Source organism: Hesperophylax consimilis, chromosome 9, assembly GCF_061612785.1.
Source record: "Hesperophylax consimilis isolate HC1 chromosome 9, BYU_Hcon_1.0, whole genome shotgun sequence".
NCBI classification, from domain to species: Eukaryota; Metazoa; Arthropoda; class Insecta; order Trichoptera; family Limnephilidae; genus Hesperophylax; species Hesperophylax consimilis.
Genome location: NC_142844.1, coordinates 4,331,863 through 4,620,220, shown reverse-complemented (window position 1 = coordinate 4,620,220; position 288,358 = coordinate 4,331,863). Strand labels below are relative to the sequence as shown.

The 288,358-nt window shown below is 34.6% G+C and overlaps 6 protein-coding genes and 1 non-coding gene across 10 annotated transcripts; 4 read left to right on the top strand and 3 right to left on the bottom strand.

Annotated features, from left to right (window-relative positions):
• The first annotated feature begins 7,547 nt into the window (after positions 1 to 7,547).
• LOC149420821 (acyl-CoA Delta-9 desaturase) lies at positions 7,548 to 16,785 on the top strand. Its single transcript, XM_089635125.1, has 5 exons — positions 7,548 to 7,659; positions 7,973 to 8,103; positions 11,461 to 11,666; positions 14,588 to 14,773; positions 16,470 to 16,785. Exons 1-5 carry the CDS (start codon positions 7,611 to 7,613, stop codon positions 16,783 to 16,785), a joined length of 888 nt encoding a protein of 295 aa, XP_089491251.1. The 5' UTR covers positions 7,548 to 7,610.
• A 23,888-nt stretch (positions 16,786 to 40,673) lies between these two features.
• On the bottom strand, positions 40,674 to 40,746 carry TRNAS-AGA (transfer RNA serine (anticodon AGA)). The gene has a single exon. It is a non-coding gene; the product is annotated as a tRNA-Ser (tRNA).
• Positions 40,747 to 61,494: 20,748 nt separating this feature from the next.
• On the top strand, positions 61,495 to 152,290 carry LOC149420818 (acyl-CoA Delta-9 desaturase-like). Of its 3 annotated transcripts, none has more exons than XM_089635567.1 (5): positions 61,495 to 61,708; positions 141,273 to 141,529; positions 144,209 to 144,339; positions 150,501 to 150,706; positions 150,804 to 152,290. In XM_089635567.1, the coding sequence occupies exons 1-5, from the start codon at positions 61,665 to 61,667 to the stop codon at positions 151,306 to 151,308; spliced, it is 1,143 nt and encodes a 380-aa protein (XP_089491693.1). In that variant the 5' UTR covers positions 61,495 to 61,664; the 3' UTR covers positions 151,309 to 152,290. The 3 variants fall into 3 exon arrangements, with proteins under 3 accessions (XP_089491693.1, XP_089491694.1, XP_089491692.1); XM_089635568.1 differs by lacking the exon at positions 61,495 to 61,708 and adding an exon at positions 114,909 to 115,122; XM_089635566.1 differs by lacking the exon at positions 61,495 to 61,708 and adding an exon at positions 138,516 to 139,002.
• Positions 92,812 to 100,102, bottom strand: LOC149420819 (uncharacterized). 2 transcript variants are annotated; one of them, XM_089635232.1, is made up of 4 exons: positions 99,590 to 100,102; positions 98,929 to 99,090; positions 98,275 to 98,370; positions 92,812 to 93,154 (listed from the first exon to the last, which is right to left on the bottom strand). In XM_089635232.1, the coding sequence occupies exons 1-4, from the start codon at positions 99,750 to 99,752 to the stop codon at positions 93,048 to 93,050; spliced, it is 528 nt and encodes a 175-aa protein (XP_089491358.1). In that variant the 5' UTR covers positions 99,753 to 100,102; the 3' UTR covers positions 92,812 to 93,047. The 2 variants fall into 2 exon arrangements, with proteins under 2 accessions (XP_089491358.1, XP_089491359.1); XM_089635233.1 differs by lacking the exon at positions 99,590 to 100,102 and having other exon boundaries at positions 98,929 to 99,217.
• A 380-nt stretch (positions 152,291 to 152,670) lies between the features above and the next one.
• Positions 152,671 to 167,063, bottom strand: LOC149420817 (DDB1- and CUL4-associated factor 13). The gene is made up of 5 exons (XM_089635231.1): positions 166,908 to 167,063; positions 166,198 to 166,745; positions 164,343 to 164,509; positions 162,489 to 162,789; positions 152,671 to 154,230 (listed from the first exon to the last, which is right to left on the bottom strand). Exons 1-5 carry the CDS (start codon positions 166,975 to 166,977, stop codon positions 153,979 to 153,981), a joined length of 1,338 nt encoding a protein of 445 aa, XP_089491357.1. The 5' UTR covers positions 166,978 to 167,063; the 3' UTR covers positions 152,671 to 153,978.
• A 1,045-nt stretch (positions 167,064 to 168,108) lies between these two features.
• On the top strand, positions 168,109 to 243,486 carry LOC149420816 (prolyl 4-hydroxylase subunit alpha-1-like). The gene is made up of 12 exons (XM_089635230.1): positions 168,109 to 168,351; positions 224,359 to 224,544; positions 224,830 to 224,981; positions 225,154 to 225,310; positions 226,543 to 226,721; positions 228,331 to 228,455; positions 228,624 to 228,730; positions 229,241 to 229,394; positions 230,366 to 230,590; positions 231,210 to 231,278; positions 233,038 to 233,203; positions 242,503 to 243,486. The coding sequence occupies exons 2-12, from the start codon at positions 224,366 to 224,368 to the stop codon at positions 242,637 to 242,639; spliced, it is 1,650 nt and encodes a 549-aa protein (XP_089491356.1). The 5' UTR covers positions 168,109 to 168,351; positions 224,359 to 224,365; the 3' UTR covers positions 242,640 to 243,486.
• A 6,798-nt stretch (positions 243,487 to 250,284) lies between these two features.
• LOC149420815 (prolyl 4-hydroxylase subunit alpha-1-like) lies at positions 250,285 to 263,976 on the top strand. Its single transcript, XM_089635124.1, has 8 exons — positions 250,285 to 250,463; positions 251,718 to 251,779; positions 252,431 to 252,587; positions 254,122 to 254,303; positions 258,366 to 258,580; positions 260,338 to 260,511; positions 263,203 to 263,368; positions 263,852 to 263,976. Exons 1-8 carry the CDS (start codon positions 250,285 to 250,287, stop codon positions 263,974 to 263,976), a joined length of 1,260 nt encoding a protein of 419 aa, XP_089491250.1.
• Positions 263,977 to 288,358: the final 24,382 nt, after the last annotated feature.

The window sequence follows — 288,358 nt, the reverse complement described above, 5'->3', positions numbered from 1 at the left end:
CAATGCCTTTCTCATATAAAATAAAGTTGGTTGTTTTCAGGTGAAAAAATGTAATAAGCAGTAATTGTTGAATGATACACTAGTATATATTGAATTATTTAGCGGATAAGAGATAAGCCGCCATAGCTCAGTGGTCAGAGCTGTCGACCGGAAATCGAAAGGACAAGGGTTCAAGTGCCGTTGGCGTCATATATCTTTCATCAGGAGATTTTTCAATGTGGATGAGTGTTTCAGGCTAATAATTATTGCTTATAAAAATAATTGATGTTTTTTGTTTTGTTTTACGTCCTTAAACATATTATTTTAGTGACGTTACCACTCACTTCTAACTAAAGAATTTCACGTTTTTCTTTTATTTATTTATGCACTTATATAGATAGATTTTCTATTAACATTTCTGTGGGTAGGTACGTATCTTATGCACATATATTTAATTATATTATAAATACTTTACAACTCTTGTTTTTAAATAAAAATACTATAATATTGTCGACTAGTTTCTTCAACGATATGACATCTTCAAACATATTGAAATATAATTATGTAGGCATAAATAATTTTTATAAAAAATAATTTGAAACTACACTGGAACCTTTTACTCTACAGAATATAAATGAAAGATATTTTATTGATATTTAAATATACACATAGATCACTACCTATTTGAATTAACAATTTGGTCCCTATTTACTAAATTATTGATAAACTAGTGAACCTCGCAATGCTTTGCTATGGCTTATGTATTTCTCGGGCGTCTTCCACCATTCACTACTGTATACCACAATGTTACTGTTAATAAACTACATTAGGTCTACTTTAATTCGGCTCCGTATCTCATTCCAGTGCAGAGATATTAAATTAAGGCCCCGCAATTTCGATCGATTTATAACACATTTCTTTTTAACTCTTTAAGTTTTAAGTTCCAACAAAAATATGTGTTATTTTTTAAGATAATATCTTGACATTTATTATGCCGAAAAGGTAATTAAATGAAATTCTATCGATAGAAAAAATACGCAAAGTAAGCTCCGAAAATTATTGAAAACACGTTTCGTTCTTTTATTTTAATATGTTATAAATGTGAAAAAATCACAGTATATCTTTAAATGAAACTTAAGCATCTGTCGAAAGATTTTTGATCTATTTTTATTTTTAATTATTTTCGTTTTTTTTTTAATATTAGCGCACTGCCTCTAACATTCGTTTTTATACAGGGTGTATCGGCACTAACCCGACAAACTTTAACCAGCTATTCCTTAGCACATTTGGAGTAAAAAATGTTATGGGCACTTTGCTGTCCGGTAGCATTTTTTTTTTCAATTAAAAACAAAAAAAAATAAAATTTCCACACTACATCACTGTCATTGGCATTGCGTTTCGTGTTCAACAGCTGTTATAAGCAAGTATGTCAAAAAGCGTCTTCGCTCTTTCGCACACACTAAATAATAATAGTTAAAAATGAGACGAATGGTGCCGTGCTATTTCGTTGTGATTGTAAAAGCGCCCCAAAATAGGTACACGTACATTATTCAACGGAATTCGAATAAAATATTGCCAGATGGGTTTTCAAACTTTGACAAAGGATAAAACAGTGGTGACATGTGGTGAAAATATGAATAGTAAATTTTTTATTAAAAAAAACGTTACCGGACAGCAAAGTGCACATAAGATTTTTTACTCCAAATATGCCAAGGAATAACTGGTTAAAGTTTGTCGGGTACGTGCCGATACACCCTGTATATCTACATTTCAAACCATATTTGAACGATTACTAAGGGGCCTTAAGTATTCATCAGGCGTTCCCGACTTCTTCCACCATCAAAATCACGCTTTAAACAAACTTTGAAATTTTCAGTACAATCGATCTACTACTTTTTTAGTGTTACGAGCGCAGACTGAATTTTTATATATTAAGATAAGACAATCATTTGGTACTAACTTTTAAAAATTATTATTCTCATCTTCATTTGAGTATTTAAGAACAAATTAATAAATAAGAACTCTAACTAATTAATTTTTAAAAAGTCGTATTCATCACTCTCGTTGTAATATTAATACTTTGATCTGATGATATAAATATTTCGGATCACTGACCTAGACATCAAATAAATTTATAAATAATACATATTATTAATAATTTAATTAAGAATAACTTTTCTTTTAATAACTTTTGAAGGTTATACGTGTTATAACCCCGCCATGTAATTTATCATTGGAGATGAAGATAATAATAATAAATCTTAACTCAATGATATGGTAGATTAAATTGACAGGTTATTCCAATAAAATTGAATATTTATTTCAACTTTTTTTAAAAGTCAATACATAAATGAGTATTTACATATTATTTGATACATGCATAACCATAACTAAAATATGAATTCTTTTGAACTTTTTAATCTTCAAAAGATAGCATCCAAAAATATGGGAAAATGAATTGAAGATAAAATTATTAATTTTGAATTTGAAACCTGAGATCGATGAAAATTACGTTAAATAATTTCTCGAGTGGTTAGAGGCGTTGTCCCTGTAAAAGAGCGAACCTGGGTTCGAATCGCAGTTAAGAGAGTTACCTTTTTTATTTTTCTGTGTCTTGTTCTGTTTCATGTTTTGTTTAGATATATTAGTATTAACTTCTTCTTCAATGATATACTAGACAGTTATTTAATTAATTGGTTTTGCAGTGTCCTCTATGACTGTTATGATATCAATGTCACTATATTTATCAATCCATTGCCTGAACGCTTTTATTAATACTAACTGACTTTAGAATTTTATTAATTTTCAATATCCTCTAAAAAAGCTTTGATTCCACTTTCACTAGTGTCTTTCATGTTTTGTTCAGATTTATTAGTATTATGTTCTTTTTCAATAATACATATTTGTTTAATAAATTTATCCTTTGTATATAACGCATTGCAAACGGTTGCAAATTGACTAAATGCAACAAATTAAAACTCATTTGTCATTGTGTTACTGAAGAATTATAATAATATTGAACGAGAACGGCCATGAAATCTTCAAAGCTTACACTATCTAATAGACAATACACTGATTACTTCATAACTTGTTCGTAACGCGTTTGCGGTTGACAAGTTGTCTGTTGTCGATGAAAACAAAGGGACCTAAAATTCACGGTCACGAATTTAATGGAAAATAAATTACAATAATGATTATAATATAAAATATTATCCAGCATTGTTATGAAAACATTTTTTAATAAATCTAGTTTCTTGTCGGTTTTCGCATTTTTCTTATATAAAAGTTAAAGCAAAACGTGCTATTGTTTCTCTATCTGCACAGAAGACTGAGCCATAGAAACGCGCGGTGGGGTACAGCTAGTAATTTGTATAAAAATAACGACAAACAATTGTAAACATTGACAAAAAATAACAAAGACAGAACCTACTTTCTTCAATAAGAAAACATTGACAAAAACACAAAATAGAAGGTAGGCAATTTAACCAACACAAAGATTTTGAACTTCTTCGTTTATTCGGTTCTGCTTTGATCGTGATCATTTTATTTCACCTGCCCGTATAAATTAAAGTCATTTTATCGGCAGTTAGAAATGCCTCGCCTGCATGTGCATATGAAGACTACACTTAACAATTCATTCAGGTAGGTATATCATACGTACTTCCATTAATGGGTGATTATTTAAAGACCGGCTCGTTACCTGACCCCTGCAGCTCCAAACCCCGCGCCACTGCTCTTGGAAGTGTCGTCTAGTTAGTTATCTTAATGGACAAATCACTGCAATTATTAAAACGCACGTACACCCAAATAGGGCGTTAAAAAAAACCTCTAGGCTTATGTCATCTTGGGGATGTGTGGGGGTCTTTTTAGGGAAAGGAAGGTGAGCAAGTTCAGGGAAGGAAAAAGGTATGATGGTTGGGTAGGACTCTGAGGATCAATGTGTCCAGGAGTGATGGACTTATGAATCCATCCCTTCCACTACAGTGCAAGGCGATGGGTTGAGAGAGAGCCCAGTTGGAGAAGTCAAAATGTATCCATCAACCAGTCTCTCCTGATCCGATCCGCCACTCTGTAGGTGTGCAAAAGGCATCCGCCGCCAAGACCTAGACAAACCTCACTCCATGAACTCTAAGTCACAAAACGTAGTGAGCCACTTGTGGTGACCTATGTGCAGGGGTGTTGGTTATCCAATAAATGGTTCCCGGGGCGGCGGAACCCATACCCATCTCCTAAATTACTAGTTCAATCCCGTCCGATATACAATATTCAAGGGTCGGTAGGTGTAACATAAAAATAATATTTTATAAGATGTATGAATGTGAATGAAGCAACTATTGAATTGAGTGGAATTCTTTCTTCTAACTAACTCTGCAGGTGAATGACCAAATTTTTTTTTATATTAATTTAAATGCCCTGGTGGGCTTTAACATGAGGTTTTTATTTTTAAAACAACAACAAAATAAATAACCAAAAACTTAAAAAATGAATATTATACATTATACACATAATTTTCCATTTTAATGTTCATAATATAGGAAAACAGAAAAAAAACAGTTTTATAAGTGCAGATGGCATAAAAATAATAGTACAGGTTTATAATACGTTGATAATATACATTAGCAATGTTTCGTTTCCCTGATATCACTTTACAACCCTCATTATTTTCTTTCGTATCTGTTATATACGTATTTTTCATTTCTTTATCAATTCTCAAAAGCACTCACTTTTAATTATTTATTAATTTAATACTATCCATTTACATCCAAATTTACAAATGTCTAATTTATTATAACATAAATTCATTCATTATTACTTTTTTTATAACTTAATGAGTAGAACAGCAAATTGAAATATTTAAGCATTGAAAACGATATTAGCGACTGTCAAAAGATAAATTAAAACAGAAAAAGATATATAGAAATTGAACCAAGAATTGGTTAGAATAGAGCCCCGGCAAGGCTAAGGTACTGGATTGAATTCCTAGATGGGACCGTATCTTTTTATGTTTCAAATTATCGTTTGAGAGTCGATTATCTATATATTCTTCAATGCATTATTATATTTATTTATTACTTTACTGTATTGGCTGTGTTCTTTCTTGTAGCCTAATTTCATTGCAATTTTATTTGAAAAATATTTTGGTAATAGGTTGTTTATTATGTCATGTATAAATATCATAGCATTCAAGCTCAGCATCTATTTAATTGTAAGCTTATTTAGTTACTTTAAAATGAAATTTTGGGGAGTTTGCTATTATTTTTTTCTCAGTCGTTTGATAAGAAAATAATAGAATTTATGTAACACCAATACCTATTATTTTATGTTTGTTGCTTTTTGGGATGTTATACCGTGTCGTACAACGTCCTACTTCTTAGGCCAGCGTTTCAAGAGTCTTGCAGTACCCTTTGTCAAGGTATCATCAAAGACAATATCTGCCATGATGAAAAGCTCTAAAGAGCTGTTGTACGAAAATTTGTCTCAATAAAGAGGATGTAGCATAAACTGGGTTATCACTTCAAAAATCATTTGTATATATACAGACATACTTCTAGTCATGTACCATCTCTTAAGCTGTTATCAAGTGATCTTAAACCACTTCAAAGGGTCTGCAGTACCTCTACTGTGTTCACCGAAGGAAGGGTGCACTCATTCCCCGTCCGTAATATTTACCATATTATTCTATTAATACCACTCCTATACCTATATATGAAACTGCTTACTGTGATTTAAAGCCATCTAGAAATCACCGCTTATTTGTAGGTTCTGTTAATTTGGCAACTTGTGACAAGCTAATGTCAGGTAAGTGTATTTCTCTGTAATTGGATGACATTACATCAGTTGTATACGAAATAATACCCAACTGTGATGTGACTCAGTTGTTAGCGCAGTTGACTCCAGCCCCTGGGTTGGAAGGTTCAATCACACTAGTGTTCACACTGTCCACAGTTAAAATCTTACATAAATTAAATTGAATACAAAGAATGATACATTCATATTACAAGGTATTTAATGATACTAAATATCATTATTTTAATCACTTTTAATGAAGTTAGTTTTACCCCGAGGCTGTCAATTTGTACGTGGTATCGGAGGACTGATTCTTAAAATAGTTTAATTTTGTATGTAGGTAAATGACTGCAGTCGTGTAATACCATTCAATTGTGATGGTTGTATATCATCGAAATTGTCAACTATGCGGCTTAGTGAATTTATAAAAATGAAAAGATAAACCAACAAAAGTGTTCATAAATTTATCGTATATTAATTTAACCCATTTACCTATTTTTGAAACGTGCGACCTTTACATGAATTATATTGCACCATTGGCAAATTCAGCATTCCTCGAATTCAAGTCAAATTTGCAAGGGCATCAAAATTATGCAGTCAATTATGATTATTCAATGGACTGATTAACAACTTGTTAATTCTGCAACTAATGAGTATTTCGACAACGTCGTGAGTTGGATGAATCTGGAAAATTCTCGTCGCTACGAAAACAGTTCTTTGGCAGAAGTCAGTTGTTGGTTGCAGGTGCTTAAGTTCTATAGTGGATTTAATCGTCAAGAGGTATAGCTTTCACTTTTATGTTTTTGTAGGTATTATATTTGGTTGCTTGTTCTCGGTGATTAATCGTTCGTGCAATACTGTCATTCAGCAAAAACAGTTTTATTTAAAATCTAAAATTTCTGGAAACCTGTTTTAAAACGTCTACAAATAGTGGTAATGGAATTTTTCAAAGATATTTGCCCGTTAAATAAATGCCCGTTCTTGAGTCAATTATGGATATTAAATATTTAATTGCTCGTTTATTACCCATGAAACAACTAATTAATTAACTAATTAATTTCTATAAAGTCGAGTGATCACATTAAAATATTTTACACTACACCTTGATATATTTATTCCGTCAAAAACAACTTTGAATCACATAAGTAGATAATCTTAAAAAATAGTGTGCAATTTTCAAATCTGTTCCAATAATTAATTTCATGTCTTCAAACAATTTTGTGGTAATTTGTTCGAAATTCTTTGTTACGGAAATGGGATGACACTTTAGTGTGCCAACCGAAATAAATTTGAGGTACACGTATTTGTATTTGAATAATAAGTTAGCTTCCCTGTATCGCTTATTGTTTCATTTGTGTATTCGTACCTACGAATCAATACAAACTGAAATTGCCTTTTGAAGCTTTGTATCTACCTCTTGCGTGTCCCAAGGTATTTATTTAGCACATAGGGCTCAGTAAACCCGCTTGCCATTTACAGCAGACATACGAGCATCTGGCGTCTTTTTATTGCAATAATGTATCTCATTGTTAATTTCTTTACTTTGCAGATATTTAATCATGCCTCCTTACGTCCCGGGCAGTCAGACGAGTACCCTGGTGCAATGCGAGGGTGGTTTCACATCAGAAGACACCACAAAGCAGACTTTCACCTCTGAAGATGAACCAACTACGTCCACCGCAGCTGCCTCTGTTCCTAACAAACCAATTCTTCACCCAATGATAAAGCCAATTCCCAAAGGTTTCTCGATATCTGATTGGATCAAAGATACATTTGAATTCGAGACTCCGCTGATCTGGGTGAACATCATAGCCATTAGCCTCTATCACATTGTGGCGGTTATAATGTTCGTTTTCTTTTGGTTGGATGGGAAAGTTCTCACAATCCTGTTTGGTAAGACGTTTTTTTAAAATTTTCTTCTTCATATGATTGGATATGTTGATTGTGGCTAAATAGGTATTATGATAGAATTGAGCCATTAATTAACATTTGGTGTCCTAAAATGTAGATGTGCCCTTGGTAACAGATATAGAATGAACACTCTTCAATATTGTTTATTTGAGAATTTGAGATGCAACAGCGGGCCTACTTTTGAAAATAGATTGTGATCAATATGACGTTAAGATTTTTTTGTTTTATTTTTTACTTACAGGTAGCTAGAATATTTTGATATTCGTAGAAGTTTTACAATGGTCGTATTTTGCAGGATTCATGGTGGGAACTATGGGCGGTTTCGGAGTGACGGCGGGAGTTCACAGGCATTGGTGTCACAAGGCGTATAAGGCCAAGTTACCTCTGAAGATCATCCTCATGATTTGTTACTCTGTGGCTGGTCAGGTAAGGATTGTTTACAATTATTTCAATTTCTGTTATGCACTTATAGTTAAGGTATCATTAGTAAATCAAGTATTGTCAGGTAATTCGTAACGTGGGAATAATTATCTATTATTTTTAAATAGGTGTATCATGAACATTTCACTTTACATAAATAATATCGTTCCACTCTTACACCCTACGGCAGCAATTCTTGTACCTTGCAAATTGAATAACTTGAATGGTTAGGACGATACTCCTTTTATATATATATATATATATATATATAAAATCAAGAAACCAATAACCTCTGGAAGGCCAAGGCAAGTTGCTTGTCGAGATAGTCTATGTACAAACTTGAAAGCCGTAGTGCGACCTTTCCCAAGGTTTTCCACTGCGATACATTACCCGATACCCTACAGCTTTAGAAAAGTACTGGTGCTTTTCATGGGTGTGAGATATTTATATACCTGGGCGATCCAATTAAAATCCTTGCATGGATATTCAATTATAGTAATAATTCTGATAATGGCGGTGCGTGTGCACTAAATAACAATTATTAAAATACCCGTGTATAATTTTTCAATTAGTTTTTATAATTGCTTGACTTTCACTATTCTTCTTAACCATCGATTCTAAGATAAAATGAAACTATTGAATGTATTGGTGACATGATATGTCCTGACATAGATAAAATTTATAGTAGATAGGTACAGAATTACATTTCAGTAACAAATGTACATTGCATTATTAGTAGATTATCGATACTTAATTATTAGCATTTTGAGTTTAAGGATATTTATATGTAAATGTCGATATCAGGCGTAAGTTCATTTAAGAGCACAATCATTTTTCCGATGGGCATTTATTTACTAATGGTACTTTAGTTCTGCATCCCGGAACAATTGTCTGGGATATAAAGGGATTTTTTCTAAAATTTCTGGTTTGCATTTGTGACTGTTCAAGGAGTTATAGCCCATTATCAGCAAAGCAGCTTTCCGTCTGTTGGCAAGGCTATTGATTCCCGGCATTCCAGATAGGAGGCCAATGAATACATCAAGGGAAAACACTTTCTAAAATATTGCACACCAAGCTGTACAATAGGAAGCGAACCATAGCAGAGTTAGAAAATTGCATAGATATTGTTTAGAACAAATCTCAACATTTTCAATGATATGAAGGAAGATACCGGCTATGAAGAATGTCCTGATATACTCATAGATGTCCTTGATTTTATCTTAGTTTCATTATTAGTATGTGATACCGTAAAAGATTCTAGTGACTACGGTATTCCCGATTTGGTCGGAAGCTGCGATTCAAGTTGAGAATTAAATGAAATGTGAAGGGAAAGGGTTCAGATTACAAAACATAGTTTCCAAGTAAGAAGTTGGCTCTGAATTGCAGTGCGTAAAATAAGAGAAAATTCAAGTGTGTACTTGTTTAAGCTTCTGCAATGGCTTGCTATTTATTTTTAATTTTATTTATTCATTTAAATGTATTTATCTTTATTCATGTTTTTGTACGGAAGTTTTTACATGATTTTAGACTACCATACTAGGCAGGTACATGCCCGTGTTATTCCTTTCAACTTCTTTTTGTAGTATCCTTGACTGGGTCTCGCTGGGTAATAAATTTTCTCTTTCTCTCGATGCAATAACGCACATGAAAATTGCTTATGGTATGGTATTAAATTGTTATTTTATTTTAAAAATAAATTTCTTATATTGCACGAGCGATGTAAATTTGTATCAGTTTTTGTTTTAATACACAGCTTCGTGGTTCATTGGAAACATTTTTTTGAGTTGAAAATTGAATTTTTACCAAAAATCGCAGTCAGAAAAGCTTTGCAGAAGAGACTTAGAAAATAGATTTCTACGTCACCTTTATGATTTTTCGTGTTTCGGACAGGACGTAACCCTCTCCGTACGCCTACTCAGAAGGCGCTGAAGAAGTTAATATTATACAGCCTTGATTGCCGTTGACCTCTAAACGTTGTTTGACATTGTTTTAGCTGTGTTAAGTGTCCAGATCTGCTAGAAAACTCAGGTGCCTCCCAACCTTCATTTTTAAATCTCCTACCTATTACTTCTCTTTTAACCTCCCAGCATTTCACTATTTCAATAATTGAGCAAGCACTGGTGATTCCACTGGCTAAGGCATACGGTTCATCACAGAGAAAAATGAATATTGCCAATTTCTTATGAATCTCTTCAGATTATTGGAATTAACAAGTTTCCTCATAAACTTTTACTAAATTTCTGATATGTCATCATGATGTCGGAACACGTGTTCATGAAAATCCAATTTTTTTTCGTGATATATTATCAAGGCAAACGCAAGGAGATTTGCTTTGCATCCAATTCAGAACAGAGGCATGAGATCTATATTGTGCTATAGCATATACACTAAGATAAAAACAATGCAACGCCAACTCAATATTATAAGTGTTTGGCAAAGTTTAGTCTATAAAACCCTAGTATTTGTTACGAGATTATTTGCTAAAAAGTGTTAGTATTAATAGTACAGTTCATTGCTATCCTACAAGAAGCTGAAAAGATTTTAGACTTCCTTGGACAAATTAAACACAAAACAATATTTATTATAAAGGATGTAAAATGGTCAATGAACTCAAGATGAAAATTACAAAAATGGTTTGCAAGGGAGATATGTAAATTAAGCGAAAATGGTGAAAAATTTTAATAAAACACGACTCATTTAAAATAGAGCAAAAATCTCTTGCCGAATGGTTTAGTTGCATTTAAAGATACATTATGCCTATGAATTAAATAACAGAACGAAATGTGTTTTTAATAATTTTCGGAGTTTACTATGCCATTTTTTCTATAGGGGGAATTACAAATAATTAACGTTTCGGCATAACAAATGTATAGATAGTATCTTCAAACCGAACATTTTTTAAAACTTTAAACTTAAATAGTTAAAGAGAAACTTGTTATAAATCGGTAGAAATTAAGAATTCGGGGACTAAAAGTCTCGCAGTTGTTCGTCGTTTGTCTCAATGTTTCAAGTCCAAATATTAGTACGTAGGTAGATAATAGAATATTATTATAGTAGTTTTAGAATTGAAATACATTGACGATTTTAGAATAGATATACACTGAAGATTTTAGAGTAGATATACATTGAGGATTTTAGAATAGATATACATTAAAGATTTTGGAAAAGGTAGATATGCAATGAAGATTTTAGAATAGATATACATTGAAGATTTTAGAATAGATAAACATTGAGGATTTTATAAAAGAACATTGAAGATTTTAGAAAAGATATACATTGAAGATTTTAGAATAGATATACATTGAAGATTTTAGAATAGATATAGGTACATTGAAGATTTTGTTTTAACTTTTTTTATTACAGAACACTATATTCGACTGGGTGCGGGACCACCGTGTGCACCACAAGTTCAGTGAGACGGACGCAGACCCGCACAACTCTAACCGCGGGTTCTTCTTCTCTCACGTCGGCTGGCTGATGATGCGCAAACACCCCGAAGTGCTGAAGAAGGGGCGCACCGTCGACATGAGCGACATCCTGGAGGACCCCGTCGTGCAGTTCCACCAGAAGTAAGTGCAACTAACTATCGAGCCGACCAAGAACAACTAACTGGTCAAGGAACTTCATTCAACTGACTTGAAGAATCATGTGGATAAATCTTTCGACAAGGAGAAAAATGATCCTGTTAAAAAAGTGACAGCATGCCAACATTCTGATAAAATATTAGTCATTCAGAATATATCGAGAACACGTGTTCTTTTCCTAATGGATATCAGGACGGAATGCGACAATATCAGTAAGTCATTCATAATTCTCATAAAACATTCGCTTTTGACTATGATTATAGGCCTGCAGTCCCATTATTAACAGGAAAACGAATAATTTGACCAATTTTTTTTTTTTTAAGATTTTAAAATTTTTTTAAGATTTCGAATTTTGGTAAATGAAAAGGAATACCAACAAAAAAAAACAACAAAATCCATTCCAGCTGTCATCCCATACAACGAAAGTGAATTTTCGATTTACGTAATTAAAAATTAAAATGCTAAAATTAAAATATCCCAAATGCAGTCAGATTCCTTTTATAATAAGGTAAATCAGAAGGTTTTATTTAAAAATATTTCATATAATCCTTGTCCAGCGATTCCGAATAATTACCATTTTTAATGACGTCACTAAATAAAAATGTCCGGTCCACGATTTTCCATATTTTTTTTATAAAACTCCACACTGATTGTTTTTTAATACAGTAACACTGACAGTTCCGTTGACTTTGACGTTTTGCATTTCTGAACGCTTTATTTATCGATACAGCGAAAAAAAATTATTATGCCATACGCAAGTATTTTTGCACAAAGAAACCATACAATATATTTAGTTATTTTTCACGGTCTCTTTATTTTTACGGTAGTTAATGAATGCATATTTAAACAATAAAACGAATAAAACACAAAACATAGTCCGCTCCTTGTCAGAATTTCGACAGATATTATGACGTGAAGTTATGACGTTAATTTGGCTTATGACACAACGGCCAATGATGCCGTACCGCAAAAATTAAAATTGGTAGATTTGGGTGAAAATTATCGGTATATTAGACACGAAAATCGGTAGAATTTCAGGATGGATTTATGTGGGGTATTGCTCACTCAGTACTGGATTACCCACAGTATTTTTTTCGAATCCACGAGGAGGGAGGTTGCTATAGAATTTCTGCGAAGAATTATTCACCACAAAATATCTAAATACAATTCCGAAATGTGATTCCCCACAATACTTGATACAAATACCGTGGGAGGGGGGTGGCTAGAGAATATCGTGAAATACTTACTCTCCAAATTAAAATATAGTCAATGGGGGGGGGAGGGTTTGGATAGGAAATTTCCGAAGAAATAATTCAGAAAAAAAACCATAATTTAGAATCTTTTCGCTGACTACGTAGATTTTCATAAATTTCGGTGGATTTTCAAATTTTCGATTGATTTTCACATATTTCGGTAGATTTTCTGTGAATATCGTTAGATTTTTGTCGAAATCGCTAGATATACCGAAATTTCGGTATGTATGATAGCGGCTTAATTTTTTTTCTTTTTCAACTGTATTTTGATTTTTTTTTCGCATTTACAAAAAACTTTTTTTTTCCTGTATTGTCCTTTTTTTGCGGCTTATAAAACGAAATGTCTTATTTCGCGAATTGAAATCGTCAAAAAAATTTCATGGTTTCAAAATTACGATTAAAATAATGAGTCGGAATGTTTAAGAATATTAACTTAAATCGATTTTTTTTAAACGTGGTCTAAGTGGCATATGTTCAATCTCAAACCGTAAATTAAACTAAGATGATCTAGATAATATTACTGATAATACGGTCTGGATAGCTCTCACCACAGCTCTCACAAATACTTAGGCCATTGGCCTGTTGTACTCTCTTCTCTCCCGTGTTTCACTTCCAAGGTTCCAAGTTGTTCAGTATTTGTTGTTTCCACAAAGTCCCTAATCTTACTCTTCTTATTCCATCGAGAATAAGCATTGGTATTCATTCTGTATTCCTGAGGCGGCGGTGTCTTGACAATAGTCCTACTAGCTAACTCCTAATTCCTTCAACGAAAGCAATCTTCCCGATATGCCTTCCACTTATATCCTCTGTGTAACTCTAAGGACGGTTTGTTTCTGAGAATTTTTTAAATTTCAAAGTTAATTTTCAAGTTCTGTTATTATTTCAGTTCTGTCAAGCAACTAGCCTATGATGATATAATAACAGAAATTGAATAGGACTTTCACAGAACCCGAAAACGAACGTTGAAATTTCGCACTTTGCACATTGAACGCTTTGAAACAACCCGTCCTGAGTTATCTGTTTATGGGGGCTTCATCGAAGCCCCGAATCAAGTTAGCCTCTCAAAGCAGGGTCCAGTGTCCAGAGCCTGCATGTACTTTAATAATATACAGCTACCTTGTACAAATCGCAATTGCGCCCCGCTATTGAATTTGGCAGCCACTTTTGGTCTGCAGCCCTAAACCACTAAAAAAACCCTTGACTGCGGAAACGGTCCGTTTGATAGATTCTCGTAATTTAACAAACGGATTGCAATCTTTGGAGCACAGGCGTCAGGTGGAAATGCTGTCCTTGTTCCATGGAAGATTATCAGAGGTAATAGTGTTATTAATCCCTTCGGCAACAGTATATAGTCGGGAAATACGCCAAACGCGCGCCCAACATTTGTACACGGTTGACACTTGTCACACGAGAAGGGGGCGTTTCTACTACTCGTTCTTGAGTTGCGATTTACCGGCCTCTGTATTTCTTCTATTTCTCTTCAACACCCGCGTTCACTCTATCCTCTCCTCAAAAGACCTTCCACACAGCATCCCTAAAGATGACAATGCGAAATTATTTGAACTGACTCAGCGTGTCTGGATCAAGTGATGTAGTGTAGTGAATTATAAAATAATGCGATGCATACAACTCATACTATTTTGTCTCCTGCAGATACTTCCTCCTAATGAAGTTAAGTTGCTGCTTCATCCTGCCCACGCTGATCCCCGTGTACTGCTGGAACGAGACCTGGATAAGTGCCATCGCCTCGCAGCCGGTGGTGCGGTACATCATCAACCTCAACTGCACGTGGCTGGTCAACAGCCTGGCACACATTTCTGGCTCTAAACCTTACGACAAGTACGTACTTTTATTTTCTGAACTACAATTCCAAAGCAGAACCGTGCTTGTTCATAATAATCAGGTTAAGTCCTAATGGTCCAAGCGATGACCGCATAATAACCCAACCAATTAGTTACATCAACCAAATGAGTACTGGACATTAACAGCAAATAAGATTAGTAGAAAACACGCCTTCTGACAGAATTCAACTCACACGGAGAAATATTAATAATCAGTAATGCTGATTATTAAAATCCTGTTAAAACGGGACATCAGGCCGTTTCCTAATAAAATGGTAGCACTTTCCTGAAATATCATACAAATAAAAATTATTAGGATTTTTATGAACATCAGCATCATGATAATACTTTCGTATTTTAAATCTAGTTTGTTAGTAAAAGTGCACACCCTTAAAAATCACGAAATCTGACCTTGTTTGTAAAGAAACACACATTATCATTTTCTCGTAAAAAATATTTTTTTGTAGATAGGTACTTTATCGCTTGTCTGAATTCTTTACACAATCAGTTCCAATTCTGAAAATGGCACTTAAATTCAAAACAAATCCGAATTCATTGAACCAGAGTCATAGACATACCCACAACCGAAATTAGTATGTTTGAATGATGGCTTTTACCAATTTCAAAAACTCTGTCGTAATATAATTTTATCAATTACGTTATTAAGTACTAGATTGGGTGTCTACGGTACTCTTTGACTTCAGTAAAGGCGGAATTTCACCTGCCGAGTGCTCGGCCGAGTCACGCACTTTGTTATTCGGCCGAGCAACGTATTGGAGAGTAGAGGTGATCACAATGTAGAAGCGACAGTGGGCGAGTCAGTTCATTGATATTAGTTTAAAATGCTGTTAACATGGTTTCGCGGTTGAGGAAAATAAGAAAAATTAAGTGAGTTTTACAATAACAAACGTTTACGCACTCCTACAAACTTGAGAAACCAAATGAGCAAGTGGAGAGCGAGTGAACTATGCAGGTGGTTCATACTCGACCGAGTCATTGGACCTTGCTTCTATCTACTGCCTCGCCTAAAGCACTCGCCCGTTACTAGACCAAGTACTGACTGTACAGATCACATCAGCCGAGCATTCGACCAAAGGAACTGTCTCGGCCGAGCACTAGGTAGGTGTAATTCAGGCATAAGGGTGTGAAGTCCTTATAGACAGAAATTTACAAAAAATTATCTTCATGAAACTTAACAGCCTCCATTGACTTCTCAGCAATAGGAACGTATGTACAAGAGGTGCTGAGGTATTTACTAGTACCGCCACCTGTCACTCATGGGTTTAACAGCATTATATTTTATAGTGAACCTTCGACCATTCGACCTTCAGTTGAAACATTGAAGGTTCGAATTTTCAGCGCATTTTTTAAATGAATTATATTCGGCCTGCTCAAAGTTCGGCTGCATAACTAAACCATACAACTTGCAATACAAATCCTTCTTTAATAGAGGTTTAATCCAGATTTGATTTCAATTAGAGACTCTTTATCAACTTACCAGACTAATGCCATACCTAATATAGAATTCCGCTAACCTTGTGATTGAATTTTAATCCTTAGTTTAATTTAAATATACCTGTTCGATCTGGATCATCCGAATTACATGCCTTTATGAACGAATTACTTAAGTTTACGATAGCACCATGTGAATTTCGCACAAAATATGGTTTAAAATTTACCTTTTTGACTTCCAGGAAGATCAGTCCAGTGGAGAATAAGACAGTGGCTTTCTTGGCTATGGGAGAAGGATGGCATAACTACCACCACGCCTTCCCCTGGGACTACAAAGCAGCAGAACTTGGAGACTATTCCCTTAACCTGACCACCTTCTGGATCGACCAATTCGCCAAGATCGGATGGGCCTACGACCTCAAGGAGCCGTCAAAGGACCTGGTCAGGAAGGTGGTAGAAGCTAGCGGAGATGGATCACATCCTGAATTTGGACATGAAGAAATCCCAGAATTTCAAGATGATGTGAATAACATAGAAGACAAAGAGAAGCAGTTATAAATGCAATAATTGTCTTCAAAAACTTAATAAGTATTTTTTTATAAGTAATGCTAACTCAATTTCATAATAATTATTATTTTTAAGGTGTTTTAGTCGCGGAATAAATTATGTCTTAAGGTATTTTATCATGTTTAGGAATTCTAATTGATTGAATTGAAAAGTGGTTGTAATCTTATTAAATGTGGTATTGATTCAGAACCGAGTTGATCAATCAAATTGTCACCAATACGAAAATTTGTTCAGAGGCTCAACGCTGATATAGTGGCTTATTACTCATCTTCATTCTGGTTCTGTTTGATAAATGTGGCCGTCAGTGAGCGTTACAAGCAAAACCAGCAATACAAAATTAAATCACTTGAATTTACTGAAAATTACTAATCATTTCGAGTCAGTGTGAAGTGTTTTTGTGTCCACATTCACAATTATTTAAAAGAGACATTGTATACATTCATCATTTCAAGTATGAACTAAGTTTAAATATTTTATGTGGGAGGAGTTGTGGCGAGTTCAGACCTTATTAAAGTTCACCGTGGTGAAAGCTCTACAGAAAGGAAATTGCATCTTCCTGTATTGAATGGCTTTGGATTGTTATTTGGAGAAGATATAAAGAAGTCTGACTTATTATGGAAATAAAATATAAGTGTGTTTATTTTACTAACATTTTTTACTTGTAAATGATGAAATGGGTGAGACGAAAAATAAATAAACCATAAAAGTAATATTTTTGGCAACTTTAAATTATTTATTTCATATTTGGTATTACAGATGAGGTACCTATATAGATATAGTCATCTTTGGCGTTCGAAGTTTGGCCACGCATATCAGAGTATCATCCGATGTGAGATTCTCGGGCATCAGTCGGTTACCAGCAGTTACAAGCGCTCGCCAGGCATAGGTCTTCGGCAATAACTTCAAAATGCGGACATACATACACGCTGAGATATTGTACAAGTAGTACTGGAAAATATAGGGAAAGCAATGGTATAACCTTTCATCGGTAAGTAGGGTTTACCATAATCAGTAGTCGAGTAAATTGACTTATTAATGTTAAAAACTCATGGAGCATTTGCGTGGCGGCGCGCGGCCGCCGGTCACCTTCGACTCGTTCGTTGAGTTACTTCAAGGTCGGAAAGATTCGGGCGACATCGACAGTCGCCACACCCAGCAACCTACTTCCCGCACGGGAACAATATTTCACAATGATATTGCAAAGAAGGTAGACTCTATTTATATATATTTCAATGGATATTACATCATATTTGTTGTAAGAAAATTTTTGTAATAGGATTATATTTATTTGAAGATTTGAAAGTGTTATGTGACAAAATGTACAAGTGTTATTTTTTTGCATAGTAAAGATTACAGTGTCTTTCAAAGAGTACCATCAAAATCTCATATATTGCAAAGGTCTTTAAAATAAGCACTCTGTGAAGTACTGCAGGATTTACACACCAATTACTTAAAAACCCATTGACATCAAAAACGCATCGATTTAGTAATCACAAAGTAACATGACATTTATTTCTATTTCAACTGTACTTGACTTGCACTCTTTGCCTCGCTCTTAGCCATTTGATCACTAAGTTCAGAAGGTTTTTTTTTCGGGAGGAGTGTTGAGTGTTGTGTCTAGAATGAAAAAGAGTTCAAGGATTAAGACGATAAAAGGGTCGCGGATGTCCAAAAAGACATGACACTATCAAAAAGCAAATTATTTTTCGTAACAATTCCCGTTGACCTCTCCAGGTGGACTTTCTCGACCCATCGCAGTGGGAAGGATGGATCCATTACTCGGATCATTAAAGACTCAAAAGGCAGTCAGCAAGCATAGCCAAGGGGCCTTTGGGAGGAAGGGGTTTTTTTCATACAATAATTAATTTTGTATTTGAGGCCAAAATACCCTCGAGCACATTTGGGGGCATATTTTGAAATTCGTGAATGAACCTACAGAAAAACAGTAAACCTCATAAAACGTTTCTTTAATTTTATTGAAGTACTTTAAAAGTTAGACATTTTCATTCACAAAGACACAGAAAAATCGCAGCAGGCGTTTTTTTTTCTAAGTCGGATGGCAAACCGATAAATGTTTTCTAAATTTTTGTTTTTCGGAAAAGTCAAGTATCTCGGGCCTAGGGGCAGCTAGGGGGAAGTCCGGCCTGACAGAAACGTTGCGTTACGTCCAAGTTAAAGTACTGTAATGATGTCTGATAAAATTTTAGTAAATTTCCAATACATTCTCACAATGTCGGAAGACGTGTTCCATCGTAATAATATAAAACATTTTCAATAAATTAGCAATACTCATTTTCCCTGTGTAGTTAGTATTGCGATTGCTCGGGCCCCGGGCCCGGGCCCTAAGATTTATACCTCCCTGAACCCCCCTCTAGGCGGCCCTCCATCTGAATAAATCAGATGTAAATAGAAGTAAATTAATTTATAAAAGTATATATAAATTTTATAATAATATATAATCTCATTAAAATTACTGCTCTTGTGTCATTTTCTCGTGCAATCAAACACAGATAAATAAATTGCAAATGGTAAGTAGTAGGTATTCTAAGATAATTATTAATCAGGAAAAACTAGGAATGTTAAGTGTGAGACAGCGAATAATTTACAATACGTTAATATTTATATTTAAGCTAAAACATAAGCTGCTCCTGAAAAACATGTTTGAGAATGTAAATTTTAATTTCGAAATACATGGCTACCCCAATAGAAACTGTGGAGATTTTAGACTTCCAGAGGGGCATTTCCCAGTGAGCATTTGCTGAAATGCCAACCTATAGGTCAACCCCTGGACTATATATGAGTTATTTTCCTCAGGGCCATATGTCGGAGTTCGAAAATCAATGAAAAATGTGTATGCAAGCTAACAATATCACAGCCAGTAGGTACAGGAGCATTAATTAATCATATTACTAGACAAATTAAAATGGATTAATGAATATATTGTTCTAGATTATTAAAGATTTACAAAACACTATCCCCAGTAGTGATAGAGAGCCATCTATGTTTTAGTGTCTAAAGGTTTAGATCGGAATTCAGTGTGCTCGCTCCTTTTACTTATAAAAGCTTGTCGGTTATGCGGCAGATGGCGCTAGTGTTCCTTTTCACAAATACCTACAGAAACGAACCTAGAAAGAACAAATGATCTAAACTAGGAATAAAATTTATACGGTATATAATTAAACCAAAATTTCTAAGGTTTATAAGATCGGAACACTTAGTTCGGCATACCAAAGGCTTGAGGCATATTAAATTCAGTCGGCGACACCTCTGGTAGTGTAGATTAGCGATGGGTCATTGACATTGATGACTCATTTTATTAATTATTAGCTATAATTAACGGAAGGATGGCGCTGTTTTTTTTAAATCATGTTTTTACCTGTCGCATGTGACATCTATATAATATAGGTCCATAAAAACAGAGCGTATTCGAATGCAACGTCGCGTCGTGTCAACATTTCAAAGCAATCTGTGAAGAGCTTTCGGAGATTTAAGATTTTGAACAAACGATCATTTACAAGTTTGTTTATATGGACTATAGAAAGACCAGCTCAATAGTTACGTACTCCTCTAAGAGTGGACTCAATTGAACGGGAGCCGTTAGCTCAGAGCGTATGAGCAATGAGAATACTGTGCTCGCCCGATACGGCTCTTCCGGTACGGCTCACTCGCTACGGCTCTCAGCTCCCAGCTCTCAGAGTAAGAGTATGAATGGTAGCGGTACGCCGCCTCGTACTACGAGAAAAAATAAAAATGTAGGTAGTTAGTAGGTGTAGTTACATATCAGTCCAAGCCCAGATGTCGGACTGTCAGACACTGTTCACGCCTCTGAGTATGTAATAACAATTAATACTACTTGGATAATTTTGATAGCACTATTTTTCGAAAATATCTCCTGCTAAAAGAGTAACCGTTCAATTGAGCCGTGGTACGGTTTACCAAGAGCAGATATGTGCTTTATTTCAAATAAATCCATTTCAAATGGAAATGCAAAATGCAAAATGGGTATTTTCCATTTTGCATTTTAAATGCTTTTCTAGAAACAATTTTGCATTTTGCATTTTAAATGCTTTACTCAATGCATTTTCCATTTTAAATGCTTTTTTGCAACATTCTTCCTATTATCTCCACTCATCTTTTTTCATAAGCCCCAAATATCAGTCGGTCCTCAACCACGCTATGAGAAATAATTTACATTTGTCAAGTTGCTCCCTGGTAGGAGAGCCCTGGCAATTGAGTGATACCATTACAAAAAATACTGATTCAAATACTGAAGATGGGGCCATGACGCTGTAATATTAAATGTTAGATAGCAGTTTCTATGTTTTTACGTTGGCAACATTAGTCCCGCGCAAATTTTTTGTGGTTTCATAATCTGTAGTCGTGGTTTTTTTGGATATACCATTTCAGTGCTCCGCAACCTTTTCTCACCTAAGACACACTAGAATTCTTCCTAGAGTTCCGCGGCACACCAAAAACTAAAATATATAGGTATTAAATTGATGCATTTTTTTTTGTAGTTTGAAAAGTATACATACATATAACTATAACCTATTTATTAATTATTATAAAATAATAAATTAATGTCATACCTGCGCTTGTTTCAATGAACACAAAAGATTTATATTTGGCTCGATTTTTGACAGCACTACTTTTAATATAAAAATACAGATCAAATTTCTGCTGAAGCATACTTAAATGTTGTTGGGCCAGTTCCACAATTAATTGTTTGTTTTCAATTGTACTTTGGTACATTTCCAAACATCCTTTTTGCGACCCTTTCTGCCAAACTCGATTTTTTTTTTCAACCCTTGTTTTTTGTATTTTGCATTTTTTTATTAAGTTCATTCAAATGCCCTAATATATCAGCCATGTATACAAGTTTAATCAATCAGTAGTCATCATCGAGGCGCTGATATAGTTCGTGCATATTTTGATTTAAAATAAACTCACGCACTTCTTGACGAAGTTCGAACAATCTAGCCAAAACTTTGTCTCGGGATAGCCAACGAATTTCAGTATAAAACAATAGGGATTCATATTCGGCTCCCATTTCAGCACAGAATATTACAAAAATTCTATACTACATTTTGAAATATAGACAATATTATGAAAAATAATTTGTCATTGTGTATTAAATACATAATGAAATATTGTAAAATGTCAAATACATTGAATTTGACCGCGGCACACCTGTAACCAGCTTACGGCACACCAGTGTGCCACGGCACACCGGTTGCGGAGCACTGCATTAAATGACAAAATTGTTTAAAAATTCTATAATTATTCTAATTGTTTGACCTGAGAAACAATTTTGCATTTAAATGCATTTTAAAAATAGGTATTTTGCATTTGAAATGCTTTTCTAAAAACCATTTTGCATTTTCAAATGGAAAAGTTTTGACCCATTTCCATTTTGCATTTCAAATGGTTTTGGGTACCCATTTTACACATATCTGAATAGGACGTATATTAGGTTCACATGGTTGAAGGTAAACACAGAATCACGAAATGGCAAAAAAGTTTTAATTTTTGACGAAGGAGTGTATGATTTAGCACACATAACTTTTTTTTATAATTGTATCAAAGTTATGTCCAATACACAAGCCAAAAATGTGTGTATTATTTGTGTGCTTTATATCACCACAAATATATGTAAGGGGCATATAAATCGCTTTGCAAATGAAGTCTAGAAACGGTAGATTTTAACGCAAAATTGGTTTTAATTTCTTTTTGATTAATTTTATAAGAAAGGATTAGGAAATAAAAATGACCTGGTAGTCATCAAGTAGTCCGCCATTAAAATGGCCCCTCGGTAGAATAAAGGAAGTGAAATCAGGTTCTGACGGGGTAGCGAAAGTAGCCTCCGTTCAAACTAGCGATGGTGTCTATATACGGCCTGTAACTAAGCTTTGCCTGTTACCTGTAGAATAGAAAGTAACGTTTTCTTTTCATTTGCCTTTTTTTCCAAATTATGTTCTTATGTTTTTTTGTATTTCATGCATTCCATGCTTCGGTAGCTTATATGTGATTCAGCTATATTTTGATTTATTTAGTTTATCCAGATTATTTTTTCGAGTTTTGGACGTGAAAATTTTCACGTATACCTAGTTAGTAAGGATTAGATTAAGTGTTAAGGATAGATTTATTTTCATATTTTTTTTTTACTTTCGGAATCCACCAGTTTCGGTGGATGCTGGAAAATTATTTAATTTTGGCGGGCGGTATATGTTCGGGCATATATACCGATAGATATTTTCAACTTTTATATCCTACCTACCCCTCCTTGTAACCCTGTCACCAGGAGTTCGCCAGTACAATTTCTACACCGCCTCTGTAAGGTTGCATTCAAAGTTTAGTGCAATTTCGCCGTGGAGTTTCTTTACGTGCTGACCAAGAGGAACATTGGAGACACCATAACCAAGGTAGGACTTGTATTACTCTGGTGGCATCCTCTTATAGATCCCGTTCATTCCCCTTTCGCTATACAACATTGAAGGAAGAAATTCGCGACCGGAAATATATCCGGTTATTTCCAAGAGCTATCGAATCAAGTAGTATATTATATAATTTATGGTTAAAATAGTATATTACCTATAAAATTTATGGTTACAATTGTATAGCATATAATTTATGGTTACAATGGTATATTATATATGTTACGGTTACAATTGTATACTATATAATTGATGGTTAAACTTGTATATTAAACAATTTATGGTTACAATAGTATATAATAGTATTGATTGTTAAAATGATACATAATATAATGTATGGTTACAATAGTATATTATATAATTTATTACAAACATGACTACAATGACACCATAATACCGCATCGTTATAAGTATGTAAAATCTTTTACGAGATCACTATGCAAATATCAATGTTATTATTTATGAGCTCTTAGGTACCTTTGTATGTTCTCAAGACTTTTCTAATGCAACCGATACGATGACACGAGACACGAGGTCAATTTAAGGAAGTTAGCGGTTTTATTTCCCAGACCTAGGTCACGGTTAACTTCGGATGTACATAAGAGGTAATAAAAGAACAATCATTACAATAATAGACGCGAAGATTGCACATTTATAATAAAATACAACCGCATTGGTTTAGTAACACAAACTGCAATATAATCTTTACTATTGTACATCTAAAAGTATGCAAGATAACATGGTATCAATTTCATGGAACAATTATTGGATAATGAACGCCCCTGCCATAGGTCACCACCACCTGCGTGGCGGGCCAGATCGGGAAAGGCCGATTGAAGGAGACCCATTCACCTCTACAGTCGGTCTCTCTCGACCCGCACCGCAGTGGGAGGGATGGATTCATACGGCACTTCTGGACAAACTGACCCTCAGACTCCAACCCACTCCTTATATATTTTTTCCTTCCCAGAACTTCCTGTGCTTATAAAGAACCATCTACACAGTGTCCCCCAAGAAAATATCGGCCCTAAGGGAAATTATTTTCCCTTACCTTCCATGCGGAGTAAAATGTAAAAAAAACTTATTATTTCCGTTGACTACGTCATTTTACTTGAGATGTTTTTCTATATTGCCTCTTTAACTAGTAATACTTCTCTCAGCGCCTCTCCAGAACTGGAAATACCTTATTCATGAAGTACAGACATCCTTATGACATCAGGGTGGATTTGGCCTCCTCCGCAAATGTTTTCTACTGGTTGTAGTCTCTCGCCATTAACATCCAGTCCTTAGTCCTTGCCGTCCCAGTCCAATCCTCTTCCACGTAGTTTATTCACCTCTTCCTCGGCTAGCTGGGTTACTTTCACTGGGGGGTCCACTTGGTAGGTTCGACATCCTATCATCTGGCATTCTTTCTGATTGTGATATGTCCTGTACACCCTATCGCAGTCTTTATATTGCGTCTTACAGAATCATATAACGCAATGCTTTTATTTTTGTGTAGCGCCGTTTTTATGAAAAATAATCTTAAGGGTGACGTGTTTGGACTATTACGTGTTAGGTATTAAGAGCGTCTTGACTATTCGACGTCCGGAGCGGACTTCTCCAATTGCGCCTGCATTGGGCAGGTCCTGGGTCCAAACATGTTTCCTTGAATTTTACGCTCAACGACTGCGAATTTGATTTATTCATTTTGTGGTACACCGTCGTAGTTTTAGTCAAAGTCTGATACCAGATACCATTTACAAAGTACCTCGTTTGTTCTCCTCTTCTTCGGCATTGCTTGTCAAACTAGGCAGCTGTTGCTACAGGATACGATTAGGGTTGCCAGATGTCCGGTTTTGGACCGGACAGTACGGTTTTTTGAACGGCTGTCCGGTCAAGAAAATTTTGGAAAACCGGACAATACAATGACCGATTTTTTTTAAATTACGCGACATATATACCTCACGAGATAATTTACAGAGCAAAAGCCGTGAGCGATTCTGGCGGGTAGTAGCAAGACTTGCTCAAATTTGTTGAAAATGGTACAATATGTTTGCAGTGTTCCCGTCTCCAACGCCTTCGTAGAAAGAGTTTTTAATGTAAAGGGTAACACTGACGAAAGAAATCGACTAGGTATGAATACCGTAAAAAGCGAATTATGTGTTTTCTTCAATTTAAATGTCAGTTGCACTGAATTTAAAGTTACAATTTAAGGCAATAAACGATTATTTAAAGCAGTAGCATCTAATAGTGCCAAATATGTTAAAAATTGATTTTTTGCTTACCAATAGTAATAAAAAATATATGTTTTAATGTTTACTATGGACGGGTTGTTTCGGAGAACTTGAACAATTCTTCAAATTTCAAAGTTAATTTTCAAGTTCTGTTTTTATTTCAGTTCTGTCAAGCACCTAGCCTATAATGATATAATAACAGAATTTGAATAGGACTTTAACAGAACCCGTAAATCAACGTTGAAATTTGATGAATTGTTCAAATTCTCCGAAACAACCCGTCCTAAGTGTTTCATTGTGATCACCCTCAGAAATTTTCGGTAAGTATTAATAAATTACGTATATTATAAATTACGGTATCAAAGGGGGGACCCTTTGATAAAAAATGTACGTTTTTTTTATCTAGACAATCTGGCAACCCTAGATACGACTGATTAGGATCGCCTATTGTCAGGCAATCGTGCAAACTTTGACAATATGAGTATGGCGTCTGTAAGGAGCGATATGTCGAAAAATGCCCGTGGTAAATTATCTCCTCAATCACTACCCGGCACGAAAATCTAAAATTTGAAATAACTCAAGATTAATAAAATGTAAGAAATTAAATAATTTCAGAGCAAAATATAGGCTCCGAGTGTTATGTTTCAATTGTACTTGTTCATCTGTACCTACCATATGTGATTCACCGGTTTTCTGCCACCATATATAATATAATCAGATCAAATTACACCATCGACTATCGTTTTACTGAATTTGAACAATTCATTAAATTTCAAAGCTAAAATTCAAGTTCTGTGAATGTTCTATTCATGAATCTTCAAGTATTGTGAATTGATTATTCAATCCAATATTGTATTTGTATGCCTTTCTTGAGAGAATTTAGTTTTTATACGGGCAAAAATTCATATTCCTATTGCGCATGTATGGGCGCAAACAAATAATATTCGTCGTAATATTATAAAGCATAACTTGCAAAAAGCGTATTTTAATAAAATAATTAATTTAGAACATGGTAAGACGAAGTTAGAACCCTGTCCAACTAAAGTGACAAACTACATTGCGCATCGTAAAATCGATCAACAACTTTCAGATACCTACAAACAAAATGGCAATTTCAAAAGGTTCAAAATGATGTTAGAACATTGTAAAATAAATGGAATCATACATCACAGATGGCTTTGAAAATTATTTTGGTTATGAGCAAAAAAAATGGATTTACATTAAAAGGTCATGTTTGAAAAAAAAAATTATTTAGAACCTTGTCCAACTAAGGTAACGAAATTAAAAAAAGCCGTAAAAAACTATTCATTATTCAATAATTACTTGCGGGTATGGACAATAAGTGGCTTGGAAAAACTAGTAACAGTGCGTCGTTATGTTTTAATGTGAATCATTATTCATAGTTTCTAATAATTTACTTCTGATCGGGTACAAACTTCAAAGTCCACCCTTTTCTATGACGTTTGAAGTATATAATGAATCTAATCCGCTTACTCATTTGAATTAATGCTATATCTGGTAATCAATAGAAATACATTACTCAATACTTAGTTAGTTGGTGTGTCTTTTCAATAGACGGTAGCTTAGAAAAATTAATATCTAATAACAAATATAATTGCATCACTTGAATAACTTTTTCATGCATAAAATATAATGAAACCTAAAAAATACTTAATCACACAAATGTTTTTTAATTCTTTTCAAAAACCTTTTATGAGGTCGTTGTCGACCGAACTACTTTCTGTAATCATAATATATGTCGTACTAGATATACGTTAATTATACGTTAAAACACTACAAAAATTCATTTTTATCCAAAAAAACAAATTTCAACATACACAAAAAATCACTAACAGACCAGTTAGACAAGCGTACAAAGAAAACATAAAAACTCCGACTGTAAATACAAGCTTTGGACAAATACACTATCAATCCCATGCTATAAAAGCTTTCAACAGAGCTTTCAACACTTGAAAATAAAATTGAGGAAAGCAAAAATAAATTCTGTCACAAAATTATAAAATAGATTTAAGAACAAAAAAGACAATATTACCAAAATTTCAAAACATAAAATAATAAAACATACACGTAACACACAAAACTATTATACAACACACATCACTCACAAACACTCAACATTTAATATAAATATACCGATTTCTTACTTTATTCCTTTTTATTTAAATTTATTTTACTTTAATTTTAAATCTATATTTTTATTTTAAATTAATCTTAATCTTATGTTTTTTTTTCTTCATCGACGTTATATAGCTATATTTTCTATATATGTATTATGTTATAAAATGGAGGCCTCAGCACGGGTAAGCCACCCAGTGAGGCCAACATTACTAAATTGTAATAAGAATTGTAAAATATTGTACTAAAATAAAAAAATAAAAATATGCATGCATATATATATAAAACCTTCCGGGAGAAATTCTCAAAATGATTTTCAAACAGACAGACGCGGATAGCGACTTTATGTTTACCCAACAAATGGCGCTGTTTTCCAAAAACGTTTATTTTCCTGTCACAGGTGACATCTAAATAATATAGGTATATAAAAACGACGGTTCCATGCAAAGATATTAGAAGAACGAGATATGCTATGTTGGCCGCCGGACCGTAGCCGGAGTACTACCTAATTAGGGTACTTTGAACGGTATCGGGACGTGTACGCACAGAAATCTGTTCTATGTATTAGTGCGGATACCTTAGCGCAAGCGAAGGTGTGCAGTAGTATTGGTGAACAAAACCGGCGACACTCGGCAAAACAATTCCACTCAGTACGAACTGCGCATAGCACATCTCGTTCTTCTAATATCTTTGGTTCCATGCTAACTCAACACAGTGACTATTCAACACACCTTGATAAGGAGAATATTCAACACAAAGTGATATAAAGTCATTAAAAACGATGAAATTTTTTTTAACCTAACTTAACCTACTTAACCCAGTTAATAAAATTTTTGTTTCATCACTTTCCATGACTTTATATGTATAACTTTTTAAAGATGTGATGAATTATAATTTTGATGATTTATCCGGTCACCAAAAACGACGCGTATTCGAATGAAAAGTTGTGTCAAAATTACAAATTAAAAGAGAAGACAGTTATGAGCTATTTTATTTTAAAATAGGGGTAATTAAATAATCAGAATTTTCATGATTTTGGGGACAACGTTGAATTTTTTTGTGAGATGGTAACAATGACTAAATATAATACCCTTAGAATTTGGTAATTGTTTAAAAAAATATATAATCTTACTCATCCTACTGGGTTAATAAAATGAAATATGAAATAATAAGTAAAAAAATATAAGTTTTTTCGAGTCACAATTTTAATTTACATCTGACAAATTCTGTTCTCACGTTAAATCAGTCGTTTGTAATTATTTAAGCCCGACAAAATGATTTTTTCAAACCATTTTTTAAAAATATTTTATATGTAGGGCAAAAGCAATTATTTAAAAAATAATTGCCATTAACTTACAAATAATCGTCAAAGTTGCCTCTAAAATCAAGCAGTTACAAAAATATGTAAATTGTACCGAGCATTTCCTACGTTGATATGTTAAGTGAAATTTCCCTACCTCAAGGGAAAAGGGATAAAGCACAAAATTTAGGGAAATTTTCATATTTAAGTTTCATTGTCAAAATTCTCAAGCCAATCTGGGGAAATTCCCCCCTCCCCCCTTTTCCGGATGCTGTGAATTTTCGATACCAACTTAAGTTATACAAGCTTTTTCACACAGCATCCCCAAAAATGACATCAAGGCCCATGAGTGGGATTAATGAAAACAAAATGGATTCGGGACGAAAAAAGCCGAGTTCTATTTTGGTACCGGTTTTAAGATAGCGGACATTGTTTGATATATGTAGCCTGCTGTTTTACATTACTATTTTTTATGTGGAATAGCTGCATGTTTTTTTTTCTATATATAAAAAAAATTACATAAAAAACTTCATCATGCGTTTATAAATTTATAACTCATTATGAACATCTATAAATTTTCGGTTTGTTTTATGATTTGATTACGGCAACGCACGAAAAAAGATGACTATTCCTAATTTATTAAGAATCTCTTGAAATTATTGTTAATTTCGGTTAAAAAAGTTTCCTGATAAACTTTTATTAAATTATGAATATATTTCCATGATGTCATGATGTTCACGAAAATCGGATATTTTTGCATTTCGTCATGATATTATCAAGATAAATGCAAAACCAATCATTTGAAGAGATTTACAAATAAGCAATAGTCATTTTTCTCTGTGCCCCAAAAGCAAATAGCAAATGCTTTGATGTGACAGATGGTCATAATCAAGGTTTTGCCAGTTTTCGACGATGTAGTAACTATAGTCCCAAATACATGTTTTCTTATCTAATGGCAACATCTGCATGAAATAGTAAATATCAAAATAATAATCGTGTAAAAATAATTTTTTCCATACAGGCATATAGTTACGATATGGGAAAAGGTATGAAAAAAACGTCGTATAAAACGCCTAATACTTTTTGGTTGGAAGACAGACCAAGGGTTGAATTAATTATAATAAATTTATTGATGACTGACGAGGTTGCATATTCGTGATTTATTTCATGTATAGCCGTCTTTGTAACTTAACCTCACCTAACAGTCAACACTACAACGAGAACCGCATAAGCAAAGCATATTGAAAGAACATATTTTTACTTCCTCTCGCGCGGGACACCAACCCGCTACCTACCTATCCAAAGTTTAGTACGTAGTCTACGAAGCAGGGAAGGTCGTCCTTTTTAAATATTTATTTAAACAATTGTATGAAGGTAAAACATGCATTCTAGTCAGCTAAATGTGTAAACATTCAAATTTACACATCTGTGCTAAACGGCATTTTTCACACAGCTGTGAAGTGCCAATTAAATAGAACCTCTAAATTAATGATTTGTATTTTTCGTTGTATCCTCGAATGGATGTGGGTAAAAATATCCATTTTACTATATTATTACGCTTATTTGTTATCGTATTTGAGTTACTCATACCAACGGGAAATTAAACCAAACCTAATGGTGCCTTTTGTTATTGTATTTGAGTTACTCATACGAACAGGAAATTATACCAAACGTAATGGTTATTGTATTTGAGTTACTCATACGAACAGTAAATTACACCGAACGTAATGGTGTCTTTTCTGTATGCTAGAATACGTTTAACTTTCACGCTGCGATGGAACCTGAGTGCTACTGTCTTCATTACTTTATCGCGCAGTTGTTGCTTGGATAATAATTGGTTCAAGGAAGGCCCTGTCCAGGCGCAATTGGAGCAGTCCGCTCCGGGCTCTGACTTGCCAAGGAGCCAAGGCTCTGATAATACTGCGCCCTTGCGGTTTTTATATTAACGGCCCAGGCGTCGTTTGGTCAGAGAGTCTGCCACAGTGAAATCGATAGCTTTACGATGTCGGATCCATAGGCGTAACTAACCCAGATTAAATATAGTTTTTCCGAGTACTGTCCACCGTTGATATCCAGATCAATATTGATAACGCACTAAATCAGAAATCGATATACGCTGGCAACACTGGCGCATCTCTCTATGAATTGGATATTATACCTCAAATATTGTAAAAATTAAAAATACAAATAAATTGACAATGTCGAATTGGAAAATTAACTCTGTGCATGTACTTTTTTACACTAAAAAGGGAGTTAATTAGTTCACGAGGTCAATAGACATAACTAACAACATTATTTGTTTCTTCGAGTTGGGATGGAATCAATGGATCGCGTCTTAATTATGTCTAAGGATCATGTATAGGATTTTTTCAGTCCTAAGAGCTTAGTTAGTTCACCCCAATTCATTAATAAGCCAGTCCTAGTCATTTTGCATAACGAACGACTTTATCCAAAAAGTTGCGCATATTGACAGCTTATCCAACACCTTTAAAGCCGTGCTACGAGTATCGGCTTTTGTTTACCGATTGTCGGAATTATTTTCTGACCGTGCTCGCAAATATCGTTAACTGACCATAGATGACGTATTGCGTGAATATCGTATTGACATAGGGCTTTATCGATCGTCAGTGCTAGACCTCCAGGGCCGACCTTGTATTGGTGGCTGGGTTCGCCATTGCTTCAACCCCCTCCAAGTGATGGTTCCCATTCTTTCATTGGTCTAGAAGTCTAGACTCTAGACTCTAGGGCATGGGACAGAGCACCAACGAGGCGATGCGAGCATGTCTACCACAATCTCGTAGTATTCCACGGACCAACAATGTAGAGTAGGCATAATAATATCGGCAACAAAATGTTTAAAAAAAAACGCCTTGATTTCTAACGTAATACGGAAATTCACATCAGAAGTAGACCAACGAATTTGGTAAACATTTTTATGCGTGTTTTTTTACCAAATATACATAATGGTTTCAAAAACAAAAAGCTATTTGCATAACGAAACTCAGGTAATATTACACGTAGACATTCACAGCGAAAGAAAAGGTCTGACACTATTCGGCTTTATAATGTTTGGGGGTCATTGACTTCAGTGGCAGACAAGTCAAGTGACCATCACACGACTTTCTCCCTGCCATAACAATAGCTACATGTATTCAGTTCATCGCAACGTTCAAACGATTACATTCTATGTGAACACATGCGGATATTATCATTACTCATAAGGTTCTAGGTAACAATGTTCCTGGTAACAATGTTCCCTGACAAAATGTTCCCAGCAAAAATGCTCCCAGTAAAATAGTCCCCAGTTAAGGCGATGCACTACGTCGTGTAATATTTTTAATTGAACCGCTATCAATAACAACCCTTGCGTAGATGGCGATAAGGTTTAAATTCCCGCTTAACACCATCCGCCTGTTTTGATTTATGCAAGAAAAAAACATGGCCAAAAAGTGCCTTTTATTTTATTTTGTGGATGTTCAGGAATAAATATTTGATTTTTTTTCGATCATTTTATAAATAACTTAATTTGCCACATTATACAATAAAATCATAACCGAAAATGGGTTCGTAAGTAGGAGATTTTGAACTTTAAAGCAGTTTTCACAGGCCTTTACATTTTTTTCTGGGCTTATAAAAAGACTTATCTAAAAAATACTCGATAATTTCAAAGGTCAAGATGTATTCTACTCGCAGTATTTCATTAAAGCATCTGAAACATTTCTAGGTGACCAAATTTTCAAACCAAAAACACATGATTTTGCATTACTACGTATAGCATCGCCTTAAAATGTTCCCCGTTAAAATGTCGCCAGTTTAAACGTTGCCAGTAGTTAAAATGTTAACAGTCCTCAGTTAAAATGTTCCTATAAATAATGTTCCTTGCAATAATGCTCCCAATTAGAAACAGTTAAAAATTCATTATATTGGCATAGTCAGCCAGCAGACTCAGCATTTCCTAACCTAACCTAAACGACTGTGCAACTATTAACTAAGAACATTGTAGCAGATGACGTTTTGACCAAGGATATTTTAGAAGGGAACATTATTTTTACTGGGAATATTTTGAAAGGGAACATTGTTACCAGTAACGCACTCATCATTGCAATGGCACCTCCATTGGAGCAAAACTCTAAAGCGAAAACAAACCGGCAGGGGAAGTACATAAGAATAGGTAAAAGTAGGTAAGGAGACAAAGAATTACCTGGCGGTTCAGATCTATTTGATAAACCTTATATAGTTATAAACAGTATCAATCCTTATGTTTTTTTTTATTCTCCAGCGAAGTACAAATACATTACAATAACATTTACTTGAATTATTACATATTAAAAATAGTGGGATCACTTACGTATTTATGTAAGCACATTTAACCCTTCGGGCCAACGCAAAATAATATAATAGAATCAATAAATATTCCATTTAAACAAACACATGTGCAATTAAAAATATTAATAATTTGAACGCAAAATAGGCTAAAGTTTTTAAAATCGGTACCGATGTTTTTTTGTAAACTGTATTTACTGTGGCAATTAGAAATATAGGTAACTATCGTCATATGTGATTATCTCGGGGGAACGTTGACAAAATTAAAGAACTTGCGTCATATTAAAAACGAGGAAAAAAATGTTTTCACTTCATTTTTTTTACAGATAATATTTAATTCAAATGCTTCGTTACCATTTTCAAAAAAATTATGTGGTTGCGATGGACTTCCTCAATATACCGTTGAGTCAACATACGCCCACTTTTGTTATGAGTAAGATTATTAAACATCCACTTAAATCAAACGCCTTACTTTTCCAAATTATGCATTTCTAAAAATATGATTTCGCGGCAGTTAACTCTTAGAGCAGCGATATGACATGTAACAATGTTGTTTGAAACAACCAAAGATGTCCAGATTCTGTCAGGCCCTAAAGCTTGGAATTAACTCTCGCATAAACTAAAACAAATATAGACTGAACACAAATAATTCGGGATGAAACTTAAATGTAATAAAATGTAATGAATCATAACCACAAGTGACTAATAAAGTTAAAAACTATAGCATAGCTAGAAAATTTGTGAATACTAAGGACGGGTTGTTTCACAGAATTTGAACAATTCATCAAATTTCAAAGGTGATTTTCAAGTTCTGTGATAGTTCTGTTATTATATCATTATAGGCCAGTTGCTTCACAGAATTTAAAAATTTACTTCTAAATTTGATGAATTGTTCAAATTCTTTGAAAAAACCCGTCCTAAGCATTTAATTGTATTTTGTTATCTTCAAAAGGCCCCCGAAATGCTCCATTATTAACATTCAAATGTGTTTGTTGCCCAGAAACATTATTTTCAGTTAAACCTATTTACCACTAAATTTACCTACTAAATTCCAAAAGCGCTTCTTAATCTGTAATAAAGAAGCATCTCTAAGGACGAGTTGGCTCACAGAATTTGAACAATTCATCAAATTTCAATGTTGATTTTAAGTTTTGTGAAGGTTCTTTTATTTATTTATGTCTATTCTTGAATTCATATTTTACAAATGATTACAGTGGTTTATATTGTAGTACAGAAAAAAAAGTACAGTACGAAGGTACAAAAAATAAAGAAAATAGGTTGATGAGGTAAAACTGTTTGTGGGTAATATTGTGTGTTACGTGAACACCTCACTAGTGCTGAGATGTTATCTATTCAAGTTCTTTCATCATTTCAGTGCAACAACTGGCCAGTAATGATATAGTAACAGAATTTGAAAAAAACCTCCATAGAACTTGAAAATCAACTTTGAATTGATGAATTGTTCAAATTCTTCGAAACAACCCGTCCTAAGAATCCTGAAAACTGTTTTATACCAAGGATACATTGGATGACACCACCGCGACACCGTCTGTTTACATAAATAAAATATAAAAAGTATGCCGTAAACATAAATATCTTCACCAAACTTGTACATCAATTAATAATAATAATAATATTTGGATGATTTGTATAGTGCCGTTTTTGAGCAAAATCACCTCAAGGGCGTTGTAAGGATGCCATTAACATTGAAGTATATACATAGAGTGTGTATTCCTTGCAAAATCAGTGTAAAATGTTGTTCCCGTTCGGGAAGTAGGAAGGCGGTGTGGCAGCTGTCGATGGCACCCAAATCCTTCTGACCCCAAACGAACTCATCGAACGGAGTCGCAGAGTCGAGACATTTGGCTTATCGGTGCGATGACTTAAGTGCTCCTTGAGTTTTTTAACATTAAAAAGCAATTCACACGACTACTCATTATGGTAAAACCCTAATTACCAATGAACGCTTAAATCATTGCTTTCCATATCTTTTTCCAGTACATCTTGTACCTACAATATCTCAGCAAGCATATCAGCATTTTTCTTTATTGCTGGAGACCTGTACAAAAAACCTCTTAGATAACAGGTGATCTATGTGGTTTTGTCTGTTCCCGGCGAACACTCATAATCGACTTAACCCCGTGGTATCTCACAGCGGACAATGACCCGATGTTTGTGGACCATACTTCGAACGCAAATGTTAGCTCTATCTATATAGCACAATGACAATTAATTATTATTAAAGTGATTGGGTAAGCAATCCACCTTGCAACAATGGGTGGGTAATCTCGTATTTTTTCAGATCTCAGTGTGTTAAAGTTATATACAGTATATCTGGAACACTTTCACGCTTTTGTGCATTCAACAAATAACTTCTAAATAAGGTATCATCTACCTCTTCTGATCTGGGTATTTCGAGGACACAAAATGATATCAATCTTCGCATAATATACTTATCTATATTAAATTAGTTACCAATGATAAATGTTAGACTATCGAAAACAATATTTAATTAGACACGTTGAAATATGTGTATATATTTGAAGAATGTACTTTCCCTATGCGGGGGAAGAAAGCAAACAATTTGTGAATTTGGCGTGACTGGAAGTATTATAGTTTCGTGCAGACTGGCGGCTGGCAGTCATACGTCATTAAAAGGCTATATGGCCGCCCTGAATTCCTAAATATACCCACTCCAGCACGCCTCTGCGCTGGGGCGAGTTCCGAATATATTCCGAGAAAAAACGAACAGAAGGAATGTTTAGAAAGGAACCGATAGTTAAGTAATTTTTAAACAGACATTTTTTCCAAGAAAGAAGGAACGAATTTTACATTTGACTTTAGATATTCATTATGTTTTTATCAGGGGCGGCGGTACTTAAAAAAATATGCAGTGGTTACATCAATCCTCGATTAACGAAATCCTCCATAATGCACCAATAACTTTGCAAGGATATAGCCCACCCCAGGCAATTTTTTTTAAAGTATTGATGGATGTAAAATCAATAGATGATTGTATAAATCTTTACAAAATTGCACACCTCTGTCATTACTCGGTTATACATGCCAAAATACTAATAAAGAGATTTTGGATGTTGTTGGGAGAAAAATATAATGAATTGATTCTTCATTTATTCAAAATCAATGTTTACGGAAAAAGATTCAATATTAGATTTAAGAAAAACCTTTTAATGGGTGATCTCTCGGCTACGGGAAATATCGTGCATCTCATCACATAAATTTAATTTAATTTTCCCTTTCTTTTTTACTCTGCACGGGTAAGTTTTTTTTTAATTAAACTTTTTTTTCTAATTATACTTAAATTCATTTCATAGTTAGCCATTCAATAAATTATTTAAAATCACTGATATATGTCTTTATTTTATTTGCGTCCATTCTTTTATTTTACTTATTTAATTTATTTTGTTTATTTTATTTATTGAATTTATTTTACTTTTTTTTATTGAACGCCCGTAGGGCTTTTGCAGACATAATACAGACTACAGAGAAAATAATGCAGAAATGTAATACCTAAGTACACATAGTAAATATCATTAAATACAATAAATACTTTTTTTCATGGTTTGTAGAAAGGAGTACAAAATGTTTAAAGTTATATTTGCATATTTTATAGAATATATTTACATAAACGAGCAAAATATAAAGAAATATTTTTAATTTATCAGACATTTATCCTACACTGTATTGTTTTTATTGTCATAAAATATGCAAGTTTAATTTTAGGTAGCACACTACTTGCTATAACACGGCGCAAGCTGGTACAAGCGTAGCAAGGAAATATAATAAAATTTAACAAACGGAATAACATGTAAATACCTCAGATACTTATGTTACTTTGTATGTAACTTTTAACAATGTATATAAACAAAAAATTTAAATGTTCGTTTGTTCATAATATTAAATCTCTGATAGTTCTTCATCGATTGCTTTGAAATGTTGACGCAACGTTACATTCGAATACGCGTGGGTTTTTATATAAGTATATCATATAGATGTCACTTGGTGACGCGTAGGTCAATAGGTGTCCCAATGTGTCCCATATAAATAAAAATCGGATTATCCGAGACACTATCTAGGTTACAAACCAACTCTTAAGAATTTTGTAATCATTCAAAAAGATAGCTTCCAAAAAGTGACCGAGTATCTCATCAAAATGACAATTCAACACACCTAGAAAAAGTGATATAAAGTCATGAAAAGTGATGAAACAAAAACTAGGTTACATAGGTAACTATTAAGCCTGGTTTTTGTTTCATCACTTTTAATGACGCTATATCACTTTTTAAAGGTGTGTTGGATTTTCATTTTGATGAAATATCGTAATACCCTACCAAAAATATAGAAAAAATTAGTTGCAAGATAATATTGTTAATTCTGAATTTGAAATATGAGATCGACAAATGTGACGTATAATAAAAATGAGGTCCCGATGGTCGAGTAGATAGAGACGTTGTCATTGTAAGACAGCGATCATAGGTTCGATTCCCAGTTGAGACCATTATCTTTTTTTTCTGTGTCTTGTTCTGTTTCATGTTTTTGATGATTGGTTTTGTTAGTATGATCTTCTTCTTCAATTAAAACTGCACTGCACAAATGTCATATTATCTTTATACCAATATATTAACGATGTTTGTACATATATTGACAAGGTTTGTGGCGTTTTCCAAAAATTGGGAACAATGCTCTCTAGGGGTTGTGTTGCCGATGATGTAATGTGATGTTATTGTGACAGTTCGGTATTCTACACGAGACGCCTTGACAAACAATGACACGCAAAACTTTCTCCAATTCTAATAAAAATAAATAAAACGTTGATAAAAATGACCAAATATATAATTTAACATTAAAAGCATCACATTATTGTAACATAGCAACAAAATTCAGGTTCACCTCGAAAGATCACGCCCATGAAAATGTCAATTCCTTCGATAATTAAAAATGGATTTTAATTCTTTTGAATAATATAAGATGATGACGATGCTAATTATTATTATAGGTGGATCGATACAATTCGTTTAGATCAAATAAACATAATAGAATGATATATTCAATTGGGCGACCTTATGGCGTGACTAATGAATGCTAAATTAGTCATTTAATGGGTGCGACGTGTGACCATTATTTGAAGGACTCGATCATTCGATGTGTCTATGTCTATATTGTCTATAGTCTTGTTTATGTATCCTCATGACAAGGAACTCTTTAATTTAAAATATGTTTTGTCCGTACTCCCGGTAGGCGACTTTTACTAGCCGCTGACATACTCAAAGAAGCTTTTTCACTTTTGTCTTGAAGAGACCCATGTTGTAGGAGGAAGCACACAGGCAGGCAAATCGTTACACAGCCGAGCTGTTGAACTCAAGAACGGATCGCAGAAGCCACCCGTTCTCATATAAAAAAATGTACATATGTTCATTCATTTTACGAAATAACACGGCAAAATGTTTACTTGTGATATGAAAACTTGTAAAAATAGATGTGAAAAAGAGAATAAACCCAATTGTCGTATTACATTCCATAAGTAAGCATTATTTTACTTTATTTTAAGCTTATTCACACCGTATTATATGGATCAGTTTTAGAAACATATACTATCACATCACAATGTAGCGATTCTCAAGTGTGCTCATCGTTGTTTACTGGGGTAAGTAAATTATGAAACATTTGTAAAAGTGTCTTAACTAAATACTCTGAAACTAACTACGACTCTGCAAACAGAAGAAATTTACTTTGCCGAATTTGGACTTCGCAAATTAGTTCATAACGTGGCGAGTAATTTGCGCTCCCATGTAAAAATGTCTATTCATTCAAAAGCAGATTTTACTTTTAAGAACTAAATGGTGATATTATAATGCGAGATGCCTATTTACTGTCAGATTGATTTATTGACGAATCACAGTCAGCTTAACCCCCTTCGTTCTTCAACAGTTGATTTTACCCCTCGCCATTATCTTCTCGTCTATTAATTCCTATGTCTGTGATCGGGTCGTATTTACAATGAATATCTAATTGGACTCACGTTCGTTCTATAAGATCCTCTGAGTTATTCTGAAGCGAGTAGAAGTGAGTCGTTCGCGAACGAGTCGGCTCAGTGAACCGGATCTTTACATGGATCCGTAAGATCCGGTTCCCAAATCAGCCGCTCACTCGTTCGCGGATCAGTAGTGACTCACCCGTTCGGGAACGGTGAGCCGGTGACCCGCTTCACTCGTTCGCGAACGGTGAGCCGGTGAGCCGGTGACCCGGTGACCCGCTTCACTCGTTCGCGAACGGTGAGCCGGTGAGCCGGTAACCCGGTGACCCGCTTCACTCGTTCGCGAACGGTGAGCCGGTGAGCAGGTGACCCGCCAGACCCGAAGAGCCGACTCACCCGTTCGCGAACGAAGATCCGCATACATCGTTCAACGGATCTCACGGCTCGCGGGTCACTACTGACATACTGACCGGATTGATCATATATACGACATAATAATACTGGTATTGACGCTTGCATAACATTTAAGTTGTTGTGTCGGCACTTATTTAGTTTATTATAACAGGAACAAGGAAGAGTTATAAATAATCGTAAAAATAGTGAACGACGTTTAACTATTATTCTCACACCGAAGTATTTTGTTTCACAACACAATTTTTGTATTATTATTACACTTATTTGGTACACATTTAAATTAAAATAGATTTAAGTTTATTTTTATTGTTCTATATTTTAATTCCATTCACCAATTGATTTTTTTAAACTTAATTTAAAGAAACTTTTTCAATAGTATTGATATAGATTATTGTAATTTAAAAATAACACATCTGACAATTTTTGTGGCCGCAGAAAAATGATTCCAAATTTCACTCTTTTTTCTTGTGGAAATCATGGTAAATTTAAATTAAAGCTATTATAAAGTTCGTAATTATGTTTTCCGAGTAAAAAAAACTAAAAAGCGATAAGAAACGTGATTCAACGATTACCGTACGATTGAAGTTTGACGTTTTGTACCAAAAACCTAACAAAACAAAAGATTTCTCGATTTCATTTTTTCATTCTAATAAAAGGGTATTCCAATAATATTGGGAATCCCCTTTGAATGTATTCATAAATATACGATATATAGATCGATTTTTCTGGGCAAAAATTTTGTCTTGGAAATATATAATATTCCCAAAGAAGCAAAAATGTCGGAATGTTTCCTCACGATAGCAAGGTCCCATCTGACGAAGCGCAGTCCTGAGAAATGACCTTTAAAGCATTTATCTTTTCAGCTCATTCTTCCGGAGGGAGCTTTGTCAGACGCAACCTGTTATGAAAAATCATAAAACCCTAAAAATATTTTAAATGCAACTTTTATGAAAGAAAAATGAAATCTCATGGTTTCATGTTTAAATACTTTTATTTTATAAGCAATAATTATTAGCCTAAAACACTCATCCACTTTGAAAAATCTCCTGATAAAAGATACATGACGCCAACGGGACTTGAACCCGTGTCCTTTCGATTTCTGGTCGACAGCTCTGACCACTGAGCTATGGCGGCTTATCTCTTATCCGCGAAATAATTCAATATATACTAGTGTTTCAGGCTAATAATTATTGCTTATAAAATAATTGTTACCCTTTGTGCTATGCATAAAAAATCTTGTCTTAAACATTAGTTTACCAAAAAAAAAATATATATATACTTTTAATTTCACCAAAACATAAAAATAACACATTGTATAATAAACGATCCAATTTGATTTCGGTCGCAATGTACAATTAAAATAAATTTCACTAGCGAATCTTAAACATCTTAGGACACTGTAGAGTGTAGAACACAGGTCGATTTCAATATCTGTACCATTGTATAATATCGACGACTACACGTATGTATTATTTTATCGCGAAGAACTTTATTTTTATTTTATTTATGGAGGGGGGGGGGGGGTTCAATCGAGCCGGTTCACTGAAGCGGATCTTTCAGGTGAACGGGACCCAGTAAACCGGCTCCCTCAACTGAGCCGCTTCGCCCATCTCTAGAAGCGAGGGAAGCGCACAATGGAGATGCTCGCCTGTAGATCGGCTAACATCGGCTATCTTCGTAACCATTCGGGTATCAGAACCAACCGTCCAACAGTTGTCTACATCATGTGGTAATCCTACACCTATGGAGACATCTTAAAACTACAGAAAACTATATTTCCTAATGAAATCTATAGAGATACATCGAATCCATACATGTATTTTCAAACACCGCATACCTGCAGTAATTAATTAGTGGTAACAGGTACCTACTGGTAATGACCCCACAAGCCGTTAAACAGTATTCTACATGTTTGTATACGTTTGGACTTTGACTGACGAGAACATCATAAACATCATAGTTTTAATTAATTGTGCAATAACTGAACATTGTACATGGATAGCAGACTTGTGAACAGGTACAAAGTTTGCAAAAACGGTTCATCATACACCATTTAGTATTTTCCCGATTACAATAATTAATTGAAGCTAATAACATTGTAAATAATAGCATGATATTATTTATAGTAAATGATGCGCAATCCACATAATTGCTAATATAATCACATCTGTTAGCTAAAGGCACTGGCACCAGGAGCGTGCCAAACGCCAAACACGTGAATGTGTCACTGTCAGTTACTGACACCGCGTGTCCGTGTGGTCGGAAAAACGCCATCAGTAACATGCAGATTTGTAGCCACAACTATTTACTAAGTGCTGTCAATCAAATGGTTTCCAAGGATTTCTGGAAACCCGTTATTGGAGAGTGTTTTTTAGTGTAAAAAAAATAGTACGAAATTATAAACATTACGAAACCTGCAAACGACTTAGGCTGGAAACACACGGAGTGCTTTAGGCAGTCGCTCTATACGTGATCTTCAGTTCCCAAAGAAAGAACCCTTTCGACGTACACCGACTGCTGTATATTTTGCAGTCACTGCTTAAAGCTGTCGATATCTATTGCTTGTAGCAGTCTTATTATACCCTAGGAGTCAAGTAAATCTATTTATGTAAAGAAGAATGTGTTTGTGAACGCGCGGCTTGGATTTGATTTTTATACAAATCTACAGTTTTATTCCAAGATTCATGAAATTTTGCACACTCGACCTTCAAAATAAGAGGAAGGTTACTGTATACACGAGATTTTGAAAAACTACCCACATCTCCTTTTTCCTACCCTTTATAGCAGAATTTTGATACTAACATTTTGGTGAAAATTTGCACACTGTCAAAATAAGACGAAAATTACCGTCCACATCTGATTTCGAAAAACGCCCAGGATTCAGCTAGTACTTTATAAATACCTGTTTGTGTGTAAGGCCAGAAACTCACGAGCGGTGAGTTCTGGCGACATGAAACGTGCACAGATTTTTCTTTGTAGAATATATAGCGCAATGTAACATTTCAGTTCGCCAAGTCCTTTCCTTTTCCTTTGTGTTAGAAAAATAACACAAGACCCCACATTTTTATGCAAGAAAATTAGTAATGGTGAACATTATGCGATTCTGAAAAAAAAATACCCTATGCTTCGAGTAAATGAATATTGCTAATTTATTAAGAATCTCCGAATGAATTGATCGGTTTCCTGATAAAATTTTAGTTAAATACGAATGTATTATCACGATGTCAAACACGTGTTCATAAAAATCCTAATATTTTCGCATTTCGTCATTATATATTATCAATGCAGATGCATAAACACATGTTCCGATATATTAGGAATTTCCCTAAAGTTAATCTCGTTTTTAACCGGATTACCAATAATTTGAAGAGATTCCTAATTAATTAGCAATACTCATTTTCTCCGTGGGTCCTGTAACTATTAAAGAAAGGGTACCTATTGCTATCTTTTTTATATTTATCTTTGACAAAAGATAAATTTAAGATGACTGTTAAGTATAAAGCGTTCTTTTGTTCACAATATTATTGCATAATGTAGTGTATATTGTTTTGTTTATTACCTGGAACCAACTTGTGCGATAGCCAAGAATATACTCGTTGGTACAGCTTCGATAAAAATAATGAATTGCATCAGGTTACCAAGGAAATACTTCTATAATATTATGTTTTATCTTAATAATATACTAGCTGATGTGTACCGTACGTGTACGGCGTTGCTAGGAGTTATGAAGTCTAGTATACCTGAAAACTGGGTCTATTTTTAATGTGGAGATAATATTATTATAAAGCATTGAAAAGTTTACTTTTTATAAATTTTTTTTCACTTGATCTTGCCACGTCTCCCTCGGGCTTGTCCTACTTCCACCATTAAACCATATTGGTACTGCTAAGAAAACTACATTCACTATTGTATACCATATTGGTACTGCTAAGAAAACTACATTCACTACTGTATACCATATTGGTAAGGCTAAGAAAACTACATTCACTACTGTATACCATAATGGTAAGGCTAAGAAGACTAAATTCACTACTGTATACCATATTGGTACTGCTGAGAAAACTACATTCACTACTGTATACCATATTGGTACTGCTAAGAAAACTACATTCACTACTGTACACCGTATTGGTAAGGCTAAGAAAACTACATTCACTACTGTATAACGTATTGTTAAGGCTAAGAAAACTACATTCACTACTGTATAACATATTGGTACTGCTAAGAAGACTACATTCACTACTGTATACCATATTGGTAAGGCTAAGAAGACTACATTCACTACTGTATACCATATTTGTAAGGCTAAGAAGACTACATTCACTACTGTATACCATATTGGTAAGGCTAAGAAAACTACATTCACTAGTGTATACCATATTGGTACTGCTAAGAAAACTACATTCACTACTGTATACCATATTGGTACTGCTAAGAAAACAACATTCACTACTGTATACCATATTGGTACAGCTAAGAAAACTACATTCACTACTGTATACCATATTGGTACTGCTAAGAAGACTACATTCACTACTGTATACCATATTGGTAAGGCTAAGAAGACTACATTCACTACTGTATACCATATTGTTAAGGCTAAGAAAACTACATTCACTACTGTATACCATATTGGTAAGGCTAAGAAAACTACATTCACTACTGTATACCATATTGGTAAGGCTAAGAAGACTAAATTCACTACTGTATACCATATTGGTACTGCTAAGAAAACTACATTCACTACTGTATAACATATTGGTACTGCTAAGAAAACTACATTTCATTGACTCTTATTTAACTCCGTATCTCATTCCAGTGCAAAGATGATGCGTTAAGTCTTCTTCGGGGGTCCCTGACTTTTTTTACCACTCACTACTGTAAGCCACATTGTTACTATTAAAAAACGACACTATACCGAGTTTTATTCAACTCCATACCTCATTCAAGTGCAGAAATAATGCGAAGTCTTCCCCACCTCTGCTATCATTCAAACCACTCTCTAAAGTACAAATCACTCTCTATTCATATATCTATTGTACAATCAATGTGTATATATATATGGGACGTGTAGGATTGCACTAAACTCCCCACATCTTGGAATAAAAATAATAATTATCATTATTTTTATAAATACTCCTGGCAATAATAAGAAAAACTTTGAATTTTTAAGCAAAATCGTTCCAGTAGTTAGAGTCTGTAGGGGACAAACCAACAAACAGATTTTTTTTCAATTTATGAACCTAACTCAACCTAACAACATCTCTATATGCGTGCAAACGGTTTTTGTAGCATTATTGGAAATTTGTTTGTGTTGGAAATCCGTTATTACGGAAATTGGATGGTACAATAGATACCTATATCTATAGACGTGACATTTAACCATTATGATGACAATACAGATATTACAATACGTGGGTGATATTACAAGACATAGTGATATAGTATGAACGGTGACAATACAGATGATTATCATTACATCATTACCGCTGCGGTATTCGATAACCTGACCGCACTTATCATCCATCATCCGTTAAATCCAACATTATGTGAGGAGATGTCATGATTTTCATATTATTTTAAAATAATTTATTTAATTTTTTATGTGAATGGGATGTGTTATGAGGCTTAAGGTACCGGAGAGGGGAAGGAGATTGGAAAGAGCAAGGTTGGAAAGCACCTGGCTATTCAGATCTGGTCTGAAGAATGATTTGACAAATTTCGTAACAAACTATCAGTAAAGCACGAATATGTTATGAGGAAGTCTGAACTCATATTCTTTAAAAAAATTCATAGTTTTTCATCTCGTTCATTATATTTATTTGCACAAGCGCATCTGAGTTAACACGTGTTCAAATATATTTTGAATTACTAATATTTGATTGGAAAATGATCATGCAATCACATTTTTAACAGTATCTTGATAAAAAACACGCACTCATTTTTCTCCGTGCAACCAAAGCCATTTCAAGCAATGTTTCAATTTTGAATTGTGGTCTTACACCAGGGCGATACTGAGAGTATCTTCCGCTCTGGAAAGTACCGCAAAAATACTATATATTATTTTAAACGAGTAAATTGTGAAAGAACACAAATTAGTCAAATAAAAGTTACTTCTACCTCCGGCTCTCGACTAGCAAGTGATACAATCATGCACACGAGTGCCTACTTCGAAAAAAATATGGTGAAAGCTTTTATATTTCGTTTACATTCGCTCAATTCTGAATACTTTTTGCATCACAATTGAAGAAAAAATTCAAATAAACCTTTTATTGAGAATAAACATGCTAAGGAGGTCTAGCACGGACGATCGATAAAGCCCTGTGCACTACTGTATTCACGAAATCCCTCATCTATGTATGATCAGTTAGCGATGATCACGAGCACGGTCAAAATATGATTCCGACAGTCGGTAGACAAAAGCCGCTACTTTTAGCATAGCCTCCAACTTGTCGGATAAGCTGTCATTATGCACAACTTTTTGGATAAATTCGTTCGTTATGCAAAATTACTGCCTTTTAATGAATTGGGTTGAACTAACTAAGCTCTTAGAACTGAAAGAAATCGAATACACCATTCAAGACTTAATTAATTCACCTAAGACGCGATCAATTGATTCCGTTACAGCTTCGAGAAACAAAAGTTCTTAGTTATAGTTAATGACCTGAACTAATTGAAACTCCCGTTTTAGTGTCAAAAAGTGAATGTGGAATGCCAATGCATAATAATGATTGAGGGTGAGTTATAGAAGCTAGGCACAACATGGTACAGATTTTCAACAGAGTACCCGACTGCTGACCCTGTAGGTACAAATCGCAAGTTAAAACGGTAGCCACCACTGGTCTGGAGTACATACACTAAATAACCCTCGACTTCAGTGAGCATACCGTCTGCATCTGATTGTATCCCCTATATACGCTATAGAAACCTCGACTTCAGTGAGTATACCATCTGCATCTGATGGATTCCCCTATATACGCTATAGAAACCTCGACTTCAGTGAGTATACCATCTGCATCTGATGGATTCCCCTATTTACACTAAATAAACCCACGACTTCAGTGAGCGTACCGTCTGCATCTGATGGATTCCCCTATTTACACTAAATAAACCCACGACTTCAGTGAGCGTACCGTCTGCGTCTGATGGATTCCCCTATTTACACTAAATAAACCCACGACTTCAGTGAGCGTACCGTCTGCGTCTGATGGATTCCCCTATTTACACTAAATAAACCCACGACTTCAGTGAGCGTACCGTCTGCGTCTGATGGATTCCCTATTTACACTAAAGAAACCCACGACAACGTTGAACTAGCGCCATTCTTCTGTACCGATACACAGTCGGGAGACACGCCAAATGTGTGAACTATATTCTTATAAAAGCGTTGACATACGTCATTGTCATTACTATGCTCTGATGTGGAATTACGTTCACTCCCCCCCCCTCCCCCTTCAACGCGGATCTCTTCAAGACCCATGTTTATTCCTTCCTCTTTTTGAAAGGTTCCACAATAAGTACTTACATTCTTAACTGAACAATAAGTACATGCGTTCTTAACATGTGAACAATAAGTAAGTACCTAAATTCATAATATGTGAGTAAATACAATAATGTTTAAAAAACGACTTTACCTAAAGTACTAAATAGTTCACGAAAAAAAAATTGTATACGCACAAGTGTCCTAACTCCGTGAGCCATTTGAACTATGTAGGGTGAGAAAATGGCAAAGAAGAAGATTGGAAAACTAGCTATTCAGATCTGATAACCAAACATGTCAAGCAAATATTGGATTCTGAATATTAATAGTATTGGCCATTTGTTTCTCAAAACCGATATAATAACAGAACTTGAATAGAACCTTCACAGAACTTGAAAATCAGTTTTGAAATTTGATGAATTATTCAAATTCGGTGAAACAACCCGTTCTAAGCTTGAGAACGTGATAAGACGTGCTCGCTTTATTATAATGTAATATTTTTTAATCTCAAATAAACATAGGTACCAACAAAAACTATGGGTTTTAAACCTATGACCATTAGTTCCAAGTCCAAGGAGCTTACAGCTCTGACATTTAAAAAATGCAAAGTATTTCAAGGTCCCCACTAGTTAACTACCTAAAATTATACCGATATAAACGTAAGTGCGAATTGACATTGACATAAGGTACGAATCGATATTTACGTAAGTGAATTTAACCTTGACCGACAGACTGAAGCGTTAACGTATCTACTTAGGTACGTAGGTACCTACTAAACCTGTATTTTTACTTGGATGTAGATTATACTCAAGTACCTAGGTACCTACTGCGCCAGACATTGTCTCCTTATTGTTTGGTTAAGAGGAAGCTACAAGCCAAAAATGTGTATATACTTGGCTTACCTTATTTTGTAGGTAATATGCATTAAAAGTGCTTGACAAACGGAGTCTAGAATCATTCGATTTCAAGCACAAAACTGGTTTTTATTTATTTTGTAAATAATTTTATAATAAAGCAAAAAAGTTAATCAAGTGAAATTGCCACAGATAAGCTATAATACTATATTTTTTATGTTGTTTCCGTTATGCGTTCATACATTTCTATTGAAAAAATATTTCTTTTAGTAAGTAACTAATAAGGCTTTAAAGATACTTGGCTTCCTTTGCAGAACTTTAACTGATTTAAGTCCTTAGATTGTATAGGAACCCTCTATATTTCATTAGAGGTCATGAGGAATATAATTAATCTATTTGGTCCACGTTGTATAAAGTTCACTCTAACAAAATAGAAAAAAAATACCAAAAAATTCTTAGGTATGTATATTTTAAGCTCAAAATACCTATTGAATACGTTAATTATGTCAGTTTGATCAATCAATAAGACTGTCTGACAGGAGAATTATATCAGATCTGGTTGTGTTACACAGGGTCATTAACAACTTAATTCATAGTCCTGCCATCGTTGCCACTATTAAATTCCATGTGCCAACTAAGAACACAAGACCCAATGTAACATTATTTTGCAAAACATATACAACCAACTATCAGACACACTCACTAACCAATAAGATGCATGATCTGGGCTGTTTGGTGGTACTATTGATATATTTATTGACTCTATTTGTATAATTTAGTGTAATCTATACCAGCACTTTTTTGAATCGTACAAATTAAAGTAGCGTTGGTTTTATTACTTTTTCCGACTTTATCTCCGGGTTAAATCTTCCCCATAGGAAGATTAGAATTTTACTTTTCCACAAATGATCATCTAGTCAATCCACATTATGCAAGTGCATTATATAAGCAAAATAAATACAAAACAATACAAGAACAACACGTCAACTCACCAGCGATCAAATGGGAAAACAATTCACCGATATTTTCGTATCAGAGGGTTCGGCTCGGTAGAACTCCTAACAGGGCCTATAAATCCTACTGATCCCTCAACATAAATATTTAAAAAATCTTTCGTTATCCTACATGTATTTAAAATGACTGATTTTTATATAAACCTTTTTTGATAGATCTGATACGTCTACATTTTGAATGAGAGAGCTAGGTATAATGCCATTAGCCGAAATAATAAATGGTAATATTTTTATAGTCTGAGAATGCCAAATTCTTTTTATCTCATTTATATTTTTTTATGTAGTTTTTGTGATTTGTCTTATTTTAGTATTAGTATTCTTCTAGTTTCTGTATTATTTTATGTTACTGTTTGGTGTTTTAATAATAGGTACTGTTTCATATTTATTTTATCAGTTTACTGTTGTCTCATGCTTTAAAAATGTTGTGAATGATTTGTGATACTCACTATGTAGGTATATTCTGTTCTTAAAATCCGAGTAAAAGCCCGGCTGGGCGTAACACCAAATTACAAAAATTTTAATTTAAAAAATAAGGTAATGTCATGAATTGAAAACGGCTATTAATCACACAAACGCTTGGCAAATTTTTTAACAATATTAGTATTGCAAAAAGAACGCAGCGTATTCGTACTACAAGAATTGGCTCTGGTCTGAACTGTTTATTTATTCCTTTAAAAATATTACAAAATTACATTTTATTCGTTTTTAAGTACATTTGTAAAATGGTATTACGTAATAAATAAGCGGTGTATCAACTATACCAACATAAAGAGAGCCTGCCTTTTAACAGCAGCTTCGCCGATGCAACCCATTCATGACGAACTATTTTTTTTTTCGAATTTCGCGCAGAAAATTCACAGAGTGGTTGGTTTTGAAAGTAGAATAAGAACGTTTTTTTCGGAATTTGAAAAAATCGTCTCCTCATCCCCCAGGAGCCTCGAGAAGGATGAGGTCCATATGGATCTTTCGGCAAATAACTAGTCAGAAATTTCATTTTTTCATCTTTATTGTTCAAAAAGTGTAATTTTCAACAACATTATTTAGTGTGATAGCCATCGAAGCATTTCACGCATAGTCCGACCTTACATGTGATGCAACGGATGCGCTGCTTGCTTTTACAAGATGCACAAGACAGTTTTCCTCCCTTATTAGTCTCAGTTATCGGTATTGGCCCAGGATAATGGGGGACGGAGGTATCATACTGCATCGCCGTTTGACCTATTTTGGTGAGTTTGTCGGGTGCCTTGAAGTATTTCTTGATAGAATACTTCTCGCAGTAATGCTTTGATATGTCTTCACGGAATTCTAACTGCCCCAATTTAAAATTGCCCGTGGCTTTGCGCTTTAGAAGCCAGCAATTCTGAATGGTTACATCAATGGCCCAGGTAAAAATGGACCACCACCATTTCTGTTGGCGAACAGTAATGCGATAACATGCAACGTTTTGGTCCATTCTGTCAGTTCCGCCCATATTCGTGTTATATTGATGAATTGCATATGGCCTCTGTATACTGATCTTTTTTTGCTCCTTCCGTGAGTAACGGCTTGCTAGATCCAATGGATTCTTTCCGTATTTTGTTGAAGCTACAGAACAAACAGCGTTATCAACCCATTGAGTAACGTAGATGGGGGTCTTGCCAAATGATGTCTGCGCACTTTCAGTATGTCCTCGAGAAAGCACACCTTTGTTGTATTTTGACATTGTTGCCTTCTTCTTGGGGATAGGAGATGAATTGGGAATCCGATTGTCTCGAATTGTACCTGTGCCATTGTATCCATAAAAATGCAAATAGTACAGCAATGGCATACCCGTAAAAAGATTATCAAATTAGAAGTGATATGGCAATTCGCGCTTTTCCACTGGCAATTGATCGACCAACATAAGTAGTGGTGAAGCATTCAAGCCTACAACACCATACTCCTTTGGAATCCGGGGATTGCTGCCTTGGTAGATCTCAAAATTGATCAAGTAACCGGAGGGTGTATTTAGGCTCCACACTTTATATCCGAATCGAATGGGTTTGCCTTTTATGTATTGCTTACATCCATGGCGGCCATAGTATGGAATCATCGATTCATCATAACTTAAATTTTCTTCTGGGTGGAAGTTTCGCATAAACCGTTCAATAAGCCTATCTGTAAATGGACGTAACTTCCACATCCGGTCTGCACTATTGAACTGATTTGGTGAAGCAAAGTGTATCATTTTGTGTATCTGTTCAAATCTATCACGAGACATGGTGGACGCAATCTGCTTATTGTAGAAAGGGCGAGAGCTGCTCCAGTACAATCGAGTTGATGGAATCGGGCATAATCCCGATGTTATAAGTATACCCATGTACGCTTTGATATCCCCGACAGTTAAAGGTGATACTTTATGACTATTTTCAGGGTCTTGCTTGGTCTGATATTTGTTGGATTCTGTAACGATGAATTCGTACATTTCGTTGTCAAAATTTAGTTCAAATAATTCCACCGGTGATAAAGCAGCTACGTCGGTATAATTTCCTTCGGGAAATATGCTAGAAACAATTGGCGTCACATCGTTAGACTTCCATTGAAACATAGTTTTCGGACCAGGCATACGTTTTGGAATGCGATAAGGTGGTTCAGCGGGATCATTCACTCTGTCTCCAGTACTAACACGGCATCGTTTCAAAGGAGGCTCGAAAGAAGTGCTTGCAGACGATTGACCGTGTGATGCTGAAGCGTCGAATAAATTTATGTCGAAGTCACAGAAAGTTGAATCCAAACGCTCGTCTCCGAAATGCTCTAGATTAGGGTTCTCTTGATCTGAATCATAATCGGGCGTATCTTGTCCCTTTTTGTGTCGACGGCGATTTACGATTTGGCAATTAGAAAACAATTGCGCTCGAGAAATATTGGCAATTATTCCACTGTCATCTTCATCAGCTGAATCTGCTCCGGACAAATCACTCTCATTTGGCGGCTCCACATACACATCCACATCCACTACCTCATCATCCTCCAAATTCGTATCCGATTGTTCTTCAAGCAGTAACATCACTTCTTCAACAGTCAGAGCCCTAAAAAACACGAAAAAACAATGAAATCTGCGAAAAATTACAATTTATGTATAGTGAGATCTGCCGAAAGGTCCATATGGAGCCAAAAATCAAAACCTTCAATTCAAAGTACTCTCTTTGATACAATAAGGATTATTTTTGTAACAATATGTCTATAAATAGTTAGTAAATTTCATTCTTTACGGATCATAAACGGTTTTGGAAAAAAAAAATCAAATCTACACATAAGTTTATTGGATTACTTACTTCACTCGCTTTGATATTTTGAAAAATTTGCACTTTTTTTCAAACTCCGTTTATACACGTCTGTCCACGCCGGCACATGCAAACGAACTGAGCGCCTCTAAGACAAACGTGTTCGTACATGCTTGTAGACTACATAAAACTGAATTTCGCATCGCCATTTTAATATATCGGCATGATGTGACTAATTGAGGTCCAACACTTTTTCGAGGTCCATATGGCACCTTCGTCATGAATGGGTTTTAATATGCCGATATCCGAATTGATTCTGTTCAACAGCATGACTGCTCTCCCCACCGGCATGACAATTGGCAAGTTAGTCCTGCAGGCCGGGAGATAAAACAGCCTATGCTGTCGGTGACGGAGATAACCATCAGGAACATAGAGACTAATACTCTCCATGATAGTCGGATTTTCAAACAATCCACGAATTAGTTTGTAGAAGTGTAATACAATATGCACATCTCTTCTGACCCGTAGATGGTTCATACCGAGCATGCCCAAGAGAAAGTCAGTAGGATGGAGCCACGGGTAGTAGCCACACTCCCTCAGGTAGAGGAATCTCACAAATTTCTTCTGCACTCTCTCCAACTTTGTGGCAATATCAAGATATGGTCACCCTACATGTTTACTACATTATATTATAATAAGTTGGCTGGAATTAGCTTAATAGGTACCATGTAATTACCCAATTTGTAGAAACATTAATGTAATTATATTGTTCTATCAATATATAATCATTGTGTTATTTTGTAAAATTATTAACCTCAACACAGGCTTGTCCTAATGAAGTTAAAAAAAATAACGTTAACAACGATACAATGTAAAGAAACAATAAACATTACAGACAATTTATTACCAATTAAAAAATAGCTTCGCAACCTTACTTTGCCAACCGCTCACTTTGAGAATATTTTTTTAGAGCCCCCCCCCAATTTTTTTACTTATCATCTGTCGCGAATCTGAAACAGCTATTGCCACGATTATATTTAAAAGTGTAATTATGCTGTAATATTATGTCGTCGTAAGATAGGATATAACTCCTTTCCTATTTTTGAGTTTAAATAAGAATGTTTCAATGAGAACAATTAAAACTCATACTTAATTACATTGAGAAGTATTTTTTATTAATATTCAAAAGACATTGAATTTATAATTTATCTAATGGGAATGTTGAATTTGATGCATTTTAAGGAGGTTGTTAATATCAGCCTCGATTTTAATGACTCACGAACGCCCCGAAGACACTGATCAAGTTAGAACATAAGCACAGATAATACTGTCAATTCTTGCAGGATTGAAAAAAAATCGCGTTATTTAACAAAAACTTGTTTCAACTTAATTGCTTCAAACAGTCTTTTATTAACTTCACCTGTATTTAAATATGAGTCTTTTCGCGTGAAATCAGAAGTTTTAAATTTTTTTAATTCAAATCAAAAAATTTAAATTTTCATTTAATTTAATTTAATGTAGATCTGAATGTAATAGAATCTTTCAGTTCAATTTTCATCCACTCTTGAATTACAGAAATATTTGAATATTCGCACAGGTGATAAAAACGATTACAATGCATACAATAACAAAAATTAACCAATATTAAAGTTTACTTTGATTTATTAGTACGTGATAAGCTTTTTTTTTTAGATTATATTTTTTCCTGCCCACGCCCTGACTGTATCATCTCAACGCCGCTAATTTTATCTAAGTATTCTACCGCCCCCCTGAAAGTCTCAAACCCCCGCAAGGAGGCGTTATCGCCTACGTTGAGAACCTATGGGTTAAACCCATTGATGTATTTTAGTCTATGGTTAAACCAATTTACTTAGAAAGTATTTTTTTGTTTTTTATTTATTTATTTATAAGTTACAAATTAGGCCTAATAATTAATACATGTATATTGGATATATACATGTAGATATACATATATTATATACATGTGTTTATCCAATAAATACAAAACAATACAAGAACAACACGTCAACTCACCAGAGATCAAATGGGAAAATAATTCACCGACTCCAGATATTTTCATATCAGAGGGTTCGGCTCGGTAGAACTCCTAACAGGGCCTATAAATCCTACTTATCCCTCAATATTAATATTTTAAAAATCTTTCGTAATACTACTTGTATTTAAAATGACTGATTTTTGCATTTTTTTAATATAAATTCTTTGACAGATCTAATGCGCCTACATTTTAAATGAGAGAGCTAGGTCAGTAGCCGAAATAACAAATGGTAATATTTTTATAGTCTGAGAATGCCAAATTCTTTTAATCTCATTTCCTAAATCTGTGTATTTTCTTATCTTTTCAGAAACAGATTTTTGAATATCACCAGAATTTGGAATAGCGACATTAATGATATAAGTATTTTTTTTTAAATTCTGTCATCTAAAACTATATTGGGTCTATTATGACTAATCGTTCGGTCTGTTAGTATAGTTTTATCATAATATATTTTATAAAATTCATTTTCTAAAAATGAATTTGGTTCGTATTCATAATATGGTACTATATTGCGGCAGTCAATCAAGTTATGTTTAATTACCAAACTTTGGTGAATTATTTTTAAAACTTGCCTAAATGTATACTCGGACGGCGCTAATATACAGTGGGTTGCCATATTAATAGGGACACCTATGGGAAATGTGTTTTTTACACTTTGTGTTCATAAAACAAAGATGTTTATGATTTTAGGTGCGGTTATTATTATTTATTTACAAGGACATTAAATTTTGAAAAATTAAACACCGTATTTATCCTTAATCTACGATTATTTTTTTAAAATTATTTTTAAACATTATCGAACAAAAAGTCAATATTTCGTAATTTAGCCTTTAGCCGCAATAACAGCTTGTACACGCCGTGGTATACTCTCAATGCACAATTTTGCAGTAATCTTTAGGTCAGGAGAATGATGCCACACCCGGATGAGGGTTTCGATGAGCTGCTGCTTCGTTGTGATCACCTCCTTGGCAATCTCCCTTTTGGTGAGCTCCTACAGGTTTTTAATAGGGTTCATGTTAGGGGAAGTCCCCGGCCAAGGTAAAACCTGCACATTTTTTTCAGCCAAGAATGCAGTGACAGTCCTGCCTTTATGATAGGATGCGGAGTTGTGCATAAAGACGTATTTCTGGCCACCAGGGAACCATTCTCCGACTTGAGGCAGTAATTGATTTTCCAGTATTTGTCTGTACTGATCCTGCCTCATAGTCCCTTGCACGATGTGGAGGCGCCCCACCCCTTTGGGAGAGATGACTGACCACATCATGATACTGGTTGAGTGTTTGATAGTCTCTACAAGGCAGTCCGGATGAAATTTCTCTCCTGGGCGTCGTCGGACGAACGATGATTAATTCAAGGAAATTTGGAATATGAACTCGTCAGAGAAGCACACCTTAAAAAAGGGCAATAAACAAACTAATGGAATTTTTTGAAAGCTTGAAAACCACAAAAATGTTAATTACCATATTCCAGTTCTCTATAGTCATGTTTTGGTGCGCGTTGGCTCATTCCAGTAGTTTTTTTCCTCATATCTACTGTGAGGCGAGGTTTTTTTAGCTGGCCGATGACCAATGAGGTTCTTCTCAGCCAATATCCTCTGGACTCTCCTTTGGGAGATTTCGATATCTTCTTCGTTGATCATCAAGGTCAGACGAGCCACACTCTTTTTGCGGTTTTGGAGACAGACGTCTTTGATTTTGCGTCCAGTAAGAGGTGTAGTGATTGTGAGTGAGCCACATTTCCCAATGTGATCCAATTCAAGGAGCAGGTTTTGATTGATTTTCTAATTTATCCTGTTAACCACAGACTTTAAAATACCTGTAATGGCTGCTATATCCATTTGGGAATGTTGAGCGTTTAACAATAGTGTCTTCACTTCCGGAAATTTTCTTGGGGACGAGTCTGAAGACCTAGCCGTACTGAAAAAACAGAACATTGGACTCAATATGGAAAAACTATTCACTGAAATAAGATATGAAAAAACACAAAAATGCTGGCCACGTGCAAAAAACCTTAAATTTTCGAGAGATGTGGCACTTTGCGAGTGTTGCCACTTCTTAAAAGTGTCAGTGGTGATACCAGCAACAAAAATAACGAAGGAATGGCCATCATATCCAAGTTATTTAGAAGTAAAGATAACGTAAACATAAAAATCAGGAAATATTGGAACTGTCCCTATTAATATGGCAACCCACTGTATAACATCCCGATATAATATCTTATATAGTTTCAGGAAAAGCCAAAAATTTTCTACACAACTAATCAAATAACGTTATTATTTATTTAACAATATTATTATGACGATTCGTACTGAAGAAGTGCACAATAACAACACGTAGGCTCTTGGGATAGGATAGGACAATGCATTAGACTAGATAGTTGATTTATGCATTAGACGCCAACACGTGGAGGTGGGGTGACTTAGCATGACGCAATCCCTCGTATTGCATGATGTGCGATAGCGGACATTTGAATAATACCACGTATGTGGTCAAAGATGATAGATATTAACTGGTCACCATTCTAAATAGTAATATTATATCAATATCAATTGGAAATAAACAAAATAAATTGAGTTATTTTCGGGGAAACGAGAAATAAAACTTTAGGGTATCTAATATTGTGGGTTACTGCCAAAAGTTGTAACTTACAAAAACATTTTTTTGTTCAAATTCAATTTTAAAGTTTTATCTTCATTACAAAGTCAGGGTTTTGGGAAATAATGTTAATGTTAATTTAAAAAAAATAATTTGTGTTATTTTTTAGAAAACATGATTATTTATGTAAGTGTACTATTGGTTTGATTTTCTATTAATTATGAAAAATTAGGTTACAGAGTTTTATAAAATAAACACTAGCTAAAATATGACATAATGACATGAAAGGGGACCCAAAATTATTCCAGACATAGATTATCATCTATATAAATAAAAATGTTATTGTTTTTATTTTTATTCTTTTACTTCCAACAGCGCCATCTGTTGGACGTAAAAGTTATAAGCGCTATTGTTTCTCTTTCTGCACAGACAGATTGAGCCAAAGCAACGCGAGGTGGAGTACAGCTAGTAATACATAAAAATGAAAATCTTCCCTAACTCATAAAACCAAAATATGTAGTTACCAACTTTTGGCAGTAACCCCACGATATTTTTTTTATAGGTACGTAACTATCGCCCTCAAACAACATCGAACTTTAAAAAAAATTAACGATGTCTGTGATAGGTGGGTACTTATTTACTACTTAATATTTATCTATCTCCGTTTTAGGACTTTCTTTGTTTTTTTTTCGGTACGCACGGAACTACCTACCTATATTATAGTTACCTATGATTGTTTGTAAATGCCTATTCAATATTCTTTGAAAATATCTGATAGTTAAACAAATTCCAGTAGGTACCTGTGAGAGCCGTGATAACGATAACATAACGGAAGCATATGAAAATAAATTTACGTGGCTTCGTAATGTTTCACTATAAAGAATATGCTACGAAATCGCAATAATTCTAAATCGAAACGTGTATCCACGTGACAGATCAATTTATTTCTGCATTTGTCATTTCAAATACCTATAACAGTTGTTAATGTCTTCTTCATTGATTAAAAATAACAATTAATGTTTATACGAGCTTCAATAAGTTCTGTTGTTCCTGGATGGTATGAATAATATTACGTATTTCCACGCGGTTCGGCTGGCAGTCAGTTAGTAGGTACTGTTGGTAGCATTGGGACGGAGCTAACGGCCCTGCCGCGCCGCCAGGGGGAATTAGCGACGAGGAGGGGATTCGCTGTCCAAAATCGCGCGATACAACACGTGAGAATGGTAGCGTGACTCAACTTCGCGGGGACGTCATTCCGTCGTAATGGTAGCTGCCTACTAAAGAAATATTTATATATATATAAATTATACTGTAAAGAAAACGGAGATGGCAATTCTGATTAGATTCTTGTTGGATTCAAGATGGGATTGGAGCTATATTGCTACGATTTTTATTTTGTTTATTGTTTTATTTACGAATGGCGCATTCTTCACTTGGAAGTAAATTTGACGCCGCAGAAATCTTGCAATAGACATTACTAAAATACTATTAAACACGAAAAATTGTAGATTCTTAAAAAGGGTATAGATTGAAGCAAAAGCAGCAATTTAAACCAACCTTGGCATTTTTTTTAAACATAGAAAACGTTGTATTTATTATGAAATATTTCAGAACCGTTGTTCTGAAATTGTTTTTGCGCCTGAAGTTATGTTTCTTTTTAAATAATCATTTAGAAGTTGACATTACCAGAAACGGTTTTTGGAGATAGATAAATTAGATTTCATTCAACATGTCGTAATAAATCGGTTATTCCCATTGCTAGGGATTTTAAAACTCAACTATAGTACTAATTTAGATATGTAATTATTGTGAGTAACACACTAGGGAAAAGCAGTAGTAAATATTACAACTAACGTGATCAAAGAAATACTAAAATATGCACATCCTCAGAAATTTACTTTTAAAATATGTAATTAAGATCATTTCCATAATAAATTGTATCGCTTGGGGTCGAGGTTATCACTTGTTATTAATTTATAAGTTGGAATCGAATTGTTTGTTTAATAAAATTCATCATTATCTCGGTCATTAATTCAAACAGTGTAGATAAGGCACGCTTGTGACGCGTGCCTTTAATTTTCCCGCAGCATGTGCAATACTGCTGATATTAATATTAAATAATAATATTATTAATTGGTGAATTAAAGAAAACTGCATGGCAAAAGAGTGACAATATAATTATTTAATATCTGGTTTATCTTATCAACAATCATGTTGCTTTGGGTTTTCTCGACAATTGATCAGCACTTTTTTCAGAGATTATTTGGTATATTTAAAGGATTTGCATTTGCGTAATTTTTTTAATAGATTGAAATCTACTTTTGAAGTGGAAGGTACCAATTAAGATCTAATAAAATTGTCATCTTATCACACATAATATCCCGTGAGAAAATGATAAAATATCGATTAAAAAAGATTTAATAAATTTGAATTGAATCATAAAATAGATTAATTTAAAATACACTCTTAACAAGCGTGCGGTCCCTGCATTAAAAAATAACATGATAATTCTAATCGGTCTTTATGGTATTATCCATTTGTGATTGAGTAATTGTCTTATCTATTAAGTAACGCAGATCAAAGTGATTTATGCAATCATCTGCAAGTGTTTCGCCTTTAAAATTATTGTCAAAACAATTACTAATTAATGAAAAGATGATCTGATAAGCCGGCTAAACGTTTAATAATATGATAATATTCCAGCGATCGCCTTCGTGATGTATATATCTTCAATAATACAAAGTGGGTGTGTTCCGTCAAGAAACCGCAAAGATAATGGAGACCTGACATGGAAAATGGCATTCCGACAAATAATAATACTTGGATGACTTGTATAGCGCCGTTTTTGTGCAAAAACACTTCAAGAGCGCTGTACAAACTTATAATACATTTCTACAGTGATCTATGTTATTACTTAACTATTTATGGAGAAAATATACAGTACAATACTTACCTGGTAGGTCACTTGAGATTAACATTTAATTAACATTATCTAATGGTTTATTGGCGAAATTTAGATACAGGATTTAGGACTTAATTGAAAAATTGAATATAACTTGACTTTTTCTTAAGATTGGTATATTTAATTTAAGGGTACGACAGCAAAGAAAGCCATAAAATGACGGTTGCTCGAGATGAAAATAAAATATTACCAAAATCGCACCATGAAATAGCATACTTATTTTTACAGCTAAAGCCACCTTGTTGTGTGGTAGAGGGACAAACTTAAGGTACTTATTTTATATATTACCTATTCACAGAAATAAAAATAACTTTATATTTACATAATTTTGAGTACTTTATTAAGTAGGTACGAGTATGATTGTTTGTACATGTTGTTCTCTTGAAATACCGGGGTCACTAAATATATTATTCCCTTAGTTTTGTTTAAAGTGATAGCTAACACAAAAAATACAAAATTCATAATGCACACAGGACCGGCCCTGAGTCGAACAGCGCCTGACACTACTGGGCGCTGTGTTGCGTATTATCAGCGCCTCGGTTCCTTCGCTCCATGGCGTTGTCTAGTCGGTTCCCGGAGCAAACTGCTCCAATTGCGCCTGCACATGGACGGCCCTAAATGCACAGTAAAAACAAAATAATAAGGTTTATTATATTTAAGCCGTCTTATGTAACGCATGTCAATGTAGATTGCACTAGACTAGGTACATAAACCTTTTCACACCATCATACCATGATTAATTATAAGCTTTGAGTGTAAATTATTCATTTTTATTGCAATAAATACATGATAATAAAATATTTGGTAATTTTTGGATAGGGCCTGACACGCTTATTACGAATATTTTTTAGAAAAAAACTTTATATTCGCCTTAATTACTATAAAAGAAAACTTTTTGCATTTCGGGCGGCGGAAAATTATGAATTTAAATTTTCAATTGCGTTAACCAAAATTCACTTCGCGAATCGATGCGGCGGCAATCAGCTGCCATTAGGTACGTCACTGTTATGTTGGTATCCCTGATACATTGATTTGTATCACAAACCATGTTACACAAACCTAGCGTAGCCGGTAAACTAGTTGAAAACTGGGATGTTTTTCTTGCCTTGACGCGAGCAGGCGTTATTAAGGGGCACTTTCCTTTGTATCACAAACCATATTACACAAACCTCGGCATCCCACGAAGATAGCAACGGTCGTATTTAGCTCTTGTTAATGCATCAGTGATACCAACATAACAGTGCGTTCCTAATGGCGTCGCGTTGTCGCCACATCGATTCGCGAAGTGAATTTTGGTTTTATGCAATTGAAAATCAAAATGCATAATTTTCCGCCGCCCGAAATGCAAAAAGTTTTCTTTTATAGTAATTAAGGCGAATATAAAGTTTTTTTCTAAAAATTATTCGTAATAAGCGTGTCAGGCCCTATCCAAAATTTACCAAATATTTTTTTAGTACAAAAAAAAAAACTAAAATCCAACCAACCAACCAACCAAATAAATAATACCCAACCCCTTTTAGAATAGTACTAGAATGGTTTTGGGCTTACATATTACTTTTCAATTCATAAAACGAGTGCATTTAGATTTTGTATTTCTACCGAAATAATAAATTAGGTGACCGTGCTACAAAATGCAACGTACAAGGTTGGTTGGCAAAAATCCGTGGCCATGCCGAACTATTCTGCCGCAAACCAACAACCGACTACCAACGCAACACGCAACGCAACATTCAATTCGCTAGGTTGCTAAGCGCGCATAGTGACTGCCAGGTGAATCATGTCGGCTGTTCAGTGATATCCAGTGATATATCCCAGTGTTTATGATGAAAAATTGTGCATTATAATATATATATGAATCTCGTTCCCTGTGACCCCAATTTATCTCGACGCGAACTGTGAGTACATTATGCAATTTATCCAAACGTTCATCGGCTTGCGGCGACCTATTTGCATTTTGTTTTGTGTTTGGAAGTATCTATGTTTTTATTACTATTTTTTCTTATTTGCTGATTGACAGCTGCAGTCGGTTTTTACGTTTTATAACTTACATATTATCCAGAGATAGCAAACTTATTTACATTTAGCCATATTTTCCATTGTTTATTATACCAAATAAATGTTAGAGAAGGTCTCTCTACCTTTGCATAACTTGAATAATCATTACACGAAGATTAAAACTATAACTTATTTACAACTTGCATAGTTTATTTATTAACTATAATTGCTTCCTTGCTAAATGACAGCAGATGGTTTTTGGATTTGTAATACATATTATGTACTTTCAAATATATTATACAAGGTCTGTATGTCTAATGTCTAGCATCGTACATACCTATCTGGAATTTCAAATTCACTATGAAGCAATGCATCCGTAATCCGTTTGCCGCCACGAGACTTTATTTGCCATTTGCATCGTTTATTGCTTCCTTTCCGAATGACAGCTGAGCAGACAATAAATACTGCAAAAATTATGTACATTCATAGATATCTGAAATATCGCCATAAATATATAGCAACAATTTGAAATTAATTTACCGATTCGAAACAGTGACTTTCTTCATCTTTCGTCGTTTATTTTACTAGTTCCTTTTCGCAACATTTTTTACTTCCAAATATACAAAATAAGATGTCTACATTCATAATTATCTAAAATGTCATTACAATTAGATACACTTTATCATTTGCCGATACGAAACAGTTACTTTCTTTGAACCTTGTACCTTTTATTTCACTATTATTGCCAAAGTAATATTTCACTGATAGTCGGTATTTATTAAGAAATATATACATATAACATAGGTAGTCACTTTACTTTCCAATATACAAATAAAGGTTCATACATTCATGTATATGTTGTATATCTGACTTTTCACTATCCAAAGATTTGTCGAAACCAAACAGGTGTCCAAACAATATAATGGCAGATTTTAATGCATCCAGTCATTGTACTAGCTACCAAAGCATTATTTACCGGCGTGTCTTTCTACCTGTATAACATTGCATAATACTAATAACGTTAATTCCACGACAGGCCATAGATAAACACGCAAGCATTAATTCGTTATAGTATACATAAGTTCTGAAAGAAATAACGTTATCAGTTCCTACACAGCCATTAATTTTATGTTATCATCAGACTTATTCTAACCGCAAAATGATAGGTGTGGAAAGTAATTATTTTCATTTATAGTTCGTTGTTTTTTCATTGCACCCGAGTAGGAAAACTTTTTGGCATCATAATAATGGGGTACTTGACTGATAAACAGGTAGAATTCTTTTTTTAAACTTTTTTTTATGTGATAAGTATTTTTTTTGTTTAATTTTATATACCGGAAAAGGATGTCTATTGACATTTGAAAAGCCATTTTTAAATCTGCGTGGTCTGCAGTCTACAGAATGATGTCATTGAACTATCATAAGCAGTAACTTATTATTATTTACTTGCTAACGTGTTCCCGCGTTTCTCGGGGTTGTGAATGATTTGGAGTAAAGTTATGAGGTTGATAAACATCGACTTTTCTCTACGTTATTGAAATATAAGGTAAATATTCGGAATCGCTGGACAAGGATTATATGAAATATTTTTAAATAAAACCTTCTGATTTACCTTAATTACCATAAAAGGAATCTGACTGCATTTGGGATATTTTTATTTTTAGCATTTTAATTTTTAATTACGTAAATCGAAAATTCACTTTCGTTGTATGGGATGACAGCTGGAATGATTTCTGTTGATGACATTTTCTCTGGTTGGTATTCTTGATACGAGTAGCTAGAATTTGAATCATTTCGGAATGCAAATTCTAGTTAGGTACTGTTTTGGCCAAACTCTAAAAATTAAATATTTTTATGTTACTTAGAAAACTTTAATTATTTTTATTTAGGTAATATTATAATTATTGTTTTATTTAACCTAAACTATAGTAACCTAACCTATAATAATCAAACCTAAACTAACCTAACCTAACCTATAATAATCCAACCTAACCTAACCTAACCTATATCCTAATAATAATCCTACCTAACCTATAATATCCAATCTTTCCTAACCTAACCTAAATCTTAATAATAAACCAACCTAACCTATAATAATCCAACCTTACCTATAATAACCCCACCTTTTTTAATTTTTCTATTTTATAAAACATACCCAAATATCTTTATTTTATTTTTCGAGTTTGGCTAAAATAGTACCTAACTAGTATTTGCACATGGTAAAAAATATAGCTACTCGTATCAGGAATACAAACAAAAGAAAATTTTATCAACAGAAAGCATTCCAGCCAGCTGTCATCCCATACAACGAAAGTGAATTTTCGATTTACGTAATTAAAAATTAAAATGCTAAAATTAAAAATATCCCAAATGCAGTCAGATTCCTTTTGTAGTAATTAAGGTAAATCAGAAGGTTTTATTTAAAAATATTTCATATAATCCTTGTCCAGCGATTCCGAATAATTACCAAATATAATATGCATGTATTATATATGTAAACCTTTCGGAAGAAATTCTCTAAATGATCGTAAAAACCCTGTCAAAATCCGTTGCGTATTTTTTAAAGAACTAAGCGCACAAACAGACAGACGCGGATAGTGACTTTATTTTATACTATTTAGAGGTATGGATTTAAGATTTAACCACAAAATTGATGATTAGTTTATAATTTTGTCTTAATTTATGTTAAGGGACAACTTAGTCGAATTCACAGATAGTTTTATTTTTTATTATGTGAAACCGCACAAGAGTACCAAGTCCCAACTGCTCCCAACCGTCTAGAGCCAGTGAGACTATGGCATCTCCAATTGGGGTATATTGTAAGGCTGTAGGTAGTGGGGATGTGAAGGAGATGGGGAAGAGGACGGTAGGGAAGTACTTGGCCATTCAGATCTGGTCACCAAACACTAATTGCGGTACGTTCCAGATTGGAAGATAATCTCAGTATCACCCCGTTGTAAATATTGAAACGTTGACTGAAATGGCTTTGGTGATCAGATCTGACTAGCCAGAGACTTCCTTACCTTTTTCTCTCCCATCTCCTTCCCGTCCCCACTACCTTCAGCCTCACGACATACCACACTTGGGGATGCCATAGTCTCACTGGCTCCAGACGTTTGGAAGCAGTTGGGACTCTTGTGCTGTTTAGCATTAAAAAAGGGCGTTGCTACATATCGATAAAATGAATACCTACACAAAATAAGTGGATTATTTTTTTCCCTTTATTGTTAGTTCCTTGTTAGGGCCGTAACGAGTGTAAACACTCGTTTGTAAATCTATATATGCAGAATACATTTCAATGTTTGTGATTATTTGAATGTGTGAAAAGTTTTCGTAGTCGTATTGTTGTAAAAACTAAAAATATATTTATTTTTTATCTACCTCACTTTTGTTCGTTATTTCTGCTTCTTAAAAATTATCCCCTTTAATTATAAACGCGTTTTAAATTTTAACTGGAAAACTATCATTTACCATACATTAATGGCTGTTTAACAGCTGTGAAAAAATTCGTTTATTAGTAGAAATAACATGTGTTTTCTTTCTGATATTAGTTATTAAAATATATTTCATTTCATGACATAACTATTCCAATCAATTTTAATATCGATGGGATGTTATGAAATGGACAAAAACTTCCCACGACTCTCCCAAAACTTTTACTTTACCTCCATATTTTATTTCACCCACTGTCCTAATGATGTAATAATTAATAACCAAAATTTGTCATCGTCATTTTAAATTTATTTGTGTTGCCAGGGGCGTCGGTTCTGTGGAATTTTCACGTCTGGGTGAGAACCTGACACCTTGAATCAATCGGCTACTAACCGATTATCCCCCCTACCTCTTTCCCAGCCCCTAAGATCTATATAATATACAGGGTGTCAGGGGGTTAAGCGCACAAATCTTGGGAGGTGATTTTACATTATGGTAGAAGTAAAAAAACATACGATAATATTTTTCCATAGAAGAAAGAATATTATTTTTTCCATTAAACAATTTTAATTTTTTTTTACTTGAAAAACGTTGTAATTTGGAAAAAGTAATGTATCTTTTTCAGTTTTACTATCATAATGTAGAATCACCTCTCAAAGTGTGTTCACTTTACCCCCGGACACCCTGTATACAAACCATTTTTAGTTTATTTTAAATTTGTGTCAAAGGGTATTTGTTGGGTAATTTTACCGGTAACCAGACAAAACAGAACAGTGACAAAAAGAAAATAATTAGCCCATGAAAATCATGGGAGAATCTGGATTCTTCAAAAATCAGTTCCGATTTGGAAAATAACAATTAAATTATTTTCTGTTCTGGGTAGGTACCTATTTTGAAAACGACACATAAATTAAAAGCTAATTTGAGTTCATTACACCAGAGTTACGCAGACAGACGAAATACGTATTTTTGATGATAAAACAATAAGTTTTTTTTTATCATTTTTTCTTCACTTTTCAAAAGTGTTCTTTTTTGTCGCTGTTTTGATTATTTTCTATGTTTATTCATTTGTCATGTTATTGTATAGCTTCAATAAAGGTTTTTTGAATTATTTTGTCTAGAACATACGTTTTATTAAAATATTATATTGTCATTAGATACACAGAGAAGAATAGTATCTGCACCACAATTAGCAAATTTGTATTCAGCCAATTTACTAGCAATAAATAAGAGAAAATCACAAGGCTACCGTTTCTATAATGCAAATTTTAATAGTCAGTTAAATTGCCAACATTCCTCGCAAATGAACATAACATTAGAACACTGAAAAGATAAACCAAAATTGGTGTGGTGTGGGCGCTTCCCAAGTAAGCTATATTTTGCCTTACTTACGATGAAAACATTTAAAACTATTGAAATTCTTTTTTACGAAATTTAATAATTTATTAATTATACTAGCTGTACTCCGCCACGCGTTGCTATGGCTCAGTCTGTCTATGCAGATAGAGAAACAATAGCGCGTGTGGCTTTTACGTCCAGATGGCGCGGTTTTTTTTTAAATCCTGTTGGTCCAATGGGGGGCTTTATTTTAAAAAGGTATGTATTTACCTGTCACAGGTGACATTTATATAATATAAGTATATAAAAACACACGCGTATTCAATTGCAACGTTGTGTCAAAATTTCAAAGCAATAGGTGAAGAACTTTCGGAAATTTAAGATATTGAGCAAACATTTTGATTTTTATTTATATAGATATTTCTAACTTGTTATTCGACTCGAGAAGAGAAAATTACAGTAATACTGTTTCTCCCTGACAATGTCGAGGCATTACTGTTAGAAGTGTGAGTATATAATATATGGAATAATACACACACTCCTAAGTTATGTTGTTTGGGTCAACTCTAATTGCACGTTCTGTACAAACGTAAAGTGGCCAAATATTTATTTTTTTAAATAATTTGGTATAGTTCTCATTTCTAGGGATTATATATTTTGTGTTCAGTGCTTCTGAATGAGTGCTTTCTATTTTCCTTCGCTAAACCCATTCAATATTATTGCACAGACAATCGATAAAGCCATATGTCAATACAATGTTGACGAAACCCGTCATCTATGGTCAGTTTGCGATATTTGCGCGCACGGTCAGAGTCGGTAGCCAAAAGCCGCTACTTTTAGCGTAGTCTCCAATGTGACGGATAAGCTGTCAATATGCACTACTTTTTGATAATATCGCTCGTCATACAAAATTACTGGCTTATTAATGAATGGATGTGAACTAGCTAAGCTCTTAGAAGTGAAAGAAATCGTACACACGATCCATAGACTTAATTAGTTCATCTAAGACGCGATCAATTGTTCCGTTCCTATTTCGAGAAACAAAAGTTGTTAGTTATGAGTTATGGCTAATGATCCCGTGAACTGATAACTTTTTAGTATCAAAAAGTATACCATTGACGGACTGTCAATGTATATTAAAGTTAATATTTAAATTAGGCATTGTCTATGCTATGATACGCCAGTGTTGCCAGCAAAGATATTAGAAGAACCTAATATCTTTGGTTGCCAGCGTATATGGAATACTGATTTATGTATGGTACGGTTTGGGTATCAACAGGGGGAACGTGCTAGGGAAATCGGTATAAAATCATCGGTAGTTACTCCTGTCAATCCGACATTGTAAAGTTAGATTTGACGATACTGAACCCCCTGGTAAACGAGAAACTTTTTTCAAAATTGTGGCCCGCAAGGTTTTCCGTATTGTCGGTCAAGGTAGCACAAGATTGCCGTGTGTCGCCTATTGTTATTAGTCTAGTATTGCCCTGTCGGTTCGATTTTACAACAATATTGCCAGGATCTTCGCTCTGTTACATAATATTATTTGGGTCTCTGTTCGCCTCTTACCCGTTAGCAAAACTGTTACATCGAATGCGATTAATATTAATAATAAAAAAAATTATGCAAGGTGGGGAAAAATTAATGTCATTATGTGAATGTGCCATAATTTTTGCAAATGGCGTTAAATGTCATTGTGCTTTGACATTTATGCTGTAGACAGATAGAGGTTTAGTTGACAACAAGCAGTGTAACGATACACACCTGAAGAACGCGGAATTATCGTTACAGTATGTTAAAATCACAGACTGGAAATTGGTCAAATAAGCCGTAACAATAATTCCGCGTTCTTCAAGAGTGTATCGTTACATTGCTTGTAGTCAACTAAATCTCTATTTGTCTACAACATAATTGTCAAAGCACAATTACATTTGAAGCCATTTACAAAAATTATGGCACATTCACATTATGAAACTACTTTTGCCCCACCTTGTACAAGTTTCATTGGAGTGGAGATTGCAGGAGATGTTTTTTTGTGTTGTGAATTTTTTTATACATTACGGCAATCTTGACGGGACACGACAATATTGACGGGACACGACAATATTGACAGTCAACACATTACCCTGCGAAACTATTGAATAAGCAATTTGTCTCGCTCGTTTACCAGCACCTTAATAAATATTTACCGAATGCGACAAAATTAGCACTTCATAAATTGTGCTGTGCCCAAAATATTTTCGGCAATATAATTAGTTACATAATTTAGATTTGAGGAAATAATATACATGTTACAATGAAACTGCCACACAACAAATGCATTGCCGACAGGTAACGTCACGTGGTCAAAACTTTCAAATATTACTTTTATATCTTTGTTTTTTTTTTGTTTCCGCAACGGTTTGCGGTCATAAACAGGTCAGGAAATGAATAAGTAACCATCTGTTCAAATTTGAAATTATTGTACAGCTCTTCACACTTTTTTATTTGCCCTGAAGAAAATAATTTATCATAAAAAAACCCATGTTGTGGGAGGGATGAAATAAAGATACCTGCAGATAATTCCACAGCCTAGCTGTAATAAGAGTGTGCTAAAGTAGACATTTTCGTCGATAATTTATATGAATTCAGAAAAAATGTTCTGCTCTTTCTAAAAAATATGTTGCACTGATTATATAATGTATTACTTGCGTCTCAATTTGTATCTTTTACTTTTATGTTCTTTCACATAATTTTATATTTATTTGTTTTATATCGTAATCTTTATTTTAAATTAATGTATCCTATGTCTGAGTAGATTTTTGTAATTGTTGTAGCTACTTGTATATTAACATAGTTTTTATAACTTGATTGTTCTCATGTAAGTGAGATGGTCTCTAAAAATCCAGTTTAAATAAATGAACACAATTTTGCCAGTTTTCGTTGAATATTGTTTTTGAGAATTATTTATTAAAGCGTGAGAAACAGAAATTTAAGAACTTTTCCTCTTAATGTGATTTTCCGATTATCAATCATGTTTTAAACTAAAAGTTTGTGACATTCAACATTTAAAGTATAGTAAAAAAGTAATGTTTACTGAATAATCTTAAGATTTAAAAAATAAATTTTAAAGTTCGAGACAATGATGGAAAATAATTATTAAAAATTGACCAATTTTTTAACGTATTATTTTTCTGTAGTTAATTTGACGGAATCATTTTCTTTAATTTTTTTTATTGCTGCCCGGAGACAGTGAATTTGGGTAGAGTAAGGATGATACGCTTCCGATCTTGTGATGTAACATAGTTAAAGATATTTTAAGCAACGTTTCATTTTTGAATCATGGTTTCTTTGGAGAGAACTGAATATAGTTTACATTTTGGAATGCTGTACCTTTCGTTTAGTGTACGAAAGATCGAATTATCAACTATTAAATAAAGGTTTATGAGAACCAACTAAAATAATATGCCTGTTTTGTAAAATATGGGTTAATAAATAAGCTTAGATAGAGGAGATTCTAAAAAAAATGTTAAATAATGCCACTTAAAATACGTACGCTTAAAATTATACATACATATTCAAAACTTATCTACTTACAAGTAAATGTGATTTAAATTTTACACAACTTATAAATAAGCTTTTATGTTTGATGAGCGGTTGTTTATCAGTTAAAAAATGTAAAATTTAAAACACCTTTATTTGTAAGGACCTTGGTGAAAGGAAAACCATAATTTCAAAGGTTCCTGTTATGAAAACATAACAGGACCATTTGATTTCTTAAAACTGACAAATCAAACAATTTGCCGCTGGGAACTAATATCGTCATGGCAGGACATATTACATAATAATATTATAATATGATAGTACACATTTTCAGTTGTTTTGAATTTTCTCAAATGTTATTAGTTATTAAACAAAAGTATGTACTTTACTCTGATTGTTATTTGCTAAAAAAGTGTATTTACGCTAAAGTAATACATACAAAAATCAAATAAAAAAACATATTGTAATAAATTTACATAATAGCATATAAGCATGTTGTTCATGGTCGCAATAATCACCCTTTACCCTAGACCTAGACCTAGACCCTTTAGCACACTCTTATTACCTAGCTGTTGACCCGTTCTCATGTGAAAAATGTTAAACGCGTACAAGTAATGTTGGGCGCGCGTAAGGGTTTCATGACTGCACCAGTGCTGAAGGGATCAATGACACTAGTTCCTTGGTGCATCTTCAACTGAAATACCGGTAGAACAAGGATAGCATTCCCACCTGACGCTTGTGCTCTGTGAATATTGCAATCCGTTCGTTAAGATACTGGAATATATCAATCGGACCGCCAGGTTTCTTAATAGAGTTTCTTCTTCAAGGGTTGTGGGGCTCCAGACCAAAGGTGGCTGCCAAATTCAACAGTGGGGCGCACTTGCGATTTGTACAGGGTCTTACAAAATTGTGTTCAACTCTCTCAATTTTTAATTGATGTGTCTGTCTTCTGAAATAAATAGTGATTTAGTCATGGACCAACTGATAACCCTTTACAAATCTTAAGTAAGCCCAACAATTGAATTTAGGAGCCACCTCTGGGTTGGAGCCCCACTATACTCGATAAATCTATTTGATTCTGTGCAAAAGAGGGAAGGTTCGTCTGATTTACAATCCATCGTTAACGCACAGACATGATGTAGGCATGTTGAGTCTGTTTTATAGGTATTTTAATGGGGCCTGCTGCACCGATACACGCGCGCAAAGCTCGGTTCATGATTCATCTTTATGCTGTAGTTTGACGTACACGAGCGGAACACCCGTTCACAGTTGATGTTGGCTTCATGAGAACGAACCAATTCTGTTTTTCCTCCTTAATATAATCTGGGCCTCTTCAAGACCAGCATTAACAAATCCCTTCCTGCAGCCCCTACCTTAACCCGCCTTGCAACTTTGCCCAACCGGATATCTCTAAAATTAAAACACAACTTTTTACATGCGAAAACTCTCCATAATAGATATTAATTATAAATTAATAGACTTCAATTTCAGTAAATAACAGTGTTTTTTCATAGAAATATGCAAAAGATTTGCACATTTCATCAATTAAAACTATCTCCGATAATTGAAAGAAAAACGCCACGGCAAACCCTTGTTTCTTTATAAATACGTAAAACAAAATAGTAAGCGTTACTTACGTAAATAAATAAAATTAAAAAAAACACTTTTATTGCTTGCAGGTTGTTGATCTTTTCATCTTCCTGCAGAACGACGCCTGTTCTGCCGTCACGTGAAATACATTTACTTAATTAACATTTATTAATACTTAATAAATGTTAATTAAATTCATATGTACCACTAAAAATATGAATATTAAATAACGTGATAGTTCTTGCGACTTTTTGAATATCAACTTTGCCGCAAACGGCACGTGGCGAATGTTTTTTTTTTGTAATCATTTAATTAGTATAATGACTTCGCAAAATATTTCGGAAATAATTCCGCGTATTTTATAATAATGATTTAAATTCGAAAGTGGAGCAATGATTACATTCTTTTATAAATATATAAACGTGGTAATTTAGCGATATTTACACGGCGTCCTTGGTTGGGAGAGAGAAACGGAGGTCGTCCTCAACTGAGATGAGCTGACGACTTGTAAAAAAGTGACAAGCTTCGGATAGGTGAGAATCTGGAAAATTTGATGGAAGCCTACTTTCGGAGCTGGTCGCCAGAAGGCTCATCATTCTTATAATTCTATGCTGATAAAGTTAAAAAATATATATTTCTCCCGTTGTTATATTGTATTTAAATAATATAATATTATCATTGTTAATCAAACAACCCAATTAAAATATATAATCAGTATTAAACAAATTAAAACAAAATTACGTCAATCCAATCTTGATTTAAAGAATTATCGAAAATATCGATAGTACTATTTTAAAAACATCGTCATAGAAGTAACTCAAAAAACCTCTACCCAAACCATAGAATTGGCTGAAAACCCTCTATCCAAAACCGAGTTCCCCTCAGGACGGGATCTTATAGTTTGGAGGACTACGAAAATTTTGAGGTGTAACATCATTATACCTGTTGAACTCCCTGACGTTGTTCGGGCTTCACACAGAGTTTTTCGTAATCAGACTTAAAAGTGACATTCCTCTTCTTTTAAAGTTTAAGTGTGCAAATTTTCATCAACTTCGGAATAAAACTGCAGATTTGTATATAAATCAAATTCATGTCGTTCACCCGCCCGCCCTTGACAATCAACTTTATATAACAGATGAAAAAACACGCTTTGTAATACACCACTTTTATTGAATTATTAAAATACAGCCAGCCGAATTTCGCTTATCTTGGCTTACATATATGAACTGTTAATATATAAGCAGGATTTATATAATATAAGCCCCGTCGAAGCTTGAGATAAGAGACACCAGGTTCGCTGTCATTTATTAATTCAATAAAAATGTATTATAAAGTGTGTTTCATATGTTTTTTATATTTATTTTTCTATATATCTTCTTAAAATGTTATCATTATAATATAGAAAATAAATTAGGACTTCTGACGTCCAGCTTTTGACGTAGGCCTCACTCTCCTGTTTTGCCGATTCGTTGTATCTTTCACTCATCCGAAACTGTTGGTTCAACTATAATTCTGAGGCCATCTCATCTGATGATGACTCCTTTTTCTCTCTCCCAACCAAGCACGCCATCTGATGACGTTGGATTTCCAACGGTCATCTGTTAGCGTCCTACATCAGTATAAAGTCTTGACAGAAATTGATCAGAGTTGTTCCGGGTTGCAGACTGTAGGGTGATTTGTCATGATGATGGACAACCTCCGATGGGAACGGTAGCTGGAAGAATGAAATAGGCGACAGTAATGTTGGCTATCCGCTTTTGCCCGTCTTATGCCCATTATTATTTAATAATAATATTTGGATGATTTGTATAGCGCCGTTTTTGTGTAAAATCACCCCAAGGGTGCTGTACAAATATATAATACATTTCTACAATGATCTATGTTATTACTAACCATATATGGAGATAATATACAGTACCATACTTACCTGGTAGGTCTCGAGATTAACATTAACTTATTGTTTATTAGTGAAATTTAGATACATGATTTTGTACATAATTGGAAAATCGGATATAATTGTACTTTCTCTCGGGAATGGTATATTTAATTTAAGGGCATGACAGCTTAAAAAGGTAAGTTTTTAGTTTAGACCTGAATTCTGTTGGACTTGTTATGGACCTTAGTTCCGGAGGGAGTTTATTTCAAGCCTTCGACCTAGATGCTTCGAAAGCGCGATTACCAAACTTGGTATTTGGCTTGCGCTTAGGTTCTATCAGTCTGCCTACAGCTGCTGATGTTGCTGATCTAAAAGCCCAGCTACACTACTCGCGAAGTTGATCGAAGTTGACCGAATACGATAGTGTGGGCACGAACTTCGCTTCGCTTCGGGCAATTTCGCTTCGCTTCGCCCGACTTCCGATTGTTGTCGGTAAATGCGCCCGAGTCAAAGGACTCGAAGCGTTACTCGCGAAGTTGCACGAGTGTGTGGGCACGCACTTCGAACTTCGGCTAACTTCGTCGAGTACTTCGCCGAAGCGTCGAAGCGAGTAGTGTAGCTGACACTTTAGAGTTGACTGCCAGAGATGTTCAGAGGTGTATTTGTACATGGTAAGGAGTAAGGAGACTCTTTCCAAGGTTTATTTATGTGAAGGTTCATTGTCACAAATTTCTTGCAAAATTATCTTTATTCTCCGAACGTGAGTAGGAACAGCTTTTACCGATGCATTTATTCAAGGTGTTGAGTTATTACTTATATTTTTGGGGATACGACCAAGTTAGTTTCGTGGTATGCCATCCAAATCGTACAATTTTGCTGGTCTGTTTTTCTTTTTATGTAGGTATATTTCTATGTTGGTGTATAATATTATTATGTAAGACTATGACTTGTTTTGCTTCTTTGTCTTCAAATTTTGGCATCAAATGGAGCAAGCAATGTAACCTTTTCTAATGCACTTGCTCCTAACACTAGTAATATAAACGCAAATACAATGTCTTTATTTAATTTATTAATAGGTTACATTTGAATATTCTGAATAGCTCTTTTCTAAAGCACCAGCTTTTGTCGAGTTTGGCAACAGTGACAAGATTGTTTCACGGAACATAATTGTCTGTCAATGCACTTACAAAGTGTTTACTTATTGTGGATGATGTGGTGCCAATTAAATTTCAATATAATTAATAAGTAGCGAGAGGTCTAGATACATCAATGGCTGTGGTGTATATAGGCCTTACAGGGTGTGATAAGAAGGTACCCGGCAGAATGTAATTCCTAGGGGCCGAACCCCTACATTTGCAGGGTTGAAGAATCGTGCCTACAGTGTCTAACTTTTACGTTAATTTGGCCTTCGAATATTACATTTACTAGGCTAGTTAAAGACAAAAAAGCCACCAAATAAAATATGGTATTAGTATATTTATTTATTCATTTTATACTAGCTAGGTATTTGTACTCCCAAGTATAAAACAAATTGTACGTAAAAGTTTACGGACCACCTATTGCTAAGCCTATTCGGAGAAAACAATTATAATCCCATTTAAGGCGATGCTCCGCAAAGTAATGCAAAATAGAGTTTTTGGTTTTTAAATTTGATCGTTTTGAAATATTGCAGACGAGTTGAACAGATCTTGGCCTTTGATATAATAGATTTTATTGCTTTGGTCTTATAAGCCTAGAAAAACCCAAAGTACGATTACCATAAAAATATGCTTTGAAGTGCAAAATCTTGTACCCACTTAAACCCCCGCATGCCCAATTTCTACCGATTTATAACAAGTCTCTTTAACTCTTTAAGTTTTAAGTTCCAAAAAATATATGTTATTTTTTAAGGCGAAGTTTAATGCCAAATCACTATTTTGATTAATCTTTATAACGAATTGGTGTACATTATGAAAACCAAAAAATATGCTTTAGTTAAATTGGAGGTTTTCCTATCGCTTCGCTTGAGTATAATACAAATAAAAAAATAAATTACTCGATAAAAAATATAAATGCAAACTACAACAAAAAATATTTTTTCAATAGAAATGTATGAACGCATAAAGTAAACAACTATTAAAAAATACAGTTTTATAGCTAAGATTATCTGTGACAGTTTCACTTGATTAACTTTTTTGCTTTCCTATAAAATTATTTACAAAATAAGTAAAAACCAGTTTTTTGCTTGAAATCGAACGTTTCTGGACTCCGTTTGTCGAGCGATTTTAATGTCTCTTACCTACGATATAAAAAAAATACCAAGAATGTTCACATTTTTGGCTTGTATCTTCCTCATAAGATGACATCTATACATTTGTTATTCCAAAACGTTAATTATATTAAAACACCTCGATAGAAAAAAATCGCAAAGTAAGCTTTGAAAATTATTAAAAATATGTTTTGTTCTGATATTTAATATGTTATAGGCATGAAAAAAATCAGTGTATCTTTAAATGCAACTAAAGCATTTTCGAGAGATTTTTGCTTTATTTTAAACGGCTTCCAAATCATCTGAACGCTTACTACGGGGCCCTAAGTGGGAATTGCAATCTAATCCACCTAAGGAAAGCGTGATTTCGCCCGATTCCAAATGTTACCACCTTAACAAACAAAAAAAGTTTCTTTCACATGTCTCCACTGGATATACTCTAGTCCTAGTCATTAGAGTCTACGTAGGTTGATTATAGTCATAATATGGCCGTCTAGTGACTAGTCTGAGTGTTCTAGTATTAGAGTCTAGTCGATTGTAGGATGTGTGTGATGTATAGGTACACGCAGCCTACGTGCTTTGCAGTCAGTAGGTACTGTAATAATTGCAGGTAATTTATGCATTCTATTAGTAAGCTGCTCCATAAATTTCATTGATTTTACCAAACAATTGTCTATTTTTCCCTAAATTATGTCATTTGAACTGTAAGACCTCCGCTCCCATATTATGTCACAATACATCAAAGTTTTAATACAATTATATTTCCCGTTTCTCCAACTGTGAATATTATTCTGTAATCTAGTTTTAATTTAAATCTTTTAGTTAAAATCCATCATCCTTAATTGAAGTTCCTTAAAATAGCTTTAGTCGTATTTATTGAGCCGATCTGAATAACCAGGTGCTACCCAACCTTCATATTTCCCCGTCCCCTTCCCTTCTCATTACTTTCAGCTTCACAACATACGACAATTATTGAAGATGACAAGTGAACAGAGATGTGCTTTATTTCAAATAAATCCAGGAAATGCAAAATGGGTATTTTCCATTTTAAATGCTTTTCTAAAAACCATTTTGCATTTTGCATTTTAAATGCTTTTCTCAATGCATTTTCCATTTTAAATGCTTTTTTGCAACATTCTTCCTACTATCTCCACTCATCTTTTTTTCACAAGCCCCAAATATCTGTCGGTCCTCAACCTCGCTATGAGAGATAATTTACATTTGTCAAGTTGCTCCCTGGTAGAAGCCCTGGCAATTGAGTGATACCATTACAAAAAATACTGATTCAAATACTGAACATGGGGCCATGACGCTGTAATATCAAATGTTAGATAGCAGTTTCTATGTTTTTACCTTGGCAACATTAGTCCCGCGCAAATTTTTTGTGGTTTCATAATCTGTAGTCTTGGTGTTTTTGGATTTACCATCATGTAATATGTTTGTTCTACATTGATGTCCATTATTAAATGACAAAATTGTTTAAAAATTCTATAATTATTTTGATTCTTTGACCTGAGAAACCATTTTGCATTTTGAATGCATTTTTAAAATAGGTATTTTGCATTTGAAATGCTTTTCTAAAATCCATTTTGCATTTTGCATTTGAAATTCTTTTCTAAAATCCATTTTACATTTTAAAATGGAATAGTTTTGACCCATTTCCATTTTGCATTTCAAATGGTTTTGGGTACCCATTTTGAGCATCTCTACAAGTGAATAGGTATCACAAATAAATAAAAATGTTTATCCGAGACACTTTCTAGGTTAAAAATATTTTTTCACGACTTGAAGCCAAAAATAATGGTAACATTTGTTGAAGATTATAATTTTAATTCTGAATATGAAATATGAGATCGACAATAATAATAATATTTGGCTATTTTATATAGCGCCGATTTCGTGAAAAATTACCTCAAGTTCGCAATAATTACGTAAAATAATGAGGTCCCAATGGCCTAGTGGTTACAGGCATTGTTCCTGTAAAACAGATTTCCTGGGTTCGATCCCATTTGAGAGCTGTACCTTTTTTATTTTTCTATGTCTTGTTCTGTTTCAGGTTTCATTCAGATTTATTAGTATTATCTTCTCATAAAAACAAGAAGTTATTTCAATAAAATTGAGTGGTACTAGTTTTTAACTAAGTTGACTAATATTTCACTTATTTTTTTTTTTAATAAGTATTTTAAAATCATTTAAATTAATTAATACTAGGATATTAGTATTGCGATTTGAAATTCATTGTAAATTATTCATCTTACAAAACTTAATTCTTCCGGTTTTTAGGGGGTCAGAGTGCGAGTTCCGGACCGAGCGGCGAGATTTATTTCAATTAAGTGCCGACGCAAAGATAATGCGTTTATTATGCATACATAATCAAATTACACAACACCAACTGACTAGTTTGTTACAACCAAACCTGTAGTGCAGCATTTTATTTTGAATGCAGCTGACCCTGCACTAGTAATATGCATAATTGTATGTGTTTATTTCCGTTGAGTTTGATAACCACATCTAGTCTGGACACTAGATATACGATACATAAAAAAAACTTGATTCTGTGAAAAAACTAGTATAAAAATAAAATCTGAAAGCTTATCCTTGCATTTAAGTTTGGAATATTTCAGACTGCTTTTCTCGTTCTAGTGGTATTTAAATGGATGGTGCCCCTTAGAATTGCATCAATGATCCAGTGCAAAGAATGGAAATGCCAAAAGAGCCCCCAACACGGTTAACGTTCGTAGCGTGAACGAGTCTTTTTTTTACTTGATCTAGTGCCGAAAAACTCTGCTACTGAATAACTTGCCGGCTTTTGTGTTTCTTGCCTTCTACGACCAGTGGATTTCACTATTTCCATTCTCCATAAATATATCCTTCACACAGTATCTCCAATGATGGAACAGGAGATGAAATTAATATTTACTATATTACCGGTTAGTTGCCGAGAAGTCTAAGGCATTGGGTTCACGTAATTTTTCTGCTATGTAGTCATCCAATTCAAATAATAATGTCAGGTTATTCGTAGCCTGGGATTGATAGCCTTTTTTTAAATTATAATAATCAAACGTACTAATTTCGGCAGCCTGTGCGTTAAGTGAAATATTCCCGCTTAAAATTAATCACCTTCAATAATCAATCACCTATTGAAAAAAACAAACACACTAAGATTAATACCCTAAAATAAAGCCAGAATCTTGACCGCGTAAGAGAAGCAGAGCCGCGAACAAAAATATGTGACGCGCAGCCCTGGAGTATTGAAAAGACCTGCGGTTGAATTTGTGATGAAGTTGTGTAAAACAATATTCGGCTCGCGGCCTGGCGTAATGGATGTACCTACGGTCGACTTTGCCCTGGCAGGCATAGAAAATTGATCTTTACGTGGGATTTATTTTAATTATTTTTGATGAACGTATTTCTAAAATCTGAAATATTTCTAGATGGATCTCTCGGGGACTTACTAATTTATCGTATAGAAAAATAAAATCTGGTGCTTACCGCTAATTGTATAGTTGAAAAACGTTTTATAAAATTTTCATGGTAAGGTCCTATTTTTATTAATCTTAAATATAAATAACTTACATCCGTAGGAATCCGTCTAGAAACATTTGAGATTTTGTTAATACGTTCATCAGAAATAAATAGAATGTGACTGTCGCGCTAACTCCGGTTATTAGAGTCTTATATCACCTTAATTTAACATTTTTGTTGTTGTTATAAATATGATGATTTGTGTCCATGTAGAAATTCAGCATGGATAGAAAACAGGCACTTAATTTAATCGATAATTTATTAAAAATAATTCTTCAAGTATTATAAAACTTTCTAAAACACCAGTAGGTAATAAATAATAAATTAATGTTTTAGCTCCAGATATCGAACTTAGAATAGAATCCTTCATTCGAGGCACACAACACGAGCTGCCAAGACTCTCGAAAGGTGATTTTATCGGCAGTTTTTTGGTGAAAGTCTGCGAAACTATTATGGCTCAGTGATCTGTGATGATTGAGGAGCGTTAAATACATACGTTCCCAAAATACATACGTATCAAAAATACCCAATACACAAAATACACACGTACACAAAATACAAAGGTATCGAAAATACCCAATACCCAAAATACATACATACTCAAAATACATACGTACCCAAAATACATACGTATCCAAAATACCTAAAACCCAAAATACATACGTATCCAAAATACCCAAAAACCCAAAATACATACGTACCTACCCAAAATACGTACGTATCCAAAATACCTAAAACCCAAAATACACACGTACCCAAAATACATACGTATCCAAAATACCCAAAATGCATACGTATGCAAAATACCGAATTCCCAAAATACATACTGAAAAAAAAGTACCAAAATACATAGTACCCAAAACGGTTATTTGTAAGATTCTTACTCTCTATGTAGGAAGTGTTTACGACCTTCATATATATAAGAGTGAAATACCTGAGTAGGTATGTAACGTAAAAGATAAATTAATATCTTATTTATGTATATGTATTTGAGAAGGCCCTGCATTTATAGAAAAAATAAACTTTATTTCTGATTCCCTGCCAAAATTTTGGTTTGGGTATTAATTATGCATTCACGTAAGATACTTCCTTTTGTAGCCAACATTTCACACAGCATTACAGTGTCCATCAGACAGATGAAAATGTTATGTAATTACAAATCTGCTCTGACGGCATAATACCTCAAAAATAAATCACTATAATGCTGTAATTTCATCCAATTTCAGAGAAATTCGTATATGCGCGTGTGTGTACGTAATTGAATGCGATAGTTGATAGAATGTAAACGTAAATCATATCTGACATTACAGCAGTTACACAGTTCAAAATAAATATTGGTCTTACGCAATCGATATTTGGCGAGGTTTTTATCGCGGTTGACTCCAGTCCATGGGTAGGAAGGTAAAATCGATTGCGTAAGACCAATTAAAAAAAGTGGGTGTGTCAAGCCTACGCAAGACAGAAGTGAAACTTCTAGTTTCAGCTGATGCTTGGCGTGGCGCAGTTCGCTGGTGTCTGAGAGAGAGGAAAGAAGAGAAGAGAGAGAACGTTCGTGAGCGGCTCCCCCACCTCAACAAGGTTTCACTTCAAAAATGCCACAGCCGAGAATCGAACCTCGCTTAACTGATTGAAAGCCAACCACGCTGAGCACCAACTGTAAGCAAAGCCGCATAAATTGATTATATTATGTAGGTTCTGAAAATATGAGAGCTTGTTATGTTTTATAATGTTACCTACATCACACCCAAAATATAATATATTTTTAAAAATAATGTACAATGTACAGAAATAGAATCCCACACAAGATCGCGTAGTGCGCTCTAGCGAACGGATATTTTATCAGAGGGAGATAGTTTTAATTTTTTTTCTGTAAATTATTACATATTATCAAAATAAATAAATTAATTAAATAAATGTAATACAATTATCATAATATACGGATTAGATAATAATTTTAATCCAACACAATAACGCAAAGCGCGCTCTAGCGGAGTAATGTTTTATCACAGTGAGATAAGTGTTTTTATTATTTTGCAATATTATTTTCTTTTAAAAAATGTTCTGACCTACTAAAAAATAAGATATTGAATGAAAAAGGCGTTAAAAACAAAAAAATAATGTGCGATGGCCGAGAATCGAACTCGGATCAACTGCTTGGAAGGCAACTATGCTGACCATTACACCACCAACGCCAGTTGTCGGGATGAGCTAAGAAGCATTTATATGTTACTTCAAAACTTTGACTAGATCAAATGAACTTTAATCGGTGGTGGGGGTACCCGCATTTTCGTTTCGGTCATGAGTCGGTTTTACTCCGGTCCTCGAAATTGCATGACGCGCGTAAAGAAGTTTCACTTCAAAAATAAAGTTTAAGACATTTAAAAATAGATGTATTATGGTAAAAAATGTTTTTTTTAAATATCTTTTTCTAAAACCCCTTTGTCACTAAAATGTGAGGGATATTTCTTTTTTTTTCTTTAACCGTTCGAGTGCCAAAAAAATTCATACAGTTGCTTGTAAAATGCCACCAAAAAAACATTATTTTTTAATAAACTATATATTTTTTTAAAACCCCATAAATTCTTTGAATTTTCAAGGATTTAGATGATTTTTTCGGTGTTTTATTAAAGAATATTGGTTTAGAATCACGCGGAGGAGGATCCCGAAGTCCAGGCGTTTCGAAAAAATGAGAATTTTACGTACAGACGTACGCGCGAATCAGAACACGACTGACGCAATCGACGATCGGCAATCTACGTTAAAACACGAATCGACGAAAATTCTCATTTTTCAACGCCTTTTTAATTAAAGATTGCTTTTCACAAATGATTTTCTTATTTTTAATCATGTCTAATAGTTAATTGTGCATTTAAAGATAATCATAAAATGTTCCGATTGATTTATTCACTTCAAACTGTTCCACGAAAAAAAAAGTTTTTGGAGATATTTCTCATAGTGAAAACACTCCTCAATTTCTCCCCGTCTGCTGGTTGAACGCCTGTCATACTTAACCTTGATGGAGATGTAATGTCATTGCCAAGACACCGACCGGCTCGATGCAATGGTCGCCGGCCGCCTCCGCCCGCTTCCTCCCTCCCCCTCCACCTCTTCCCACGTCTTGCTATGTCCTTCCCGCTCCACCACTCGATCAGCGGCCGATGCGATAACAGTACGAAACACAAATGTTGATTTTACCCGCCACTTAAACAGGCATATATTATACAGTAGGTCCACGGTTGGAACAGACTGTTATACATTATGCATTCCGTTTTATGTATTTCCGCTTTTCAATACAATCCTAATAAATGGGTTATTTCTAAAATTATCCGATAACGAAAAACTGTTTTTGAAAGGAGATAAAATACGCATTCAAATTTTATTATTAGAAATAAACATATAATTTCTTTCCTGAACAGACTATGCAATAATTACAATAGCGTATTATCCAAGGTTGATATTTTCAGTTCCGAAATTACCAAATACAAGAGGTCCATAAAAGAATATTTCTCTGATGGTTTGTGAATAATGTTTATGTCTCTATTGTTCATATCTCTATTACGATTTGATTTATATCTACAACCTCTCTCCATGGCTATAAATGTATTGTTTTGTAAATTTTTCGTTTTATATAATCTTTGTTTTGTATAATTTATTTAAATAACTTATTTCATATTATGCTGTCTCAGTTAGTGTCACAAGGGGGAAATCCATAATTGGTTTTATTTTACTGGATAATACTTATGTACAAACTGATTAAATGTAAATTGTCGATTTTCCGAAAATGAATAAATATATAATTTTTGAAATATTTTATGTTTGATATCAAACATAATAACTTAAAAAATGGCTAACTTAACGTTTTTTTCGTCTAAACACTGAACGAACATTACTGATTACCGAAAAAAACACAAATAAAGATTCTAAAACAAAACAAATAAAGATTCAAGATTATGTAAAAGCTCACTCAAATGACAAATATTACAAACACAAAGAGAGGCAAGAGATTAAAGAGACACATAAGTAATACATAATATAATTAACGCAACATATTTTTTAGCAACAGCAGAACATTTTTTCTAATCCTTATAAATTATCGACGAAAATGTCTACTTCAGCACACTCTATATTATTATATATTCTACACATCAGAGGGCTAAATAGGCGATATTATTTTTTTAATGTATTCAGGTGACATGCTATTTCAATATTGCCAAGACATAATGTAGTAGATGGCCGTGAATTATTATTTTTTCTTTCTTCATTAAAAAGAAAGACAAACATTCCCGAGTTACGAATAACCTGACATTTAGTCACAACTATTCAGTAATAAAGAACTATTGATTAAACGAAATCGATGTTTTTTTTTCATAGTAAAATTTAAGAATATTTATTTTATTTCTTTCTGCTCAGCTGAAAGACATCCTGAAGTTAATCATATAAAATTTGTTCATCTAAGAATAATATTGAGCAATAGAAGCAAAGTCTCGTATTTTATATGCTCCACTGAGTATACTATTATTGTCAAATTAATACAGTTACACTCTACGTACGCTTTTTACTAATTTTCCGGCATGAACTTATGAACTATAATATTATCAGTCATTATTAAACCTATCTCATATTATTTTATGATATATAATTATTCCATGACATAATACGATATTATGCTTGCATATTATAACCTGTGTAGGTACACACCTATTGACGTTTGTTAATAAAACTAATTAAGTTCTACTATATCTTATTTTAAACAATAATAATTTTATAATTAACTTAAGAAAAAGATGAGGCACACAGTAAATGTAACTAACTTAAGATAAGGATGAGGTACACAGTATATGTAATAAACTTAAGATAAAGATGTGGCACACAGTAAATGTAACGACCGGTCGGTGGCCGAGTTGACATCGCGCTCGGGTCCCACTCAGGCGTAGTGTGTTCAATTCCTCGGCTGGCTAAGTTCTCCATCACAACACAAGCAACATTTTCAGCTGACTGTGGTGGTAGTAGGAGATTTTCAAATATTGTCAGGTTATTCGTAACCCGGGAATGTTTGTCTTTCTTTAAAAAAAAAAACTAACCTAAGATAAGGATGAGGTACACAGTATATGTAACTAACTTAAGATAAAGATGAAGTACACAGTGTATGTAACTAACTTATGATAAAGACGAGGCACACAGGAAATGTAACTAACTTAAGAAAAAGATGAGGTGCATATTAAATGTAACTAACTTAAGATAAAGGTGAGGTACACAGTAAATATAACTAACCTAAGATAAATATGAGGTACACAGTAAATACTTATGTGTAGGTATATTATAAGTATTTTCCAATTGCAATTAATAAACAGCCCTTATGAGCGTGTAAAACCGCAAATAATAGAATTATATCATTGAAGGAGAGAATAATACTGATGTATCTAAACGAAACATGAAACAGAACAAGACACAGAAAAATAAAAAAGATAATGGTCTCAACTCGGAATTGAATCAGGATCTCTGTCTTACCGGGACAACGTCTTTGACCACCCGACCATTGGGGCCTAATTATTATACGTCATTTTTGACGATCTCATATCTGATATCAATATATCTCATATCGTGGGTTCGATTCCCAGTTGAGACAGTTATTTTTTTATTTTTCTGTGTCTTGTTCTGTTTCATATTTCGATTAGATTTATTAGTATTATCTTCTTCTTCAATGATATATTACATTGATGTGTATAACTTTCAAAGGTTATTTAATAATAGTTTTTCCAATAAACAAAGAAATGGGATTATAAAATATTTTATGGTGTATTTTCTTCTAATGTATGACCAATGGATGTTCCTATAAACTTAATGAAAAATAGATTGTTGCGTCTATGGTTATTGTTCAAATTAATATAGCCTGTCAAGCCATCAAATCAGTTGAAACCAATTTTAAAATGTTGGTCAGAGAAAGCTTTGATTCGTATAGTTCCGATTCGGCTGTACCTGCTTGCGCCGTTTCTCCCGCAAGTTACCTCTTCTGTTTTGTGGTTAGATGACGAGGTGCTGTTGAACGAGCGAAAAAAATTGCTTATTATTGCCGAACAATTGTCTTGGCAATAGTTTTGCAGAGCAATGTGTTGGCCGACAATATTGTCGTGTCCTTCCAAGACTACCATGATGTATAGGTAAGACAAATTCTGCTACAACTCCAACGACCTTGTACATCATAGATATTTACTTTGGGGTATTATGCCGTGTTGCGCTTCCTCTTTAGCCAACGTTTCAGACAGCATTACAGTTTCCATCATCAGGGCAATATATACATTCAACACGGCATAATACCCACAAAATAAATCAATATAATACTTTTGGTTGTGAAAATCTCAAATCATATCGAACTTGTACATACTAATATTAATCGCATTCTAAATTATGACAGTTTCGGTTGCGGGTAACTTGGCGATCGGAGACACACGTAAAGCTGCGTATGGACATGAGAAAAAACACGCGAGCCGAGAAACGAATTACGAAAAAATAATGGTTGTCATAATTAATTATTAGGCACCTAAATGTAAGGATGGGTTTTTTTCGCAGAATTTGAACAATTCATCAAATATAGAAGTCAATTTTCAAGTTCTGTGAAAGTGCTGTTATTATACCATCATGGACTAGTTTCTTCACAGAACTGAAATAATAACAGAATTTGAATAGAACTTGAAAATTAACTTTGAAACTTGATGAATTGTTCAAATTCTGTCCCTTCCTAAGGACGGGATGTTTCTGAGAATTTGAACGATTCATCAAATTTCAACGTTCTTTGTTGGGTTCTGTGAAAGTCCTATTCAAGTTCTGTTATTATAATATGATAGGCTAGTTGTTTGACAGAACTGAAATAATAACAGAACTTGAATAGCACTTGAAAATTAACCATGAAATTTGGTGAATTGTTCTAATTCTGTCCTGTCCAAGGTATTTTATGAACGCAATCATTTGCATTATAATGAACCTCTCGAGAGATTGGTTTCGTGTGTACATTTACCATATTATTTAATTAATACCATTCCTCAAAATATTAATATGGAAACATGTGAAACTGTTTACTGGGGTTTAAAGCCAATGAATCCACCTAGATTTCACCATACATATTTTTAGGTTCTATAAATTTGGCACTTTGTGGGAATCGATCGCTCAAAATGTTTTTGCAAATTTGGCATAGTACCAAAAATCGCTCGAGTGATTAATATATTGGGCTAAGTTAGGTTATGGTTAGTCATTCTGGGTTTATGTTAGTTTGCGTTACTATTATACCTTGGCCGCTTATTATTATTTATTACTCAGTATTTATTTTGCTTTATTTATTATTCATTAATTATTAGTCATTATTTATAATTCATTTATTATTAGTCATTATTCATTATTTTTTTTCATTGTTTATTATTCATTATTTATCATTCCGTTAGTAAAATTACTAAACAGAATACTACCACTAACATTTATATTGGTGCCAAAGACGTTCCTCATATTTTTCCGAGTTATCGTCATTAATTTTTGGGTAATTTGCGCCTCCTCCTTCTTTAGCTAACGTTTCGGACAGTTTTACAGTGTCCATCATCAACTGTGTGTTTTATGTTTAAAAAAAAAGAAGACATAAATCTCAAGACTTCGAATAACCTGACAATAATTTAACTCCTAACTCCTAATACTATCGCCATATGCAAAAAGTGATACACGATTTTTGCCCAGACGATAAATTAAGAGGAAGCTACAAGCCAAAAATGTGTACATTCTTGGTACACCTTATATCGTATGTAATAGGCATTAAAATCGCTTGACAAACGGAGTCTAGAAACGTTCGATTTCAAGCACAAAACTGTTTTTTATTTATTTTGTTAATAATTTTATAAGAAATCAAAAAATTTAATCAAGTGAAACTGTCACAGATAATCTTAGCTAAAATACTTTATTTAAAAAAAATTGTTTCCTTTATGCGTTCATACATTTCTATTGAAAAAAATATTTTTTTAGTAGTTTGCATTTATATTTTTTATTGAGTAATTTTTTATTTTATTTGTATTCTACTCAAGCGAAGCGATTGGAAAATCTTCAATTTATCTAAAGCATATTTTTTGGTATTCATAATGTACACCAATTCGTCATAAAGATTAATAAAAATAGTGATTTGGCATTAAGCTTCGCCTTAACAGGCCTTATTAATAAAACATCATTCTTGAGGAGGCCCACCACTTCCCCGCCGTGTTTTAGGTACTGATGGTACCCCTTCAGAGGATTTAGGAATTATTAAATTATTGAATTCATCAATTTAGGAATGTTTTATGGGTTTTCCTTGATTTTAGGCGCACTAACACGTACACTTCGGAGTTGCGGTACCGCGCGCCGTTCCAGGCCGTCGCACACAAGACATTATCCATTCACGGCGGCAAAAATATTTTTATTTGATATTCTGATCAGAAATGAGTACCTGAGAAAATCTTTCAGAAAAATACCTAATTAGGGTCAAGTGCTTGTAGAATAACATTTTTTTTTCTTAATTCATATTATATTTGTAAACCACATGTAATTATGATAAAACTATAAAATGACGATAAATTTTAAAACTGTTCATTTATTACATTATAAATGTGTGGTTCTTTTCTCTTCATCTTAAGGCGAAGCTTAATGCTAAATCACTATTTTTGATTTACCTTAATAACAAATTGCTTTTCATTATGAATACCAAAAAATATGCTTTAGATAGATTGAAGATTTTCCTATCGAATGATTTCATGTCTCAAACATGAAATCATTATGAATTTTATGATCGGTTAAATTCAAGTCAATAATAATATCAAAGCTATTAAATTGGTTTTAAATTACTGATAAATGATAAAAGAATGTTCGGGCGTTCTGACGACGTTAATTTTCATTAACACACTCAAATGGCGTCATTCGCACAATAAGTTTTTCTACGCATAGGAAAGTTTACAAAGCGTTGTTTATAAATAATCCATGTTTACAATAAAACAGTGCCTCTCACGTGTTTGTCTGCGGTGCATATCCATATCATGTTATCAACGTGCACCCTGTAACCTTATCTTGTATATATATATATATATATATATACAAGATAAGGCTATAATAAATATTCGCGCCAAACGTTCCAATGCATTACGTATTTTCGAATATTCAACCAACAAATAAATCTGTTCAAGTCCGTCCAAACAGAAGCTCGACAGAAGGACAAAAGATTTGGCAACATTGCATATCAAGTAAGTGCTTTCATAAAAAAGATCAACATGCGTTCATGATTTAATGATGAAAATTTTGTGAGCATATGCATAAAATAGCTGTATATATAATAGCTGACCACATTTTAAATTTATTTCACAAAAAAACATGTTGCCACGTAATTTACAGCGTTATATATCACATGTGAAAGGATGATCAAGAAAGGTGGTTTACTCAAAGATGTTCCAATAAGTGTTGTCCGATATAAATATATATATATATATATATATTTATATCGGACAACACATATATATATTTATATTTATATCGGACAACACTTATTGGAACATCTTTGAGTAAACCACCTTTCTTGATCATCCTTTCACATGTGATATATAACGCTGTAAATTACGTGGCAACATGTTTTTTTGTGAAATAAATTTAAAATGTGGTCAGCTATTATATATACAGCTATTTTATGCATATGCTCACAAAATTTTCATCATTAAATCATGAACGCATGTTGATCTTTTTTATGAAAGCACTTACTTGATATGCAATGTTGCCAAATCTTTTGTCCTTCTGTCGAGCTTCTGTTTGGACGGACTTGAACAGATTTATTTGTTGGTTGAATATTCGAAAATACGTAATGCATTGGAACGTTTGGCGCGAATATTTAAAATTGCGGGTTTATTTAAAAGTAAAGTTATACAATCAAAACTTATTTATATTACGTTTACAGTTGAATTAATTATTTTAAAATTAGTTTTGTAGAACAGGCTTTTATAAGATATTCTATCTTTTTAATAGCATTAATTTATTATTTGAAAATGTAGATTGATTTACAATTAAAATACCAAAGTTCAATAATATTAGTATTGTGTTTACAGTATTATTGGAAGTATATTTTATAAAATCTGATTTATTTGAGTTGTTTTCTTTCCTTTTATTATAAAATACCTATTATATGATTTTCAGAAAACGATTTTTGTACACAATATTTGTGCTGGTGTATAATAATAACTATTAATACATATTTTGTATTAATAGTTCTTCATTTTTGTTAATTTTATAACCTTAAATATAAAAGTTACAAATCAATGTACACCATAATATGTATGTATAGTTGTAATGTGTAAACTTTCCTAAATAAAGATATTATTATTATTTTTTAGTGGAATAAATCTTTGATTTTTTTTTACATTTACTCCACACAAGAGGCCCTGAGGATAATAATTTCCCTCAGGGCCTATGTCATCTTTGAAGATGCTGTGTGGAGGGTCTTTTTGAGGAGAGGAAGGAGTGAACATGTGTCTCGAAGAGACCCATGTCATATGAGGGAGGAAACACAGAGGCCGGAAATTTGATCCAGAGCCGAGCCGTTGAACACCGAAACGAGTCGTAGAAACGACCCGTTCTCATGCGACTAATGTTAACCGTGTACATATGTTGGGCATGCATTTGGCGTGTTTCCCGACTATGCTCCGGTGCTGAAGGGATTAATGATGCTAGTTCCTCGGAGCATCTTCCATAGAAATACCGGTAGAACAAGCATATGCTCTAAAAATTGCAATCCGTTTGTTAAGATGGGAGAATCTATCAAACAGACCGCCCGTTTCTGCACAGAGTCGAGGGTTTTTTCAGGTATTTTCGGGCTTCACACCAGAGGTGGCTGCCAAATCCAACCGTGGGGCGCCCTTGTGATTTGTACAGGGTTAGCAGTTGTGTACTATTCAAGTATTTGCGGGCCCTGTACAGTACGCCCTCATTAACCTCAATTAATTGAAATATTCAGAACTGTTTTATAGTGAATTGTTTTATAGTGAATACCTCACAAGAGTCCCAACTGCTCCCGTCTGGAGCCAGTGAGAATATGGCATCCCCAATTGGGGGATGTTGTGAGGCTGAGGGTAAGTGGGGAAGGGAAAGAGGAAGGTGGGGAAGTACCTGGCTATTCAGATCTAGTCACTAAACACGGCTAAACCCATTTGGAGCAATGTTTCAATTCTGAATGGTGGTCTTACACCAGGGCGATACTGGTAGTATCTTCCACTCTGGAACGTGCCGCAAATATACTATATATTATTTTAATTAATTAATTGTGAAATAACACAAATTAATCAAATAAAATTTATTTGCGCACGCCGGGTTCGAACCCGCGACCTTCGAACTAGTTATGTTACTGAGCCATTTTTTTGTTTGTTTAACAATAGCTCCACACAGGAAGCCCTGAGGAAAATATTTTCCCTCAGGCCTATGTCATCTTTGAAGATGCTGTGTGGAGGGTATTTTAAAGGAAGGGAAGGAGAGGAAGGATAAGGGGTGGGTGGGTGGGGTCTGTGGGTCCAGGAGTGACGGACGTATGAATCCATCCCTCCCACTGCGGTGCAAGACGATGTTCCCAAAGAGTTCTGCCTGAAAGGTTTCCCTCAACCTGTCTCTCCGGCCTTCCACGTAGCTGGAGGACACATCCACCGCCAAGACCCGAGCAAACCTCACCCCATGAACCCGGGCACAGTCACCAAACCACTTGGGGTGACCTATGGCAGAGGTGTAGTTATCCAATAAATGGTTCCCGGGGTGGCAGTACCAAATTGTAAATAGATTAGAAGATACTTTCCTGAATGGTCGCCATTCCCCATGGGGTTACCAGTCACGTCTTCCACTCTGGAATGTACCCGGCAGTAGCTGTAGTATAATCTACCATAGCCACATATTGAACAAGTCTTGTGTTTTAATAAAATTTTGCACAAATTCATTGTTTGGTAAAATAAAAACAAATTTGAAAAAATTCACATTTTAATTTATTTATTTTCAGACATTTTTAAAAACTTTCATTAGGAAATTCAACAGAACTAAAACAAACTTTAAAACTAATTAAGTAATGATTTTTACATAATTGCAGTTTAAAAAATATACAATACGTTATACAAAACTGCCATTATCAGAGTTTAACAAAATATATAATAGCAAAATCGAGAGAAACAAAACATACTTAAAAAATAATGAAGTAATGATTTTTACATAATTTCAGTTTAAAATAATATGGAAAACGTCATACCAAACTGACATTATCAGATATTAACAAAATATATAATAGCAAAATCGATTGAAATAAAACATACTTAAAAAATAATTAATTAATGATTTTTACATAATTTCAGTTTAAAATAATATGGAAAACGTCATACCAAACTGACATTATCAGAGTTTAACAAAATAGAGAAATAAATCACACTTAAAAAAAAAATTGCATTCATTTTCAACTAATTAATTTTCCTTATTTAGTAAAATCCTTATTTAACAACATCCCCATTAAAGAATGCCTTAAAATAATTGAAAATATCCTAGAAAAATCTAATGTCAACCCAATAATAAGAAAAGAGTTATTCCAGCTCATAAAAATTTGCATACAAACAAATTATTTTCTTTTTAATGATACATATTTTGAGCAATTGGACGGACTTCCCATGGGATCCCCTTTAAGCCCACTTCTAGCGGAGATATTTATGGATCATATTGAAAATATTATTCTTAAGTCTCCCTTAGCTAAATATATAATATACTATGTCAGATATGTAGACGATATCTGAATATGTTGGAAAGGCACCAACCGTCAATTAGATATCTTTATTAATTGGACCAACACTGTTAATAATAAAATCTGCTTCACAGTCGAACATGAGATCAAAGCTAAAATATTTTTTTTAGATCTAACAATTGGAAAGAATAATAATAAACATACTTTTGAAATATTTAGAAAACCAACTTTTACAGACACTACAATAAATGCAAATTCAACTCATCCTTCAGAACAGCCAGAAAATGCAAATTCAACTCATCCTTTAGAAACAGAGGTAATTATCTTTAAAATGTACAAAAAGTACGTTACCTGAGAAAAATCCACATAATCGTGTTAGAGTACTAAAATCATCTTCTATATTATTATGCCCAGACAATTCTGAAATTTCAGAATCTCTAAGAAACTCAAATATTTCATGTATTTAAAAATGATAATATTGCAAAAATAGCAATGTCTGACCCATTAATATGTTCATATGGGTCTTTATTATTAAGTAATCACACGGAACACCATTTGAATACACATATAACATCGAAGATGAGGGATTTAGCCAAGGTGTATATAGTTATTAAAGAACAGAAACCTTCAATTTCAACCTTTGATTTAGCGTTTGACCCTGTGCATTTTGATGTTTTTATTAAAGCCGTACAAATAAATAGTGGTTACGATGAAATTACAGGTTCTGTAAAAATTCCTAGCATGTCTCAACGACTTTGTACGGCTATAAAAGATTGTACAAAGTCGTTGAGGCATGCTAGGAATTTTTACAGAACCTGTAATTTCATCGTAACCACTATTTATTTGTACGGCTTTAATAAAAACATCAAAATGCACAGGGTCAAACGCTAAATCAAAGGTTGAAATTGAAGGTATGTTCGTTACCAGTTTAGTACAATATGGACATGAGTTTTTACGGTCATGCACTCGTGCTCATTTACTAGTAGAAATAGTGCTTCGAGTTGTAGTCGATGACACTTCGATTGCCTCCAGCTTCTCTAAATGATGTTGCTCATCATCGGCGTTGGAAATTTTCATATCTAAAAAGTAACAATACATTATTTAGCTTTCTTTAAACTTAATTAGTAAAACCTCAAATTATAAGAAAGCAGTCATTGTTGAATGAAACACTAGTATATATTGAATTATTTCGCGGATAAGCGATAAGCCGCCATAGCTCAGTGGTCAGAGCTGTCGACCGGAAATCGAGGGGACACGGGTTCGAGTCCCGTTGGCGTTATGTAAATCTCAATTATTTGTACCTATATTTTGTTAACTCGGATATTTTCTTATATTATTTTGTATAACATATATTTATCATATAAGATATAAGATCTGTATAATTAAAAAAATATATAAATAAATAAAGATGTACATTATTATCTGTAAAAGCCCTATGGGCGTTTAAATAAATAAATAAATAAATAAAGTATCTTTTATCAGGAGATTTTTCAATGTGGATGAGTGTTTCAGGCGAATAATTATTGCTTTTAAAATAATTATAATTAAATTAAATTATTTAATTAAATGAAGACAATATTAGCATCACTCAATCTAAAATCTGAAACAGAAAAGATACGGTCACATCTGGGACTCGCACCGGACCTTCGGCTTTCTGGGCCGCACCTCTGACCATATAATAATCAAATTATACAGGGTGTATCGGCACTAACCCGACAAACTTTAACCAGCTATTCCTTAGCACATTTGGAGTAAAAAATGTTATGTACACTTTGCTGTCCGGTAACATTTTTTTTCTTTTAAAAACAAAAAATAAATAAAATTTCCACACTCCGCTACTGCCCACAGTATAGGGGTAAAATAATTGGCAACGCCGCGCTACTGTCATCTCTTTCACACATATTCTGTCTCAAGTCCCGTGTGGTTCCCGCCACCCCGTCTCGTATCAGTGGTCAGTGCTGTTTTGGGAGTTCGCATGTCATCAAGTTTCTAGTTTCGTTTTTGTTTTGTTATCTAAGTTTTTACTGTTGAAATATGCCCCTCAATTATCCACCTGCCGAGCAAGCAGATATTGTTTTTGTTTATGGATTTTGCAATGGAAATTCACGAGCAGCCGTAAGGGAGTATCGCATGAGGTTTCCTGGAAGACGCGTCCCACACCATGCTACCTTTGTCCAGGTTTGTACCCTATCAATTGTTTATTGAAACTATTTACATTCATTGATAATGCCAAAAAGCGCTTTTGAAATTTAAACTGGGAACATTAAAAACATAACAAGGGGCCACCAACTTTAAAAATGTAAATTGTACTTTAGGTGATTTGTGTTCAGTGGTCACTAAACGGCGTTTTAAAAAGTTAATTAATTTTAATCTCTAATAAATGCATCATTCACTGCAATTGAATTCACTCCCTTTCTCACCATGGGATTATTTAAATTACTTGAATTCAATTTCACCCCTGTGAATCCAAGATATCAACCGTACCTAGTTAAGAAAATTATAATTTAAAACACTTTGTTATACATTTTACTATAAAAAAATGAAATAAATGAAGAGAAAACGTAAGTTTTCTGATATGTGCCTAAAATAAGTGTTCTTTAAAAATAAAATGAGTGAAAAAGCCCGCGATTGTTTATTTGACATTATTACTGAGCTGAATAATAAAAGCAGTTGTTATTTGTTGTTTTGTTTCAGATGTATCAACAATTGCGTGACTGTGGCATCGGACGGATTGAAGGCGCCGGCGGAGGACACAACATCGTTCCTGTGGCAGTTGAGGAGAGAATCCTGAACTTAATTACCGAAGACCCCACGCTGTCCGTGCGTCGGGTCGCTCTGATGATAGGACACAGGGAACACATGGCGGTATGGAGAGTTCTGAAGAAGCACGGGCTCAAACCTTTTCACTATAGGCGCTGCCAAGGCCTCATGGAGAATGACCACTTTTCCAGAGTCGTGTACTGCAGAAGAATGCTGCATAATGTCATAAGAGATGCAGACTTCATGAAAAACATATTGTTTACCGACGAAGCACAGTTCACTAAAACAGGAGTGCTAAATGTGCACAACTTGCACCATTGGGCTGAACAAAACCCCAAGCTTGTTCGGGAGTCGTCGAGCCAGGACAGATTTTCCATCAACATGTGGGCAGGAATCCTGGGAAATCAAATACTCGGTCCAATCGAGTTGCCTCCCAGACTAAATGGACCGATGTATTTGGAGTTCTTACAAGTGCAACTGGGCGAGATTCTGGAAGATGTGAACCTCGAATTACTACGGAGAATGTGGTTCCAGCACGATGGAGCCCCACCACACTATTCGATTGCCGTGCGGAACTACTTGGATGTCGAGTTTCCTGGTCGTTGGATAGGCCGTGGAAGTCCGGCCATTGCTTGGCCACCAAGATCACCCGACCTGACCCCCCTGGATTACTACCTGTGGGGGGCTCTCAAGGAAAAAGTGTATGCTAAGCCAATAGCCTCAAGAGAGCAACTGCTCGAACGAGTGATGTAAGCCGCTGCAGAAATTAAAGCAAATCCTGCAAACTTAAATAATCAAAATATAACAAGACTACACGCTTGCATCGAAAATAATGGTAGTCACTTCGAACAAATGCTCCAATAAAAAAATTAACATAAACTACATGTCCGCATTTTCATTTATTATTTATTGGTAAAATTCTCACAATGTCATTCATTTACACATCAATATTACCTACATATCAATATTTAATAAAATCTGTAGAAGAGTATGCCCGTCGGCATTCAACAAGTTTTTCGACAAGTGTGTCGAAAAGCGTCTTCTCTCTTTCCTACACACTAAATATTAATGGTTAAAAATGAGACGACTGATGCTTGTAAGCGCGCCAATACGTAAAAACAACGAAACTCGAATAAGAATTGCCAGGTGGGTTTTTTAATCGCTTTAATCTGACTTTAAACAATAATTAAACACGTAAAAATTATTTAATATAATATTACAGTACAGTACTTTGAACCTTCGCAATAAATTTATTTGATTTTAAGTTTAGTTTGTAGAACTCCATTTCAATTTAGAGATTTTTTTTATTTTAACAGTCTTATTAAAAAATTTATAAAAACAGTGTGTTTATAAACAAGTTCTGCTAGTTGTAATTATTATTACGCGTGACAGCTGTTTCACCTTCTGACGGCATTATCAAACTTTGGTAAAGCCACTTACAGACGACGTAAGTGATAACTTTCTTTTTTTATTATTCTGGCTTTATTGATTTCCGAGTAAATTGTCGTAAATTATTATTTGCTAATCCCAATATTATTTGCTAATGCTAATAATTAAGTGAAATTTTAAACAATGCAATAATAGGATTATTGCATTGTTAATTTCACTTAATGTCGTTGGTATTTCCAACTGATGACTCAGGGGTTTATTTCCCTGAATAATTAAGTATTTTGGGGTCTAATTATTATGCATTTCATTACATCCGATAATTTAAACAATTTTTATGTTGAATTGGGGTAAGTTTTATGGCTAAGGGAAGGAGTGGAAGGTGAGGAAGTACCTGGATATTCAGATCTGGTCACCAAATACGGCTAGTCATTTCAAGCAACGTTTAAATTCTAAACCTGGATATTCAGATCTGGTCACCAAATACGGCTAGTCATTTCAAGCAACGTTTAAATTCTGAACCTGGATATTCAGATCTGGTCACCAAATACGGCTAGTCATTTCAAGTAACGTTTAAATTCTAAACCTGGATATTCAGATCTGGTCACCAAATACGGCTAGTCATTTCAAGCAACGTTTAAATTCTGAACCTGGATATTCAGATCTGGTCACCAAATACGGCTAGTCATTTCAAGCAACGTTTAAATTCTAAACCTGGATATTCAGATCTGGTCACCAAATACGGCTAGTCATTTCAAGCAACGTTTAAATTCTGAACCTGGATATTCAGATCTGGTCACCAAATACGGCTAGTCATTTCAAGCAACGTTTAAATTCTAAACCTGGATATTCAGATCTGGTCACCAAATACGGCTAGTCATTTCAAGCAACGTTTAAATTCTGAACCTGGATATTCAGATCTGGTCACCAAATACGGCTAGTCATTTCAAGCAACGTTTAAATTCTGAATTAATTAATCAATTACGAAAAAGCGTGGGGTTAAGAATATTTTTTTTAAATTATAGTTGTAATTTATTGTCGATTTTTTAAAAAAATTGCGATATTTTAAATAAAATTTAATAATTATTGTTTAAATAAATTAGCAATCTGGCAGCATTCATTTGCAGGTGGTCAATCCAATGCAGTCATGACGTTTGTGTGAGTGCTTTCCTTTGTCTCAGTGTGTTGCGCAGCAGTTTTATATGAACCGTTTTTTGATTCATCGGGATTGTTTTTAAAACTATACATTCTTTGTACCTTCAAATTAGTGGAAATAAACTTAAGTGTGTCAAGCTGCTCGTTATATTCCGGTAATTCTGGAAGGCTTTTAACATAAGCAATAATATTCATAAATCACATTCCGCGAAGTTGTAAATAACTAAATTTATTAAAAAATATACGTTGTAGGATAGCCTAGCAAGTAACATTTTGACAGAGCACTTACGGTGATTTAAAAAACAACGGCGCTGTTCAAATAATCCAATTATTATTATTGATAAGTACCTAAGTGAGGAAAATTGTTTTTAAAAGTGCTCAGAATTATTGGACTTCGATTATAAATTCAGGAAATCTACTAATTAGTTTCTTAGTTTCAAAATTAGACTATTTAATACGTGAAACGCGTAAGAGGTGAAACCAAAGCATTCCAGAGGTGAAACAATTTAGATACAAAAATAAAACTGATGTGTACAATACAAGAAGACAATCAGTGATTCGCATACGAAAAATGTGAATAATCATTATTGTTAAATAAAATATTTCTTTTCTGGTACTGGATTATGTAATACGGGCTTCGTTCGCAGCAACACGCGAGAGTTGCGATGTTGCTTTCAAATTTTGACAAAGGATAAAACAGTGGTGACATGTGGTGAAAATATGTTTAATTAATTTTTTATTAAAAAAAAACGTTACCGGACAGCAAAGTGCACATAACATTTTTTACTCCAAATGTGCTAAGGAATAGCTGGTTAAAGTTTGTCGGGTTAGTGCCGATACACCCTGTATGTTACGTATTGATTGTTTCAAGAGTATTAAACATGTTTTCTGTAGATACCTGATTCTATCGAAGAAGTAACGTTGTTCGGTTTGTATAGTGAATCATCTTCGGACGTCGGCGGACTCCTTTCTAACATTACTTCAGTTTTGGTTTCTAAAATAAAGCATAATATATTATATATTTATTGTTATTAAGTTTAATTTGTAGAACTCCATTTTATTTTTTATTTTTTATATATTCAATAATATTGTTATTGGGTTTATAAAAACAGTTTATTTTTAAACAAGTTCTGCTGTGTAATTATTATTACGCGTGACAGCTGTTTCGCCCTCTGAAGGCATTATCAAACTGTCGAAGGCATTATCAAACTGATAATGCCTTCAGAGGGCGAAACAGCTGTCACGCGTAATAATAATTACACAGCAGAACTTGTTTAAAAATAAACTGTTTTTATAAACCCAATAACAATATTATTGAATATATAAAAAATAAAAAATATATTATATATTTATCCAATAATAATATCTCAATGTAGTAAGTAAGTCATGTGCACAAATATGAAACCTAACCTAATATAATGACAAAACAACAGACTAATTAAGCATTTGCAACGGAATATTTAATTAGCAGCATTTCTGATATTACCTATAACAATTTACTATAAGCTAAGGTAGCTCTGTAATATTTCAGATTATTATCAGTGAATATTACCTGAATCTGAGGAAGTTTCATGGTTAATTTCTTCGCCCAGTATGCTCTGCATATTGCTGATGATTAAACTTTGTCCTTTGGAAATTAGCGAAAAGGGTGAAGACGAGATCATGTCGTCAGTACTGTTTATTGATGTACGTAAATCACTGGTTCTTGGAACATCTATAAAATATCAAGAACAAACACATTGAAACATACATATATGTACCTGCAGTTTTCTGTTTTTGCAAATTTTATTTCCACAAAGGAATTTGTTTAATTTGAATATGAACAAATTAATGGGTGATTATCCGACGTGTAAAACTTCGTTTTAACTTAATTATTTTAAGAAACAACTGTTTGAAAACAAAACATGCTTTTAAATGCATATTTTAGTATAGGAATATGGCTTTAGTTTGATTTGACATTTTTACCACAAGTTGTTAGGTTAGCTTTTTTGAATTTTGTTAATACATAATATATATCTATTATTCAAAATAATTTTACTGCTTGGGTTCTCAAAAAAGAAAGAAAAAAATCATGACCTATATAATAAAATACGGTAATTATTCTGTACTCATTTGATAAGCATAGATTAAAATTGTTAATATTATATTTATTATATTAATTCTATATTTTACAATTAAGGTTATTACCTATTTAGAAATATGTAATAGCTTACCGTATTTAAAATCCATTTCGCAAAGCTGAAAGATTTTATTAAATCTCCTTCGTAATAAAGCTAATAAAACGCAAAAACAAATCAACCTGTCAACTGATTCGTGATATACGAACATTGAATAACGGTAATATTTAATATTATCTGTTAGCCAGTTACAAGTCATTAAGTGTTTCAGAAAACTAACCTGAAGCTAGCTTCAAATGGACCAATACAAACAAACCAGCCTTGTGCTAGCAAACAACATCATTCAATAATGGGCTTTAAATAATATAACTTTAGAGGTTAATTTTGCATACAATTCTTGAGCCTTATAGTTCCTTTCGAATATTGTTTAGACCAATACGCAATGTCGTACGATAATAAGCTCTAAATAATATTACTTTAGAGGCTATTTTTGCATACAATTGTTAAAACATTTAATTACTTTAGAAAATTATTTGTACACCTGCGTTTGACACAAATAACGATGGCAACGTCGCTTTTTGAGATCAATGAAGTTAGTTTAACATACGATAGAAATAATTAACAAAGTCAGGTTGAATATCTGAGATAAAATCGCATATAGGAGCATATCTAATGCTCACGAAAATCGCACTTGTCACATCAAATTGAGTTGAAAATGCCACTGATCTCGTCTCGCCGAGACGATTAAAATGGCATTTAAATCTCAATTTGTCGATGATCAAGTAAGTGCTCAATGATCAAGTAAGTCGAAATGATCCAATAGTTCCGGTTATTTGCAGCCGCTAAGATGTACAAAGTGCCGTATCATATATATATATATGTTAATATATTTTAATATACTATCGACACCGGAAAGGCAAAAGGGTGTAAGCGACAATTTAGTCAAAAATGAGTTAAACATACAATTTTTAATAGGATTTTAGTCTAATCAGAACTCTTTGTCTTTTAACTCATTTTTGACACAATTGTCGCTTACGCCCTTTTGCCTTTCCAGCGTAGAATTATTATACACATTAGAGGTCACACCTCTTCATATGCTACGTGCTGTTAGCAAATGGAAATATAAAATAAGATATTGCAGACCGTCGCTCTCGTAGGTAAGGAATATCTGGATTAGCTTGATCTCTGATCTCTTTCTTTGATTTATTTGATTCGATAATGGCTATATGCCAGAGGTCTGAAGGGTTAAAATAAGAGAAAATTGGAAACATACTCATTTGGACGTGAGGTCCACTGTCCATGTTAACAAAACTACCGGTTTAAACCTTTCAATTATTTGACTTTTAATACAGTTAAGGCGACACAAGACTGATAACGGGGTTTGCTCGACCCTCACACTTTATTTTTTCTCTGATGAACGTATTACTAAATTCTCGAATGTTTCTAGAGGTAGAAATAATTAAAAAACGAAGAAAAATTCTGGCACTGCTAGGGCAAAGTCGACTGTAGATCCGTCCATTACGCCGGGCCGCGCGCCAATATTGTTTCACGACTTCATAACATATGTCGTTATGATTCAAAATTTATTTTAAAATTTGATAGGACAAATTCAACCGTAGGTCTGTCCGATACACAAGGGCAACGCGTCGTATTTTTTTGTGCACGACTGCTTCACTTACGTCGTTAAGATTCTGGCTTTATTTTAGGGTATTGTCTCGTCTTAAGAATACAGTAGAAAAAATCGTCGCGTTCTGCGTAATTCCTATTTGCAAATGTCAAACATTAAAGTATTCTTTTTCGTAATATAAAACAAATCTGAAATTTTGTGTTTAAGATGATACGTTAAGATAATAACGTTTTTCATTCATTTTAAAACGTGTTTTTCCCCTTTGGAAAATATTGTGAAATATTTTAGTTATCTGGCACTGTAAACGTGACGATTTCTTCGTGTTGCAATATTTTGCTTACCAAAAGTAAACATCAAATACGTAAACGATGCTATCAAATATATAACAACATCATTGAAAAAACATTAAATGAATAATAGATAGTCACTAAACGCAGTTAATACATTGATGTATTATGTTTAGATGACATATGAAGCGAAAAAATAGGCTCCTCTATTTTACCTCCAATTGAACTCCAACTCTCCCAACGCTCTACCGAACTAAAACTACTCAATACTGTCTACGTGCACCGCTTATCGCTTTCTATTAGTGTAACAAATTTCGACGACATTAAGTACCTCCTAATTGTAGCTCTATGACTTAGCACGAATCACCATCACAAAGTCGCATTAATAGAAATACGTAAAAAAATTATATTTATATATATATATATACGTATATATATATTTTTTTTTAAAGAAAGACAAACATTCCCGGGTTACGAATAACCTGACAATATTTGAAAATCTCCTACTACCAACACAGTAAGCGGAAAATGTTGCTTGTGTTGTGATGGAGGACTTAGCCAGCCGAGGAATTGAACACACTACGCCTGGGTGGGACCCAAACGCGATGTCAACTCGGCCACCGACCGGTCTTTCTATTTTAAGGTTTACAATGCGTTTTTTTTACATCTCTTTTAAATTCGATTTTGTTTTATCGAATGAATGATGGCAACTGATTGATTGACCCGCTTCCCGACATCTGATCGAGCTAAAACTCGGCAGAAGACTCCTTGTCGATGATAATGGATTGTCTACTTTTGGTGGCACTCATGCACGCGACATACGCATTTCCTCTGAAATTGGCTACAAGACGGCCCAAGAGATAACCCGAAAATTGAAAGTATTATAGAAAGTATTATAGAAAAAAACATTGATTTTTATATATTTTTCAAATTATTGTCTAGCTATAAGACAATCCATTAGTACATGATATAATATTATGCTTTATTAATACACGTTGAAACGGAATTGATTTAATTAATTTGGGAGGCGGGTATCCCGGGAACCATTTACTTAACCAACATCTCTGCCATAGGTCACCGCAAGTGGTTCTCTACTTCTGGTGATTTAACAGGGGTGCCCGGCTTCATGGGATGAGGTTTGTCTAGGTCTTGGCAGGGGATACCTCTGCCCATCTTATTGCGTAGCGGGCCGGATCGTGAGAGACCGGTTGAGCTAGACTTTTGACCTCTCCTGCAGGACTCTCTCGAGCCATCGCTTTGCACCGCAGTGAGAGAGATGTATTCGTACGTTCTTCACTCCTGGACATACTGATCCCTAGATTTTTACCCAAACCTCATATTTTTTCTTCCCAGAACTTCCTCTCCTTCATTTCCTTAAAAAGACCCTCCACACAGTATCCCCAAAAATGACACAGGCTCCGAGATATATTGTTTTCACAAAGGCCTCCTGTGTGGAGCTAATGTAAAAAAAGGTTTTAGGTCCTTTTGACCAAGATGTTTTAGTTTCCTTTTGACCAAAATATTTTAGGTTCCTTTTAACCAAAATGTTTTAGGTTCCTTTTAACCAAAATGTTTTAGGTTCCTTTTGACCAAAATGTTTTAGGTTCCTTTTAACCAAAATGTTCTAGGTTCCTTTTAACCAAAATGTTTTAGGTTCCTTTTGACCAAAATGTTTTCGATCCCATTTGACCAAAATGTTTTAGGTTCCATTTTACCAATTTTTTTAGGTTTCTTTTGACTAAAATGTTTTAGGTTCCTATTGATCAAAATGTTTTAGGTTCCTTTTGACCAAAATGGATACGCGATATTTATCATGCAATGCGTGCTTCTAGCTTATGAGCAATTATGACCTTCCTGTGTGAGATTGTATTGAACACCTGTTTATTTCACCATTTACTATGCAATTTGCAACAATAACAACCTTGGGTCAAGGGACAAATCGATATTCCCGAAAGGCCCTAAGAACAATAAAATAATTTCCACTTGAAAAAAAGACACCAACGCATGCGTGTTAATATTTTTAAATACAAATTTTTTAGATTCATTATATCAGAATCGTAATTTGCTTGAAAGGGCACTAGCTGTGTTTGGTGTCCAAATTTGGTCAACTTGGTAAGTACTTCCCCATCTCTTCCCAATCCTCTTCATCTCCTCACTACCTTCCGCTTTACAATATACCCCAATTGGGGATGCCATTGTATATTTGGTTCCCAATAATTGCGACTCTTGCGTTCATACGTATAATTATGTTTTTCATGTATTCTATATATTTTTAAAACATGCACAAGGATTGTTTTAGTACATAAATAACTTGTATTTACTATGTACTTATTTAAAATACCACAAATAAAATAAATATTCTTTTTCTAAAATAAATAAATCAACATGAAATTTGTAGCTTTAAAATAGTGTGCATTTGCCTATCAAATCAAAACAATACGCCATTATTATTGGTAAAGTAACTAGAACTGTCATAATCATCAATTTGGGATAAAAAATTAATTTAATGCATGACGGACTCCGCGGTTGAGTCGTTGCGACACTCGGCTACAAATCCAAAGGTCGAAGGTTCGAATCCTGGCGTGGGCAAGTAAATTTTATTTGATTAATGTGTTATTTCATAATTCATTAATTACAAATATTGTATTTTACGGCACGTTCCAGAGTGGTAGATACTTTCATTATCGCCCTAGTGAAGGACCATTATTCAGAATAGAATGCTTTAAATGGCTTTAGCCGTGCTTGCTGACCAGATCTGAGTAGCTAGGTACTTTCCAACCATCCTCTTCCCCGTTTCCCTCCCCTCCCCTTACCTTCAGCCTCACTACATACCCCAATTGGGGATACCATAGTCTCACTGGCTCCAGACGGTTGGAACTGTTGGGAGGATCTATCCTGTTACGACCATTACTGGGTAGAATTGAACCGTGTTGTTTAGTCGGTATTAAATGTGGTTCGTGTCGGTATTTAATGTGATATGAAGGTATTTTATCTGCCTCGGCAACAGGGGATGCCAAACTAGGTCACCCGGCTTTGTGGACGCTGAGGGTAGTGGTAATAAACCAGGGGTGGGCGAGCTTAATGTAATCAAGAGTCACTTAAGATAATCTCGATTACTTCGAGAACCACTTTACCTTTGCCAGAGTAATAAAAAAGACTGGAATATTAATACAGCGCAAAATCGCTATAAACAGTAAAATTAATTAACAGGACGTTTATTTAGTTTTCGGCAAGATAATAATAATGAATTTTGACATAATTATAAATGACAATTTAAAAAAACATAATAAAAAAACTGTACAATAAACTGTTCCACATTGAAAATTTCAAATAAAATTAAATACTTAGGAATAATAATAGACAAATACCTAAACTGGAAAGATCAAATCAACCAAACCGTCAACAAAATAAGAAAATTAAATATATATTTTTGAAAATTCAAAATTTTCGCTCATTAGAAATTCTAACATTTGTCTACCACGCTTTAGTACAATCAAATCTCCAATACGCTGTAATCAGCTGAGGCGCTGCAAAACAAATCTACTCCCTGTTGAAATTGTACAACGTCTAATTATAAAAAAACAACGTCTAATTGAAAAAAACCAAAAGATTATCCAACACACCTAATTTTCGAAGAATTTAAAGTATTAAAATTTTATGATCTTATCCAAAAAAACACGATAACTCAAATAATAAAAGAAAAACAAAATCACAGCTTTTTAACTGAAAGTCGTACTCGATATATATTTCCAACATTAAAATGTAACACAACTTTTGCTCAACATCATTACATATATCTAGGGAAAAAATACTTGAACAGCCTACACGAAAATATCAGAACAATAGAAAACGATAAACACCAACTAAAAGCAATTAAAGAGTAGTTCCATGTAAAAATACCAAAATGATGAAATTATCTTTGTAATTAATTATAAATTTTAATATTCATAATTACAAACACTAAATATTCTTCATCTGGATACTCACCACTCTTCTAGACACAAGCGCCAGCTTCTATAGAAGAGGAACATTAAAAAATCAAAAGCATTGAAAACTAATTGTACTAATTGTATGAATTGTCTTTGTTAACATTATTGATTATACTCTGTAAATTGATGAATTATTTAATAAAATATATTTAGAATTAAAAAAATAAATAAAAAGTTTTATGTCGAAAAGAAGATTTATGTAGAAAAAAAGATATTTGTGGAAATTATAATTGTAACCGCGCTGATTGATCATGAACTTGACGATATCGATATCAACATTCAATGAACCGAAGAGATCAATACGTATATCTGCTAACCACAAGTCTGTATTTTGTCAAGTAGGAGAATATTTCGTTTACAAGATATGAATTCGAAGAAAATTACAAAATAATCTATAATTTTTTGGTAATAAGACTGCATAATATAATTTTCTCGTGCATATTATATTTGAGTATGCATACATTTTAATTTATATGTGTAATATTATTATGGAACCAATCTTAATTGAAAAATAATCAATTTGTTTGCCTGGAGTAACTAAAAGTACGTCGCGAAATTATTAATTCCTTTCTGTCTGAAATTTCCAAGGCAGCAAACCATTTTCAGCTCGCAACATATTTTTCCATAATGACCTAACTATGGAGCTTTGAACTATCTATTTTACTGTCGATAAATAATAATCCACGAGAAGCTGTTCATGCTGTTAGTTGAACCAAAAGTAGTTATTTATTTCACAATTTTCAGTAGACCCAGTAGTAATTAGACAACGGGCTGTTTTCGTGGTGGACAATCAGCATATTGTTCTTTATAGTTTTTATTGCGTAAAAAATTGTATCGCGGTTGAAATAACATCAGTGCCGTAATAAGGGTGGGGGAAATTTGCCTCGAGGGTTCGGTATGCGGGAGCTTTTTGGGTTTTTTTTTGGTTTATAACACAAAATCATTGTTCTCCCTCAATTAATGGTATTTCCAGGAAGCTAAAAAACGCTATTATTGTAAATAACGGAACCTTAGCACAATGTAGTAGACGTGTTTGTTATTTGGTAAGTTGTCGTCAAAATGGTAAGTCACATAACTATGATAAGTGTGTTTTTTTAAACATCACAAACGATTTTAGGAAATCAGGTCATAAAAGTACACCGTGACAACTCGAACGGTATCTTACCGGTGATGGTTGTAAAAATATGAATAGTAAGTTATATAGTAGGAACGTCAGAAAAAATATGAATAGTAAATTATACAGTAGGAACGTCAGAAGTCAATGGTCTTTACACATTTTAAATACATACTTTTGATTTTATTGGAACAACTTTTTTTTAATAGCTTTTGAAGGTTATTAAAGAAAAAATCAATTTTATGCATGTTATCAGCTCTTCTGTCCTCTTCACCGAGCAAAACAAACTTAACGAAATTCTTGCTAGAACAGACTACGCAATAATTACAACAAAAAGAGTCCAAGAGTATTTCTCTGATGTTTCAGGAGTATGTAACTTTTCTGTTGTTTATATTAATAATTCTGTTATGAATTGAATTTGTTTTATGTACACCTATCTTCTTATGGTTACCAATAAATGACAACCGTGACTATAGGTATGCACATTGATTTTGTTTTTCTGAACTATTATTATCGTGCGTGAGTTTTTGTTGCTGTAGTTTTGTAAAATTCTGTATCGAACTTAATCAATGGTACAAGGTGTTAAGGGACGTACTTGACTTACTTCTACCAGTGATTTCTGACATTATTTGGAGTAAAAAATGTAAATTAAATTTTGGAGTCCGGTGACTTTTTTTGTGTTTTTTTTTTATTAAACCTAAAACATAAAGAATCAGTAGTTATTAAACAGTTAGGGTCGGGGTAAGGGGTTGGGCGGTTACTGGGCTTTAGGCTTTGAGTTATCAGTGACACAATGGGATAAAAATAAATTAGATTTAAAAATTCATTTACATTTTTACTTCAAATAATGTCAAATCGCTGGTTAAAAGTACGTCCCCTAACACTGTTAATCCTGTCGATTTATCGAACTTTTCGATTTGTCGATTTCTTTGACGTTTGTGGTAAAAAAAAATTTATTTCGCTTTTAGCACATTTTTAGCATCGAAGGCTAAGTTATTCACAAATCAACGTTTTACTACCCCTGGCGTAGTCTATAGATTGTAAGGGACGTGTTTAGTTCTAGGGCGGATAAATTTCTGACCAATCGATAAGTTCTAATACATAATGACCTTCTCTAGATCAAAACTTATGGTGCTGTGTTTTCTTGGGATGCCTCCATAAGTCTGGTTTTATTACTATATTGCGTAAAGTTAAATGAGATTGGATAAATAGTAATATATACTGTTAGTATCACCCTGGTAAAAGACAACCAATCAGAATCCACTGTCCGATAATGATAAAATAGCAGAACTTGAAACATTTACAGAATATGAACATGAGTTTTGAAATCTGATTGATATTGTTTAAATTCTGTGAAACAACCCGTCCTAAATGTTATTAATAACGATTGAACTAATAAAGTAAAATATAGATTAGATAACCTGTAAGGTTGAGTTGTAAAGTTTAAATAAATATAATTATTTACGTTCGCATTTCCACAATAGTTCATATTTTTGTAATAAAATTACAGAGTTTGATTCATCAAATATAATATTGTTGCATAGATTGGGGGCTAGTAACAAACATTAGGGTTAAATGTTATATGTACAGAGGTTGCTTCAGGGTCTTGTAAAAATGATGTAATTTAAACGTAATGGAATGAAATCGAAAATACGTGGTGTTTTTTTAATTGAACATGAACACTTGCATTGTAATTATTACGCAACAATTAATTATTCATTGACAGCAGAATTGATTCCCACTATGTTCACACCACTGATAAAAAATGGCTAGAAGCGTGATCAATACCGAATTGAAAGGAAATTGATGTCGCCATTTTACGTAAGTCTTTCCGATATTCGGCCTAAAGAAATTATTTCATTAATTAATTATCGAGGGGTAAATAGATTTCCAAAGTTTGCGAGTTCAAATACCGTCGTGCTCAAATGAATTTGCGTTATTTCACAATTCATTAATTTAAAATAATATATGGTATACTTGTGGCATAGTGGAAGATACTCTCAGTATCGCTCTGGTGAAAGACCACCATTTAGAAATGAAACATTGCTTGATTGCATTGGGATCAACTGTCGGGGGTGGAACTGTCAGGGGATCATGAGTCGGGACGTTAGAAAATTATACTTTTTTTGGTCATACAAACACGCCTACAACCTACAAAACTATTTTCTCTTCAGTGGTTCCATTGATAATTAGTACAGAGTGGAAATTTTAAACTACACCTATTTAGGTTGATGGTTTGTTTTGTGCCAAATATATGGAGGACTGAGGGGGTGGTGGAACACCCGGTACAGTGGTGATGGAACTACTAGCAGGGGGTTGTGGGACACCCAGTATACACTATTGTCAGTCAGACTGGCCTGATTGGTATATAAGTGAGAGTATTGATTTGGGGAGAGTGGCCCCGTTCAAGGGCCGTCGCTTTTCATGGATATTGGATAATGACGCACTCATACACGTTCATACATAAACCACATCGAATACTAGATTTGTGTACTCAGTGGCGTGCATTACTCTATGTCCAAGGGTATATAAGGACGGAGAAAAATTAGTATTGCTGATTTATTAAAATCCTGTTAAAAAAGCAATAACTCAAGCTTTATTAAATATTTTCGCTTACGCCTATTAATTGTAATATTTAATATTTCAAACCATCTTCTTCTTTTTGAGCGCTTTTTATTGCGCCTTAAGGCGAAGCTATCTGTAAAATTATTACATTAATGCGAATCGAATTATGAATACCAAAAATATGCTTTTGATAGATTGATACTTTTCCTACAGTTTCGCTTGAGAATTACTGCTTTATAAAAAATATAAGCGTAAACTATGAATGCATATGAGAAATATTTTTTTTAAATACTGTTTTCTTGCTAAAATTATTTGTTACATTTTCCCTTGATTTGAACTAAACATTGTTCTTTCGTAAAAAAGTATTCACAAAATAAATAAAAAACCACTTTTGCGGTTTTATCGGTCAGTTCTGGACTGCATTTGCCAAGCGATTCTTATGCCTATTATATAGATAATATAGTGAGGGTGAAATAAAATATACAAATAATAGAAATAATGTTTTGTTTGTATATTCCATTAAAAGTGCCGTTTTTGTTATATTCTATTATATTATGAACAGATTGAAATAATATTGATAGTTGCTTACCAATATTACATAATAATTTAATTGTCTTTCTTTATTTTTAAACTCACGCACTCCACCATCATACAAAGTTCTTTCTTTTTAAACTCACGCACTCCACCATCATACAAAGTTCTTTCTTTTTAAACTCACGCACTCCACCATCATACAAAGTTCCCTAGCCATTTTCCTAAGGTAGGCACAGCTTTTCAGCCTTTATGGACTGCAAGCCACTGGGTACAAGTATACGCATAATTGATATGACTAACTAATTAATCGTCGCGCAATGGTGGTAGAAAGATAACGGGATAGAATGAAACGCCACTGAACTCTGCTTTGAAATATCTCCATCCACCTAAGTCCCCGACGTTTTACGGGCTTTACACAGAATTATTCGAAATCAGACATAGACAGTGAGTAACTTTCCTGTTTTTAAAAGTAAGTTTGGAAAATTTCATCAATCTCGAACAAAAACTGTAAATTTTTGTGTATATCGAATCCATGCCACCCACCAGATCACCCATCACAGAGGGTAGACTTTGTCCTGCCACAGTCCGCCTTCTAAATAGACCGCATTTTATATCGACCTCATTTTATACAGACCTCATTTTATACAGACCTCATTTTATACAGACCTCATTTTATACAGACCTCATTTTATATAGACCTCATTTTATATAGACCTCATTTTATACAGACCTCATTTTATATAGACCTCATTTTATACAGACCTCATTTTATATAGACCTCATTTTATACAGACCTCATTTTATACAGACCTCATTTTATACAGACCTCATTTTATACAGACCTCATTTTATGTAGACCGCCTTTTATCTGTTGTCGGATATTTTATGCATTTGACATACTCGTACATGTAATACATGCGCAAGTCACATCCATAGTGGATATTGTTTTGACGTTTCATTTGATATCGATCATTTCAGCAGATTGTGATTGTTCAGTACGATAGAAAATAAGGAAAAATGCGACCGGTACCGTTCTATACTCTTAAAATAACCTAGAAATATATATCTTTGACAGTGTGACAGATTGCCGTACGAATACGATCCATAGAAAACACTTTCGATGTAAATTTTTTATTTATTTTTTTATTAATCTCACATTCAAGTGTAATAAATAAAATGTAAAATTCATAATTGATAATGGATAAAAATTAAATGGTATAAACGAGGTAAATAAAATTTGATTCTTAAGTCTAAACAATATTACCATTTAAAATTTTAGTAAAAAAAAGAATTTAATGTAGTGCGATTTGGTGAACAATATTTTTGTCAATCCGTCTTTTGCCAATCAGAATAGATAAAGCTTACGCACATTAAAAATGAATTACGACCCTTTTTTCCTATCGCCACCTATCGGGTCCTATGTTTCAAGCTAGAACCAACCAAATACAATCATAAAATTTCATTGAAATCGGTTGGGCGGTTCAGGAGGTTAGCATGTGTTAGCACAGTGACACTTGATTTTTATATATTAAGATATCTTCGAAGAAGATTATCTGTGGCGGGAGGGTGCCCATCTGGTGGGCGGCCATATGTATAATATATATGGACTAGCTTATTTCCCCGGCGTTGCCCTGTCTTCACGTAGAGTTTTTCGAAATACCATGTAGTCGGAGATCTTCTTCTTGTTTTGAAGGTCAAATGTGCAAAACATGATCGATCTCTGAATAAAACTGTAGATTTGTATAATAATCAAATGCTCGCTTCCTACCTACCCGCCACGGACACTATTTATATATGGATTATTTACTGCAATTTTATTATTGATATCAACGTTAAATTTGTGAATATTGGCAGGATACCTATTATGTATTACTTAATGTATACGTAAAGAGTGTCCCGGTGTGGGTTTGTTTTTTTAAACTAATCTACGGTTGTATTTCGTAATTGGTGAAATTTTAACAACTTAATTTTTTAACAGGAGGAACGTGTGTCGTTTTGTTCCTTCTTATTTACATGCGTTTTTATTGATTGTGTGATGTTTGACGTGCGCCCAACAATATCATGCCTCGCTCTCACGTGAATCCTATAGCTAAGTTATATCTACAAGTAGCGTCTACCTGTAGGTTGTTTTCTTCCTTCCTTTCGTTGTTCCTACACTTCCTTTACGTGGATATTTTATAATATCACGTCTCACTGTCCCGAATAACCTACACATAATACCACGTCCCTCCTCCCTACGTTTAAACATAATTAATTGAAACAATATCGCAAGTTCTTAATATGACAAAGTTTTGCCTTTGTTTTGCTGTTTCTCCTGTGCGACGTATGTACCTCAATATCACGTCACGGCACGCTCACCCGTGAATGTTATAGCTAAATTATCTGTAAGAACCACACGTGCAGTTTTTTCCTTCCCCATTTTTTCCTTTACCCGTGACATATGACTCGTGCCCAGGGCCGTATTTGGGTAGCGAACTGCCCTGGGCAACAAAAAAATGCCGCTCTCCCCTTCCTAAAAATTAAAGTATAAAATTGTATTAACTTACTTGAAAGTAGGCCTATAACCTTAGATTAATTAAAAAGTGAAGATAGCTTACTGAGACAACGTGCGTGGTTTCACCGAACCAGGTCCGGTGGACATACTTTAAATATACTGTGTTTAGTATTACACATAAGTTTGTTCATCAGATGAAGCTTCACAAGCTGCCACAAAGATGTCGCTCTACACTTTTTTTGTGAAAAATGCCTTTTGAGTACTTTTGAGAGGTGTAAAAATCATCCACGAGCAAAAAACAGACTCATGGAGTTTCTTCCCATTCGTAAAAACACACAAGTATCTTATTATTTAAATAAATACAATTATTCACAAGGCTTTCAGAAAACGGTAAATAAAAAAAAATGAGATAGCGAACGTAGCAACGAACAAGTATAAGAAGGACAACTTACTGGCAGTAAGCCGTCGCATAAAGCATTCGTCTTAGTGTTAGGTAAGCGTATCTTTTCATCCTAGTCACATTCGTGATGTAGAATGCAGCAATTCGCTGCAACTTTTAAGTGCATAAACGCGGTCGTCCTATTTTCTATTCAAATATGCACATATTCTTTGAATTTCCATCCTTGCCATACACGAACGTTTGAATTAAGAATTTACTGACAACATAAGGGTTTTTGTAACTTACACATTTTAGGTTTTTTTTTGGACAGTAACGTGTCTATCTGTATTGTAAAGTCATTGCCTAGTATATAACTGCACACGTCGTGAGTTCAACAAGAGCCAAAAAAAAATATTTTTTTTAAAGTTATCGTTTTTTACCGAAAATATTAATAAATCATATATATGAATGTGGCGTAACCATGGTTGTTTGATAGTGGAATTGAACGCCGCGACAGCTGTCACAATTAAAAAACTGAATTTCTTTGCTTAACTTAATAATAACATTTTTGGATTGGTTTTACTTTAATATTTTTTCTAAATGGAGTTTTTCGAGTTAGACACAATAAAAACAAATAAGTTTGCATGACATAAAAGTATATGTTTATTATCTCTTTAGGATTGCTGATATTAACAACAAGTGTATCGTCCTACTGCATATACACGGTGTCCGGAAACTCGTAGTACAAGCGGGAAACTGGAGAATCTACACCACATGGGGAACCCAAAAAAACATAAAGTTTTTTGATTTGAGCATTTTCAAAAAAAAAAAAAAAACCAAAAAAAAATATTTTTCGGCTATTTTAGGGTTAAAGTTTTTTCTGGTGTTAAGGGTTGAATAACAGATGTTTTAACCCTGCAGAGCAGAAATATTTTATGATTATACCGGGTTAAATGAAGGGTGATTTCAAAATAATGCTTCAAATCCGAGTTTCTTCATTTGTTTTTACTTTCAAATAGTTTTAATTAGTTGGGTACTTTGATCTTCAGTAATAATTTATAAGAATTTGATTAAAAAAAAAAAAAAAATAAAAAAAAAATCAACTTCAAACTCGATTTACTCGATAACGAAAGCTCAAATAAAAAAAAAATATACTACAAAATCGACTCCAAATGTGATGTAGATTCACCAGTTTCCCGCTTGTACTACGAGTTTCCGGACACCCTGTATATTCGAATTGGCGCCATCTCTGTTTGAAATACTGCGAAGAAATCACTTACTATTTTATTAGAATACTTGCTGACGTGTACCCGGCGTTACTGAGGTTATCCTTAGGCGATATACGTAAACCGTCGCATACTTTTCTGTAGGCCTTTTAAAGATATAAAATACCGTAATTAATAGTTTTTTTTCCATTTCCATAACTAGCTGACGTGTATCTGCGTTGCTAGACTTTTTTCTACTCTCTATAAATATAATATGCATGTATAATATACATAAACCTTCCGTAAGAAATTCTCTAAATGATAGCTATAAATTATAATATAATATGATAAATTCTATCAAAATCCGTTGCGTAGTTAAGAAGAAATAAGCGCACAGACAGACAAGCAGTAAGAGCGACTTTATTTTATACTATTTAGAGCTTTTTTTAAATTTATATAAGTTTGCGCCAAATTTGGAAACTACATAAAACATACACTACAATGTACCTAAAGTACATACTACATCAGCACAAAGACAATTCATCTACCTAGCTCCTAAAATCTTCAATTTTCTCCTTCACTACTTAAAAACCACTACCCAACCCTATACTTTCAAAACACAAATAACACAATGGATATCTGCAATACATTTCTATCGTAACACCAATACATTCTACACTCCAACCACCTAATTTCCCTTCATACACCTCGCTAATTGTTTATCCAATTTTCTTAGTGAAATTATCAGATAAAATATTAATAACTAAATTTGAATTGTGTAATTAAATCAAAATTATTATGTGCATGTTATGAAAAAAATTATTCTGTAAACTTCACCCGCCATAACACAGGGACATCCCTAACATGGCGGGTGAAATTATACTAAAAAATGTATCTTCTGTAAGAATTTTATTTTTGCTTAAAATAAACGTAGTCTGTATAGTTTCGGCGAAATGTCGCCCCCCTAAAAATTGCCGCCCTAGGCAACCACCTAAGTTGCCTAGGCCTAAATACGGCACTGTGTGCCCCAATATCACTTATATCACGCCTCGTTCCTTGCGTCCCTCGCCTCGAGCGCTCACGTGCCACGCGCGGAGGACGCCGAAGGTGACGCGAGGTTCACGGTTCACGGGACGGCCCGCCTGATTTAATCAAGTAGACTTGCAAATTATTATTAATCACTGATTAAGCCCATGTATATATATCCTCCGGCAGAAAGCTCAAATCCTCAGTACTGCAAAATCCGTACTGGCGGTTACAAGGTGTCGCAGTTGTAACCGAGCTGTTGGATTATAAATTTATCAGTGATATCTATTATCAGTGTATTACTTCTACTCGAACAAAACGGTAACGAGTTGTGTGAAATTATCGCTGTGATTCCTGTTGGATAAAATTGTACCATTTACGTTACATACGTTTACTAATAATCTTACAGGTGAGTTAAATTTTATTATTTTCAACGAATATATTTTTTTAGAATATAATAACTGATATATTTCTACCCGGCTACGTTGTTAGGATTTATTATTACTTATTTCAATGTTGGGAAATTTTGGAAGCTGGAAAACTCAATATTTTAAATTATTTTTATTTGTGAAAAAAATTCCTCTGGGAAAACGGGAAATTTTAGGAGATATTTATATTTTTGATACTTCTTATTTAAAAAAAATATCCGATAAAATCGGAAAAGGGTTTTTTTCAATTATTCGGTATTATTTGAAGTTTGGAAATTTTGCACATTGGGATTTCCATATTTTTCTGAAAAAATTTTTTACGAAACCATTGGAAAATGGAAAGAAATGGTCGGGAAATTGTGTAAAAGTTTTTGACACAGAAATTAACTGAGTAAACTTTCTTTTTGATCTTTTCTCATCAGATATGTTGTTTGAAAACTACAACGGTTCTTTTTGAAATTAACAGATGGCGCCACATCCGTTTACAGCAATACTAAACTGTACAGTCATTAAAATTATTAAACTCAGATTATCATCTTGTCTAATTTTTTGTCCCTTAAATGAATATTCAAGGCTGTATAGGTCATAGAGGAAATGACGTTGCAAGCTGAAAATATCCGTTTAGTAGAATTTCTACTTTATAACTGAAGTTATATTTTTGGATCATTATTTTATTTATTTGTTCAGTCTTTTTCAAATTATTATTCAAACTAATTTATATAGATTTACCCGTTACACTTTTTACAAATACCAAATAATACCACCCTAAAAATCTACAGTTGTAATGTTAACCCCAATAGAAAATTACAATTTTTCTACCATACAAACATGAATATTTTTTTATGAATAATTAGTTCAGTAAAGTTTTATTTGGAACGAATTTCGAATTTCAAATATCACGTCAAAGATCGCTGTATAATTTTGACATTAAATCAAATGACGTGCGGACTTTATGTAAAAAAAAATGTTGCATAAAACGAACTAAATACTAAACACAGTTTATGATGAAATAATTATTTAATTACTATTATCGTAGCCAATTTGATAGCTGTAGAACGGTGATAGTAGTGGCTACCAATTAACATAATATTTTATTTCAACGTGATTAATTTTAAATTTTCACATTTCAATGATGATAAATTAAATTTGTTTTAATGTCCTACGGTATGTCACGTGCAGGTATTTTATTTGCAAAGTAAATATTTTCACGCGTACGCTAAATGTACTTATTTATTTAATTTAAGATTTATAATATAAATATTATAATGTATTAATTATGGTGATTGAGTATTTGATTTAGCTGCCTAAATGCTGTTTCCTGGTCCAGAGAGCGATTCTGAGAATAATTCTAATCCATCTCTTGTGTTTGCTTTACGTAATACGAAATGTTCTAAAGCTTTCAGCTTGGGTAACGTACTCTTAATAGCTTTGCGACGTGAGACTTTTCCTTTGCTCTGGCTTTCATATTGCGAAAGCTTCGTCGGGTCTTGTTGGCGTTGAAAACTTGCTCGTGGTCTCGAATTTACCGTCTTAATATAATATATTTTAAAACGTAAGAAACCAACTCTGTGATTACTTTAAAATTTTCGCAATATCACAGAACAAATATATACTTAATTAAAATCCTTCTTTTAAAACAATATTAAAACAACTATGTAATCTAATTAATTAAGCGACATTATTTTTTAATGAATGAGGCTAATAATATTTGAGGCTAATAATATTTGAGAACTAATATTTATAAGGTTTTTTTTATGCAAAGCACAAAGGATAACAAATTATTATAAGCAATAAAATTAGTCGCCTGAAATATCCATACAAATTTAAAATATTTATTTATTTATTTTGTAAGAAACAAACAGCTTTTATATAATATACGAGATAAATATACAAGTTAACTGAAGTCAAGCCACAGAAGTTTCTTATGTTAAAGTGCATTAGAAATGAAGTTTTAGTATTTTAAAATTAATTTGGTGTTAAAGGAAGGGGAGAGGAAGAGGAAAATAGGAAGAGGATAGGAGATGCTGCCGATACATTCCATACTCTCATATTAATAATCGATCGTACGCATTACTTCATATCGATATTTCTTTAGGTTATTATCAAAAATGTCAATGCTGTAAAATTTTGTATTATATTGTGCACATATACGAGGAATTGGGGAATTTTTTCGAATGTTTGTTCTACACAAGGGTAGATAGGTACAATAAATCAGATTGTCGGGTTGATCTAGACGGAATATGAAGATTTATTAAATTGGTAAGTTCTGGTGAGTCCAGACAATTATTTAGGATTTTAAATAATAAGATTTGATCAAAAATTAGACGATATTTCCCGAGTAAAAATAAATACCGCCGACGGGAATTGAACTAGCACCTTCTGATGTCCGGTCAGGTGCTCTGGACCACTGAGCTACGTCGGCTTATTTCCAACACGCCAAATAATTCAATATGTACTAGTACTTCAATCAACAATTACTGCGTTACGTTTTGTTTTATGTATTTTATTTCTTGCTACACGATGAGAGCGGAAAGAATTTACAATACATAAGAGGGAGGCAATACAACTTTACATCTATGTATTTTAAGATAAATCAAAATTATAAATATCACATGCAATGAAGTACAAAAATCAAATGGTTTTTGCTTGAAGATAAATCTAATTACTACATTATGTGTTCATATACCTCTTATTCTACTTGGATATAATTATTTTATTTTTTCTGAAAAAAAATTACCAGTTGTATTTTAAGGTTATAGGTAAAATGATCGTAACTGTCAAATCGTATGCAAGTAATAAGCAAAAAGTTGTAAACAAATAATACGAACAAACAAAAATCCGCTTACCATCTAATAATAATTACGATCTTTTTACATAGATCTTTTTACAAACGATCTTTTTACATACGATCATTTTACATACGATCTTTTTACATGCGATGTTTTTACATACGATATTTTTTACATACGATCTTTTTACATACACTCTTTTTACATACAATCTTTTTACATACAATCTTTTTACGTACAATCTTTTTACATACGATGTTTTTACATACGATCTTTTTACATACGATATTTTTTACATACGATCTTTTTACATACAATCTTTTTACATACAATCTTTTTACAAACGATCTTTTTACATACGATGTTTTTACATACGATCTTTTTACATACGATATTTTTTACATACGATGTTTTTACATACGATCTTTTTACATACGATATTTTTTACATACGATCTTTTTACATACGATCTTTTTACATACAATCTTTTTACAAACGAGATTTTTACATACGATCATTTTACATACGATCTTTTTACATACGATCTTTTTACATACGATATTTTTTACATATGATCTTTTTACATACAATCTTTTTACATACTATCTTTTTTACGGTGACCGGATAAATCATCAAAATGATAATTCATCACATCTTTGAAGAGTTATATAAAGTCATGGAAAGTGATGAAACAAAAACTTTATTAACTGGGTAAAATAGGTTAGGTTAAAAAAACAATTTTTTTCGTCGTTTTTAATTACTTTATATCACTTTTTAAAAGTGTGTTGAATAGTCACTATGTTGAGTTAGCATGGAACCCTTTTTACATACAATATTTTTACGTATGATCTTTTGCATACGATATTTTTACTTACGAATAAAACGTCGGTTAACGTATTTTAAAAGTTCGTAATAATTAGATTAGATCATCTCTTCTCTATTATACTAAAATAAAGTCGCTATTCGAGTCTGTCTGTCTGTGCGCTTAGTTCTTCTAAATTACGCAACGGATTTTGATAGGGTTTTAGCTATCATTTAAAGAAATTATTCTGGAAGGTTTATATATATAATACAAGCGTATTATATTTATATAAAATAGAGGAAAGTCGAGCAAACAAAAGTCTTATAACAAGGATTTTTCTAATTGTTTTAGTAGTATCATATATCTCAATAAAAAATTATAATAATCCATTTAAAAATGTTAAATTTTAAAACAAGTGGTCTGCAATTAATATATTGTAATAATGTTAAAATTATTTAAAATTTTGTGGTACCGAATTAATACAATCTAATCTAAAGTACAAAATTATATTTCATATTTTACATCCGAGAAGAGTAGGTGTTTTATGTACGTTACAAAATCAGCTCCAATTGGCAAAACACAGTTTTATTAACCTGATTAACTCTGATAACGAGGTACACATGTAGTTCAATCGATAATCGTAGTTAACTGGCAGAATAGTATGACATAACTACCTATTCAAGTTATAATACACGGAGAAAACTGACTGATACGAAATATTGTTAATTTATTTAAAATCTGGTCAAATTATTTATTCTCCTATTAAAAACGGGACTCGAAGCCCATAACGAATGATTTGATAAATTTTGTTATAAATTATCAGTAATGCACGGATATGTTATGAGGAAGCCGGAAGACGTGTTCTTCAAAATAATAATAGTTTCTCATCTCGTTTATTACATTTATTCGGAATATAACACATGCGTTAACACGTGTTGAGATATTTTCTGAATGTTTAATATTTTATTGAGGTATGGCGTACTAATTTTTCTCCGTGTACGTATTAATAATAATTGTGACCTTAAAAACATTTAATCAATTTTTAGAAGACGTTAAAACTATAAAATACATTTTCTCTGCACGGTATGACAGGTTGTTCTAAGCTCTCATTTTGGAGATTTTTGGAGAAAATAAACATCAACAATCATACATTTTTGTTACATAATTAATGTTACTAACTCCTGTGCAGTTACGTATTTTGCTCTCTAAATAATTTTGAAAGATTAGTTTCTATTATGAACTACCCTAGTCAAACCTCCTCCTCCCCCACTTCAACACTTACTAATAATAATTTTTCGAAGAAAACTTCTTCTAACTGCTTTTCACTTTGTGATGGCATTATTTATTTTTTATTAAAACACAAATAACTTAGTTTACATCACTTTATTTCGATACAAAATCTCAACATGTTTCGTGAACCAAGTTCACATATGCTCCTGATGATGTGAACTTGGTTCACGAAACATGTTGAGATTTTGTATAGAAATAAAGTGATGTAAACTAAGTTATTTGTGTTTTAATAAAAAATACTAATAATACTATGTTCACCCATTGTTTCGTAATGTCAAGTTAGTATATTTTGTCCTGAGGAACTAAGATTGTTCCGAAACCGGATTTATAACGTATAACCACAAATTTATAGATAGTTTCATTCAAACGTATATATTTCGTATAAAATCGCTTGACAAACGGAGTCTAGAAACGTTCGATTTCAAGCATAAAACTGGTTTTCATTTATTTTGTAAATAATTTTATAAGAAAGCAAAAACGTTAATCAAGTGAAACTGTCAGAGATATTCTTAGCTATAATACTGTATTTTTTAGAAGTTGTTTCCTTTATGCGTTCATACATTACTATTGAAAAATTTTTTTTTTTAATAGATTACATTTTTTTTATTGAGTAATTTATTTTTATATTTGTATTCTACACAAACGAAACGATAAGAAAACCTTCAATTTATCTAAAGCATATTTTTTGGTATTCATAATGTATACCAATACGTTATAAAGATTAATCAAAATAGTGATTTGGCATTAAGTTTGTCACTGTTCGGACCTTAACTATACAATTGTAAATGTTCTCCAAAATGCCCTGGAAAGAATCTCAGACTTGTGATGTCCCGAAAGAAACCATTCATCTGTTCTGAATGCAATTACTAATGTTATCCAAATTGACCCTGGTAATAAATTACATCTTTGCGATTCTTTCAAGGATAAAGAAACCATCCTGTCACTTCGAATGCAATCAACAATGTTCTCAAAATTTGTTTTGACAGCTTCGCCATTCCATTGTAAGAATATTATGTTCTAAATTCACAATTTGGCTGTCCTGAAACGGGAATCCTTCCCAGTTGGACAGACAAAGGTTCATTTGTATTGTATTGTTTACAATTTATATATATACATATAAAATAAAAATAAAATAAATATAAATACAAGTTACAGGGACACAAGAATTTACCACCTCAAAAATTGTATCCAAACCATTCATAAAGACGAACATTGCCGGGTACACGTCTGCTTGTTGTAAATAAACATAATTATCCCTTTGTAAGCTGATTAATAGGTTAATTATGTACATATTTGGTCGATATTGCTTACTTAACGATTATCGATTATATATTAATGATTTTCGGAGCTATGAGCTATGGCGTCACGAATTCCGGAATATAATATTAGCCACCGCTCGATCAGCTGTATTCAGTATTCGGCGATTATTAAATTTAATCTTTTACCCATACAAATACTCTGCTCGGGAATTCGGATGATATGTAAAATAAGGTTAATATTTAAAACGCACTTGAGCTTCAACGTCGTATTTTTTTGTAATCTAATAGATCGATTCAACCGCAAATTAAAACTCGTGATTTTCAACAGTAAAAAATCACCTTAGTATAATTTAAAATTTTCTCAGAAGTACTTCTTTCTAGGTAGATTACAAAACATTTACGCGCCTATAGTCTGAAGTCCAAATATGATGCATAACAACAATCTCGTTAAATGTCTATAAGGTCTGAAATGATTCATGTCGCATGTGATGATGCACGCTATGATGTCTGTAGGGACGACTATAATCATTCGTAATTTTAAATTGATCTTTGATTTGTGTGAGATTGTCTAGTTGCGTGTTAACAGTAAGGCCATTCCTATATGGAGATACTTACAAGAGACTCGAGTTTTGTGTGCGTAGCATATGCGCCGCTCGTGAGTATCCGCCATACTATTTTGCTAGTATTCATACACAACGCCACGCGTCGGCGACGGGTTTGTCGTCTGTTGCACGCTACTGACAGTGATGTTAAGAAGCTACGCGAATTGCATTCTCATCTACTACTCGTTTGACACAAATAACATCCAAACATGATTTGTATGTTAAATTTGTTCTTGAGGTTGGGAAATATCGCATGTTTATAAAACTATAATTTACCTGAATTCGTTAGAAATGGTTTAGCAGAGACGGCGTGGATTGAGGTTGTAATTTTTTTTTTTCAAAATCTCATATAGTTTATAGGCGGCGACGAATGCCCTATAATTAAAATTTATTTAGTTGTATGGTTGAACCCAAAATCTTCTTTTAGATCATTTTTTATGCTTGTAAATATAAAGATGAACAATTTTACTGTCTTCGTCGCTACAGACACTTGACATCGTTTTGATTCCACGGCTGCACTTGAAGAAATGATCAAGTTCATTTTGATTCGGGTAGTGCCGTGTACTTAAACCAGCTTTTAAGAGTAGCATATCGGTAGGCTACTTGTGGTTGCGTCACAGTCAGATAGCTTGTCAGTATATCCGTGTACGAAGAGGCTAAACGGTTCATAATACCATAATTTCTAATTAAATTGTACTTTCAACGTATTATTAATTCTACCTTTTTTTAATGTTGAATTTTGTTTTAATGTCTGCTAATGATTCAATTTTTATTTTGGTTTTATACTGACGAATAAATTTTCTTTGATGATTTAAAGTGTGCCATTTTTTTGCCGCCAAAACGACATGTTCGTGAAATGTGGCGTTTTTGACGTCACGCCGGTTAACGTCGATGACAGTTGTCTTACCAGCCTTTCTACGTCACAATGACGCTGTAGCCATTTTTAACCGTTTTGAAATGATCGTTTTTTAAATCAATAATTATGAGTGCAAATATTAAACCCACTACAATAACGGTTTCCTGTCGATGAGTCGACGACCTTTGAGGTAAAGAACGAGATCATAATTAGGATAATTCTACTTTAATTGGAAGAACTCAAAGCGGTTACATTCTGAGAAAAAATCGTATAACCGCATAGAACTTCATATTTATTGTATTGTATATGATATTGCGAAGTATTTAATCGATTGAGGTTTGCAATGGATCAACCTTCCACTTATAAGTTGATTGATTAAGCGTGGCCAAGTCCTGTTTTAACTCGGCCATTTGTCATTTCGTTTGTCTCTAAATTTCTTTGTTACGTTCCGATTCAAGATGGTAGCCGTGTTGGATACTACGTTTTTATCCCGCCAGAGTTCGCATGATCGCGGTTTTTTCTACGAACTGTCAACTCGAATAATTATGATACCTACCGGCCTGAAGATAGTTAAATAAAGAATTGTCACTGAGGTGGTGACATGAAATTGTGTAATTCTTAATTTGAAACGTAAAAGAAATCTTACGTAAGATATTTATCGTTTATAATTACGTGGGTAGGTATTTAAGTGCCTACTTACAAATATATAATAATCTTATGATTTCAGAGGAAATTTTGGTTTTGATTTATTAAAGCCTTTATTTTTTTAGCCTTTTGTTCATCCTAGTTTACAAATATGTAATGTGTTGTAACTTTCATAGATACATTATTAAATTTTATTTTTATTAAATTGGTGCAAACTTTATAGTTTCCGGGGCAGCGCATTATAATATTGCATTCATTTGTATAGTATACTGTTTTGTGTATTGACTTTGTCCTTTTTGGTAGCTTAATTTTATTCCACGATCTTGTGTCATGTCTATGAATCTACTTGTTGTGTACAGTTTTCTCCACGTTCTTGTTTTATGTATATGAATCTCCTTGTTGTATATAATTTTACTCCACGTTCTTGTGTTATGTATATGAATGTCCTTGTTGTATATAAGTTTACTCCACGTTCTTGTGTTATGTCTATGAATGTCCTTGTTGTATATAATTTTACTCCACGTTCTTGTGTTATGTATATGAATGTCCTTGTTGTATATAATTTTGTTTAAAAAATATTTTGATAATAGGTTGTTTATTATTTTATGTATAAATATCATCGCGCTCAATGTCAGCATCTTTTTCACTGTTAGCCAATTTAGTTCCTCTAACATTTTAGTTACTTTTTGAAAATCTATTTCGCTCAGGTATTATTCTCATTTTATTTTTATTTATTTTTTTGTATTTTTTTATTTATTTTCTTATTTAAAAATAAACTGTTTTTATAAATCTAATAATAATATTATTGAATATATAAAAAATAAAAATTAAAATGGAGTTCTACAAATTAAACTTGATAACAATAAATAAATTATTCTCATTGCTCTATTTTGAAGAATTGGAAACTTATTTTGATATCTTTCGTTACACAAGAAAAGAATCGTTGATCAGTTGTTAAAATGTGGAGCAATAATGGAGCTGTATGTAGTGATTGTAGTTTTTCTGCAAATTTTTTGATGAATTCTTCCCAAAAAATAAATATTTCTTCCAAATGATACGCATGCTTGTTAAAGGTTGGTTTGTTTTCAATGTGTCAACGCACCTTAAAACAGGTGTAAAGTCTTGTAATTTATTAAGAAATTTAACATGTTTTTACTGAGCATAAAAATTCCCGTTGAATTATTGCGATCTAAAAGTGAAACAAATCACCGGAGACCAAAAGTTCATTTGCATTTTTTACTCCAAATAACGCTAGGAATCACTGGTTAAAGTAAGTCAAGTACATTCCTTAACACCCTGTATGTATTATGTTATTTTTTCGTTTCTATAGATCGAAGTTTCAATGTCATAAGAATCAGATACCCAAAGTCCCAAGAATACAAAAACATCTATTCGTGACCCCATTTTGTGTTGATGCACCGGTAATATTTTATGAATAATTTCTTTGAACGCTGTGTTTTTATCGTCTAATAATAATTATTGTCATTGCATCATAATAATATGTTTCGTAGCATTCAAGTTCTTTAGGGGTATAATGCAACAATACTGTATCGTACTTTGAGCCTTAACAAATCACTATGTCCTTCACAATTAAATTTTACTGTTTTATATTTAGATGAGACACGAAGGAAAAAAATAGGTTTCGCTTTTTTTACCTCCAACTCTCCCAACGCTCACTAAAACTACCGAAGCCGGTCGCCACGCACCGCTTATCGCGTTCTAATAGTGGAACAAGTTTCGACGAGATATTAGTATGCAGTAGCGCCTCTAATTATAGCTCTATGTATAATGGGCATGTATTGTATTGCGTATTTAACGATCATATATCTATATTGCCGAATTGATTGTGGCACTATACCAAGGTGACAGGATAAAAAAGAACGTTACAAAAATATGATAATCAAATATATTATTTTAGGTTGTATTTTTTCTTCAATGTTTTTTCATTTAACCATTTCCGTCTTGAATTGTCGCATGTCCTGGCAGTGCCCTCTGTTAGGATATTCGCAACGTTTCCTGCCGCCTGACACCGTTGCAATAATAATTATAATTAGCGACAAGTGCTTGTTTCAACTAACTGGTAGTTGTATATGTGCGAGGACCTATCGGTTGGTATTAGTACCGGGAACTGCACCAAGCGTGACAGAGAGTTCGTGTAGTTTTACACCTAGCAGTTAGGTCCTATTTCTCTTCAACAGCTCTAAATTGCAATACCAAGTTGTGATATTAAATTTTCTTAGAATATGACATAGTACTTTTTTTAAAACTTCAATTCTTTAGCTTTGACTTTGAAATTTGTGAAAAAAATACTTTTTTTGAAATCAGACGAAAATGACTTTCAGATATTAGCATTACAAATCGCCATGATGTGCAGTTAAAAATATTAAAATTTTTAATATCGCTTACTGATGCTTTTATCGTGTAATTACTACTAAATCACGAAATTTAAAAAATAATAATTAGACAAAGGAATTATGAAATTTACTGTCACTTCACTTTGTTTCGTATTATATTAAAATATTTATTATAAAATTAGCAAAACTTGGCAAATATTTTTCAAGTGCTAAATGTTGTTTCGCGTACCTAATTATTTAAAAAAAATTGGGAGTGTCTATAGTAAACTTCGAAATGCAATACATAGCTTGGTGTTCTCCCTTCTTGCTGTTTAAAACATATATCTCACCGTAATGCAAAAAGAGATAACATTACTTTTTTGAATACGTGTCAGACTGGGAGAAATATCTCCCAAAAAGATTCTAGGAGTTAAGTTATAAAATTATATAGATTTATTCACCTGTGTAATAAACCTTATTGTCATGTTCACGCATTTTACTTTCACTGAGAATGTTGAGCGAATTATACAGATCTGTAAAAAATGATTTACAGCCGCTGTAAGGAACATTGATGTAAAACTATAATTCATAGTTGATTGAACGTGGCAAAGTCCTATTTTAACTCGACCAGTTTGCATTTCGTGCGTGTTCCACGTCCGATCAAGATGGTAGCCGTGTTTGATAGTACCTTTTTATTCCGCAGAGCGCTCGAGCGTTGCGGACACTCAAATCGGAATAATCTACATTACGCGGAATCTACTGTTCAAAAAAGTATTAGAATTTTGATGTGGTCGCAGTACGCACTACTCGTATGTCAAACGCTTGGTATATATATAACATTGCTTAGTAATATACACAATATCATTTATACTTGTTTATGATCCTTGATTGATTTGATTAAACATTAGTCGGCTAATCTAAGTTAATCATCGCCTTTTCGACGCCATGTTGTTAGTGTTTATACATTCTCTTTTGTGTTGGGTCTACAGTTTACTTTGAGTATAAATCGCGTTTCGTTAATCATCATGCCTTTTCTTATCAAACAATGTAATATTATTATTGTACGTTTTTCCTATTCTTTTGTGACATAAATCATATACCCCGCAAATAATATTTATTCATATTTAAGGACGATAAGAAACTGACAACTGTATAAGGGTAATTTTCACGAAGGAACTTAAGACTATCACAATTGAAGCTAAACATCTCTATTGAATAAAAACAAAAATAAACCAATAAAGAAAATTGAAATCACTGAAAGATAAATTCGCATGATCTATCACTTTTTTAGTCAACTCCGCTGATGATCGATTTTATAAGTGGCCCCTAACTGAGTGAGCATTCACTCAGTTTAGATTGGCGAAAACGCACATTACTGCACGGAGAAAAACGAGTGTTGCTAATTATTAAGAATATTTTAAAACTATTCGTAATCCTGTTAAAAACAGGATTGCACAATGCACATTTCAATAATCAAAGAAAGTGCTTTACAATCGTGCACTTGGAAACCGCGTCATCGCGATTTTTTATGGCTTACAGCTCTCCACAGTTACGTTTATGGGATGTGCATAAATTTAGCCGAATTCAAAAATGAGTTGTGTGTGCGCTGTGTACACTACAACACATGCAGTACATGAGAATGATGCTAATATAACAACGGAAATGTGCGAATATGTATACAATATACGCATTAATACATGCACACTACATATACAGTTAAACTGGTTTCGCAATATTCAGAGCAGAGATAATTTTGCCAAAGAATTCCGTAGCGGTGTAAAGCTGCGTTTACACCAAAGTCTTCCACTAAGTTTGCAACAAGTTGCGGCAATTTGTTGCTTTTTCTACAAAATACAAAAACTTTTTCTGTCTTCCACTTGTGGAGAGACAAATCTTCCACAAAATTTTGGTCGTGTCGGTAAAGATTAAAGAAAGTTGACAACTAAAAGTGGAAGATTTGTTGCTGCGCGCTTTGCGCTAGCAACTTGTAGGAAACTAGTCGAGAACTGTTCCCCCTCCACGCAAACTTACAAACTTCAATAACAAACTGTGAAATGGTTGATTTTGAGATTTTTAACAAATAACCGAGATTTGTGTACGAATCACCAGTAGCCAAAAAACGTAATGTAACTGCTAGCTTTTCTTGGACAGGTACTGCTTTCCTGTAGTTTGTGTCACGTTTCTTGATTTTATATCCGATCATTGAAATCAAATACTCAAAGTCACTACTGGTCATTTTCAGAAAGTTTTTGACACTCCCGTCGCACCGCAGCTCACCACTCGATGGATCGCCTAATTCTTGACACTACTGCCTTTCGCGTCAATTCTTTGGCAACAAGTGTTCCATTTGTTGTTTTTAATTTGAGAAGAGCAACTTTTAGTTTTCAACTAAAAGTTGAAAACAATGTTTTGTCAACTTTTAGTTGTCAACTTTGGTGTAAACGCGGCTTAAATGTCCAGCTGGTTGTTCTCGGTTTCTAAATTGTTTTTAGAATGGCACCTGATACATAACATCAAATAGTATTTAGTGTAGTACGTACGAGTAGGTAGGCTACCCATCGTGGGCTAGTTTCTCTTAGGCTATTTGAATGGATTCGTTATTATATTATTATTATCATCTACTCTGGGTATGTTTGGAAAGTTGGCCAATTATTTGCAGACGGTCACTAGGACGCGCTTTGAATTCGGCTCGATGGTGATAATTGCGAGTATTAGAGAGAATGTAATAGTTATTATTATTTTTTGATCCGTTATAAATGCGTTTTGAAGGGGAATTTGCAAAATTGCCGTAGAGTGCATTGCTCCTTGACCGAGGGTAAGCAATCGATTTTAATTTTGACTTCATGAACTTAGCATAATCGTGGAATACAATCTGGCAATTATGTACCTGCCGCTGAGAGCTTCGTTTTATAATAACCTCATTTTATAATATGATTCGTTTGTGAGGAAAGAGAGATGTCACAACGGAGTTATCAGCGGTACACCCTTACAAGGTAAAAGGCCAGGAAAATACCTCGAAAATGCTCCCCGCTGTCCGGTTTCAGTAGGACTAAGGCATATTCAATTGGCGTGGGTATTATGAGTGGGGAAACGAAGGAGATGTGGGAGAGGAAGGTTGGGAAGTACAAGTCTATTTAAAATGTGGTCACCAAACATTTTAAGCTACTTCACGTACCGTTTAGACTCTGAATGGTGGTCTTTTAACAGGGCGATACTGAGAGTAGCTACCGAGCTGAACGGCTGCACGACTTTAAAAAAAATACCCAACCAAACCGAACAATATTTTTTTGATCGGAAGTATAGCAAATACTAAGTATAAATAAGTGCTGTATTATTTATTTGTGTTTTATATTATGATATAGGCCATCAAATAATTCAATTTGCATGATTTTAGAGAAACATTTTTTGCGAGTTAATTGTAATTATTTAAAAAAATCTAGTTTTACCTCCTGTGTTAATATAATCTTCTCTGATCTCTAAGTAGTATAAAATAATCTGTTTGTGCGCTTAGTTCTTCTTAACTGCACAACGGATTATGATAGGGTTTTCACTATCATTTAGAGACTTTATTCCGGAAGGTTTATATGTATATAATAAATGGATGCTAGTGAAAAAAAAAAATTGTTATTAAACGCTTTTTTGGGTAGACATTTTAATTTATATAAAACAAGCCGTACCCCGCCACGCGTTGCTGTGGCTTAGTTTCCCATTGTAGGTAGAGAAACAATATGGCGTATTGCTTTTACGTCCAACAGATGGCGCTGTTTTTATCTGTCAAAGGTTATATCCACACAACAACACGCGTATTCGAATGCAACGTTGTGATCATTTACATTTTTATTTATATAGATAGAGAGAAAGATACAGAAAAAAAAAATTTCCAACGTTAAATCATTTGTAATTTAATTTCACGCCCATCAAAATGCTTTTTTTATTTTATATTTCATCATATTTATATATTAAATAGAAAACAAATATTTTAAAATAATTAACGTTAACTCATAACTAATTTGACAATCTTAGCTATAAAATTATGAAAATATGTATATTTAATGGCCTATATTTTGTATTTTAAAACACAAATAAATAAATTAGCATGTAGTTTGCGACACCTTTTGAGTTTCAGTTTTGTTTTGTATGAAAAAAGGCCGCGCAGTCATTTCTCTCAAGCGTCCTGATAAAAATTATGCAATTCGTTTTTCTCAACGAAAAAAATCCAGGAAGATGCAATAACGAAAATGACTTAATGAGTATTATTGGACCTTAGACCACGGAACACGCCAATAACTTCCCACTTAATTATCTACACGAAGCAATCTCTACCGTTCGAAGGCTTTACCTGGCGTCCACATTGATTGATTGCTTTTACATTCTACGGTTTGTATATTCAAATATGGAATGACTGAAGTATACACTATTCCCTTTAATGTTAACTCCCCAGGCTAATTTGTTCGATATTGCAAACAAACAGCTATTACACTAAAGGGGGTATTTCACTATGTCGGGCTAAATATCTGACTAGCTATCCGTTGGCTGGCTTTAAAGATCAGAATAACTTCGTTATTCAACGGCGACCGTTTCACCATTGTTGCCGAGCTTCCGGATAGATAACACTCGAAATAGTCTGGCAACATCGCAAAATGTTTGCAGTTACTCCATCTACTGCCACGGCTGTCATGCGTCACACACCGCGTAGTGTGCATTTTTTTGGTTATGTTATGTTGATTATCAGGTCATTTTAGATAGATTCGTGTCGAATTAATACATTGTTTCTTATTTTGAACACAATCAAATAATTCAGGATGGATCATACAAGCATTCAAATTCATTCAACAAAATTCGACTCACTTCTCCGCTGTCAAACTCGGAATGTTTTGACGCCATCTTTGATTCGAGGAATAGCGCCTAACGTGAGGTTCGAGCACTGATTAGTCAAATCGAACTTTAACCCGAGCGTTAGCGTTATTCAGATATAGTGAAAACGAAAAAATGACTAATCCGCGGATTAGTGCTTAGTCAGAACATAATCAGAGATAGTGAAATACCCCCTTAGTCAATCTGTTCGCTTTTCGGAACAGTTCAAGTGATCCCATAGAAATCGTTGTGTCTCCCTTCCCGCTGTTAAAATATGATCTAAATGGTGTTAGAAAGAGATAATACCACGCTTTATATCAAAATCTATAAATTAATCACAGAATAATTAAAAGGTACACTTCTATTTTTTCATTTATTTATTTTATTTTAATATTACATTTAGTTACAATAGTGACGTATTGCCCATCTCACTAGGTGTGGAACGCCTGTGTTGAGATAGCAATTTACATGGTGGTTGTTAACTAGGTTTTAGATTTTAATTACACATATATACAATATTGCTAAAATGTCAGATAAAATAAAAACAGATGAAACCAAAGGTTCCGATTTGAGAAAAAAATATGAAATTTTTTTAGTAATTATTTTTGTATGAAACTGAAAAAAGCGAGGTATTTAATAAAATATATTTTTTTTAACATTTAAAATAATGTATGTTTATTTCTAATAATAAATTTTGAAAGTGTTTTTCATCACCTTTCAAAAACAGTTTTTAGTTTTCGGATGAATTCATAAATATGCCATTTAATCCGATTTTTTTTGAGAAGCGAAAATACACGCAAGTTCTCCGTCTTTCTGACAGCATATTTAAGGAATATAACGGACAATATGCCAGAGGCCTAAAGGGTTAACCACCAAAAATATATCATAATTTTTCAGTCTGCTACAAGTCTAGCAGTACGATAGAATTAGTGTAAAAGATTCTATTAGATGTTACTTTTGCAGAAAGTTTCGTCACGTGAAAATGTCCCTTTCGCCGCGGGATACTGCATTTGTTATCAATTCGTTTATATCGTAAACTACTTACTTATCTATTATATTTTTATTAGATTTACGATAACGTGTTTTATTTTGTATATTCAGAAAGCTGCTAAAGTCTAGTATGGTACGAGTTTGCGCACGTAGAAAAATGAGTATTGCTGATATTAAATCCTGTTAAAAATTGATGAACTTGTATATTCTTGAAAATTGGGCAATAGACCCAAAATAGTTGGAAACCTTTGGTCTTTACACTGCCTTGTTCTGAATTTAGTTACATTCATGCCGCTGAGAGCTCCCGTATAATCTCCTTTAGTTTCGTTTACGAGATAGAGAAATAACAAACTACATAGCCATAAGCCCATACACCGCTAATAATAATGTGTTTCAGGTGTGGCATGTTGATAAGCCTAAGTTTGCATGGTAAGGGCCCGTTCCCACTTCCGTTTTCAAATCGGAGGCGGGTCCCGTTTTAAAAACGGATGGCCAATGGCCCTGTTCACACTACCGTTTTAAAAACGGACCATACTCTACGAAAAAAAATAATTGTCGATTCAACAAAAACATGTTATTTGCTCATTCTTCAGTAATGGTGCGCAATGGACGACGATGAAGCTCTTGTTGTCATGTTGTACTTATTAAAAAGAAGGAAAAAAAGTGAAAAGAAAATTTTGAGTACACCCAATCATAGCCGAATGATTTTCTGTAGGAATTTTCCAAGTGTTAATTGGTGAGTTGAGAAGTGATGAACTAAAGTTCTTTAATTATTTTAGAATAATAATGATTGGATTATTTATATAGCGCCGTTTTCACCATGAAAAATCATCTCAAGGGCGCTTAATGGCTTAAGAGAATGTCTATCACTTCCTTTAACCATCTACTGGAATGAGTTTCAGAGAACTTAACATATCAAAATACAAAATTGAGAAAGTGCATTTGTCCTGAAGAAAGGCTATCGATATTTTAAAGTAAGAAAACAATAAACACTCAAATATTTTTTATTATGTGTTTATTTAACTAATACGCTCTTCCGTGCATCTCATTAAAGCTTTAAAATTTAAAAAAAAGTAAACTTAAATAAAATAAAATAAAAATTTTGATGTACAAAAGTTGTGTACACCAAGTGTTTTGTTTTTATTTAGTTAAAGATAAAATATTACCATACTCTTTCTTCGACCAGTGGTATTAAATTTTCGGGATTTATTTCCTTATCCATTATTGTAGTTTTGATTTATTTACTTAACAAAATAACCAAATACAAGCACGCAGCGTGCCTGCTTCCTTGCGACAGGGAGCGGGCGGGGAGGGGTCGGGGTTTGGCGGGGACTCTGCCGGAACGACTGGACGACAAGTTAGTGTGAACAGCTCCATACAACACTATGAGCGAGCGTGTGCCGACACGATTTGAAAACGGACGCGCTGCGTAGGCGAGCCATCCGACAAAAAATGTCGGATCCGTTTTCAAATCGTGTCGGACAAGTGTGAACAGCTCCATACATCCACTACAGCCACTAGGGCATCCGATTTTAAAACGGGACCCGCCCCCGATTTGAAAACGGAAGTGGGAACGGGCCCTAACGTACATAGATAAAGCAAGTTGCGGGCTAAAACACGTTTTGGCATCGTAAGCCCCCTTACTAATAATATAACAAAATACACAACTGATAAAAAAAAACCATTTACCATACATTAATGGTTGTTTATCAGTCGTGTAAAATTTACACACAAGTTTATTAGTAAAAACCGACCTCAATGAGATTCATTACATAATCGATACGTAAAAGATAATAATTATTAACATCGATGAATTGGTATACTACCCGGTTTCGCCTAGAAGTCTATTTTTTGTCTTTGGATTCATACTCTTCATTGTAATATAAAATATGGCGTCTTGTCTAATTTGTTTCAATAAAAACATTAAGTTTCAAATTTTTATTCTCAGTATAGCATTATCAATTGTAACGTTGCTTGAAATGGCTTTAGCCATGTTTGGTGACCAGATCTGAATATCCAGGTACTCCCCCATATTCCTGTTTCCCATCTCCTTCCCCTCCTCACTACCTTGAGCTACCAACATACCCCAATTAGGGATGTCATAGTCTTACTGGTTCCAGAGGGTTGTGACTCTTGTGCAGTATTCACTTAAAAAAAATAACTCGTTGTTCACAAAAAAAAATAACTCGCCTTGAAAATGATCTTCGACCTGGAAATTTCAGGCAGAATAATCCGTGCAAATTTCATGAAGCCAGAGCTCACCGTTCCAGCGTTTTAGTTGCTTTAGTAAAACAAAAATTGCTTTGTGTTGAGATTAACAATGAAAATACACATTGCAACAGTATAAAACATTACATCATTGATACTGGGTTGTCCTCATTAAAAAACATAAATAATGCCAATTATTGATAAAATTGGCATTATTTTTGTTTTTGTCTACACGGGTCAGTGTTTTTGTCAACTCGCGCGCGTGGCATCATTTAAATTGATTAAATTTTTCAATAATTCTTCAAATAAATTGTAATTTATTGATAACATTTTTTTTTCCATTTCCATAACTAGTTGCTCGACTTTTCTCTACTTTCTATAAATATAGTATGCATGTATTATACATATAAACCTTCCGGAAGAAATTCTCTAAATAATGGTGAAAACCCTATCAAAATCCGTTGCGTAGTTAAGAAGAACTAAGCGCACAAACAGACAGACGCAAATAGCGACATTATTTTATACTATTTAGTAATAATAATAGAGATATAGCAGTAGTATGATAGTCCCGGCGAGAGATCGTACGTGACGTTATCATTCTGGTATCCTCTGTCTTTTTCGTTATAACACACGACGCGTGAGAAGGAAGAGGACAAACGTCTATGACATCCGTACGACCTCTCGCTAGGACTAGTTTATCTAATGATTTTTAAGCGTAGCGAAATTCTGCTTTAACTCGACTATTTGGTACTTCTTGTTTGTATGACTTGTTGCATAGCTTTTATCAAATGTAATTTTATTCTTATTTTTTATGTTTCAAAGTATCTATCAAATTAAAATTGTACTACCAACCATGTAAAAGCCCTCTGGGCGTTAAATAAATAAATAAATTTCATCTGTCTTTAAATTATTTTGTTACGTTCCGGTTTCAAGATGGTGGCCGTTTTAACCTGGCTTGCGCCGCAGTAGCCGATTTCTCTGAAAATAAGTAGCCATTCAGGGGAAAATACTTATGTAGATTATATTCTACGTATTTGTATAAAATATATATAAACACACTTGTTAAGATGGTAAAATTTGAAAAAAACATAATTTTGCATAAAACAATGTATTTATTACAAAAATAGCATATCTGCTGGAGCACGGTGAAAATTTAGCGTCGGCACATGACGCCGTAATGGTTTCTTCTTTTCATTTCAATTTTGTTTTCGTAAATGAATGAATGCGATATCGATGACAATGCATTCTATCAGCTTTTGGTGGCAATCACGCATACAAATGGGGACGTATTCGAATTTCTCTGAAATTGGATTACATTACAGCGGGATTTGGAGTGTCGTCAGCGCGGTTGACTCCAGCCCCTAGGGAGGAAGGTCCAATCCTCTGTGAAACCAATTTTATTTTAGAGACATTTTAAAAGTTCACAACAGCTAAGAGCCGGACCCTGGGGAGGATGGTTCGGCTCCCATGCGTATACGCGCCATTATAGCCAAACTATGCTGTAATAGCATGAGTAACTCCTAGCAGTCCTAACACAATAACGTGAGTGGTTTATTTACGACAATAACATGATGATGCGCTGAAGGACAACGCGCCACCTTCTCGTTTAGTTCGTGGCTATGCTCTATTGGCGGTCCCGTATGGGTCGACCCGAATCGTGACGTAGGATTATGACGTCACACTTACTTACATCTCCTAGTGTAATTATTTTCTCAGTGTTGCAACAGATCGGATGAGCTACATAAGGCAGATGTTGAAAGGGAATATCTGGAATAAAATTTAAGCATTTCCTGATATTAATTTCTGGAAAAACTTCAATACTTTAGTCCTGATTTTCAATACAAAGAATGTAGTTAAATATTTGACGACCTCTGTGGTCGATGGGTAAAGCTCTCGACTAGCAAGCTGGATGTCACAAACTTTTGTTATTTCACAAATCATTAAAAATAATATATACCTAGTATATTTGCGACACGTTTCAGAGTGGAAGATACTTTCAGTATCGCCCTGGTGTAAGACCACCATTCAGAATTGAAATGGCTTTGGCTTTGATTGGTGACCAGCTACTTCATTACAACATACCCCAATCGATGATGCTACAGTCTCACTGACTCCAGATGGTTTTTTTACTCTTGCACATAAAAAAAATATATATATATTTATATACATAAACCACGTGAAAACACGTCAAGTCTGTTTGTTTTGAGTTTTATGGAGTCCTTCAGAATTTTTAAAATATAATTTCCTAGTATCATTTTAACGGGAACACCTATGTGAACGAATTACTAAGTAACAACGCAAACAAACGTAAGGTAACAATAATTAATATTTTATCAATTGTTATGGAGTTCCTAGCGCTTGTGAAAAATCACGGGATGTTATAATTACTATAACTGTAAGCACAGTGTATGGCAAAACAGACAGTACAGTTTTGAAGGGCCGGTACATTCCATGTGGTGGGGGTATGAGCCTGAGAAGGGACTCATTACTATTAAAATAATTACCCACTTTAACACTTGGTTCCCACAGTCATTCAAATTTTTAATAAAATTAATAGTTCATTGAACATGATTTTTTTACGAATTACATTACGCAGATTTTTTCACATCACGCACACAATAACAGACAATAAGAATTAGTATGTTAATTAATTATTTAACGTGTGATATTATCATGTCAATTATTATGTACAATTATTTAACACTCAAAACATAAATAGAAGTTATGCTTATTAATTTTAGTTAATTACTAGTTGTACCCCGCTACGCATTGCTGTGGCACAGTCTGTCTGTGCAGATAGAGAAACAATAGCCCGTGTTGCTTTGATGTACAACAGATGGCGCTGTTTTTACCTGTCACAGGTGACATCTATATAATATATGTATATAAAAACACACCCAAGCAATCGGTGTAGAACTTTATGAGGTTAAAGATTTTGAACAAACGAACATGTGGGATAGATATAAATTATATATGTATTTATAATTTATACATAGATAGATATTTTATATTGATATATTAGCTTTACTGACCGGTTTCATCTGAGAGTTTCAGCAATTTTCTCTTCTTATTGTGTGATTGAAATATTTAGTGTTTTGATTTTTTTGTATAATTAAATAGATATTTAAAGACTCTGTAACTCACGATAGAAATGACGTTTCGCTCGGAAAGTAGTTAATTTGGCCTATAAATAGCACAAAGAAAAAGCTGTTCAAATTTCATAACGTCAGAGCTTACCGTTTTACTTTATAGATAAAATTCTGTTAGTATTTCGTGACGATATCGCATTAAATTACTCTTTTATCTCTGAAAAAAATTTATTTTATAATGTTGACTTGGGTTCATTTTCATCTTATGGTAAAATTAGATCTGTATCTGTAACTATCTCTCTTTATCATAAACACCGCACGGTGAACAGGAGCGCAACTGTTGAATTTGGCGGCCACCTCTAGTCTGGAGCTCCAAAATACTTGATATAACCCTTGACTCTGCAGAAACGGGCAGTCCGTTTGATTGATTCCTATATTAACAAACGGATTGCAATCCTTAGAGCACAGTCGTCAGGTGAGAATGCTTTCCTTGTTCTACCGATATTTCAATGGAAGATGCTCCGACGTACTAGCGTCATTGATCCCTTCGGCATCGGTGCACAAGCGGAAAACATGCCAAACGCGCGACCAACATTCGTACACGGTTTCGTTTCTATAATTTCTACTCGTTCTTATGCAGCTCAGCTCTTGTAACAGCTCAGTTGTGGAACGATTAGCCGGCCTCTGTGTTTCCTCCCTCCTACAACATAAGTCTTGTCAAGATCCATGTTTACTCCTTCCTCTCTCTCTCCTCAAAAATACCCTCTACACAGCATACCCAAAGATGTCGTAGGCCCTAAGGGAAATTATTATTTTATGTTGTAATGCCGGTTCACCATAGAGCAGCCGCAGATTGCTGCGCGGAAGCGTAGCATCCGACTCTACTTAGTCGTGCCAGGGCCGCGGCAACAGCTGATTAGTGATTACACCGATCACGCAGTTGCGGCTCTGTGTGGATGCCAATATCACGGTCATGGTCACAGAGATTCTAAAATCTTATCCAATTTTCTGCTGATATTCTACAAATAAATATAGTAATAATGTTAATTTGTTAACTAGACGGCTACACCAAAACTATACGCAGAAAACCACTTTAAGAAGATTAATGCTTGCAATACAGTATCACTTCTACACATACTTAACCACAATCTACACAACTGCTCTGACGATGGACACTGTAACGCTGTCCGAAACGATGTCTAGATAAACCCAAAAATTAATCACGATATTGACTCAAATTTATGTATTTTAGGAATGCTATTCGACCGTACGGGGCGATACTGATAGTGTATTCCATTATAAAACGAGGTGCTTAATAATTACGTAATAATTACGTAATTTCTATTTATTTTTGCGGTTCACCATTTAATAAAAATATCGGAACTTTGGCGGATGTGTCAAGCGCTGATGTAAAGCCGCAAGCTTTTTCCTTCCAATCGATAGGAACACGTAGGCCCAAAATAGAGGATGACGATAATATCAACAAGATACTATGCAAAATAATATTATAGATGGAAATATTCACAATGTGCGTTGAGATTTTCCTCCTTGGCTACTTGTACCTACTTATTCACGTGGGAAGAGGGTTTTATCGATGTACATTGTTCGTATCTATGCATCTATGTATATTACCATGGCTTTAGTACAGCAATTACCCACGGGCCGTCTAGTCGTGTTTGCGTTCCCGCTACCTGTCACAGTCGAACGAGCCGACCACTTCTGACAACAACTTACAGTAACAACAGTCATCAATCACTATGGTGAAATAGTCGATCGGAATTCCGTTGTGAACTTGATAATATAGCCGGGATATTTTGTTGAGTTTTCGCTCGAGGCGCGCCGCATATTGACATTTGTCTAGAGTCCCGGCGTTTTCCGACACCCGTTCGATGTTCGCTTTTTACCCCGCATTCTAGAATCTAAATCCCGTACGGATTCTGTGTTCTGCTGTTCCGTCCTGAGGAGACACCGTGGGAGTAGACGCGCTGCTTGCTACAGTTTTTTCAAGGAGTAGAAATAAGCACTTTTCATAATTTAAAAACAGTTTTATAGTGATTTTCTTTTACGATGGTTACCAGTGACGTACAAGTTAAGTGCGATGATATTCACAGGCGGGGCGGTAGGGACTCCAGCCCCTGCATCAGGTGGGTTCTCCGACATTTTCTTTGTTTACTACCGGCGTTTGGTACTTTTCCTGACCTAGAGCCAACGTTTTGAACGTTATTTGAGCAAAGAAATCTTATTTGGAAGGCGTTCGACGATTTCACCATAGACTTTCGAAATTATAGCTACTGTGATTTTATAAATTATTTGTGTACGCACGGGGGTAGTGTGTAACGCATTATTTGTGACTCATCAAATAATATTACCCAATAATGTGTTTATGATCTAATGACGGAGTTTTTTTCTATTATTTAACGTATTAATTTAATGAATTAACTCACGTATTTTATATTATTTAACGTATTAATATACGTATTTCTACTATTTATATTCCATTGGTATTAGGAACAATCATTTATCATTAAAAATTAAAAATTAAAAATTTTGTGTTTGTATGTAGAATTAATTTATGTTTGTGATTACTCTTATGTTTGCTTCACTATAGTGTAAATTGTTAACCTCGATACAGGCTCAGTCCTAGTGAGGTTGATTTTTATGCGAAAAAAAAAGTGTTTTATGGATAGTGAGATGCAATAAATAAATAAATAAATAAAAAAAAACGGATAGTAAATTTTCAAATCATAAGAATAAGATTTTTTAACACGCAAATAAATGTAATTTACGTATTTAATTATTTTGACCAATTTTAAATTATGAACAAGCACCAGCAAATAAAGCTAAGCTTTTTTAAAAGGGTGTGTTTCGTGTTTCATGGATTGATTAAACAAAATAATATTAGTATGTTATCAAATGACATTAATACCGAGTAGGAAAGTACATTATTCGCTAACTCCAGTGCTAATAACTGACTTATCTTATCGCGTATACTCAAATAAAACTGTTCAAATAACAATATGTTCCTGTAAAAAAACTGTATAACTGAAATACTCTCGAAGATAGAATATTACGACGATAGTACGTGACGATAGTAAGTGACGATAGTACGTGACTGAAAACACGTAAATTTATGCTTATTAAAATCATATGCCAAGGTTCAATGAGATGGCGTGATTTTTCATCCCTTTCACCAAAAGATAATTTTCACGTTCAATTTTTTTTAAATTTTCAATTTATATTGCGTTGATGAAACTGTCTGTTTACAAAATTTGGGTACTGAACTGTTTGTAGTTTGTACTTCTACTGAAAAATCGTCGGTAGTAATGCAGTGTTGTTGGAAGCACCTGTCAATTTCCGCATTTAATGTAAAAGTGCACAGGATAAAATGCTGTTAAAGCTATTTAATTTATTTATTTTACATGCATATTATTTTAACACAAAGAACATTTAAATGAGCATAACATCTCAAAAACACAATACTCCACTATATAAGGTGGAAGAATAGTACCTACATTGGGAATAGTTGAAATAAGACGAAGGAGAGCAAGTTCAGGGCTGTCATTTATTGAATTTATGATTTTATTTACCTAAACAATTAACTATTCTACGTTTGGATAATTTTAATACATTTAGTTGACACAGTTGATAATCAGAATTAAATATTTTAGCTATTGTTATCATAATTATTAATTATTGTGAATATATATTAAAAAAAAACACCGTCATTAATATTGATGCAGAAAATTGATATTAAATTAAGACAATAATTGATTAAGGTTTTCAACTCACCCTTGTTGTGTTTCATAATTTTATTATTGATTCTGAAATGTCATTTTCACTTAACATTCTGTTTCCCATTATAAAATATGGTTTTCCCTACCCTTTAGCAGTTTGTCCCGAATTAAAACAATTTATTGGAAACTTTTGAATATTAAAACTAAGTATATTAAAATCCTATTAATTTTAAAAAATTCACCAGAAAAAAACGATTATTAGTGCAACCGGGATTTTAACCCTAAACCTTATGTTATCCCAGGCGACTTATCACTTTTCGTTGAGCTATCGAAACAACCGAACCTGTCGTATTTCTATAATACAAGAAAGAGTGTTTTTTTCAAGTTTTTTAAACCTTTTTCGTATTTTTGCTTTATTTTAGATTTGTGATATAACTTTTTTATTTGAGCTTTCTCTTTCGCGTAAATCGAGTTCGAAGTAGGAAAAATATCAGTCGCACTATCCAGCTGTTTATTTTATTTTATAATGTGTCTAAAAGTAGTCCTAGCTTAAACAGTTTTTTTAATCCTTTAGTTGCCGTTTCTGAACACCATGTATAATCTGCTGGATTAGCCATAGTGAATGTTGAAATGAATGCTATTGTTAAATTCTGAACAAAGTTTTTCTTTATTGCTTCCAGTAAAGACACATCGACCTGCAGTAAAGCGACAATGCCGCCATACGCCAGCGACCAGGTGACGGGTGTCCTGTTTGAGACGGACGCCAAAACCAGTGATCTGAGTCTGTCCGCTGTGGAGGCCAAGATCAACATCGCCGACAACCATCCCCGACAGCTGGTCTGGAGGAACATCATCGCCTTCGCCTATGTCCACCTCGCCGCCATCTACGGTGCCTACCTCTTCCTCACATCCGCCAAGTGGCAGACCGACATCCTAGGTAACTAACTCCCCACCAATCAATCAGGCTATACTTGTCTCTAATGAAAGAAAAAATAGATAGTGCTGGAGGTCATTGAAGAAGTTGTGTAATCAATGTATTGTGCTCCAAAGAACCAAAATCTTTATTTAGCCTAGCCAAATCTCAATCACCTTTTCACTCCTTCCTGGGTCTTCTATGGTCCAGCTTTGGACATTTTCTAAATTCTTGGTGACACCATCACCCATCAGAATTTAGCTGTTTTTTTATGTTGTTCGCCCGTCTCAACTGTGAGTGTAAGCCTGTTGTCCCACAGGTCGGTAAGCAATCCACATAAACCAAATGGTATAAGACCCTGCGCAAAAAAGTTTCACACTAGACAGCGCTGCAGACCGTTACTTCACTATAGTGAACATAATTGTCTGCGCAAGGTCTTACAGCACTGGGTTAATGTTGATTGCTTTCTGACCTGTGGGACGTCGGGCTAAGTGTCTCTATCACTAGCAGAAGCAGTGCAGCACGTTGTCTCTGGTGGGAGAGAAACTAGAAACCATAGACACCTGATAAAAGTCTTCCAACTATGTTACAAGACACAAGACAGAATAATGACCGGTCAGTGGTTGAGTGGGCATAGCGCTTGGGTCTCACCCGAACGTCGCGTGTTCGATTCCTCGGCTGGCTAAGTCCTCCATCACAACACAAGCAACATTTTCGGCTTTCTGTGGTGGTAGTAGGAGATTTTCAAACATTGTTGGGTTATTCGTAACCCGGGAATGTTTGTCTTTCTTTTAAATAAAAAAATAAAAAAATTTTAAAAAGAAAATTTTGCCTAAAAACAAGTAAGTTATTACGAAAATAGAATCGTTTGGCGCATGGCGAAAATTTTGCATAAGAATTTAATGGGCGGTTCATTTGATAGATCTATAATCTTAACGGATGGATTACAATTATCAAAACATTTAAATTATTATTATTTATTATTATTATTTCGCGTGTTCGATTCCTCGGCTGGCTAAGTCCTCCATCACAACACAAGCAACATTTTCGGCTTTCTGTGGTGGTAGTAGGAGATTTTCAAACATTGTTGGGTTATTCGTAACCTGGGAATGTTTGTCTTTCTTTTTTAAAAAAAAAAATAAATAAAAAAAAATAAATAAAAAAAAATAAATGAAAGCGGTGAGGATTTGAGGTAGTTACATAATATGTTTGAGATTTATTATTGTGGAATGATTTGTCGACTTTGTACACCGACCTCCTACAATATGTGGACTGTTAAATATACTGGATCATTACTTCCTTTCATTGACAATACCTTACTTAACCTAATCTTGTTTCTTCAAAGAGCCTTTGAGGATATGTGTCTCTCAATCTGTTGGATTTTCACATTGAATTCATTTTGCGAATAACTCTAAAGTAAAATGGAAAACTAATTTTTGATACAGATAATGTGTTCAAGGAAAATAAATTAATCTTATAATGCATGTAAATTTAGTATCTACAGTTTAACTTATGTCGTTAAAAATCACACAGATAAATCGGCAACCAAACTGGAAAAAGTTTGGAAAATTATTAACTTTAAATAATTTTATGACATTATTTCGAAGAATGCCATGAATTTTATTTAATCATGTGAATTGGAATCAATTTATGTCTTTAGTATATAACAACTAAATGACTACCATTATATACATTATTTCCGAGAAACCGTAACAAATCTTAGCAGTTTGGCTTCATTTACATAACAATCATAATTTGTCATCATAAAATTATAGTTGACCATTGTTCCCACTAAGTTGTTTTGCCATGAAATGTTTCCGCACGCTACACAGAACAATTCTCTCAATATTACTTTAGATCTATCTATATACATAAAAATGTAAATGTTTGTTTGTTCAAAATCTTAAATTTCTTCACCGATTACTTTGAAATTTTTACACAATGTTACATTCGAATACACATGTGTTTTTATATACCTTTATTATGTAGATGTCACTTGTGACAGATAAAAACATACTTTTTTTTAAAAACAGCGCCATCTGTTGGACGTAAAAGCAACATGCGTTATTATTTCTCTGTCTGCACAGACTGACTGAGCCACAGTAACACGTGTGGCGGGGTAAGCTAGTTTAAAATAAAATCCCAAAACTTCTGCAAAGTGTTTACAACACAAAAAATAAACTTATCCCAAACTATATTTTATGAACAATAATTATGTTTTCAGTTCCTAAAAAATTATCATAGCCTGGTATATTTATTTTACTGACAATATTAACGTTAAACGCAACTTACATTATCATCTAAACATTTCAATTTTAAATGATGGTCCCTTAGTAATGACTCGTTACACCAGGGCGATACCGAGAGTATCTTCTGATCTGTAATGTGCTGCAAATATACTATATATTATTTTAAATGAGTAAATTGTGAAATAATACAAATTAATCAAATAAAATTAACCTGCGCACGCTGGGATTTGAACCCGCGACCTCCAGCTTGCTAGAGGAGAGCCTTACCCCTCGACCACGGAAGCCATCGTAATGAGGATGTGAAATGATTTGCATTCTTCTTCTCCCTCCATCTGGTTCTCTCTTTCCTTTCACAGAAAAGACTCCACTCGCTAAAGATCACACGTGCCCTGAATGGAGTTATTAAATTATATTTAATAACACGTAATTCATGACATTTTGTTGTTTATTACAGCTTTCATATTGTATACTGCATCCGGCCTCGGCATCACAGCGGGAGCGCATCGTCAGTGGGCGCACAAGTCCTACAGCGCCAAGTGGCCGCTTCGGGCGTTACTGGTGCTCTTCAACACCCTCGCCTTCCAGGTAACGAATCAACCTAAATACCTAACCTATGTTTCCTAACCTAACCTAATCTAACCAGCCAACCAAACAATCAACCAACCGAGTACAGGTAAATCATTTTAAAATGATTCTTGTGCAATGGTGTGCTGTATTTTTGACTACTGTGGGATAAGAAAGGACTATGTGCGGGTATTCTAAACTTGTCTGAATCAATTTGAATACTCTCGGTGTATACAAAGCATGCACTCTATAAAATGATTTGCCGTTTCACCACATCTTTGTTGATATAATTAGATTTCATATTTGACATGTCATATACATCGTTTTATAATTAAGCCCCCCAAGGTGATTTTTTCCATAAAAAAACAGCACAGCATAAAATTATCCAAATTCTTTTAGCACGGTTATACTCTGAGCATAGATTATAGAAGAACACAAGAAATGCCTTGTGCTTGTGTTTCGTGATCCAAATATTTGCCCAATCGAGGCTTAAATTTCCAGTGAGACAGGCGCTGGGGTAAATGGAACATTTGTTTCCATTCAAAGTTCAATGGAAAGCACTTCTAGTTCTCTTCTCTATTCTAAGACTCTGGATATGTTGAAATTGTGGGAATCTATAATCTTCTGTTGTATTTCCATTGCGGTTTACACACGTTTTTGTTTTTGGCTAACATCAGTGGCACAGATTTATTCCTTTTTTCTTACACTATTCTGTAAATCTTATTAAAAATTTTAGAGAACTGAAAAATTATATTTAGTTCCGTATCAGACTTGGCCATTGTTCATAATCAACTCATCGAATTGGATCGAACCAGAAGCCATTTAGTTATGCATATGCTTAATTTGATTTTGTTTATCAAATTAACAACACTTCCTTATTTTTTTATAGTTACACATTAATTTTTATAGCGAAGGTTTCATTTCAATGGTAAGATTATTTCTTGGCCATAAAGCATCGATCGATTTAATTGGCTTTTTCTGTCTACGCAAAAATTTTTTTACTGGCTTCAATAAAAGTTACAAAAGTAATTCAAATTTGATTTATGATTAGGAAATTAATTGGTCTGCCATTGACTAGGAAGCTATTAATAACGGCAGTATTTATTATACTTAGTAATAGCAATATTTATTTATACTGGGTTTTTAGAGATGTTTCTCCTTACACCGTTCCAAAAACGCAGTTAAAACACAAATGTCATTAAGCACAATCTGATTGAACCTTGTACGCGTGTGACTACCTTCTTACGTATCTGTTTTCGTATATGTTTCCAACATAGAGATGAGAAGTATTTTCATTTGTAGAAAACTAATTTCTTGTATTTTTTCACAAACAGTAGAGCAATAAATATGTAAGCCCTAAGCTGCTGTAAAATAAACTAAAAGTTTGTACCTACAGGACATTAACGCAAAACATAGACACACAGACAAACATAGACAAGTGATAAAGAGTGCATGTCAAAAAATCGCTCCACAAAAATATCCAAAATTCGTAGATTATATTCCCTAATAAACATATAATTTATCGTTAAATGTGTCCCCGAAGAACACTCTAGAGAATTGTCGAATTTTGTGAAATCTATAAAGTCTTATTTACAGTTTACAAGTGTTTTAAACTAACTGTGAAGTGTCAGAGTGTTGTTGCCGAAAAATCAACCATCTGTTATTACATACTGTGCTAAGGCAATTCACAGTATATAGGAGTGAAATACGCCACTACACGGAAGGCAGCCGTGGCAGCGCGGGTTAACGCACAGCTATCGCTCGCACATTATCCAGCCGCGGCGCACCGAGTTCGATCCTCACACTGACCAAAAAAAAAAAACACTTTACTTTTTTTTTTAAAATAAAATAAATTGAATTAATTAATTAATAAATAATCCTACACCATCTATCTAAAGAAATAAGAACTAATTATCGACAACATCACTATTAGCCAAAATCACAACCAGGCATAATGGCAACTACCAATAAAGTCCAAACACGATCAAAACAAACCGAATCACTACATCGAACTGATGCCTGTGCAGACCAGCAATATGATAAATTTATAAAGTATGTCGATAAAAAGATGGAGGATTTAAAGCAACAACTATTCAAAAAAATTGAAGATGAGACACTGAACATAAGAAAAATTTTTGAATTTGATATATCAGATATGAAAAAAAGTGTTGACCTCAGCCGTCAATATCTCATAAACATGACAGAAAAAATTGATGAAGCAAGCAAATCTCTTGAATTCGATGATAAACAACATTTCAAAGAAAAATTAAGGAAACATGAACCAATTGTTATAATTAAACCTAAAAATCATGAACAAAAAAACACAAAAACACAAGAGGACATAAAGAACAACATAGATCCAGTTGATGTGGGCGTGGCCGGAATTAAGAATTTCAAAAAAGGATCAGTTATAGTGGAATTAAAAAACACAGAGGCAACAAAAAAGATCCGAAAAGAAGTTATCACTAAGCTTGGGGATAGGTATGATGTTGATATTCCTAAACCCAAGAATCCAACAGTAAAAGTGATAGGAATGACGGATAAGTATACCGCCGAAGAAATAGAAAAAAAATAAGGATGCAAAATGATTATATAGACAAGGAAAACTCAAAAATATCGGTAAAATTTATAAAAGAAAATAAAAAAAGTAGTGAAAACAATAACTTTACTGTATTCATAGAAGTAGATGGAAAAACACACTCAAAAATGTTAGAGGAAGCGAAGATAAATATTGGATGGAATAGATGTGCTGTCTTCGATCATCTCTCAGTTTTGAGATGTTTCAATTGCAACGGATACAGACATAAAGCAGGCGTTTGTAAAAATAAAAAATCATGCGGAAGATGCTCAAATGAACATGATACGTCAGACTGTCAGGAAAATAGTGACAAAATCAAATGTGTAAATTGCAAACTGACAAATGAAAAACTTTCATTAAATTTGAATGATAATCACCATGCATGGAGCAAAGAGTGTCCTATTTACAAAAGAAACATAGAATCGGAGAAGAGAAAAATTGATTTTTTAGGATAAAAAAAAAGACAAACGTATACTATTTAAATATTTCAAGTCTTTTGGCCCACGTAAATGAAATTGAAGTTTTATTACAAGAATTGAAACCAGAAATTTTAATGTTAAGTGAAACATGTATAACCAGTGATATTTACGATTCTGAAGTATCATTTATTGGGTATTCAACTGTAAGATGCAATTCATTTAGTCGGCATACGGGAGGAGTTCTAATGATTATTAAAAATAGTATATCTTTTAAAATAATATCAAATGAAGTGTTTGATGAAAAAAATACATGGATACTGGCAGTACAAATAAGAAAAAACTTTATTAAAGGAACATACGCTGTATTATACCACTCACCAAACCAAAGCCATTCAAAATTCTTAGATTTTTTTCGAAAGTTGGTGTAGTAAAAACATGAAAAATCAAGATATGTTTTATGTAACCGGTGACTTTAACATTGACATGAAAGTCAAGAATACCTACAGTAATAGACTTCAGAGTTTAGTGAATTATCTAGGAATGAAACAACTTGTGACCAAACCAACTAGAATCTCAAATACATCAGCAAGCATTATTGATTTAGTCATAACAAATCATTTTTACTTGAATGTTAATGTTATGGATACTCCAAAAATATCTGACCACGAAAATATATTAACAATATTTGAAACGACCACAAGTCCGAAGCCACAGGGAATACGAAATATAACGTATAGAAAAAAAAAACAACTATAATAAGGATACATTGTGTACAGCATTACAAAACAAAAAATGGATCTGCGATACCCAAGGAAATTTAGACGGAAAAGCCGATGAACTAGTAGGACATCTGAAAACAGTAGTAAATGAGCTAATGCCTTTAACTAATATTATATTAAAAGATACAAATAAATGGTATACGAAATCCCTATATATCCTACAAAAACAAAGGGATACAGCCTATAAAGCCTGTAAAATACAATTCACTGAAGAAAGGTGGGAAACTTATAAGAAACTTAGAAACATGTACAGTACAGAAATAAAATATACCAAAAATTCGTATATCAGGCAAAAAATAATTACCTCTCAAAGTGACTCAAGAAAAATGTGGACTACACTTAAAGAAATTATAAGCGGCAAACAGAGGGAAAACATTAAGGAAGTTCGGTTTCCAGATGGAGTTGAAGATGATACACTTAAAATAGCCCAAAAATTTAACACAAATTTTGTACTTAGTGTCGAAAACATAAATAAGAGTATTCCATTAGTCGCAGATACCTCTTCTCAATCATCGGAAAAAAGAGAGAATAAAAATATTTTCAGGTTTAATAAAATTGACAATGAGTATTTAATGAAAATCATTAAAACAATGAAACCAAAATCATCGCCGGATGGAATTACTATAAGCATAATCAAAGATGCACTGCCAGCTATAGGAGACAGATTAGTTGCACTAATAAATGAATCTCTGACTAAGGGAATTTTTCCGCAGTCATGGAAAACCTCCATAATAACACCAGTGCCCAAAATAATAAATGCTAAAAATTTCGAAGACTTCAGACCAATAAATGGATTGCCTAAATATGAACAATTTCTAGAATGCATTGTGAAAGAACAGATGAGTAAATTTATAGAAAAAAATAACATCCTAGTAAAAGAACAATCTGGGTTTAGAAATAAATATTCCTGTGAAACAGCAATAAATTATGTGATAAATGAATGGAAAACAGCTATGGATCAGAAGAAAATCACAATAGCAGTGTTCTTGGATTTTAGACGTGCTTTTGAAACGATAGACAGAGAAAGACTAATAATGAAATTGAAGGACATAGGAATCCGTGCTAATGAATTGCAGTGGTTTATTGATTACTTAAAAAATAGAAAACAAAAAACCAAAATTGGAGATACTATCTCTGAAGAACAAGAAATCAACATTGGAGTTCCTCAAGGATCTGTTTTGGGACCGCTCCTATTTATTTTATATATTAATGATATAGTGAAGTGCTTAAAGTACTGTTCCATCAAACTTTTTGCAGATGACACACTTTTATATATTATAGCAAATAATATTGAAGATGCGTTGTCAAAAATACAAAATGAACTTAATGAATTATCTAAGTGGTTAAACATAAATAAATTGAAATTAAATGTAACTAAAAGTAAATTTATGGTATTAGGGAAAAAACTAAACGTACATACTGTCCTAAATATAGACAATCAAAATATGGAAGAAGTAAAAGAAATTAAATACCTGGGAATCATAATAGATAACAAGTTAAAATTTAACACTAACTTTGAAATTTTAAATAAAAAAATGGCGAAAAAGGTTAATTTCTTAAGTAGGATAAAAGGAAAATTGGACATTAAAACAAGGATATTGGTCTACAATACCACTGTAGCATCCCATCTAAATTATTGTACAAGTGTAATATTTCTAAGTAACAAAACCCAAATTAAGAGAATGGAAGTAATCCAGAACAGAGGCATGAGGTCAATACTGTGTTGTAGCAGGTACACCAGAATAAAAACCATGCAACGTCAACTCAATATTTTAAGTGTGTGGCAACGATTAGTTTATAATACCTTAGTGTTTATTTATAAGCTAAAAAATAAAATGTTACCTGACTATATGTCAAAGAATGTTAGAATTAATAGTGCAGTTCATTTATATCCTACGAGAAACTGCAACAATTTTAGGCTTCCTAAAACACACTTATCAGAAACACAAAACAATATTTATTATAAAGGTTTTAAAATGTTCAATGAACTCCCGGTAATTGTTAAGGAAGCTAAAAGTCTTGCAGTTTTTCGTGGATTATGTCTCAATGTTGTTAAATCTAAATTTTAGTATGTAAGAAGTAAATAATATTGTAGTAGTCATAGAAAATAATATATTAGGTATAAGATGTAAACTCTTATAACTAAATAAAATATACATTAAAAAAAAAAAAAAAAAAAAAAAACCAGCGCACATTCGTAAATTACCAAAACTCGCTGCGATATTATCCATTTGTAAGCATGTTAACATTGTCGGTAATTAGAATTGTATATCACACAATAAAGGCCTGAGGGCTCTTGTGGAATAACCAAATCACTGCCTGAGTGCCTTTCTTAAATAACCACAGTTAAGCCCGAGTGCCGTTGTTGAATAATCATTTGTGCTAACTTTTCACCTATCTTTGCAGGATTCAGTGATAGACTGGGCCCGGGACCACCGCATGCACCACAAGTACAGCGAGACAGATGCAGATCCCCACAATGCGACCAGGGGATTCTTCTTCTCCCACATCGGCTGGCTGCTATGCCGCAAACATCCCCAGATCAAGGAGAAAGGCAAGGGGCTGGACTTGAGCGACCTCTACGCTGATCCCATTCTTCGATTCCAAAAGAAGTAAGTTGCCTGTCTAACGAAAAACAGATACATGTATTTGAACATCAATCAATAGTAAAACAGTCACTGACCGGTCTTGTTTGTTTGATTCATTCAGGTACTACATGCTGCTTATGCCCATAGTCTGCTTCATCGTACCAACACTGATTCCCGTCTACTTCTGGAACGAGACATGGACCAACTCTTGGTTCGTGGCCACCATGTTCCGCTATACCTTCATCCTGAATGTGACCTGGCTGGTGAATTCCGCAGCGCACAAGTGGGGCAACAAGCCCTACGACAAGAACATCAACCCCACCCAGAACATGACCGTGGCCATGTTCGCACTGGGAGAGGGCTTCCACAACTACCACCACACCTTCCCCTGGGATTACAAGACCTCCGAGTTGGGCAACAGCCGGCTGAACTTCACCACGCAGTTCATCAACTTCTTCGCTCGCATTGGTTGGGCGTACGACCTTAAGACCGTGTCTCCGACTATCATCGAGAAACGCGTCAAGAGGACGGGAGACGGCAGTCACCAGCTGTGGGGATGGGGAGACATGGACCAGCCTGCCGAGGAGGTGGCGGAAGCCATCGTCACGCACAAGAAGGACGACTAAGACGTAGTCGGGTAGCTTTATGATATAATTGTTTATTCATCATTTCTAGTGCATCGTCAGTATTGCCAAGAAGAAATGGTTAAGATATTCACGTCGGCTGTGTTGGATTAGTTTAACTTTTTATCCATGAATTTGTTTTAAGTGATGACACTAGTTTCTTCCATTCCCCTGAAGAAAATCATATCAGTGTCCGGCAAGATGCGGACGGATATGTCTGACTACTTCTGGTCTGTTTGTTTGCAGCTTCGGTAGTCGTAGCCTCACCGTCACACGGCCGGGACTTCCTCCACCACTTGATATAGATTAGGTTAATATTTATTACGTCTAACGGCTAAGTTCAGCGAGTTACTATGTTGTGACTGGCGACAAACGATGTGCAAAAACGCATATTTATACTAAATATTTATGATGATAGACTTCAAGTCTGAATAATAGTCTACGATAAAGTAAACTTAAATCCCTGACTATTTTAGGTAGACTTTAATTACAACCGTGTTATGTTGGGGAAGTAAGGAGAGAATAGAGGGATGGGATGGAATAGAAGGAGTATTTATTGAAGATAGGAGATCGGTACCGGATCATCTCACAGTTGCGGCCTTCTGGTTGCAGCCATATTACGCTTATGAAAGGAAACGATGTGTGCTGGAAATATAAATGTTATTTTAAGGTATTTTTGATAGAGGAATGTTTCACTCTTAGTGTCGTATGTTTCTGAAGTCTATACTCGTATTAATGATACGAGAACATTTATAACAATTCTTGGATTTGTCTTTTATATTATCTGATGTATAAAACGTAATTCTACAGGGATCGAAACATATAGGAACCAAATTATATAAATACTTAATGGAGAGCAAATATGAAAGTTTTGGGGTCTATTCATAAAAAATTGTACCTTACTGTTGTTAAAGTACTGTTGTGTTCTATATTTATATAAAACATTTAACTGTACGTTTGAAATAAACCTGTGATGGATAAATAATATTGTTTCAAATATCTGCCTTCCTCCATCCCATCCCCTCCCATCTCTTCAGCTATACAACATTCACCAAATGGTATTAACTTATGTGTGCGTGTTTATTAATTTATCCAACACACTCACTCGATGCATCCTCCGGGGACGGCTGGCTGATTTACACCGTACGGTTCGTCAACTTCTTCGCTCGCATCGGCTGGACGTGAAACCTAAAGTCCGTGTCTCTGATTGTCATCGAGAAGTGACGATGAAGAGGACAGGAGACCAGCCCGCCGAGGATGTAAGCCACACGAGATAGCCGACACTGTAACACATTGGCTAAAGAATGAAGAAACGCATCACGGCATAATAACCCAAAAAATTTATCATGATAATTAAACCAGTCATTTAAAAAGAAAACCATTTTATTATTTAGTAAGTCATATTATTATACACAGTAGAACATTTAGCAATAAATAATTGAGAAAGTTTGGCAGACATCAAGATTTAATGATACATAATATCATCCTAAACTGTGAGACAACTTTACAAAAATACATTATTTTTTAATTCAATATTTTACAGATATGTATAGTAAAAAAATGTAAAAGCCCATATGGGGTTAGTTTTAATGAATAAAAAAATAAATAAATCTCGCACAAATTTAATGGTTGATTACTCATGACAGTGACAATTCAACACACTTTTGAAGAGTGTAAGGCCAGCGCCACACTTGACGGAAATTCCGTCGCGGATCTTTCGCGACGGAACGCCAATACATGTAATTGCATATAAATTACAAATAGCGGGCACACTACGCGGAAGATCGGTCGTTCCGTTGCTGAAGATCGGTCGCTCCGTGGCGGACCGCCGACTCTCGCGTCTGCTCCGTCCTCCGCGCACCGATCTTCCGTCGGCGGAAGATCGGCAACGATGCATTCCAAGTATTTGTATGCATCGCGCCACATTCGGCGGATAACACGCGGCGACGACGCACGCACAGGACGTTCGACACTGAACGATTTATTATCGAAGTGCAAAATAGAGTCGACTGATAATCCGCCACTGAATATTCAGTGTGGCTGCAAAGTATGGTAACGGATTGACTCCCGCTGAAGTTACGCAACAGAATTTCCGTCAAGTGTGGCGCTGGCCATAAGGTCATGAAAAAAACAAAAATTAGGTTTATAGGTTAGTTTTTTTTTCATCTCTTTTAATGACTTTATATCACTTTCCAAAGGTGCGTTGAATTGTTATTGTCTTTCATTATCATGGAACCCTTTTAAAGTATTTTTATTTATTACAAAATAATACAATATTTCAAATTATAACAGTATGTTTTTTTTCCCCTAATTATTCTACTACTCCATAAGGTGATAAATATGATACCAAATTTGGAGCTTACGGTAAAATTAGAATAATTTGAGTATTGAATACCATTTAACGTGAACCGTGGTGTCTGTCACATAATAAGTGATCCATCGATGGTTGTCCCCATATGGGCATGTCGCATAACTTCATGTGATCCATGAAATATTACTAAAACACATATTTACATTGTTTAAAAATGTTCTGCACAGTGGGATAGATTGCACTAAAAATCTAGCATTTAAAAGATTAATTTTACTACATAGCAGTTTTATCTGAACCTTTAAATCTCAATTGATCTGCCGTAAACTTTTCAAAGATTATCTATATATATATATGTGGGGCGCCTATTCATGCTCTTTGACGACGTGCTTCATCCGCTCGGGCACGTGCGGCACCTTGCCGGGCTTGCTGTGCTTGCGACGGTTGGCCTCCTTGCGCTTGTTCTTGTCGCGGATGACGCGGTGCTCATGGTGCGCATTGAACACGTGGCGCGGCACCTGGCGATGGCGAGCGATGCGCTTGATCTGCGGGTGGCTGGCGAACTTCTCCTTGAGCGCATCGCCGTAGTTGATGGCCGCCTTTTCACGCGGTTTTAACTGGAAACAAGAGTTTAAAAAAAATTAATTCATGTTTATTTTGACAATGTGTCCTTTACTGGCTTCCCCAAATATGTCCAACATGGGGTAGGTCACTTATGATTTTGAACTTAAACACTTGGAATCGGGTACGCACTAGAGTGGAGTGAAATCTTTTTTTTCACTGGACGGTAATGTAAGAGTCAAAATTTGGTGCCTTTTAGGTTTAATTTAAGCCATGTAAAATATTATACCATTTGGTTTAGGGTAACTGCCTCCGCAACGGCATCGAATTTATGAAAATAATCGGTTTTACACTCTAATTTGAAGTAATGTTTATGTACGATATTTTTGAATAAACATACCTACCTATTTTTATCAAGAAAGTTTACTTGGTGTAATATAGATTTGACACAAAATAAAAAGAAGTTCGAATTTGTGTTTTATAATTTAAATAAGGGGAGAGAGGAAGCGCGGGAGGTGATACTGAGCTTGCTTGCACTTGTCGCGTCTCGAGTCGCGCGTCGTCAGTGCTCTAACGTTCGTGGCTCGGATCAGTCGCACGCTCGTTTATTGTTAAAAATACGTTCGATAATCTTTCGTTGCAACCATGCAAAGAACTCGGAGTGTATTCAAATGTCCTCTATTTGGTGATGTTTGTGAGATGAAAGAAAACGTTCTACCTACTTATGAAGATGTAGTGAAATACTATGAGTGGACGAGACATCAACTGAAATTGCAATTAGAAACTGCAAAAGAACCAATTTTTGGCGAGATAGCAGACATAGTAACGTGAAAATTTATTGCAAACGGCATCTATTCTTACAGTGACGCGAACAAGGATCATTCAAATGTTGAAAGCATATCATCTAAAGTGCAAAAATCTACTCAAATCTATCAAGAGGCTCTCCCCGGACGAGTTAAATAGTTTTCAGCAAAGAAGTAAGATACTTTTTGATATTTCAGCATGCAAGTGCAAAGAATTCGCTCAATGTATCTGTCCTAAGGTTAAAAGGTTCCTAAACGAGAGCAAACTTTTTTGACCGATCAAAGAACGTCTCGGATAATGGTAATCAGCGGAATCGACGTAACTGCTACAAAGAACATGCAAAAAACTCTAAAAAGGAACCATGAACGAGAGAATCGCCGAAACACATCCTTAAGCACTTCAACGTTAGCTGATTTAAATGCTAGTATTTCTTCAGCGACATCATCAGAGACAGAAAATCTGATTGCTCAATGATCAAAGGCGTTATTAAAAAGAAAAAAAAAAAATCGACGCTTAATTTTCCTACGTTATCGAAGACATGTGATAGGTATGGAGTGTCTGAGAGAGCAGCTGCAGCAATAGCATCATCTGTTTTGTTCGACATTGGGTCTGATGTTGAGATCATTGATCGGCACAAGTTACGAAGAGAGAGAACTAAAACTAGAGAAAAAATAACGGAAAATGCAACAATTACAGAGCTTTTGGCCTTATACTTTGACGGGAAAAAAGACAAAACTTTGAATATTGTTAAAAAAGGCGGTAAATGCTACAGGACTATGGTTGTGGAGGAACATATTATCTCACTAATTCAAGAGCCGGGATCCATTTACATGGGATACGTGGTACCTGATGTTGGGACAGCAAAAGGAATAGAAACCGCGATAGCAGGGTTTCTGTTACATAAAGAAGTTTCCCAAGATAGAATTTTGGCAATTGGTTGCGATGGTACGAATGTAAATACTGGAAAGTATGCTGGAATTATAAGACTGCTTGAGAAAAAGCTACAAAAACCACTTCAGTGGATAATTTTTTTGCTTCACATGAACGAACTGCCTTTGAGACATCTGTTTCTTCATCTCGATGGGTGTACTTCGGGACCTAAATCTTATATTGGTCCACTGGGAAAATCACTGGAAACCTGTGAAAAGCTTCCTGTTAAAAAATTTGAACGCATCGAAGGTCAAATGCTACCAGAAAAGGCCAAAGATCTGAGTTCAGACCAACAGTACTTGCATAAAATTGTCTCGGCGGTAATTTCAGGTGAATTTCCAGAAGACCTAGGCAATAAATCTCCAGGAAAACTATCACATGCCCGTTGGATCACGCGTGCTAACCGAATACTACGTTTGTATGTATCTACTGAAGAACCATCTGAAAATTTGAAAACTCTGGCTACTTTTGTGGTCAAAGCTTACGCACCATCTTGGTTCTCAATTAAAAATAAACCATCATGCAAAGATGGCACGCGTCATCTGTTCAATATCATTAAGGCCTCCAGATATCTGCCAGAAACTCTAAAAAAAATTATAAATCCTGCTATCCAAAGAAACGGCTACTTTGCGCATCCTGAAGGGATTCTACTTGCAATGATAACAGATGATAAAAAACATGTTAGAGAGCTGGCAGCCCGCCGCATACTAAAGGCACGCAGTACTGCTCAACCTCCAACACCTAGAATGTTTCAAGTGCCATTGATAGATTTCAATGCTTCTACATATATTGATTTAATAAATTGGCAGGAAAACTTAACCGAACCACCGATTTTGAAAAACTTATCGGACCAGAAAATTCAGAATATCGTGGAATCTGGTGGCGAAAGCGAACTATTGTTTATAAGGCTTCCCTGCCATACTCAAGCTGTTGAAAGAGCTGTAAAGAATACGACAGAAGCTTCAATTTCTCAGTGCACAAGAAAGTCGCGACTAGATGCCATAAATGCCAAGCTGGAATCGCGGAACATAATGCCTAAATTTGAAACTAAAAAGGATTTTAAACCTCAATAATAAATGTATAATTTTTCAAGTTTGTTTCAAATTTCAAGAGCTGTAAAGACTACAACAGAAGCTTCCATTTCTCAGTGTACAAGAAAGTCGCGGCTAGGTGATGCCAGGCTGGAATCGCTGAACAAAATACCTAAATTTTAAACTAAAAAAGGATTTTAAACCTAAATTATAAATGTATAATTATGTTTCAATTTTTTTTTTAGAGCGATGCCTTAATAAACATCTTAATATATATTGTTTATCATTTAACACCTACTTACCACTAAATTAATCATAATGTATCGCCTTATAAACTTTTAACTTGTTTACCCTAATTTTCAATTTTTGGGGTCAATGCGGAGGCAGAAGATCTTAATTAAATGAAATGAAAAATCCCACGTATTTTTATTTTAACATAAGGCACAAATCCCCCCCTCTTAGAACTCTGAATCATAAATTTTTTTTTTTTCATACATCCGTGCTCCAGGCTAGTACGCACCCTATGCACTGCACTTAAGCAAGTCACTTATTGTGGCAAAAATGGAAGCGGGTATACACCCTACGCCCTCCACTAAGGCAGTCCCACTATCAACCCTGGTGTGCTGGAAATGTGAGATCCGAACTATAGACCTTAATAAAACAGACTTATTATTATTATGTGCAGAGCAGGCAGCATTCTGCTGATGCGCTCATATCTGATTTCACAACAAGTTTGACAGTAATATACTTATACTAGTAATTAAAAGTTGACACAATCAAATTAAATAATTTGTGTGTATAACATGGGCAAATTGTTTATAAGAAAAAGTGCAAGACACTTTAAAAATCTGGGTAGAGACAATGACTTTGTCATTGTAAATATTTTAGTTTTGAATTGAAAGAAAACATCATCAGACAGCAAAATGACATTTTTTATTCCAAGTGTGGAAACGAAAGCAACAATTCTCATACAATCTGTTTGCATGCCCCACTCGAAAACTACCGATATTATTTTATTATTTATTACTAAAAATGAGATTGGCGCAAATACCTAAATCATTGTTATATCACATATAACAGTATTATCAAAGTATTATTAACATTAGCAAAAGTAGTTATTTTTCATCCCATTTATGTTAGTGATACTGGTAGCTGAAAAACGCACCCTGTAATATAGGTAGGTACTCCCGGCTTACATTAGAATTAGACATACTCGTGCGTAAAAGCGGTCAAGATATAGTTTCATCAGGCCAGCTTTTCAGCACATTTGTTTTATGTTTCTTAAAGTAGTTAAATACGTTTGTAGCAAAAAGGTCAAAAGATTGCATGAAATGATTTTTTGATTCTGATAATATATTCGTTTTATAAATGTTCAAATATTGTTCAGTGCAAGGAATATTATGTTAAATATATTATTAATTTTTTTATTTTTTATTGTTTAACTTATAACATTGTTACATTGTACATAAAATTAGGTGATCATAGGTAATAGTGAAAAACATAAGTTATTGAATTTCTACTCCAATGAAGAGTGCTAGCTCTTGAGCTTGGCGTAGGAGTTATTTGACAATTATTTCACGTTTATATCACTAATTAACATAAATACAGTACAATAAGTATAAACTTAAAAGAGGATTGTGACGTTAATTTTGGTTGTAACATGAATTGAAGTTATAACATTTGATAGGTGATATTAATTTTTTTTAAAGATAAATTTGACCTTCTTTTTGAATAAAATAAAATCTGGTATTTTTTTCACTTCTTCGGGAAGACTATTAAAATATCTTATGCCTTTGTAAATGTAATTATTGTGCATTTGTTGTGTTGAAAATAGAGGAATTTGGATGTTAAAATTATGCCTTAAGGATGAGATAAATTTAAGTTTTTTTATTACAGTTTCTTTATATATTTGTAATATTGCATCTTTTTTATAGAGGTCTTCAATTGTTTGGTACTTCGAAAATTTTGAACAGTGATGCTGAAGAGAATGTTGGTTTTTTTTTCAAAATTACTTTTTTTTTTTTTTTTAAACTTCCGATTTAGTTGTCCGGGTTAAATCTTCCCCAAAGGAAAAACTTAACCCTTCAACTCACTTTTCCACAAATGATCATCTAGTCAATCAACATTATGTAAGTGCATTATATAAGCAAAATAAATACAAAACAATACAAGAACAACACGTCAACTCACCAGAGATCAAATGGGAAAATAATTCACCGACTCCAGATATTTTCATATCAGAGGGTTCGGCTCGGTAGAACTCCTAACAGGGCCTATAAATCCTACTGATCCCTCAACATAAATATTTAAAAAATCTTTTGTTATCCTACATGTATTCAAAATGACCGACTTTTGCATCTTTATATATAATTTTTTTGATAGATCTAATACGCCTAAATTTTTAATTAGAGAGCTAGGTATAATGCTAGTAGCCGAAATAACGAATATAATAATAATTATAATATAATAATAATAATAAAAATAATAAATCAAAAAAATTATATATAAAGATGCAAAAGTCGGTCATTTTGAATACATGTAGGATAACAAAAGATTTTTTAAATATTTATGTTGAGGGATCAGTAGGATTTATAGGCCCTGTTAGAAGTTCTACCGAGCCGAACCCTCTGATATGAAAATATCTGGAGTCGGTGAATTATTTTCCCATTTGATCTCTGGTGAGTTGACGTGTTGTTCTTGTATTGTTTTGTATTTATTTTGCTTGTATAATGCACTTACATAATGTTGATTGACTAGATGATCATTTGTGGAAAAGTGAGTGGAAGGGTTAAGTTTTTCCTTTGGGGAAGATTTAACCCGGACAACTAAATCGGAATTTAAAAAAAAAAAAAAAATATATAATTAATAACTAATCTTTATACTTTTATATTATTATTATGTATACAATTCATAGATCGAGCTAGGTACCTATTTAGATTTGTCGCTTTACCCGTGCACACAGCAGTTTGAAGTGATTACAAAAAATCGATAATAATAATAATTTAGTGCAGCCCAGTTTCGTGTTATTCTAAAACAATAGAGTTATGAAAATGTTCACAAATATTTGCTAGGTACGATGACCGCCTCTGCGGTCGAGGGGTAAGGCTCTTGACTAGCAAGCTGGAGGTCGCGGATTAAAATCCAGGCATGTGCAAGTAAATTTTATTTGATCAATCTGTTTTATTTCACAAATTACTGACTCTCACAAATGTCCGACTCTTAACTCAAATATTTGATTCACGTACATCGACTCATAATATTATTATTACCTATCAGCGAACTCATGATAGGTACCTACAATATTATTTACTATGTATTCAGAGATGAGTGCCCTGGATTGAGCACAAGAGATATCATTTTTAAATTAATTAACACCACTTTGTTGGTTTTTATAAATGCGCCGCATAGAAATAAATAAATCGATGTTACTTTTTGACTTACAAGCTTGGTGGTGAATAATATTAAATTCATGAAGCCAGTTTCATATCATAAATAACGTTTTGTACGATATTTCATATCAAATTGATAATTCAACCTCATTTCGTTCCGACTGTTCTGGATGACGTTTACATAGACAAGCTCTTGTCGCAAGCACTTAAAATTAAAATTACTAAAAAATATTGTTTGGACCACGTCGTTCTTCATTCAGCAAGTGAGGCTACTGGTATATCAGTTACCAGCATCTCGAAGATTTAAAGGGAAGACATACAAAAACTATGAGAGGTGGTGCATAATTTTGACAGAGAAACAACTTCCACATCAGAAAAAATACTGTTGACGATTTTAGTAAAGAAGCGATAAGTACGACGAAAAATTCACGAATTTTAAACGCTGAAAAATGTAATTCCAACGCATTAAACTCCAGGTGTCGTTGAACGATTGCTAAATTTTAGACAGTGACAGAATATTTATGGAAGGAAATTTCTCATAAAACTTGAAACTTTTCATTGGAAAAAAAAATCAGACCGGCCCTATAGAAATGATCCAAACGTTATTACCATAGACATATGAATATTAGTAGACCTGCCCTAAGTGATTAAAAGCGTATTATCCCCACTCCCCATACCGGTTCCATTGGAGCCGGCTGTGCTCGCGTATGGCCTCAAGTGAAATTTGAAAACGTGACGTCATCATTCTTGTGCGAACTATGGTCGAGGCATCATCGGTTCATTTTACGAAATAACACGGCAAAATGTTGACTTGTACTATGAAAACTTGTAAAAATAGATGTGAAAAAGAGAATAAACCCAATTGTCGTATTACATTCCATATATAAGCATTATTTTACTTTATTTTAAGCACATTCACATCGTATAATATGAATCAGTTGTTACTATCACATCGAGAAACGTCTGGACGCGAAACACAAAGCTGGTTGGTTGCTGGGTAGTAAATTATGAACATTTATAAAAGTGTCTTAACTAAATACTTAAACGAAATATTCGACTCTGAAAATAGAACCGAATTTTTTTGCCGAATTTGGACTTCGCAAATTTGTTCATAACGTGGCGAGTAATTTGCGCTCCCATGTAAAAATGTCTATTCATTCAAAAGCAGATTTTACTTTTAAGAAGTAAATGGTGATATTATAATGCGAGATGCCTATTTACTGTCAGATTGATTTATTGACGAATCACAGTCAGCTTCACTCCCTTCGTTCTTCAACAGTTGATTTTACCCCTCGCCATTATCTTCTCGTCTATTAATTCCTATGTCTGTGGTTATTACTATTATTTTCTTGCGTTAATATAAAACTTTTTACAAACTATTTATCTAATTATAAGATAGATTTTTTTTTGTATATCTCCTCTTTCATCTTATTTGAATAAACCAAGGACATAGCCGATACCTGACGACAGGTAGACCATTTTTACCTGCCTGGCCGACTCGAGGGATTGCCTAAATCACAACCAACGCAATACTCAAGATGTACGTGAGTTCGCTATTAACCTGTTTTTCCCTGTTGTGTCTTGTGTATTGTCTTGCCGTAATATTAACTTCAGTACCCCGGAGCCCAGAGAGAAATTAGATAGGATAATGCTAAGATATTTACCACTCATGTTTTGTGTTGTTTAATACTACTAATATCTGTCCCATATTGTGACGCCCTGTACTGCTCGATGTATTAAACCCGATGTATCACAATACTTTTCTCATTTGGTAACTGAATGCAACATGAACCCTTTCTAGCAAAAGGTAGGTCCAGAAACATAAGCCCGATTGATGATCCACGCCTGAACTTGAGTAGTCCATCTTGCCGACCTACAGAGATAGTCACCGGCACTGTACAACCCCGCCTTGCTGGGGGCCCTCAACTCCTTGAACCAAACAAGTATTACTAATACTCTGACAATAACGTAAATTACTCCCTCACAGATAAAGAGCACATTTTCACCATAAAATTACCATGTGTTATTTTCAGATACGATACACTACATTTATTGGTCACTTATGACACACTACGTTTATCATCATAACGCCGTGATATTATTTTATCTATATTTACAACCATAGACAGCCGAAATTAGTATTTATGATATAATACTCACAGCCCCAAGTTTCTCCGAGGCTTTAGCCTTCCATATCCTGATGTTCATCTCGTCGGAGCCGCTTAGCAGGTACTTGTTATCGAGGGACCACCTGACGCAGGTGAGGCGCTGCATGCGCTTGGTGTGGTAGACGTCCCGGGAGTGGCCCTTCAGCGACTCGAAGATGCGGAGCGTCTTGTCGTAGGAGGCGGACACCAGCTCCTTGCCGGTGGGGGAGTAGTCCAGGTCTATGACGGCCGCCACGTGGTCCTTGTGCACGTTGATGGGGTTTTTAAGGTAGCGGGTGTCAAATGTGTATAAGCTGAAATAGATAGCATTCATTTTATTATTAATATTACAAGTATTCAAACAGACTTGTGAGTTCAATCTGAAATGAAATTAGTATGAGAGTACAGACTTTTCTTTAACTCAGTGGTAGGTGGGTTGTATACTAATGTCATCACTAGTATGTACATGGAAAAGCTGTGGCAAAATAAATAATTCAGAGACACTCAATATTAAAGGCAAAACAATTAAATAATCATTATTTTATGGTTTAAATTAGTTAGTAGCTCAGTGGTCCAGAGCACCTGACCGGACATCAGAAGGTGCGGGTTCACAACACAAATTGATCAAATAAAATTTACTTGCGCACGTCGGGATTTGAACCTGCGACCTTCGGATTGTTAGTCGAGAGTCTTAACGCTCGACCATGGAGGCCGTCGAGATAAAATATAAACTGCTCTGAGAAAAATTTGCAAACTTTTATAATTGACAGCATACTCGATTCCTCGCATGTTAAAACCAGGAAGCGATGTAAAAATAAGTGTTAAAAATGAAGTTATTTTTCCCTATAGTTTTGCCGTTTCATTAGAATGCTAATCTTGTGAAAAAAAGTTATGGCATCAAACTCAAGTTTCAAATACTTAAATAAATCAACCAGTAATTTGTTAGAGACCTACATATTTGCAAACACATGTGCCCATGTTCAAATCCATTTCATTCACATCAATGTTAGAAATGGTCACTAGATTCAACTGATACATACTTCTTATTGCAGGTGTATCTTCTAAAGAATAAAATGAATGATCAGTTTTGCTCTATTTTTCACGGTTTAATGTTTTCGTTTTTATAGTGGAATTACTTAATGAGTAAAACCTCAAATTTTAACTTGCCTCAGAACAGACTTAGTCTAGTGAGGCGAGCTATGTAATAAAAAATCACAATAAAATGAAACTAAAACTGTAATATTTAATCATTGAAGACAATATTAAAGGTGGAAACACATTATTAAAACCCGACGCGACCCGATGAAACGCGATGCGTGTTGAGTCGAATCAAATGTATTGTTTTCTTATGACCAGAATCACACTATGAACATCCGACGCGACGCCATGTCGGGTGTTCATAGTGTGATTCTGGTCATAAGAAAACAATACATTTGATTCGACTCAACACGCATCGCGTTTCATCGGGTCGCGTCGGGTTTTAATAATGTGTTTCCGACTTAAGAACTCTCAAACGAAAGATGTGAAACAGAAAAGATTCAGTCACATCTAGGAATTGAACCCAGGCTATTCTTTGCCAGGGAGATGCTCTGACCACTGAGCTATTCATCAGCATTCATTTTCATATAATGCATATTTTGTTTGGCTGCTTATATATGATTACAAGATTCTACCCGAATTAATTAATTGCAATCTAAAGAGGGTCTTGGACAAATATTTCTATTTTTATTTTAATGTGTGACATCTATTGATATTTCTACAAGCGATTCCCAAGATCTTCTTTCATTTGAGAGCCTTTATTGTCTTCAGTGATTAAATTTAATGTTTTTTGTGATGCAGGAAATAAAGATAGTAATTTAATGCTTACTTGTAATCCTCATTAGCCACGGTGAAGATGAAGGCTTCCATGGGGTTCCAGCAGAGGGCGTTGGAGCGCATCTCCATCACCACCTTCCGCACGGGCCCCGCCTCGCGGCTGTCGTAGAGGATGATGCTGCGGTCGCTGGCGCAACAGGCTAGCAGGTGCTTCTCCACCTAACAAAGTTAAAAACACAGATGTTGTATCAGACGTAATCGTGTGACACACAAGACTGTAAATGGGGCCGGTGATCCCAATCTGTGGAGGCGGAAGGCGTCGTCCTTCAGTGGCGTGGAGGGGTAGAATGGGGCCGTCTCTGTAGCCGCTGTAGAGCTGGTCCGATCGCTTGTCGCTTGTTCTTGAGCTGATTCCGAGTCTGGTCCGAAGGGGTAGGCAAGTCCGTGGTCCAGGGTGAGGCGGGGGTCAGAGTGAAAGAAGGCGAGTAGAAGCAGAAGTCTGAGCGAGGTAGAGGGCAGAGCAGAGAGAGAGGTGTAGAGCTGGTGGTGGTTTCTGGAGATCTGGCGTCTGAGGGGCTTGTGCCCGCTTTATAGGCCGCCGGCGGCGGTCCCACTCTCACACAGCTCACGCTTTCTCTTTGATTCTTGGAATCGAGAGCCGTGTTGTGGCGCGACAGCGGCGCTCCGCCTGTCCGTATACCCCCGCTCGGCCGGTAATTTCGTTCCGTGGTCGAACGTGACCACGGCCTTCCTTTGTTTGGGCACGATCCTCAGAACCGTGCCCGTGGGACGTAATGACGGCGTACCACCAGTCATTTGTGACGCTATGACGGCGCATGGCGCACGGCACGGCTTCCCACTACATTTTGGCACGAGTCTAACAATCGTGCCCGAATTAAATGTCATTTTATTTCACCAGCTCTCACACTCTGCAATTTCCTGCCCGTATTCCTCTCGCCAAGCTCCGACGTTTCATTTATTATAACAATTTCTTAGGGTTTACATTACAATTTCACATAATTTTACATACATTTACATTTTATATTTCGGCAGTATATTTAATTAGTAGTATATTTAATAGATAGATGATGTAGATCATGGGCGATCTTAACATGGGTGACCGCGTCCGATCCCGGAGCAGTACGTCCGTTACAGATGTGTTAGTTATACCACAATAAATAACAGAAAATTTTCATTGAAGGACTTATTATTCATTGAGGAACGCCACACGAACGAACGGGGCTAAATTCTCATTAACACTGAAATCTGTAAGACAACTGATTAAAATTGTCATCCCATAATGGTGCAGAAGCTTTTGTTGGGATAAATACTATGAAGGATAGAGAAATTGAAAATATCCAAAGGATATACAAAACACTTAAATTAAAAAAAATAACCTCTTGGAAATAATATTGGTTAGTTGAAATATTTCTGAAGTTTTGAAGTGCAATACAAATTAAACATTAGAGTAATTAAAATTTTAATAATTAACTTGATTAGTTACAGGGTCATGTAAAATTGATAACTGAGTGTAGGATACAATAAATTTCTTAAAAGATTATACAATTGATTCCACTAACCCTTAGAAGACGGCTAATATTTTGTAAATATCTCAAAGCCAAATATAATATTGAAAATTATATTTCAAATAATTGACAGGCATCTACAATGTCAACGTTTTTTACTTAGGAATTTTCATGGACAATATTGAAATGTGTTCAAAACTTCTAAAACCTACCTCTTTACACTGCACATGATTTCACTGAACTGCTATTGTAGTTGGTCGTATCCTAAGGGCTAATGTAACTCGTAAAACTAAAACAGTTTTAATATCACGCATCGCTGTTAAATAAAATCTCAAACAGTGTTGCCAGCTTTCATTCTTTGTATCATAGTGAAAAAAGTACCTGATTAAAAGCGACGTGGTGCAAGCTGTCAACACCCCACTGGAAGGTCCTGACAGGTTCGCTGCGTGTTTCCTCCCACAGCTGGCAGATCTCGCCGCAAGTGGCAAACAAGGGCTCACTGCGGTGGTGTGATAGCCCCGTCACCATCGTCCTGCTCAGGATTGTGTCAATAGGCTCTTCCGCCTTCCCCTCTTCCGGACCCTCAACACTCCAAGTCTTGATAGTTTTATCATCACCGATCGTTATAAATCTATCCCCGTCGGGCAGAAAACAAATTTGTCTAACGTAGCCATCATGGGCTATGAAATTTCTAGTGCATCTTTGTGTAGGGAGATTCCAGAGTCTCACTTCTCCGTCAAAAGCTCCACTAGCTGTAACTGATAGTCTGGTGGGATGCTTGCCGATGCAGGACACTCCGTCGGAATGGCCATCCAGACATCCGATGAAAGGTTTAGCGAATACGCGCTCCAATTTGGTAGCGTTCAAGGCTCGGACGTATTCTCTTGGAGCTTCGAATGGATGCAGCCCTGGGTCGTAATTACGTGGAACTGCACACAAAAATCAAAATAATAATTAGAAAACACAGTTTATAAGAATATAAAGACTAAAATTCAACGTTTACCCGCTTCATTTAATAATAAACATACAAATAAATATTATGCATATTGTTTTTCTTGACATGCGACTGTCAATATTAAAGTTATTTTTACCTCTGTGAATGTCTCGTTTGGTCTGACGGATGTATTCATCTGGATTTCTGCTAATTACTTTGACTTTCATATTGATTGATCGGTTTTTATGACATTTAGCAATATAATAACAACAACTTTACTACCACGAGACTCGACACGCTCGACACGAGGAAATCTTTTTCTGTCAAAATAAACAATAGACAATTTAATGTTCGATTAAAAAACTTCACTACTCTTCTCCATGTGGACAACTTCCCAAAATATATTTTTTGTTCCTATTATAAAATATATTATTATTACATACATATTTCTAAAACTCCACTACTTTACATAAATAGTAGGTATATTTCCTATTTTTTGCAATTTATTTACTATCTAGATTTTTAAAAAAAATCTGATTTGCTTATATTATTGTCTATTCTTCCAAGAACTTACAGTGCTGCCAGACGCATAGTTTTTACCACGTTTTCATGGTTTTTTGGGTAATTTATAATTAAATGATATGTACTTTTAAGTTTTGAGTGAAATAATAGTATGATTCTTTAGCATAGGTCAAGTGGGGGAAGTTACGAATTCAGGAACGTAGTTTCTTAACTTTAGTACAAACCAAGTTCACGTTCAAAATGTCCTAATCTAGTTATTATCTACGTGAATAATAAATAATATAATGTAATAAATATAATGTCCTGTACATTTAATTATGTACCTACTGTAAAATGTACAGAAAAAACTATGCAATTTAAAATGGAGTTGTACAAATAAAACTTGACAGCCATAAAAATATTTTTATTTGTAAGGTGTGTTTTTTTTTTACAAAAACCTCTTTTCCATAGTGTAAAGTAAAATCACAAATTGATTTTTTAGGGTACTGTGCAGTGTTGAGCTAACTCCTTATTAAGCTAACTTTTCGGACAGCTTTACAGTGTCCATAATTAGGGCAAATGATACAAGATGATAGCAAATAAATCGTGATAATATTTTTAGCCGTGAAAATCTAAGATCATAAATATAAAAAAAGGTTTGTTTCTTAAATAAGAAAAGATAATATCCGTTGGTATCGTTGTCTTCTTATTTAAATCACAATAAAAAGCTTTCATAAAGGTTTTTATCCTACACAACAGGGTTTTTTAACATAGTTTTTCTATCCCTGAAACATGGTTTTCCATTTTTGGGATATGGCATCACTGAGAATTTGTCACATTTGTCAGATTCGAGAACTCGAGAGTGCAAATTCGACGTCAGTTTGCAGATGCTGGGTGGAGCTTTAGTTTGTTGTATTATAATAATAATATCATCATGTCTCGTAGTATAAATTAAACTAATGTGGCTTCTGGTCCCAAATATAAATACAATATTATTGAATAAATGCACTGGCAGTGTTTGTTTTAATATTATATTATTTTTTCCGAAAGTGGTGATCTAAATAGTGAATAAAATATTTTGGATCAAGATTAATTAAAAGGTAAGTCTGAATTATTTTACATTAGATGGACTTATTAAACGTTTTGTTAGACTTTTGGAATGGAACCCACACATTACTAAATAACATATATTTTATAATAAGCGAGTATTTGCAGAATAAGCTCGTTCTGGCTAGAGTTAGCGAACTTCCACATTATATTTATCTGCAGTATCTTTGGTAATGCATAACAAATAATATTTATTAGTAAAATTGGTTTTATCGGATAAAATGCAGTGTGTAACAATTCAATAGTCATTATTTATAATTTTTTTAGTTATTGAGTGTTATATATTTTAGTTTTTTGCACTATTAACCCCATAAAACTATCAATTTAATAAATTATATTTTGGTCCTTCGATTATACCATAACTAGCTGACGTGTACCCGGCGTTGCACGGTTTTTTTTAATGATTTGGAATAAACTTTTAAATTTTTGAATTTTGTGATAAACATGAACTTTTCTCTACTTTCTATAAATATAATATGCATGTCTTGTATAAGAAAACTTCCGGAAAAAAATCTTTATATGATTGTGAAAAACTTATCAAAATACTTTGCGCAGTTTAGAAGAACTAAGCGCCTAAACAGACAGACGCGAATAGCGACTTTATTTTAAACTATTTAGAGATAATATTATACTATATTTCTGTCGCTTATCATTCCTTGAAATCACTGAGTACCGCGGTCGTTCTGCTCGAAGCAATATACTAATAAAACGGAGAAATCCATGAATTTTTTTTAACCCTTCATTGGTTTATAAATCACTTTATGTTTCACGTTTTTTGTTTGGGAATCCGCTTACATTATCATAATGTATATATAGTCAGGGAGGGAAATGTCCAATCACACCTTTCAGTCAATGGTGGGTATTACAAATTTATCTGTGCAATCTGGGGATGTGGATACAATGTAAAAAAAAGTTTGTTATTACTCTTTTGGTCGCCTACATAGTCACAAAAAGTTCGTAAATATATACCTACATAATTTTCTCTAGATGTCGTCATTTCGTCCTGTGCAGTTTTTATAATTTTTAGTTCCGAATTTTTGAACTTTAGAAACAAATCTGAAAAAAAACATGTTTTTTTTCCACATTATTTTTCGAGTGAATAATAAGCACAAAAGTATACTTACACGTGAATAATAAGCACAAAATGATACTTACACGTGTTAAAGCTCTCAAAAAGGGATTTAACGACGAGTCATGGTGCCGACAGACGTAGCTATAAAAGATCAAAAGATATTTGGCTTGGCGTATTTCGGCATATCGCTCGCCGTACATTTCCAATTGAAATGTATGGCGAGCGATATGCCGAAATACGCCAAGCCAAATAACTTTTGATCTTTTATAGCTACGTCTGTCGGCCCCCTTAATCAGTCCATGGTTCATTTTATATTGGTTTTGTTTTTAAAATTCTTAACAAAACATTGATCCGATTCGAAATGAATTTAACAACATTTTAAGGATAACATTAAGTGAAATTATTTCTGTTTTAGCTTTTAAAAAGTGTATCAAACTAGGTATTGCATTTTATGGTTAGTACAGTATGCGCGGTTGCTGTAAAATAGGCATAATAACATGATCACATCAGCGTCTAATCTTTTAATTTGGGATGCGGGCTCTGTGCCTCCTGTGTGGGAGCTAATGTAAAATAAAATATCTAGCGTCAATCAATGTGATATTATGGATAAGAAAAAGTGTCGAATGCAGGAAATTCAATCGATTCAATTTAAATGAGTCGGTAATGTGGTGGCAAAAGATAATATAATTATTTATCAGTGATACAACTTTACAGGGTGCAAATTTTTGTCATAATTTATAACCATTGTTTCATGATTGCAAAAAGCTACATTTTCTCTTAAATTCTTTTGCCAAACGTCACAGACTATATTTATTGCGATTGTGATTTTCATATGACATGTAGGTATTGATATATTTTCATGACTTCGATTTTTTCTGGGAAACTCCGGTACGCTATCCGGTATATATCAGGTATCCTGCCACACAGCATCCCCAAAAGGGAAATTATTTTCAGTGTGGTGTTAATGTTAAAAACCTTTAAACTGCAGGGTATATTCATTCATAGGTTTTTAATGCTTTCATGTATTGTCTACTTTCAATCTCAACACGAAACACTCAACTCTGTTGTACCTAACCTACCCTACTTGCATATTAAAACCTATAAATAGTTACTACCTCTAAACCCCTTTCGTTATACAGGGTGCGTCAAAACAGACAATGCAGTTTTGCTATTGAAAAAACGGCACAACGTACAGACATGTGGTTTATTTTATTCGGTACATCATGCCATTTTATGCATCAATCATAAATTGATGAAGGTGGTTTCTGAAGTTTTCCTTGGGTTCTTCCGAGGTGTGAGGCCAATGTTGAAAAACATTTAACTTCAGGTAGCCCCACAGGAAGAAGTCGCAAATTTCAGCCGGAAGGCCCGCTTGTTGGCTACGAAATAACGACAATTTTCAAGAAACGTGTGGACGGCGCATCCTCGGTGTTGTCCTGACCAAACCATGGTAACGACTGAAAACGGCACGATTCTCCCGATACAATGAGACTCCTCCCAGGTTCCTAAGGAAGTCGGAACACGTGTTCTTCAAAATAATAATAGTTCCGCATCTCGTCCGTTATATTTATTGGAACAAGGGCAATTAGTGACATTTTCAATTCAAAATCTTATCCTTAGCATGGCCCTAGAGAACTGTACATATACCCTTTATTTTATTAAGGCGAAGTTTAATGCCAAATCACTACTTTGATAGCCTTTATAACGAATCGGTGTAAATTATGAATACCAAAAAACATGCTTTAGATAAATTGAAGGTTTTCCTATCGCTTCGCTTGAGTAGAACACAAATAAAAAATAAATTACTAAATAAAAAATATTAATGCAAACTACTAAAAAAAATTTTTTTTCAATCGAAACGTACGAACGCATAAAGGAAACAACTTTAAAAAATACAGTATTATAGCTAAGATTATCTATGACAGTTGCACTTGATTAACTTTTTTGCTTTCTTATAAAATTATTTACAAAATAAATAAAAACCAGTTTTGTGCTCGAAATCGAACGTTTCTAGACTCCGTTTGTCAAGCGATTTTAATGCCTATTACCTACGATATAAGGTATACCAAGAATATACACATTTTTGGCTTGTAGCTTTCTCTTAATGATAATAATATAACTAAAATAAACATGTTTTATTCGTCGGGGATACTATTTATAATAAAAAACGCACATTTACTTAGTGCGACTATACTTACAAACTTCAAGGAAAAACTCATTCGCTAAATATTGTTTCTGCGGCGGTCACATGAACATATTTTAGCAATCAGTGTGATTTGTTTATTTTATCTGAGATACACACAGGGCCGCCGAGAGGGCACGTTAGCCAAGTCCGAAACTTGGGGCCTGGGCCTAAGGGGGGCCCGGGACGGGGCCCGGATATTTTACTAAAAAATGCCAATGACACTAGGAACGGACGTGGGCCGGGCGCCCAGGCCCGCACGCTCCGTAGGCCCAACTGTCAGAGCGTGTTCACACACAGCACACAGCTATAATATGCGAGGGATAGCGTATTTCGGCATAACGTTCGCCGTACATTCCAAATTGGAATATATGGCGAGCGATATGCTGAATTACGTCATCCCACGCATGTGTGTGAACACGCTCTCAGAGCGTGCCACTCACAGCTCAAGCTACAAGCACGCCATGCCGGCCGGCCCGCTGTGGGAGGGGCGATGCAGCCGCCCGCCGCGCCCCCGCTCATACTCACCCCCGGGCCCTACCGACCCGATCGGCAGACCGTCGCGTCGGCAATCCGTCGGCGACAGTCATAGCGGAATCGCTGCGCGCTGAGTTTGGTATGGTTTTATGGTTTAGTCAGGTTAAGTAGTGTTTCGTTTGAACTGTTTGAAGTAAAGTGATCGTTGTGGCGTTGTGTCATTGTGAAGTTTTAAGTGAAGAACGAAGCGACTCATTCATATAACACTAATAATGAGCTATCGCTATCAGCACAACTCAGGGGCCTTGAAAAGAAAGGAGATGGAGAAACGTTGTCAAGAAAAGGTCAGAAAACATGTGATAGTTTTTTTTATTAAAAGTTCTTCCTGTTCTAGTTCTAGCACGAGCCAATCGTTTACAAATTCTAACGCCCAGCTGGAGCCTGATAACATACTCAGTTGTGTTTCAGACGAAACTCTCCCATCTTCTTGCCATGAAAATTTAATTATTGATAAATCTGATGTAGATGAGTTTGAACTGAATATCTCACAAAACCCTGACAACGACAAGCCTTCGCCTCTATTGTATGATATTGGCCTAAACGAAAATTTGAATTTTCAAATACAAGATGTGAATGAAGCTATTCTCAATGGCACATTTTTTAAACTCCCAATCTGTTTTCCTACTGACTTTGATGGGAACTATTTCCCTCCCTCAGCTTTATATTGCACATTAAAGAATGGGGAACAAGTAAAAAGAGATTGGTTGGCTTGGAGTGAAATTAAAAATGCTTTGTATTGCTTTCCATGCCGTTTATTTAGTAAGTTGCCATTGGCAATGAGATCTGTATTGGCATACCCTGAGGGATATAGTGGAGATAAATACTCTTGGAAGAGGGTTCATGACAACTGAACCCCCACGAAAAAAGTGCAAATCACAAATCATGCTACATTCAGTGGCGAAACTTAGAAAATAGCTTACTTAAGAACAAACCAGATGTAAAAACTCACCTCACAGAAGATATTGAAAAAGAAGCTGCCCGCTGGCGGGCTATTTTAAAAAGGATTCTGCATGTAATTTTATTTCTGGGCGAAAGAGGGCTGCCTTTAAGAGGAGACTCAAATTTGGTTGGTGACCCTAGAAATGGAAACTTTCTAGGAATATTAGAGCTTATCGCCCACTACGATTCTATTTTGCACGATCATTTGACAAAAGTACAACAATCGCAGGCAGAAAAAAAACGACTCCAAGTTCATTACCTTTCAATGGAAATTCAAAATGAGTTTATTTTGAGCTGTGCAAACAAAGTTGTCCAGACAATTGTAAAGGAAATCAATGAGGCAAAATAATTCTCTGTCATAGTTGACTCAACTCCTGACTCGGCACATATTGAACAAACCGTGTTTATTTTCCGATATGTTACTCGTTACCTTGAAGGAGAAGAAAACGTTCACAAAATTAACGAGAGGTTTTTCAAGTTTGTCGACTGCAGTAAGAAGACAGGAGAAGCAATCGCAGATTTAATACAGTCTACACTTAAAGAGCACGATATTCTACTTAAGAACTGCAGGGGACAAGGATACGACAATGCGTCTAATATGAGTGGGATATACAAAGGTGTGCAGAGCAGAATCTTAGCTTCATTCTCATTCTAAAACAAGATGGTCTGCAAGAGTTGATAGCGTGCGGCCTTTTGCTGCTCATATTCCTGGACTGAAAGTTGCTCTTAGTAAGATTAAAGAGCTTTATCTCACTCCTCAAACTTTGGCCGAAATTAAGGGCATTGAACAGTATATGAATACATTTGAATGTCTACTTATGTCTACGACATGGTTTAAAGTGTTGTCTGAAATAAACTCCTGGAGTGTAGTTTTGCAAGCGAGACAAGCAACTCTGGACGTGGAAGTTGTCAATTTGCAACACTTACCTAGTTGAAAACCTATCTACCCTTCGTTCTAAGTGGACTAGAATATTAGAAGAGTGTGAACTTGTAGCTGAAAATATTGGAATTTCACAAGAACTCCCAAAAAAAAGAAAAAAGACAAAAGTTTTGGCTGATAAAAGTCATGAAAAACAGATTGATTGCCCAGAAGAGAACTTTAAAATTAATGTTTTTTATGTGTTGTTTGACAGTGTCATTGGAAACTTGACCCGGAGATACAAAGCTGTCAACAATATTAATGAATTGTTTAAGTTTCTTTGGCAATACCCAAGTATGACTCAAGAAGAACTAAAAGAAAGGGTGAAAAACTGGCGTGATCTCTATAAAACTGATGTATCTGAAGAAGAAACGCTTTTGGAAATTGAACACTTAAAAACTATTCAACCAGGAAACTTTTCAGAACATTTAAATCCACTGCAGTTACTAAATACTCTTTCAAACCAAAAACTGTCAAATCTCTTCCCTAATGTAGTAATTGCCATTCGAATTTTCTGTACTCTGCCTGTAACAGTTGCGGAAGCAGAAAGATCTTTTAGTTTGTTGTCTAGAGTGAAAAACTTTTTGCGTTCCACAATGGGTCAAGAACGTTTAACAAGTTTGGGAATGTTATCTTTAGAAAATGCCAGAAACTTGGATTTTGATGATGTTATAACTAGCTTTGCAAACAAGAAAAGTAGAAAAGCAAAATTTTAGATGACAATTTTTATTTGCCTATATTATTTTTTTATAGTTTGTGGAGTTTTTACTATAATTTTAAAAATATTCCAATTTAGTATTCCATTACTAACGTATCTGTGTTGTTATAATGTATTTTTTTTATTTGAATTTTATTTTAGTAATTTGTACATTTAAGGTTACCAATTTCTAATTAATTATAATATTTCATATTGCAGTTAATTAATTATAATATTTCAAATTCACTATATTTTTTCTTGTTTTATGTAGCTCCTACAATACATCTTGAACTTTTCAATTGGTGAGGACTTTAGAATTTCTGGTAGTGTGTTATATAACTTAATTCCTTTGTACAGCAAACTGTTTTGCGTATTCGTTTTGTCCTTTTTGTTTAATCTTATTTCCTTGCTAGTCCTTGTGTAATGTCTGTGAATGTCCTTAATATATACGATTTTATTTGAGAAGTATTTTGGTAACATGTTGTTTAATATTTTGTGAATAAATATCAACGTGTTCAAGGTCAGTATTTGTTTCACGGTTAACCAATTAAGTTCCTTTAACATTTTAATTATTTTTAAAAATCTATTTCTTTGGAGTTTTATTCTCATTACTCTGTTTTGGAGAATTTTAAACTTTTTCTGTTCTCTTTCATGTCAGAGGAAAAGGATACTTGATCATTAGTTGAAGCGTGGAGCAATAATAGGCCACTTGCATCATATTTTTTAATTTTTTTTTCCGGTTAAGGAAAATATTCTAAGACATTCTGTATTATTATTATTTTTTTAATCGTATTTTTGAAACCCTGGGGATTTTTTGAAAATTTCAATCCGAAAAATCAGACCTTTTTTTATAAACCGGAAAGACGGGACATAATTTTATAGGTGAGAAAAAACAATGATTACATAGCCGAAAATCATTTTTAAAAAAAAGATCGTTTTCCACACGAATGACACAGCAGAATAACGAGGCATACCAAAAATATTACATCTCATAAATATTTTTTTCCTTGATCCATCTTACTGATCATAAATCATTATAATGTACAACGTCTACATTAATAAATCCAATGTAATATACTTGTACTTGTAAATTATAATAATAATAAGAATATTATAAAATTTGATTTTGATAAAATCAGCACCATAACCATTATACCTCTAAAACACGTACCGACATCTAAATTGTGCGGGGTTCTCTTCACATCTGTCAAAAATTCAAACCAAATGAAAAGTTCGCAGAGAACAAACAATAAATCTAGTGAACGAATTCAAAAATTCGCCTGAAATCAAAGTGATGCCATATAAAAAAATTAAATCAGTGTGGAATTTTACTAAATTAATAGGAACATTTTCAGTAGACGGGACATTTTCATGTAGTGACGACACGAGCCCAAATAATGGATTTATTTATTTAAAAATAAAAATAAATGTACATTTCTACAAAATTTTACTAAAATTTTCGTAATCTTAGTAAAAAGATCTATCCACACGATTTTTTCCAAGTCGTTATGAAATCCATGCAAGTGGCCTATTGAATTGTAAATGGTGATGGCGATTTTTCTGGAAATTTTAGGCCGGATTCTTCCCAAAAAACATATCTTTTTGCCAATTTTCTTTTGGGTATATTCGGCATGTCTATTGAAGTTTAGTTTGGAATCTAATATTTGAACTCCTAAGTATTTGATTTCAGTAACATTTTTAATAATTTCACCATCAATTTTAATTTTGCTTTCACTGAATGTCTTCTTATTTCCAATCACCCACAGACATAGGAATTAATAGACGAGAAGATAAAGGCGAGGGGTAAAATCAACTGTTGAAGAACGAAGGGAGTGAAGATGACTGTGATTCGTCAATAAATCAATCTGACAGTAAATAGGCATCTCGCATTATAATATCACCATTTACTTCTTAAAAGTAAAATCTGCTTTGAATGAATAGACATTTTTACATGGGAGCGCAAATTACTCGCCACGTTATGAACAAATTTGCGAAGTCCAAATTCGGCAAAGTAAGGCAGCTTCTATATTCAGAGTCGTAGTTAGTTTCAGAGTATTTAGTTAAGACACTTTTATAAATGTTCATAATTTACTTCCCAGCAACCAACCAGCTTTGTGTTTCGCGTCCAGACGTTTCTCGATGTGATAGTAACAACTGATTCATATTATACGATGTGAATATGCTTAAAATAAAATAAAATAATGCTTATATATGGAATGTAATACGACAATTGGGTTTATTCTCTTTTTTCGCATCTGTTTTTACCAGTTTTCATAGTACAAGTAAACATTTTGCCGTGTTATTTCGTAAAATGAACCGATGATGCCTCGACCATAGTTCGCACAAGAATGATGACGTCACGTTTTCAAATATCACTTGAGGCCGTACGCGAGCCCAGCCGGCTCAATGGAACCGGTATGGGGAGTGGGGATAATACGCTTTTAATCACTTAGGGCAGGTCTACCTAATATTCATATGTCTATGCAATCACCATACATTTTGTTTTTAATTTAAGCTTATTTATTTTTAGCCATCTTGATACATCATCTAGTTCAAGGCTGCCCAACCTTTTTAACAGTTGGGCCAAATTGACGATTTTGAATCACTGGCGGGCCACTGAATACCTGTCGGTTCCTATTTCCATGGGGGGGGGGGGTTGTTAGAGAATTTCTATAAAACATAATACCCACAAAAAAAATTCAAATGAGTGCTCCCCACAATTTGAAATCCATGGGGGGGGGGGGGGGTTGTTACGGAACTTCGCTGAGAAAAAATTCCGCAATTTTTCGAATTCCATGGGGGGGGGGTGGCTACAAGATTCATTTCGGACGCAGTAAATATTATATCAAAAACCGGTGTATTTTTGTTTAAAAAGTAAGTTCAAGAGGTTAGATTTTTTTCGTCGCTGATTCTTGTTCTGAGTAGCCTGAATAGCGATAAATCGCCTTCGTTGGCAACAATGGTGACCGCGCGCAAGCTGCATTGTTTGTTTTACCGCGGGCCCGCGACACTTTTTCAAATTGCCGGATTGGCGGGTTTTTTGTTTGGTTCACGCGGGCCACATTGTGGCCCGCGGGCCTGGGGTTGGGCAGCCTTGATCTAGTTCATTATTTAAAATATTTATTAGTTCTTTATAGTTATCTCCAATTAAGTATATAAGTGTATCATCGGCAAATAGTCGTACTTTGCATTTTGAAAATATTTTCACCATGTCATTAATATAGACTTATAGAGTATGAACAATAGGGGTCCAAGGATCGATCACTGCGGTACTCCTAATTTATTTTCCAATGGTTTTGAAAATTGATTATTTATTTTTGTTACCTGTTTTCTGTCTTTCAAATATAATAATTTAATTTAGCCTCAAGATATCCTGATTAACGAAGAATATGTAAATACACACACAAACAAGAAACACAAGTATTTTATTTTGAGTATTCACCATAACTTTTTAAACATTTCCATTGAATAATTATGCTAAATTCGAATGATTGGTATAATGGTATAAGAAAAGGTAATGAAGTAGTATTCCTAGCAGTAGCAGGTAAGCATGAACTTATTACTTGCTGTCTCACCCCCCCCCCCGGTAAGTTGTGGGGAGGGGGCCCGGTATAGTCTACTAGACTTGGGGCCCAGATTAGCTGTCGGCGGCCCTGGATACACATGAAGTTGATGCTAAGGTACTTTAAAAAACCCAACCGACAAAATACGCTGTGTAAATTTATCTTTTTGAGGGAATTTTACGACGCACAGTGTGCTGAAAATCGCCTTTCATAGACATAGAGACTTGAATTTTCAAGAGTATTTTTTTGGCTAGAAATGGATTCTGCTGATCATTTCTATGCTATAAAATTTCGTACGAAGCAATTGCGTGTACAAATGAAGGAGTTATCATTTTTTTAAGAAAAATTTTTATGGCACTGACATTAAAAATGAGGCTATCTCTGGAATCATGGGGTTGGCCATTCTATCCTTACACACAGATATACTACTATTTATTTGTATTTTTTTGACATACTTCGTATTCTGGCGCAAGCTGCGATTTTTTCTTTTAAAATCCTCAAGTTGAAAAAAACACCTTTTAATGTTGATGATTCATTTTAATGCTTAAATGCTTTACATATGATAATGCTTTGTCTAGTTTTCAATATTTTCTTTACACTGCAAGCCAAAACACTGTGCGACGTTGCGCTTTTCCAAGTTTGCTTTGGGGATTCGGAGAAACGTTTAATTTTAAATACATAATAATATTACATACAGCTCTGCATTCGGAGAGCTTTACCGTGTATTGTGCATTGTGCGTTGATTTGAACATTAGGTGTATATTTGTGCGTAACATGAGGAAACGGACTAAAATAGTCGAATCTATAAATGTGTAGAATGGACTTCTTCAATAAACGTTTGGTTCTATGATCGCGGTCATTGCTTTCTGTCTTTGAATTATTACCCCTTCTCTGATCTGTGGTATCTCTAAATAGTATAAAATAAAGTCGTTATCCGCGTCTGTCTGTTTATGCGCTTAGTTCTTCTAAACTGCGCAAGGGTTTTCACTATCATTTAGATAATTTCTTCCGGAAGGTTTACATGTGCGTATTGTAATTTTAGAAAGTAGAGAAAAGTCGATGTTTTTTAATCAAGTCGTCAAAATATTTTTTCGAGCACTACGTTGCTCTCTCTCTCTGGTTTCAATCCTGGGATTGGTTTGCAGCAATTTCATCTAATCTCCTCTTCCATTCTTCCCTGTCTTGTGCGGCTCTTTTGACTTCTGCTTACGATGAGCAGCGCACGTCCACCAGCAGGTCCTCCAGGTACTCTCGTCCCCTAGAGTTGGTCCCCTCGGTCATACCCTCCATTATGACATGCAAGAGGCCTTCTTGTCGTATAACATGGCCGATCCATCTTGCACGCCTTTCGGACAAGGTCCTGAGCAGGTGCCTTCCTCCTTCGATTCTTTGGAGGACCTCTTCATTTGTAATATGGTCTCTCCAGGAAATTCCTAACAGTCTTCTATAGGACCACATCTCAAAAGCCTCTAGTATCCGTTTATCTCTTTCGGATAGGCACCATGTTTCGCAGCCGTACATCAAGATACTCCATACATAGGTCTTGATGAGGAGTATTCTCAGTTTTAGGTCTATATTATTCGATTCTATTATTTTCGACCTTTTATTGAATGCAAGCCTAGCCTGGTGTATACGGCTGTCGACCTCGCTCTTAGACCGACCGTCCCATGTTATGTTGCTCCCGAGGTAGACAAACTCCTTAGTGTTCTTTAGTGGAACTCCTGCCATCTCTACTCTCATCTGATGTTGCGTTCGGCCTACAGTCAGCAGCTTTGTTTTGTCTTTATTTATCTTCGTGTTGTTTATCTACGTTGCTAACGCTGGCTAAACCTTATGGGATACATCAAAATAATGTACTACGGAATTGTATATCTTAAAAAGGCCTACAGAAAAGTCCGCGGTGGTGTATGTCTATCTCCTAAGGATAACCCCTAGCAACGCCGGGTACACATCAGCTAGTTCAGTAATATTTCGCCTACCAAGTACGAGCAGATCCTATGGACAAATAATATTATACATTATCTTGTTCATTTTTTTATTTATTTTTTTTTTTTTTTTTTATTTATTATTTAACATTATAAATGATAACAATATGCAGACTTATAAATAATTTGTTCGTTATTATTCTCTTTCTCCATAAGTGAGCTCCAGGAGCTCGTGTTTATGGGAGGAGTCTTTACATTTAGTACTAATGATTTTTTAAACAATAATCAAAAACTTGTTTGCATCTTGTTATTATTTAGTTTGTTATTAGATATTTTTGTAAAAATGCAAATAGCTACCGACGGCAATTCCGACATTTGAATAACTTTTAGTACATTTTTTTTATTTTTTTTATTTTTTATTTTTTTATTTTTTTATTTTTTTTGCTGGATTTTATTTAGGTATTGGAGCCAGGAAGGAGTCTGAAAGGGTCGAGAAGATGCAGTAGGTAGCATGAAAGGCTGGGAGGTGACTGGAGAGACTAAAGTAGACTAGGATGAGGTGATTTTGCACAGCGGTGCTGCCAAGGTCTGTTATCTATGTGAGGATGTTGTGTCGGCGCTCTTTATTGGCAGCAGACACATGTCAGCGCTATATTAGCGGCGGACACATGCCTGAACGGATGACGAGCCTCGTGCTGGCACAGTTGGTGGACGGGGTAGTCTCTCTCCCTGCAGCAGCTGGTCCAGTTCCTTTGCTACCTAGGAATCTTGCAGCAGAGTCTCCATCTTCTGTCTTCGTCGAGCGTCACAGCGGTGCTGCCAAGGTTTGTTGTCTATGTGAGGATGTTGTGTCATCGCTCTTTATTGGCAGCAGACACATGTCAGCGCTATATTGGCGGCAGACACATGCCTGAACGGATGACGAACCTCGTGCTGGCACAGTTGGTCTAAATAACAAATGTAGATCCTAGGAAATAAATTGTACAGCGCCCTTGAGGTGATTTTTCACAAAAACGGCGCTCTACAAATTATCCAATTATTATTATTATTATTATTATATGCCATTTATATATGGTTTAACATTTATATACCTACATTTTATTAAACTTTTTTAATGTGTGATTGTGTCAATAAACAAGATATGAGGCAGGTACTCAAATAATCCTGATACCTATATTATTTTTCGTAATTTTTATGAGGACGATGGAACACGTGTTCATACAAATATATTTTTTGTTTTTTTTTTTTTAATATATTTTAATCCGCTGTACGGTGTACAGTGTAAAAATGCTGAGGAAAAATTAGTTGCAAGATATAATAATATTAATTCTGAATTTGAAATAATAGTTCGACAAAAATGACGTACAATAATTAGGTTAATATTACTATAAGACTGTAAACATTTTCCACTTACTGTGGTGGTAGTAGGAGATTTTCAAATATTGTAAGGTTATTCGTAACCCGGGAATGTTTGTCTTCTTATTAAATTGATAAAAAATAAATACTTCTATCTATACTTCTATCTATACTTCTATCTAAACTTCTATCTATCTAGAAGTTTCTTACAGACGGTTCGCAGTGTAGATTATTATTACTATAAGACTCGGCCATTATTCTATATCTACACTGCGAACCGTCTGTAAGAAACTACTAGAATATTTAAAATAGAAATATTAATTTATTTTTTATCAATTTAATAAGAAGACAAACATTCCTGGGTTACTAATAACCTGACAATATTTGAAAATCTCCTACTACCACCACAGTAAGTGGAAAATGTTGCTTGTATCATGATGGCGGACTTAGCCAAACGCGATGCCAACTCGGCCACTGACCGAATGAATGTCTTGACAAAAACGTAAACAATTTTTTTTTCAAAATTATAAATTACAATGTAGAATCTTCCCCCTTGGCCATAGTGAAAATCAATATCAATCAACGTCTACGAAGAAACCCCGAAACTTTCCATATTCCTTTCCAAAGAACATGAATGTGTCGAAGATATATTTTTAACTTCCACTGTTGTGGCAAGATTCCGGACATATTTAACGATAACCCCCCCAGAATTTTACTAACTTTCTTGAATCTATCGTTTTCACTTAACTTCACTTGACCCAAACATTATTTTTTGTTGTTATTTTACGTAATTTTCACATATTTTTGTGTACTATTATTGGATGGCTGGTATTTATTATTTGTTATTTTTTGTATTTTTATGTTAACCTTTTGTCTGCTATGTACACTATAAAATAAAAGAAAAAAAAAAAAAAAACATTATTTAACTCAAGTATTACCTTGTCAAGTGTACTTGAAAACGTATGGCCAGGTTAACGTCAGTCAATACCGATTTTTTAAAATTTAAATCTTATCCTCATTGTGAAATAATTCATTTATGTTTTTGGAACAATACAAAAGTTTATTTATTTATTTGTTATTTTAGAAACAAATAGTAACATTGGTTACACTGATGAAACAATTTACAGATATTAAATATTTCAAGTTGGGTATGATATGGTTCCTTGAAATTTCTTGTATGATGTATGTATTTTCAGTAATTAGCAGGTGATGTGTGTAGTATAGGTGCGTGTATGTGTGAATGTGTGTGTATACTATATGCGCATTGAACAGTTTATATTATTGCCATGATTCTACTTTTAAATTTGGGCAGTGAATCCGATAAAATTTCGATGAAATGCAACGTATACATACGCGAGTCGAACTGCCGAGCTAAACCACAACTTATGGGAAAGGAACGAAGCAACCTCAAATGACGCGAAACGCCGGTTGCAGTTGATTCGTTCCTTTCCCGTAATTCGTGGCTCAATTGAGTCACAGTTTAGACAAGTATTATTACGGGGAATTAGATGCTGCATTTGTTCTGTAATTGAGCTTACAGAATGGCGCTGTACGTTTCAAATTAATTAGGTACAGATGTTCGGTATAGTCGATGTTATTGTTTAAAATTATGAACAATATGTATGCACAAAACTGTATTGTATGCCTCGTTTGAACTCTAATGACATCATTATGTATTTAACAGGTGACTTTTGTAGCGTATCAATACAGGGTGTATCGGCACGTACCCGACAAACTTTAACCAGCTATTCCTTAGCATATTTGGAGTAAAAAATCTTATGTGCACTTTGCTGTCCGGTAACGTTTTTTTTAATAAAAAATTTACTATTCATATTTTCACCACATGTCACCACTGTTTTATCCTTTGTCAAAGTTTGAAAACCCATCTGGCAGGCAAATATTTTATTCGAATTTCGTTGAATAATGCACGTGTGTACCTATATTGGCGCACTTTTACAATCACAACGAAATGGCACGGCACCATTCGTCTCATTTTTAACTATTATTATTTAGTGTGTGCGAAAGAGCGAAGACGCTTTTTGACATACTTGCTTATAACAGCTGTTGAACACGAAACGCAATGCCAATGACAGTGATGTAGTGTGGAAATTTTATTTTTTTTTGTTTTTAATTGAAAAAAATGCTACCGGACAGCAAAGTGCCCATAACATTTTTTACTCCAAATGTGCTAAGGAATAGCTGGTTAAAGTTTGTCGGGTTAGTGCCGATACACCCTGTATATAACGGAAGTTTGATGTCAACTGACTGATCAAAGGTAATCAAAGGAAGGTTTAAATTAGCGGATTATTAGACTATTAGGATAAAATATACACTGTTGATACTTCCGGAAATTAATGTGAATGATCCTTTAATTATGCACTCATAATGTATTATTTCCGAATAGCGAATCAACGACCATGAATGTAATCAAATATTTGTTTTCCATGTACCTGTGTAGTGTACGTTTTTTTTTTCTGTGACCTATGATTGGATTTTAATTCGGGGATTATTTATGACTGAAATCACGGGATATTATTGTAGGATTTGCGAAACTGAAAGTATTTATTGACAATCATTGCCTTTCAAAAACAAACATTGTCAATTTTAAAGAAATTTATCTTTCAAATGAACACAGTTGGAAGCTTGAATAATTAAACATCTGTCAAAATTTTTAACAAAAGAAATATACATTTCAAATATAGAATTATTAATTAATAAAATACTTTTGGTACCTACTTTATCGCTTGTTTGAATCGTTCCTGCACCAGTTCCGATTTTGAAAATCAAAGCAATTCCCAGTTCTAAAGTTCATTTAACCGAAGTTACAGACACAGAACCGAAATTAGTATTTAATAAAAATTATAGTGTATTTTATTATAATCAACGTAGAAAGCGGTAGATAGGTACTCTACAGATGAAAACCGTCATTCAGTATGAAAACGTAGCTTAAAATGGCTTTTGCCGTATTTAGTGACTATATCTGATTAGCCAGTTACCTCTCCACCTTCATTTTCCCCATCTCTTTTACCCTCCCCACATTCTTCAGCCTCACGACATACCCCATTTGGAGGAAGTCATAGACCCACTGGATTCAGGAAAGTAAGGTATTCACACGGAAAAAGGAATATCGGGAGAATATATGGCTTGATAGTGGATGAAAGATAAAGTCGGAGACGCCCCAGGAACACTTGTCGTGATCGAATGAATCAAGTACGCGTCCGGTCTTGTCGAAAATTGTTGTAACAAATAAGTATATTTAGAACGATGCATGAATATGACAGAGTTGTAAAGCCGAAACAGCTGTAACAATAACAAAAACCAAAAAATACTTGCAGAACTTAATAATTATACTATTTAATTTGATTTAAATTAAATTTAAAAAAATATATATCTCCAGTGTATATCGATTTCTCATTTATGCGCTATTAATATCAGTCTGGCTATCAACAGCGCGACCGTGCTTTGGAAATCGGTATAAATCGATCCGAATAAAGTTATCGATTTCACTGAGCTAGACCCCTGACCATCTTCAGTAATCTTTTTCTTCTTTTTGAACGTTTTTCGTAATTAGTTTGTTTTATTATTCACAGATAGCACAAAACGGATAGAGATTATAACATAATAACCGATACGTAACTTATATAATATAATTATGACGGGTCAAGAAGAAAGATAACGACATAACTTTTTGTACAACACTAATATAAATTAACTAAAATTAATTGATGAAGCAAATAACAAAGGCACTCGGGCTCACACTAATTTCATCACAAATTTATGTATTATTTCGCATAAATGACTTACTTGTAGATGGCGAATGATTGATACAGTTTAAATTTTAAGATTGATTGCACAGAGTTGGTTGGGAGACTGCTACTAGAATTACACTTCTTAAATTAACGACAATAATTTTAAACAAAGGCTCGGAATTCGCAATAATTTCCTCACACGCCTCAAACTTTATGTTTTCTTTCGCATAAACTTTTACTAGCGCTTATAGACTTTTACTCAAAACTTATGACGTCGATTGATTGATACATAATGATTGCATGTTAGTTAGTTGGGAAACTGCTATTAGAATTACACCGATAGTAATTTCCTCACACCTAGAAAACCTACTGATATTAAATATTGATAATTTATTAAGAATCTCTTCAAATTATTCGTAATCCGGTTAAAAACGGGACTGCACGCCATTAAATAATGAATTAATAGGTTTTCTGTTAAGGCGAAGGTTAATGCCAAATCACTATTTTGATTAATCTTTATAACGAATTGATGTACATTATGAATACCAAAAAATATGCTTTAGATAAATTGAAGGTTTTCCTATCGTTTATCTTGAGTAGAATACAAATAAAAAAATAAATTACTTAGTAAAAAATATAAATGTAAACTACTAAAAAATATTTTTTTTCAATAGAAATTATGAACGCATAAAGAAAACAACTTAAAAAAAATATTGTATAATAGTTAAGATTATCTGTGACAGTTTTAATTGATTAACTTTTTTGCTTTCTTATAAAATTATTATCAAAATAAATAAAAAAAACAGTTTTTTGCTTGAAATCGAACGTTTCTAGACTCAAGTTTGTTTGTCAAGCGATTTTAATGCCTATTACCTACAATATAAGGTATACCAAGAATATACACATTTTCGGCTTGTAGCTTCCTTTTAAACTTAGTAAAAAAGGAACGTGTTCATAATAATCATTAAATTTAGTATTGTTTTCGTTTCGTAGACAAATGCAGGTTCACGAACACGTGTTCCGGTACATTAGAAATGTAACAAAAGTTTAACAGGAAACGGCCTGCAATCCCGTTTTTAACCAGATTTTAATAAATCAGTAATACTCTCTTTTATGCGCGCACGCCGCAAAAACTTATGTTTTTTTTTCACATAAATGACTAACTTCTCAAACCGTACGATGCGAATAATTGGATGACTTGATAACTCATCAAAATGACAATTCAACACACCTTTTAAAAGTGATATAAAGTCATTAAAAGTGATGAAACAAAAACTATGCTAAACAGGTTATGTTTAGGTAAAGGTTTACATGTTTTTTCCATTGCTTTTAATGGCTTTATATCTATTTTCAAAGTGTTTTTGAATTGTCACTGTGTTGGGTCATCGTGGAACTGAATGATTGATACAGTTTAGAATATTGCACAAGTTGTTTGGGAGATATTAACATTACTGGCACGTCGAGGTCTTGTTGGTTTTATCTCTATGTGCCATTAGCCATTAGACGCGCTCGGCGTGTATTGTTCATTCATTTTATGTGTGAAATTTTATAATTAGCTATTTTTGGCGGTGCACATCTAATTTAATGTGAATTTAACCCTTCTGCGCATTGAAGAGAAAATAAAATTTAACTAGATACTCCAAAAAAAAATACTTTTAGAATGGGTTGTTTCACAGAATTTGAACAATTCATCAAATTTAGTAGTTATTCAAGTTCTGTGAAAGTCTTATTCAAATTTGTTACTATCCAAGTACTGTGAAACAATCGGTCCTTTCACAGAACTTGAATTTTTGACCTTGATTTTGATGAATTGTTGAAATTCTGCGAAACAACCCGTCCTTAATATATTTGTAATCTTTTTTCCCAGTAATAAGTCATGTCATTAGTGATGATGAGAAAAACCGATAGTTGTATGTGTTGGGGTCTTGAAGTAGGGTCGATTTTTTCTTACTTCGGGTGAAATTGATCAACGTTTTACAAATGTCAAATTTGTTTTCCTGAACAGATAGTCAATATTGGCCTAAGAGTCTAAATTTCGTATGTAAATTGTCGACATTATTTTACCACGTATTTTATCACGTACCCTGCAGTATGCAGTCCGGTACAATTCAGCATCCATTCTTATAAAAATTAGACACCATTTTCAACATTCTATGTCTAATCCCTTCATACGTAATTTAAAAATATATTCACAACATTACTTTTCTCTCGCATTTTGAATCAACTAAGACAAAATCCTGAAAGTTGAAAGATAAATCACGACCGACCTATAAAAAATGATGAGAAAGTGATGTTTGTAAAATATATATATAATTATGCGGTAATTGCTCGTGTCCTCTGCTCAAAAAGATATGATGTGTTGCTTTGACGCCTTGCTAATGTCCAATCTCTTTCTATTTACTGTTTTAAGCAAAGTTGTTTATAATCGTGCGAGCGCCTAATCAATTGAAAACTAATCGTGGTATGCGCGGAAGTTGTTGGTGTTCGCGGCCGGCGTCGTTTATTTATTTATCTCTACTGGGTTCTTACAGATGTTACAATCCAGTCAAAAAAAACTTCCGCGTATACCACGGAAGTTTTGGAAGTTGTTGGTGTTCGCAGCCGGCGTCGTTTATTTATTTATCTATACTGGGTTCTTACAGATGTTACAATCCAGTTAAAAAAACATACATTTTTAAAAACATACTCACTCAAACAATACATAACATCATATAAAAACTCACTCAAATGACAAATAATACCAAGAGCGACAAAGAGAGACACAAGTTTAGTAATGCATAATATAATTAGCTCAATAATTGTTACAAATTTTTGAGTAAGAGAGCAGGACATTTTTTTTAAATTTGCATAAATTATTGACAAAAATTTCTACTTCAGCACACCTTGTTATGCAGTCTTATAATACAGTTATTACTTGGCCAACACATTTGGGTCGGAGAACTGAAATAGGCGATATTATTGTTCGTCGTGTTTTTTAAAAGCTTATAGAACGCACGCATTCCGATCACCATAGAGATTTTTTGTAAATAATTTATTATAAAATGTAACAGTAATTTAATATAATAATAGGTAGTAAGCATTCATGTGTTATATTTAGATGAGACATATAGCGAAAACATATGTTTCGCTTTTTTACCTCCAACTCTCCCAACGCTCTAATTTAAACTACCGAATTCGGTATCCGTGCACCGCTTATCGCGTTCTAATAGTGGAACAAGTTTCGACGAGATATTAGTACACTCTAATTGTTGCTCTATGGTAGTAAGTAACTAAGTACTAGAGGTATTAGTTACTCTTCAACGTATAAAACATTTTTTTCCATCTTAAACAAAAGCACATAAACTGTTAATGCCACAAGAAAATGTGTTTTTTCTCACAAATTAGGCAAGTATAACCAACCACTAACGGGTTAAATCACAGCAAATCATGTATACCTAATTGCTACTTAAAAACTTATACTCACATTGAATAATGCAAGGTCCCACACAACATATCTCCAAATCTCTCCAGTCTTGAAAACGGCAGCCGACAGCCAGAAGGCAACAGGCAATAAGCAATAATTATATATATTATATATTATGCAATATTATTTTTATATGCAAGGGTATTAGGTTTTCCTCTCATTCAAAGGCCATTCAGATATTAAACTTGTTTCCGTAGGCTTAATTTTTTTAAACGTTCATATTATTTGAGCATTGCTTAGACAGGTATTCGTATTTCTCACGCCCATATCAATACATTGGGGTATATAGATAGAGTCTATATTCCTTGCAAAATCAGTGTGAAATGTTGTTCCCGTGCGGGAAGCAGGAATGGGTGGTGTGGCGGCTGTCGATGTCGCCCGAATCCTTCTGACCGCGAACGAACGGAGTCGTTGGTGGTTGCCAGCCGCGCCACGTCCCGGAAAATTTGGGTTACCGGCGGGCCAACTTCTATTTCTCCTTGAGTCTTTTTAACATTATGAAGCCAATTTACATGACTACTGATTATGGTAAAGCCTTATTTACCGATGAAAGCTTTCCCTATCTTTTCCAGTACCGGCATGCCGACATTTTGAAGTTCTTGCCGGAGACCTGTGCCCGGCTAGCGCTTGTAACCGATTGAAGCCCGTGGTATCTCAGCGGACAGCGGACAATGAACCAATCTTTATGGCCCATACTTCGAACGCCATTGTTGGCTCTATCTATGTATCGCAATGTATCCATAGTTGAATAGCAGCGTGTTCGTAGATCTACTTGAGGATATACTTCTACGTATCTTGTTTATTGATTACTCCTATAAGCAACATGATCTTTTTAGTATTTCCATTCAGTACTAATGATCTAGGTAAATTTATGATTAAGGGTAAACGTAACTTTTTTTATTATCTACACGTTCATAGGTGGTATTAATTGAATTATTTTATTAAAATACACTTACTTCAAGTTATGCTCTAAAATATTAATCCGAATTATTTGTTTGCGCCCGTACATACGCAGGCAAATTGAAAATCTATTATCCAATCTAATTTTACATCTTCGTAGGTTTACAGTTGAATTTTGGAACTAGCTTGCATTAGAAGATTACTTGGTTGGTTATGAAAATTGCATGACACTACTCAATCAGCTACATATCTCGACTGATGATGTTATCAAAGTGGTATTGTTGCAACATATATATTATGATGATTTATAAATAGGTTTCTGTCCACTTGGTCCCGAGTCATTACTCCCGGTCCATCGAGCAGCATCTTTTGTCAGACGGCGGTCGCAGGCAATAATGATTATTGCCGAAGATCTTCTTGCATGCAATTGTATTGCGTAAGATTCTTCAGCAAGTACTATAAATAATGCATTATTATTGGATTCCTGATGCTTCAATAAATTCAACTAATGTTGTGGTGAAATATTTCACTGAGATTACATTTATATGCCATCAAATTTAGACAATTCAGTTACAATACAATTCAAACAATTTCTCACCAGCCACGGTGAAAATTATTGGCCATTATTATTATTCGGAAGTTTTTTTTACATTAACTCCACAAAGGAGGCCCTATGGAAAAAAAATCCTTCATGGCCTATATCATCTTTATGGATGCTGTGTGGAGGGCCATATAGGTATAATTGGAGGCGCTACTGCGTACTTATTAATATTTCGTCGAAGCTTGTTCCACTATTAGAACACGATAAGCGATGCTCATAGACCGGATTCAGTATTTTTACTTACGTTGGGAGAGTTGGAGGTCAGTTGGAGGTAAGAAAGTGGAACCAATTTTTTCGCTTCATGTTTCATCTAAATATAATACATCAATGGTGGAGAGTGTTTTTGAGGAAAGGAAAGAGCGAACGTTTGCCGTGAAGAGGCCTACGTCGGCAAATCGTTCCACAGCCGAGCTGTTGAACTCAAGAGTCGAAAAAGCGACCCGTTTTCATGTGACGTATTTCAACAGTGTACATATATGTTGGGCGCGCGTTCGGCGTGTTTTCCGATTATGCAGCGGTGCCGAAGGGATCAATGACGCTAATTCCTGGGAGCATCTTCCATTGTAATTTCGGTAGAACAAGGACAACCTGTGCTCTAAGGATTGCAATCTGCACAGTGTTGAGGGTTTTACTGGTATTTCGAGGCTCCAGAACAGAGAATGCAAATTCAACAGTGGGGCGCACTTGCGATTTGTACGGCGTCAGCAGTTGTGTACTATTAATTAATAATTTTAGTTTTTTGTACAGAAATAATTTATGAACGTTTTTTTACTGCTTTTAGTAAGTCAATATAATCAGCGACCGCAATTAACTTAAGGCGAAACTTAATGATGAATCACTATTTTGATTAATCTTTGTAACGAATTGGTGTACATTATGAATACCAAAAAATATGCTTTAGATAAATTGAAGGTTTTCCTATCGTTTCGCTTGAGTAGAATACAAATTATTGATAAAAAAAAATAAAAAAATTTATAGAAAATATTAATAAGTTCAAAAATGAATTAAGAAAATATGTCTATCTCAATTATTAATGTTTCTTTTTTTGTGACTTTATTGAAATATTTAAAGAAAGATTATGTTTGCCAAACAATGTACATGTTTATATGTTTATAAAACTATTAGCACACACGAAGATGTGAGCTTACTTAAGATTAATAAATAAATAAATAAAAAATAAATTACTCAATAAAAATATAAATATAAACTACTAAAAAAATATTATTTTTCAATACAAATGTATGAAAGCGTAAAGAAAACAACTTTAAAAAATACAGTATTATAGATAATATGTAAGATTGTATTTGTATAAGATTATTTTTATATAAGATTATCTGTGACAGTTTCACTTGATTAATTTTTTGCTTTCTTATAAAATTATTTACAAAATAAATAAAAACCAGTTTTGTGCTTGAAATAGAACGTTTCTGGACTCCGTTTGTCAAGCGATTTTAATGCCTATTACCTACAATATAAGGTATACCAAGAATAAGCTTCCTCTTTACCTAATCTAACCTAGCCTAACATTCGGGTGCCGAATTTACCGGATTACTAATTAATCTGGTTACTTTATAAAAATCGATTGATAAATAAATGTGATTTAAAATAATACAATTGAAAATGAAAAATCAGATAGGTGACCGCACTGACGTCAACATTTTACGTTGTCAATAATAAAAATTGTTTTAGTTGGCAGTGAACCTAACAGTAGATTTGAACTGTTTTTTGCTGTGGTTTGTTCATGTTTGTGGACACAAACGTACAGAATTTATAAAAACTTTTACATCCATAAACAACGTCCAGCAAAATAAACACATAGTACGTTTGTTAGCGCCACACGGACAAAACTTAGGTACCTACTGACATAAAATATTGACAATTTATTGAGAACTGCAGGCCCTTAACAAATAAATTGATAGGTTTCCTGTTAAAATTTTAGTAAAAAAGGAATGTATTATCGCGATGTCGGAACACGTGTTTATAAAAATCATTATTTTTTGCATTGCTTCATTATATATAATCTGAGCAAATGCAGTTGCATGAACACGTGTTACGATATATTAGGATTGTACTAAAAGCTTTACACCAAACGGCTTGCAATCCCATTATTAACCGGATTTTAACAAATCAGCAATACTATTTTTTCCTCGTTTCATCCTGTTAAAAACGGGACTGCAAGTCGCTTCCTGATATAGTGGTAAAATCATTATAATATCGGAACAAGTGTTCATCCAGCTGCGTTTGTCTTAAAGCGTCAGCTACACTACTCGCTTCGACGAAGTCCTCGACGAAGTTAGCCGAAGTTCGAAGTGCGTGCCCACACACTCGTGCAACTTCGCGAGTAACGCTTCGAGTCCTTTGACTCGGGCGCATTTACCGACAACAATCGGAAGTCGGGCGAAGCGAAGCGAAGTTGCCCGAAGCGAAGTGAAGTTCGTGCCCACACTATCGTATTCGGTCAACTTCGATCAACTTCGCGAGTAGTGTAGCTGTGCTTTATTAACATATCAAGACGAGATGCTAAAATGTTGGGATTTTTAAGAACACGTGTTCGAACATTAATAGCCTACAATCACGTTTTAAACAGGAATACAATTAATTTGAAGAGATTTTTAATTAGCAATATTTAAATAGCAATTTTTCTCCGTGTGCTCGAAATTGAGTGTAATTTAAAAAATAATACTTTTTTAAATTAGCAACTTTTAATTATGCATTCAAATGGTGCATGTATATTTTACTATTACCTTATGCCTGCCAAAGTTTTGTATTCTCGTTAATTAATTTTTTATAGCAGTTTTTACGTTAAATGAAATTGACTAATCCCGCGCAAGTTAACTAAATGTTTTTTTGATAAATTAAGTTTTCATCAGATATGATTGGCGAAAGCGACCGTTCGTTACTGTGGAATATTATTAAAAATAAAATACTATTTCTTTACAAACATTCCAATTATTATTGGATGGAACAAACCGTTTTTGATAATTCACCAGGGTGATACTTGAGTACCAATCTACTACTATAAACTTTTGGTCAACGTCAGTGCTTCTCCCTATTCCCTGTGGAAGTTATCACTAGTTGTTAGGGTCCCTCGCACTAACTGAACCCACTAATTGTTTGTGCCATATCCATGCGCATTAGGGTGAAATTCAATATTTCAAGTTCATAAAAGTTGTCTCTAATAACTTATTAACCCAATTAAACCACAAAAAATTATCCCAATAAAAAAACATTTAGGGGTCCCTCAAGAGGCCTAATGAATAGTTTTCTTTAAAAAAATAAAAAAAATAAAAATTGTGATCGGACGACTAACGGCAGTGACAATTCAACACACTTTTGAAAGTGATATAAGGTAATGAAAGGTGAAGATAAAAACTAGATTAAATAGGTTAGGTTTATAGGCTAGTTTTTTTAATTACTTTATAAAATCCGGTGTCCGGAAACTCGTAGTACAAGCGGGAAACTGGTGAATCTACATCACATTTGGAGTCGATTTTGTAGTATATATTTTTTTTATTTGAGCTTTCGTTATCGAGTAAATCGAGTTTGAAGTTGATTTTTTTTTATTTTTTTTTTTTTTTTTAATCAAATTGTTATAAATTATTACTGAAGATCAAAGTACCCAACTAAATAAAACTATTTGATGGTAAAACAAATGAAGAAACTCGGATTTGAAGCATTATTTTGAAATCACCCTTCATTTAACCCGGTGTAATCATAAAATGTTTCTGCTCTGCAGGGTTAAAACATCTGTTATTCAACCCTAAATACCAGAAAAAACTTTAACCCTAAAATAGCCGAAAAATATTTTTTTTTGTTTTTTTTTTTTTTTTGAAAATGTTCAAATCAAAAAACTTTATGTTTTTTTGGGTTCCCCATGTGGTGTAGATTCTCCAGTTTCCCGCTTGTACTACGAGTTTCCGGACACCGTGTATAGCTTTTCAAACGTCTGTTGATTTGTCACTGTCCTGAGTTGTCACGGAACCATTTTTTGTCATTTAAAAAAAAGTCTAAATATAGTATATCTATAGTTTGTCACTTGCAAAAAACAGTTGTTAGATTCTGTTAGATTTGTCGTTCCCAGATCCAGACCTAATTTAGAGTATTAAAAAAGTAAAAAAGTTGTTTTTTCAATTTTTCATAAAAAAAAGGTTTTTAAAGACAATAAAAAAAATGTAGGCCACTTGCGGGAGACCTAATGTCTTTTTTTTTTAAATTTGTTCCATTTATTGTGGTATATTGTGGATCCATAGACAAATTTTTTACTAACTTGAAATTTTGAATTTCCGTTTTTTTTGTCGTTACACCCTAATGTATACACACCAATAACGTTCTGTGATACACAACATTCACGTGCAATGAAATTGGCCGATTGGCCCTATTTGTAACTAGCAACTAATCTGTCCTTCTGGTAATGTATGATCGGCGGGTCTGAAGGATCCATAGACGTTCAAGTTGATAGGGAAAGGGGAACAAGCCAAGTTGCGTGGAGCGCGGGAGGCGACAGAAATAGTTGACTTCGTTTAAATTTCTAGGGTCAAATATACTATCAGTATCGCCTGGCGCAAGACCACAGTTCGGAATTGAAATGGCTTTAGCCTTGTTTAAAAAGTATATATGTGAATACCGCACAAGGATACCAAATGTTCCCAACCGCCTGGAGCCAGAGAGACAATGGCATCACCAATTGGGGTATGTTGTGAGGATAAAGGTAGTGGGGAGAGGGATTAGATGAGGAAGAGGGAAGTGGGGAAGTACCTGGTAATTCAGATCTGGTCACCAAACACCGCTGAAGTCATTTCAAACAAGGTTTCAATTCTGAATGGTGGTCTTACACCAGGGCGATACTGAGAGTATGTTCCACTCTGGAACATGCCGCAAGTACACTATATTTTATTTTAAATTAATGAATTGTGATAAAATTTACTTAAATCAAATAAAATTTACTTGCGCACGCTGGGATTTGAAACCGCGTCCTTCGGATTGCTAGTCGAAAGCTTTACCCTTCGACCTCGGAGGCCGTCAACCCCTGTTTGGTGACCATTTCTGAATAGCCAGGTACTTCCTCACCTTCCTCTTCCTCATCCTTCCCCCCACTACATTCACCCTCACAACATACCCAAACTATTGGAGATGCCGTAGTTTCACTGGCTCCAGACAGTGAGAAGCAGTAACACAATTTTTTTATGTTTTCAAATATTTTTTGTTTGTTTAATCAGCCGTAAGACCTCAATATGCTCAAAGGTTGATTTATTAATTAATACATGTAAGCACATAATAATAATAATTACTTTAATAATTCTTCAATACTTTTTTAATTATTATTACATATATATTACCGTCTTATCATAAAAACATCATTTCAGTTAAATTATTTATACACTTTCATAAAAGATAAAAATAGTAAAAACGTGACAGTTTTATTTAATTTTAATTTATTCCTTATTTGAATGTGTTTAAAATAGGGTTGTGCAAAAATTTTATCTGAAAAGTTTGCTCAATAGTGGAATATATTTTATTTATTATACGAGATTTAATTTGCAGTGCAAATGCAACGGATATGTTGAATACCTAATTCAATTCGGTAAAAAGGAAGATATCCTGTATTCAAACATTACTTTAAAACCGAATCTTAATGAAAAGTAACGTAAAAACGATTTGTAAAAATGTTTTGGTAGATTACGAAATATTTTTAAAAATTTATAGAAATTTGGGTGGTGTTGGCATCCTTTTCTATTGAAACTTCATTTTCTTTTTATGACGCAAAATAAAAACCCAACCGTGCTATTATTTCGCGTCAAAAACGTTGTGACAATGATTCCTCCATTTTTCGAAAAACTATTTTTTTTGATTTATTTGATGATGGAATGGACCGTTCCTTCTCACTTTTGTAAAGTTCACGTTCTTGACTCACCAGATTGTACATTCTGTGGTCTATAAGTGGGAACTTTATATCACATATTTTTTGGTTGTCCCTCTCTTCTATTAAGCCACTTACTTCCCAAACAACGTCTAAGCCATCCTTTTTAAAAAATTAACCCTTTCACGGGAGGCCCTGAGGAAGATAATTTCCCTATTAGGCCTATGTCACCTTTTGGAATGCTGTGTGAAGGGTCTTTTAAGGAAAGGAAGGAGGAGTTCTGGGAAGGTAAAGGGTATGAGAGTTGGCTAGGAATCTAGGGATCAGTGTGTCCAGGGGTGACAAACATATGAATAAATCTCTCCCACTGGACACAAGGCGATGGGTCGAGAGACCAGTTGGAGCCACCAAACCGGCATCTCCCGATCTGGCACCCCACTCATCTGTTGGGCAGACGCATCCTGAACACACCTCACCCGATGAACCCGGACACCCCTGCTAAATTACCAAACATAGCGATCCGGATGGCAGAGGTGTTGGTTATCCAATAAATGGTTAACATTCCCCAATTGGGGATGCTATGGTCTCACTGGCTCGACTATTGGGAGCAGCTGGGACTTATGTTCCGTATTCACATAAAAAAATATATAATGTGTCGCTAGACATTCGGAATGCTGGTCTTTGTTTTTCCGGTCCTAAAAACATTATTGCCTCTTTTATTGTTTTCTTGTTAATTTTATCCTTGGAAGAATTTTTAGAATTCTCTAGTATCGCAACTCTGTGGTTTACCGTATGATTCGTTTGTTAACTTGTCACGTAACAACTCACTTACGATGTCTTAATCTCATAGCTGTTGTAAGCAAAATTCATTATGTGGGTGTATCAATCTGCCTTGAAATTTTTTGGCCACGAAATCTCTCTTGAATAATAAACCGGTTATAAAAGTTGAAATGCCACTTTTATTTTCGTTACGAGAAAACGATTTTTATGATAGGAAATTATTAACACATAGATGATAAATGATAACGCAGCAAAAATCACAATCGAAAGATGCACATAATATGTATTTAAATTGTGTAGTTATACTAATTGTCATGTAATACAGGCGTTTCACACCTTGCGAGATACGTCAATAATACGTCAGCACCAATACTAAAAATGTGAGTTATATTTATATACTTATACTGTCGCAGACTCTTGAAAAATCACGGGATGGTCTGAATTCTGGAGCAGTCAGTTCCACACGAAGTATAATGATTATTGCTATTTAGAATTTCGTCAAATTATTGGTAATTCCGGTTAAAAACTGGATCGCTGGCCTTGCGAATGAATTAATAGGTTTCCTGATAATTTTTTTAGTAAACTACGAATATATTGTCATCATAACGGTGCACACGTGAAAATCCAAATATTTTCGCATTTCGTCTGTATATATTATTAATGTAAATGCACGTGCATGAACACGTATTCCGATATATTAGAAACTTACTAGAAGCATTGATGTACTATATCTTTATCACTAGACTAAGAACAGGAAACGGTCTGCAATTCCGTTTTAATCCGGAATACTAATAATTTGAAGAGATTCTTAGTACTCATTTTTCTCCGTGTGGGTAGGTACCTCTAACTGACACTTAAATTTGAAGCAAATCTCAGTTCTAGAGTTACCCAGGACCGAATTTAGTATCCAAGTTATTAGGACAGGTATTATGTAAATAACAAAAAATATATGCAGCTCGATAAAATAAGTGTCTTTTGACCTTTTAAAGTTGATTGCTAATTAACATTTTTGGTCAAGTATTTATTATTCATATTGGTTATAATAATATTGCCCATGTTATACTACATTGAGTTATATAATAATCCAACATACATGTAAATAAATTGTTGGTTGTAATATAACAAGTAACTTAGTAACTTGCATGTAAATAAAATATTGGTTATAATATACATATAACATATTGCCCATGTTATATCACAACATCGTGTTATTTAATATTCTAACTTGCATGTAAATAAATTAATTATTTAATTATTTTCCTATATTTTATTTGGACATCATTATAAAGTTTAATTTAATTTATTTGCTTGCTTGTTTTTCCTGGGTAATCTTATAAATATCTGGTCACTTGCGCTGTATATTATGTACGTTAGGTGTCAAGTGTCATTTTATTTTTGTGACTCTAGTACGTCTTCATCCAACTCGTTTAACTTGACCGAAGGTCTGTATTATATTGAGATTTGAGATAGAAATACCGTATGTCGGATACCATAATATATATTGAGATTTGAGATAGAAATATCGTATGTGGGCACCATAATATATATTGAGAAAGAAATACGGTATGTCGGATACCATAATATATGTTGAAATTTGAAATAGATATACGATATGTGTAATTCCATAATATATATTGAGATTTGAGATAGATATACGGTATGTTTGATACTATAATATATATTTATTTTTGGTATAACTTATTGAGTAAAACCTCAATTTAATTATTGAAGACAATGTTAGCGATTTTTATACGAAAATTTGAAATTGAAAAATCATAAAAACATACGGTCGCATTTAGGACTTGAACCCAGGACTTTCGCAATTATCAACTAATAGATGGTAGAGCACTGCACTGCTCTACACAAAGATAGCAGCCAATATAAATGTGCGGTGAGAAAATGAAGATAATGGTACTTCATATGATACAGTTAAATTTGACCGAAGGAAATAAGGTGGAAATAGTTTAGTTTGTGGAGCAGCGCCCTGGCAAGGCGAAGGTCCTGGGTTCTAGATGTATCCTACCGTATCTTTTTGATTTTTCTCTTTCACATATTCGTTTAAAAATCGCTAATATTGTCTTCAATAATTGCATAATATTATACCTATTCGTATTGGAGACACAGGCAATTGGTCCCAAACTCAGTCGCGAAGATCAGACCCCGAACAAGATAAAGTCGTCGAAATACTATCTGAAAGTTGTTATTGTGGCGAAATATATTAAATTACTATTATTTTATCGGGTTGTGTAAAATCTTTACTTAAAAATTTTGCGGTTAGTCAACTCTTTCTTTATTTATTGTTATTATTTATACAAACCCACCATTTTTGAACCCCAAAATACTGTCCATCGGCGTGATTGTACCAGTTTTATACTAAGTTTTTATTTTATTTTTTAAAGTGGGTTTAACAAGAGGTATCTTCCTACATTCAAGAGGATCTTGTTAAGAGGTATCTTCATATATTCAAGAGGATCTTGATAAGAGGTATCCTCCTATATTCAAGAGGATATAAATATAATGTTTGTACCTAAACCATTATTTCAAAATCGGAATACGCAGTTAAACGTAGATAAAATCTGTTGTTGACTTTTCAACATCATGAACTATTTTTTTAGTGTCTTTAAACTCAATTGTCCATTTTATTCTGTACATCATTACATTACCAATGAGAAAGCATTAGCTTTAGACGTCTCTTTTTATCCAATTACAACTGCCGTATCATCGATGGCGACACTTTCTGAAGGCTTTCCAGAATTTTTGTTTGACTCAGGGCCAATATCAGAGTTTTGGTATAACAAATTGTTGCCGGCAGAACGCACGAGACAACTGCATACACACGGAGAAAAATGAATATCGCGGATTTATTAAAATTATGTTAAAAAGGTGACTGCAAGCTATTTTCTAATAAACTATTAGTACTTTTATATTATATCGGAACACGTGTTCATGCAGCTGCGTTTAACCCATTATTATATAATGACGAAATGCGAAAATATTAGAATGAACCCATTCCGACAACGCCGTAACACTTTCGTGTTTAACTAATAGTTTATTAAAAAATCTGTAAATTCATTCGTTAAAGACCTGTAGTCCCGTTTTTAACATGAATACGAATCATTTGAATAGCTTTTTAATAAACCAGCAATATTTTATATCGGTAAGTTTTCTTCGTGCACGTATGGATTTAAAATTATCACCTACTATCGACAAAATGGACACGTTTTTGACTGGTACATCGGAAGGAGATTTAGGAATCGTGTACCAAACTTTTTTTGTTTGTTAGTCCGTGCATTAGTTTGATCTTTATTCTCTCCTCACAGCTTTTTTCTGCTTATAAAATTAACGAATTCTTTTGCTAAATTGACGATTATTTCACATGAAATATCACGTATCTTGACGCTTTTAACACTTCAGGTTTTTAAGTATTTTTACAAACAAGTCCAAACGACATGGTGAATTTTCTTAGAATTTCGGAATGCTCCCAGGTATCTAAAATGTGCTTCATCTTATTTTAGAAGTTGTCCTTAGAAGAAATACTATTTTAGAAACTAGATTAAACTATCTTTGAAATATTTGCATTTGAAAAAAACATTGATCTTTCTAAAAATACATTTTAACATCAAACATGAAAATGTTAACAAAAAAACTAACCAGGATATTTTTGACTCCGAACGTCCATAATTTTGAAATAATTCAATATTTGTAAAACATATTCATTTTTTGTAGGTAATATGTAAGTAATAAAACTGTCACTTCATTTTTTATACCGTTTATGTACCTAATAAAAATATATACGTATTTTTTTAACTTTCGACTGTCAATTAAAAAATGCCAAAATTCGTAATCTTACATTTTGACAATTTTTCTAAATTTTATCCATGTAATAATGTATAAATATTTGAAAAAACTGTAAAGAATAATTATTTATCTTTCCAATGACGAACATATCACATATCGACGCATTATAGAAAAAAAGATAATAATACTTTTATAATGTACCTATCGACGTCCCGGTCAAATCTGTCCTTCAGAGGCTATAATGGAATATGATGTTTGTGGCTAGTAATGTCCTTCCGAGGCGTGGAGGGTTAAGTTCGAAGAATCGTTCCCCTCTCTCACGAAACAACATCATTTTGCAACCGGACAGGCTCCTCCGAGCTGGCAGATATATTATAGTGTCCCGTGGGCTGCGCCAGGTCACTCAACTTCACATTTCAAGGTCATGGAGGACAACCACGACTAATGGAACAACAATTGTTTCAAACATAATATGCATATACGAGTATATGCTTACGATAATCTATTGCTAATATTTCACACTGAGACAAAAAATTTGATCTTTCAGTAGGACATACTAAAAATGTTTATATTTCTTTAAATTATGTATTAAACCGAATAACTGCAATTAAAATTAAATGTGTCATTATTTGAACTTCAAAAAATTACAACGTTTGATGCCTAAGGATTGTTGTCGCATCCAGCGTATTCAAATTGGGGCACGGATTTTACTATGCACTCATATGTGCTGATTTATTAAAATCCTGTTAAAAAGGTGACAGCAGACCATTTCCTAATAAACTATTAGTTCTTTCATATTATATCGGAAAACGTGTTCATGCAGCTGCGTTTCTCCTGTTTTTATATATAGACGAAATGCGAAAATATTAGAATGAACACGTTCCGACATCTCCATTATACATTCGTGTTTTACTGATAGTTTCTTAGGAAATCTGTCAATACATTCGTTAAAGGCCTGCAGTCCCGTTTTTAATAGGAATATAACAAGGTCATGGAGAGATTTTTAGATTCATCTGATTGTTTGATTGCTGGTTATAATGCACCGTTTTTTAAATATAATAATTCGATTCGTTTTAAACTTATTCCCTGTCTCATAAACGATGCATGTAACAGGACTCCAGAGGTTACAACGGAGCTCTGAGCAAGACCATATCCTTCATAGACTTATAATACATCAATGATATCCTTCGATCTGCTAAGAGTTCTTCTTCAATGTTGTTTCTTGCCTACGATAATATTGTTCACACAATAAATTCTTGTTCAGAGTAGGAAAAGTCTTATTTTTGACGAGTTCTGTGGGAAAGGCCTTACCATGCCGGTAAGCTCCTTGGCTGTGGACTCTCAGAGGTCACGGATTTAAAACCCAACAAGGGCAAATAAATATTCAAGTTTTGAATGTTTTATATTTTTTTGACGTATAAAATACAATCAATTCATGCACCTAGTTCCATAGTGGAATTAGGAATTTTATTTTACTCTTAAGTTTCGCAGAAATTCACGTGTGTTATAAAATGGACATTCAGCGCCATTTTTTTTATTTTGTTTGAGAAGTCCCCGTTAAACGCCGATTCTAGGTGAGTTTGAGCTTCTATCAAATTGTAATAAGCTAATAGTCAGGTTAATCCACCTTTTTTTTCTTTTTTTTTAAAATTATTTTTTATTTTTAATAATATGTTTACATGGTACATAATTCATTTTACATCTTGGGTCTTTTTACTACTCTTCCATTGAAAGCATTTGCTTGTGTATGGAAGGGGAGTGTACATAAATGTTGTTGTTAGTTAGTACTTAAATAATTTTTTGCTCTCTCTCTCTCTCTCTCTCTCTCTCTCTCTCTCTCTCTCTCTCTCTCTCTCTCTCTCTCTCTCTCTCTCTCTCTCTCTCTCTCTCTCTCTCTCTCTCTCTCTACTTTGCTCTCCCATTTCTCCCTACATCTTTCTTCTCACTACCTTTAGTCTCACAACATTAGGTATACCATATTTCCATTCGGGTGCCCTTGAAGTGATTTTTGAGAAATACGGCGCTATATAAATTATTATTATTATTGTCTCTGGGTAGTTAGGACTCCGTTTGACGGCTTACGAATTCGAAGGGTAAAGCCCTCGACTAGCAATTCAAAAGTCGCGGGTTCAAATTCCGGCGTGCGCAATTAAATTTTAACTTGATGTGTTTGTGTTATTTTACAATTTATTCATTTAAAAATAATATATATTATACTTGCGACACGTTTTATAGTGGAAGATACTATCAGTATCGTCCTGGTGTAAGACCACCATTCAGAATTGAAACGTTGTTTGAAATGGCTTCAGCGGTAGATCTGAAAAACCAGGTACTCCCCCTCTTTCCTCTTCCTCGTCTACTCCCTCTCCCCACTACCTTAAGCCTCACAATATACCCCAATTGGGGATACCAAAGCCTCGCTGGCTCCAGACGGTTGAGAACAGTTGGGACTCTTGTGCGGTATTCGCATTAAAAAAGGACTCTATTTTGAATCACATGCCACTATAATTAAAAAAAAGATTTTTACCTGCAAAATGACCTCCAGATCGAGACGATATATTAATTATCAATACACAGAACCTCAGGGCCTCGATTCTCGACGAAGACATTCCACTCGAACAACGAGTGGGTCGAACCACTCGTTGTTTGAGTCGATTGAGTTTTGACGTTTGGCGTATGTAATTATGTACCTCAGACATTGCCATGTTTTGTACACCCGCCACTAAGCGTTGTCCATTGACTTTGAATATTTTTTTATAACTTAAAGTATCATTTTTTATTGAAATGATTACAGATCTGAATTTTTTTTTAATTTGTAATGTATGAAAACAATCTTTTGGTATTTTTTTTTACTTTATCATACATTTTAATTTTTTTTAAATAGTTGTATTTTTTAGTTTATAGTAAAAATACGTGTCCCAATTTGAATACGCTGGATGCGACAGCAATCCTTGGGCATCAAACGCAGTATTTTTTTGAAGTTCAAATAATGACACATTTAATTTTAATTATAGTTATTCGATTTAATACATAATTTAAAAAAATATATACATTTTTAGTATGTCCTACAGAAACTTTTTTTTTTGTTTTTTTTAGTAAATTCATTTTTATGGTGTAGCAAAACTTCCACGTGAACGCTATGCCGAAATCTTGACTCTTCACTTCAGTCAGTTATAAATAACAGTGGGCGTGCTTGGACTTGACTTGAGGGATTTTTAGTCGAATTTGTAACGCTGAACACACAACGATACAAAATTACGATGCTTTTTGTAAATTATTAGACATATCTTCCTCAGTTCACCAAATTACACGACGAAATTACGTGCCTATTAAACTTGTCCCTATTTTCTGAATATTTATCCATCTTTAGAATAAATAATGGTCTGTAAATTAACGAAAATAGTTATCTTTTGCAAATTTACATCTCAGTTGCTTCTGTGGGGAAAAATCTATATCATAAGGTTATTGAATACATTTTTTAATCAAGAGCGCACAAAATTAATTATTTAATATTATTAATTCATTTGATATTATAATAATTTTTTTACAAAACATATAAAACACACTCCGGATGGACACTTCCACGGCTTTTTAAAAATAATAAACGTACAAAAATATATTTTTAAGAGTTGAGTAATAAACTAAAATATATTTTGCTTATGGCGAAAAAAAATTCACAAACTTTTAAAAACAGTAGGTTCAAAAAATAGCAATGTCCGACCTTTGACAAGACTCGAGAATAAGAATGTCGACCAGTGTATGTACTTTCGACGGCGATTGCAAGCGGCCTGAATTGGAGAATCGATACCCAGAACGGTGACACATGAAACAAGCTGACCGTACCTCCTATAATATCTCCAAGTCTTCCGGCTTCCTAAGAATTGGAGCGCTACGTAAATGATCACGGTGTATGACATGTACTCAATTCCTCACCATCCGAGAGAAACCTTTGAAATCAATACACCAACACTATTACCAGTACAAGGCCCTCTGAAGGTCTGTCACGGAGATCGATACAGCCCTATTTCAATACGATATTGACTAAATTCGTCATCTACGGTCAGTTAGTGATATTTGCGAGCACGGTCAACAATTGATAAGAAATGTTGCGACGGCCGATAGACAAATTTTAGCGTGGCCTCCATAGTATCAGATAAGCTTCGGTTAACCGTCAATATACATACTGGGTGTATCGGCACGTACCCGACAAACTTTAACCAGCTATTCCTTAGCACATTTGGAGTAAAAAATGTTAAGGGCACTTTGCTGTCCGGTAACATTTTTTTTTAATAAAAAATTTATTAATCATATTTTCACCACATGTCACCAATGTTTTATCCTTTGTCAAAGTTTGAAAACCCGTCTGGCAATATTTTGTTCGAGTTTCATTGAATAATGTACGTACGTACCTACGTTGGCGCGCTTTTACAATCACAACGAAATGGCACGGCACCATTCGTCTCATTTTTAACTATTATTATTTAGTGTGTACGAAAGAGGGAGGACACTTTTTGACACACTTGCTGATAACAGCTGTTGAACACGAGAAACAATTCCAATGACAGTGACGGAGTGTGGATTTTTTTTTTTTTGTTTTTCATTGAAAAACAATGTTACCGGACAGCAAAGTGCCCATAACATTTTTTACTCCAAATGTGCTAAGGAATAGCTGGTTAAAGTTTGTCGGGTACTTGCCGATACACCCTGTATAGTAACGTCGTTTGTTATATAAAATTACTCTCTTATTAATGAACGGAGTTAAACTAACGAAGCTTTCCAATAAATATGATATCATTAGTAATGGAATGTATAGTAACAAACGTAAACTCAATGTCCAGTGTTTTTACCATGTCCTCTGCGTGCAAAGTCGTAAAATTTTTAGTAAAAGTGTGTTTATCTGAAGTGACCAGCCAGGTAAGTATGTTTTTCTGTATCCGTTTGTGAATAATGTGTATGTTTTTCTGAATCTGTTTGTAAATAATAAAATTAGATAGAGATTGGAAACTCGTAATAAATTGTACAGCGTTGTGGAGATTTTTCATAAAACGACGCTATACAAGTTATTAGTATTATTATTGGAATTAAAATAAGTCGAATACGCGGCGAGTTGAATCCGTTTTGGCCAATGGCGCTACATTGTTTGGGGCCTGGGGAAACGAAATTTGTTCACATGACAAGTTGTGAATAAAGATCTCATTAACTAATGAACTCTCTTTTTAGTGTCAAAAAGTAAACACGGACTCTCATTGTAATATATAATATTTTTACGTAGCTGTATAACGTTTGACGTTTCAAAATTTTAATTCACCGACATTATCTCCAGTGTTCGATTTCTTATCAATTGCTTTATCAATATCGATCTGGTTTTCAACAGCGCGACCGTGTTCGGAACACGCTCTGTTTTTACTTTGTCAAATATAAAACATCGCAGCATAATGAACGGTAGGCACAGTTATAGTCCAGTCAGTGGGGAGTTTTACCTTGCAAAAGGTTAGGTAGTAGCGATTTTGATATATGTTGTTAAGATTGGGACTCTAAGGAAAAAAAAAAGTTTTCGACCTTGGGAGGGTCGAGCTCGACCCGCCATCTTGGTTTGAAGGTGCCAAAATTTGTTTTTTTCAAAATAATTGTGTATTGGTCGTTTTTACAACCAAATTGTTGAAGGCAAACTTAAAGACAACTAAATTACCTACATTTTTTGTAGAAAGTTTTTTTTTGTAAGTCTAATAGGTAACGAGTTACAGTGGCGGAAATGTGAATATTTTTCTAAAAAATGATGAAATTCCCAACTTTGTAATTTTTTCGGGTTACTCATTGCATAATTATAATAATTTTGTTAACTCATTTCCACACCACCGTGAGGTAGAGAACATGGCGCATTATTTTTTTATTGTGGTATCCCCAGTAGGTCTACTCCACAGATATACCAGCGATGGTAGATTTCGAAATTATGTTACATTACTATGAATTATGTTACTTAATAACAGTCTTCGTCATCAATGTCATCATCTAACTCATTGCCTGTGATACTGAGATTCTGGGCTTCCATTGACAAAATCTCTTCTTCTTCGTCCTCAACATCGATGTGAACCTCTGGCGAATTTCGGCATGTTTGACCATTACAGCACCCACATACAATAGAACACTTCAATCCAGCTTTCCTGCAGCTACATGCAACGCCACATCCTTTTTTACTATTGCATGAAATAAATTTTAATAAAGTCTCGGGTGCTGGTTTCTTTGTCATTCTTACTGGAACAAGCCCGCTGGTGTAACGTTTCCAACCCCAGTTTTCTGAATTTTTCTTGGATTCCATACCATTTTTGGACTTGATGGTACGTTCTAAATGCATGGTACCGTGCAGCGTCGTTCGTTGATGGCAAAGAGGCAAGATTGAATTTGCTTTTTGTTGTCGACTTTGCGAAACGTTTGTAGCGGACTTCTTCCAAGGTTTCCTTATCCATGTCACCCCCGTACAAAGCAACAAGAAAGCGTGTTAAAGCTGCTATGTCTTCTGGTGTTGAATCATGTTTTTTGAAGATTCCTATCATGACATTGAGTCTTGTGTCGTTTAGCACAAGCGAACGATTTTTTTTCCTTGGTTTAAGAAGGACGATGTTGTATCGCAGCCGCTAAAGGCATGAAGAAACATAATATTCTCAGCCGCCTCTTTGTATTTCACACTATTCGCGGAATACAGTCTTTCAAAAGTTTTGCCTCTCCCAGTTTTGCGAAGATATATACTACTTTTGGGTGGTGATAATGCTGTCAGCAGAACTAGGAGATCAATGTCTTCGCCAATAATGAAAATAGCGTCATATGATGAACACAAGGAAATTGCAGTATTGACAATCAACTCATCAGCATCTTCTTCAGCCTGCTTAATTGTAAAATCATCCTGTATAAATTGCTTTGTAAGCATCGAAATCAGACGGACTTTGTTATTTTCATTGGCTAAAAATCGTTCTTGTGAAACTTGAACTGGCATTGTTTCATCGAAAAGAACATCTGCAGACATGAGCATCCAGGCAACGTCCTGTAACCAGGACTCAATCAGTGTTGCCAAGTCAGCTGTAGGCTAGGATCCCACTATAACAAATCAACGTCATCGAGCACACGGATGATGCTATATAAGTATATTGTAACGTAGAAATACGTTAAAATGATATTGTGTAATATGTTCGTACAAAATTTATCAAGAAAACTGGAGTTTTACAATTTTTTGTCAAAATTTTCTTCTTTCAACCGCTGTAACTCGTTACTTATGAGACTTACAAAAAAAAACTTGCTACAAAAAATGTAGGTAATATTGGAAGAAAAAATAGCCAACAGGACGAAAATTATCAAGGAAAGAGAGCAGAAATTAGAAATATCAAAGAAAATAAAAATTGAGAAAATGGAAAAGAAAAAGAAAATTTTTAAAAACAAAAAAATTAAAAAGAAAGACGAAGAAAAGATTTCTCGAAGAGAACCAGTCAAAGTGAAAATTAATTTTCAACCCCAGCCCGGCACATCGAAACAACAAAATTTGACACTTTGCATGTTTTGCCAAGAAATTTACATTGATCCTCCAACTGAAGAATGGATTCAATGTAATGTCTGTCAAGAATGGGCACATGAACTGTGTGTCGATATTGACAATGATGGAAAATTTACCTGCTTTAATTGCCAATCCCATTAGAGGAATCATTCTATCGCATTCTACATTTTATTGTTCTATATTATAAGTTTCCACTTTGCCCTTTCCACGTTTCCACTTTGCCCTGCTATGCGGGCAAAGTGGAAAAAAGTGAGGTTTTCAAAACTGGGTCTCCATTACTAAAACTGTTAGTTTTTATTATTATTTTGTTTCAATTACCAAAAATATGTAAGTTCCTTATTTTAATAAAATTTTAAAAACTTTAAAAAACTTACATTTTCTTAATTAATCTGTAAGCTAAAGTTAAGTTTTCCACTTTGCCCCCCCTTCCCCTATACTACTTTTGGGTGGTGCTAATGCTGTCAGCAGAACTAGGAGATCAACGTCTTCGCCAATAATGAAAACAGTGTCATATGATGAACACAAAATCGCAGTATTGACAATCAACTCATCAGCATCTTCTTCAGCCTGATTAACTGTAAAATCATCCTGTATAAATTGCTTTGTAAGCATCGAAAACAGACGGACTTTGTTATTTTCATTGGCTAAAAATCGTTCTTGTGAAACTTGAACTGACATTGTTTCATCGAAAAGAACATCTGCAGACATGTGCTTCTTCGATCGGCGAAGTCTTTCTGCGGTTTTCGTATTTTTTTCAACATCATCAAGCGGATATCCATCGAAAACAATGAATGCATGTGATCCATAGTGATTTCTTACATAGTGAACGTACTTCTCGCAAATTGACCCAAAATAATCATTCCAATTCCATACAACTTTATGTAAAAGATATCCTCCATCCACAACATTAATTTTGCTATCTTCAAGTTGCACGCCTTCTGGAAGTTGTTCGAAAACACCATAAAATGATGATTTCGTACCTTTGCGCATTCTTTTTTCAGTGAAAAGCGACAAAGGAAATGGGGCGAGTTCGAATTTAAGGAAATCCTTCAATTCTTCGTCGGATTTCTTCACAATACACATTCTCTGGAACAACATTAGCGGGTTGATGGAAATAGTTGTTTCGCCGACCTTGATGCTGCTGTTGACTGCTACCATAAATAAACTGCTACTAATGGAATAACTTTGTCCTTACGTTTAACTTTTATAGATTCAAAATTTTCAGACGTGGTAACCATGTTCGACTTCCTCTCGGTACCTATTTCTCTGGATAAATGACAATTAATCTTTTCATCCCCGACAATTCCAGTACTGATAGAAGAAACTAGGATCCCACTATAACAAATCAACGTCATCGAGCACACGGATGATGCTATATAAGTATATTGTAACGTAGAAATACGTTAAAATGATATTGTGTATTATGTTCGTACAAAATTTATCAAGAAAACTGGAGTTTTACAATTTTTTGTCAAAATTTTCTTCTTTCAACCGCTGTAACTCGTTACTTATGAGACTTACAAAAAAAAACTTTCTACAAAAAATGTAGGTAATTTAGTTGTCTTTAAGTTTTTTTTCAACAATTTGGTTGTAAAATCGACCACTTCATAATTATTTTGAAAAAACAAAATTTTGGCACCTTCAATCCAAGATGGCGGGTCGAGCTCGACCCCCCCAAGGTCGAAAACTTTTTTTTTTCTTAAGAGTCCCAATCTTAACAACATATGTGAAAATCGCTACTACCTAACCTTTTGCAAGGTGGAGCCCTTTTTTATCCCCCACTGACTGGACTATTAGTAGGTATGTTTCTATTTTTATCAAGTTCGCCATCATCAGTGTACCTACACACAACGCACACCCTAGCTACGTGACACCGAAAACGTTTAGGTACGCATAGTGCCCACGATAGTCGAATATATTTGATTTATTCTATAGCAGAGGAGGCATTTCTTTTGTCAGTACCCAAGTAATAAATTCATTGATGTTTATTTACCGATTTGTTCCTCATTTGGATAGCTGAACATGTAATGCCATCTTGGTAAATGAGATTGCAGACTCCCTAGCAACTAACAAGACACGTTTAACCTTTCGTTTCTCTCACGAATGTAATCCCTTCCTTCTTTAAAGGTTACATCATTATTTCGCCAATTCGTTTAGGACATTTTTAGCATTCCATGTCATCCATAGAACGATCGAACAGCTTGATATAACGGTTGTCATCAGTAAAGTGTTGACTGAATTCGAAATGATTCCCGAATTGCTGAATGCACTGTTGACCACTCGTGATATACTTCAATCTGTGCTCAGCAAAGTGAATTTATTATCTATACAGTGTTCAACCGTGGCATCCTTTTCATTTTATCACTTTAACATCTGGACATCAATGTGTGTGTTCGTTCGACGGGCCCGGTTTTTCAATTAATATAACTCTGCTTTACTTATTAAGTCGAATCGGCTTGTATCAATGAAGACCTAGAGAACGACGACCTTGTTAGAGTTTTACCAAGGCTTGTTCCTTATAGGGTAAAAAGTAACTTATCCATAATTATTTTAGATTGGAAAGATGCCATTTTCAAGTGTCTCGAAAGAATTCCGTGTAACCTTTGCTATAAGGTGTTCTCTTAAATTATAGCTCTTAGATCAGCTATCGGAAGATTGAATGAACAAAAGTATAGTAGGTACAAACGTATTTTCGAAGTACTAGCTTTCCGAATATTCGAAGCCCCCAAAATTTGGATAAAGAACAGAATAGTGATACCTACTTAGAACTCATCTCTACAGAAAATCATATCCATAATCAAATAAAGTTAAAGATATATTCTTTTTACAATAATATGAAAATTTGTATCTCTATTTTTTCTTTATCCCACAAAAATCTGAGCCCTTCCATTGTTCGCGGCGCATCGTGACATTCGTGACACATTTACAAACGCGGCAAAACCTGTTTTTCTTTTCTAGTGTAGGTAACCTAACCTAACTTAGGTTTTAAATTACCTACTTACTTTTTGGCACGGCGAAATTTAAATAAGCAATATTTTAAATTGATTTTATTCCTCGCGTTTTTCAATAAGTAGGTAACGTTTGAATACAATAATAATATTCACTCCAAATAAATAATACTAGTATGTCATCATTAAAACTTCAATTGACAAACATGGCTTCTATTCCAGAAAGTTCTTCGTCGAGTTTTATCTCTAGGAAGCTAAATGTTAAAACACATTATTTGATACATACAAGTACCTAGCGATAATGATATATTATAGTATAGTATGTTTAGATTGTCGGGTCACTTGAAATAATCAATTCAACTTGTTCTGTAATCATCTGTCGCACAGAGCATAATTTATTTTTATTCGTATTTATGTTATTTGTTTATATTAACTGCTAATGTCTTTTGATAATGATACTTGCCGAATTGCATAGCGATCTGGTTGTAGAATAATATCACTTCAAGGGCTCTTCAAAATTGCTTAATGCTTCATTCTACGAGACTTTATAAATAAGTAGTAATTTTCTTCGTATATAATATGGTTCCATGCTAACTCAACACAGTGACTATTCAACACACTTTTATAAAGTCATTAAAAACGATGAAATTTTTTTTTAACCTCACCTAACCTACTTAACCCAGTTAATAAAGTTTTTGTTTTATCACATTCCATGACTTTATATAATTTTTTAAAGATGTGATGAATTATCATTTTGATGATTTATCCGGTCACCATATAATATATATACACTAGCTGACTTGTACCAGACGTTGTTGTGGTTTATCCTTAGGAGATAGTCATATACCATCGCTTACTTTTCTGTAGGCCTTTTAAAATATAAAATTCCGTAGTAAATTATTTTGATGTATTTCATACGGCTTAGGCATAGGGCTGCCACCTCTCCGGTGGTCTTTGACCCGGAGTCTACGGGTTTGCATGGTGCATGTCCGGGCTACGGGTTTAACATCAATATCTCCGGGTCAGACTTTCTGACTGAGTGATGAATTTTACGGTGCCAAAGTAATGAGAAACATAACGTTTTTGAGGCCTTCTGATCAGGGTCAATTAAAAAAGGAAGCCAATGAAGTTTACAGGAAAACTCTTGAATACATAAAGAAATATTATGATTTTGAGGTTTCTGTGTTCAAAATCTTTTCCAAATTCAATCTAAAAAGTTCAGTAAGTTACGAAGATACTGCGGAAGCTGTCGAATCACTTGGTTTGAAAAATGTCGACGAAGATAAAGAGACCCGAAAATTAAACCAAGTATTTCCTCAGTTCGTACAATCTAGTTATTCAACATTGCCTGTTGATTCACGATGGGTTCAGTTATTCAAAGTCACTTCAAGCGTCACCGAACTGCCAAAAATAATTGGATTTTTTTTTCAATCCCTTTAAGTAATGCTTTTGTTGAACGCGTCTTTTCTTTAATGGGAAATTTATGGACAGACGAGCGAAACTGCTTGTCAGTGGACACGGTGAAGGCAGAGTTAACTGTGAAGATTAATTACATGAATTGCCAAGAATTTTTGAAGTTTTTGAAGAAACCTGAGCAAGAAAAGATGCTTAAACAATCCCTTCAGAATGAAAAATATAGTTTTAAGTGTCAAGCTGGTCCAAGTTAGCTTAGCACTAACTAGGTCATTTATATTTAAAAAAACATTACCAATGGTAATTTACCATGACATTTTGCCTCAATTAAATAATTCTTACTAAAAAAGTTTGATTTTAATAAAAAAAAACTATATTTCTAAAATCTCCGGGTCTACTGTTTTTGAAAGGTGGCAGCTCTACTTAGGCAGCGTTAGAAATGTAAGCGTCCGAAAATATTTTTTACGATTTGATTACATGTGTGTGTTATATACAGAGATGTGCTTTATTTCAAATAAATCCATTTCAAATGGAAATGCAAAATGCAAAATGGGTATTTTCCATTTTGCATTTTAAATGTTTTTCTAAAAACCATTTTGCATTTTGCATTTTAAATGCTTTTCTCAATGCATTTTCCATTTTAAATGCTTTTTTGCAATATTCTTCCTACTATCTCCACTCATCTTTTTTTCATAAGCCCCAAATATCAGTCGGTCCTCAACCTCGCTATGAGAGATAATTTACATTTGTTAAGTTGCTCCCTGGTAGGAGCCCTGGCAATTGAGTGATACCATTACAAAAAATACTGATTCAAATACTGAACGGGGCCATGACGCTGTAATATTAAATGTTAGATAGCAGTTTCTATGTTTTTACGTTGGCAACATTAGTCCTGCGCAAATTTTTTGTGGTTTCATAATCTGTAGTTGTGGTGTTTTTGGATTTACCATCATGTAATATGTTTGTTCTACATTGATGTCCATTATTAAATGACAAAATTGTTTTAATATTCTATAATTATTTTGATTGTTTGACCTGAGAAACCATTTTGCATTTTCAATGCATTTTGAAAATAGGTATTTTGCATTTTGCATTTGAAATGCTTTTCTAAAAACCATTTTGCATTTTGCATTTTCAAATGGAAAAGTTTTGACCCATTTCCATTTTGCATTTCAAATGGTTTTGGGTACCCATTTTGCACATCTCTGGTTATATATATATAAACCTTTCGGAAGAAATTCTCTAAATGACAGTGAAAATCCTATCAAAATCCGTTGCGTAGTTTGGAAGACCTAAACGTACAAACAGACAGACGTGGAAAGCGACTTTGTTTTATACTATTTAGGTTAGGTTCATAAAATAATTGAATTTTGGTTTTACGAGCTAACTCTGACACAAGGGTTTCAACTTAACTAACAACCATGACGCCGTTTCCGCCTGGGTAGGCAGAGAGGAGGGACCGCCTAACATCTCGGTCTTGTCACACACTTCTTGCCTCATTCACATTCATACATACTCTTCTATTATTCTGACTCATGACATGATCCGAATAAAGTATCTGGTTCACTTGATCGTGCCATGTCTTAGTCGGGCGTCCCCGACTTCTATCATATACATTTGCGTCATATATTCTTCTTATACTGCTTTCTTCGTTCATTCGCTCTACATGCCCAAACCATTTGAGCGTCCTTTTCTTAATCTTACTCATTACATTACGCTTACATCAGCCTTGCAATTTTGCGAATCTCCACATGACTCGCGCGATCATATATGGTTTTACCACACATGCGTCTCAGGGATCTCACTTTTACAACATTCAGTCTCTTTTCATCCTTCTTCTGCTGGTTCCACGCCTCATTGACATACATCAGGGTAGGTACCAGCACTCCATTGTGGACTGACTGCTAGCTTCGCTTCTTTGGACATTTTTTTGTTAACGCCAACTGCGTTCAGTCCTCCATTATTGGAGTTACCTGCATTTACCCTTATTTCAATACATCTGTCCGCCTTCTCATCTCTCGTAAACATACTTCCCAAATACACAAACTCATTCCTAGTATTCATCACTCACGATTACAATATTACACAATAAACCTTAGACTTTCGGGATTTTTTAAGACACCATGACTTTAGACTTTGTCATATAACAGATTTTAGGCGCGAAGATCCTACAGTTGCTAGCCTGAGTAGCGGGAACTATCAGGTTGGTTGCTGGACCAAACGGAGTTGAAAACGCACAAAAGATCCGCTAGAGTTCCCCCCACCCCCGGCGACCAAGCGCCTCGCCCTCTTACGCCCCGACCTCTGACCTAGCTGGACGTGTGCGCGTTCCGGTGCCCGCGTTCCCAATTTCGCACCGCACGGTCGAAAAGCATAATGTACGAGAATGGCGCGCTTTGAACATCGTCAGGCTGGCACCGCTTGTTTGAAACACGGCGCTCAGCCCTACAATCAACAGGATGCCCCGAGGACTCCCATGTCCCGACCACGCCACGCTGTGAGTTTCTTACGCTTCCTATTACCCCTTGAATGTGTCCGCTAATAACCTAAATTCGTCCACGCTGCCTGTCGGTCTAGAGAGAGAGAGAGCTGTTAATTACTCCCCAGAGAGAGATTAGGGAACCCTTTGATGATAATTCCAGTTAGGATGTAACAACCTGTATTCTATTGTTATTCACCCATGTAATGTCCATTTTGCCGCTCAAATACAATGTTGATTCATAAAAAACCTAACCTCTTTCATTTGGGGATAGCAGTCGTATGGGAGTGTTTTGTGTAGACGGTGGGATATGGATTCTTGAGCCTCGCGCTGACCCCGAACCCTGACTATGAGAGAGACGTCTCATGCCCCGCTCTGAGCTGGCCGAGGGAAAGTCAGGGCCCCCCAGGTCCAACGCGCGACAACTTTTAGGGTTTCAACTTTATTTATGTTATGTTGTTTTTATCGGCCATGTGGGATTTTATTCAAAATTTTGAGGCCTAATACAACGGAAGACAGATTTTCATGACGACATTTTAAGAATGAAATAATTACGGCACTAATATTGTTTATAAATTTAATTAAATAGCACACACTTTTACACGACATACAAAAAATAATGTGCCTAGTGCGATATGGCTCGGTACATGACTTACCGAGATTATTATTATTGTGACAGCCGTTCAAAGGCATTATCAAACTGTGGTTTTGCCACATCTAGACGACTTATTTATATGATTCTATTCACCCCTTCCTTATTCTTATCTGTATCATTTTTCTAGTATTTTCAAATCAATTCTGTGAGGTACTTACCTCAAAACAATTCCCCCATTAAAAAAGTCACGTTTACTTTCGTCAAGTTGCTCTCTACCAGGAACCCTTGCAAGATATGCCTAATGATAATTTACCAGGGCTCCTGGCAGAGAGCAACTTGCACAAATCAATTTTGCGAGGCACTTACCTCAAAACAATTCCCCCTTTATAAAAACCATGTTTACTTTCGTCAAAGTGCTCTCTACCAGAAACCTTGGCAAGATATGCCCAATGATACTTATTTGCCAGGGCTCCTGGTAGAGAGCAACTTGCACAAATCAATTTTGCGAGGCACTTACCTCAAAACAATTCCCCCTTTATAAAAACCATGTTTACTTTCGTCAAAGTGCTCTCTACCAGAAACCTTGGCAAGATATGCCCAATGATACTTATTTGCCAGGGCTCCTGGTAGAGAGCAACTTGCACAAATCAATTTTGCGAGGCACTTACCTCAAAACAATTCCCCCTTTATAAAAACCATGTTTACTTTCGTCAAAGTGCTCTCTACCAGAAACCTTGGCAAGATATGCCCAATGATACTTATTTGCCAGGGCTCCTGGTAGAGAGCAACTTGCACAAATCAATTTTGCGAGGCACTTACCTCAAAACAATTCCCCCTTTATAAAAACCATGTTTACTTTCGTCAAGTTACTCCCTAGGAGCCCTGGCAAGATAAGCCTAATAAAACCATGACTTATTTGATGAGATCTTATGAAATCCTAACATTTTCGCATTTCATCATTATATAATATATTCTCAAGACAAACGCAGGTGCATGTAAATGTGTTCCGATATTATTATGAATTTACTAAAAGTTTATCCGGAAACGGCCTGAAATCCCGTTTTTAACTGGATTACCAATAATTTGAAGAGATTCTTAATAAATTAGCAATACTCATTTTTGTCCGCGTCTGAGGCGTTCCATGCTCGATCTCTCTGCCTACCGCTGCGGAGAAATGGCGTGACATTAGTTAATTAGTTATACGTATTTGATTAGTGTTGGGCTTGGTGGGTGAGCGGTGATGCGCTTGATTCTAAGTCCATTGGCCAGGATCGGATTGCGCGTTGTACCCAAACCATTGCATGGGTAATTGATAATTTGCTCAACCCCAACCACAAGCATATAATGTGAACGTAATAATAATAATTCTATGAATTAATGAACGATAGACGATAGTGTGCAGTGTGTACGTGATCAACGGCAGGAAGCGCCGCGCCGAGTTCAAATGGACCAAATCTCTTCGCAACATATCTAACTCTGTCATAGGCTCGGTATATCGGTCGGTTTAAAGCACGGCTTGGTTGGAATGTGGAGCTTAGCGCGGCTTGGAACATAATCCGTATATAGGTCGGAAGCCTAGATATCAGCAATATTACACGTATTGTCTATGATTTTATTAGAGGAAAGTACTTGATTTTCTATGTGGTATATCTGTGCTCCTACGTCATAGGAAGATCGAGAGTTTTCGAAATGTCAAATGCTTTAGGCGGGCTAATTTACGAGTTGATTTTTTTTTCATAAAGTTCATTACTTCAATCAGCATGGTGCTATATGCGAGGATTCTAATTAAAAATATTGTTTTGATGTAGTCAATGCACTACTCATAAAATTATGACGAAGAAAAAGACGTTGCAAAGTTTCTCGTATAATAACTTGCCAGGTTATTTGTTTATTTTAGATTGATTATCAATAAAATTAGTAACATCAACATCCCCCATCCTCGATGAATATAATAATCCATACTGATAAAACTATGCAATTTACATATATTTCGGTGAGATTGGAGTACGTAATAACTTACGTAAACCACATATTTGATATTTGTTACTGCTGGCGTTTCGGCGTCTAAAAAGGGAACTATTTTGCGGCTTACCAAGGCTTAAGCGGCCGATTTAGCCAGGAATGTCGCACATAGCGAGTATATGGACTGGCTGCATTGATTTATTATTAGTCAATGACTGGCTGACATAATAATATTATGGTCTTTAAATACAATAGCGCACTATAGTTACGCGGAACACAAGTTTATGATAATAAAATAACGCGAGAAGTATTTTAAGAGCTTCTTGTTCCTTACCTTACGCAATTTGACAAGACATTGTTGCATTGATAATGTCACGTTTGCTTTTACTTTTTTTTTTTTTTATTAGGCATTTCACCCTAAAAAGAGTGCTAGCTTTTACTTTTAACATCTTATGCTACGTATAAACGGCAAAATTTCCGCTAATTTATTTATTTGTATTTTTAATTATAATACAGAGGCCATTAAAGAATTAAATGTTTTATGATTTGGCATTTTTTTGAGTTAATTGTAACTATACAAATAATAATCTTGCCCTACCTTCCGTTTGAATACAATGAAAAATGAAATAAAACATCCTAAAAAAGGCTTTTTTAATAGAAATTTTAATTAAACTAACTAAACAACAGTGTGGAACCAGAAGACATCGCCACATATCCAATGACAGCCCTGGTGAACTTCATAAAAGGGACCGGGTTACTGGCAAGGGAATGAGGTAAAAATGGGAGATAGTACAATGGGCCTATGGCCTAAGTGCTCGCGGGGAACGTAAGTAAACCGCCTCCGACTATAAAAAAAAAAAAAAACTAAACAACACGCCGTTTCTCCGCAGGGGTAGGCAGAGAGGACGGACCGCCAAACAACTTGGTCTTGGCACACACTCCTTGTCTTATTCACATTCATACATTCTCTTCTATTATTCTGACTCTTGATATGGCCCGACTCAAGCATCTGACTTCATCATCACTTGACCGTGCCATGTCTTCCATGGGCGTCCCCGACTTCTGCTACCATTCACATTTGAGTCATATATTCTCCTTACACTCCTTTCTTCGCTCATTCGCTCTGCATGCCCAAACCATCTAAGCGTCCCAATTTTGTTTATATAGAACACATTTGTGTTGCAACGTAAATCTGCCGTTTGTGATTTAAATTTACGCCAATCAAAATGTTTTTTTAACAATCTTTATTTTATATTTCATCGTATTCATATATTGAGTAGAGTAAAATTATTATCATAATTATCATTAACTCACAAATAATTGCCATGGGGCCGTTCAAGTATTACGTAAGCAGATTTATTACAATTATTTCCCCCGTCTTCCCCCTTGTCACCAAAAGTAAGCAAAGCTCTTACCCCCCCACTCCCATGCTTATGTAAAAATTGGTACCTATATGCATTTTTCTGTTAATTTATTCTGTTTTTTAAGCGAGTACCTGAACGTATTAATTATTTGTGGGAATCCCCGAATATGTATTCGGTTTTCAAACATAGACAATGTGTGGGTTGCCAGCAGTTGAGCAGCTGAGCAGTGCTGACATAATCACTATCTCGACCCCCCCACCCCCCATGTCATCAAAAATAAGCAAAGCAAAGACCCCCCTGCCCCCCTATAGTGCTTACATAATACTTGAACTACCCCTTATATAATTTATTTATTTTTATTTTTATTTATTTATTTATTTATACGCCCATTGGGCTTTTACATACATATTTCATAAAAAAAAAAATATTTTGAAGATTGCAAGTTCATAAAAGTAATAGTATAAATACATATAACCATATCCATTTGACATATGCAAGAAATAGTACAAAAATAAGAATATTCCTACTCCTAAGTTATACAGACTTAAATTAGTAAAGTTTATATGTAAATGCTAGGTAGTGGCAGCAGTAACATGATACAATATGACACATATGAGGCCTTTGAGAAAGCTAACGAAATAATTATTGCTAGTATTGTTAACAAATACACTGCGTTAGACTGGTTGTAGTGGCCTGCTAAATCGAGGGCGATCGGTCAGCCATTTTACATAGTTTATATAAAAAAAATATTGTGAAAATTATAAATATACAATAGTAAAGCAATAATATAACATTCACCTTTAGACATATAAAACCAAGCAAAAAGCAAATCTAACATTATAGTTTGTAGGTATAAGCCTGTTTTGTCAATCTTGAGGAAATAATTTAATAGAAGTACAATAGCTAGATGTTTATTTTTAAAAGTTCTAGTATTTTGGTTTTGAATTTGGAAACCGATTGGAAATGATAGACATCGATTGAACTATATTTGTTTCCAAGTGTATGAAGCCTTTGAATTGGAGAGTTTACGAAGTAATTATTGGCAGATTTGGTAACAAAATATAGAGCATTTAAACGGGTATCACGGGTAGGTAATTATCTTATAATTATTTGTTAAATATTATTCAGTTTGGTCCGATATTTTGGCATTAAATCTAAAATTAAGTTTTGTATGAAAAGGGCCGCGCAGTTTTCATTGAGCCCCCGCATACCCAATTTCTACCGATAATCACGAAGGCACGGGTTCAATTCCCGTTGGCGGCATTTATTTTTACTCGGGAGATATTTTCAATTTGTATTGATTTATCAGGCGACTAATTATTGCTTATAATTATTTGTTAAATATTATTCAGTTTGGTCCGATATTTTGGCATTAAATCTAAAATTAAGTTTTGTATGAAAAGGGCCGTGCAGTTTTCATTGAGCCCCCGCATACCCAATTTCTACCGATAATCACGAAGGCACGGGTTCAATTCCCGTTGGCGGCATTTATTTTTACTCGGGAGATATTTTCAATTTGTATTGATTTATCAGGCGACTAATTATTGCTTATAATTATTTGTTAAATATTATTCAGTTTGGTCCGATATTTTGGCATTAAATCTAAAATTAAGTTTTGTATGAAAAGGGCCGCGCAGTTTTCATTGAGCCCCCGCATACCCAATTTCTACCGATAATCACGAAGGCACGGGTTCAATTCCCGTTGGCGGCATTTATTTTTACTTGGGAGATATTTTCAATTTGTATTGATTTATCAGGCGACTAATTATTGCTTATAATTATTTGTTAAATATTATTCAGTTTGGTCCGATATTTTGGCATTAAATCTAAAATTAAGTTTTGTATGAAAAGGGCCGCGCAGTTTTCATTGAGCCCCCGCATACCCAATTTCTACCGATAATCACGAAGGCACGGGTTCAATTCCCGTTGGCGGCATTTATTTTTACTCGGGAGATATTTTCAATTTGTATTGATTTTTCAGGCGACTTATTATTGCTTATAATTATTTGTTAAATATTATTCAGTTTGGTCCGGTATTTTGGCATCAAATCTAAAATTAAGTTTTATTTGAAAAGGGCCGCGCAGTTTTCATTGAGCCCCCGCATACCCAATTTCTACCGATTTTTTACAAGTTTCTCTTGAACGCTTTAAGTTTTAAAAAAATGTTATTTTTGAAGATAATATCTATACATTTGTTATGCCGAAACGATAATTGTATGAAATTCCCTCGAAAGAAAAAAATCGCTAAGTAAGCTCTGAAAATTATTAAAAACATGTTTTGTTCTGTTATTTAATATGTTATAGGCATGAAAAAAACACAGTGTATCTTTAAATGCAACTAAAGCATTGGACGAGAGATATTTGCTCTACTTCAAACGAGTCGTGTTTTATAAAATATTTTGACCATTTTTGTTTAAATCGTCGTTTTTTTTTTAAATATTAGCGCACTCCTTGTAACATTCGTATTTACTTATCTCCCATTTAAACCATCTTTGAACGCTTATTACGGGGCCTTAACCATTTAAATGCAACATGTGCAAAATCCCGATGCATTACGTCACCCCTCCCACACTTGCACTTGTTGTCAGTGGTAAACTTATTAAATAATCTTGCATTATTATAGATCGTATAAATATGATGTACGAGTATAATGAGTAATCTGAAAGTGTGTTGCCTGTTGTATGTTGATGATGCGGTGCTGATTGCTAATAGTATGGATGATCTGCAGTCTCTCGTGTCTAGGATGAACGAAGTATGTATGAAGAATGAGTTAATGATGAATGTAAGTAAGTCTAAAGTCATGGTGTTTGAAAGAGAGAGTACGAAAACAATATGCAATATAGTTGTGAATGAGGAATACTTGGAGCAGGTGGATGAGTTTGTGTATTTAGGAAGTATGTTTACGAGATATGGGAAGAAGGGTAAATGCAGGCAACTCCATTAATGGAGGACTGAACGCAGTTGGCGCTAACAAAAAATTGTCCAAAGAAGCTAAGTTAGCAGTCCACAATGGAGTGCTTGTACCTACCCTGATGTATGGAAGCGAGGCATGGAACTGGCAGAGGAAGGATGAAAGTAGATTGAATGCTGTTGAAATGAGATCACTGTGGCATATGTGTGGTAAAACCATGTATGATCGTGTGAGGAATGTGGAGATCCGCAAAGAGTGCAAGGCTGATGTAAGCGTAATGAGTAAGATTAAGAAAGGGACGCTTAGATGATTTGGGCATGTAGAGCGAATGAGCGAAGAAGGGAGTGTAAGGAGGATATATGATGCAAATGCGAATGGTAGCAAAAGTCGGGGGCGCCCGAGGAAGACATGGCACGATCAAGTGAATCAGATACTCGAGTCGGGCTATGTCAAGAGTCAGAATAATAGAAGAGTATGTATGAATGCGAATGAGGTCAAGACCGAGTTGTTTGGCGGTCCGTCCTCTCTGCCTACCCCTGCGGAGAAACGGCGTGATGGTTAGTTAGTTTTCTATAAATATTATCTAACCAACCGGCAAGTCTGTGTGACATCAAATCTGTTCTGTGCAGAGTTCTTTGAATGCAATTGAAGGTCCTGAAAGTTAAACATAGCGTTTATCTCCGAGTTCCTAAAAAAATATTGCATTATTTGCTGAATAATACATCAGTATTCATTATTTCATCGCGCTTCAAGTGCGATATGTATCAATGAGTTCTTAAAATATATGTTTTTGAATTTCACTTTTGCTTTCGGTAATGAATAAATGCAATTCTTGGAAGCAGAAATTAACCCACTTCCCGACATCCGATTGAGCTGAAACTCTGCAGATAGACTCGATGTCGATGATAATGCATTATATTGACTATTTTGGTGTCGATCACGTACACATAAGAGGCATATATAATATATACGCATTTCTCTAAAAAAATCGGACGAAATTACAGAAGTTAATACACAAAATAAATGTAAGACCTACACGATCGGCATCTAGCAAGGTCGATAGCGCGGTTAACTCCGGTCCTTGGGAAGGAAGGTAGATATCTCAGCCAAACCAAATTTAAAAATAGAAGTGTTTTAGGAAAAAAACCTTGTTTAGTAGCGCTTTTTGTGATAATTCATTCACCTTCGTTGATAATCTGGCACTAGCCAATCTCATGGTCATAATCTTGAGACTTAAGACTTCTTTCCCTTATTAATTTTAATTTTAACATACCTTTGAGACGTACACGACATAGAGTGCTATTCCACACGTTTAATTTCAAAACAAATGCAGCATTTAATATTTGTCTAAACTCAAACATTGACATTATTTCGGATTCATTGACATGGATGTCACCATGAAATGGATTCGTTGTCCACTTATTTTTCTGACAAACTTTCGTCTCTTTTGAAGTAGACTTATTATTTCAATTTCAATAAAGTTTATTCCATCCGCTGTTTTGTAATCTTCTCGATGAGATGATTCATGTTTCAAAACAGTTTATTTTGCGAATGACTAAATAAATGCCATTCAAATTCATTTCGTTAATATTTTCTAGTTGGCCATCTTTAAATTCAAAATTCAAAACGTCTTGGAGGAAATTTTATACATTTTTTACCGTAACGTACTGCTACTGGGTGAAGGCCTAACTATCCATATTTTTTATATCTATCTACATATCTCAATGGACGATACATTGTATTCTAAAAGTTGTACTTTAACACATATTAAACATAATACCTAATACATTTGTGTTAGGTTTTGTACATTATTAAAACAATACCTACCCAATGTACCTACCTTGTTTAACACCACTTGAAACCGCAATAAAACATAATGTTAAACCACAAGTGACTACTTCCCACTAATATATTATTATTATGAATACGCTATGTTTTCATTCAGATTGATTTAGAAATGTCATCATAATTATTCATTTCACAATAAGTATGGCCTTTTCAAATGGTTTCATTAGATATAATTTTGGTTTTTATCTTGAGAAAACTTTTTCAATGGCGATGATAATTATAAAATTGATGGCATGACATGTTTTTACTGTTGCATGTTTAGGTAAAGTAATAATCATTAAAATAAAATAAAAATACCATTATATTGATTTATTTTTGGGGTATTATGCAGTGTTGACCTATCTCCTTCTTTAGCTAACCTTTCGGAGAGCATTACAGTGTCCATCATCAAGGCAGATGTGTAATCGAAGATTGTGAAAAACTAGTAATCAAATATGAGGTCCTCCTGTGTGTAGTAAAGTAATTTGTTTAAAAAGAGTTTCTTCGATTGGCCTCCCTCAAATTTCTCCAGTTTTGCCGATTATTTGCGAATATTAACTACCCTATCGGCAGTTCTTTACACCTCTTGATTGAATTGAACAATTTACGTTTTTTTTTTTCAGAATCAAGATGAAGCTAGCCTGGAGTTGTCTTGTCCTGTCCTGTGTTGTGTTGTGCCCGAGCGTGCGTGGGGAGGTGTTCACGGCCCTGGCGGACATGGAGGCGCTGTTGGAGACGGAGGGCATGCTGCTCGACTCGCTGCACAGCTATGTTCGTTACCAAGAGGACCGTCTGAGGCTGCTCAGGAAGTAAGTCGCATAATATTGGCCACTGGCTTGTCCTATCCTGTGTCTTGTTCAGTCCTGGCTTGTCATGTCTTATCTTACCCTGTCTTGTCCTGTAATATTTTGTCACGTAATGTCTTGTCCTGTCCTGTCCTGTCTAGACTTATCCTGTCCTGTCTTTTCCTACCTTGTCCAGTCTTGTCTTATCCGGTTTTCTCTTTCGTGTATTGTCCTGCCCTCTTTTTCTTGTGTTGTCTTATCCATCATGTATGTGGAGAGTGTTTGATTAACAAATTAATTTTGTTCCAGGCAATATGAGGAATACAATTCGGAGCATCGTACAGCCATGGCCGACGTCAGTAACTACCTCTCAAATCCTATTAATGCCTTTAAAATTATAAAAAGGCTGTCCTCCAACTGGATGGATACGGAGAAAATAATGGAGAATGATCCTGGAGCGAGTGAGTAACCCCAATTATTATTGATAAATTATATGTAATAAAATCAATCAATTACACTGTGGTAGGACAAAAGACAGATTCTGAAATACTTTGGCGCTGTAATATACGTTGGGCTGTTGATAATGAATTGACATACTAGTATCTACATAATGTTTGTTTCTGGATGTTGCAGGTTTCGTGAAGAACATGACTACGATGAAGGAGGTGCTGAAGTTCCCCAGCGAGGAGGACCTGAGTGGCGCGGCGGCAGCGCTGGTGCGGCTGCAGGACCTCTACCGCCTCGACACGGGAGAGGTGGCTAAAGGCTTGCTCAACGGCATCAAATACAGGTATGCCGGAATAATGTGGGATTGTTATTTTTTTACATAACTCCACACAGTCGAAAATGATTTCCTACAGGGCTTATCTCATCTTTTTAAGTAACGGAAGGAGCGGAAGGTGTAAGGAATCTGGAGGTTCGTGTGTCCAGAAGTGACATATGTATCCATCCTTCTCACTGTGGTGCAAGGCGTTGGGTCCAGAGAGTCCAGCAGAAGATGACAAAGTGTCTCCCTTAACCGATCTCCCCCGATCCGGCCCGCCACGCAGTTGGTGGACAGACGCATTTGCCGTCAAGATCTAAACAAACCTCACCCCAAGAACCTAGTCACCCTTGCTAAGTCACCAAACTTAGCGAAGCAGAGGTGTTGGTTATCTAATGAATGTGTCCCGGGGCGGTGGTATATATGGAATTATGTCTTGTTGTAAGTCACTAGCTCTTAATCTTAGTTATAAGCCACTAGAAATAAATTTAAGTAAATAAGTGATAGGGTGTAGGTTACATGTATAAATTAAGTTGTTAAGCGTCCTTGAGGTGATTTTCTCACGAAAACGGCGGTATTGAAATGATCCAAAGATTATTAAATTGAGAGTTACTGTTGATGCAGAGACAGTCTGCAATCTGCATAGTTTCAGCAAGAAGTTAGGCTATAGGCCCATTACATTATCTCACCCGTTTCATTCTATTCCCTTGACAGTAGCCACCGGATTGCTGCTCTTTATTGAAATTCACCAGGATCTCCATTGGGTGTCTGGTGATATCGCCTTTTTCTCCCAAGATATCTGAGTCTGCTTCCCATCAGGGAATATTGGCGACATTTACTACAGTTTTTTGTGCTTTCCACTCCCATGTATCTCCTGAAGTGGCACTATCATCTTAATTGTGCAACAAGCTCCCTCATTGAGTTATGTGTTGCCTGGTTCAGTTGGGGTTTTGACCATTTATAAATACTTTGGATTGTGTTTCCATGTGCTTTCTTTCTTTCCTTCCAGACACTGTAAGATTCTTCTTGTAACTTCACTAGTACCAGTCATATAGCATATAGCGCCCTTAATCATACATCAAATTTGCTTAATTCTGCTGGAACTTACAATGCTATGGAACTTACTATGGTTTACCTTCTACTCTTTAAAATAACTCCAAATAAACGCCGTGAAATACAATCTTTACTACAGGGTATTAAGACTAGCCTTCCTTTCGTTGAAGTTAGTTGACTGTGTTGTGGTATTTGTTGCCTTCCAGTGCCCCAATGTCGGCACATGACTGCTTCGAGCTGGGGCGCCAGACGTACAACTTGGGCGACTATGAGCACACGGAGTTGTGGATGTCCGAGGCGCTCACAAAGCACGATCTGGAGCCCAACAAGACGGTGCCTAAGAGCGAGATCCTCGAGTACCTTGCCTTCTCTTCTTACATGACAGGTATTCAATAAGGGAACATACATTGTATAGGCTGTTTCGGGCTACAACTTGGGCGACTACGAGCACACGGAGCTGTAAATGTCCGAGGCGCTCACAAAGCACTCCCTAAAAGACGGTGCCCAAGAGCGAGATCCTCGAGTATCTTGTCTTATCTTCTTACATGACACATAAATTATATTAACTGTCCCAATGGGCAATGTCAGTTGTGGAAATTGATAACATTAACATTGAAGTTGTTTAAAGCTTCAGATCTACTTTTTTTATTATTTTTGAGAGATATGGCTTTTTTTTTGATAGTTTGCATAAACTTTTTTTTTTTTTTTGTTATTTGTTTTTGGGGTGTTACGCCGTGTTGCGCTAACTCCTTCTTTAGCCAACGTTTTGGACAAAGTTATCTTATCCATCATCAGGGCAGATGTGTGGACGGACTGATGATGGACACTATAATGTTGTCCGAAACGTTGGCTAAAGAAGGAGTTAGCGCAACACAGCATAACACCCCAAAAACAAATAGCAAAAATACTTTTGGCCGTGAAAATCTTAAATCATATTTGCATAAACCTTTATTTATTTATTAAAAACCTTGTTTCATACATTAGTTTATCACTAAAAATAACCTTATTTATTTCATTGAAAAAAGCAAAGTTTCCAATTTGCCCATCTGACATTGTTCATTGGGGCATACGAAATCTAGGATAATATATTAATTTGAGTGACCGGGGATCAACGACACACCTACAAAAAGTGATATAAAGTCATGAAAAGTGATGAAACAAAAACTAGGTTACATAGCTAACTATTTAACCTAGTTTTTGTTAATGACTCTATATCACTTTTTAAAGGTGTGTTAAATTGTAATTTTGATGAAATATCATGGAACCATTAATTTGTACCTCATATCGAACTTTTAGGACAACAAGGTTCTATCTGCCATTTTCATGAAACTGAGATAATGACGTTCAAAGTTAGTTCATTAAGTGAATCATGAACAAACTGTCTTTACGTTTCAGAACAAAAAAAGAAGAGATCGAACCTTGTTGCTTTGAATATCAGCTAAACTCTGAGCAATAGGTTATATCATCTGATTATTTAAATGCCATGTTTTTTCATGCAATGTTCTTAAACATAAAGATAATTCAGTAACAATGATGAGCTCGAAGTAAAACGCAAATGAAACCATGTTCCTCCAAAAATATTTTATCTATTACAGTTAGAACTAATTTTCCCGTAAATTTTCAAATGAAACCTTGTTGTTCTAAAGAATAAATACAAAATATTATAAATAGAACTTAGTTGCTCGCAAATTATAAATGAAACCTGTTTGTTCAAAAAATAAATGTTTTATATAGAACTTTGTTGTATTTGATTATCTGCGAACTTACATAGAAGTTGAACATATTTTAGTTAGGTTTTTAAAGAGTTTTGAATAGTTAGAGAGATTTTTGATTCAACAAAATCAATTTTGGCCTAAATATCCTTGTTGACATTGTTGTTCCAAGAGCACGGCATGAAAACTTTTTCATCTTCTGGTGGCATTATACAGCAGTTGTCAAAATTTTTCCTAATAAAATAATGTTTTTTGATATATTAATGTAACGTGTGTTTGTAGGAAATGTCGATAGTGCTTTGACCCTCACCAATGAACTCCTGGAAATTGTTCCTGACCATTCCAGGGCCCGAGGAAATATTCCGCATTATGAAAAAGCACTAAAAGAAAATAAAGAAAATGAAAAGGTAATTTTTTTTTATTCATCTCTGTTCTTTCAAACACTTAAACTGATATTATCGTTCTTACTAATGTAACGATGAATGACACTGCAAGGCTGTCTAAAACTTTAGCTGGATGAAGGGAAACACGGCTTTTTTCCCCAACATTCAACTAACACAATTATTATTTTTCAGGACATTGGCACAGCCCTGCCCTCGCCTAGCAAAAGAGAATTGGAGAGGAATGTGTATGAAGATCTGTGCCGGGAAGAACTAGAACTTCCACAAGCTATTAAGAAGACGTGAGTTTATATTATTTATTTATTTATAGAGCGGAGAGGGTTTACATATAGTTCCCGTGAGCACTTAGGCCATAGGCCCATTGTGCTATCTCCCATTTTACCCCATTCCTTTAACAGTCACCCAGTCCCTTCTATAAAGTTTACCAGGGTTGTCATTGGATATGTGGCTATGTCTTCCCCACAAGCGAAGAGAGCCTCATCTCTCCTCTCCATTCCCCTTTGGTTCCGTGAAGGCCCCACAAGATAAGAATTCACGGAAGTGGCCTCATCTCTCATCTCCACTCCTCCTTGGTTCCCTAAAGGCCCCACAATGGAAGAGAGTTTCGTCTCTCCTTTCTACTCTTCCTTGGTTCCCTGTAGGCCCCGCGACAGAGGAGTCCACTCCTCAACTAAGTAGATAGTAACCAACCACCCAGTAGTGTAAGATACATCCTTTGCAAACACTGGTAAATATTCCTTCACGCAGTCTGGTGTCCCTATGTTAATAATAGTTTTTATTTGAATTTCCAGTTTGAAGTGCCGCTACTTCTCTGACACTCACCCGTTCCTGCGACTGGCCCCGCTCAAACTAGAGGAGCAATATCTGGACCCCTACATTGTGGTGTTCCATGATATCTTATTTGAAAATGAAATGAACTTTATCAAAGAGTTTGCTAAGCCCAGGGTAAGATGACAACCTTGTGTAAAATAAATACTCTTTCTCTAGTTAACCTCTTTTGTTTATTGATATTAAATGTAAACGAGTTTGCTTTTAACCTATTTTGTAGTACAGCCAGGCAATGTTCTGTCTCTTTGTATATTGAGTTTATCCGACTCCTTTTCATTAAAAATAATGGTATCATCAGCAAGAGTAATTTCTCTACATGAGAGAGTATGGCTACTACCTTTGGCTCTATCCTGCCGACTTTCTATGGGGTACGCTCAGAATGAACCATCTAAGTGTCAGAGAGGATGTACATATTGCTACACATTTCTTCAGACTGATTCTTGTATGATTTGAAAACTCGGTTATCATTGGGAGCATTCATTTCTATGTTCCCGATGGTTATCTCCATCACCCACAGTATAGACTGTTCTATCTCCGAGTTTGCAGGACTAACTTTCCAATGGTCATGTCGGTGGGGAGAGCAATCTTGCTGATGAACAGAACCAATTCAGATATCGACATATGTATTTAACAACAATGAAACAGCCTTTAAAAGATAAGCTCTATTACTACATGCTAGTATAATTTACCACTGTTTATATTTATATAATTGTTCTTTACAAATATATTCAAAAATGCATTAGAATGAACAATTTTGTAATATTTTTTATAATAATAAATTAAATCGATCTGAAATTGTATTGGTCCTAATACGCTTCCTTGAGGGACACCGTACTTAATTGATAGAGGTGTGCTAGTTCTTTTAACATTTGGAGGTGTTGTTCTCTACCAGATACGTAACTCGTAAAAGAAGGTTCATTAATTTTTATTCAGTTTTGAAAATTGCATTTTATGATTGATTGTATCAAAAGCTTTTTGAAGATTACTACCAAGCATTTTTTTCCTTCATCCATCTTTTTTATGACATACCTTTGCTTGAAACGCAATTTTTGTTATATGATTGGCAATTGCTTCCGATTGATCTCCAGTTCAAGCGTGCAACCGTCCAAGACTCGGAGACAGGCGAGTTGGTGCACGCCAAGTACCGCATCAGTAAGTCAGCGTGGCTGAAGGACCACGAGCACCGCGTGGTGGCAGCCGTGACGCGGCGAGTGGCTGACCTGACGGGGCTCAGCATGGACTCTGCCGAGGAGCTGCAGGTGGCCAACTACGGGATTGGGGGGCACTACGAGCCACACTTTGACTTCGCCAGGGTGAGTCAGCCACCCAACTAGCTTACATTATATGTCACGTACTGGGTTCTATGACAAACATAATGGTTCTTTGACAAAGAGAACACTGAAGAAAAATAAAACCCCTAACCTATTCTTTAGAAATTTTCTGTTTTGTCACTGTTCTATTTTATCGGGTTACTAAAGCACTGTCCAAGGGTGGTATTTTACCTACTTCTATGTCATCTTTGAAGATTCTGGATGGAGGATCTTTTTAAGGAAAGCAAGAAGAGGAAGTTCTGGGAAGGATAAAGATTTGATGGATGGGTAGGAATCTGATGTGGTCTCCCTCAACCGGCCTCTTCTGATCCGTCTTGCCACGCAGTTTGTGGGGGGACGCATCCGCCGCCGAGACCAGGACAAACCTTACCCTATGAACCCGGGCACCCTTGCCAACAAACGTACCAGAACGTGAGAACCACTTGGGGTGACCTAAAGTAGAGGTGTAGGTTCTCCAATGAATAGTTCCCGGGGCGACTTTTTATGATTTCGGCATTCTATCATCTGGAATTACTTCTACATGTCCAGCCCATTGCTTTCTTTGGGATCTTACAAAAGTTAAATTTGTTATGTTATAATAACAACCATTTTACTTTTTCAGAAAGAAGAAAAACATGCTTTTGGTGGGGACACTGGGATAGGCAACAGAATAGCAACAGTACTTTTCTATGTAAGTATTTCCCAATAAAAACATAATTTAAGTCTCATGTACTAACAACATATTTAAAGTGTTAATACTTTTGTTCTGAAATTTATGTGATTTGTTTTTCTCATGATACCTTCATATTAAGAATAACATCCTCCAAAGTTAAAGTCACTTTATCATCTTAGTATATAAATATTCAGCCTGCGTATGTTTGCATTCGCAAACTCGAAAAGTTGTCGAACAATGTCGCTGAAAGTTTCAAAGTTTTTTCTTATTAGTGCTAGGAACGTTTAGAGAGGTTGGTTTGAATGGTAGAAGAATTCGGGGACGCCCATCGAATACTTAACGCGATATCTCTGCAACGGAATAAGATATGGGGTCGATTTAAAGTCTATGTAATGTAGTTTTTTAACAGTAACATGTGGTATACAGTAGTGAATGGTCGAAGGAGTCGGAGACGCCCAAGAAAGACATTATAGTGAAGCATTGCGGGGTCCATTAGTTTTTCATATTATAATTGTGAATGTTTCTCTCCCTCAATTTAGTCTAGTATGCACTTAAATATATTTATTTATTTAATATTTTGATCCATGTTTTAAACTTGGTACTTTAGTTTGATAATTGGTAACAATAAAAACAGAAGGTAGGCCAAACAACGGTACTTGTCAATCTTCTGACACTTACATAGTTTTAATAATTGCACAACTCTATTGATAGCCCCATTTCTCTTGGAAAGCTAGGTCTTAAACATACTGGAAACCTCAGCCTTATCAACCCGGCTTGTTTAAGATACCATACGGCAGAGCAGATGTTCTAGTACAGCATAAGCATGAAAAGTAGAATAATTGAATGAAATTTCTAAAACAGATATGTATATTTAATTACTCTTTGTGAATCTTTAAACAAGACATTATCTACTGGAAATGGATGATTAATCTGTCATATGGTTATTTAAATAAACATTGTGATGGCAGTCTGCCACTAAAATCATACAAAAGTCAGGTTTATAGTGATGGCAGTCTGCCACTACAGCCATACAAAAGTTAGGTTTGTAGTGATGGCAGTCTGCCATACAAAAGTCAGGTTTATAGTGATGGCAGTCTGCCACTACAGCCATACAAAAGTTAGGTTTGTAGTGATGGCAGTCTGCCATACAAAAGTCAGGTTTATAGTGATGGCAGTCTGCCACTACAGCCATACAAAATTCAGGTTTGTAGTGATGGCAGTCTGCCAATACAGCCATACAAAAGTTAGGTTTATAGTGATGGCAGTCTGCCACTACAGCCATACAAAATTCAGGTTTGTAGTGATGGCAGTCTGCCAATACAGCCATACAAAAGTTAGGTTTATAGTGATGGCAGTCTGCCACTACAGCAACACAAAAGTCAGGTTTATGAACTATAAGTACGAGGACTGCATAGGACCAATTGAGGAGCTGTATGCAATAACGACTTATAATGAAAATTGTAGTTTTGATTAAAATGCCTTCAAATTTTTTTGAAATTCGGAGAATTCACTTGTAACTACTGTTCAAACTTTTTCCTATAGCTCCGTCTGCGTAATAACTACAGAAGTAATATTTACACAGCAGATTAAGATTGGATTGGAGATACCAAAAAGCCTATGAGACAAAAACAGCTGGTGCGCATTTATGTTATTGCGTCTAGCTCCACAATTATTGTCAATTGGTTGTAGCACTGTTGCTGAAAAATTCTACAGTGTAAATATGCTTGACTTTTCAAATGTATTTATTTATCTTTTAATATGTTTGTTTATTCCTCAGATGACTGATGTGGCGCAGGGTGGCAACACGGTGTTCCCCGAGCTAGGGCTGAGTCTAAAGCCCAAGAAGGGAATGGGCGTGTTCTGGCACAACCTGTTCCCCTCGGGTGAGGGCAACTTCGCCACGCGCCACGCAGCCTGCCCTGTGCTGCAGGGCTCCAAGTGGGGTGAGCTTCCTACCTCTTAACTGCCCCCTACCTCCCACCTACTTCCTCCTACCTCTGTCCTTCTTGCTATTCATAACTGGAAAGCTTACATGATAGTTTGGTACTGTGATGACATAAGGTTATATCAATGGTTAAGAGCAACAAGAGGCTAATTAAAATGTTTGTCAAATTAAGTTTTTAATAACCAAGTATTCTTTACTGAATTGAATTGTTGATAAAGGACATTGTAAGAACATTTGATTACGATATGTAGATGCAGTTTTAATAATTTTTAAAGTTTCTTACAAAAATTTTATAAATGGAATTTTCTTTGATGTGGCAATGGGGTGCAGTTGAAACTGTTATCATTATTTACCAAGTTATAAAGAGATATACGACATGCCTAGTGAAAAATGCAATAAATCTAATGTGGGAAAAGAACTACAAGTGCAAATGTAGCTTTTTGTGATCATAAAAAAATTGCCATAAATAATTGATGAAATTCCTTACCTGAACTGTTTCAAATATACCCTTCTGTCAGAACAATTGTATTTTGGTTATTTTATGTACATGAATTTTTGTCCCATTTAAAAAAAAAAGGCCAAACCAATAAGTGCTGTCGATTTTTATCTTTCTGAAATAAAGAACATATAAAAATATTTACTTTCAGTTTTGCGCAACTGTTGTTTTTTTTTGGAGAGTTAAATAAAATTTAGTCAAGACAACTTTTAAATGTTCAAACATAGATTTCAACAAGAACAGCGCATTTAATTTTTTTTCTGCATTTAAGGTCGAACCATGAAATTTTGTCTGAGAATATGTAAGAAAAATCTTATTATTTTTGGCGGCTGATTCAAAACTTTGAAGAAAGACTGAAGTTTTCTGCTCATCCCTTTTTAAAACAACAGAAACCGTTGAATATTCTTTACTGCAAACTTTTTGGTGGGAAGTATGAAAAGGCTCGCAGTCCACATGAATTGGGCGATTTAGGGAGAGTGGGTCTTGGCGTCTTCTCTACACACGCCCCTTGAGCAGTGAAACTGATCGTGCAGCAAAGCGCTCGTCGATCAAGATGGCGCCAACACTTTTTTCTTTTTTTAAAGGGCGGATACGGTTTCAACGTAGTTCCCGTGAGCACTTAGGCCATAGGCCCATTGTGCTATCTCCCATTTTACCTCAATCCTTTAACAACAACCCAGTCCCTTTAATAAAGTTCACCAGGGTTGTTGTTGGGTATGTGGCTATGTCTTCTGGTTCTACTGTATGTCTCCCCAGGTATCTGAGCCTAGTTCCCACCAGGGCAGGACATTGGCACCATAAGTGAATTGGAGTCTCTTCTTCCTCTTCACATTTCCTGTGTCTCCTGAGATGGCAGTGTTCCGTTAGTAGTCCTACCAGTTCCCTCAGCGAGTTTCTGTCCACATCGAGTTTCATTTCTGTCCACAGATCATTTCAAGCAATGTTTTAAAGTATCTAATACTCTGGATCGTGCCGAAAGAAACCATTTTTGTTTTTAGCCTTTTTTAGGCAAAAATAAATCAGGCCGTAAAAATAACACAATTAATCAAATAAAATTTACTTGTGCATGCTGGGATTTGAGCCCGCTATCTCCATACTCATAGCCAAGGATCATTGGATGATGATCTGGCGTGTAGGTAGCACAGATCATCCAGGGAATATAATATTTCCCTATGAAAAATATTGTTGATTAATAACTTTATCTCTGCAGGGAGAAAAACAATTCAAACCCAGTCACCAAAATACAAATGAACAGTAAAACTCACCCAAGAATGGCATTCACAAATGGAGGTCTTCTATTTCTGTCATCAGCTTCGGTTTCAGGCAGCAATCAGCAATCACTTTGCATTTGCACTCGAAAAGGTTATAACCAGCTCACAAGAGAGAAGAATTCTTAATGATAGAGATGAATCAGCACATTCATCGTAACACACAGTGTCGAATTTGTGACATTTTATTTTGTCAAAAAATATATATTTTAATTATTTTTATCTTATAGACCTCTTTTGACGAAATATCATGTCTCAGATGAATCCACTGAACAGATGTAACAGGTGACCGCAATTTGGTTATCATTCACCTGCAGAGAAAATACTATGCGAAATTGACAAGAGATGTCGCTTTTTGTCTATTCTATTTTTAAAAATTAATTAATTAATTATGTTTGTATATTAAAATAATTTTAAATTAAGTTTTAAATCTAATGCTTCTCCATACTCCCCGCCTTGGAAGTTCTCAGAACTTCCAAGAAGTAAGAGAACAACGTACAAATAAATAAACGTCAAATCATTTCAAGTGACTCTATTCACATATAATATCCAAGAATTACGTCGGAAGGTCACCAAAAAAAAGCTTTCAACAGAACTAAAAGTATAAACTTAATAAAGTTCAACTGACAAGAGTACAATTAACTGTAACGGAATATCATGGCATAGTCGGAGATAATTTGAACTACCAAAAAAAATAACAAAAAAATAAAAACAAAAAAATAGAAGTAAGCAAATTATTGAGTCGGAAGGGGATATAACTTGATAACCGGTCGTTTGAAGAACCCAAATCGTGTCTTCACCGTCGCAACGCGAACAATTTTGTCCAATCCGGGATGGACCTCAGTGATTACACCCAAAGGCCAGTTCAACGGAGGGGAATCTTCCTGTCCCACTAGAACGACAGTTCCGATCTCAATCGGATGATCAGGGGTAGCCCACTTCTGCCTGACTTGCAAAGTGTGCAGATACTCCACACGCCATTTTTTCCAGAAAGACTGAACCATACTATCCAATAATCGTTTGCGCTGAGCGAAATTAATTTTACTGCCCGTCGGGATAGATGCAGGTAAGTATTGTAATGGTGTAGTCATTAAAAAATGCGCAGGTGTTATGATTTCCGGATCAGGGTCGGAAGATACGGCTGTGAGCGGGCGAGAGTTCATTATGCACTCTATTTGCACCAACACAGTCTGAAGCTCCTCATAAGTGAGAAGCTGAGTTCCGATCACTCGGTATAAGTGAGTTTTCATGCTTTTCACGTTCGACTCCCACATACCTCCGAAATGGGGTGCGCGGGGTGGAATCATTTTCCACTCGATACGACGCTTGGCGAGTTCTCGTTTTAACGCGGGCTCATATTCCGATTCAACTAAAAACTTGTAAAGGTCATCCAATTGTGCCTTTGCACCCACAAAATTGGTACCATTATCCGAATACAAGCACGACACAGGGCCACGCCGTGAAATAAAACGGCTGAAAGCAGCCAGGAAAGCATTTGAAGTTAAGTCAGAGACCAACTCAATATGAATGGCCTTAGTCACAAGGCATACAAACAGACAAATATATGCCTTCTGCGAATGTTGTCCTCTCCGACGAGCAAGCGTAATACGTAGAGGACCCGCGTAATCAACACCGGTGTGAACGAAGGCTTTTGCTTCAGTAATACGATATGAAGGTAAATCTGCCATCTTTGGGGTAGGATGTGATGGATTTGAGCGGAAGCAGCAGTTGCATTTCCGCACCCTTGCCCTAATAACCGTCCTAGCATCTAATATCCAATAGCGCTGACGTAATATAGACATAAGAAGTCCTGGACCGGTATGACAGTTCACGACATGAAAGTGATCTATGATAAGATTTACAACACAGTCATGTTTAGGTAGTAATATCGGATGTTTAACCTCAAAAGGTAAGTCCGATTTAGAAAGGCGTCCCCCGATACGTAACAAATTGTCCTCATCAAGAAATAAAGACAAACCCTGAAGCCTTTTGGAGTGGAATTTGCCTTTCTGAAGTGCAGCAATATCCTTTGAAAAATGAGCATTTTGCACGGAACGAAGTACAGCCTTTTCAGCAGTCACAAGATTATTGACAATTCCAGAGGAAGGTGATATCTTTTTTATGAATCGGAGAATATAAACGACACTCCTTAGTAGTTTATCCCAAGTGGATATACGCTGGGCCAGTTCACCCAGAACCGATTGTTCACCCAGAACCATTGCAGTGAGCACATTAACTTTGTGTTCAGGCATTTCACCGGTATTGGTGGGGCGAAACGGTTTTACTGGCCATTCCAAAGGTGGGTGGCGAATCCATGATGGGCCGTTCCACCATAAATCATGTGAAACGAGTTGAGAGGGTAGCATGCCACGAGAAAGGCAATCGCTCGGGTTTTCAATACCGGCGACATGGTAAAAATTTTCCGGAGACAAATTTTCCTGGCACTGAGCTACACGATTGCTAACAAACACCGACCAACGATGCGGTGAGGAATGTATCCAGGAGAGCGCAATGGTAGAATCTGAAAACGCGTATGTTCCTGCAATAGAAAGACGCGCACGATAACTCTCTTGAACCGTCCGTATTAATTTTGACATCAAAACTGCGGCACAAAGCTCCAAACGAGCGAGAGTTGTCACTCTCGTGGGAGAAACCTTTGATTTTGCACACAATAACCTCACTGAAATATTTCCAGAGAGATCAGTGGTGTGCAAATAAATCACGCAGCCATAACCATTCATGCTCGCATCGCAGAAGGCGACAACGAGCACTGTACTGTCCTTTAGGACGCCAACATGGCGGGGGATTTTTACTGTCGAAATTAAAGGAAATTCCTGTGTGAGAGCCGAAAACCTTTGAATAACGCTCTCAGGGGGTATATCATCCCAACCAATGTTACACAGCCATAGCTCCTTAATAAGTAATTTCGCATACAGAATGACAGGGGCGACCAAGCCGAGAACATCGAACAAGCGGGCTACTATGGAGAGTATGTTCCGCTTCGTGCACTTCTCCTGAACATAAGAAGACGTAAAGAAGAAGCTGTCATCAGCTGGTTCCCACGAAAGGCCTAACACCTTAGCGGCATTGTTAGAACCAACAGTAAAGTCCACTGGGCTTCGGTGAGAATCTGGAAGATTCTCAAGTACCACTGAAGAATTACTAGTCCATTTTACCAAATCAAAGGCACCGGACTTAAACAACGAGATCAATTCTCGCGACAGACGTACGGCACTGGGTTCATCTACAATAGAATATACCAGGTCGTCCATATACAACTTAGACTCTGCCACATTGGCAGCGTCCGGAAAATGTTGTCTCATATCCTGGGCCAACTGTCGAACAGTGCGCATTGCCAAGTATGGACTAGCTGTTAGTCCGAAAGGGACCCGATTGAATTGAAAGGTTTGTATGGGATCGTTGTCCGCGAACCGAAATAGAATTTTCAAATATTTGCGATGCTTGCTTGGAACCTCAATCTGCAAATACATCTGCTTTATGTCTGCAGTAATAGCAATGGGAAAAAGACGAAAGTCTAACAGAAGCAAAAAAAGATCGGCTTGCAAATTCGGACCAGTATAAATCACGTCATTTAATGACAATCCTGTATGTGTCTTAGCGCTCGCGTCAAGTACAATCCGAGGCATAGGTTTATCCGGGCGAGTGACAGCGTGATGCGGAATGTAATATCCGTCATCGGTAATATCCGACCTTGAAACTTTTGCTAAATAACCGTTTTCAATGTACTCATGAATAACTTTATTATAATTCTCCCGCAAAGCCGGTGAATGTTTAAATTTTCGCTCCAAAGCCATAAATCGGCGCTGAGCAGTAGCAAGGGAATTACCCAATTGCTTCGGGTCTTTACAGAAAGGTAAAGCAACAGAATACCTTCCGTCGACGGTGCGAGAAATGGATGATATAAATAAATTCTCACATTCCGTCTCTTCCGGACTTAGAAATTGCATGTTGGGTATTTCCTCTAACAGCCAAAATTTTTGTACTAAGTCATTAAGCGCAAGTGCTGAAAATGACGTACTTGTATTAAGCACATTACTAGGGTAGTCACCCATTAATACAAAACCGAAAGCTGTTGCTAATGCCGGAGGTTCGCCGTTACGAGATTCAACCCTGTTCCCTAAATAAATATATGGGAACAGTTGTGCACCTAATACTATATCCACGCATCCAGGAATATTCCACGTTAAGTCAGCGAGAGGTATACCCTTTAAGTAACTCATATCACCCTTGGTTATATAGTGATTAGGTAACTGATCTGTAATACTGTCAATGACAAGCGCATAAATATTATATTTATTATTCGGGTACACGCGGGACTCAATGTCCAAATAAACGTAACCCAAAATTGGTTTGGATGCTGAACCGATTCCTTTTACAAAGGAATTGTTTAAAGGAATTATTGGTAAGTTAAGGATCTTACAACAATCAACAGTAATTAAATTGTTCTGTGAACCGTTATCCATTAAGCACCGAACAATAACTTTATTTCCATTTTTACTCTTTGCGAATACTTGCGCGGTTGATAATAGAATCGTATTATGTGTCGCTTTCACAGAAAGGGAACATGAGTTATTTATGTTTAGCGGAGGTTCTTCAAATTGTGTATCACAATTTTCGGATGTCCCTGTAGATGTTCGCGACGTGTGTGCGTGGGTACTTGATGGAGTTTTAGCATTGTTATCAGCACTGCCAAAATGCAACAAAGTGTGATGACGTTTTTTACAAAACTCACAAGTTAAAACCGATTTACACGCGTTTATTGTATGCCCTCCACTAAGGCAATTTACGCAAGCATGTTTTGACTTTATAAATTCAAAACGCGCCTGTGAAGAGCTCATATTTTTAAATTTAACGCAATCTTTAATTGTATGATTAGTTTTATTACAAACAAGACAACAATTTGTGCGCGAAGCCGTAAACCGCGGTACATTCTCGTTGCTAGCAAGGAACGATTTAAAATTTTTATTAGAACGAAATGATGACGTGGTGGACAGTTTTTTACCGGCTTCATTTGAATTGCTTAAACGTTCTAAAATCTTAACCTGATCTTGAACAAACGAGACTAAATCGTCATATGTCGGAATCTCTTTATTCCTGACTGACAGCTCGAAAATCTGTGCGATTTGAAAATCAATTTTTCTAAATGCACAATGAAATAAGATAAAATCAGTTAAATTTTCAATCTCTAATTGTTTTAACGCTGCTACTGATGCAGAAAAATTTTCAATAAAAAAGTCAAGACTGCCAGATGTATTTGTACAATTTTTTGCATCAAGAATATTATTTAAATAATGTGTGCCTAGTGCACGTTTATTTTGAAATTTGTTTACCAAAGCATTCCAGATTATATTGTATGTGTCACCTCCAGGTACAATGCCTGAAGTAACCTTTAAAGCGCCGTGTGTCAATTTACCAATTAAATATTGAACACGCTGGGCGTCGGTTAATTGTCTATTATTATGTACATTAGATTTGAAAGCTTGGTAGAAAGTAGGCCAATTCCCCATTTTACCATCAAATGATGGTAATTCCAAAGGTGGCAATTTAATAATACAATGATCCCGCGAATCGTTGCGTGACGCGTTTTGAAGGTTAAATCGACTTCGTTTGACCTTCAAATAAATATCATCAAATGCATTTAATTGTTGGAAATCCGGTTTAAATGAGTCGTCCAAAGTCAACTGACGGTCGTTAAGTTTGTCAATAACAGTTTCAAACTGAACTCTCAAGTCTTCAATCATATCCGACCTTGTCATGAAATCTTCGTTTTTTCTTGACTCGAAGGTAGATAAATTATTTGATAAATTATACAATTCATTCATCCGCAAAAAAAGATTTTCCTTTTTTGCCGTCAAAAGAGTCAACGTTCTATCCTGAATATCTCCAGAAACTTCTTCAGTAATTCTCGGCATTTTTAATGAGATGACAAAATATTCTTAACCAAAAAAAGTTTACAATAATGTTGTAAGTATTGTAAATTAGAATTCTCCAAAAATTACGACAATTCCAATATATTATATGTTTCGAATCTACCAAAGAATACGTAAAAAAAACGAAACTAAATTCACTATACCTAAATAATATTAAGTAATTTGACTTTAATGAAATTTACCAAAAAAAATACGCAAATTTCTAATGCTAGAAAAATTATTTATGTATGCTAGAAATTGGTACTGATAGGTACTTCTTAAATCACCAAAAAAATTACGTGAATAGAACTTCCATTTATCATGTTTCCAAATCTAAATCACTAAATATTAATCAATTTTCGCTAGCAATATATCCGAGCTACGTAGGACCAAACTTATGGATGATGATCTGGCGTGTAGGTAGCACAGATCATCCAGGGAATATAATATTTCCCTATGAAAAATATTGTTGATTAATAACTTTATCTCTGCAGGGAGAAAAACAATTCAAACCCAGTCACCAAAATACAAATGAACAGTAAAACTCACCCAAGAATGGCATTCACAAATGGAGGTCTTCTATTTCTGTCATCAGCTTCGGTTTCAGGCAGCAATCAGCAATCACTTTGCATTTGCACTCGAAAAGGTTATAACCAGCTCACAAGAGAGAAGAATTCTTAATGATAGAGATGAATCAGCACATTCATCGTAACACACAGTGTCGAATTTGTGACATTTTATTTTGTCAAAAAATATATATTTTAATTATTTTTATCTTATAGACCTCTTTTGACGAAATATCATGTCTCAGATGAATCCACTGAACAGATGTAACAGGTGACCGCAATTTGGTTATCATTCACCTGCAGAGAAAATACTATGCGAAATTGACAAGAGATGTCGCTTTTTGTCTATTCTATTTTTAAAAATTAATTAATTAATTATGTTTGTATATTAAAATAATTTTAAATTAAGTTTTAAATCTAATGCTTCTCCAATCATAATCGCCTAACCACAGGCCGTCACTTGAATGCATAATTTCACTGTGTCTAAAGACAGTCATAACTTCTTAACATTTCAACAATAAATTGTAATATAATTGAGACATTTGAAAACGGGGTTGTTTTGGAAGGACAATTATTATAATATAAAATACTTCAAATTAGAAGAAGTGTGTGCCAAGACCGAGTTATTTGGCGGTCCGTCCTCTCTGCCTACCCCTGCGGAGAAACGGAGTGATTGTTAGTTAGTTAGTTAGTTAGTTACTTCAAATTATCTAATACCTTACCCCAACATTTAAAAAAATTGTTTTTACTCTCCTGTAAAATTGTGACATTGACACATATTTTTTGTTGCAAATTTTTTTTTTTTTTTTTTTTTTAAAAGAAAGACAAACATTCCCGGGTTACGAATAACCCAACAATGTTTGAAAATCTCCTACTACCACCACAGAAAGCCGAAAATGTTGCTTGTGTTGTGATGGAGGACTTAGCCAGCCGAGGAATCGAACACGCGACGCTCGGGTGAGACCCAAGCGCTATGCCCACTCAACCACTGACCGGTCAAATGAATAAACAATTAATTTATTGTTATTGTATTGCAGTGTCCAACAAGTGGATCCACCAGCTGGGACAGGAGCTGCTGCAGCCGTGCACCCTGGAGTTCCAGGAGGAGGGGATGCGTTCGGGTTTCCCCAAACCTGTTCCCGTCAAAAAACCCGCACTGGCCACAGAGGGATGATCTCACTTAGAACCTCGTTCACCAGGGAATCTCATTGCACGAAGGAAATACTGACATAACAAAGATACGAATTATATGAGTGTAGAAACAAAGGCGGCATTGTAAAAATCAGACGTTAGTTAAATATGAGGTCTGATGAAACAGATTTATTATAATATATCGACAAAACATACATTTTTTAACTTTGTGTAATTATATTTTATATAAACCTGGCAGTTATTAAATGTGTACAAAACTCAAATCTACATAGTATATGTATATAAAAAAAAGAGTGTCCTGGTGTAAGTTTGTTTTCAAACAAATCTACAGTTTTATCCAGTGGCGGCTCATGACTGTTGAATGTGATAGTGCGCTAAGATTGAATAATTCGACATTATCGATGTTGTTTAGTGTAAAACGATGTTTTTTTTTTTTTCGAAAATTCTATTTTTTGTATGAAGATTTTCAGGAAATTACAGTTTGGCCGTGATATACTATATATGATATTTCATACAAAAAACCGAATTTTCAAAAAAAAAAAAACGTTTTCGGCTAAAACAACTTCAATAGTGCCATTTTTTGTAATATTAGCATTCTAATACACCCAAAAGTCACGAGCCGCCACTAGTTTTATTCTAAGATTGATGAAATTTTACACACAAAACAAGAGGAAGGTGGCTGTCTACATGAGATTTCTAAAAATAACTTCCTATTCCCACTCTTTGAAGAATTTTGATATTTCTTGATGAAATTTTGCACACTTCACTTGACTAGACAGTGTCATGTTTTATTCCATAAAAATCTGTGCAGTGTTACAAAGTTTATATTTTAACTATAACAATAAAAAAATGTTCTGATATTTAAGTTAGAAGTTAATAAAAATAGACTGGAGTTCCTTATTATGCTTCTCTAGATATAAAATACTTTAAATTATCTTTACCTTACCAAATTATAATTACCTTGCCCAAATAATTTTAAAAATTTGTTCTTACTCTCAAGAATTGAATTGAAACAAATGTTCCATTTAGCCCAATAGCCTAGCACTCTGTTTCAATTACACTCGCCTAATATCATAGATCTTCATCCCATTTGAATTTTGAAAACACTGTTTTGTATGAAAATATAGGCCCTGATTAGTCAAATATTTGGATCAAGAAACACAACCACAAGACATTTCTTTATTGTATGGATAAAACTAATTTGTTTGTTAAAACAGACTTGTCAATTATAATATAGCAAGTATTAATTTTACGAAAATATAATATTTTTTTTTTACAAATTATTACTAGCTCTGCTTTACAATTTTAAAATTGTCACACGAAGACATCATTTTTTTGTTTGATTGTTTTTCAATTATTTTTATATAATACTTACTCTGCAGTCTTTGCTTCTGTATGCCTCATATTAATTATTACTGAAAACTTTCTGTTATGAAAGAAAATTATTTTTTTTACATACAAGTATGTAAGTTGTAAATGAAATGAACATCAATAATTATTACTAACTTTAAGTATGAATCTCAAACATTCGTTCTTTGTTAATTTAGACATTTTAAATAAATTGACATGACAACAGTTTTAGGCATAGCAAATTATGTAATAAGTCTTTGTGATGTAATAGTTAATATATTATGTATAGGGTTCTCAGTGCCTACTGCCCAAATAGGTTAAAAACGGTTTGTGTTACTAATTAAGTACCATAACGGTGATGTATTACATATGAACATTGGCCTAGTAAGAACAGCACCACCAGATGAGTTGATATAACTTGACTCTGCGAAAAGTCTTTTGTAAAAAGTTTTTAAGGCTAATAAATGCTTTTTTTTATACATTAACTTCATTCAGAAGGCCCTGAGGATTTTTTTTCCTTTGGCCTTTGTCATCTTTGAGAATGCTCTGTAGAGTGCTTTTTAAGGATAGAAACGTTCTTGAAGTGACGCATGTTGTAGGAGGGATGAAAAACATAAGGCGGCAAATGGTTCCACACAAATGTTAACCGTGAACAAATGTTGGGCGTACGTTTGGCGTGTTTCTCGTCATGCACGGGTGTCAAAAGGATTAATGATGCTAGTTTCTTTGAGCATCTACTATTTAAATACCGGTAGAACAAGTACAGCATTCCCACCTGACGCTTGTCTAAAGATTGTAATCCATTTCTTTGGACAGGGGAATCTATATATCGGACTGCTTATTTTTACATATAGTCAAGGGACTGAAGTTTATAAATTCTTCCTTTGCAATATCCATCCCAATTTTATTGACTACATAATGATTTCATTCACATTGTGTAGTTCTCTTGGTTCTTGTGGATATTTAACGAAAGTGGTTTCTTACTATCCTGGCTATATCCTTCTTTTACATCTTTCCCATATCGGGGGTGCCATAATCCTGCTAGATCCAGAACAGAATTCTTCGGTGGTACGTGAAAGAGGTTTTTACTGGGCCAGTTGTTACATTGAAAGGAAGGTGGATAAATCCAGAAATGAAATAATTTTTTATTCAATAACTAACCCAAATGTACTTTATGAATATTTTTTCCTGTATGCTTTTATTTTGTGTTTGTAAATAATAATAAAAAAACTGTGCCATTTTAGAACTTTCAGGAAAAAAGGCCCAGTTTGTTAATTTTATTACACTTTATTAGCAGTTTATTTATTAGTTGCTAGTCTTTGGGCAAAATACAAGAAGGTACACATTCTTTAACCTCATTTACGCAGCTGTTGCATATGTGATCCATTGGCGACTATCTCCGTACACGGCTGTTTCACTTGTGATTCATCAGCGACTATCTCCATATGCGAATGTGGCATATTTATATTTCACTGTAAAACACATACACTGTGTTCTACAGTGTATGTGTTTTCTGCATGCCGCGTGCTGGGAGAGATTCTATTGAAAAGGTCAGCATTGTAAAGGTTAACGACAGGTTTCAAGTGTCCCAGTTAAGCATTTAATTAATATATTAAGTATATAAATTTGAGAAAAGCAACACTTATTAAAAAAGATCTATAAAGAAGTGTGAATAGACGTGGAAAGAAAGATGATACCAAGTTTATAACAGTTTTGTTTTCTTCATAATATTAAACTTACCTAATCATTGTACAGTTCTTGTTCGGTTGCGGTGTTTCACATTCTATCAAATCAACGATCAGCGCCATTTTTGCCAGGTTCTCGTTACGCACCGATTCTCGGTTCATTTTGGGTTTTGTCCAAATTGTGATCAGCTGATAAGTGTAACAACATGGCCGTTATGCTTAACAGTTCATCACAATTTGATTAACATCTGAAACGAGCTAAAAATCAGACCGTTCAAATGTCAATATTTCAAAATGGTGCTGATCATCCCAACACCCCAATCTTGATAAGAACTTTCATGAAGGTTTTACCAAACATTTTAAGTGTTTTTTGTATATCATTTCTATTTAGGAAAATTTTAATTTGAATATGCAAACAATACGTTAATACAGTTAAAAGTCTCTGGAAGATTTAAATTTTATTTTTCTGATTTTGATCGTTGTTCTAAAAATGTGTTCATAATTATAATATTATACACGCTGAATATCATAAAACTTGGCTACAATGACATTTATGAATGTATGTAGAAAATGTAGAAAACACTACTGGCTTGTAAGATGGCTGTCACCGACGATATCAACAATGTGACTGACGTTAATAACGCCATCATAAACAAAAACGAACTTGTCGTTTTGGCGACAAATCAAAAATGGCACATTTTAAATCGTTATAGCAAATTTATTCGTCAACCTAAAAATAAAATAAAAATGCCATCGTTATTGTAATTTTTTCGACTACTTTTAAAAAACAGTGAAAATAACCAATTGCTGATAAAAGAACTTTCATAACTTTCAGTGAACCCAAGATTTCTATTGGTTGCTATTATCAATATCAGTAGTTTTGCTAATCACGCCGTGTTGTAGAAATGTTAGTCTGTGCGTGATGAGGGATGATTATATGTCTCGTATGAGGGAATGAGATCTTTATGCTCGGTGTGTCGGAATTGTTGGATTATTCAGCCCGAGTGTATCCGAGTGCTATCCGTAAGCATTGAATCGACTGTATTGATGTTGTGTTTTGTATTGCATTTATTCGTGGCCATATTTAGAGAAATTATTGTCGAGCGCTGTACCAAATGATTCCTTAAGATTATTTAAGTTGAAAGTTTCTAATTTGTAAACAAATACTTTGTATGAGTTATTATTTTTATACAAAAACTTTAAAATGAAATTATTTTATAATTTTCTGATAAAACAATGAATTTCAATGTGATTATTTTGATTTATTTAAACCACCGATTTTCATTCTACCAGTCATTTTCCCTTTTCCAAAGTCCTTTTTCTTCAGCGCTCCCACCAGAAAGCTATTATATACTCCACTGCTCAAAAAGTATGGTTGAGTTTACAATTTGAAGAAATTTATTTTGTTTGAATCTAGAGTTTTTATTTTGCACAGATACAGACTAGATATAGCATAACAAAATGCCATAATATATACCAATTACAGTTACGTAAAACTATTCATGTATCCACTACAGATTCCCCGAGGCGAGAGTGAGTAAATAAAAACTCTCAGAAAATCGCTTCTTGGCATTCGGGGGACTAAGGTGGCTTTGAGATGAACCAAACGGACGTTAAAAGGAAAATATCACATGCGAAATCTTTAAAGCGCTCTGGTGAAAAACATGCATTTTGCAGATATGCCGGTTTAATTTCACAGCGACGATATGTACTAGAATGATATAGAATCAAACAAAAAAATTGTATTCTTGGAATTCTACAAATTTTTATTTAATTTCAACAAGTTGACCAATTTAACTATGGAAGGTAGTACCTGCAACCTGCGCGGCACTACCAGGTTTCCATTTAGCATTAAAGTGCCATTAACCTAAATATGTAGTGATAATGCGACCCAAGGCCAGAAACAGTAAAACTATTATTAATTTATTATTCATTGCGTATTTGTAAAATTAATTATTTCTTTTGTAAAATCCCTGTTTAGTTTTGTAATGAGAATATGCTTTTCCCAACGGGATGTCATTTATCCAGTTCCTACCTATCCCTAACCAATCACCTTGCTGGAAAAGAATTTGAAATTTGTAACAATGGCAAGAACATGGTGCAAATTCGAGTGCATTTGTTTTCATCAGAAGAAAGATTGGGACGTATTGGGACGGATTGGGACTACCTTGGAAGCAGGCTGATTGTGTTTTTCTTATTCTCTCGTTGCAAAGTAAAATGAAGTAAGTTGACTATCTTGAAAGTGCATAATACCGTTTTAAGTACTAATTCGTTTTGTTGTGGTGATAATTACCTCGAGGTACCGCGGTGGAACTCACTCTATTGTGATTATGTTGTGTGCTCCTTCGCAGAGAGTGTTGGTAAGTGATTGGTCATCCTGTTTTTCCTTCCTTCAATGCATTGTTCATTCCTATACATACTGTCACCCAATTCCAGCAAACGCCAATTCATTTCGTCTCGTTCAAATTATTTACAGTCCGTTTTCATCTGAAGCTGTAATTTGTGAGCAGTTTCAGATGCATTAGTCTCCATAGTACCAACGGCTTTTCAGTATACTCAGGTGTTATGAGTCTGATTGGGTTGTCAGGGTTACTACCTGATGGCAACTTGACTAATGTAAATAGGTCATCTCAAGCCGTACTTAAGAAGCAAATGGAAGACTGTTTGAATTTGTATTTCTATTTGATTACAGTTGTGACTAAGCGGACAAGAACTCCTAATGCCTTACACCTTGGAGTATCAAAAAGAAGGTTATTGTTTTTAAAGAAGCCGAAATCAGTGTTTTGAACATTATCATTATCAATCTTCAATCTTCAAATGCACTTGAGTTGAAATATCCCGAAACTGCGCTTTACACGGTGTCCGGAAACTTGTAGTACAAGCGGGAAACTTATGAGTCTACGCCCGTTATTCCACGGGTGCTGTGAGTAACCAAATGTTGTAAGACCCTGCGCAGAAAAGTTCCACACTGAACTGCGCTGCAGACCATTACCTTTATTACCATTATGGTGAACTTCATTTTCTGTGCAGGGTCTTGCAGCATTCGGTTTATGTCGATTGGGACAACGGGCTTAATAAAATTTGTATTCGATTTTATGGTATGGTAATCATAATAATTTTACGGAACAACAAAACAGTCTTATAGAAAAGGTTAAAAATCGGGCTATAATAAAAAAAAATATGAATAATTCACTAGAAATAACGGCGGAATTAGTTCCATTAGTAATGTTCAACACTTAAAAATCTACAACGATATCAGCGTTGACATTGGGTGAAATTGTCTTCTACGCCCAGTACTATTTCCCATTGGGAATTTTTTGCTGGTGTGGGCGAACGATGCTGAAATAGGTCAAGTTATTTAGAATATACTGTGGTTTGACGCCGACATAATGTCTTTGAAAATGCGTTGAAGCATTGACCTTGCTTTGAAGGTTTTTTTAACCCTTTAGTTGCCGAAAAAGTAAAAAAAAATATCAAAAGCGAAAACCTAGATTTAGGTTCACCAGTTTCCAGCTTGTACTACGAGTTTCCGAACACTGTGTATAAATTCATTGTTTTTTATTATGATTGTGTTAGTGTGTCCTTATCAGGAAAGCCATAATTATATTATTATGGTATTAATAATACCTTCCGTGACGCGATAAAGGCCTAACATTAATTTAATAACTCATTTGAGGTGATTTTTCACAAAAACAGCGTCGTAAAAATGTAACTATCAAAATATTATTATTTAACCTACATTTATTTACTTTCATGTACAAATGCGTAAACCTTTATTTAATTTACCCTAAAATATCACTGGTTTCCTCAGGAATACAGGAATTTTTTGAAAAATGTTCGATGCTGTTTTTTACAGACGAAATTCAATATAAAATTACGAAAGAGAAAAATTGGCCTAACTGACTCAAAACTCAAGGCCCAGTTGTTTCGCAGAAATTCAAATGTAACATTGTCACCAAATGGCCATTCAGCGCGCTTGACATTTTTTTAAAGTTGAAAGGTTCCCGTTAAATGCTGATTCTAAGTTCGTTTAAGCTTTTGAACAAAATGTGATCAGTAGAAGACGACAACTATAATGTAGTTAAGCTTGTCAGCTTATTACAACTTGATATAAAGCTGAAAAGCATCTAAAACAGACATTTCACGGGGACCTTTCAAGTGTCAAAAAAAAAATGGCCATTTGATGACAATGTTACTTCTACGAAACAACTGGACCTTAGTGAATGTATCTATCTTCTCTCTATTTATAAAAAAAGAGTGTATGTAGTAGACTACAAATCTACAGTTTTATTTCGAGATTGCACACTTGACCTTCAAAATAAGAGGCAGGTCACTGTCTACATCTGATTTCTAAAAACTTTGCGTAAAACCCGGGTAACGTTAGGGACTACAGGTAGTATAATGTAAAAGCCCAATAAGGCGCTAATAAATAGATAATACGAATAAAATTAACGCTTTTTTGAGATGTTTAAATACATATTGAGTCAGTCTCTGTTTAGCAGAGATTCGTTCTAGCACATTACTTGAAACGTAATTAAAGATGTGCGAAGAAAGATTGCAAATAATTCTTGTGTAGCGTTTCTCTCAACTGAACGTGTATTTACGATTATTATTTCGCAAGAAGGAGAGAATATGGGGTTGGTACGCTTAGTGACAGTGGGTTTAGTCCTATTTGGTGTCCCCTGGTGTGGGGGGGACGTGTCCAGCGGAGGGGCGGCCATGGAGGCCCTATTGGATACGGAGGCCACCCTACTGGACTGCTTAAACAGCTACATCACAAGACTGAAAGACCGCCTGAGGGTGCTCAGGAAGTATAACCATTTAAGCTTTCCCTCACAATGAGATTTGTTTTTTTATGAAACTGTATAGTTAGTCGAGTTATTTAAAGACATTAAAATTAGTTTTTCGATATCTCAAAAAATGACGAAGTTACGAGCTTTCAAAGTGAAAATTGGTATAATGTATGCAATGGTGTCCCGTGAAGTTACACGCAGTACAATCATAATAATTCATAATTCGAATGGCAGTGTTGCGTTACCGACACGCGTGTCCTGTACACACTGTCACACTGGCTTTGATGGTATTTAGTCAATGCACACTGGCCTCAACATTTGGACGGTTTATGTCTTCCTTGGTACTCTTGGTAGCATTCAATGCGGTATTTTCCAAAAGTTCAAAAAGTTCTGTCCTCGGCATGCTCTAATTATACACAATTTAATTTCTCACATACAAATAATAGTTAGGTACTTAATGAAAGCTTGCTGGATGTGTTGATATTGTGCATGTGAAAGCTGAGGCAAGACAAAACTGGAAGTTAGTTATAGTTTATGATTACTGTGTATGTTTATCATTGGTGTATGGAATGTGTTGAGTCAGCAGCCAGGCCAACTGCCGACTTAGCATCTCGAGGAGCGCAGAATTGTAGAATGTCTGTTTGACAAAGAGTTCGTTTATAACTATTTTGTTAATTGGTTAGTGTGTGTTTATAAAGGGATTTTTTTTCTTTCCTTTATTCGTAAAATATATTTGTAACCAGTTTTTTTACATGCTTTTCGACTACCACACTAGACACATGTCATATCCGTATTATGGTAGTCGAATATGGTAATATTTATTTATTTTAATACGAGGTAGGTACATTTATTTGTGGTTTTTAAAAAGGTACATAGTGGTATTTTAAATGGGCACATAGTACATCCTAATACAACTTTTTATATTATTTAAAAAATATTTTGTAGAATAAATCAGTCAAACAGTTAAGTAAATTTTTTTATACTATATATATTCTGCTAATTTTATCTCTTCTGGTAATTTTCCGAATACCTTAATTGCTCCTTGCATTAACGCCTTTTGAAAGTATATATACCTATTTTTTTCATCACATATGAAAGGCGTGATCAACAAGATTGGCTAACACGCATTTTGTATAAGTATTGATTGAAAGTTCCCTAAGGCCCCATATTCCTTAAGGACCTGTGTTAGGCTGTGTTCATTATCATATTCTACGTGTTGTATAAAATAAGCTTTCTTGTTATTTCTATTAATGTATTCAATGGTTATTTCAGGTATTATGATGAGTACAATACCGAACACAAACTAGCCAAGAAAGATGTGGCGGCTTATTTAGGTAACCCGGTGAATGCATTTAAAGTTGTAAAACGACTTCAAGTAGATTGGAACCATACACTGAACATCATGAATACACCTTTAGGTAAGAAGTTTGTCCTCTAAACTAACCATACACTGAACATCATGAATACACCTCTAACCCGATAACCCGGTGAATGCATTTAAAGTTGTAAATCGATTTCAAGTAGATTGGAACCATACACTGAACATCATGAATACACCTTTAGGTAAGAAGTTTGTCCTCTAAACTAACCATACACTGAACATCACGAATACACCTTTAGGTAAGAAGTTTTGTTCTCTAAACGAACCATACACTGAACATCATGCATACACCTTTAGGTAAGAAGTTTTGTTCTCTAAACGAACCATACACTGAACATCATGCATACACCTTTAGGTAAGAAGTTTTGTTCTCTAAACGAACCATACACTGAACATCATGCATACACCTTTAGGTAAGAAGTTTTGTCCACTAAACTGAGCATACACTGAACATCATGAATACACCTCTAGGTAAGAAATTTTGTCCTTCAAACTAACCATGCACTGAACATCATGAATACACCTTTAGGTAGGAAGTTTTGTTCTCTAAACTAAATTATTTTGTTTATAGTATTGAATTTAATCAAATTTAAATAACTTATAGAAGTTGAAAGAAACATGACTAAATTGAAAAATGAATTAGTATTTCCGAATGCGGAGGATCTGTCCAGTGTTTCGGAAGCCCTAGCAAGTCTGCAGCAGCTATATGAGTTACCGACTTCCGAGCTTGCTGAAGGAAGAATTCATGGGAAACAATACAGGTGATATAACATAATTAAGTTTAAATTGATTCAATTTTTTTTAAATAGATTTTTTAAAAATGGAATCAATTTAAACATAGATAGATAGATAAAATAGATAGATTTTTTTTATTTAAACTCCACGATTAAAATGTTCCTAAAACATGAGGGGTTATAAAGCATACAATGTATTCTATTTACATATCTAATCAGGGCCGGTCTTGAGCCAAACGGCGCCTGGCACTAGTAAAAACCTCAAGGGAGCTGTGTTAGGTAATAGGCCCTTCATACACACAGATACTTACAAGATACGTGACTGTTACGCAACCACAAGTAGCATACCGATATACTACTCTTTTTATAACTCGTTTGCGTATTTACGAATTGTACTGGACTTGAACACTTCAAGTACAGCCGTGGAATTATTACGATGTCAAGCAAAGATATTAGAAGAACGAGATGTGCTATGAGCAGTTCATACTGTGTGGAATTGTTTTGCCGAGTGTCGCCGGTTTTGTTCACCAATACTACTGCACACCTTCGCTTGCGCTAAGGTATCCGCACTAATACATAGAACAGATTTCTGTGCGTACACGTCCCGATACCGTTCAAAGTACCCTAATTAGGTAGTACTCCGGCTACGGTCCGGCGGCCAACATAGCATATCTCGTTCTTCTAATATCTTTGATGTCAAGTGATTCTAGCGACGAAGATAAGAATATTGTTTTTTTTTTTTTATATTTACAAGCATAAAAAAAAGATCTAACTTTTAGGTTCACCCGTACAACGAAATAAATGTTAATTGTAAGGCATTCGTCGCCGCCAAGGAACTACACGAGAATGACGTCAAATTGACTTTTCTTTTCAATCTCAATCCACGCATTCTCCGCTAAATCCTTTCTAACGTATTCCGGTAAATTATAGTTACAGCAACATGGACATTTCCCACCTCCTGAACAAATTTAACATTCAAATCATGTTCGGACGTCATTTCTCTCAAATGAGTAGTAAGTAGATGCGAATGTACTGCACGAATACCAGCACTGTCAGTAGCGTGCAACTGACATTAAACCCGTAGTCGACGCGTCACGTCGTGTACGAACACTAGCAAAATAGTATGGCGGATACTCGCAACGCGTACACGTATGCACAAAAACTAGAGTCGCTTGTAAATATCTCCGTGTACAAATGGCCTTAGGCATTATCAGAGCCTCGACTCCTTGGTTCCTTAGCGCCTTGGAGCGGACTGCTCGCACATACGCAGGGCCGTCCTGCACACCTTTCATGAATGCGATGATAAATTTACGATTTTCTTTAACCCTTCCGACATGCACAAATATGACAAATTTCTGATACGCACAAATAACATTATTTTAATGTTATGCACATATCTACCAGATTTAGGTAGTTTTCAGTGACTCATTAAGCCGTTGTTTAACAGATTTTCAAAACAGTTAATGTAATAATATGAAAACCAAAAATGACATCGCCAAGAAGGTTTTTTAAAGGTTGATTAAATATATTCCTTAACACATTTAAATTTGTGGTCTTTCAGTTCGCCCATGACAGCCAACGACAGCTTCGAACTTGGCTACCAGTTATTTTACTTGCGGTATTATTCCGACTCCTCTAACTGGTTCGCCACGGCTTTGTCCAAAACTGACCTGGAGAATAGTAAAGATACCGTTTCAAAAAGCATTGTGCTTGAATATTTAGCTTATTCAGCTTTCATGAAAGGTAATAAAAAATAAATTAATAATTAAATAAAGCTACCGCTACTAACATAAAACTAACATTTGTTTAATTTGTAGGGGATGTGAACACATCACTCAGCGCATACAGGGATCTACTCGAACTGGAGCCTGAACACCCGCGGGCCAGAGGAGGCTTTCAGGCATTAACAAATTTAAATGAATCGAATAAAGTAGGGTATATTTGATATTTATTTTCGTTTTTATTTATATTGAGACTTATTTACCTTTCACGATGGCTACCCAAATTTAGGACACGGCGACATTCCAGGGAACAGTGTCCTTCTTGGTTACAGCTACATTGACGATTAGATAGGTCGTGTCTGACTGCTCTGTCTAATAGGTGATTGAATGGGCTGTATTTTTAACGATAAAGAATCAAGCGATCGTGTTTGTTTATCACAAGGAAAATTAAGAGTGGGAAAAGGAGGCCTATTCTCTGTGAATGATGTTTGTTTTATTTGGAAGTTATGATTGTTTTTGGAAGGTTCCGTGAAAAATTAGTTCATAGATATCGTTCTAGCATCGTTTTTTCCACAACACGAACTGTTTTGTGATCACCGCACGACAATATTTAATAGATTTAACTTGGAGACGGTAATTTACACTATTTTACGGACTTTTCACGAGATTAATTGTTACGAGTTATTTTCAAATCTTCATTCTTGCTTTCTTTGGAAGGTAAGACCTTTAGAAATGAAAAAAACGAGGAAAAAGGCCATTTGGGTAGCAAATGGAATATTGGAATATTCAAAAATCAATATTAATAATTTTTTATTATTTTAATGAATCATAAATTTAACGATATAATTAAAAATTAAATAATTATAAACCTTAAAAATATGCTAGGAACGGTGAAATTTAGGAGGGTTGATTGGCTTTAAATCTCAGTAAACAGTTTGTATGTTTGCGTATTAATATTTGCAGGTATGATATTAATTAAATCGAATGGCTGAATTGAAAACCGAACACCCTGAATTCTCCATCGCTCGGATTGACAATTCACCAGGTACTTAGAATACTATAATAAATTGATGCGTGCTGTACTTAATATTTTAAATGATTTCAGACAATTCCAAGTAAAGACAGGCCAAAAGATTACGAACGTTACAAGAATTTTGCTGAACTCTGCCTAGATGAACTGTCACTTCCTGAGATCACAAAGAAAGAGTAATATAAAATAACATAACTAACATTTTGTTAAACTTCTAGTGGTTATTTTATTTCTGTAAGTTCTTCCCTATATTTTCATAATCTTACTGATGATTGAAACAATTTAAAAAAACTCCATTTATTTTATTTTTGACCGTTACGGATTTCAGCCTATTAAGGTCATCTTCAAACGGGTACAATGGTTTAAGTACACAACATTTGGGTTGACATGGGTGGTGTGCAATGATTTTATCAAAAATGTATGTAGTTTTCCGCCTTCGTTGCTATGTCGTGTTTCACAGCTGAACCCCTCCAACGTTTTAGGGTCGTATATGACCGGTCGTCAATTTTTATAAAAGTATGTTTATGTTTTTTTCTAGCATGCTGAAATACTTAATTTCTTGACGTTAGAAAGAGAAATAATAATTCTTTCCAGTTTGCTTCAAATGTTCATACTGGAATCCATTAATAAACTATAATAAAAACACATAATTTTGTTTTTGACCACGATAGTTTTATTTTCACTCTACCGGTTTCGGAAGATCCCTTCCTTCGTCAGGAGAATATTTAAAACAGTTTTAAATATTCTCCTGACGAAGGAAGGGATCTTCCGAAACCGGTAGAGTGAAAATAAAACTATCGTGGTCAAAAACAAATTTTTGTGTTTTTATTATAAATTATGATGAGCCACAAAGTGAATGCTTTTTACAATTACGCATTAATAAACTCTTTCTTATTTTTTGTATATGAACGAGATAAAAGTGAAGAGACAGTTTTCTTACAAATACCCCAAACAAAACGAACGTGTTTTCGAAATATCGAGTTCTCTCGATTTTTCTATGACTGAAGTAAAAATGTGGTTAGCCTTTTTGACAAAATTTTTCACGTTTGATATTAAAATTTTATTATTTAGAAATGAGAACTGGTCGCTTCTACGACTCGTTCTAGAGGTCAGCAGCTCGGCTGTGGAACGATTTGCCGGCCTCTGTGTTTCCTCCCTCCTACAACATGTGTCTCTTCAAGACCCGTGTTAATAATAATAATATTGATAATGATTGGATTAGAAAATTAGAAAATATTAAAAAAGATTAGAAAATCACCTCAAGGGCGTTTAACAAATTAATTTATGCATTGATCACTTAGACTTAATTACTTTTGGTTTATAACTAAGTTTCATAGATAGAGAGAGACTTATAACTAAGACTAATGTCGAGTGATTTACAACTAAAACTTTTAACTAATGACTTAACCTATACATATTGTTATGACCAAGTGGGCATTTACACAATACCGCTATAATACGACTTACATCTACGGCTTAAACTAGAGATTTCCGACTAACATACATATTTAATTTATATTTACAAATACCGATTGTTATGATTTCTGCCCGTGGCTTCTTCCTGTCCTCAAAAAGACCCTCCACATAGCATACCCAGAGCTGACAAGGCCTTGTGGAAAATTGTTTTCCTCAGGGCCTCTTCAATGTATAAAAAGGAAATAATATTGTAAAATACTAAGTAATAAGTTATATTGAATACATATTTTACTTCAACACATAATAGGCTGAAATCGGTAATGAACAAAAATAGAAAAAGTGTAAATTACGTTATACCCAAATATAATATATATTCTATTACCTTTGGTTTTACCCCTCAGTCTAATTTGTTCGCTTTTAGTAACAACTCATGTGGTCAAATAGAAATAGTTGTGTCTCCCTTACTGAAATATGATTTAAATGGTGTTAAAGAGAGAAAGCACAAGAATTATAGTGTGCTCCTTTATGTAAAAAATGAGCCTTCGTGATTTTTTATTAATAATTTTCATATGTATCGACAAAAAGGGAGGTGACAGTAACGTTTGTAGTACATTTGACTAATAAAATGCAAATGTTTTTTTTTCATTATCAGTAATTTTATTTACAAAAAATTTAAGGTGACCTATTAATTTTTTTAAGCTTGCATTCAAAATTTTAATATTTAATTTTTTATGCTTATTTCTAACTAGCTGACGTGTATCCGGTATTGCTCGGAGACTTTTCTCTAATTTCTATAAAAATAATATGAATGTATTATATATATAAACCTTACGGAAAAAAATCTCTAAAGGATAGTGAAAACCCTATTAAAATCCTGTGCGTAGTTTAGATGAACTGAGCGCACAAACAGACATACGCGGATAGCGACATTATTTTATACTATTTCGAGAAAATAAATTTGAAAGTGATTAACTTTATAAAACAGTTTTTGAGATACGTTCAGAAATATTCCATTTATTTTGATTTTAATGCAAAGCCCAAATACTACGACAGTTTCATAAAAACAGTTAAAATGTAATTCTTCCATAAATTTTCAGTGTCAAAAATAGAGATCTTCATAATCTTGTGTCTCTTTTTGCTCTTTTTTTAAAGGTTTAAACAAAAAAGAGCATAACGTAGCAGTTAACAAATAAATGTATTTATATTGTATTTCCAGTCTTAAATGCCACTATCTGACCAGAAATGATGCATTCCTGCAACTAGCTCCTGTCAAAGTTGAGGAGTATTACTTGGACCCCTACGTTGCAGTCTTCTATGATGTCATTTCTGAAAGGGAAATAAAATTAATACAGGAAACTGCAAGACCTCGGGTAAATGCTCGTATTAACGAATGGTTAATTCATAATATTAGCATTCCAAATATATTAGCTTTGTATTCATTTGAGAGTTGAAAAATTGTACGGACTTTGGTATTTATTTCACATTAGTTGATTCCATTTTGATACTTATGTGGGTAACGGTAGGTAGAGATAAATGAAATACGTTATGAAGAATCGCTGTCTTTTATGTAGACAGTGTGGTTGTGTGTGTATCACGATGGGATGTATACCTGGATGATGTTGTTCGCTTGTGGTGAAGATTCGGTCCTCAACGCCATGCGGGCGGAGGCTAACGAAAGGCCGGAGACGCGAATGGATCTCGACGGCGAGCGCGTAAAGTTGTTGAGTACTAGACTGACTATAAGCGCAGCGGCGGCGTTTACACAGACGCGCGTGCCTTGTGGAGCCGTAAATGTTCCAGAAGCTGTGGGAGAACTGGCGGGTTTTCGTCGCGAGTCCCGAAGATTCCAGACTGTAATGCGCGCGGCCCGTACTGCAAGTCTCGAAGGTTCTGGGTTGCGCTGCAAATAGCTCGTATTATCGTAGTAGCTTGTCGCTACAACTCTGTAATCAAAATATTTACCTCATTCATTTGAAATGTCGTTGATTTTGACTGCTTTAATATTGTCGGCTTTGGGTACTTGGTTCTTTACGCCCGTCAGATTTTTAACATGACCGATGAGTTTTACCACTCTGCCACGAAGGTCATTAAGTTAGAGAATATTTTGTAAAATGAATTAACTTGTATCGAAATACAAAACACCACGATAATGAACCTTGAAGACACCGTTATATCAATGAAATGTGGCACCACTTATTGGAAATATAAAAGTCATTTTATTAGTTTAAAAATCATTAATGCTAGCCGCACACGAGTGCTATACTCTCAATAATATATTTATGTGTGCTCGGCCTGTTCATAATGAAATAGGCCAAGCCCACATACATTATGAGAGTGGTTTATTTAGGCTCGTGTGCGACTAGCATAAATCAAGGTATGAATTATTTGATTGTGAGGGGATCCTTTAAATATTGTAATAATTAAAAATACTAATATCGGTTGTCGGTGCATGGGTACGTGATTTGAAATTGTATTCCTGCGTATTGTGTAAGCCATACAAGTAATACGCTTAGGGTATTTCCTTCAGTTATTGCTAGTTATTCAAGTTCAATGAACTTTTCATTTTCGATGTTGGAACTGACAAGTCCTATAAATCATATCAGACAAGCGATACATAAGGTACCATAATTTAGGCATTTGCACAAGGTTCCCGATTTCAATGTATTAATGTAACAATTATACTACGGGTTCAGGCTATAATTCTGTTACAAATAGATTACACACCAATGGTAATTCTTTTGATATGTTAGCTGATGTTTTTAATATGCGTCTATTGAAAAATAGAGCTATGCTAATAATATTCTTCATTTCTTACACTAAATTTGTATTATTTTTCTTGTCTTATTTATTTATAAAATATTTTTTCTTTTCTTTCTTACTTCAATATTATACAGGGTTTTCAAATAAGAGGTGTTATTTTGAATAGCCCGCTATTTCGGTAGATGTTACTTTTGAAGCTGTCATTTTTTAACATTTGACAAGTAGAAATTACGTCATTAATAAAAATGGAACGATACACGCTTCAACAACGCATTCAAATTATTAAAATTCACTTGAGTGAATCAAATGCAAATCATCTTGAGTGATGAGTCCCATTTCCACCTCGGTGGCTTCGTCAACAAGCAAAATTTTCGCATCTGGGGCTCGGAAAACCCAAGAGTTATTGTTGAAAAGCCTCTTTATCCTCAACGTGTGACTGTTTGGTGCGGTTTATGGTCCGGCGGAGTCATTGGACCTTACTTTTTTGAAAATGAGGCTGGAGCAACAGTTGCGGTGAATGGATTGCGCTATCGAGAGATGATTAATGATTTTTTTATGGCTGGAATTGAATGGTATTGATCTGGACAACGTTTAATTTCAACAAGACGGCGCTACGTGCCACACAAGCAATGAAACCATTGATCTTTTACGATTGAATATCAAAATAACATCTCTTATTGTAAAACCCTGTACCATGACTGTCAATAACTATGTGTAAATGGCACTTAAGCCGTTAATTCTGAATAAATAAATAATTATTTTACTTAAAATCCTTCATTTAAAATGTGTGTTTCTTTAGTTTAAATGTTTGTTATATATTAGAAAAATTAAGAAGTTTAATGATTTCTAGTTTAATAGATCTGAAGCGATAGACTTCAAAAATGGCAAAATAGTTAAGTCCCGCCACAGGGTAAGTAAGACTTGCTGGATGGAAGAAAAAGAAAACGTGGCAGTGGTGGGTGATCTGTCCCGGCGTGTGGGCCGACTGACTGGACTCTGCATGACGTCATCAGAACCCTTCCAGGTAGTCTACTACGGCACAGGAGGGCATTACCAGCCACATTGTGATTTTTCTTCTGTAAGAACCAATATTTATTATTACTTTGAATTATTTTTATTTACTTTGCTTTGGAACTCATCAGATTAGAAAGGGTAAATAATTGACTGAACATAGCGTAAGTCCTATTAAGACTCAAATAATTGGCATTTATCTCTATGTAAATTTGGTTGTTACGTTCCGGTTCCAGTGCAAGATGGTGGACTTGTTGGATACTATATTTTTATCCCGTTCACACGATCGTGGTTCCTACTATGAGCTCCTACTATTGGAATTATCAATATTACGTACCTACTAGCGTGAAAAATATTTGAAAAAAGAATTGACGTTGACATGGTGATATTTCTAGGAAAAAATTGTAAAGAAATTCCTTATTGCATATTAAAAAAAAACTGTTAAAGTTATAGTATTTATCATTAATAAAAGGTAATATTAACGAATCTAAACGAAACTTGAAATAGAATAAGACACAGAGAATAAAAAGATAATATTAAAAATAAATATTCATTCTAGACTTGCAAAAAAGTCAATAGATGTCGCACATTAAAAATAAAAAAATAAGATAGGTTTATCTAAAAAGACGCTGTCTAGATTGCATTTAGTTCGGGTTGAATCTTGCAATCATACATAAAGATTGCCAATAAAAATGTGCGGTGAAAAATGAAGACAATGTTGGTAGTTCTTATTCGAAGTATGATACAGTTAAAAGTGACCGAGGGGGATAGGGTCCCATTAGCTCAGTTGGTAGAGCGGTGTCCCGCCAAGACAAGGGTCCTGAGTTCGAGTCCTAGATGTGACCGTATCCTTTTCTAATTTTTTTGTTTCAGATTTTCGTTTAGAAATCGCTAATATTGTCTTCAATAATTAAATATTACAATTTGAGGTTTTACTCAATAAAGTTATTACGAAAAATAAACATCTATTTAGGTTCACTTTTGTTTTCGTATTCAAAAATATTCGAATATTTTTTAAGTGGAAATTAACCCACTTCCCGACATCCGATCGAGCTGAAACTAAGCAGAAAGATCCGTTGTCGATGAAAATGTATTCTGTCAACGTGCACTCACGCACAAACACGCGGATATATAAACATTTTTCTGAATTTCGATGACATCACAGCAGTTAATATACGCAATAAATATCGGTCTTATCCTATCGGGATTTGGTTTGGTTGGTAAAACTGTCGACTCCAGTTCCTGGGTAGGAAGGTTCAATCCTCAATGAAACCAAAAAAAGTTTCAAAAGAAATCAATAATTTAATCATAATTAAAAAATCTTTGTTCTTTACGGGTTGATTTTTTTGGATACGAGGTCGCGAGAAATGTTGCTTGCGGTAGGCTTCGTTCCTTTCTCATAATTCGTTGTTGGGGTAGCAGAAATTGTCTTCTGTTCATACGCAGCATTAGAGAACTACTAGTATTATTGAAACCATATCAATTATATCAATTGCACGGAATTTTCCAAATAAGATTCTACATTCATTTTACACATTTGTGTTCTGCGCGTTCAATGTAAAAGATGTCAATCTATAATAATTGATTTATTGTTAAACTTTAGAAACTTCTAAAATAAAATTGATTTCTAGTAAACTTTAATAACATTGATAAGTAGACACAATAAATAAATTTAAAAAACAATGAAAATAAGATATTTTTATTTACAGAAAGATGACGCGTTTGGTTACAACTTGAAATATCACGCCGATGGCGATAGGTTAGCAACGTTTTTATTTTATGTAAGTATAATAATTAGAAAATTAATTAAAAAATTGGTATTTTTCTAGTTTCAGTAAATTCCAGCCCTGATGAATGTGAACTTATGTACAAAAGTAGTTATGCATTAATCTTCTAATTTTTCAGTCCACACTAACAAATTATCAATGTCGTACACATTACTTGTGTATTTTATTTAAATGGAAACAGGTGTTATTGTGCCTTGTCCGGTCGATATGTTTGGGTCAGGGCCGGCCCTGGATCCTGTAAACCGTCCTACTCATTATATTATATTAAGAGGGTAAAAGTGGCATTTTTAAGTAGGTACTGCATTCAGATGCAAGTTGTACCTTTACCCAATGAATAAATAACGTATTACTTAAAATAACAAAAAAAAATTGTACCAAAATAATTTTAAGAAATTATTTGAAAACGCACAAGAATCCCAACTGCTCCCAATCGCCTGGAGCCACTCAGACTTTATATTATTTTAAATGAGTAATTTGCGAAACACAAATTAATGAAATAAAATTTACTTGCATACGCCGGGATTTAAACCGGCGACCTCCAGCTTGCTAGTCGATAGCCTTTCCCCTCAAGCGCGAAGGCTGCCAAATACTTGAGTTTTATTAAAGAAAGTTCGTTGTTTACAATAGCTGGCATAGCCAAATTGACTAACTGGCCAGATTTGGAGAAGATTTGACAAAAACAACCACTCTTTCATAAAATCTGCAGCGATATTGAATTTACTGCTTGGATTGTCTTGTGGGCCAATCCAAGCCAGTGGGTACATTTTACAATACACTACATTGCCATGACATGTCGTAATTGGGAGGCCCTGCATACCCTGCAAGTGTCATCCTACAAGTTATTGGAGCCCTGCCAGGTTTTGGGCCCGTCACCCTAAATGTAATAAAGAATACAATGTGTATTGTCGTTCAATCAGTTATCAGACGTGGAGCAGGGGGGGCGCACGGTGTTCCCCGAGTTGGGGGTGGGGGTGCCGCCTCGCAAGGGAAGCGCCCTCTTCTGGTTTAACCTGCACCCGTCGGGCGAAGGAAATTACGCCACCCTGCACGGGGCCTGCCCTGTACTGCGAGGCACCAAGTGGAGTAAGTTTAATATACACAACACAACAGGAACAGACGATAGGAATTAAGACTTTTATATTGTTGTATGTAACTTGTGGAAAAAAGATTTGTGAAACTGAAAGTTTATGTATATGACAAATCAGAACAATGAAAATTTTGCTGCAGAAAGATCAATACCAAATATTCACCGACAAATATTTAAATCATCAGTTACATTTTGCGACAAAAATTTTTCTCGATCACTTTAGAAAGTTACCATATAATTTATGTCTGAATCATGAGTTCCAATTAAGAAAATGACTATGAAAATAAGATTCTATTCAAATATTACATATTGTTATTGGTAGGTACTTTATTGCTTCTAATATAATTATGAGCCAGTTGCTTCACAAAACTGAAATAATAGAACTTTCACAGAACTTGAAAATTAACTATGAAATTTGATGAATTGTTCAAATTCTGTGAAAACAACCTGACAAAACAATATATCCTATTTGATTTCAGTTGCCAATAAATGGATACACCAACGCGGGCAAGAGCTCCGGCTGCCGTGTAACTTGAAGTATGAAGAAGAGGGATTCGTTAAAGATTATCCCAAGCCCGTATTAACAAAAAAGGTGACCGGATAAATCATCACATCTTTAAAAAGTTATATAAAGTCATGGAAAATGATGAAAAAAAACTTTATTAACTGGGTTAAGTAGGTTAGGTTAGGTTAGATTTTTTTTTTAAAACATTTAAATCACTTGGTCTGTTGAATTTTCACTGTGTCGAGTTATCATTGAATAATATTTATTAATAAAAACTGATGTATTTATTGCAAAAAAAATTCTTCTCAAAATACTACTTGTTAATCGATGTTTTTATTCCTTGTTTTTAACCTGAGTTAATGATTTATTTCTCATGGAAAAATGCTTTCCGTTTGTATTAATAATTACTAACGACGAGTTTTTATAGGTCCATAATTGAAAATGGGGAGTAAAAACAAAAACAAATATCCAAATGTCAGAGAGCTAAAAAAACGAAAAAATATTCTCTGAAAATGTGGACTCGCGTTATAGCAGTACAATAGGTGTATAATCCAATTAACGGTTTTGTTTGGTTTTTAATAACTAGTTATTTAATTAGACGAAATTTTGCTGGCAGAATTTGTTTATATTATATTTTTATTGCACACGCACTACTAATTTCAAGATATAAAATTTCTATAAATAATAATAAATTCCAAGAAAGTTTAAAACACTATACGTACCTATCTCCGTTTCAATTTTCAACCTAATTTTGGTTCATAAGTTCAACATTGGTAAAAAAACATTAAAAATTACTGCTCTTCACTACTGAAATTCACGAAAAACCAAACCTAGTCGTGCAATTAACTTGTTCGCAGTTTTACGTCTTTATCTCGGTACCTATTAGAGATAAATAAGAAAAACTGTAAATTGATTTTTTCTCAGAGAAGAGTGTGAGAGTTCTTTTATAATATAGTTTTTCATGAATTTAAAAAAATATATTAATTTGTGTCGATCCACAAATTGATAGATTGAATGAAGAATAAGTTCATATGATGAGATGGTTGTGAGTTATTTCTCGATAATTTCTAATACTGAGATTTGTTTGCTTTAATTGTTGTTTGAAATTGCATTTAAAAATGATATATAATATCATCGTAAATAATTGTGAAATTAGGGAACCCCGTGAAATAGCGTTGGCATTTAATGAGTTTTTCCTGTCAATTGGAGAAAAATTGGCAGCTGCCATTCCATCATTCCCGGATGACTGTAATACAATATACGTAGAACCAAAAGCACGACAATCCTTATATATGACTAGGACGAATAAGAATGAGGTAATAAAGGTCATCTCGAAACTTAGGTCGAATGCAGCGGCAGGAATCGAAGGAGTAACACCGTTCATCCTTAAAACCTGTAAAGAAGAACCAGCGGGGCACCTAACCCAACTTATCAACATCTCCGTAGAATTGGAAATATTTCCAAACCAGTTAAAGCTACCAAAAATTATACCGATTTTTAAAGAAGACTGCAAGAAGTGTATTTATAACTATCGTCCAAAATCGTTTTTATCGGTATATTGAAAGGTGTTCGAGTCAATTATCAAAGATAGACTGATAAAATACATCTCTAGTAACGATATCCCAACACCACAGCAATATGGCTTTCATAAAAACTCCAATACCCAATGTGCCACCTTCGATTTCATTTCTAACATTCAGCAGTACAAAGACCAGGGCGAGTAAGTGGCAGCTATATTTATAGATCTGAAAAAAGCATTTGATACGGTAGATCATGAAATACTTCTACAGAAAATGGAACAATTGGGAATAGTCGGGAAATCTTTAAAACTGCTCCGAAGTTACCTAGCTGATAGATTTTGCCTTGTCAATGATGGAGGGAACCAAAGCGGCTTTGAAAAAATCACATGTGTAGTGCCACAGGGCGAAATCAGACGAAAAATCTCCAAAAAGTTGGATTTCTGGAAAAACCATCATTTTTTGTACTCACTTTGCAAGACTTGGGTTCGGACTATAAAAGCCATTTTTTCAGGCTCTATGGTACAAAAATAGCTGATATTACGGAATTATGTTAAGAATCATGGTAAAAAGCTAAATCAGGCTTAAAATTTGCAAAAAGTTGTATTTAAAAAAAAATCATCATTCTTATGGGCACTTTGCAAGACTTGGGTTCGAACTTTAAAAGTCATTATTTTAGGCTTTATGGTACCAAAACGGCCGAAATTTTGAAATTATGATAAGTATTTTAGAACAAAGCTAAATATGTCTTAATATCTTCAAAAAGTTGCATTTCTGAAAAATCACCATTCTTAAAGGCACTTTGCAAGACTTGGGTTCGGACTTAAAAGCCATTGTTTCAGGCTCAAGGGTACCAAAAAGGCTGATATTTTGGAATTATGTTAAGAATCATGGAACAAAGCTAAATCAGTCTTAAAATCAACAAAAAGTTGCATTTCTGAAAAATCACCATTCTTAAAGGCACTTTGCAAGACTTGGGTTTGGACTTTAAAAGCCATTATTTCAGGCTCTATGGTGCCAAAAATGCTGATATTTGGAATTATGTTAAGAATCATGGAACAAAGCTAAATCAGTCTTAAAATCAGCAAAAAGCTGCATTTCTAAAAAAATCATCATTTTTATAGGCACTTTGCAAGACTTGGGTTCGGACTTTAAAAGACATTTTTTCAGGTTCATTTTTGGAACTATGACAAGAATCATGGGAAATAGCTAAATAAGTCTTTAAATCTGCAAAAAGTTGTATTTCTGAAAAAATCATCTTTCTTATGGGCACTTTGCAAGACTTTGGTTCAGAATTAAAAACCCAATTTTTAAGGCTTTATGATACCAATAGGGCTGAAATTTTGGAACTATGACAAGAATCATGGTAAATAGCTAAATAAGTCTTAAAATCTGCAAAAAGTTGTATTTCTGAAAAAATCATCATTCTTATGGGCAATTTGCAAGACTTGGGTTCGGACAATAAAAGTAATTTTTTCTGGCTCTACGGTACAAAAATCGCTGATATTATAGAATTATGTTAAGAATCATGGAACAAAGCTGAATCACTCTGAAAATCTGCGAAATTTGCATTTCTAAAAAAATCATCATTCTTATGGGCACTTTGCAAGTCTTGGGTTCGGACTATAAAAGTAATTTTTTCTGGCTCTATGGTACAAAAATCGCTGATATTATGGAATTATGTTAAGAATCATGGAACAAAGCTGATTCAGTCTGAAAATCTGCAAAATTTGCATTTCTAAAAAAATCATCATTCTTATGGGCACTTTGCAAGACTTGGGTTCGGACTTTAAAAGCCATTTTTTCAGGTTCATTTTTGGAACTATGACAAGAATCATGGTAAAAAGCAAAATAAGTTTTAAAATTTGCAAAAATTTGAATTTCTAAAAAAATTATCATTTTTAAAGGCACTTTGCAAGACTTGGGTACGGAATTTAAAAGGCATTGTTTCAGGCTCTCTGGTACAACAGGGGCTGAAAATTTGGAATTGTGACAAGAAATACTTAAAATTTGGCAAAAGTTTAATTTCCGAAAAAATCATCATTCTTATGGGCACTTTGCAAGACTTGGGTTCAGACTTAAAAACCCAATTTTTAAGGCTTTATGATACCAAAAGGGCTGAAATTTTGGAACTATGACAAGAATCATGGTAAAAAGCTAAATAAGTCTTAAAATCTGCAAAAAGTTGTATTAAAAAATAAAAAATAAAAGTTGTACAGACCGGTCAGTGGTTGAGTGGGCATAGCGCTTGGGTCTCACCCGAGCGTCGCGTGTTCGATTCCTCGGCTGGCTAAGTCCTCCATCACAACACAAGCAACATTTTCGGCTTTCTGTGGTGGTAGTAGGAGATTTTCAAACATTGTTGGGTTATTCGTGACCCGGGAATGTTTGTCTTTCTTAAAAAAAAATAAAAAAAAAATTCTGAAAAAATCATCATTCTTATGGGCACTTTGCAAGACTTGGGTTCGGACTTTAAAAGGCATTGTTTCAGGCTCTGTGGTACCAAAAGGGTTGAAATTTTGGAAATAAGACGATAATCATGGTAAAAAGCTAAATAAGTCTTAAAATCTGCAATAAGTTGTATATCTGAAATAATCATCATTCTTATGGGCACTTTGCAAGACTTGGGTTCGGACTTAAAAAGGCATTGTTTGAGGCTCAATGGTACCAAAAAGGCTGATATTTTGGAATTGTGACCAGAATCACGGTAAAAAGCTAAATCAGTCTTAAAATCAGCAAAAAGTTGAATTCCTAAAAAAAACATTATTTTTATAGGCACTTTGCAAAACTTGGGTTCGGACTTTAAAATACATTTTTTCAGGCTCTATGGTAACAAAAGGGCTGATATTTTGGAATTAAGTTAAGAATCATGGAACAAAGCTAAATCAGTCTTAAAATCAGCAAAAAGCTGCATTTCTAAAAAAATCATCATTTTTATAGGCACTTTGCAAGACTTGGGTTCGGACTTTAAAATACATTTTTTCAGGCTCTATGGTACCAAAAGGGCTGATATTTTGGAATTATGTTAAGAATCACGGAACAAAGCTAAATCAGTCTTAAAATCAGCAAAAAGCTGCATTTCTAAAAAAATCATCATTTTTATAGGCACTTTGCAAGACTTGGGTTCGGACTTTAAAATACATTTTTTCAGGCTCTATGTTACCAAAAGGGATGAAATTTAGGATTCCAGACAATAATCTTGGTCTTCAGCAAAATCAGCCAATAAATCTCAAAAAAGTTGCATTTCTGCAAAAATCATAATTTTTATGGGCAGTTTGTCAGACTTGGGTTTGGACTTTAAAAGCCATTATTTCAGGCTTTATGGTACCAAAACGGCTGAAATTTTGAAATTATGATAAGTATTTTAGAACAAAGCTAAATATGTCTTAAAATCTTCAAAAAGTTGCATTTCTGAAAAATCACCATTCTTAAAGGCACTTTGCAAGACTTGGGTTCGGACTTAAAAGCCATTGTTTCAGGCTCAAGGGTACCAAAAAGGCTGATATTTTGGAATTATGTTAAGAATTAATTAATAATTAATTAATTATTAATTTAACACCTTCTTTGCGAATGCAGGGGAAAATCTTGCCAATCTCATTCATACTGACCCAAATATAACATTTCCAGACTGTAGTATTGATACTGACAATAATATAGCAACATTCCAAGTCACCACAGAGAACGAAATAATATCAATTATAAACGGTATGCAAGGAGGTTCTGCCCCGGGTTTTGACGGAATAACAGTTAATATTTTAAAAAATATTAAAAATCAAAAACCGTTAAAACACATAATAAATGTAAGTTTCCAAAGCGGAGTGTTTCCATCAATCTACAAACAAACTACCATTACTCCAATATTTAAATCTGGTAACCCAGAAAAAGTTAGCAATTACCGACCCATATCAGTAATCTCGAACATAGCAAAAATTTTTGAAAAGATAGTTAAAAAAAGGATAAACCAATTTGTAAAATGTAATAAATTAATTAATGAAAATCAGTTCGGTTTTATGGAAGGTAGAAGCACTCAGGATGCAATTGCAAAATTAACTAGTCTTGTTCATAATTCATTAGATAAATCATTAAAATGCATTGGAATTTTCATAGATCTTAAAAAAGCTTTTGATAGCATATCACACGACAAACTTATAAGTAAATTAAGAAACATTGGATTAAGTGGTACAGCTATAGAATGGATAAAAAGCTACCTTTTCAAACGCCCTCAAGTCGTAAAAATCAACGAAGTACTTAGTCAACAAAAAACAAGTCACTTCGGCATACCTTGAGGTACAGTCCTGGGACCGTGTGATGAATTGAATACTCACATAAAATAAACGAGACAAACGTACTCCAAAAAATTTTTTGTTTAGAATATGAGAAGATTTATTGACAGGCAGGCCGTAAACACGTTCCCACGGGAAGGAAGAAAGAAATACAGGCAGTTGGATTTTGAATTTGGAGATGGAGAGAGCTCCGAGAAATGAATTAGAATGATTGGTGATTTAAAATAATGTGTGAAATTACGTTCGGTCAGTGAATTCAGATGGTATTAAGAAATTGTGAAATACTAAATTAAAGTGAAATATTGTTGAACCGGTGAAGTGAAAAAGTGATTGGACTCAGTGAGAATACAATTAATAATAATGACAATAATAATAATTGGATGATTTGTAGAGCGCCGTTTTGTGAAAAATCACCTCAGGGGCGCAAGGTGTTGTGCAATCGCGATTGTGTTATAAAGTTGTGTTGATTTAAGCGTGATTTCGTATACAGTTCGAACTAGATTGCTTGTCTTAAAAACATGGAAATAATAATGATAATGATTGCGTTTAAAACAGAGTGAACGTATTTAAAGGCAGGAAGTGTGATCGGATTAGGGGGAGGTTAGTGATTGGCGAGATGGTGTTCTACCCACGGAGACCGTAAACCAGAGGATCAAACAAATCATAAAACTCGGGTTCGAATCCTGACAGAGATTAGGGAGATAAAAATTGTATTTACAGAATTATTTAATTACCCTTTTATAGGTTTAGGGAGGGGACCAAAATTGAACAGATTGCAAGGATTTCGCTAAAATGAGGAAAGAAGCCGATAGGGAGGAGATCGAAAATTAAACTGATTTAGCTATATAGTGTAACCAGGTAAGCTTCACGCTGAGAATGAGAGATGACTAACTGGGTGAGTTTTTTTATATTATTTATTAAATTCCAGAGGACCCTTTTAAAAGACGGATACAACCGAGGTACGGGAGCTAAGTTTACGACACCTGCCGCCCAAATAATGTTATCATTAAAAGGAATGTGCTAGGCGAACTGTCAATCAGCTGTGAGTGAGAGACAAGCCAACGACCTTTTCATATGTAGGCCGATAACTTTTGTTTTAGGGGAACGCCTTGGACCGAGGGTCATATCGAGAATTTACCTACTTGCCGATCTGATATTCTTTTAAAACATTACGAATCAAATCATGACGTTGTCCCTGCGGTAGGTATTGAATCGCCGACGAAACATTAAATACCTATTACAAATTAGGCCAACCAATATAAATTCGCAGTATAAAAATACCTATCTACAGGGTACCTACCACAACACTGGCGTACAATTGAAACAGCGAACACTATGAGGGATAGAGGCGTTTAGGCTACGGCAGTGTACAGTCAGTCGAAGGAGAAGTTTTGCTAGCGTATGACCGCCCGAATAGAATGCGATCGGATGCAACCAGACAGAACAAAATTTAATACTTTTCATCTATTGTTTGACTTTCTAATTTACAAATTGGGATACACAAAGACAAATCTAGAGTCAAAAGAGGGAGATGGTAATCTCCGAAATAAAACTACCAACCGAACAACTTTTCTCAACAGGTACCTTTTGAGAGGTAGGCAACCTCTTTAAATTAAATGCAAAAATCAAACCAATTATCCGTTTATACCTACCTGAGAGGATAGGTATTCAGTAGAAGTTACCCATACTTAATACACGAGGATGCTAGTAACCTCATAAAATAATTACTGGAACCGAATATTAAAATACAGACAGTCCTCATCCTAAATTTGGCATTTCGAGTAAACCTTACATATATCTCACATGATAATTGGCTGATTGGGTAGGCACACAACCTATCGATAAAAGCAGGCTAAATGTCGACAAGATCGTCGTGTGTTATCTATGTTATTGACCTAGAAAGAGATGTAAATTCCCGACGACGAGGAAGTTACAACGTTTTCTGGAGTTGGCGCGTAACTTAGGACCTTACGTGTCACATTTTCGCGACTAGATTCGTGACAAGGGATGTCATGGTTTTCCCATTCTACACTCAGTAAAGTAGATTTTCCTGGAGGTGCATGAGGTTGGGGCAATTCTGAAATTGGTGATGAGACCTGGTTTTCTTTATTCTGGCGTGACGGTTGCCGATTTGGAACAAGGGGAGACCCGGCCGGTTGTGATATCCAGACACGCAGATATCGATTGCCTTGTTCAAATTATCATCCATCGGTTTTGTTTGGTAAAGAGGAGGAGCCAATCTCAGCTTGAAAAAAATTCGTTTCCTTTCCTCTCCTTCCCCTCCCAAAATATATACATGGATGGCGCCGACAACTAACACCATAAATTTATCGTATGTATATCACATATATAAAATCTAACACTTTATTACATTCACATTACCCTACGATAGATAGAATCGCGTAGCTAGTTGGGGAGCAGGCGACTTAGAAGATAAGGTTTATGAAATAGCTTTAAAACACAGCGGTAATGGATTCAACTCACTCTATCTCAAAAGAACCGAGGGATACCACACATACATAGATAACTAGGTTTCTATACCGAGAAACAAAAAAAACCAACACAACGTTCGGTGAAGCCTTTTTATACTGAACCGTCACGTGAAATGAGTACGTTCAAGGTCGTACGTCACGTAGACAAACTAGGATGTACACACTTGAAGGGGTGTGTAATAAAGAGAGGGGCAAAGGCTTGAAAGACGGCAGGGAGGACATTCCTACCCCGGATATATACATAACCAAAGCCTTATGGAAAAGTTACCTATGGGACTTAAGGAAAATTTATCGTAGAAAGAAGAGAAGGAAAAGTAAGAAAGGGCAGATCATTACAACCGTTACTGTTTATCATTTATGTAAATGACATATTCAATCAAAGATTAAATGGAAAAATAATATCTTATGCTGATGACACTGTCATAATAATTGAAGGTACTGATTGGAATAGTGTTAATAACTTAGCAAATACTGATATTAATATACTGAAAAATTGATTCGATAAAAACCTCCTCTCATTAAATACTGAAAAAACAAAATGTATCCCATTCTCTATCAACAAATTTAAATCAATACCAGAATTAAAACTTAAATGTAACAGAACTAATTGCAATCAAGAATGTTCTATACTTAGTCTAACTTCTGAAATTAAATATCTTGGTATATATATAGATCAACATTTTAAATGGAAAAAACAAATTTGTGAACTTGTCAAAAGAATTTTTTTTTTTTTTTAGTTTTTTTTATTAGTAAAAAAAAGATACACGAATTACATAATATAACAATTACAAAATATAATTACACAATATAGTAGGTTATTAATTACAAAATGTATTTATATATTTATAAGACTTAGAAATATTCTTAGACTAGAAAACCTAAAAAGAGTGTACTATGCAATTGTACAATCTATATTACAATATGGTATTATTGGCTGGGGAGGAACTTTTAACAATATATTAAATCCACTTAAAATAGTTCAAAGATTGATAATTAAAGTAATGTTGAAAAAACCATCCAAATTTTCTAATGAGATTCTCTTTTCAATATTCAATGTACCCACAATAGACAATATATATAAAAAATATTCAATTCTACAAATTTATAAAGAAATACAGTTAAATAACTTACAATTCAATTCATCAGTAAGAAATCAAAAAACTATCAAAATCCCAAAACTTAATACAAGGCACACACAAAATACCTATCTCTATCTAGGTATAACATATTTCAACATCCTTACATTATATCTAAAAAATATTGAAGATATTCAGGAATTTAAAATAAAATTAAAAAATTACCTAAAACTACTATAAAAGTCCATATCTTACTCTTATTATTATTTCCTTCAAATCTTGAAACTGTATTATTGATAAATCTTGCCTATTTCTTACTTATCCCTTTGGTTTAGCAAATATATTATTTACTTACTTACATGATTCCATATAATAGAGCTAGGATTCACTCACCAAACACAAGAGCCTTGTCTCTTTATGGTGAGGAAAAGCTATTATTATTTACCTTGATAACACTGTATAATATGTATAATTGTATATTTATTGTAAAAAACATACAAATATTAAATAAATAAAAAAATTTAAAAAAAAGCATGGAAAAAGCTGAATCAGTCTTAAAATCAACAAAAAGTTGCATTTCTTAAAAAAATCATCATTTTTATAGGCACTTTGCAAGACTTGGGTTCGGAGTTTAAAATACATTTTTCAGGCTCTATGGTACCAAAAGGGCTAAAATTTGTGTTTCCAGACAAGAATCTTGGTATTAAGCGAAATCACTAAAAAAATCTGCAAAAAGTTGCATTTCTGGAAAAATCATCATTTTTATGGGCAGTTTTCCAGACTTGGGTTCGGACTTAAAAAGCCATCATTTCAGGCTCTATGTTACCAAAAGGGATGAAATTTAGGATTCCAGACAATAATCTTGGTCGTCAGCAAAATCAGCCAATAAATCTCAAAAAAGTTGCATTTCTGCAAAAATCATAATTTTTATGGGCAGTTTGTCAGACTTGGGTTTGGACTTTAAAAGCCATTATTTCAGGCTTTATGGTACCAAAACGGCTGAAATTTTGAAATTATGATTAGTATTTTAGAACAAAGCTAAATATGTCTTAAAATCTTCAAAAAGTTGCATTTCTGAAAAATCACCATTCTTAAAGGCACTTTGCAAGACTTGGGTTCGGACTTAAAAGCCATTGTTTCAGGCTCAAGGGTACCAAAAAGGCTGATATTTTGGAATTATGTTTAGAATCATGGAACAAAGCTAAATCAGTCTTAAAATAAACAAAAAGTTGCATTTCTAAAAAAATAAAAAAAAAACAAGAATCATGGTAAAAAGATAAATCAGTCTTAAAATCAGCAAAAAGCTGCATTTCTAAAAAAATCATCATTTTTATAGGCACTTTGCAAGACTTGGGTTCGGACTTTAAAATACATTTTTTCAGGCTCTATGGTACCAAAAGGGCTGATATTTTGGAATTATGTTAAGAATCATGGAACAAAGCTAAATCAGTCTAAAATCAGCAAAAAGCTGCATTTCTAAAAAAATCATCATTTTTATAGGCAGTTTGCAAGACTTGGGTTGGGACTTTAAAATACATTTTTTCAGGCTCTATGGTACCAAAAGGGCTAAAATTTGTGTTTCCAGACAAGAATCTTGGTATTAAGCGAAATCACTAAAAAAATCTGCAAAAAATTGCATTTCTGGAAAAATCATCATTTTTATGGGCAGTTTGCCAGACTTGGGTTCGGACTTAAAAAGCCATTATTTCAGGCTCTATGTTACCAAAAGGGATGAAATTTAGGATTCCAGACAATTATCTTGGTCTTCAGCAAAATCAGCCGGTAAATCTCAAAAAAGTTGCATTTCTGCAAAAATCATAATTTTTATTGTCAGACTTGGGTTTGGACTTTAAAAGTCATTATTTTAGGCTTTATGGTACCAAAACGGCTGAAATTTTGAAATTATGATAAGTATTTTAGAACAAAGCTAAATATGTCTTAATATCTTCAAAAAGTTGCATTTCTGAAAAATAACCATTCTTAAAGGCACTTTGCAAGACTTGGGTTCGGACTTAAAAGCCATTGTTTCAGGCTCAAGGGTACCAAAAAGGCTGATATTTTGGAATTATGTTAAGAATCATGGAACAAAACTAAATCAGTCTTAAAATCTGCAAAAAGTTGCATTTCTGAAAAATCACCATTCTTAAAGGCACTTTGCAAGACTTGGGTTTGGACTTTAAAAGCCATTATTTCAGGCTCTATGGTGCCAAAAATGCTGATATTTGGAATTATGTTAAGAATCATGGAACAAAGCTAAATCAGTCTTAAAATCAGCAAAAAGCTGCATTTCTAAAAAAATCATCATTTTTATAAGCACTTTGCAAGACTTGGGTTCGGACTTTAAAATACATTTTTTCAGGCTCTATGGTACCAAAAGGGCTAAAATTTGTGTTTCCAGACAAGAATCTTGGTATTAAGCGAAATCACTCAAAAAATCTGCAAAAAGTTGCATTTCTGGAAAAATCATCATTCATATGGGCAGTTTGTCAGACTTGGGTTCGGATTTTAAAAGCCATTATTTCAGGCACTATGGTACCGAAAAATAATGAAATTTCGGATTCCAGACAAGAATCTTGGTCTTCAGCGAAATCAGTCAATAAATCTCCGAAAAGTTGCATTTCTGAAAAATTCATCATTCTTATGGGCAGTTTGTCAGACTTGGGTTCGGACTTTAAAAGCCATTATTTCAGGCTCTATGGTGCCAAAAATGCTGATATTTTGGAATTATGTTAAGAATCATGGAACAAAGCTAAATCAGTCTTAAAATCAGCAAAAAGCTGCATTTCTAAAAAAATCATCATTTTTATAGGCAATTTGCAAGACTTGGGTTCGGACTTTAAAAAACATTTTTTCAGGCTCTATGGTACCAAAAGGGCTGAAATTTGTGTTTCCAGACAAGAATCTTGGTATTAAGCGAAATCACTCAAAAAATCTGCAAAAAGTTGCATTTCTGGAAAAATCATCATTCTTATGGGCAGTTTGTCAGACTTGGGTTTGGACTTATTAGCCATTGTTTCAGGCTCAAGGGTACCAAAAAGGCTGATATTTTGGAATTACGTTAAGAATCATGGAACAAAGCTAAATCAACAAAAAGTTGCATTTCTTAAAAAATCATAATTTTTATAGGCAATTTGCAAGACTTGGGTTCGGACTTTAAAATACATTTTTTCAGGCTCTATGGTACGAAAAGGCTGAAATTTTGGAATTATGATCAGTATGTTAGAACAAAGCTAAATATTGTCACGTATGATGTCCCGTCTGATGAGCATGGACCCTTGTCAATCACCAGGGCTATTATGGGGCTAAGGCAAGGAGACATAATGTATAAAAACATTGAAGAAGCTTGATCATGTTTGAAGGTGTTTGGAGAGTCCGCCAGCGGTGAGCAGATTGCGCCGGGTAGAGATTCGTGGGATAGAGTGCGAAAGAGTGCGCGAGTCCATCCTCAATCATTCAGCATCCATTGAACGTTTAAAGGGACAATGATGCTTCATCTTTGAGTCACCTCGACAGCATGCTTGGCAATCCTGTGCAGTCTCCAAGGAATTACCCCTCAAAACCACTCACAAATAAAACCATTTTTACTTTCAAACAAACGATTGTATATTTTCATCTCTTCAAGCCACAACACTCGAACAAGCACCGGCCGATCTCACACAGGAGTCGAAACGTTGGTTTTATGTTTTGTAAATTTAAACGGAAAGTCTCCGAAGGATAAGTTCAAGGTATCCGCGCGATCTTTTTCATTATTTTCGATATCACTTCTTTCTCGCCCAAAAACCACGCGCACCGCGGAATCGTCGTCTCGCGTATTGTCCCCGATCTACCTACACGCGTTCTTTTTTTTTACTCTCCCCGTCAAACCGATCGCAGGGCAGCCACACGAAAAAAACTCTCAACAAAACAATAATCGGGCACTACCCTGGCAATCCAAACTTGCACAATTCTTTGACGTTACAATTCCCCGCAACCCCCGGAAATTTTACGCCGCAAAGTGAAGTAAAATTACCTTAAAACAAAAAAAAACCCACGCGAATACCTTTTTTTCTCGCACATGTACATAAAAGACAAAGCTAGTAGAAATCAATAAGTTTTTACAGAAAACCATAAAACTAAACAACTTATAAACCAAGAAAACGAAAAGAGAAAACCAATTCGCAGATTGGTGTTGCACAACCGCTATTATTATCAATATTTACATGGGGATTGTACCTTCACTTTTATATCTCTAATATGAGATTCGCAAACACTTACTCACTTATCGAGAGACAATCTCTCTGAGACACCAGTGAGTATGGAGAACTCAAGCTCCCACTTTATTATTTGAAGAAGAAAACAAAAACACATATATATTTTTAACAGAAAATAAATAAAGTAACTACATAAACTCTCTTTCTCTCCCTATGTTTATATAAAACAAATTTACCATTCTAAGATAAAAAACTTGAAACAATAGAACTTAACAAAATTAAAAAAATTAAAATCCACTAAATCTCTAAGGGATCTTCACAAAATCAATTACAACATTGATTTAAAAATGTTCAGTGCAAGATTTACATAACTTAATTCCAAGAATTTTAGATGAGGTTTTACAATCAGAAGATAAACCTGTCTATCGTGGTTGAATCAGGGTTTACATATAAAAAATACCTAGCATATTCTCTTCGAATGAACATTGCTTGCTCAAGAAATATGACTAAGGAAGTAACCCAGATGGCATCCTGACAAAATTTCACTTACCACGTAAGCAAAGAGTCGAAATTTCTTGGACAAACAAAATATAATTGGTGTTCAACTATGTGCTTTAGATAATTGACACAGGTTATGAGGTGTACGAGCACAATTCAAGAGATCGACACTTGTACTACAAAATTTACAGCATAACACTGGTACTAGCAATGAGATACTTATGCATATATTACTTATAACTAACCAAATTGTACTTATGACTAACAAAACTGTACAAAGACACACTCTTACGTAGCAGAGGTAAAGTGATAATATCCAGACGGAATTATTTAATAGGTAAGTACGCCAAAGCAGTATGTACTTCCCTTTGTTTGAAACAACACAATTTGAGAATTTCCTTAAGAAACTAAGACTTAAAAATATATTTATTAAACTAAATATATTTAATCATAAAACTAGTACATTGAACAACTAAAATAGAAATTACATAATCTTGTGTATGAAAAATTTCTCAATTCTTTCACACACAAAAAAAAAAGAATCCTTCTTTCCAAGTCCCCTGGAGACTCTTTAGATACTAATAAAACTTCGATACTTGACAAAAATATAAGAAAACTCCAATGAACTTGTGGAAGAAGGGTTCAGACCAAAGGATAATGACAACTAAACTTATGTCCATTATGCTGACGGAGCGTACCAATGTGTGTGTGTGCGCGTGTGCGTCGCACTACTAAGCTCACAACAGTACGAAGACGAATCGTCTCATTTAAAATGAAAATTACTCAAAACGTAAATAAGAATAAATCTCAGTAAAGTTTAAGTGATAATAAAGAATTAAGACCTAAACTAAATTAATGGGCGCCACTGATCACTAGGATCAGAGAAACATCTTTTGTGAAGATGTTCCTATTCTAGTCCAACGAGGATAAAAAAAATGAAATCTATCATCAGTACACTAGAATGTTGCGTTTATTCCAAGCACAAGTCCTGAAGGTACCAAACTTCAGAACACGTGACCGGAACAAACACATAAGGAAGGGAACGAAATAGGATGAAGGGTTGTTAGTCCTTTACACTATTTCATTGGCTTCCTATGATATACTAAACTAAACCTAATCTAAACGAACTATGTCCTTAACATGAAAATTTCCTACTACCTTGCCTTGCATGTCTGCAAGTGTATACACTAAATTAGAAACTTTGTTTTTGATAACGTTTCGCACAAACCTCGGAGCCAATTTGTGCGAAAAGAAATTGGGTCCACTCGATTGGACAAAATTTTTCCTCCACACCACATCTCCAACTTCATAATTTACCGACTTCCTACGTAAATTATAATGTTGAGCATTTTTCCTATAAGCCTGCAACAAGGCTTCCGAAACTTTATTGTAAATCGGAACCAAATCCTCTAATTTCTTAGCAAAACTATCTCTTGATTCCTCTAAATTCGAATCCGCACCGCTAGAGATCATTTTTTTATGAAAATTGCCATCAATTATTTGTTCACGCCCGTGCATTAAAAAAAAAGGTGTGTAACCTGTCGCGAAGTTAACCGTATTGTTAAGTGCTGACTGTATTTGTGGCAGAAACCTAGACCAATTACGTTGGTCGGACTCGGTCAAAATAGACAGTGTAGTACCTATCGTTTGGTTATAACGTTCTACGACGTTATTTTGTGGCGTGTAGTAAGCATTATAGAAAGGTGCTGGAACATTATAGTCAGAGAGTAATTTTTTAAATTCATTAGATATAAATTGTTTGCCATTGTCGCAAACAAATGTTTGTGGGACCCCATGAATGAGAAAAATGTACTGCTCTACATTTTTAACAATGCTTTTTGTGGTAGCGTTCCTAAGTGGGAAAATCCATGTGTATTTTGAAAACACGTCTACGACTGACAAAATATATGTGAATCCGGAATAACTTCTTGGCAGTGGACCGACAAGGTCAATGGACAACATTTTCATTGGTCTGTTGACTATTTTTGGATTAACAGAAATCCCCGCCGGTGCAGCTGTATTAATCTTATGAGCTTTGCATGTTTTGCACCGATTTACGAAGTTTTTCACATCCTTATACATTCCAGGCCAATAATAATGTAGATGAACCTTCTTGTAAGTCCTAAATATTCCCGGATGACATGAAAGGTCTGATTCGTGTTCTTTCCTCAAGATATCTATACGTTTCTCTGCAGGTACTACTAATTTCCACGCCGTATCTTCGCAAAGGGCGAAACGGGTTTTACAGTGTCTAAATAGTTCGTTACCCAGAATTCTGAAATTAATAAATCTTTGAGGTACATTAAGACAATTAGCGAACAAGTTATTGTACCACGTATCAGTACTTGTGGGAACTGAAGCAGGCGCATCCCCTGTCGACAATAATGAGACTTCCATACGGGATAGTGCGTCAGGTACCGTATGTAATTTGCCTTTTCTATGTATGACATCAAAAGAAAATTGCGACAATCGCGTAGACCATCTAGCTAACCGACCGGTAGGGTTCGAAAGAGACACCAACCATTGCAAACTGGAGTGATCCGTAATCACAGTGAAATGAGTCCCCTCTATATATGGTCTGAAGTGATTAACCGAGTCCAAGACTGCAAGAAGCTCGCGTTCTGTGACACCATAATTTTTTTCATGAACATTTAAGCAACGCGAAAAGTAAGACACTGGGTGTTCCTCACCGTTAAAGTTCTGCGTTAAAACTCCACCGATTCCGACTGCGCTGGCATCGCAATGTATAATGAAAGGTAAGTTGAAGTCTGGACAATTCATTACAGGAGCTGTTGTAAGGGCTTCTTTTAATTTGTTGAATGCGTCCTCTGCTTCTTGAGACCATTTAAAATTACTTACTCCTTTTCTTGAGCCAGTAAGTTTAGTTAACGGTGCTGCTACGGTGGAAAAGTCTTTAATAAACCTGCGGTAATAACCGCACAATCCAATAAAAGCTTTAATTTGCTTTGAGTTTTTCGGAATTGGATATTGTTTGATACAATCAACTTTAACCGGATCTGTCCGTAGTCCTTCTGAATCTACCACGTAACCTAAGTATTTTAGTTCTTTCTTGCAAAACTCACTCTTTTTTAAATTTATTGTTAGACCAGCTTCTTTTAATCGTTCGAAAACCTTTCGTAGTAGTTTTAAGTGAGATTCAAAACCAACCGATATTAAAATTAAGTCGTCTACATATCCAAACACATTTTCATCAAATTCAGGGCCAAATAGCTTATCAATTAGACGTTGTAATTCGCTGGGTGCATTTTTTAGGCCAAAGGGCATACGCGTAAACTCGTAAAGACCATAACCAGGTACAACAAATGCTGTGACAGGAGCTGAGGACTCATCTAGAGCAATCTGCCAAAAAGCTTTCGAGAGGTCCACAGACGAAATAAAACGCGCGCCACAAAGCTTGTCCAAAATGCGTGACACGTATGGTAGTGGATATGAATCTCGCCTCATAATTGCGTTGATTTTTCGACTGTCAAGACAGAATCTTGCGGAACCATCTTTTTTTGTTACTACAAGCACTGGACTAGACCAAGCCGATCGTGAAGGGCGAACAACACCTAAAGCTAACATTTCCTTTAATTCAGCTTCTAATAAGCGTTGACGCGCTGGAGACAAAGGATAGTATCGTTGCTTTATCGGTGGTCCCGTGGTTTCTATATGATGTTGCACAAGATGGGTGAGTCCTAACCCACATTTTTCAAATGAAATTGTTTCAAATTTTTTGATGATTTCTTTTAACTTCCAATTATCTTGAGACGAAAGAAAAGAAGCACCAGTAATTTTTCTAATTTCATTAATGCCCCTCTCAAAATCATTACTTGTGATGTTTACTTCTGGAAACAGTTGCGGAGCTACTTGGAACTGTCTCCAAAAGTCGACCCCCAAAATAATTGTAGGTGAAAGTGACGGAATTACAAAGAATAAAATATCTTTAATTTTTTCATTAAAGGTAACAGGTATTCGCATCGTGCCTATTACATCTTGGTGTTTACCGTCTGCAGTGGTAACAAAAGAATTTAAATATCTTAATTCAAATCCTAAACTAGTAAAAAAATTATAAATATTCCCCCCAAAACAACTAACCGAAGCGCCGCTATCCAATAAACATGAAAAGATCCTATTTGCAATGTTAATATTAATATGTGGTCTGATGTCATCCTTAGCATGTTCCAGAGGCGTGAATGCCTGCATTGCACGTGTCTTAGAACACTCTAAAGATGAAAACAAAGTACGGTTCCCCTCATCCTCGTACGTAAGATGGTGAAAACCGCCCTTTAGTTTTTTGAAAACCGAGGTTGATTTTGATTTTGTCTTTTCCTGCAGTTATTCCAAGAGTGGCCCTGTAATTTACAAAAATTACAATAAAAACATCTATTGTTCTGGGAAGAATTATTTCGAGAAGAAGAAGAAGAAGAAGTCGGTCCTTCAAAATGAACAGCTCGCCGAGGTTGACTATGTGAGGGTTGCTTTGAAGTGTACATCTCTATTTTTGTGCAAGCTGAAACTAGGGACTCCAGATCGGATGTGTCGCTGGAGGCTAATACACTTGCATATTTGTCTAAAAGACTATGCCTTGCCAGACGCACTAACTGCTGATCAGAAAGGGGTTCTAGTAATTTGGAATTCGCTATTCTCAAATTGTCCACGAAATCAGCAACAGTGTCGTTAGGGTCCTGTCGCATAGTGTAAATTGCTCGCGTTGCGTCTACCTGGCTGTCTTCACGTTCATAACGATCTATAAGCTTATTTCTCAATGTACTCCAATTTAAATTCTCTTTATCTAATGCACGAAACCAGTTCGCCGCCTTTCCTTCAAGAAGTTCACCAAAACCCAAAACCAAATTGTCCGTCTTAGTTTTCCTGGCTCTACTAAGTTCCTCGACCCTGTACAAAAAATCCCTGACGTATGACGTCCCGTCAAAACGTAACTGCCATGAATAGACTTCATCTTCCTTTCTTGCTGAATAATAGTAGTTATTTGTTACATTATTTACTTGAGGATCCAAGGATTTGTCTATTGATTCGGAGCCCCCTTCTTTTAATGATAGATTAAAATTACGTGCCTGCTGTCTCATTGCTGTAAGGGTTGCTTCCGGAACAATTTTTCTATCTTCTAAAAGTACCATCAACTCCTCCCTCGTACAACCATTGATGTTAGGAATCGCCATTTTGATTGAAAAAAAAAACAAAATTTTGAGAAATTTTTCAAAAATTATTTAAAAAACATTAACTCTTAAATTTAAAAAAACAATCTGGTACACTAACACGTTACCGCAAGTCGTAACAAATGTGTTCAAATTCTATATAAGTGTATAGCTCGCATTTACAAATGTAATGACATATCAAATGATCGACAATAATAAACATTATCGCTGTCACTATGTTCAAAACAATATCAACTGACAGGTCCGGGTTACCAGTGGATTAAAACAACAGCACTCGAATATCAATTCAGTAGTTAATTTTAAAAAATATATATTTTGAGCAAATGAGCGAACGAAGCTAGTTCACGTCAAAATTGTACACCGTCTACCGAACAAAACATCAATGTAAAGCGAACGAAGCCACAACGCAACCACGCATTGCACACACATAAGTACTTCGTAATGCACATTATATATAAACATTAAACATATTATTAGAGAAAATATATATACATTATATACATTAAAAATTATTAAATTACAATTTTTAATCTTAAATTTGATACGACAGAGAGTATCCCCTTGCCATAGGCTTAAATACGAGCACCTAAAGTTGTTTTAAAACTTTAATTACGTTGGGCGCCAATGTCACGTCTGATGTCCCGTCTGATGAGCATGGACCCTTGTCAATCACCAGGGCTATTATGGGGCTAAGGCAAGGAGACATAATGTATAAAAACATTGAAGAACCTTGATCATGTTTGAAGGTGTTTGGAGAGTCCGCCAGCGGTGAGCAGATTGCGCCGGGTAGAGATTCGTGGGATAGAGTGCGAAAGAGTGCGCGAGTCCATCCTCAATCATTCAGCATCCATTGAACGTTTAAAGGGACAATGATGCTTCATCTTTGAGTCACCTCGACAGCATGCTTGGCAATCCTGTGCAGTCTCCAAGGAATTACCCCTCAAAACCACTCACAAATAAAACCATTTTTACTTTCAAACAAACGATTGTATATTTTCATCTCTTCAAGCCACAACACTCGAACAAACACAGGCCGATCTCACACAAGAGTCGAAACGTTGGTTTTATGTTTTGTAAATTTAAACGGAAAGTCTCCGAAGGATAAGTTCAAGGTATCCGCGCGATCTTTTTCATTATTTTCGATATCACTTCTTTCTCGCCCAAAAACCACGCGCACCGCGGAATCGTCGTCTCGCGTATTGTCCCCGATCTACCTACACGCGTTCTTTTTTTTTACTCTCCCCGTCAAACCGATCGCAGGGCAGCCACACGAAAAAAACTCTCAACAAAACAATAATCGGGCACTACCCTGGCAATCCAAACTTGCACAATTCTTTGACGTTACAGCCTATATTTTGGAAATATGTTAATAATCATGGAAAAAAGCAAAATATGTCTAAAAATCTGCAAAAAGTTGTATCTCTAGAAAAATCATCATTCATATGGGCAGTTTGTCAGACTTGGACAAGAATCTTGGTCTTAAGCGAAATCTCTCAAAAAATCTGCAAAAGGTTGCATTTCTGGAAAAATCAATATCTTATGGGCAGTTTGTCAGACTTGGGTTCGGACTTAAAAAGCCATTATTTCAGGCTCTATGGTACCAAAAACGCTGAAAATTTCGATTCCAGACAAGAATCTTGGTCTTGAGCGAAATCTTTTAAAAAATCTGCAAAACGTTACATTTCTGGAAAAATCATCATTCATATGGGCAGTTTGTCAGACTTGGGTTCGGACTTTAAAAGCCATTATTTCAGGCTCTATGGTACCAAAAAGCATGAAATTTTGGATTCCTGACAAGAATCTTGGTCTTCAGCAAAATCACTCAAAAAATCTTTAAATAGTTGCATTTCTGGACAAATCATCATTTTTATGAGCAGTTTGTTAGACTTGGGTTTGGATTTTAAAAGACATTATTTCAGGCTCAATGCTACCAAAAAAGCTGATATTTTGAAATTATGTTAAGAATCATGGAACAAAGCTAAATATTTCTTTGAATCTGCAAAAGGTTGTATCTCTAGAAAAATCATCATTCATATGGGCAGTTTGTCATACTTGGGTTCGAACTTTAAAAGCCATTATTTCAGGCTCTATGGAACCAAAAAGGATCAAATTTCGGATTCCAGACAAGAATCTTAGTCTTTAGCGAAATCAGTAAATAAATCTCCAAAAAGTTGCAATTCTGCAAAAATCATTATTTTTATGGACAGTTTGTCAGACTTGGGTTTGGACTTTAAAAGCCATTATTTCAGGCTCTATAGTACCAAAAAGGCTGATATTTTGGAATTATGTTAAGAATCATGGAAAAAAGCTAAATATGTCTTTAAATCTGCAAAAAGTTGTATCTCTAGAAAATTCATCATTCATATGGGCAGTTTGTCAGACTTGGGTTCGGACTTTAAAAGCCATTATTTCAGGCTCTATGGTACCAAAAAGCATGAAATTTTGGATTCCTGACAAGAATCTTGGTCTTCAGCAAAATCACTCAAAAAATCTTTAAATAGTTGCATTTCTGGACAAATCATCATTTTTATGAGCAGTTTGTTAGACTTGGGTTTGGATTTTAAAAGACATTATTTCAGGCTCAATGCTACCAAAAAGGCTGATATTTTGGAAATATGTTAATAATCATGGAACAAAGCAAAATATGTCTTGAAATCTGCAAAAAGTTGTATCTCTAGAAAAATCATCATTCATATGGGCAGTTTGTCAGACTTGGGTTCAGACTTTAAAAGCCATTATTTCAGGCTCTATGAAACCAAAAAGGATGATATTTCGGATTCCAGACAAGAATCTTGTTCTTCAGCGAAATCGATCAAAAAATCTTTAAAAACTTGCATTTCTGGAAAAATCATCATTCTTATGGGCAGTTTGTCAGACTTGGGTTCGGACTTTAAAAGCCATTATTTCAGGCTCTATGGTACCAAAAAGCATGAAATTTCGGATTCCAGACAAGAATCTTGATCTTCAGCAAAATCACTCAAAAAATCTTTTAATAGTTGCATTTCTGGAAAAATCATCATTTTTATGAGCAGTTTGTTAGACTTGGGTTCGGACTATAAAAGCCATTATTTCAGGCTCTATGGTACCAAAAAGGATGAAATTTGAGATTCCAGACAAGAATCTTGGTCTTTAGCGAAATCAGTAAATAAATCTCCAAAAAGTTGCAATTCTGCAAAAATCATTATTTTTATGGGCAGTTTGTCAGATTTGGGTTTGGACTTAAAAAGCCATTATTTCTGGCTCTATGGTACCAAAAAGGCTGATATTTTGGAATTATGTTAAGAATCATGGAACAAAGCTAAATATGTCTTTGAATCTGCAAAAAAGTTGTATCTCTAGAAAAATCATCATTCATATGGGCAGTTTGTCATACTTGGGTTCGAACTTTAAAAGCCATGGTACTATGGTACCAAAAAGGATGAAATTTCGGATTCCAGACAAGAATTTTTGTTTTCAGCGAAATCAGTCAATAAATCTCCAAAGGTTGCCATTCTGGAAAAATCATCATTCTTATGGGCAGTTTGTCAGACTTGGGTTCGGACTTAAAAAGCCATTGTTTCAGGCTCAATGGTACCAAAAAGGCTGATATTTTGGAATTATGTTAAGAATCATGGAACAAAGCTAAATCAGTTTTAAAATCAGCAAAAAGTTTTATTTCTAAAAAAATCATCATTTTTATAGGCACTTTTCAAGATTTGGGTTCGGACTTAATAAATACATTTTTTCAGGCTCTATGGTACCAAAAGGGCTAATATATTGGAATGATGATAAGAATCATGAAACAAAGCTAAATCAGTCTTAAAATCTGCAAAAATTTGTATTTCTGAAAAAATCATCATTCTTATGGCCCCTTTGTCAACTTGGGTTCGGACTTTAAAACCCAATTTTTCTGGCTCTATAATACCAAAATTCTGGAAATTTTTCGAATTTTGACAATAATCATGTTTAAAGCGAAATCAATCAAAAAATCTGCAAAAATTTGCATTTCTGGAAAAATCATCATTCTTATTAGCATTTTGTCAGACTTGGGTTCGGACTTTAAAAGCCATTTTTTTCAGGTTTATTTTTGGAATTGTGACAAGAATCATGGTTAAAAGAAAAATCAATTCTTCGGATTTTAAAACCCAATTTTTCATGCTCTACCAAAAAGTACCAAAAAGTCTGTAATTTTGGAATTGTGACAAGAATCAAGTCAAATGCTAAATCAGTCTTAAAATCTGCAAAACGTTGTATTTCTGAAAAAATCATCATTCTTATGGGCACTTTGCAAGACTTGGGTTCGGACTTTAAAAGCCATTTTTTCAGGTTCTTTTATGGAATTGTGACAAGAGTCATTGTAAAAAGAAAAATTAGTCCTCAAATTTGCAAAAAGTTGTATTTCTGAAAGCATCATCATTCTTATGGGCACTCTGCAAGACTTGGGTTCGGACTTTAAAACCCAAGTTTTCAGGCTCGATGGTACCAAAATGGCTAATATATTGGAATGATGATAAGAATCATGAAACAAAGCTAAATCAGTCTTAAAATCTGCAAAAAGTTGTATTTCTGAAAAAATCATCATTCTTATGGGCACTCTGCAAGTCTTGGGTTCGGACTTTAAAACCCAATTTTTCAGGCTTGATGGTACCAAAATGGCTAATATATTGGAATGATGATAAGAATCATGAAACAAAGCTAAATCAGTCTTAAAATCTGCAAAAAGTTGTATTTCTGAAAAAATCATCTTTCTTATGGGCCCTTTGCAAACTTGGGTTCGGACTTTAAAACCCAATTTTTCTTGCTCTATAATACCAAAATGGCTGAAATTTTTCGAATTTTGACAAGAATCATTTTAAAAGCGAAAGCAATCAAAAAATCCGCAAAAATTTGCATTTCTCGAAAAATCATCATTCTTATGGGCAGTTTGTCAGACTTGGGTTCGGACTTTTAAAGCCATTTTTTCAGGTTTATTTTTAGAATTGTGACAAGAATCATGGTAAAAAGAAAAAGTAATTCTTCGGAATTTAAAACCCAATTTTTCAGGCTTTATGGTACCAAAAAGGCTGAAATGTTGGAATTATTATAAAAATCATAGAACAAAGCTAAATCAGTCCAAAAATCTGCAAAAAGTTGCATTTCTGAAAAAATTATCAATCTGATTACCACTTATGCGAGACATGGGTTTGGACTATAAAAGCCATTTTTCAGGCTCTCTGGCGCCAAACGGGCTGAAATTCTGGAATCGTGATAAAAATCACGTTCTTAA

Coding starts and splice junctions, on each gene's coding strand:
- LOC149420818 (XM_089635566.1), top strand. CDS start 138,926: ATGGTTACCAGTGACGTACAAGTTAAGTGCGATGATATTCACAGGCGG. Junction 144,340..150,500: donor TCAACACCCTCGCCTTCCAG/GTAACGAATCAA, acceptor CTATCTTTGCAG/GATTCAGTGATAGACTGGGC. Junction 150,707..150,803: donor ATTCTTCGATTCCAAAAGAA/GTAAGTTGCCTG, acceptor TGATTCATTCAG/GTACTACATGCTGCTTATGC.
- LOC149420819 (XM_089635232.1), bottom strand. CDS start 99,752: ATGACTTGTAACTGGCTAACAGATAATATTAAATATTACCGTTATTCA. Junction 99,091..99,589: donor CGAAATGGATTTTAAATACG/GTAAGCTATTAC, acceptor GATATTTTATAG/ATGTTCCAAGAACCAGTGAT. Junction 93,155..98,274: donor TACTTCTTCGATAGAATCAG/GTATCTACAGAA, acceptor GTTACTTTTTAG/ATATGAAAATTTCCAACGCC.
- LOC149420815 (XM_089635124.1), top strand. CDS start 250,285: ATGGGGTTGGTACGCTTAGTGACAGTGGGTTTAGTCCTATTTGGTGTC. Junction 250,464..251,717: donor CGCCTGAGGGTGCTCAGGAA/GTATAACCATTT, acceptor TGGTTATTTCAG/GTATTATGATGAGTACAATA. Junction 251,780..252,430: donor AGATGTGGCGGCTTATTTAG/GTAACCCGGTGA, acceptor AATAACTTATAG/AAGTTGAAAGAAACATGACT.
- LOC149420816 (XM_089635230.1), top strand. CDS start 224,366: ATGAAGCTAGCCTGGAGTTGTCTTGTCCTGTCCTGTGTTGTGTTGTGC. Junction 229,395..230,365: donor AAGAGTTTGCTAAGCCCAGG/GTAAGATGACAA, acceptor ATTGATCTCCAG/TTCAAGCGTGCAACCGTCCA. Junction 230,591..231,209: donor CACACTTTGACTTCGCCAGG/GTGAGTCAGCCA, acceptor TTACTTTTTCAG/AAAGAAGAAAAACATGCTTT.
- LOC149420821 (XM_089635125.1), top strand. CDS start 7,611: ATGTTCGTTTTCTTTTGGTTGGATGGGAAAGTTCTCACAATCCTGTTT. Junction 8,104..11,460: donor GTTACTCTGTGGCTGGTCAG/GTAAGGATTGTT, acceptor TTTTTATTACAG/AACACTATATTCGACTGGGT. Junction 11,667..14,587: donor GTCGTGCAGTTCCACCAGAA/GTAAGTGCAACT, acceptor TGTCTCCTGCAG/ATACTTCCTCCTAATGAAGT.
- LOC149420817 (XM_089635231.1), bottom strand. CDS start 166,977: ATGAAAGTCAAAGTAATTAGCAGAAATCCAGATGAATACATCCGTCAG. Junction 166,746..166,907: donor CAAACGAGACATTCACAGAG/GTAAAAATAACT, acceptor TTTTGTGTGCAG/TTCCACGTAATTACGACCCA. Junction 164,510..166,197: donor ACCACGTCGCTTTTAATCAG/GTACTTTTTTCA, acceptor TAACTTTGTTAG/GTGGAGAAGCACCTGCTAGC.